The sequence below is a fragment of the Coregonus clupeaformis genome, chromosome 12 (genome assembly GCF_020615455.1).
Source record: "Coregonus clupeaformis isolate EN_2021a chromosome 12, ASM2061545v1, whole genome shotgun sequence".
NCBI lineage: Eukaryota > Metazoa > Chordata > Actinopteri > Salmoniformes > Salmonidae > Coregonus > Coregonus clupeaformis.
Window position 1 is genome coordinate 45663802 of NC_059203.1, and position 271865 is coordinate 45935666.

Below are 271865 nucleotides of genomic sequence, written 5' to 3' on the forward strand. Positions count from 1 at the left end.
CACATGTTTACACCACCTTCTGAAATGTTAGGAGAATAATCAAATTTGCACTTTCACATGTGAAAAACCTTCACATGTGAAAATCTAACTCACATTTTCATGTGAAAAATATCCATATGTGAAGATCCATATGTGAAAATCAAATTTGCAGTTTTATACATTGGGGAAAAAAAGTATTTAGTCAGCCACCAATTGTGCAAGTTCTCCCACTTAAAAAGATGAGAGAGGCCTGTAATTTTCATCATAGGTACACGTCAACTATGACAGACAAAATGAGAAAAAGAAATCCAGAAAATCACATTGTAGGATTTTTAATGAATGTATTTGCAAATGATGGTGGAAAATAAGTATTTGGTCAATAACAAAAGTTTCTCAATACTTTGTTATATACCCTTTGTTGACAATGACACAGGTCAAACATTTTCTGTAAGTCTTCACAAGGTTTTCACACACTGTTGCTGATATTTTGGCCCATTCCTCCATGCAGATCTCCTCTAGAGCAGTGATGTTTTGGGGCTGTCGCTGGACTTTCAACTCCCTCCAAAGATTTTCTATGGGGTTGAGATCTGGAGACTGGCTAGGCCACTCCAGGACCTTGAAATGCTTCTTACGAAGCCACTCCTTCGTTGCCCGGGCGGTGTGTTTGGGATCATTGTCATGCTGAAAGACCCAGCCACGTTTCATCTTCAATGCCCTTGCTGATGGAAGGAGGTTTTCACTCAAAATCTCACGATACATGGCCCCATTCATTCTTTCCTTTACACGGATCAGTCGTCCTGGTCCCTTTGCAGAAAAACAGCCCCAAAGCATGATGTTTCCACCCCCATGCTTCACAGTAGGTATGGTGTTCTTTGGATGCAACTCAGCATTCTTTGTCCTCCAAACACGACGAGTTGAGTTTTTACCAAAAAGTTATATTTTGGTTTCATCTGACCATATGACATTCTCCCAATCCTCTTCTGGATCATCCAAATGCACTCTAGCAAACTTCAGACGGGCCTGGACATGTACTGGCTTAAGCAGGGGGACACGTCTGGCACTGCAGGATTTGAATCCCTGGCGGCGTAGTGTGTTACTGATGGTAGGCTTTGTTACTTTGGTCCCAGCTCTCTGCAGGTCATTCACTAGGTCCCCCCGTGTGGTTCTGGGATTTTGCTCACCGTTCTTGTGATCATTTTGACCCCACGGGGTGAGATCTTGCGTGGAGCCCCAGATCGAGGGAGATTATCAGTGGTCTTGTATGTCTTCCATTTCCTAATAATTGCTCCCACAGTTGATTTCTTCAAACCAAGCTGCTTACCTATTGCAGATTCAGTCTTCCCAGCCTGGTGCAGGTCTACAATTTTGTTTCTGGTGTCCTTTGACAGCTCTTTGGTCTTGGCCATAGTGGAGTTTGGAGTGTGACTGTTTGAGGTTGTGGACAGGTGTCTTTTATACTGATAACAAGTTCAAACAGGTGCCATTAATACAGGTAACGAGTGGAGGACAGAGGAGCCTCTTAAAGAAGAAGTTACAGGTCTGTGAGAGCCAGAAATCTTGCTTGTTTGTAGGTGACCAAATACTTATTTTCCACCATAATTTGCAAATAAATTAATTAAAAATCATACAATGTGATTTTCTGGAGAAAAAAATTCTCAATTTGTCTGTCATAGTTGACGTGTACCTATGATGAAAATTACAGGCCTCTCTCATCTTTTTAAGTGGGAGAACTTGCACAATTGGTGGCTGACTAAATACTTTTTTCCCCACTGTATGTATTTTTTTCCCTTCACGTTAAAATCTAACTCTCACATGTGGAATTGCATTTTCACGTGAAAAACGTTGTTGAAATTTTGCATCCCCATGTTATCACATTTATTTCACGAGATCATATTTTCACGTGTAGTTTAATTTTATCACATTTCTTTTACATCTTGTCACACGTTATCACATTAATTTGACATAAAATCACGTGAAATGTATTTGTTTTTTCTGTTAGGGATTGGCCAATCAATATGTAAATTATGGGTCATACTCTTTTAGACACATTAGAAATGTAAATCATACATGTTTCCTCAGAACAAAATATGTTGCATGGATACAGAACTGCTTGCATTTACTCAGCAAATGAGTGAAAGGGTCAGTGTTATTGTCTATTAGACTTTAGGCCTTAGTGTGTAGCATTTGGACATTAAATTGCCTCCATGGAGCAGCCCCTGGCAGCCCCATGTTTAATGGGCCGTGATGACCACTTGTCATACTCAGCAGTCACATCTGATAAGTTTAGAACGGGGAGCCAGTGATAACACTTTGTGTCACATCTCCGTGTAAGCATTTTGAGGGGCTTTGAAAAACCCTGTGTTGCCACACAGAGAGGATAAGTGCTTGCTACACGATCCATCCTCCCGTTCATCTCAGAATGGTCCGATCTTACAAATTAAACACAAAGGTAAAAAAGGTCAATAAAGACAAGAGAAAAACACTCATCCTGGTTAACTACTGTACTTTTATAATCAAATGTTGTTTACTTTAAATGTGGGACACAGTACTGTTATATAGATTCCTGTAGCAATATTGTAATACTGACTGATTCAATCGGAAGTTTTCTGTCAAACCGAGAGATGTGCAAATGTCAAAACTGAAGGCATGAGCGGTTCTACAGCTCCTAGGTGAGATTATGTCCCATACCAGCAATGTTTGCCCTGGTTTCTCGCAGACTATGTTTGGCAGCGAGTGTACATTCTGTGGAGCTGTCCACTGAGTGAGAGTGGTGACTGGTGTGCCAAATAATTTGTAAAAGGCCATTTTGCTCACCATGCTTGACAGGAGAATGAAGGTCTAGAATCTTCTTTGTGGCACCTGGCCTAAGCAGCAATGTGTGGACCATAGTGAACAGACCACTAAGCTTGGTGCCATAAAATAATAATGAAACGTGTATAATTTTGTAGGGGAATCAGCCTGTGTAGTTTCCTGGGGTGAAATACAGTGCCTTGCAAAAGTATTCATCCCCCTTGGCATTTTTCCTATTTTGTTGCATTATAACCTGTAAATGAAATTAATTTTTATATGGATTTCATGTAATGGACATGCACAAAATAGTCCAAATTGGTGAAGTGAAATGAAAGAAATAACTTACAAAATAAATAACGGAAAAGTGGTGCGTGCATATGTATTCACCCCCTTTGCTATGAAGCCCCTAAATAAGATCTGGTGCAACCAATTACCTTCAGAAGTCACATAATTAGTTAAATAAAGTCCACCTGTGTGCAATCTAAGTGTCACATGATCTCAGTATATATATAAATATATATATATATATACAGTGAGGAAAAAAAGTATTTGATCCCCTGCTGATTTTGTACGTTTGCCCACTGACAAAGACATGATCAGTCTATAATTTTAATGGTAGGTTTATTTGAACTGAGAGACAGAATAACAACAACAAAATCCAGGAAAACGCATGTCAAAAATGTTATAAATTGATTTGCATTTTAATGAGGGAAATAAGTATTTGACCCCTCTGCAAAACATGACTTAGTACTTGGTGGCAAAACCCTTGTTGGCAATCACAGAGGTCAGACGTTTCTTGTAGTTGGCCACCAGGTTTGCACACATCTCAGGAGGGATTTTGTCCCACTCCTCTTTGCAGATCTTCTCCAAGTCATTAAGGTTTTGAGGCTGACGTTTGGCAACTCGAACCTTCAGCTCCCTCCACAGATTTTCTATGGGATTAAGGTCTGGAGACTGGCTAGGTCATTCCAGGACCTTAATGTGCTTTTTCTTGAGCCACTCCTTTGTTGCCTTGGCCGTGTGTTTTGGATCATTGTCATGCTGGAATACCCATCCACGACCCATTTTCAATGCCCTGGCTGAGGGAAGGAGGTTCTCACCCAAGATTTGACGGTACATGGCCCCGTCCATTGTCCCTTTGATGAGGTGAAGTTGTCCTGTCCCCTTAGCAGAAAAACACCCCCAAAGCATAATGTTTCCACCTCCATGTTTGACAGTGGGGATGGTGTTCTTGGGGTCATAGGCAGTATTCCTCCTCCTCCAAACACGGCGAGTTGAGTTGATGGCAAAAAGCTCGATTTTGGTCTCATCTGACCACAACACTTTCACCCAGTTCTCCTCTGAATCATTCAGATGATCATTGGCAAACTTCAGACTGGCCTGTATATGTGCTTTCTTGAGCAGGGGGACCTTGCGGGCGCTGCAGGATTTCAGTCCTTCACGGCGTAGTGTGTTACCAATTGTTTTCTTGGTGACTATGGTCCCAGCTGCCTTGAGATAATTGACAAGATCCTCCCATGTAGTTCTGGGCTGATTCCTCACCGTTCTCATGATCATTGCCGAGGGAGATTGACAGTTATTTTGTGTTTCTTCCATTTGCGAATAATCGCACCAACTGTTGTCACCTTCTCACCAAGCTGCTTGGCGGTGGTCTTGTAGCCCATTCCAGCCTTGTGTAGGTCTACAATCTTGTCCCTGACATCCTTGGAGAGCTCTTTGGTCTTGGCCATGGTGGAGAGTTTGGAATCTGATTGATTGATTGCTTCTGTGGACAGGTGTCTTTTATACAGGTAACAAACTGAGATTAGGAATACTCCCTTTAAGAGTGTGCTCCTAATCTCAGCTCGTTACCTGTATAAAAGACACCTGGGAGCCAGAAATCTTTCTGATTGAGAGGGGGTCAAATACTTATTTCCCTCATTAAAATGCAAATCAATTTATAACATTTTTGACATGCGTTTTTCTGGATTTTGTTGTTGTTATTCTGTCTCTCACTGTTCAAATAAACCTACCGTTAATATTATAGACTGATCATGTCTTTGTCAGTGGACAAACGTACAAAATCAGCAGGGGATCAAATACTTTTTTCCCTCACTGTATATACATACCTGTTCTGAAAGGCCCCAGAGTCTGCAACACCACTAAGCAAGGGGCACCACCAAGCAAGCGGCACCATGAAGACCAAGGAGCTCTCCAAACAGGTCAGGGACAAAGTTGTGGAGAAGTACAGATCAGGCTTGGGATATAAAAAAATATCCGAAACTTTGAACATCCCACGGAGCACCATTAAATCCATTATTACAAAATGGAAAGAATATGGCACCACAACAAACCTGCCAAGAGAGCATTGTTTTCTATTTCTTTCATTTCACTTCACCAATTTGGACTATTTTGTGCATGTCCATTACATGAAATCAAAATTAAAATCCAGTTCAATTACAGGTTGTAATGCAACAAAATAGGAAAAAAACGCCAAGGGGGATGAATACTTTTGCAAGGCACTGTACTTACGACAACCCCTCTTAAAGATGCACTATGCAGAAATCGCGCCGCCATTTCCTGGTTGCCAAAATTTGAATCGTTCGCCGCCTAATTTCAGTCATCTAAACCGCTGTGAAATATATTTTCCATAACCCAAAGTATTATATATTCAGCTGTTTGAAGCTGGTGTACAAAACCGAAAGTAAAAGACTCAAAAACGAAACTTCAGAATGGGAAGCATAGAAATAGCACACATAGAACAGATCTACTGCTTCTTCGACTTGCTTTTAACAGGAATGAAAGATCTATAAATTACATGTGTATGTAAAAATGTATGCTTAGCTCATTGGTCACCATAGCAGCACCCACCCGTAGTCTGCGCTCCAGCAGGTACAGTGGGGAAAAAAAGTATTTAGTCAGCCACCAATTGTGCAAGTTCTCCCACTTAAAAAGATGAGAGAGGCCTGTAATTTTCATCATAGGTACACGTCAACTATGACAGACAAATTGAGGAAAAAATTCCAGAAAATCACATTGTAGGATTTTTTATGAATTTATTTGCAAATTATGGTGGAAAATAAGTATTTGGTCACCTACAAACAAGCAAGATTTCTGGCTCTCACAGACCTGTAACTTCTTCTTTAAGAGGCTCGTCTGTCCTCCTCTCGTTACCTGTATTAATGGCACCTGTTTGAACTTGTTATCAGTATAAAAGACACCTGTCCACAACCTCAAACAGTCACACTCCAAACTCCACTATGGCCAAAACCAAAGAGCTGTCAAAGGACACCAGAAACTAAATTGTAGACCTGCACCAGGCTGGGAAGACTGAATCTGCAATAGGTAAGCAGCTTGGTTTGAAGAAATCAACTGTCGGAGTAATTATTAGGAAATGGAAGACATACAAGACCACTGATAATCTCCCTCGATATGGGGCTCCACGCAAGATCTTACCCCGTGGGGTCAAAATGATCACAAGAACGGTGAGCAAAAATCCCAGAACCACACGGGGGGACCTAGTGAATGACCTGCAGAGAGCTGGGACCAAAGTAACAAAGCCTACCATCAGTAACACACTACGCCGCCAGGGACTCAAATCCTGCAGTGCGAGACGTGTCCCCCTGCTTAAGCCAGTACATGTCCAGGCCCGTCTGAAGTTTGCTAGAGTGCATTTGGATGATCCAGAAGAGGATTGGGAGAATGTCATATGGTCAGATGAAACCAAAATATAACTTTTGGTAAAAACTCAACTCGTCGTGTTTGGAGGACAAAGAATGCTGAGTTGCATCCAAAGAACACCATACCTACTGTGAAGCATGGGGGTGGAAACATCATGCTTTAGGGCTGTTTTTCTGCAAAGGGACCAGGACGACTGATCCGTGTAAAGGAAAGAATGAATGGGGCCATGTATCGTGAGATTTTGAGTGAAAACCTCCTTCCATCAGCAAGGGCATTGAAGATGAAACGTGGCTGGGTCTTTCAGCATGACAATGATCCCAAACACCCCGCCCGGGCAACGAAGGAGTGGCTTCGTAAGAAGCATTTCAAGGTCCTGGAGTGGCCTAGCCAGTCTCCAGATCTCAACCCCATAGAAAATCTTTGGAGGGAGTTGAAAGTCCGTGTTGCCCAGCGACAGCCCCAAAACATCACTGCTCTAGAAGAGATCTGCATGGAGGAATGGGCCAAAATACCAGCAACAGTGTGTGAAAACCTTGTGAAGACTTACAGAAAACGTTTGACCTGTGTCATTGCCAACAAAGGGTATATAACAAAGTATTGAGAAACTTTTGTTATTGACCAAATACTTATTTTCCACCATAATTTGCAAATAAATTCATTAAAAATCCTACAATGTGATTTTCTGGATTTTTTTTCCTCATTTTGTCTGTCATAGTTGACGTGTACCTATGATGAAAATTACAGGCCTCTCTCATCTTTTTAAGTGGGAGAACTTGCACAATTGGTGGCTGACTAAATACTTTTTTTCCCCACTGTATATCTTACTGGTCATTCCCAAAGCCAACACCTCCTTTGGCCGCCATTCCTTCCAGTTCTCTGCTGCCAATGACTGGAACGAATTGCAAAAATCTCTGAAGCTGGAGACTCTTATCTCCCTCACTAACTTTAAGCATCAGTTGTCAGAGCACCTTACCGATCACTGCACCTGTACACAGCCCATCTGAAATTAGCCCACCCAACTACCTCATCCCTATATTGTTATTTATTTTGCTCTTTTGCACCCCAGTATCTCTATTTGCACATAATCTCTTTCCAGTGTTAATACTAATTGTAATTATTTTGCACTATAGCCTATTTATTGCCTTACCTCCATAACTTGCTACATTTGCACACACTGTATATATATTTTCTGTTGTATTTTTTTGACTTTATGTTTTTTTACCCCATATGTAACTCTGTGTTGTTGTTTTTATCGCACTGCTTTGCATTATCTTGGCCAGGTCGCAGATGTAAATGAGAACTTGTTCTCAACTGGCATACCTGGTTAAATAAAGGTGAAATTTAAAAATTTAAAAAATGCACGTAAATGTACGTAAAAATGTATGCACACATGACTGTAAGTCGCTTTGGATAAAAGCGTCTGCTAAATGGCATATTATTATATTATTATTATTATTAATTTGGTCGGATAGCCCAAAAAGTAACAAATTGTAGCTTTAAATATTTTGGAAGAATTGTCATTTGAGATATGCCTTGGACATTCTTGGAGGACCTGTCATATAAATTCTGGAAATGGTAACACGAGAGAAGTTAGTAAATGTCTTTTAATGTTCTGGACTCTTTTATGACAGTGGCATTAACCATATATGGGCTATCGAAGATATGTTTAATCTTTCTCCACAAAGGCAGCAAAATAGTTATTCATATCATTCATCTTTACTTTACTCTTCATCTCAATATTGCAATATCATCCAGCTCTTTGTAAGGTTAAGTTCAGAGAAGCAGCCTCGTTGAACATGAAAATCAGGTGGGAAATTCAGTTCCCATGACCACCAGTAGCATGATGTAGGGTTCATCCATGCATGTTGACTGTCACAACGTACCTGGGGCCTGATGATGCCATAAACCAATTATAACCAGTAATGACAAATTCTCAAGTTTTGTTTAAACTTCCAAGCTGACAAACATACAGTATGCAAAAATTGTACACCATATACCTTTTTAGTGATTCAAACACCAATGCACGTCTTCTATGATTACCAGCAGCGGTCTAAGGCACTGCATCTCAGTGCTTGAGGCGTCACTACAGACCCCCTGGTTCTTTTCTAGGCTGTATCACAACCGGCCGTGATTGGGAGTCCCATAGGGCGGCGCACAATTGGCCCAGCGTTGTCCGGGTTTGGCCGGTGTAGGCCATCATTGTAAATAAGAATTTGTTCTTAACTGACTTGCCTAGTTAAATAAAGGTAAAATAAAAAAATGTATTTAAAAAAATGATTACCAGTGGCGATTTTAGCATGTAAATCTTGGTGGGGCAAACTCCCCATATTTTGTTTAGGTGCATGCCAGCAAAGCCATTACACAACACAACACAACACAACACTATACAATACATGAAATGTACTATAACGGTGACAAACTGTGCCCACAAACTGTTAGGGCCTACATAAAGCTGTCCCAAAAGCAGAGCTTTCTTTTCAGCACCATGGAGTGAATCCTTACCAGTGGCGGCTCCTGAAAAAATTCTCAGGAGGGGCAATTTTTCTGATGATTTAGGTGACCTACACACATTTAAAAAAAAGATATGTCCAGCAACAACATGAAGACAGGGGCAGCATATAAGTCAATACCAGAAGCATTTATTGACTGATCTCAAAAGTGTTGGCTTACCAGGGTTGGTGGAGCCCTCAGTTTCATCTTTGCCTCGCAAAGCTAACTCAAACACTCCGCAAAACTTCACACACTGGATTAGCCGGCTGAGGATGTGGCGGTTCTTGCTAATGTCGTAGTAAATATATTTGTTATAGTGAATATGGAATATGATATGTTGAGTAAAATGTTGTGCTAAGATCTATTTAGGTCAGGAGCTGGTTATAAGTTCTGTTCCTATCCAATAACAATGGACAAAAGGGTCCTATCTTGTCAGCCTTGTCAGCAGGTGGCCAAGGACAACACCCACGCCATAGGCCTCTCAGTTCTTCCAACTCACGAGTTCTTGCTCTGAGGACACACACACACACAACACACACACACACACATCATCACTGTTAAACACACACACACACACACACATCATCACTGTTAAACACACACACACACACACACACAAATCCCCTCTCTTAGGCTGAACATTTGAAGACAGAGAACCCGACTCAGAGCCAATGCAACAGTGACAGTAGCCTGGAGGTGACCTCGCCCAACTCATCAGGACCAATCAGAAGATCAGAACTACTAGATTGAACCTACTTCATTTATTGCATAAAATGTCTGCACACAATGTTTCGGGGCTCTCTTCAGATAATAATAATAATAATAATAATATGCCATTTAGCAGACGCTTTTATCCAAAGCGACTTACAGTCATGCGTGCATACATTTTTGTGTATGGGTGGTCCCGGGGATCGAACCCACTACCTTGGCGTTACAAGCACCATGCTCTACCAGCTGAGCTACAGAAAGTGGATACTCATGGATGCGCATTGCAATTGTAAAATGTCAACACAATTGGAGACACCACGTCATTTTTGGAGACATGTTATTGACAGTAAACTATTGTAGATGCGACTGCTAACTAAATAAAACATTTTAGCTGGCTAGCTAATCATCTTAGCTAAATGTGGGGCAAACAATTCAGTTATTTACCGTTAATTTGAGGGATTGGGGTGAAAGAAATCGAGTTACATAGTGATACTTTACGATATACTGTATTGACAATATCGCAATATTTTAGCGCTAGTTGGCTGTACCTGCACCAAAACACCATTATTGTTCCTTCATAGCTTGTTCTCAATCTTTTCACATTGGGAGCCAATTAGTTTTCAGCACTTTTATTTCCATGACTGATCAAAACTCGTTCTCATGGCTTTCTGATCCCTCTGCAACAGACATATGGTGCGCAATAAAATCACAGTATCGAATCGCAATACGTATAGAATCATGAGACTCGCAATGCTGATGCATATATCTTATCGTGAGGTTCCTGGCAATTCCCAGGCCAAGTTCATTTGCCACAACAAATCTCTTCGCTAGCAAACGCGATGTCTTCTCCAAAACGACAATGTGTCTCCAGCAATGTTTACTTTTTTGACGTTCTATGGCATCTCCACTTTCCAAGCATATATGACCACATGTAATATTTTGGTAAGTGATGCAAATAGTGAACTATGTAGGGCCAGGATGTAAAATATATGTAGCTGCAGCAATTTCTCTTATCTGATATGGTAAGTAATGGGGCTTAATTTATAGCTCCCTAAGAGTTTGACGAACGGGTCCGTGAACGCGATTCCAGATATATTTACCTCTGAATAAACTGCCTTTATTACACCATATCCACATCCAGTAAACTTGTGATTATCAACACTAACCTCATCGTTGTGGCGGCGGACAGCTAGCCTGTATCCCTCGTCATCCAGTTGAGTGAGTGGCAATGTCTTTTTTCGTTCAGTACCAATTTTTGGAAAATCCTCGGGTGTAGGACTTTCCGCCTTTAGTAGAAACCTGTTGAATTATTAAATTTGGTCTGGGAGGTCCTAATTGTTTCGTTGCCAATTTATCTTAATTTGTTCGCCGACAAAAAGGAACTTCTTTCAAAGACACAATCGAGTTGGACTGAAGCCTAGCCATTTTGATAGTAGTAGTGAATTGATTGAGGCTGCTACCTGGTCTTTTCTTAGTTACGTTCATTCGTGGTTACGTTATGTATGACGAAAGCGCGTAAGTGCAAGCCCACAGACACCCATAGAGAATGTATTGAAAGCTTTGAAATGTGAAAAAAATAGATTTTACATGACAGGCTATGAGAGACTTCTGGGCGATTTTCAACCTGACTGAAATCGCCAAAAAAACGGGCGGGGCCATTTGAAGCACGACTTTAGCCTGATTTGACATTTAGTGGCTGTCAGATCAGACGTGAACACTGATAACTGCTGTTGCCGTGATATAATTTTTTATAAATTTATAAAAAAAATATATATATATTTTATTTTTTTAATTTTTTTATAATTGATTAGAAAAAAAATCCCTTCCTTTTCCCGTTTGGCAGTGCGTCGCCCATATCGCCCTATTGAACAAGCCGTCCCTGATTGGGAGCCAATTAGTTTTCAGCACTTTTATTTCCATGACTGATCAAAACTCGTTCTCATGGCTTTCTGATCCCTCTGCAACAGACATATGGTGCGCAATAAAATCACAGTATCGAATCGCAATACGTATAGAATCATGAGACTCGCAATGCTGATGCATATATCTTATCGTGAGGTTCCTGGCAATTCCCAGGCCAAGTTCATTTGCCACAACAAATCTCTTCGCTAGCAAACGCGATGTCTTCTCCAAAACGACAATGTGTCTCCAGCAATGTTTACTTTTTTGACGTTCTATGGCATCTCCACTTTCCAAGCATATATGACCACATGTAATATTTTGGTAAGTGATGCAAATAGTGAACTATGTAGGGCCAGGATGTAAAATATATGTAGCTGCAGCAATTTCTCTTATCTGATATGGTAAGTAATGGGGCTTAATTTATAGCTCCCTAAGAGTTTGACGAACGGGTCCGTGAACGCGATTCCAGATATATTTACCTCTGAATAAACTGCCTTTATTACACCATATCCACATCCAGTAAACTTGTGATTATCAACACTAACCTCATCGTTGTGGCGGCGGACAGCTAGCCTGTATCCCTCGTCATCCAGTTGAGTGAGTGGCAATGTCTTTTTTCGTTCGTACCAATTTTTGGAAAATCCTCGGGTGTAGGACTTTCCGCCTTTAGTAGAAACCTGTTGAATTATTAAATTTGGTCTGGGAGGTCCTAATTGTTTCGTTGCCAATTTATCTTAATTTGTTCGCCGACAAAAAGGAACTTCTTTCAAAGACACAATCGAGTTGGACTGAAGCCTAGCCATTTTGATAGTAGTAGTGAATTGATTGAGGCTGCTACCTGGTCTTTTCTTAGTTACGTTCATTCGTGGTTACGTTATGTATGACGAAAGCGCGTAAGTGCAAGCCCACAGACACCCATAGAGAATGTATTGAAAGCTTTGAAATGTGAAAAAAATAGATTTTACATGACAGGCTATGAGAGACTTCTGGGCGATTTTCAACCTGACTGAAATCGCCCAAAAAACGGGCGGGCCATTTGAAGCACGACTTTAGCCTGATTTGACATTTAGTGGCTGTCAGATCAGACGTGAACACTGATAACTGCTGTTGCCGTGATATAATTTTTTATAAATTTATTAAAAAAATATATATATATTTTTTTTATTTAATTTTTTATAATTGATTAGAAAAAAAATCCCTTCCTTTTCCCGTTTGGCAGTGCGTCGCCCATATCGCCCTATTGAACAAGCCGTCCCTGATCCTTACCACTGCTACACATGGCTATCAGCGGGGCCTTGTCTGGCAGCGAAATAGTTCATTCAGCCTCATTTACTGCCTTTAAAAAAAACATAGCTGATATGGCTGACTTGCTTAAACAAATGTGGTTTCTACTGACAGTTGAGATGTACAAACTATGGCATAAGGGGACGATGAGTGGATAAGAGGCAAACTGTAATTTCGAATAAGACATTAATGAGCGAGCTAGGACAGACGTAGTCAATATAACTATTTGTTCAGCACTTTTGCAATATACAGCGATAAAATTTAGAACATGAGCCGTTCTTACAGTATCCTCCCTGTACACGAAGGCAGAACCGTAGGATAAATAAAGGTGGCATATAAGTAGACAATGAAAGCTCTTAAAATATTTGATGATGACATTTCTCTAAAACAGGCTATAGGCTACATGTGCACCTATTTTCCCAGTCAGAGCTCATTATTTTCAGAGTTCCCAGTTGTCTTGAACTCACTGAAGTCTGAGATTTCCCAGTTCCGAGTTTCCAGTTGTTTTGAACGCTGTAGAAGTCATGCTGGATTGACAGCATGGCGAATGTTGAAAAGAGACCTTTAAACCCAGACTTGGACCACACACCCACTCCACTTAATAGAAGGCTAGTGATTGCTTTGCAGCACTTGCAGTTAGCCACTGATTCCTTCCAAACCACTCATTGTTGAATTTGCACCAAAACATTTTATCTATAATTTATCTTCATAATTTCTCTTCATATGACAAGGATTGAAAAGGATTTGCCAGTAGATTGTCGACTTGAGTCATGATGATGACTGCTAGCTTGCTAGCTAAGATTTTGAAAGTATGATGTTGACATGATCAGTCCAATCAAAGCTATGGTAGATATAACGTAATTTGACATCATTTTATCTGTGGCCAATGACCTTGAGCCTTCTTGGATGGGCACTTCTAATGTAACTCTATGGCAGCACACAGGGGCTTGAATTTCCGAGCTCTCCCCGTAGATTTTGCAGTGACGTAGTGTCCCAATGAGTGACAGAACACTGAGCCAATCACGGCGCAACTAGAGAACATTACCAACCCCTACGCTCCGTAATTTCCGCTGGCTGCCCCACCACCACAGGAAGCACTGAGCTAGGCTGAAACACCTGCATTTTGGAGCTGCCTTACTCAAGAAAGCAAAAAAGAGACCATGTTTGTATGCAGCTTTATTAACTCAAATTATTATGTGAGAAATAGCGGTGGAAACGCGTTTATGCGCAAATATTAATAACCATCATATCTAAGTAAACTAGGAGTCACGTATGTTGTGTGGTCCTCCCACTGTGACTCGGGGAATCATGCAGTTTATTAGGCTACAGATTAAATAAATGATGAACATCACAGGTTGGTGAAAGGGCACGGTGATGAGCTTGATGCTGCTTTCCAATAAATATCGAGGTACTTATTCTGGTGACACGATGATCGATGCTTGGCTGCTGTTTGACAAATAAAAATAATCTCTATCTTTTGTCCATAATAAGAATCTCATCATGTAGGTAGCCTACCCACACTGTGTCTGCAAGCTGTTGGCTAGAGCTCATGTGCAAAGACCATGGTGGGCACATTCACTATATAACGCAAACATTTATTTGTGACAAAACAATCAGTAGAGTTGAGAATGTGATGCACTACATCATCATGCACAGCTTTCTATCTGCAACAAGTCAATTTGATGGAAAAAGATCTCTGGTGGGAAAATGCACATATTGTTTTTATGCGGATTTTAGAATATTTGCATGAAAATCTGTCACCAACTGGATGGAAACCTAGCTTGTGAGAACACATCAGAGAAGGGAAGGTTCTCTTTGAGCTGGGGTGCTGCTTATCTAACACACTAACAGCTCATTGTCAGAGGACCTGTGCTCTGAGGCATCTGCATTGCCATTATACCTCCTCTGAGGGATTAGGAAAACATGTCCCATTAAAAAGATAATGACAGATTCATGCATTTTAATGACATCAGGGACAATATGTGCAGCGTTTCTTTAATATTTCCTTAATATTCTTCAGTATCATTTCTCATTTCACTGTTCATCCATAATCATAGACATGTTCCTTTGAAAGCTGGTACATTATGTAATGACTGTGTAAATGGCCCACGCTGTAAGAACCATGAGGAGGCCCAAGGATATGTTAATTTCATGACTTATTAAACAGCACTAAATGGACATACTACACATCCTGTTTTCAGCCCATTTCACATACTTAGAGAAGCTCTACACTAGGCCTACAGTAGGTCAATGTCCGTAACAACATACGAGGACACTGAGATCCGGACCTCTGTAATAATAATACAAATATATATTTTGTACACAATAAAGAAAATCAATTACGGGTCAACATCTAAATATTGCTCCCAGCGTTGACCAAAGCTCAGAACGCTTATATTCTTGATCTGACTGAGTTCTAATCGCGCCTGCCTCTTTGCGAATGAGTGGAATCATGAACAGTGGTGTGTTTGTTATGTTCACCTGCCTCCCCTGGATTTGCCTCTCGTATTTGCATTTAGCAGCACATTCGCCACTCTTTCAAAAGGCTAGCTACACCCTCTCGCGGCACAGGCCGAAGGCCTGAGATGTGAAACGAACTACCCCAGCTCGCAGTCGCAGGCAATAGAGACGCTTGCTGACAGTGTGTTTGCGAGATGCGGGACAAAAGGCAACTGTCCCACGACTCCTGCCGTGTCTACAGACATCCCCCAAATAAACAAAAAACGACTCTCTGAGAATGAGTGCCAACTGGTAAATAGTCACTTATAGATATGTTAGTCAGTCAGGTGGCTAGCTGCCGGTAGAGACTTCTATTGCAGTAGCGTTGCAGGGCTCTGGCTAGTATTACTTAGCCAGCTAGAAGGGTGAAGTAAACGGAGCCTACCTCAGCAGGAGCAAAAAATAGCTACGAAGTTCTCATAATAACGTTGCTTTACAGAAAGTAGGCTACTGAGACAGACAGTGATGTGGCGCTCAGTGGTGAGGCTGAGGCAGGCTACAATGCATGCATCAGGAAGCAAAAGAGAAGGAGAGAGAGAGGCAGCAAGCAGAGAGAGAGGTTAGTACAGCGTTCCCAAACTTGGGGTTGGGACCCCATGTGGGGTTCACTGAGAAAATCTGTACTAATTTTATCAAACAAGTTAGGAACCAAATGAATATATATGTTTCAAAATGAACATCTCCACATGGCCTACAGTATCTTCCCTATAGGCCTACATTAAAATGCAATCAAAATACAAACAATACAGTTCTGAAAATGTCATGCGTTTTCGTTTCGTCGCTGATGCTACGTGTCAGTGTGAATCATTTATCATATTTCCCCCCTTTCAGAGGTATAACATTACAATTGTATAACTAACAGGCTATATGTTTGATAGACTGAGGTGAATTAACCTACAGCAGCCAAGGTGATAATGGCTGGGGTCATTTCTGCTTGTTTTTGCTGTTCTCTAGGTTGGTAAATGGGGGAGTTATTGCCATAAGCATTTTGTCAACTGAAGACCGGTAGGCCTATCAGCCAAACTAATTCAAGGTTGACTGTAGCAGATGTTCATGTTGGGAAAAGAGATTTAAGCTCTCCCAACTACCATCTGGGCCCTGCATAAGCGACGGTTGCTATACCCGTCATTTCCTAGTATAGCAAATCACTTGGCTAACTTAAAAGTAAACATTTCCTCACTTAATTAAACTGTTCCTTTTTCCCCCTTTATTTGTGTCATCCATTTATTAGGAATAAAAACTTTTAAAATGTGTTGAATGTAGTAAGATATTAAATATTCAGGATTAGTGTGTTCCTCAGTGAATACCAAATGTTTCTTTATCAAACTTGCCTTTTAAGCATATGGTAAGTAATAGCCTTTATAATGATGCTTTCATGACAATGCTGGAAATGAAAAGATGGTTCTCTGAGATGTTTTGATATGCGTACAAAGCATTTGAAATGGTCCCTTTGGACTCCCATTTATTCTAGAAATAAGTCCTAGTTAGAAACGTAGCTGCCTATCACACACTGACAACTCCATAACACTCATAAAGACTACATTTTAGTCATTTAGCAGACGCTCTTATCCAGAGCGACTTACAGTTAGTGAGTGCATACATTTTTTTTTCATACTGGCCCCCCGTGGGAAACGAACCCACAACCCTGGCGTTGCAAGCGCCATGCTCTACCAACTGAGCTACACGGGGCTACTCACAGCAAGTGTTTTGGTAGCTTTTATGCAAATATACAGTACCAGTCAAAAGTTTGGAAACACCTACTCATTCCAGGGTTTTTCTTTATTTTTACTATTTTCTACATTGTAGAATAATAGTGAAGACATCAAAACTATGAAATAACACATATGGAATCATGTAGTAACCAAAAAAAGTGTTAAACAAATCAAAATATATTTTATATTTGAGATTCTTCAAATAGCCACCCTTTGCCTTGATGACAGCTTTGCACACTCTTGGCATTCCCTCAACCAGCTTCATGAGGTAGTCACCTGGAATGCATTTCAATTAACAGGTGTGCCTTCTTAAAAGTTAATTTGTGGAATTCCTTTCCTTCTTAATGCATTTGAGCCAATCAATTGTGTTGTAAATCTCAAACATAAAATATATTTTGATTTGTTTAACACTTTTTTGTTTACTACATGATTCCAATTGTGCTATTTCATAGTTTTGATGTCTTCACTATTATTCTACAATGTAGAAAATAGTAAAAATAAAGAAAAACCCTTGAATGAGTAGGTGTGTCCAAACTTTTGACTGGTAGTGTATATTTGTCATTCATTTCGGTTAAACATGCAGGGGTGGGTTAACTAAACTTTCCATTCTGTCACATGTCTGTCCTTGACATTTGGGAAAGTGTTTGAGAAGTGTTTCTCAAATGTGTTTGTGACTCATTTCACAGTTTCAGTTTCCATTGGCCATTGCATCGGGCATGATTCAGTCCAACATAGCCCCTACGTAGTGTACAGAAATCAATACACTTCAGGAGTGGTTGGAGGGCCTTTATCTTTGGGGTCTGATGATTTTTCCCTGTGAATAATTCATGGATAGAAAGCCATGGCTAATGGTGAGCCATGAAGATAGGAATAACAGCTTTACCTTATCACTCTTAATCTTAGAAGCTGCAGTAATACAATGCCTAAAATGTAGCACTTAATGGTGTGTCAGTGAGGAAACATGATCTAAGACCATTAGGAGCATTTTGTGCTGAGGCACAAAACAGACATTTCCGCTCTTATGAGTCCCACTGAGCGGACTGGGAATGCAGAAAATCAGGGAAGGTGTTGGGACAGACTGAAGTTACCATTTGGACAGGTAAACTGTCAGCCTCTTTGGTGAGTCCAGCAAAGTAATTTACTCTCTTTAGTGAGTTAGTTATTTCTAGCTTGTATCCCCACAAATATGCACTGTATGGTGCTGTGTGGTTAGCATGTTATGCAAACAAAGGGTTGAGTCTTTTCCCAGACAATCCAATGACAAAGTTGTGACAGACGAGGGTCAGGGTTCATCAGATTCAACAGTCAATGAAACATTAGCATTTATTATGACACTTGTTTGATTAATTAGTCTATTTTTGACATGGCCATGAAACAAATGACTTCACACTTCTGCTATAATTGATTGAAATTATGAGGAAACTGTTAATTAATTAATATTAGCGTCTGTTGTTTTAATATTGACTGGTGGTCATGAATAAATGGCCCGATCCAGGGATCCTGAGAATAGTTTTCACTGCTCGTCTCTGTTGAATAGGTAAAAAAGGCTTATAAAACAAACTTAATTTTGCCAGTGGTTTTCCATTTATGATCCAACACTTCTCTAAATGCAGATGAAGTCACTTTAAGGTTCTGAGCTCAGCAATCACAAGCCCTCTTTATTTCTATTTCCCCATGGACAGACAAAGTATTAGGATGTGTCTGCCATTGGAAAGTGTAGGCCTACAATTATGTCAATATCTACAAGTGCAGGAAACTCTAAACAGTGATTGAATTTCATATACGTTCAAACTCATATCAATCAGCCATGGCTGAATTGACTGCCTCGCATTGGATCTAAAATAATGAATAGTTGTAGGTTTCATTATAAGAACTGTAACTTCCAAAGGGACCTCCATATTTACGATTTAATTTTCTTTTCAAATGAGTTTCTGTCCAAAGCTGCCTATGTATAGACCTACTGTAGATTACAGCAGAGGTACTAATTAACTTTCAAAGATATGATCTCAACAGGCACGAATCACATGTATTGTAGTTGGCATTATATGATCAAATAAATAAGAATATAAATTATGTGACTAGGTGGAGAATGCTAGTTGTCATTTTTACTTTTATAACAGATGAAAATTATTACAAAGACGTTTTTATATAAAAAGTATTTTTTCGTCTTTCATTCTCAATGCTCATTCCAGTCACCACATCTGAAAACAATTGAGCATCTGTGGGATGAGATGGAATAAGCTATTCGGAGTAGAGATCCACTACCAGCTAACTTGACACAACTGTGGGAAGCATTGGAGTCAACATGGGCCAGCATCCCTGTAGAATGCTTTCGACACCTTATGGAGTCCATGCCCTGACGAATTAAGGCTGTTCTGAGGGCAAAAGGGGGTGCAACTCAATATTAGGAAGGTGTTCCTAATGTTTCTTACACTCAGTGTATATCAATATATTATTCTTATTATACAAGAAGATATACAGTTGAAGTCGGAAGTTTACATACACCTTAGCCAAATACATTTAAACTCAGTTTTTCACAATTCCTTAGGTCAGTTAGGATCACCACTTTATTTTAAGAATGTAGAAGGATTATTTTATCCTATCCCAGGTGTTCCTTAAAGAGGTGGGGTTTCAAATGTCTCCGGAAGGTGGTGAGTGACTCCGCTGTCCTGGCGTCGTGAGGGAGCTTGTTCCACCATTGGGGTGCCAGAGCAGCGAACAGTTTTGACTGGGCTGAGCGGGAACTATGCTTCCGCAGAGGAAGGGGAGCCAGCAGGCCAGAGGTGGATGAACGCAATGCCCTCGTTTGGGTGTAGGGACTGATCAGAGTCTGAAGGTACGGAGGTGCCGTTCCCCTCACTGCTCCATAGGCAAGCACCATGGTCTTGTAACGGATGCGAGCTTCAACTGGAAGCCAGTGGAGTGTGCGGAGGAGGGGGGTGACGTGAGAGAACTTGGGGAAGGTTGAACACCAGACGGGCTGCGGCATTCTGGATGAGTTGTAGGGGTTTAATGGCACAGGCAGGGAGCCCAGCCAACAGCGAGTTGCAGTAATCCAGACGGGAGATGACAAGTGCCTGGATTAGGACCTGCCGCTTCCTGTGTAAGGCAGGGTCGTACTCTCCGAATGTTGTAGAGCATGAACCTGCAGGATCGGGTCACCGCCTTGATGTTAGCGGAGAACGACAGGGTGTTGTCCAGGGTCACGCCAAGGCTCTTCGGCACTCTGGGAGGAGGACACAACGGAGTTGTCAACCGTGATGGCGAGATCATGGAACGGGCAGTCCTTCCCGGGAGGAAGAGCAGCTCCGTCTTGCCAGGGTTCAGCTTGAGGTGGTGATCCGTCATCCATACTGATATGTCGGCCAGACATGCAGAGATGCGATTCGCCACCTGGTTATCAGAAGGGGGGAAAGGAGAAGATTAGTTGTGTATCGTCAGCGCAGCAATGATAGGAGAGGCCATGTGAGGATATGACAGAGCCAAGTGACTTGGTGTATAGGGAGAAAAGGAGAGGGCCTAGAACTGAGTCCTGGGGGACACCAGGATTCAGCAGTGAGGAGAATGTGGCAAAGAGCTTCCTAGGGTTAGAGGCAGATGCTTGGAATTTAGAGTGGTAGAAAGTGGCCTTAGCAGCAGAAACAGATGAAGAAAATGTAGAGAGGAGGGAGTGAAAAGATGCCAGGTCGGCAGGGAGTTTAGTTTTCTTCCATTTACGCTCAGCTGCCCGGAGCTCTGTTCTGTGAGCTCGCAATGAGTCATCAAGCCACGGAGCTGGAGGGGAGGACCGAGCCGGCCGGGAGGATAGGGGACACAGGGAGTCAAAGGATGCAGAAAGGGGAGGAGAGGAGGGTTGAGGAGGCAGAATCAGGAGATTGGAGGGAGAAGGATTGAGCAGAGGGAAGAGATGATAGGATGGAAGAGAGAGAGTAGTGGGAGAGAGAGAGCGAAGGTTGCGGCGGCGCGTTACCATCTGTGTAGGGGCAGAGTGAGTAGTGTTGGAGGAGAGCGAGAGAGAAAAGGATACAAAGTAGTGGTCGGAGACATGTAGGGGAGTTGCAGTGAGATTAGTAGAAGAGCAACATCTAGTAAAGATGAAGTCAAGCGTATTGCCTGCCTTGTGAGTGGGGGGATGGTGAGAGGGGTGAGGTCGAAAAGAGGAGAGGAGTGGAAAGAAGGAGGCAGAGAGAAATGAGTCAAATGTAGACGTAGGGAGGTTGAAATCCCCCAAAACTGTGAAGGGTGAGCCATCCTCAGGAAAGGAACTTATCAAGGCGTCAAGCTCATTGATGAACTCTCCAAGGGAACCTGGAGGGCGATAGATGACAAGGATATTAAGCTTAAATGGGCTAGTGACTGTGACAGCGTGGAATTCAAATGAGGAGATAGACAGATGGGTTAGGGGAAAAATTGAGAATGACCACTTGGGAGAGATGAGGATTCCTGTGCCACCACCCCTCTGACCAGATGCTCTCGGGGTATGCGAGAACACATGGTCAGACGAGGAGAGAGCAGTAGGAGTAGCAGTGTTTTCAGTGGTAATCCATGTTTCCGTCAGCGCCAGGAAGTCGAGGGACTGGAGGGTAGCATACTCTGGGATGAAGTCAGCCTTGTTGGCGGCAGAACGGCAGTTCCAGAGGCTGCCTGAGACCTGGAACTCCAGGTGTGTGGTGCGTGCAGGGACCACCAGGTTAGAGAGGCAGCAGCCACGCGGTGTGAGGCGTTTGTGTAGCCTGTGCGGAGAGGAGAGAACAGGGATAGGCAGAGGCATAGTTGACAGGCTGCAGCAGATGGCTACAATAATGCAGAGGAGATCGGAATGAAATGAACTAAACATCTGGGAAAGGAGAGAGCAGGCCTCCCTCACCAAAAAAATTATAATATAACTCTCCCAACTTCCACCTCAGAAACTATAATTGTTTCACTGAACCACCGGAATAAAACTCTCCCAACTTCCACTTTAGAAATTAGAATTGTTGTAAACTACAGCAGACTGTTATCAGTAGCTGTAATTAAGTACAGCAGCTACCAACCACCTAACGTTAATGCCTCGGATGAGGTTAGAAAAACAGCTGAATGGTAGCAGCTAGCTGGCTCAATCACAGGTACTCTTAAGCATGAAATAACATTGGAAACAACTAACCACAGTTGCTAAAAGTTACCAGTAGCTACCCGCTAGCTAGCTAGCTAGCTTTGTTGGTCCAAGTAGTGGGTAAGCTAGCCTCGTGCTTCGCCGGGGTCTGCCGAATACAATACTTACCTACAATAATTACCTACAATAACCTTCAATAACTACCTGAGTAAGCTACCTATAATACCAAACTACAATACCTACCTACAATCTAAATACATGGTTTAAGCTTAACTCAACACCATATAAGAAGCCAAGCTTACCTTTCATAACGCAGCAATGATTAAACGTTGGGTAGCTAGCACAAAGATATTGTATTTAGCTACTACAGTACAGCCAGCTGGTAGTGTTGGCTAGCTAGCAATGGCTGCTGTGTTGACTTTGTTTGAAAAACGGCGTCGCTGCGAACGAATGTAGCTGGCTAAAAGGATATTGTTTTTAGTTGCTACCGTTGCTAATAGCTACTCGCCAGCTAATCCAGGAGGTGAGTTAGCTAGCTAGCTTCGTGCTACACCCGGCACCGCCAAATACAAAAGTAACCTACAATAACTACACAACAGCTACCCACAACAGCCCACGATGCCTACCTATACTACTTAATAATATACAGCCCACGATGCCTACCTATAATACCTAACTACAATCTAAATACATAGTTTAAGCCTTACTCGACAAAGCCCAAGCTATGTATAAATCCAAACTGGCAGACTGCAATCAGTAGCCGTAATTAAGTACAGCAGCTACCAACCACCTAACGTTAATGATAATGAGGTTAGAAAAACAGCTGAATGGTGGCGGCTAGCTGGCTCAATCACAGGTACTCTTAAGCGTGAAATAACATTGGAAACAACTAACCACTGTTGCTAAAAGTTACCAGTAGCTACCCGCTAGCTAGCTAGCTAGCTTTGTTGGTCCAAGTAGTGGGTAAGCTAGCCTCGTGCTTCGCCGGGGTCCGCCGAATACAGTCCTTACCTACAATAATTACCTACAATAACTACCTGAGTAAACTACCTATAATACCTAACTACAATACCTACCTACAATCTAAATACATGGTTTAAGCTTTACTCAACACCATATAAGAAGCCAAGCTTACCTCCTGCTAGAGAAAACACAACCTCTCCCGACCACCGTCCACCGTCGGTAGAGAGAATGATTTATTTCAGCACTTTCATCACATTCCCAGTGGGTCAGAAGTTTAAATACACTCAATTAGTATTTGGTAGCATTGCCTTTCAATTGTTTAACTTGGGTCAAACGTTTCGAGTAGCCTTCCACAAGCTTCCCACAATAAGTTGGGTGAATTTTGGCCCATTCCTCCTGACAGAGTTGGTGTAACTGAGTCAGGTTTGTAGGCCTCCCCGCTTTTTCAGTTCTGCCCACAACTTTTCTATAGGATTGAGGTCAGGGCTTTGTGATGGCCACTCCAATACCTTAACTTTGTTGTCCTTAAGCCATTTTGCCACAACTTTGGATGTATGCTTGGGGTCATTGTCCATTTGGAAGACCCATTTGCGACCAAGCTTTAACTTCCTGACTGATCTCTTGAGATGTTGCTTCAATATATCCACATAATTTTCCTTCCTCATGATGCCATCTATTTTGTGAAGTGCACCAGTCCCTCCTGCAGCAAAGCACCCCCACAGCATAATGCTGCCACCCCCGTGCTTCACGGTTGGGATGGTGTTCTTCGGCTTGCAAGCTCCCTCTATTTCCTCCAAACATAACGATGATCATTATGACCAAACAGTTCTATTTTTGTTTCATCAGACCAGAGGACATTTCTCCAAAAAGTACTATCTTTGTCCCCATGTGCAGTTGCAAACCATAGTCTGGCTTTTTTAATGGAGGTTTTGGAGCAGTGGCTTCTTCCTTGCTGAGCGGCCTTTCAGGTTATGTCGATATAGGGCTTGTTTTACTGTGGATATAGATACTTTTTCCTCCAGCATCTTCACAAGGCTGTTGTTCTGGGATTGATTTGCACTTTTCGCATCAAAGTACGCTCATCTCTAGGAGACAGAACGCGTCTCCTTCCTGATCAGTATGATCGCTGCGTGGTCCCATGGTGTTTATACTTGCGTACTATTGTTTGTACAGATGAACGCGGTACCTCCAGGCGTTTGGACATTTCTCCCAAGGATGAACCAGACTTGTGGAGGTCTACAATTATTTTTATTTTCATTTTCCCATGATGTCAAGCAAAGAGGCACTGAGTTTGAAGGTAGGCCTTGAAATACATCCACAGGTGCACCTCCAATTGACTCAAATGATGTCAATTAGCCTATCAGAAGCTTCTAAAGCCATGACATCATTTTCTGGAATTTTCCAAGCTGTATAGGCACAGTCAACTTAGTGTATGTAAACTTCTGACCCACTGGAATTGTGATACAGTGAATTATAAGTGAAATAATCTGTCTGTAAACAATTGTTGGAAAAATTACTTGTGTCATGCACAAAGCAGATGTCCTAACCGACTTGCCAAAACTATAGTTTATTAACAAGAAATTTGTGGAGTGGTTGAAAAACCAGTTTTAATGACTCCAACCTAAGTGTATGTAAACTTCCGACTTCAACTGTAACTACTGAAACTACATAATACTTTTTTTGCAAAACGAAAATATATGTGAAGTAGGCAAGAATTTCCTTTCTTTTTCGGCATCAGACCTGACTAATTCTCTCTTGAAAAATCGTTTTGGTGTTTAATAGGCTAAATTACACATTCTGTTAACATCTAATTCCAGAGTGATCTGTTCTTGCATTTTGTAGTCTACGACATTTCCGATTTAGAGTAGTAGTTTTGATGCATTGAATTACTTTTTTTGGGGGGGGGATGTAGTGAACAAACGTTTGTTAAGTAAACTATATTTTTCTTAAGGGTAGCTTTAGTGTAGCTTAAAGGCCCAGTGCTGTCAAAAACGTGATTTTCCTGTGTTTAAAAATACAGTGGGGAAAAAAAGTATTTAGTCAGCCACCAATTGTGCAAGTTCTCCCACTTAAAAAGATGAGAGAGGCCTGTAATTTTCATCATAGGTACACGTCAACTATGACAGACAAAATGAGAAAGAAAAATCCTGAAAATCACATTGTAGGACTTTTAATTAATTTATTTGCAAATTATGGTGGAAAATAAGTATTTGGTCAATAACAAAAGTTTCTCAATACTTTGTTATATACCCTTTGTTGGCAATGACACAGGTCAAACGTTTTCTGTAAGTCTTCACACACTGTTGCTGGTATTTTGGCCCATTCCTCCATGCAGATCTCCTCTAGAGCAGTGATGTTTTGGGGGCTGTCGCTGGGCAACACAGACTTTCAACTCCCTCCAAAGATTTTCTATGGGGTTGAGATCTGGAGACTGGCTAGGCCACTCCAGGACCTTGAAATGCTTCTTACGAAGCCACTCCTTCGTTGCCCGGGCGGTGTGTTTGGGATCATTGTCATGCTGAAAGACCCAGCCACGTTTCATCTTCAATGCCCTTGCTGATGGAAGGAGGTTTTCACTCAAAATCTCACGATACATGGCCCCATTCATTCTTTCCTTTACACGGATCAGTCGTCCTGGTCCCTTTGCAGAAAAACAGCCCCAAAGCATGATGTTTCCACCCCCATGCTTCACAGTAGGTATGGTGTTCTTTGGATGCAACTCAGCATTCTTTGTCCTCCAAACACGATGAGTTGAGTTTTTACCAAAAAGTTATATTTTGGTTTCATCTGACCATATGACATTCTCCCAATCCTCTTCTGGATCATCCAAATGCACTCTAGCAAACTTCAGACGGGCCTGGACATGTACTGGCTTAAGCAGGGGGACACGTCTGGCACTGCAGGATTTGAGTCCCTGGCGGCGTAGTGTGTTACTGATGGTAGGCTTTGTTACTTTGGTCCCAGCTCTCTGCAGGTCATTCACTAGGTCCCCCCCGTGTGGTTCTGGGATTTTTGCTCACCGTTCTTGTGATCATTTTGACCCCCACGGGGTGAGATCTTGCGTGGAGCCCCAGATCGAGGGAGATTATCAGTGGTCTTGTATGTCTTCCATTTCCTAATAATTGCTCCCACAGTTGATTTCTTCAAACCAAGCTGCTTACCTATTGCAGATTCAGTCTTCCCAGCCTGGTGCAGGTCTACAATTTTGTTTCTGGTGTCCTTTGACAGCTCTTTGGTCTTGGCCATAGTGGAGTTTGGAGTGTGACTGTTTGAGGTTGTGGACAGGTGTCTTTTATACTGATAACAAGTTCAAACAGGTGCCATTAATACAGGTAATGAGTGGAGGACAGAGGAGCCTCTTAAATAAGAAGTTACAGGTCTGTGAGAGCCAGAAATCTTGCTTGTTTGTAGGTGACCAAATACTTATTTTCCACCATAATTTGCAAATAAATTCATAAAAAATGTACGTGTACCTAGATGAAAATTACAGGCCTCTCTCATCTTTTTAAGTGGGAGAACTTGCACAATTGGTGGCTGACTAAATACTTTTTTTCCCCCACTGTATATATATTTCCACACAATGAGGTTGGAATAATACTGTGAAATTGTGAAAATTATGATAATGCCCTTTTAGTGAAAGAGCTGTTTGAAAAGACCGCCTGAAATGTCAGCCTGTTTTAGTGGGATGGAGTTTTAGCATGCCTGGTGACATTGGTTAGTGGTTGCTGTACAGCTCCAGGACCATCTCAATCAGAACAACCTATTTGAGAAGTTCCCTTCAGGTATCCGGCCTGCCCAAAGCACTAAAACAACCCTACTCAGGGTCACCAACAACCTGCTGATGGCGGCTGATGAAGGCTCTCCCTGTCTGCTGATCCTCCTGGACTTGAGCGCAGTGTTTGACACTGTCGACCACCCCATCCTCCTGGAACGTCTCCTGGACACCATCGGACTGACTGGAGCGGGTTCCACTCCTACACTCTTAGAAAAAAGGGTTCCAAAATGGTTATGCGGCTGTCCCCATAGGAGAACCCTTTTTGGTTCCAGGTACAACCCTTAGCGCAGCGGTCTAAGGCACTGCATCGCAGTGCTTGAGGTGTCACTACAGACCCGGGTTCGATCCCAGGCTGTGTCACAGCTGGCCGAGATGGGGAGACCCATGAGGTTAGGGGGTTAGGGGAGGGTTCGCCTTTCCCGAGTCCGTAGGGGAGTTGCAGCGATGGGACAAGACTGTAACTACCAATTGGATATCATGAAAAAAATAATGTGGTTCCAGGTAGAACTCTCTGTGGAAAGGGTTCTACATGGAACCCAAAAGGGTTTTACCTGGAACCAAAAGGGTTCTACCTGGAATTATTTACTCCTCTTGACTTTTTCTACATTTTGTTGTGCTTCAGCCTGAATTTAAAATGGAATAAATTGAGATTTTTTTGTCACTGGCCTACACACAATACCCCATAATGTCAAAGTGGGATTACATTTTTCGAAATGGTTACACATTTATTAAAAATGAAAAGCTGAAATGTCTTGAGTCAATAAGTATTCAACCCCTTCATTAAGGCAAGCATAAATAAATTCAGGAGTAAACATTTGCTTAACAAGTCACATAATAAGTTGCATGGACTCACTCTGTGTGCAATAATAGTTAATGGTTAATATGAATTTTTTATGACTACCTCATCTCTGTACCCCACATACTGTATACATTGATCTGTAAGGTCCCTCAATCGAGCAGTGAATTTCAAACACAGATTCAACCACAAATGCCAGGGAGGCTTTCCAATGCCTCGCAAAGAAGGACACCTATTGGTAGATAAAAAAAAAGAAAAAGCAATATCCCTTTGAGCATGTTGAAGTTATTAATTACACTTTGGATGGTGTATCAATACACCCAGTCACTACAAAGATACCGGCGTCCTTCCTAACTCAGTTGCCAGACAGGAAGGAAACTGCTCAGGGATTTCACCATGAGGCCAATGGTGACTTTAAAACAGTTACAGAGTTTAATGGCTTTGATAGGAGAAAACTGAGGATGGATGAACAACATTGTAGTTACTCCACTATACTAACCTAACTGACAGAGTGAAAAGATGAAAGCCTGGACCTAATACAAATATTCCAAAACATGCATCCTGTTTGCAACAAGGCGCTAAAGTAATACTGCAAAGAATGTGGCAAAGCAATTAACTTTTTGTCCTGAATACAAAGCGTTATGTTTGGGGCAAATCCGATACAACACATCACTGAGTACCACTCTCCATATTTTCAAGCATAGTGGTGGCTGCATCAGGTACGCTTGTAATCATTAAAACTGGGGAGTTTTTCAGGATAAAAATAAATGGAATGGAGCTAAGCACAGGCAAAATCCTAGAGGAAGACCTGCTTCAGTCTGCTTTCCACCAGACACTGGGAGATGAATTCACATTTCAGCAGGACAATAACCTAAAACACAAGGCCAATTCTACTCTGGAGTTGTTTACCAAGAACACAGCGAATGTTCCTGAGTGGCTGAGTTACAGTTTTGACTTAAATCTACTTGGAAATCTATGGCAAGACCTGAAAATAATTGTCTTGCAATGATCAACAACCAATTTGACAGAGCTTGAAGAATTTTGAAAATAATAATGGGCAAATGTTGCACAATGCAGGTGTGGAAAGCTCTTAGAGACTTGCCCAGAAAGGCTCACAGCTGTAATCGCTGCCAAAGGTGCTTCTACAAACTATTTCCTCAGGGCTGTGAACACTTATGTAAATTAGATATTTCTGTATTTCATTTTCAATACATATGCAAGCATTTCCAATTTTTTTTCTTTCAGTTTGTCATTATGGGGGGAAAAAATCTATTTAATCAATTTTGAATTCAGGCTGTAACACAAATAATGTGGAATAAGTCAAGGGGTATGAATACGTTCTGAAGGTACTGTACATTTAAATTCAGATCTCTTGTGCTTCTGATATTGCTCCTGTTATTTCTTAATTTCTTGTTTCTTCATCTGCTTTTCTAAATCATTTTTTGTGTATTAGTATTGTACTGTTAGATATTTACTGCACTGCTGGAACTAGAAACATCTGCCAATCTGTGTACGCTACAAATAAACATTGATTTGATTTGAGAAGTAATTGGTAGCTTGGTCAACTATATTTCCAGAGTAACTTCCCCAACACTGATGGTATGGTATGTTTATTTCCGTGGTAGTGAAAATCTAACTCTGGTGACCTCAATGAGGAATTTCCCAGAAGACCGATTACAAAGGTTCACAAGGTTGTTCTGCATATGCCCAATTACTTTTTAATGAAGCCTAGTGGTGCACAGCCAAATAATGCACTACTGTTTTTCTGCCGGCTGCCTGTTCAATGGTGTATGTATTGCTTGTTCATCAGGGGGTTGACTTACAAATGACTGTTTTTCAGCTGTCTTATGCATACTGTATCCAAGAGTTTTAATTAACATTACACCGAAATCTGACACTTTGCAATGGCTCTAGGGCAATTACAGGTACAGTGTAGCCGTGTCCAAGCCAATACAGAGTGTGTTTGAACAAAGACCGGTGTGATCCTACGCGCTTCAGTGGATACACTCCTGAGATTTAGCCAGGCCCCACATCACAGAAGGTCCTCTGTGTACTTTGTGAGCATTAGCACACATACCCTTGTTAGCGTGTCCTCAACCAGCCAGCTCCGGAAGGCAGCTCCCTGGGCAAGGCTGATGCCGGGGAGGGACTGCTCAAGAGGCTGCACCTGGAAAGGCCTGATGAGATGAGATGTGCTACAGTGAGCAGGGAAATGAAGATCAGCGCGTCACTCGAGGGCGATGGGGTGGCACGCCTTAACACAGTGCACTTTTTCCTACCCCCTTCTTTCTGCCGCTGTTTATGATCTCTCCCCGATCTTGAAAAACCATCATTGTACTCACTGGAGCGACGAGTTTATCCAGTATATATCTTTTAAAAAGCTTGGAGTGTTCCATGTTTTCTTTACTCAAAACATCCTTGCGGGAAAGATATAGCACAACTTGTACAATTCTAGTAATTAAATAATATTCTCATTTGCATATATACTGCATATACAGTATAGTATGAGGCACAGAGCTGTAATTTTGAGGTGCACTGTGACCTAAGCAGCCTCCGCATGAGTTTCTCTCGAATTATTTGTCTAATATTTCAGCTTATCCTTGAGTTGTTAATTACGAGTTAATGAGAAATGATCGAAGATAACAAAGAGCTTTACAAGCCATTACATCCTTTTCAAATGAGTTTATTGGGGAAAGGAAGAGGATATTATCATAGCATATCACAGATAACAAAGCTCTCATGGTGTTATTAGAGAGAACTCGGTTTATTGCATCTCTTAGAAACAATAGTGATGAGAGACAGGAAAGACTTTCTGCTAAGGGGCTTATAGAAATTCAACCCAACCTGTACACTCTTAGAAAAAAAGGTACTGTCTAGAACCTAAAAGGGTTCATCGGCTGTCCCCATAGGAGAACCCTTTGAAGAATCATTTTTGGTTCCAGGTAGAACCCCCACAGAGAGTTCTACATGGGACCCAAAAGGGTTCTACCTGGAACCAAAAAGGGTTCACCTATGGGGACAGCCGAAGAACCCTTTTGGAACCCTTTTTTCTAAGAGTGTACAGTGGTGGCTCTGATATTTTCTTTTCAAATGGTCCCTTCCAGCACAGTTCCAGCAACTATTGTGGAGGCGTAACCAGGCCAGTGCAGTACAGCTCTACTTGGGTCAGTTCGGCTCAGTAAGGTGAAAAGGGTATTCAACTATTGTTACCCATACTCTGTTTGGGATCAGTATAAACCTGTGATTCTCATTCACAGATCTCTTAGGTTGTCATTTCTCCTCTTTTCTCCTATTTATAAACATGACTTTAAAGATGGCAAGCAAAAAGCATAATTTGAGGGCCATTATCCAGGGTGAGATCACAAAACATCATTTGAGGGCCATTATCCAGGGTGAGATCACAAAGCATCATTTGAGGGCCATTATCCAGGGTAAGATCACTATTCATTTATAGTCAAATAAAATGAAATTTCACTTACTGGTCATTTTAAAAATGGTTCTACGCTTTGAAAAATGTAGGTATTTTTGCACATTACAATACGGCAGCAGTATCTCAAGAAGATTGTTTCAAGAACTTCAAGAGCTGATATACGTTCAACACCTCTTAACCACTTTTCATTTCAACGTCTAGCTCCCTTCTTTTGTGTCTAAATTGAGAGCAAAACTTTTTCACGTAAATGACTGACAAGTTCACTTAAGAAAGAAAGTGTCATTACTGTATCTGCCTTGAATATATTTTTCCTCTCATACAGTGGGGAAAAAAAGTATTTAGTCAGCCACCAATTGTGCAAGTTCTCCCACTTAAAAAGATGAGAGAGGCCTGTAATTTTCATCATAGGGACACGTCAACTATGACAGACAAAATTAGATTTTTTTTTCAAGGAAATCACATTGTAGGATATTTAATGAATTTATTTGCAAATTATGGTGGAAAATAAGTATTTGGTCAATAACAAAAGTTTCTCAATACTTTGTTATATACCCTTTGTTGGCAATGACACAGGTCAAACGTTTTCTGTAAGTCTTCACAAGGTTTTCACACACTGTTGCTGGTATTTTGGCCCATTCCTCCATGCAGATATCCTCTAGAGCAGTGATGTTTTGGGGCTGTCGCTGGGCAACACGGACTTTCAACTCCCTCCAAAGATTTTCTATTGGGTTGAGATCTGGAGACTGGCTAGGCCACTCCAGGACCTTGAAATGCTTCTTAAGAAGCCACTCCTTCGTTGCCCGGGCGGTGTGTTTGGGATCATTGTCATGCTGAAAGACCCAGCCACGTTTCATCTTCAATGCCCTTGCTGATGGAAGGAGGTTTTCACTCAAAAGCTCACGATACATGGCCCCATTCATTCTTTCCTTTACACGGATCAGTCATCCTGGTCCCTTTGCAGAAAAACATCCCCAAAGCATTATGTTTCCACCCCCATGCTTCACAGTAGGTATGGTGTTCTTTGGATGCAACTCAGCATTCTTTGTCCTCCAAACACGACGAGTTGAGTTTTTACCAAAAAGTTATATTTTGGTTTCATCTGACCATATGACATTCTCCCAATCCTCTTCTGGATCATCCAAATGCACTCTAACAAACTTCAGACGGGCCTGGACATGTACTGGCTTAAGCAGGGGGACACGTCTGGCACTGCAGGATTTGAGTCCCTGGCGGCGTAGTGTGTTACTGATGGTAGGCTTTGTTACTTTGGTCCCAGCTCTCTGCAGGTCATTCACTAGGTCCCCCCATGTGGTTCTGGGATTTTTGCTCACCGTTCTTGTGATCATTTTGACCCCACGGGGTGAGATCTTGCGTGGAGCCCCAGATCAAGGGAGATTATCAGTGGTCTTGTATGTCTTCCATTTCCTAATAATTGCTCCCACAGTTGATTTCTTCAAACCAAGCTGCTTACCTATTGCAGATTCAGTCTTCCCCAGCCTGGTGCAGGTCTACAATTTTGTTTCTGGTGTCCTTTGACAGCTCTTTGATCTTGGCCATAGTGGAGTTTGGAGTGTGACTGTTTGAGGTTGTGGACAGGTGTCTTTTATACTGATAACAAGTTCAAACAGGTGCCATTAATACAGGTAACGAGTGGAGGACAGAGGAGCCTCTTAAAGAAGAAGTTACAGGTCTGAGAGCCAGAAATCTTGCTTGTTTGTAGGTGACCAAATACTTATTTTCCACCATAATTTGCAAATAAATTCATTAAAAGTCCTACAATGCGATTTTCTGGAAAAAAAAATCTCAATTTGTCTGTCATAGTTGATGTGTACCTATGATGAAGATTACAGGCCTCTCTCATCTTTTTAAGTGGGAGAACTTGCACAATTAGTGGCTGACTAAATACTTTTTTACCCCACCGTATGTTCTAACATCTCAACAAAACTAAAACTCTCTCAAGCCTGGCATTCAATGTGTCACATGTTACAGCCATGTGAGTAATGTTCCCCATTATCTCTAGGAGTGAAGTCTAGACGTATGAGACAGTGCCAGCTATCATGCAATCAATGCCACAATTTCCAAAATGCTCTCTGTTTGCTCAGCCCTCAGGTCAAAAGCCTCTTATTGTGTTCAAGGGAGAATGCATGTTGTATAGAGCCTCTGGCATGACCCAGAGGGTTTTGTTCCGCCTTTTCAAGTGTGCTGGGGTTTAACAGATTAAAGCCTGTAAGACTGGACTGAGGTCTACAGACATGATTGATTGGCTCTATAGTTGAGCCTATTTGTGTGCTCGAGCTTCTGTACAGTACCCATTAAGAACATGGAACAGTAAAAAAAATTATAATAATACATGGAACAGTGTTGTGCAGTTGACCTAAAAATGATGTGTATTTTCTCTGTACGTTCACTGAGTGAACACTGTGACTACAAGACAGGAACAAAGCATCAACTCAAACAGGCACACATGGAATTTTTGTATTTTTGTCTTTCCACCCTGACTTGTCTTGTGCTGGGTGTGTGCCAATAACAATATTCTACAGAGGAAAGTGGGTAATATTGGTCACAAGGGGCCATGCCACCCTATAAAGTAAGCAAGTTGCTAATTACTTTTTCAGGAACTAATTTTCTGCATTGAGGCACAGCCCATTAAAACAAGGTTATTTCTCGCATCCAGGGATAAATAGAGATTTAACTGTCTCTTCTGTTTATTGTCTTCAACAGCAGCATTTATGTATTGCACACAGCACAGATTTATGAGACAGTCTCTGTAGGCTTATTTTGTCCGGTGACTTTTGGCCTAGAACTGTTTTGTTAATTATAGGGAGAGCCGGTAGGAATCCACTGAGGCATTCCGCATATATCCCAGAACAAATGAAAGTAGTTGTACTAAAGATGTAAACATAAGGACCCTTAAAGTTGCCTGTGTCAAGATTTTCCCTCTTCAAAGGAAAGCACACTGAGAGCATTTCTCGTTAAATCTACCAAGCAGCTTATGGTGGCCCTACCTTTTAACGACTAAAACAAGGTGACCGCAATACCAGGCAGACAAAATGTGCTTAAATGCTGAGCTGCTGGTGACATGGTCCACCTTATTATACTGTACATGCTCCCCCCATGCACCCTTATCCCACTTCACCCCCATTTTACTCCAGCCGCCACCACTCTCCCCCAAACTCCAAGATGATTTTGTAGCCTAAAAGCAATAGCCATGAATATATTCAGTAGGTTGGAGGGTTTAGGGAGTCTATCCACCAGGGCTGCAATACAAAATACCATACCATAGCAAACAGTGCAGTCTGCTTTTTTTAAAAGCATGCCATTTCACTGTCTAGACAACAATTACATTTATTTGTGGTATTATCAAAAGGAGAGGAAGGGATGTACCAATAGAGATAAGCCCAACCCCACCCTGAGGGAGAGGACAGAGATTTTCCAGAAGGCTTTTTCCAGCTGTGTCAGTCAAACCATAACCTTACTGATGAATGAATGCAGCACCATGACTTAATTGTGACTGGACAGGAAATATTGTCCATTCCTAGTAATGACCCCATATCCATCAATAAAAAGGCCTGATAAACTAATGTTAGTACTTCCTGAGCATGGATGGATAAATACAGCTTGACTAATGAGACCCTAGCTGTGGACAATGTTCAGAGACTGGAATGGGATGCTTTTATCCTTTCTTTGAAACCGCAATGTGCGCTCACTTGTTGACAGTTCGGTTTCACACAACCCTGTGTGTGATCTTCCACAGAAAAAAAGCTTGAGATATCAGAGCAGATGCCATGTAACGTGAGATGCCATTATCAGAAGCGCTGCTTGTATTTTGCTTGCACTGCTTTCATGGCTCCCAAAGTCTAAACCTTCATATGAAGAGTAATAATAGAGAAAAGTCACTGGCAAGCTTAACATTACAGCCACCAGAAACAAACACAGAGCAGACAAAGCCCTAACTGTTTTCAGATAAACTGGCGTGGTACCAGGGACAACAGAAATAAGGAATTTATTTTGATGTTTTGTGATTCAATAATTATTTGGTTAGTAATCAACCAAAATAGTTAGCTACATGAAGCTATGTTTGCCTGTTCAGCACATTGCCTATATAGCATTGCATTGATTCCTACTGTGAACTGCCCAACTTGAAAGAATGAATACCAAACTTGGTCAGTCAAGTAAACACAACAAGTTCTCACAGTCTCATGTCAGAATTAGACGTTCATCCATGTTTCTCAAATGTCAAAGTTGTTGCAAACGTCAAATTTAGAAGTGTTTAAGGTTAAGTTTAAGCATTAACTCTGAAATCTTAAGGTTAGGCATTAACTCCAAATGGTTAAGGCAAGGGTTAAGGTTTGGCATAGGCTTAAAACTAAAATCTCAAAAACAACTTTCTATCGTTGGATTCAAACTTTCAACCTTTGTAATCAGAGGCTGATGTTTACGCCCATCCGCCATCCGTCCACAATGCCTTAGCAAAACCGAAATCGACTTGTAGTTAACAGCGCTCACTGTTGCCCCTAGTGGCCGGTTTCCACATAATCTCCCAACATCCTCAGACATGGATGGACGTCGAATACTGACTTGTATCATGGGTGACCTGGCTGAGTAAACAATGGCTCCTCTGCATTACATATTGGTAGACTATGGGCCATCAAGTAATAGGATGGTCACATTAGCATGACACATGTTACACTGGTTACAGCACAACATCACATCCTATGGGGAAAAAAAGTATTTAGTCAGCCACCAATTGTTCAAGTTCTCCCACTTAAAAAGATGAGAGAGGCCTGTAATTTTCATCATAGGTACACGTCAACTATGACAGACAAAATGAGAAAGAAAAATCCTGAAAATCACATTGTAGGACTTTTAATGAATTTATTTGCAAATTATGGTGGAAAATAAGTATTTGGTCAATAACAAAAGTTTCTCAATACTTTGTTATATACCCTTTGTTGGCAATGACACAGGTCAAACGTTTTCTGGCCCATTCCTCCATGCAGATCTCCTCTAGAGCAGTGATGTTTTGGGGCTGTCGCTGGGCAACACAGACTTTCAACTCCCTCCAAAGATTTTCTATGGGGTTGAGATCTGGAGACTGGCTAGGCCACTCCAGGACCTTGAAATTCTTCTTACGAAGCCACTCCTTCGTTGCCCGGGCGGTGTGTTTGGGATCATTGTCATGCTGAAAGACCCAGCCACGTTTCATCTTCAATGCCCTTGCTGATGGAAGGAGGTTTTCACTCAAAATCTCACGATACATGGCCCCATTCATTCTTTCCTTTACACGGATCAGTCGTCCTGGTCCCTTTGCAGAAAAACAGCCCCAAAGCATGATGTTTCCACCCCCATGCTTCACAGTAGGTATGGTGTTCTTTGGATGCAACTCAGCATTCTATGTCCTCCAAACACGACGAGTTGAGTTTTTACCAAAAAGTTATATTTTGGTTTCATCTGACCATATGACATTCTCCCAATCCTCTTCTGGATCATCCAAATGCACTCTAACAAACTTCAGACGGGCCTGGACATGTACTGGCTTAAGCAGGGGGACACGTCTGGCACTGCAGGATTTGAGTCCCTGGCGGCGTAGTGTGTTACTGATGGTAGGCTTTGTTTATTTGGTCCCAGCTCTCTGCAGGTCATTCACTAGGTCCCCCCGTGTGGTTCTGGGATTTTTGCTCACCGTTCTTGTGATCATTTTGACCCCACGGGGTGAGATCTTGCGTGGAGCCCCAGATCGAGGGAGATTATCAGTGGTCTTGTATGTCTTCCATTTCCTAATAATTGCTCCCACAGTTGATTTCTTCAAACCAAGCTGCTTACCTATTGCAGATTCAGTCTTCCCAGCCTGGTGCAGGTCTACAATTTTGTTTCTGGTGTCCTTTGACAGCTCTTTGGTCTTGGCCATAGTGGAGTTTGGAGTGTGACTGTTTGAGGTTGTGGACAGGTGTCTTTTATACTGATAACAAGTTCAAACAGGTGCCATTAATACAGGTAACGAGTGGAGGACAGAGGAGCCTATTAAAGAAGAAGTTACAGGTCTGTGAGAGCCAGAAATCTTGCTTGTTTGTAGGTGACCAAATACTTATTTTCCACCATACTTTGCAAATAAATTCATAAAAAATCCTACAATGTGATGTTCTGGAGAAAAAAATATCTCAATTTGTCTGTCATAGTTGACGTGTACCTATGATGAAAATTACAGGCCTCTCTCATCTTTTTAAGTGGGAGAACTTGCACAATCGGTGGCTGACTAAATACTTTTTTCCCCCACTGTAAAGGACACTGTTGTGACACTGACTTCTTTGGTAGTAATGCCCCCCCATTTAGCTGTAGTCAACAGAGCATTGATGGTGATTCCCAACCCTGGAAAGCATTGAAGATGTGGTTGAATTCATAAACGGTGCATACGTTCTCACTTTTATGTACTCATATTCCATCAATATTATGTCATCATATCAAAATCAACATTTATTTGGCATATGCACAGGATACAGTGGGGTGTATATGGGAATATGACACTGCATTGTACTGTGTACTATTGAAGTAACAATTTCATGTTTTCCCAATGTCAACCTATAATGCACAGGATAGCTTGGACCTGTTGGATGGAGGAAACAAAGTCAGTCATAGATAATGACGAACATCCTAACCCTTCAGCTACACTACATGCGTCGTCATCAGCATTGTGTCAATGTGATGTTCTACCTGATACACCAGAAACCAACCAAATCAACTTTTTTCTCATTATTTCAATTCACAAGATAGAATGAACGTACCATTGAGAATTTAACCTCTATAGCAGGGCCATAGGATGCATTGCTGTCATCCCAGCTCTGATGACTTCCTAGTAGCGGGTGAAAGGTGGAAACCAGGAGCAGCACATAACAGTTTGTGGCCTGGAGGTGTGGGACCTGGCAACAGGGTCGTCATTCCAAGCTGCTGTGTGTGGCGAGTACTGGCCTCCTTCCGTGATCCCCTGCGGCACCATGTAGGCCAGGGGTGTCAAACTCATTTTAGCTCAGGGGCCACATGGAGGAAAATCTATTCCCAAGTGGGCCGGACCGGAAAAATCATGGTATATATAACTTAAAAACAACAACTTCAGATTGTTTTCTTTGTTTTAATACGATTAACATACAACATAAAGCTGGAGCCTGAGGACAGTGTGTCCAAAATAGTACAAGCACAACATCACTATTAATCATAAAACACGTCAAGTTTATTTGAAAATTCTAAAGAAAAAGAACACACAATGCCTCAGTGATTAACAGAACTGTTTCACAGATCACAGAACTATATCAGGGTGTCATTTCTCAGGCAGAAATGTAGATAAAAATAATGAAATCCTGTTCCCCAAACAAGTGCAAGAACCACAGAGTCAAGAATAGGTTAAATATACAAATAAAATAAAAACAATTAAAAACAATAGCACATCAACATAAAAACATATAAACATAAATCTGAAAGCGTTGCTCAAACTCCCGTAACAGTCCTGTTATTTTATCTTTGAACCGCTTCATGTCTGCCACATGTTGGGTCACGCACACATTTTTCAGACAGGGGAAGTGAGCTGCATCACCACCGGCAAGTTGCGTCTCCCACAATGACAGCTTCAACTTGAAAGAACGTATGCTGTCATAATACTGCGTGACAACTTTGTTGCGCCCTTGCAGCTGTTTGTTCAAGTTATTCAGGTGCTCTGTAACATCCACCATAAATGCAAGGTCCGGCATCCATTCTGCGGAATGAAATTCTAACACTGGTTTGCCCTTTTCTTCCATGAACTGTTCAATTTCTTCTCGTAAATCAAAGAAACGCCTCAGCACAGCACCTCGGCTTAACCATCTTACCTCAGTGTGGTATGGCAGGCCATAGATGTGGTCTTTCTCTCTGAGAAGGCTGTCAAACTGACGGTGATTCAGGCTTCTGGATCGGATGAAATTAACAGTTTGGATGACCACCTTCATGACGTTATCCATCTTTAATGACTTGCAACACAAAGCCTCCTGGTGCAAAATACAGTGAAAAGTCAAAAAATCACGTCCTCCATTTGCAGATTGCACTTTCTCTCGGAACTTTGTCACAACGCCTGCTTTTTTCCCGATCATTGAGGGCGCACCATCTGTAGCCAGGCTGACAGCGCGGGACCAGTCCACTCCGACCCTGTCCAGCGCGCCGACGAGTGCGGTAAAAATATCAGCTGCTGTCATTGTATCTGTCATCGGCACCAACTCCACGAACTCCTCGGTGACGGTCAATGTGTCATCAACTCCGCGGATGAAAAAATGGCCAGTTGTGCAACATCTGTAATGTCCGTGCTTTCATCAATTGCAACCGAAAACGCAATAAATGACTTTACTTTTTGCTTCAACTGGCTGTCCAAATCCACTGAAAGATCGGAAATCCTGTCTGCAACTGTGTTTCTTGTCAGGCTGATATTTGCAAAAGCCTGCCACTTTTCAGGGCACACAATCTCCGCTGCCTTCATCATGCATGTTTTTACAAATTCACCCTCACTAAATGGTTTTGAAGCCACTGCGATTTCATTAGCAATGAGGTAGCTAGCTTTCACTGCAGCGTCACTGATGTCTCGGCTGTCTGTTTCTTCAGACCCGCCAACAGTTCATTCACCTTCTCTCATCTCCGCTGTCCTTGAAAGTTGTCATATTTGTCGGCATGAAGACTCACATAGTGGCGACGAAGGTTATATTCTTTCAGCACTGCAACATGCTCTGAACACACCAAACATACAGCTTTCCCATTAAATTCCGTGATTAAATAGGATGACCATTTTTCTTGGAACACTCTGCACTCTGCGTCCACTTTTCTCGTTTTTGACAGAGACATATTGGGGCAATGAGGGTGCCAAAGCACATAATGTTAAAAGTAGAAGCCGTAATAAATATCGCGGGCAAAACAAAGTAGCTCATTGGCTGCACGTGCTTGACCTACTTGCTCTGCCCCGGTATAAACAGTTTGCTTGCTTAACACAATTGCTATTGCGCCATCCAGTGGACGCAATTGGAACAGCAGTTTATTTTATTGAAAAATTGCAGCGCATTTTTATACTTAAAAAAAAATTATTATTTTTTTCTTTTCAAAATCATCTCAGTGTTCAGTTGTCATTGTAATTGTCCCATTCTTTATTAAACAGTCACTTATACAATGTAAAGTTTTAAATTGTGAATTAAAATGAAAAAGTTGATTTTTACATAACAGATTTATGTGGTTAGTTTTTTAACATGCAGGAAGTAGGCCAAGTCATCCATGGTTCTGTTACTCCGGCAGTGTTGATGCTGATGGGAGAAAAAAATATTACTGAATTGAAATCACTTAGCACAAGTTTCAATGGCCTTTCCAAACCAAGTTTTCATAGTATTGATTCTAACAATGTAATTGTATATTAATTTAATCAGGAAAGGGGAAAATACTTGTAATGAGCGTAATGTTTGCCATTCTGTTAAACAAAAGTTTCCTACCAAGCCCTTTGCACTGATATTCCTGGAGAAACTCTTGCTTGGTTGGTTGTGGGACAGGAGGGACAAGTCCGAATCTGTGGGGGGTTGTTAAAACATAAAACAAATTGTTACTTAAATAGTACACGGTACAATGCATTGTCATATTCCTGTATACACCCCACTTGGGATGGGAAACTCCAGGGGCCTGATTGGTGTCACACTTTCGCCCCAGCCCAAGCTAAAACAACTAATCATGATCTTTATGTGGGATCCAAGATGGCATAGCAGTGCGGTCGTGTATTCTGTTGTGTCCTCGTGTAAATAGCATGTTTTTTTGTTTTTTATCTTTTTTCGTATATATTTCTCTATCTCACTTTCCATCCTTTAACTACATTTACATTTTAGTCATTTAGCAGACGCTCTTATCCAGAGCGACTTACATGAGCAATTAGGGTTAAGTGCCTTGCTCAAGGGCACATCGGCAGATTTTTCACCTAGTCAGCTCGGGGATTAGAACCAGCAACCTTTCGGTTACTGGCACTACGCTCTTAACCACTAAGCTACCTACTTTCCTGCAACCCGCCTCACCCAATGTGGAACGGATTCTATTATTTCTTTATACCTTTTATCAAGAACCTACGGTTGAAACTAGCCAGCTACAGTTGAAGTCGGAAGTTTACATACACCTTAGCCAAATACTTTTAAACTCAGTTTTTCACAATTCCTGATATTTAATCCTAGTAAAGATTCCCTGTCTTAGGTCAATTCGGATCACCACTTTATTTTAAGAATGTGAAATGTCAGAATAATAGTAGAGAGAATTATTTATTTCAGCTTTTATTTCTTTCATCACATTCCCAGTGGGTCAAATAGTATATGTTAGCATTGGCTTTAAATTGTTTAAACTGGGTCAAACGTTTCGGGTAGCCTTCCACAAGCTTCCCACAATAAATTGGGTGAATTTTGGCCCATTCCTCCTGACAGAGCTGGTGTAACTGAGTGAGGTTTGTAGGCCTCCTTGCTCGCACACGCTTTTTCAGTTCTGCCCACACATTTTCTATAGGATTGCGGTCAGGGCTTTGTGATGGCCACTCAGATACCTTGACTTTGTTGTCCTTAAGCCATTTTGCCACAACTTTGGAAGTATGCTTGGGGTCATTGTCCATTTGGAAGACCTATTTGCGACCAAGCTTTAACTTCCTGACTGATGTCTTGAGATGTTGCTTCAATATATCCACATAATTTTCCTTCCTCATGATGCCATCTATTTTGTGAAGTGCACCAGTCCCTCCTGCAGCAAAGCACCCCCACAGCATGATGCTGCCACCCCGTGCTTCACGGTTGGGATGGTGTTCTTCGGCTTGCAAGCCTTCCCCTTTTTGGTTTTGGAGCAGTGGCTTCTTCCTTGCTGAGCGGCCTTTCAGGTTATGTCGATATAGGACTTGTTTTACTGTGGATATAGATACTTTTGTACCTGTTTCCTCCAGCATCTTTACAAGGTCCTTTGCTGTTGTTCTAGGGTTGATATGCACTTTTCGCACCAAAGTACGTTCATCTCTAGGAGACAGAACGCGTCTCCTTCCTGAGCGGTATGACGGCTGCGTGGTCCCGTGGTGTTTATACTTGCGTACTATTGTTTGTACAGATGAACGTGGTACCTTCAGGCGTTTGGAAATTGCTCCCAAGGATGAACCAGACTTGTGGAGGTCTACACATTTTTTTCTGAGGTCTTGGCTGATTTCTTTTGATTTTCCCATAATGTCAAGCAAAGAGGCACTGAGTTTGAAGGTAGGCCTTGAAATACATCCACAGGTACACCTCCAATTGACTCAAATGATGTCAATTGGCCTTTCAGAAGCTTCTAAAGCCATGACATCATTTTCTGGAATTTTCCAATCTGTTAAAGGCACAGTCAACTTAGTGTATGGCAGAAACATTTTAAAGGCAATGCTACCAAATACTATTTGACCCACTGGGAATGTGATGAAAGAAATAAATGCTGAAAGAAATAATGGCGCCGGAGAAGATGGCTGCCGTTTTACAGCCCTCTAACCAATTGTACTATTATGCGTGTTTTTCTGCGTTATTTGTAATTTATTTTGTACATAATGTTTCTGCCATCGTCTCTTATAACCAAAAAGAGCTTCTGGATATCAGGACAGCGATTACTCACCTCGTATTGGACGAAGATTTTTTCTTCAACGAGGCGGCCGCGAAGGATATCCTACAGACACCCGACAAGGCCCAAATCCCCATCATTCGCATGAGAAAGAGACGGAGATATCGTGGACGTAGGTCGGGGGCCTTGTAAGGATCCGACGGCGAGCGAGTAAACTGCCTCTCCCATCAATCCTATTAGCCAATCTTCAATCATTTGAGAATAAATTGGATGACCTAAGATTACGGTTATCCTACCAACGTGACATTAAAAACTGTAATATCTTATGTTTCACCGAGTCGTGGCTGAACGACGACATGGACAACATACAGCTAGCGGGCTATACGCTACATCGGCAGGATAGAACGGCTGACTCCGGTAAGACAAGGGGTGGCGGTCTGTGTATATTTGTAAAGAACAGCTAGTGCACAAAATCAAATACTAAGGAAGTCTCGAGGTTTTGCTCGCCTGAGGTAGAGTATCTTATGATAAGGTGTAGACCACACTATTTACCAAGAGAGTTTTCATCTATATTTTTCATAGCTGTCTATTTACCACCACAAACCAATGCTGGCATTAAGATTGCACTGAATGAGCTGTATAAGGCCATAAGTGAACAGGAAAACGCTCATCCAGAGGCAGCGCTCCTAGTGGCAGGGGACTTTAATGCAGGGAAACTTAAATCCGTTCTACCTAATTTCTACCAGCATGTTAAATGTGCAACCAGAGGAAGAAAAACTCTAGACCACCTTTACTCCACACACAGAGACGCATACAAAGCTCTCCCTCGCCCTCCATTTGGCAAATCTGACCATAACTCTATCCTCCTGATTCCTGCTTATAAGCAAAAACTAAAGCAGGAAGCACCAGTGACTCGGTTAATAAAAAAGTGGTCAGATGACGCAGATGCTAAGCTACAGGACTGTTTTGCTAGCACAGACTGGAACATGTTCCGGGATTCTTCAGATAGCATTGAGGAGTAAACCACATCAGTCACTGGCTTCATCAATAAGTGCATCGATGATGTCGTCCCCAGAGTGACCGTACGAACATACCCCAACCAGAAGCCATGGATTACAGAAAACATCCGCACTGAGCTAAAGGGTAGAGCTGCCGTTTTCAAGGAGCGGGACTCTAACCCGGACGCTTATAAGAAATCCCGCTATGCCCTCCGACGAACCATCAAACAGGCAAAGAGTCAATACAGGACTAAGATTTAATCGTACTACACCGGCTCTGACGCTCGTCGGATGTGGCAGGGCTTGAAAACTATTACAGACTACAAAGGGAAGCACAGCCGCGAGCTGCCCAGTGACACAAGACGTCCAGACGAGCTAAACCACTACTATGCTCGCTTTGAGGCAAGCAACACTGAAGCATGCATGAGAGCACCAGCTGTTCCGGATGACTATGTGATCACGCTCTCCGTAGCCGATGTGAGTAAGACTTTTAAGCAGGTCAACATTCACAAGGCCGCAGGGCCAGACGGATTACCAGGACGTGTACTCCGAGCATGTGCTGACCAACTGGCAAGTGTCTTCACTGACATTTTCAACATGTCCCTGACTGCGTCTGTAATACCAACATTTTTCATGCAGACCACCATAGTCCCCGTGCCCAAGGACACTAAGATAACCTGAAGTGCTTTGAAAGGCTGGTCATGGCTCACATCAACACCATTATCCCAGAAACCCTAGACCCACTCCAATTTGCATACCGCCCCAACAGATCCACAGATGATGCAATCTCTATTGCACTCCACACTGCCCTTTCCCACCTGGACAAGAGGAACACCTACGTGAGAATGCTATTAATTGACTACACCTCAGCATTCAACACCATAGTGCCCTCAAAGCTCATCACTAAGCTAAGGATCCTGGGACTAAACATCTCCCTCTGCAACTGGATCCTGGACTTCCTGACGGGCCGCCCCCAGGTGGTAAGGGTAGGTAACAACACATCTGCCACACTGATCCTCAACACAGAGGCCCCTCAGGGGTGGGTGCTCAGTCCCCTCCTGTACTCCCTGTTCACCCATGACTGCATGGCCAGGCACGACTCCAACACCATCATTAAGTTTGCCGACGACACAACAGTGGTAGGCCTGATCACCGACAATGATGAGACAGCCTATAGGGAGGAGGTCAGAGACCTGGCCGTGTGGTGCCAGGATAACAACCTCTCCCTCAACATGACCAAGACAAAGGAGATGATTGTGGACTACAGGAAAAAAAGAGGACTGAGCACGCCCCCATTCTCATCGACGGGGCTGTAGTGGAACAGGTTGAGAGCTTCAAGTTCCTTGGTGTCCACATCACCAACTAACTATCATGGTCCAAACACACCAAGACAGTCGTGAAGAGGGCACGACAAAGCCTATTCCCCCTCAGGAGACTGAAAAGATTTGGCATGGGTCCTCAGATCCTCAAAAAATTATACAGCTGCACCATCGAGAGCATCCTGACTGGTTGCATCACCGCCTGGTATGGCAACTGCTTGGCCTCAGACCGCAAGGCACTACAGAGGGTAGTGCGTACGGCCCAGTACATCACTGGGGCCAAGCTTCCTGCCATCCAGGACCTCTATACCAGGCGATGTCAGAGGAAGGCCCTCAAAATTGTTAAAGACTCCAGCCACCCTAGTCATAGACTGTTCTCTCTGCTACCGCACAGCAAGCGGTACCGGAGTGCCAAGTCTAGGTCCAAAAGACTTCTCAACAGCTTCTACCCCCAAGCCATAAGACTCCTGAACAGCTAATCATGGCTACCCGGACTATTTGCACTGCCGCCCCACCCCATCTTTTTACGCTGCTGCTACTCTGTTAATTATTTATGCATAGTCACTTTAACTCTACCCACATGTACATATTACTTCAACTACCGGTGCCCCCGCACATTGACTCTGCACCGGTACCCCCCTGTATATATAGCCTCCCTACTGTTATTTTATTTGACTTCTGCTCTTTTTTTCTCAACACTTTTTTGTTGTTGTTTTATTTGACTTTTTTATAAAAAATAAATGCACTGTTGGTTAAGGGCTGTACGTAAGCATTTCACTGTAATGTCTGCACCTGTTGTATTCGGCGCATGTGGCCAATAACATTTGATTTGATTTGATGTAAACATCTTACCCACTGGAATTGTGATACAGTGAATTATAAGTGAAATAATCTGTCTGTAAACAATTGTTGGAAAAATTACTTGTGTCATGCACAAAGTAGATGTCCTAACCGACTTGCCAAAACTATAGTTTGTTAACAAGAAATGTGTGGATTGGTTGAAAAACAAGTTTTAATGACTTCAACCTAAGTGTATGTAAACTTCCGACTTCAACTGTAACTAGCTACTTGCTATTAGCCACCGTTAGCGGTCTTCACCACTGTCCGTGGCCTGCACGACCTACCAGCCAGCTCTAGCCTGGACAATTATCGGCCAGTCTGCACAGCGTGCTATCGACCCAGAGCATATAGGATTTTCTGTCGGAATCACTGAATCACTGGACCTTAACACCAGATCATCGCAACTAGCTAGCTGCAACCGAATGGCTGTTGTTGGCTAATCACCACTGTCCCGACGCACCAGTTAGCCTTGAGCTAGCCTCGAGCCAGGCCCATCTTCCGGCTATCTACCTCTCTGTCAACCGGACGGGACGTCCTAGTGTCGACACGGAGCCCCGCCAATCCATCACGACTGGTCTGCCGACGTAATCGTCTGATGTGGTTTCAACAGGCTTCCCGTTGCGACGACCATGAAGATCCATCTGCTAGCCCCGGCCCGCTAGCACGCGCAATCAACAGCCGTGCTTCCTGCTCGCCTGTGCTGTAGCAGCCTACGAACTGCTCCCGGACTCACCTATTGCTGTTCACTGGACCTTATGATCACTCAGCTACACAGCTGATGCCTGCTGGACTGTTCCTTTACACGGTACCCCATCCTGTTTATCTGTTTAGCCTCAGCCCAAACTTTCGTCGCCATTACCAGTTGTTGTCTTAGCCCTCTCGAATAACACCTGTGATTGCATTATGCCTCTCTCCCATGTCAATATGCCTAGCCTATTGCTGTTTGGGTTAGTTCTTATTGTACTATTTCACTGTAGAGCCCCCAGTCCCGCTCAACCTGCCTCAGATAGTTCCTTTGTCCCACCCCGCATACACACGGAGACCGGCTCAATCGGTACCTCCAGTGATGCTATCTCTTTCATCGTTACCCAATGCTTAGGTGTACCTCCACTGTACTCATATCCTTCCATATCCTTGTCTGTACATAATGCCCTGAATCTATTCTACAACGACTGGAAATCTGCCCCTTTTATTCTTTGTACCCAACGCACTAGAAGACCAGTTCTTAAAGCCTTTAGCCGTATCCTTATTCTATTCCTCCTCTGTTCCTCTGGTGATGAAGAGGTTAACCCAGGCCCTGTAGCCCCCAGTATCACTCTTACTCCCCAGGCGCTATCATTTGTTGACTTCTGTAACCGTAAAAGCCTTGGTTTCTTGCATGTTAACATCAGAAGCCTCCTACCCAAGTTTGAGTTATTCACTGCGTTAGCACACTCTGCCAACCCTGATGTTCTAGCAGTGTCTGAATCCTGGCTTAGGAAGGCCACCAAAAATTCAGAAATGTCCATCCCGAACTACAACATTTTCCGTCTAGATAGAACTGCCAAAGGGGGCGGAGTTGCAATCTATTGTAGAGATAGCCTGCAGAGCTCTATCATACTATCCATGTCTGTGCCCAAACAGTTTGAGCTTGTACTTCTAAAAATCCACCTTTCCAGAAATAAGTCTCTCACTGTTGCCGCTTGCTACAGACCCCCCTCAGCCCCCAGCTGTGCCCTGGACACCATATGTGAATTGATTGCCCCCCATCTATCCTCAGAGTTCGTACTGCTTGATGACCTAAACTGGGATATGCTTAACACCCCAGCCGTCCTACAATCTAAACTAGATGCCCTCAATCTCACACAAATTATCAAGGAACCTACCAGGTACAACCCTAAATCCGTAAACATGGGCACCCTCATAGATATCATCCTGACTAATTGATCCTCTAAATACACCTCCGCTGTCTTCAACCAGGATCTCAGCGATCACTGCCTCATTACCTGCGTCCGTAATGGGTCCGCGGTCAAACGACCACCCCTCATCACTGTCAAACGCTCCCTAAAACACTTCAGCGAGCAGGCCTTTCTAATTGACCTGGCCTGGGTATCCTGGATGGATATTGACCTCATTCTATCAGTAGAGGATGCCTGGATGTTCTTCAAAAGTGCTTTCCTCCACGGGGGGTATGAAATGTAAAATAATAATAATAATAATAATGTATGCATTCACTAACTGTAAGTCGCTCTGGATAAGAGCGTCTGCTAAATGACTAAAATGTTATGTAAAAATATGTAACTATGTGTTGTTGTTGTTTTTATCGCACTGCTTTGCTTTATCTTGGCCAGGTTGCAGTTGTAAATTAGAACTTGTTCTCAACTGGCTTACCTGGTTAAATAAAGGTGAAATAAATAAAATAATTCAGTTTAGAATGAAATTAGTTTATTCAGCTGTGTTTGCTAGGGATGGGGGAAAAGTGTGATACCACTCCGGCCCCGAGGACTGGAGCTGCCCATCCCTGCGTCCACTATATCCTGTGCATATGCCAAATCAACTTTGATTTAATAACATAATATTAATGGAATATTAGTAAATTATAGTGAGAACTTGATGGCCCATAGTCCACCAATATGTAATGTAGATGAGCCATTGTTTACTTGACTGACCACGCTGGATATACATTCAGTTGTTCTGGTGGGTAGTTCACACTAGGTAGGAATCAATGCTGTATATAGGCAGGCAATGTGCTGAACAGGCAAACCTAGCAAACTATTAGTCGATTACCAACAATTAATTATTGAATCACAAAGCATAACAAAAAATACATAAAGCATTTCTTACCTCTCTTTCAGTGTTGGGGTTTGCACAACCACAACTTGTACAGCCTCAGGTTCCCTAGAAATCAGACTGTCTCCACCAATATCTCCCTGAGAAATACATGTTTGTTTGATGTTACTGTACCAAATGTTATAACTAGATGCATTTTTTGGGGGTAGTCCTGGGACGAAAATGCTGTCGACCACCTAGCATTATCATCTACAAACCAAACACACTGTCATGTCAACAAATTGCATATCTAGCTTTAGTTAGCTAACGTTAGGTAGTTGAAATAAAGGAAATTTGCATATTGTGGGGTTTATGCAGTGTAACAGTCCGAATACAGAATATGTTAGCTAGCTAAGTAACCGTGTTAACTAGCTTGAACATTGAACATACTAAGGTTAGCTGCTAAACGAAACCCAACATTTATCTACCAGTCCATGAGTGCAGTGGCCATTTCGGCGTCACACTTCGACCTTTCAAAATTAATTGCTGTGTTTCTGGATTGGTCCTTTTCTCTTTTGGGGTCGCCCACGACCTGCGGATTCCTGGTTTAATAACCCAATCTAAAGTATTTATTCTGGCGCATGGTGAAAAAGCTATAGCCATTGTGGAGTACAACTGGTTCTATTTCATGGTTCAGAGACTTTTCTATCCTTAGCGAGAAGACAGATAGTCTGGGGTTAAATGTCTTGGCAAGGCAGTCATTAGTCAAGCTCAGAGTGAAAGACCACAAAGACGTTGCTTACAGCTCAACAGGGAAATACTGTAAAAACGTCATTTTCATAGCGGCATGAGCATATGGGAAAGATCTAAAATCAACTGAAAATGTCTAAATCATATAATATTATGGTTAAATATATTTTGCAATCAGACGTAAAATCTTCACATAAACTATGTTGGTTATGGTCACTGTTCTCTGTTCTCTAAGCTATTTTCCGTGCCCGCGTCTGTGCAATGCCCACTGGGAATTTCATCTCTCCTCCTTAATTATCACCTTTTTTTTCCATTGACGATTTTAAAAGGAGTAGATTCTCTTAAATCCCACTTGCTATAATTAAAGCTTCTATGAAGATAATTTTAAAAAAGGGATCAAAGGTTGAATTAATTAGATGAGGCATACTTATGCGTTTAATTCAATTTATACATCTACGTTGGATATAGATATCAAGCTAGACAGACAATGTTTTAAGTACATTATTACTATGTATGAATGAATACGTTAATGCTATTGCATGTATAGTCTAGATAATGATACATAAACAATAACTGAATTTAAATTTCATTATGGTAGGCTACTGACAATTACCTCTTGCACAAAGGGTCTTATTTTGACAACTCACTTGAAATCGTGTTGCCACCTAGTGGATTGTTGTATGTTCCCAAGAGGGAGGGAGGGAGGGAGAGTGAGTGAGTGAGTGAGTGAGTAAGTGAGTGTGAGAGAGAGAGAGAGAGAGAGAGAGAGAGAGAGAGAGAGAGAGAGAGAGAGAGAGAGAGAGAGAGAGACTAATATAATATGATCAAACCACTGACTTCACGCTCCTGGCAATCCAGACTTGTGCCTATGGACTGGTAACTGGGAGTCACAGGTGTCGATAGAATCAGTTCATTGATTAAGATCTAGATTTAAAGGCTTAAGGTTCTCCAACTGACCTCATTGACCTCCTGCTCCCTGGGTACATCCCTGTACCCCTTAAACCGTCTCATTGTTGTCAATGGTAAATATCGATTCCATCAGCCAGTTCTGCTTAATTGAGGGGAATTTCATGGTATTGAATGGGAAATGCAATATCCGGATGGTGAGATGTTATCTCATTAAGAAGAGATAAATATTTGATCAGCTAATGCATTCTGGGTGTAGCCTTCCCAGGGTTACAGGCTGATACATTTAGCATGAGGACACTAAAACTTGCTCTGGAAGGATAAAACTCAGGTTATTACCTGCCTGATTGCTGGTTTCAGACACTCTTTAGGGAACAAAATACTTAAAAACACTATTACTGAAGCTATTGTATAGAAAATATGTTTTAACCCACCCCAAGAAGGTTTAAATGAACAATTCTCATAATTCTGTTGGTAGTCTCTGGAAACAAGAATACCTTTATAACATTTAAATGGTTCTTTCTTTCATCTATTAGGGTAGCCTAAAATCACAGTCTTGTCAATATAGTTACACTATTGTTATAATGATTTCAGTGAACTTTAAAGTTATTGTACCAGATTTCCTCAGACAAGTCCTAAGTATGTGGGAGGTGCCCCCAGCCCCTCTCGTGCCAGCTCACGCCATTGTAGGATAAGGTAGCATTATTTATGCGCTAATGTCATGGCACTGCCTTCCTAATCAATGGGAATCGTATTAGTTTACATTACTTCCCGGGAATTGCTGAATTGAGTGTTTTACAGCTCGTGTAGTTATTTTGTATTAAAGCCCAGCTGAAAGAATTGCTCTATTATATCCTGACCGTTTAGACTACCCAGAAGGGTCTGTTCCGCTTGGATGCTCGGTGCAGTGAGTGCCTCGCCGAGGACAGCTCGTGTGCCTGCTCTGCTCCGATTAGGGGAGGGAAACTGATGCATCACAGTAAGTATCTTTAGATAACAGTCGCGGGGAGCTCCTGTTAAACTGTTCTCTTTACCTACATTGCAAACAATGAAAGCGACATTCATAGAGTAGGCTACTATTTTAATGTATTCGGTCGAGGATAGCCTACAATGCCTTGCACTCTCGAGTGAGGGACGGATATTCATAGTGCATACTCAGCCGCCGACAGCATCGCCACGATTCAACAGTGAATGTATGTGTACAGAATTTTGTTAGGAGTATCGAAACACGGATTATTTAAATGAAATGCCAATTGCAGGGATAATTACGCATACGGTAAGAATGGTGTTATTAATGTTATTATTATTAGGCTATTATTATTATTATCATTATTATGCTAGACTATTATAGCTTGTTATCTGTGTCTTGTTAACTTAATCGAATAGACTCTTTATTGTCAAAATAGTTTATTTATTTGCTTTAGCCTTGTTTGCAATTGTATTTCATTCATGTGGAATTGTTCAACCAGTGTTCGAAACTATAGTAGCCCAAGCCCGTATAGGCTTATAGCCCACACTGCAGGTGAAAAGGCACCTCTGTAACTTTCCCGTGAAAACTCATAACCCATAGCGTACTAGTGTTATCCCATATTTACATCAGTAAACAGGGTCCGCCATGCATTTTAAGCGCGCGTAACCCACTTGGAGTTGTAGTGATCTGTGGCCCCATCTATCAAAGGTACGTGTGCACAAAAAATGCTATAAACCTTGCGTGCACCAGTTTTCCCGGAAAGGTTGGTATTTATCCATTTTGAACTTGACGGGAAAGTGTGCGTATGTTCACGCAAATGTCAGACCATGCTTACCACAACTTCTATTGGTTGAGCAACTGTATTGCAAGCAATATGTTGGGTGAAATGAAGGTGTTTGACGCAAGGCAATTATAATAATGGTAGGCTAATAAAAATATGAAATCATTGACACATCATTAAACAGATACATTTGCCATTGGTAAGGAGATCACATAGCAGCATGACGCCTAATATATTTATTTTACTTTTATTTGGCTAAATCATAATCATATTGCAGGATGTCCCTCCTTTTCTGACATGACTGGTTTATTCCCGCTACACAACAAATATTAGGCTACCATTTATCCATCGCTCATTCAATAGCCAACCATGCTCGAAAGTAAATAGACCAGTAGCCTGTTTAAAATATTTTACATTATGGGTAGACTACAGTATTGCTGTGCGATAGGAGCATGAGCCTATCCCAAGGCAGGAGATAGAAACATAATCATGTATTGATAAACAAAATGATTGAACATCAATTCGTCTTTTGCATAAAAGTGTGGTCTGTAGTTAGTATTTACTTTTAAATAGTTCAATAGACAATCAATCTTGCACAATGCACGGCCAGTGTTTGGCACTCGCTGTAGGCCGCATCTTAGTTTAAAAACGTCACTGCAAAAGTTTAAAACATTTCGCCCACACCTCTACAGAAATGTGATCAAATTTGCCATTGCCCTTTCTTTTAGAAACTGTCATGATCCAGTTCCAACTTCTCCAAATCATACAGCAAATGAGGCCATTTTTGTTACCATAAAAGGTGAATGGAGGGCAATATCCAGGCAGGGATGAAACACTCGTTCACGAGCGCAGAAATATAGTATGGCTCTTATGTATCAATGAAAACATGCGTATATGTTGCATGTGACAGTTTGATAAATCACACTAATTTATTGCGCACGCAAATCCTAGAATCTCCAGTACTCCAGAATTTAGTGAGACATTTATGCACGTTTGATAAATGAGGCCACTGATTTGCCAGGAGTGTTGATTTTGTTCGGGAGCTGTTATGCTGGAAGGATGTATTCTATGAGTCACTAGTTGTGTGCCACCATGCGGATCAGTGCATGCAGATGTTTGGTAGCCTAATCTCTTGCGCTGACTCCCTATCATAATCCCCCCTGGATTTGCTGATTATGTAGTTGAACAGCAACTGCAGTCATAGTATCCTATGTCTAGCCAACTAGATTAAGCAAACAGAAATATTCCACAATGGCTTCTCTTCTACATGATCTCCATTTTGTACAGGCTATACAAGTGCACTTTTAGCAAAAAGGCATAGGTTCAGTCAGGAAACTTCAATACATATCAATAAAGTCAATATCAATATCCTAAATAGCATCCTTCCTAGTTTTCTTCTGCCACCATTCAAACTCATTTCCTAGCGATCAACACAGGACTAATCCGAACATCTGTCCATCAGCCTCATGGTACTCTGCTGCTGTTGCCCAGTGCCCTTATCTGATCTAGATGGGGGGCTAGCAGATGCGTCCACTCACACTCACTGTAGCCAGATGCACAACTAAACCTGCTCCTTTAATATGCATAATCGATATTTGAGCATCTGTTTGGTTTGAGCATCTGTTCCATTACTGGATGACCAAATGTGTTATTTATAGTGTATATTTGTACCTGCTTTCTCCACGGCTGCAAGAGTCCTCTGTGAGTTCACTTGAGTTACTGGTCAGGTGTGCTCTGAATGTGGAATGTATGATAAGGTGTGATATCTGTTTTGCTGTGGGAGATTAAAAGCATCCTTTAGATTAGTGATATAGATGAGGCTGTGCTTTGCTGTAAATTGGGTTTGTCTGTTAGCTATGAATGGATCCTCTGTCCCTTTGCACTTCATATGGACATTATCGAGAGCATTCCCACTGGGCACAGACTTAATTTCAACGTCTAGTTTTGCTTTACATTTGGTTGAGTTGACAACTAACCTGAATTCAATGTGAAATCAATAAAACATGTCACCATGTCATTGGATTTGGGTGAAAAGTTGGGTGAATAAAATACACAATTCCCCTACATTGATGACTTTTTGCAAATCCAATCAGTTTTCCACATTGATTCAACATCATCACATCAAATGTTTTTGTTGAAATGACGTGGAAACAATCTTGATTCAACCAGTTAGTGGGTTTCCTCAATCATGAATAACATGATAACAAGCACAAATTGTCCAGGCAGTCCTGTGTTGGAAATCCTTACCACTTCCTCCCCGCTCCTAGTTCCTGCGTTCTTGATGAAAGTAATCACGGGGCTGACATGCACCATGCAGCTCAATGGACACGGCAAGCACCCTGCAGAGACAAACCAAGCTTGGAATTACTTGGCTATCTGGCATAACTATATGATCTGCCAAAGACACATGGTTGGTTGGTTTATACATTGTGTGTTAATTGTTGCCACACATTTCAGTGACATTCTCTCAGACATGCATGTCTAGTGGTTTCTTGGTGGACTGGAGAGTGCCCTGGCAGATGCAACTTTGCAGGAAGTAGAAAAACAGGCCTTTAATGGTTAGCGTGCAGCAGGCCAACAGCCTGTCAGAAGTGATGTAGTGCAGAAGTGACATTAAATGGATTATGGGATAGTAACATTTAGAGACATGTCATAAAAATTTCATTGGATGGTTCCTGCTGGTATTGAGAAATTGTGTCATCAGGGATATTTTTATTTCATGTTTACCATTTTTTCCTCTCTCTAGGACTGGAAAACTTTTTAAAGAAAAGGGAATTCTTTGTTTTCCATTGTAGCCTATGGGGAACCATGTACATTTTGTAACGCTTCTGGAAAAAGATAGTGTCCCCAGCAAGCGACTAACGCGAGTGTCCATTAAGGTACTGTAACTGTTATTTTAACATTGGAGAGGAGTGCCTGGCAAACTCTCTCAGTACAAAAGAGAGGCATTGTGCCTGTTTCACACGTAAGGAACTCTTCAGCATTTTCTTCACATTTGAACTCATTTTTATCTCTTATTGGAGCAGGATTCAGTCAGGCAGCAGTGAAGTTCAGCCAAACGTGTCTGTCCCTCTTATCCAGTAACCGTGCAGCCTTGGCAGAAATCCCCTCCCCACTCACTTAGCTGTATCAATACGGTTGAGAGACACTGTATCAGTCAACATGTTGAAATAAAATAGATCTTTAGACCTTTTCCTAAATTCACGCTTGATAACGTGCTGAAATTATAATCTGGTTCTTTATGCACGTTATCATCACACCATGAAAGAAAAGTTTCTCAATATCAAGTAATTCCCCTCTATTGCCCTTCCCAGTAGTTACAGGAAATGTTATCATTTTGCATACATTCAATTGTATAGATAGGCCTTAAGCGTCTATCAGAGTCCAAAACATGTACACGTATGCTGTCACGCTCTGGCTCCGGGACTGTGTAGTTTGAGCCAGGGTGTATTCATTTGGTTGTGTTGGGTATAGGGTGTGTTCATTTGGTTGTGTTTGGTTTTGGTTGTAGTGTCTTGTCTCGTCATGTGACTCCCAATCGGAGGTAACGAGTGTCAGCTGTCGGCTCGTTATCTCTGATTGGGAGCCATATTTAACCTGTCAGTGTTCACCTTAGGGTTGTGGGTTTTTGTTCCATGTTTCAGTCTGTGTACTGAGGACTTCACTATCCATCATTGTTTATTGTTTTCTCGTTCGTGCACTTTAACTTTAATAAAGTCATGTTCGCTACAAACGCTGCGCTTTGGTCCACTCCTTCCGTAGACGGCCGTGACAGAAAAACCCACCACAAAAGGACCAAGCAGCGTATACAGGAACACCCGCAGGAGAGAACGCTGGTGGATGTCCTCCTCGGCTGGGGACATATTACGCAGGAGGAGGCCGTCCGGTACCGGAGGGCGATGAAGGGGGAGAACCTGGCAGGAGAGGAGCAATGGCGTCAGCAGGGCCATCGTCGGAAGGACGAGAGGCACCCCCAATAATTTTTTAGGGGGGGGCACACGGCATGGGCGACTGGGCAGCAGGAGGCTGCCACAGGGAGATGTGGAGAGAAGGCTATCGGATTACGGGAGCCATTGGCGAGTAGAGGGAGGGAAGTTGTTGTGGCACGGCGTGAGAGACTGATGTGTGTTACCAGTCCGGTCCGGCCCGTTCCTGATCCCCAGTTAAGGCCAGTGGTGTGTGTTCCCGGTACGGACCGGCCTGTTCCTACTCCACGCACCAAGTCTACGGTGTGCGTCGACAGCCCTGCCCGGCCTGTTCCTGCTCCACGCACTAAACCTACGGTGTGCGTCGCCAGCCCAGCCCGGCCGGTTCCTGCTCCACGCACTAAACCTACGGTGTGCGTCGCCAGCCCAGCCCGGCCTGTTCCTGCTCCACGCACCAAGCCTACGGTGTGCGTCGACAGCCCTGCCCGGCCTGTTCCTGCTCCACGCACTAAACCTACGGTGTGCGTCGCCAGCCCAGCCCGGCCTGTTCCTGCTCCACGCACTAAGTCTACGGTGTGCGTCGCCAGTCCGGTCCGGCCTGTTCCTGCTCCACGCACCAAGTCTACGGTGTGCGTCGACAGCCCTGCCCGGCCTGTCCCTGCTCCACGCACCAAGTCTACGGTGTGCGTCGACAGCCCTGCCCGGCCTGTTCCTGCTCCACGCACTAAACCTACGGTGTGCATCGCCAGCCCTGCCCGGCCTGTTCCTGCTCTACGCACCAAGCCTACGGTGTGCGTCGACAGCCCAGCCCGGCCTGTTCCTGCTCCACGCACCAAGCCTACGGTGTGCGTCGACAGCCCTGCCCGGCCTGTTCCTGCTCCACGCACTAAACCTACGGTGTGCGTCGCCAGCCCAGCCCGGCCTGTTCCTGCTCCACGCACTAAACCTACGGTGTGCATCGCCAGCCCTGCCCGGCCTGTTCCTGCTCTACGCACCAAGTCTACGGTGTGCGTCGCCAGCCTGGTCCGGCCTGTTCCTGCTCTACGCACCAAGCCTACGGTGTGCGTCGACAGCCCTGCCCGGCCTGTTCCTGCTCTACGCACCAAGTCTACGGTGTGCGTCGCCAGCCCGGTCCGGCCTGTTCCTGCTCTACGCACCAAGCCTACGGTGTGCGTCGACAGCCCTGCCCGGCCTGTTCCTGCTCTACGCACCAAGTCTACGGTGTGCGTCGCCAGCCCGGTCCGGCCTGTTCCTGCTCCACGCACCAAGTCTACGGTGTGCGTCGACAGCCCTGCCCGGCCTGTCCCTGCTCCACGCACCAAGCCTACGGGGTGCGTCGTCAGCCCTGTCCGGCTCGTTCCTGATCTCCGCACCAAGTCTGTGGGGCGCGTCGCCAGCCCATTCCGGTCCATTCCTGTTCCACGCACCAAGCCAGGGGCGCGTGTCGTCAGTCCGGCTCCGGCCAGCGGGGGCTAGACAGGACCAGGGGTACTTTGGGGGGTTGGAGAGGAAGTGGGGATCTAGGCCGGAGCCAGAACCACCGCCGAGGAGGTATGCCCACCCAGCCCTCCCTTGTTTAGCCCTTATTGAGGCGCGGTCGCAGTCCGCGCCTTTAGGGGGGGGTACTGTCACGCTCTGGCTCCGGGACTGTGTAGTTTGAGCCAGGGTGTATTCATTTGGTTGTGTTGGGTATAGGGTGTGTTCATTTGGTTGTGTTTGGTTTTGGTTGTAGTGTCTTGTCTCGTCATGTGACTCCCAATCGGAGGTAACGAGTGTCAGCTGTCGGCTCGTTATCTCTGATTGGGAGCCATATTTAACCTGTCAGTGTTCACCTTAGGGTTGTGGGTTTTTGTTCCATGTTTCAGTCTGTGTACTGAGGACTTCACTATCCGTCATTGTTTATTGTTTTCTCGTTCGTGCACTTTAACTTTAATAAAGTCATGTTCGCTACAAACGCTGCGCTTTGGTCCACTCCTTCCGTAGACGGCCGTGACATATGCACAGCAGTGTTCTAGAATGTTGTACCGTTGGCTTTCATACTTTTGGAATTCTCAGCATGGCTCAAGCAATTTCTTTGTGGACAGTGGTCTCAAAGCCACGTAGCTATGTCACAATGGGACCCTGGACTATCTCGTCTCTGCATCTGTGGATTCTGAATTACGCTTTAGTCAGTGCTTTGAGTTTTTGATCTATGGTTGCCTGTGTAGACATTTTCTAGCTCTTTTTTACCCCTTAGGTACTACTGTACACCTCTGCTTTGATTATGATATTGACTGCATCTACAGTGCTCTGCCAATGCCATAGTCCAGAAGGCCACTCATCTATGCACAGTCCCTACTGTGTGAGTGCAATCTCAGCTGAAAAAATCCTGTAATTCCATGGCACTATTAGGCAGGCCCCTAGTTGTCTAATTATTTTCTATGGAGCATCACGACTGTGAGGGAATTACTTTTATGACAAATAACTGTGCAGTCCAAGGGTCTTGACTCTGAGGTTGTCGCCACACTGGCACTTTAAAGAACAACAGGGCAAAGAGCAGCAAATAAAGACAAATGCTCTGTGTCAGTTCTTTAGCACCACTTTTCTGCTGCTCTCTGCTGTTTAAAAAAAAAGTAAACAGTGCTGTGTGATTTTTCATAACACCATTATGGATGAGGAGGAGGCTGCAGGCCGCTGATACTACTTTGCCGGTGCACAGACAGCGGTTTACACACCTCCTGTGTCATATCAGGGTGTTCTCTAGTACTCTGCCCGCCGAGGAGCCACATTGTTTCTTCATTGGGATCATTATGTGTAGTGTCAGTCATTGTTTTGGAGCAGGTATTGTTTTTGCCAAGCTGAATTGTCAGTGGTGTAGGCAGCAATCTTGCCATATGTATGCAAATGAGAATAGCAGAGAGACATGTACTATATATGAATACTTTAGAACATTTATACATTTGAATACCCATATCAATCACCCTGGCACAACGATAGATACTCTATGCTTTGTTTCAGAAGGGTTTTAACTGAGAGATATTTGACACAGACAATCCCTCAGGTCCATTCTCCAGTATAGTGTCAGGTCCAATGGTTTATTTATAGTGTTTTTAGACAGAACTGTGTGGGACTGAGGGACCAAAGGGTTTCAACAGAGGGTTTCTTTTCAATGAAAGAGGACATCCCTGACTGTCCATTCCTGTCAGCTCTAACCCTTTGACCTTCTTTTACACAAATTGGTTGTTTGTACAGCATCATGTTTTATTCCACGTGTTCTAAAAACATGAACTAGCTGACAGCAGCACAAAACTTGCTAAAAAAAAACCATTGAGCATTGAGCATCTTGTTCAAGCAGTCAATTCAAGCAGACAGATAACATGCACCTAAAGAAGTTATGAAGTAGCCCTTTCCTGCAGTCAAATGACCTAGTTGCCTCATGGGTGGAATGTTATTCATATTTTTCATAATTTTATAAATCATCAACATTATTTAAAAAAACGCCGAAAATCCAGTGTTTCTATGTCAAACGGTTTTGTTATATTTCAGTCTTCTGTGATGTATATAAAGTGTAATATTACGATGCAAACTCAAAATGTAACACATTTCAACTCTATATCTGACATGGTACAGGTGTCTTCTTTTTATTAAGCCCATAACCATGTGTGTGAGGTGTACTTTAATTTAGTTTAGTTTATTAATTCGACCATTTAAAAAAACGAGCACACATGAAACTTGAAAAAGTCATACATGCACATGAGTAAAATCATCAAGGATAACACAATAAAGTCTGGGACTTATTTCCATTGTGGTCCTCTTGAAACAAGATGGCTAGACAAGATGGAACACGGTTGAACAAAGTATGACAGCGAGATGATAAAACATAAAAACAAAAAGGAAGAACATCTATCTCATCATTGCAGTTACATCGTAGGGTATACTTTTGTATACACTCTGTGTGACCCTGATTTAGCCCACTGCAGTGAAAGGTTAATCTGTTGAAAAGTTTAGACCAGGACAGAGGGTCCTTGTACTTCAGCTCAAGCATTGAACTTGTTGAACTGTCAGTATTCTTGAATACGTAAAATATTTACCCCAATGAACCAGTGGGGTAATATTGATCATATTTGTATTATATATACCTCACATACGACCCATAATAAGACTAAGCAATTAGCCCATTAAATGTTTTTCTGACACCATAAAGACAATTTAGCAATATGTTAAGTTACAGTAAAAGAAAGGAATAAGAATTGCAATATCAAAAGCAAATATTTAATTAACATTGTAAAATGAATGACTCACATTCAAGGCATAAGTGTAAGTTACCAAGCATTAACAAGCATTACAAGGCATTATTCTAGGCATGATCAGAGAGAGAGAGAGAAACCATAGCCTGAAAGGCCATGCCCCAATAAGTCCATGGGGAGGAAAGAGAGAGTGTAGGTATCTCACCAGCACAGGTCTCACCAGAAAGAGAAGCTAAGACCCTTTTATAAACATTTTACCATGTTTAGATTTAAAGTCTGAGTTGTTTGCCAGTAGTATTACTGTAAAGTTAACCTCCAATCAGATATCAGACCTACAGGATGTAAAGAAAACAGAATGGGGATTGGCAAGAGCTACACAGAGAAGGCTGAATTCCTGAGAAGGCAATAAAACCTCTTGCATACAGTTGATAAGAGTCACTTCGGGGGCTGGCCCGCCCTACAGTAGCTCATCGTTTTACTGAAGTACTATATCCCAGCTAGCAACACTACAATGGCCCAATAACCCAACAATTAAAATCAGCCTACCTCCTAATGCATCTGTCTGCACTCTCCTGTTTTTTTTTTTATTCATAAAAGGTGAAAAAGCCAAAAAAGGCAATTTGTGTTAAAAGGCTTTTTATTTGCTGAGAGGCATTTGGTCAGCTCTAAGAGATCAGTCTACAGCTGGAGGTGTTGTGGTCTCACAGACCGTAGATTGGATTTCAATAAAACAAATCTCCTATTCTTACAGGATGGTAAATCATGTCTGCCACCTTTTACCTCCTGCCATTAAGGGATGGTAAAGGAGAATTCTGTCCAGATCTTTTCATTAAGTATTGTCTGAATTGAGGTATTTGCAGACTTTGAAGTTGGAAATACAGTGTGTTTGTAATGTAATAACATAGTTATTAAGGTTAGCTAAACATCCAATATGTATACATTTGTAAGTAGATAAAGTGAGATAGTTAATTTGTTTTGCCCTTGTACAGTAGTTACATTATGACATCTTCTACATCAAGGCAGCTCCATCTCAGTATTTCTTGCTTCATCATTCAGTTAGTTAACACCCTAGCTGTATTCCACTCATATTGCCTCAATCCTGTGTTGGGAAATATGTCAGAGCTAGATGTGGGCTTTTGGCTTAGAGGCACAACAATCCTTGGGGTGCGGTACAAACTGTGTTGTTCCTGCATCATTTCCTTACTCAAACATGGTGTGACACGGTCCCTCCTTGGGAACAGATTCAATTGAAGGCCGATTAAGAGCAACACCACACAACAACCAGCTTGTGTACATATCTGAGCATTGGAACTATTGCATTATTAACTATGCTTTATGTGAGGGCTTCTAACAACTGCTTTCCAAGCAATCACAGCAAGAGGTCAGGTTTGTGTTTTTTCTTCAGAATGCACTTAAATTGAAGACGAGGGAATTATTTTGATCTTTTAACACTTTGTTATCGTTGTACCACTGGGGGAAATGCTCTGATTTTGCAAGTATTTATGAGAGCAACTTACCCACTTGGCGGGGGAAAGAAGGCTTACAAATTACAGCCCCCCCCCATAGGGTGGGCCTGTAATTTGTAAGCCTTCTTTCCCCCACCATTTATTGGAATACAAATATGCTAAATAAAAACCACATGCCCCAGAAGGCATTGTTATTTTCTTTCCACATAGTTGAGATTAAAGAAAAGTTGGATGAATTGGGATCACTAGATGACTCAACAGAATGTCACAATGTTCTGGCGCTGTAGACACAGCAAGTTATGGTACTATCCGTTTGATGGTTTCTGGTGGAATGAATTTCAAAGAATACACTATTGTAAAACAAGTTTGACCAGAAACAAATACAAGGCAAATGGAATATCCTGATTCACAACAGTCTGCATTCTTTGGACTTTAGACAATTCATTATGAAAAACACAATGGTATCAATTCAAATGAACATGGACTGCTAGAATTCAACCTATTAATAGTGTGTTGTATCCGAAGCATGTGTTATTTATGTAGCAATTGTGAAGCATACAGTCTACTGATGGCTTTCTTTGTTTAATTATTAATATTCTGAGCAATACTTTACATTTCTTGGAAGGTTTCACACACTGCACAGCATAAGTACTCTTCGTGTACTGCTCTCATTTATACAGATAGGAAAATGTCCCCTGTTGCTCTTATACTGTAAGTGGAAATGTTTTTGCTAATGTTTTCAAGGAATTGCAGAAGTTTATGAAAGCTACATGCAAATAGCAAAATAATGACCTCCCAAGTGCTGCAAATAAGGGAGTCCTCCCTCATTCTGGTGCATTTTAAACATGGGGACTTGCCTGGGTGATTGACAGAACGTCAGCTGAAAGGGCAGAAAAGGCAAAGAATGATATGAACATGTTTATTTAGTGTTGAAGTGCTATCCAGGAGCACACTGGTGGACACGCTATCCATGCTAGAAAAGCAGGAAAATATGACTCCTGACGTGAATAATTGACAACTATATTCAAGGGAAGTAGGCCAACAGAATGGCTTAGTGTATATATATATATATATATATATATATATATATATATATATATATATATATATATGTATATAATCCACTATAGAGTACTGTGTATGAGGCGAGCAGCATTATCTAGTCTGCCTTACAAATTTACAAATCATCACGCCATCAAATATCTGCTGTCAAATACACATCAGTCACAGCAGATTATGAAAAGTCTCTTCTGTGCTTGCCATGTTAAAAAGGTCAGCAATTTAAAGGGATAGTTCGGGATTTTGGCAATGAAGCCAGAGTCAGATGAACTTGTGGAAATCATTTTAAGCTAATTAGTATTGGCTCGCAAAACTACCTCTAACTTCCTTCATACTGGACACAGATACATAAAAATGGTATCCACGAGTTCATCTGACTCTGGGGAAGTAGATGGCTTCATTGCCAAAATCCCTAACGATCCCTTTAAACTATCTTGAAGAATCCAAATAGTCTGTTTCATACAGTCATTTTAACAATGGAAATGTCCATATACTGTATGGCAGGCGAGTTATGATGTACTGTACCAGTGAACCTTGGATGTGATTCAATTTCCTATGAATGCAATAATTTTTTTATTTCGTTATTTATCCATGTGAATCATGTTGAGATAAATATCTATTTTACATTTACATTTTAGTCATTTAGCAGACACTCTTATCCAGAGCGACTTACAGTTAGCGCATGCATACATTTCTTTTATTTTTTCCTACCCCCTGTGGGAATCGAACCCACAACCCTGGCGTTACAAACGCCATGCTCTATCAACTGAGCTACATCCCTGCCGGCCATTCCCTCCCCTACCATGGAAGACGCTGTGCCAATTGCGCGCCGCCCCATGGGTCTCCCGGTCGCGCCGGCTACGACAGAGCCTGGATCGAACCAGGATCTCTAGTGGCACAGCTAGCACTGCGATGCAGTGCCTTAGACCACTGCGCCACTCGGGAGTTTTACAAGGGAGCACTGGCACAATTGTCATTGTGTGAAATACTCTTTATTTTTACTGTATTTTCTACAAGGGAATTCAAACATCCATGTCAAGTATGGTTGGGGGGGGGGGGGGGGGGGTTGATGTTGATGCTGTATTCTCGACCTCACAGAAAGGGTATTGCTGCATTCTTTGACCTCATTATATGGAGTTGAATTACTGCGCACGACTCCAATTGTTCAGTTTTTATTGGGTTTTATGATGAGGAAACACATTCTATAGTAATCCAGCTGGTGCGCGACACCACAGTGAGTAGGGGTTTGAGAGACATGATGATGTAAGTAATGAAGCCTGTAATATCACTCCCCTGGATGGTCTACGAGCTTTAACTGTCCACTGCCAACATCTAGTCACCACTGATAACACCCACTGTGTTTCAGCTGGTGCTTTTATCAGGGAACAGATGATGATGGTACCATTCTGTTAGTGATATGAGGCACTGATGTTCTAGCCTAGTTTCAGATATGTTAGTGCTTTAGCCAATCACTCTGACTATGGCTGCCATGCCATATGTCTGGCATAGCATGGCATGACAACGAAGGTCAGAGGAGTTGGCTACTAAATGACATGCATACAAATGGTAACAGTCTACTCGTATTCTGGTTGATTGGAGAAGTGGCCCGTGTAGCTCAGTTGGTAGAGCTTGGCGCTTGCAATGCCAGGGTTGTGGGTTTGATTCCCACGAGGGGCAAGTATGAAAATGTATTCATTAACTGTAAGTCGCTCTGGATAAGAGCGTCTGCTAAATGACTAAAATGTAAATTATTAATACTCCAACTTGTTACTTGTAGTTCTAGTCAATACTTTTGGATATTCAATCTATATTATTGCAATTATTACTGGAATATTTATTGATCAACCTACTTCTAAATGAGGATCAGAACAGGCTTCTTGAATAATTTCCTATATATTTAAACAGTACAGCAATTGTGTCATCAACAGCACTCTTGGACATCTTGATAGTTGAGCAGTTTTATAGTAGTGTCTCTGTTTATTGTGCTCCGAGCTGGCAGAGGCTGCACCGCTTTAGGATTATTCTATTTGACACTCATGAAACGGTAGCTGCATGAAACAGTAGCTTATTATAAGGTGAAGAAAGGGATTTTTGTGCTGTGTTTTAGCTTTAAACTGTCTACTCCTTTGTTCTGATGTTCATTATGGTGGTTATACCACAAGACAAACCAAAGCAACACACTGGGTGCAGACAGAGTATAATGAGATTCTCACAGACAGGAAGTGTTTCAGCGTTGCTTTAGCTTGCCTTAGCTTGGTTACATCCCAATACAAAGAACCATGAGAAGGAGAATGTAGGCATGTATATTCTGATGTTGATAGCCTTACATTGTGAGCCATGTAGTAGTTCATTACATTTTTACAAGTACTTGGCAGCTAAATGCTGAATTGCAGTACATAGTACATACAAGTAAACAAATCTCAAGATGCTTAAAAAGCAAAACAAATAACAATAAAACATATGAATAACATGAGTATAGGTCTGGACTGCAAAATTCGGAGTACTTCAAGCCTCAAACAGATGGTGCAACAGTCAATAGCACAAGGCTTAAGCAGAGGGAGGTGCAGGTGCAGGTGGTGAACAGGGGGAGCTGAGAAGCCAGATCAGGTCGTCCGGGGGCAGGTACCACAAGCCGGGTGTCTCACCATCTGCGTCTTCTCCGTGCGGTAGGACACTTGTAGGATAAGATCGATGCAGTTATTTTTTTTATCACCCCACTTACTCAAGATACAGTCCACTCATAACTTTGGAGGAATGCTTTTGAGCTATGAATTTCTCACTGCCAACTTGCCACTGCATCAGACCTGGAATAACTATAACTATGGGCTTAACTATAGTTTTAACTATGCTTTGTGGAAAGTAAGAACAAATAGTTACTTTAGAAGTGACTACAACTATTTGAATACAAATCCCAAAAACTATTTTAATACAGATCTCAGAAAGTAATTAAAATGAGGCCTCCCGAGTAGCGCAGTGGTGTAAGGCACTGCATCGCAGTGCTACAGGCGTCACTACAGACCCGGATTCGATCCCAGGCTGTGTCGCAACCGGCCATGACCGGGATACCCAAGAGGCGGTGCACAATCGGCCCAGCATCATCCGGGTTAGGGGAGGGTTTGGCTGGCCGGGATGTCCTTGTCCCATTGCTCTCTAGCGACTCTTTGTGGCGGGCTGGGTACATGCACGCTGACTCGTGTCGCCAGTTGTACAGTGTTTCCTCTGAATATTGGTGCGGCTGGCTTCCGGGTTAAGCGAGCAGTGTGTCAAGAAGCAGTGTGGCTTGGCAGGGTCGTGTTTCGGAGGACGCATGGCTCTCGACCTTCGCATCTCCCGATTCCGTACAGGAGTTGCAGTGATGGGACAAGACTGTAACTACAAAAAGGGTGTCACGCCCTGGCTCTGGGGACTCTTATATGTTGAGCCAGGGTGTGTAGGGTCTATGTTTTGTGTTCTATGTTCAGTTTCTAGTTCATGTGTTTTCTAGGTTGGCCGGGGTGGTTCTCAATCAGAGGCAACGAGAATCAGCTGTTGCTTGTTGTCTCTGATTGGGAACCATACTTAGGCAGCCTGTTGTGCACTTGTGTTTTGTGGGATCTTGTTCCGTGTTGGTTTGTGTTCATGACCGATGACTTCACGTTTCGTTTGTTGTTTTGTATTTTGTATCGTGTTGCCAGTACACTATTAAAAAGATGTACGCATATCACGCTGCGCCTTGGTCCACACATTTCGACGATCGTGACAAAGGGGTAAAAAATGAACTACTTTTGTAAACAATTTGAATATATATCTGAGAAAGCAACTGCTTTTTACAAATATTTGAATATTTGAAACACAACCATTCTTAAAAAAAAAATCCGATCCACTCTTTCGACCAGCAAAATAAAGTTCTGAACCGGTTCGAATCTCCCCAAAAAGTAATGGTCTATATTGCTCCTTTCTGTTCCTTTTTAAACCTCTGAAATTGACATGTTTTTACATTTAGCTCGACATTAAATTACTTCACCAATCAGTGCAGATAGAGCAGCTTGCTATGAACTTGTCTGTCCAATGTTTAAATTCAATGGACAGACAAGTGTAGGGCACAAGATGCGACTAACATTTTGCGGGTGGGGAGAGAGCGAGAGAGGGTGGAGGAGGAGGTTTGGCTTTAAGCACTGGGCATCTTGTGATGACATGCATTATCTGAATTAGGCCCACAGAATTATACCTAAAGAGGAGCGGCTTCTGTTTGTATTTATTTATTTATTTTTATTTAACCCTTGTTTGACCAGGTAACTTGACTGAGAACACATTCTCATTTACAGCAACGACCTGGGGAAAAGTTACAGGGGAGATGAGGGGGGGATGAATGAGCCAATTGGAATTCTATGAAGGAACTTTGAATGTCTTTGAACTTCAGAGAGTTGGCTTAACGTTGGAGCAGAGCTAGCTAGCTAGCTAGCTATCAAGCTTGTGTGTTAAATAAAAACACGTCTTACCTGTTTGTAGTTAATAAATCCAATGTGAAACATGATAACTATGGTATCCTTAACTAGCATAAAAAAAACGGATAATCCATATTCTTCTCAAATAAAAGATTTCTCTCCCTAATTTCTGAATCACGCTTGTAATGTCAGTAGGCTAAAGTAGCCTATGCTTCGGAGGGGGAGGGGCAGATAGCCTACATGCACACACACTGGCAAAGATTGTCAGCTGTCAGGCACACACTGGAATATGTTTGTGACAGAGTGAGGGATTTGCATTTTTTTGTGGGACAGAAATGCTTGGAAAGTGAAATAACGTTAATAACTGGTTCCCATGCTTTTAAGATAACGGTTCTGTTCCGGAACCGTATAGATCACTTTCGTTCCTGGTTCTGATTCTGTTCCTCGAAAAATGCCATTATTTTACGGTTTTTGGTTCTGTTTCCCAAACTGGTTCCAACCCCTGATTTGAACACCAAACCATGTGCTTATCATCACATATTTTTTATAATTCAACTAACTGTTTTAGTTATTGGTTCTTCGTCAAATATTTGGCAGCCATCAAATACATATTCTTTGTTTGAAAATTACTTGCAAATATTGAAATATTATTTGGTTTTCAAAGAGGTATTCAAAATACTTTCAAATATTTTTTGATTTTCTGAGATCTGTATTTGAATATCAAAGAAAATAGTTGCCTTTTAGTTTAAACTATATAAACTATATTCGACTACCTTGAGTATTTAAAAAGGTCTGCACTGCCCAGGTCTGTACTGCATTGTAATCCCCTTTTTGGATCAAGGAGACCGTAGAAACATCCAATCAAAACAGCTAGCTAGCTAGTAGCTAGCATTGTTAGCTAGCCATCTTGAAAAGCTGATTTGCCATTCATTCTTGGGTAGGAAATAATTTTTTTTTATCCAGACTAAATCTATACATGTTTGGCTATTCAAAAACATTACAAAAAACACATACAATTATTACATATTTCTAAAATATACAGGAGCTCTGTGCCTGCCAATGGGCGCAATGGCAACTAAGGTCCAGGGCAGTTCCGTTGGTAGGTCAACCTGAGCATCCACAAATAAAGTTAGTTATTTCTGAATTAAACCACATTCATAATTATCATTAAGATCTATTTGTTGGATTTCAGGCTTTATTTTAAATGTTTAAGTAGGACATTGTATGGATTTTCACCATTACAGAGTATGATGCCAAGTCTCAAAAAAGGCTTTTCAGTCAATCATATTTCATGGCTTTTTGAAAAGGCTCACATAGCTTGTTTTTCCACTCACAGCTGTCACCCAGTGTTAGTTATGAAGATGAGAGGTTACTCTTAAAAACGTTCTCTGTAAAGCTAACATTCATCAAGGTTTTACATGGTCTATAATAGTTTTGTCTCTTTTCATTGTCAGTATCCTTTTTTAGCGTTATGATATCCGTAACATCCATGACGTTTTTTTCTCACCCACCTACACACAATACCCCATAATAACAAAGTGAAAACATGTTTTTAGCGTTTTATTTGCAAATGTATTGAAAATTAAATACAGAAATATCTAATTTAAGTAAGTATTCACACCCCTGATTCAATACTTTGTAGAAGCAGATTTGACAGCGATAACAGCTGTGAGTCTTTCTGGGTAAGTCTCTAAGAGCTTTCCACACCTGGATTGTGCAACATTTGCGCATTATTCTTTTCAAAATACTTCAAGCTCTGTAAAATGGGTTGTTGATCATTGCCAGACAACCATTTTCAGGTCTTGCCATAGATGTTCAAGTAGATTTCAATCAAAACTATAACAAGGCCACTCAGGAACATTCATTATCTTCTTGGTAAGAAACTGCAGTGTAGATTTGGCCTTGTGTTCTATGTTATTGTCCTGCTGAAAGGTGAATTCATCTCCCAGTGTCTGGTGGAAAGCAGACTGAACCAGGTTTCTTCTAGGATTTTGTCTGTGCCTAGCTCCATTCCCTTTCTTTTTTATCCTAAAAAACTCCCCAGTCCTTATCCATTACAAGCATACCCATAACATGATGCTGCCACCACTATGCTTGAAAATATGAAGAGTGGTACTTAGTAATGTGTTGAATTGGATTTGCCCCAAACATACCACTTTGTATTCCGGACAGAAAGTTAATTGCTTTGCCACATTTAAAAAAAGTAGTACTTTAGTGCAAATAGGATGCATGTTTTGGAATATTTTTATTCTGTACAGGCTTTCTTCTTTTCACTCTGTCAAATAGGTTACTATTGTGGAGTAACTGCAATGTTGTTGAGCCATCCTCAGTTTTCTCCTATCACAGTCATTAAACTCTGTAACTTATTTAAAGTCACCATTGGCCTCATGGTGAAATCCTTGAGCAGTTTCCATCCTCTCCGACAACTGATTTAGGAAGGACGTCTATATCTTTGTAGTGACTGGGTGTATTCATACACCATCCAAAGTGTAATTAATAAGTTCACCATGCTCAAAGGGATGTTGAAAGTCTTCTTTTTTTTATTTCATCTACCATTAGGTGCCCTTCTTTGCAAGGCATTGGAAAACCTCCCTGTTGTTTGTAGTTGAATCTGTGTTTGAAATTCACTACTTGACTGAGGGACATTATAGATAATTGTGTGGGATACAGAGATGAGATAGTCATAAAAAAAATATGTTAACACTATTATTGCACACAGAGTGAGTCCATGCAACTTATAATGTGAATTGTTAAGCACATTTTTTATCCTGAATTTATTTAGGCTTGCCATAAAAGGGGTTGAATACTTATTGACTCAAGACATTTCAGCTTTAAATGTTTTTTTTATTTGTAATAATTTCAAAATACATAATTCCACTTATGTGGTATTGTGTGTAGGCCATTCACAAAAAAAATACGCAATTCAATCCATTTTAAATTCAGGCTGTAATACAACAAAATGTGGAAAAAGTCAAGGGGTGTGAATACTTTTTGAAGGCACTGTATATAAAGAAATGCAAAAAATCCTATTAGGGTGTCTGGTCATGTATACAGACTACCTATCATTATGTAATCCTAAGATACTATGCCTTCTGCTGGCATTTTTTAAACATTCCAAATTACAACAAATGTGTTATGATAGATTTTGGTCAAGACATCTTTAAGATTAGAATGTCTATTTCAGACTCTGAAACATCCATAACGGAGGGTGTAACATCCATAGTGGTCATTTTTTGCTCTCTAAAGTAAGAATTGAAAATACTTTCTTTTATTGTATATTTTTTGTTCAGCCAAGCCTTTTCTTCATGTTTTGACCTAAGACTAGCAAACTCACAGACCATTGGTAATATGCTCAGTCTCCCCAAAAAGCGTGTCCATTTCATGAAACATCCATAACACTTTTTATTAGCTTTTTTTCTCCAACATGCCAATATTTAGAAGTCCGCTTTTTTTGTGTATACATAAGGTTGCAAGGGGAGTGTATATTACTGTTAACGTTGTAAGTTTAAGATTAAACTACCAGAATTTTGGTAACTTTCAAGGATTCTTTATAATTTATCACAAGACATCTAGTGGCCCTTTTCGGTGTCTGTAATTATCTCTGGCCCTCTGTGTGGACTTATCACATGTAAAATATACCAAATAATAAAATAAGATTGTTTTAAAATAACAAAATAGATGACAAAGCTGTAAAACATGATCCTAAATATAAACTGTCAACCATTTGTGTTTAATATGAGGGTTTCAGCATGAAATATCCTTTATATGTTTTTTACACACTTTTATTTATTTTACAATGTCAATGTTTTTGTTGTAAATGTTTTGACGCCAAACTGGTGGCAATTGTGAAAAAAGTCAATAGTTGGAAGAGTTGCATTGATTGCCATTGATTACCATTGATTACCTGTTAATAACCAAAATTACTGAAGATTCTGGTAACTTTCGTAAATTACCTGTAGCTTTGCAACCCTAGATATACACTCCCTCCAAGAGGTACTATAGACACACACATCAAAAGTTTCATTTCTATTTTCTTTGTCCATTCTGTGAGACATTAAAGTTGTGATTTTGCGTGCCATTATGCTGAAATCACCCTCCATTCTTATATGTAGCTATTTTATGTACTTCCTTACAACAGTTTTGAATGTTTCTGTTCCCATTCATGGATGTGCTTTACCCTGAGAGGGACTGTTGTAATGCTGTCATGGTGTGAACTGGCTGTGGGTGTTCCGTGAACCTTTCTATTACATCAGACTGTGTTTGGCAGGACAATGAGAGGGAGAGAAATCCCAGTTAAGAATCCAAAGTAAATAAATGTCCGGTAGACCATGTCTGTAAAAACCTTTATCACAGTTGAAGTTCATATGGTTTGTGATTAATTAGGACACCTGTAGTCATTACTGAAGCATTACGAATGCTCAGTAAAATACAATAGCTGATAATTATACAGTAGCTTATGTAATAACTCATTCTGTCATTCTCTCAACTCTATTGAGGCATAGTGTTTTGTACATTTTGAGCCTACCTTTGTCTCATAAGTATGTGTTATTATTACCATAATAAGATATCACCATAGGCATATGCTATGATGTATGTATCCTGGTAAGTATACTGTAGGTATACATCATTCAGGAAAGCTAATCAATGGTCAGTTATCTGACCTCCATTGCTCACCATGCACCATTTGGTACAATATCATGCCATGTCTCCATTTGACCAAGTCACACTACAAATTAAAGGAATTGTACATCGCAAAGCTTCTCACAGAACAGCCCTCAGGGTACAAAGCTATACTGAAAAAAAAACTAAACGCAGCATGCAACAATTTCAAATATTTTACTGAGTTACAGTTCATATAAGGAAATCAGTCAATTGAAATAAATAAATTAGGCCCAAATCTATGTATTTCACATGACTGGGAATACAGATATGAATCTGTTGGTCACAGATCCCTTAAAAAAAGGTAGGGGCGTGGATCAGAAAACCAGTCAGTATCTGGTATGACCACCATTTGCTTCATGCAGCGCGACACATCTCTTTTTCATAGAGTTGATCAGGCTGTTGATTGTGGCCTGTGGAATGTTGTCCCACTCCTCGTCAATGGCTGTGCGAAGTTGCTGGATATTGGCGGGAACTGGAACACGCTGTCTAATTCTCTAAAACGATGTTGGAGGGGGCTTATGGTAGAGAAATGAACATTACATTCTCTGTCAACAGCTCTGGTGGACATTCCTGTAGTCAGCATGCCAACTGCACGCACCCTCAAAACCTGAGACATCTGTGGCATTGTGTTGTGTGACAAAGCTGCACATTTTAGAATGGCCTTTTGTTGTGCCCAGCACAAGGTGCACCTGTGTAATGATAATGCTGTTTAATCAGCTTCTTAATTTGCCACACCTGTTAGGTGGATGGATTATCTTGGCAAAGGAGAAATGCTCACTAACAGGGATGTAAACAAATTTGTGCACAACATTTGAGAGAAATAAGCTTTTTGTGCATATGGAACATTTCTAGGATATTTTATTTCAGCTCATGAAACATGGGACCAACACTTTACATGTTGTATTCATATCTTTGTTCAGAGTATTTAAATGTTGCAGTTATCTTTTGACCCTTTGCGTAAATTAAACACTCCTGCCATAATGCCGAAAATGTAACTACTTTGAAACATGATTTGTGTGTCATTCATTTGTAATTCACGGTGGTATAATATACAGTCAGTCTTCATTACATTTTAATGAGGACAAATAGAAACTGAAACTGTCTTGCATGAACCGAACAAATGTAATTAAAGCAATTCAATTCTTTACAGATGTATTATTATATCAACAAATTATATTTACAGATATAGCTATATATAGACAAGGCATACAAGGTTATGCATGTGATTGAGGTGGTCCAAATGAATAGTTGATCTTGCAACCAGCTCTTCCAGCTGTTGCTAAAGGAAATAAATATTGTCAATAAGCAGAGTGAGGAAATATAGCTTCAATCTTGAGGGAGAGGGATTAATTAGAGGACACTGATTGAAATAAATAAATATATTAAATGTGACCCACTCAGACAAATCCAGGCTTAAGTCTCAGACCTTATTTTCAGAAAGTGAAAAAAATACAATATTCCCATATTGATTTCCTGCTCCTAGTGTTTTGAAACATATGATTATTGCATTACTCAAGTGTGTCTTTGAAATGTAGTATTACAATTCAGTTAGCAAGAACTGAAGGAGACATTCAGTGCTGCTTCTGCCTCTGTTTCGATAGTGAAATGCTAACAAGAGCCTGGTTGTGGCGTAATGGGATGGTGTGGGTTATTATATTATTATATACTTCTACTCTATGAATAAACATGTATATACCCGAGGGACATAGGATTATTGCAGCTTGTTTTTTATAGAAGCTTTGCAAATGGTACATTGCATTACTTAACATGTCATATTGCTGTAATACCTTTCTATCCAGTGTACACAGCGTTTCCAGAGGCAGCTTCTGACATTTGCCTCAGACTTATTCTTTATTCTTCTCTCAGACTCTGTGGCAAGCTGCATACATCTTACTGCCTGCCCCCACTGTGTCCATTTACATATCTACTTCCTCTCCCTGCTACTCAAAACCAAATACAGTGAGGGAAAACAGTATTTGATCCCCTGCTGATTTTGTACGTTTGCCCACTGACAAAGACATGATCAGTCTATAATTTTAATGGTAGATTTATTTGAACAGTGAGAGACAGAATAACAACAAAAAAATCCTGAAAAACGCATGCCAAAATTTTTTGAAATTGATTTGCATTTTAATGAGGGAAATAAGTATTTGACCCCTCTGCAAAACATGACTTAATACTTGGCTGCAAAACCCTTGTTGGCAATCACAGAGGTCAGAAGTTTCTTGTAGTTAGCCACCAGGTTTGCACACATCTCAGGAGGGATTTTGTCCCACTCCTCTTTGCAGATCTTCTCCAAGTCATTAAGGTTTCGAGGCTGACGTTTGGCAACTCGAACCTTCAGCTCCCTCCACAGATTTTCTATGGGATTAAGGTCTGGAGACTGGCTAGGCCACTCCAGGACCTTAATGTGCTTCTTCTTGAGCCACTCCTTTGTTGCCTTGGCCGTGTGTTTTGGGTCATTGTCATGCTGGAATACCCATCCACGACCCATTTTCAATGCCCTGGCTGAGGGAAGGAGGTTCTCACCCAAGATTTGACGGTACATGGCCCCGTCCATTGTCCCTTTGATGCGGTGAAGTTGTCCTGTCCCCTTAGCAGAAAAACACCCCCAAAGCATAATGATTCCACCTCCATGTTCTTGGGGTCATAGGCAGCATTCCTCCTCCTCCAAACACGGCGAGTTGAGTTGATGCCAAAGAGCTCGATTTTGGTCTCATCTGACCACAAGACTTTCACCCAGTTCTCCTCTGAATCATTCAGATGTTCATTGGCAAACGTCAGACGGGCCTGTATATGTGCTTTCTTGAGCAGGGGGACCTTGCGGGCGCTGCAGGATTTCAGTCCTTCACGGCGTAGTGTGTTACCAATTGTTTTCTTGGTGACTATGGTCCCAGCTGCCTTGAGATCATTGACAAGATCCTCCCGTGTAGTTCTGGGCTGATTCCTCACCGTTCTCATGATCATTGCAACTCCACAAGGTGAGATCTTGCATGGAGCCCCAGGCTGAGGGAGATTGACAGTTATTTTGTGTTTCTTCCATTTGCAAATAATCGCACCAACTGTTGTCACCTTCTCACCAAGCTGCTTGGCGATGGTCTTGTAGCCCATTCCAGCCTTGTGTAGGTCTACAATCTTGTCCCTGACATCCTTGGAGAGCTCTTTGGTCTTGGCCATGGTGGAGAGTTTGGAATCTGATTGATTGATTGCTTCTGTGGACAAGTGTCTTTTATACAGGTAACAAACTGAGATTAGGAGCACTCCCTTTAAGTGTGCTCCTAATCTCAGCTCATTACCTGTATAAAAGACACCTGGGAGCCAGAAATCTTTCTGATTGAGAGGGGGTCAAGTACTTATTTCCCTCATTAAAATGCAAATCAATTTATAACATTTTTTAAATGCGTTTTTCTGGATTTTTTTGTTGTTATTCTGTCTCTCACTGTTGAAATAAACCTACCATTAAAATTATAGATTGATAATTTCTTTGTCAGTGGGCAAACGTACAAAATCAGCAGGGGATCAAATACTTTTTTATCCCTCATTGTACATCTCCCATTTGGCACTGTTCATCAAAACAATTAGGAAATTAAACAAATTCCCCAATTTAATCAATTAAAGAAAAAGACAAAACGCAATGCGGGTTCATTCAGATTGTTTATGTTGTATTCCAAGGAAAGGTGTGGTTCTGTGTATATCACAGGAGGCTGCTGAGGGGAGAACGGCTCATAATAATATCCGGAACGGAGCAAATGGAATGACATGGAAACCATGTGTTTGATGTATTTGTTATCATTCCACTTATTCCACTCCAGTCATTAGAACAAGAGCCCGTTCTCCCCAATTAAGGTGCAACCAACCTCCTGTGGTGTATATATTTATTATTCAGTCCTCTCAAAAAAACTTGTTGTTTTGGGGGGTTGGTGTTGAGCAGGCAAGATGAAAGGGAAATCTGTAATTCAAATTTCAACAATGCAGCAATTGATTGTGTCAGCCACTGAATAAATCAGTAATTGGATCATATTTGTCTTTCAACAGCAGAAGAATGACTATATGTAATACATATTCAAAGACTGACTATAACAAAAGCCCTGCATCAAAATTACCATGTAATGTTTAAAAGTTCACCATTAACTACTTTTCTACTAAACATAGAGAGCAGTTTCCTGAATAAAATGAGTAAGTATTACTGTATATTGTCTTTAGGGGAGCAGGGTACAGTAAGCTAATGTTTTAAAAGTACTGCCATGGGACTTTTGAGGCTTTTGAGGTTTGGGTACTGATTCCATGCGATACCCCTGGTATTTCTGCTGGGGAATAAAACACATCTGACGTTGACACTGTAGTGGGATCACTGGAGTTTTTTACACCCTATCTCTTGCTATGGCTTGCAACATTTATGAACATAAAGGTGAATGGGTATTATTATGTATAGGTATGCCACTGTATGTTTAAGAGTGAGCTCCTAAAATAGGCTTAAAAATTGGTTTCTCTGGAACTGTATTTGTAATGGATATAGAGATGCATGTCAGTAGTAATCGCTGTATCAAACATGAAAATCAGTGCAAATGTTTGTTGTTTTCCCTCTGTGAGTTTTTAGTTAATAGAATAGGCTCCAGCTTGACTTTGGGAGGGAGAAAAAAGGAGTAATGTATGTTTAAAAAAGAATTATAGTATGTCTGAACTAGCCCATCAGCACTTCTCTATAAAACAAATGCTGTGCATTCAGAGTTACATGTAATGGGTATTTGGTGAAAGAGAATATTGAGTCAGTTTATAACTAATTTAATTAATTAACTGATGTATACTTTAAGGCAATCTCTTTGTACATTTCTCTTTTAAGGCTTAATTTCTTATACATCCATAATTTACTAGATCTAAATATACAGTGCCTTCAGAAAGTATTCATATCCCTTTACTTTATTCACATTTTCTTGTGTTACAGAATGAAATTTAGATTTTGTTGTCGCTGGCCTTCACACAATACCCCATAATATAAAATTGGAATTATGTTTTTCCAATTTTTTACAAATTAACAAAAAATGAAAAGCTGAAATGTCTTGAGTCAATATGTATTCAACCCCTTTGTTATGGCAATCCTAAATAAGTTCAGGAGCCACATAAGAAGTTGCATGTACTCACTCTGTGTGCAATAATAGTGTTTAACAGAAGGTCCCTCAGTCGAGCAGTGAATTTCAAACACAGAGTCAACCACAAAGAACAAAGAGGTGTTCCAATGACTCGCAAAGAAGGGCAGCTATTGGTACAGTGGCTTGCGAAAGTATTCACCCCCCTTGGCATTTTTCCTATTTTGTTGCCTTACATCCTGGAATTAAAATAGATTTTTGGGGGGTTTGTATCATTTGATTTACACAACATGCCTACCACTTTGAAGATGCAAAATAAAAAAATGTGTGAAACAAACAAGAAATAAGACAAAAGAACTGAAAACTTGAGCGTGCATAACTATTTACCCCCCCAAAGTCAATACTTTGTAGAGCCACCTTTTGCAGTGATTACAGCTGCAAGTCTCTTGGGGGTATGTCTCTATAAGGTTGGCACATCTAGCCACTGGGATTTTTGCCCATTCTTCAAGGCAAACTGCTCCAGCTCCTTCAAGTTGGATGGGTTCCGCTGGTGTACAGCAATCTTTAAGTCATACCACAGATTCTCAATTGGATTGAGGTCTGGGCTTTGACTAGGCAATTCCAAGACATTTAAATGTTTCCCCTTAAACCACTCAAGTGTTGCTTTAGCAGTATGCTTAGGGTCATTGTCCTACTGGAAGGTGAACCTCCGTCCCAGTCTCAAATCTCTGGAAGACTGAAACAGGTTTCCCTCTAAAATGTCCCTGTATTTAGCGCTATCCATCATTCCTTCAATTCTGACCAGTTTCCTAGTCCCTGCTGATGAAAAACATCCCCACAGCATGATGCTGCCACCACCATGCTTCATGATGGTGTTCTCGGTGTGATGAGAGGTGTTGGGTTTGCGCTAGACATAGCGTTTTCCTTGATGGCCAGAAAGCTCAATTTTAGTCTCATCTGACCAGAGTACCTTCTTCCATATGTTTGGGGAGTCTCCCACATGGCTTTTGGCGAACACCAAACGTGTTTACTTATTTATTTCTTTAAGCAAATGTTTTTTCTGACCACTCTTCCGTAAAGCCCAGCTCTGTGGAGTGTATGGCTTAAAGTGGTCCTATGGACAGATTCTCCAATCTCCGCTGTGGAGCTTTGCAGTACCTTCAGGGTTATCTTGGTCTCTTTGTTGCCTCTCTGATTAATACCCTCCTTGCCTGGTCCGTGAGTCTTGGTGGGCGGCCCACTCTTGGCAGGTTTTTTGTGGTGCCATATTCTTATTTTTTTTTTAGAATGGATTTAATGGTGCTCCGTGGGATGATATTTATTTATAACCCAACCCTGATCTGTACTTCTCCACAACTTTGTCTCTGACCTGTTTGGAGAGCTCCTTGGTCTTCATGGTGCCACTTGTTTGGTGGTGCCCCTTGCTTAGTGGTGTTGCAGACTCTGGGGCCTTTCAGAACAGGTGTATATATACTGAGATCATGTGACAGATCATGTGACATTTAGATTGCACACAGGTGGACTATATTTAAGTAATTATGTGACTTCTGAAGGTAATTGGTTGCACCAGATCTTATTTAGGGGCTTCATAGCAAAGGGGGTGAATACATATGCACGCACCACTTTTACGTTATTTATTTTTCAGAATTTTTTTAAACAAGTTATTTTTTTTCATTTCACTTCACCAATTTTGATTATTTTGTGTATGTCCATTACATGAAATCTAAATGAAAATCAGTTTATATTACAGGTTGTAATGCAACAAAATAGGAAAAATGCCAAGGGGGATGAATACTTTTGCAAGGCACTGTAATAATAAATAATATGCACTGTACATACAGTGGGGAGAACAAGTATTTGATACACTGCCGATTTTGCAGGGTTTCCTACTTACAAAGCATGTAGAGGTCTGTAATTTTTATCATAGGTACACTTCAACTGTGAGAGACAAAAATCCAGAAAATCACATTGTATGATTTTAAAGTAATTCATTTGCATTTTATTGCATGACATAAGTATTTGATTACCTACCAACCAGTACGAATTCCGGCTCTCACAGACCTGTTCGTTTTTCATTAAGAAGCCCTCCTGTTCTCCACTCATTACCTGTATTAACTGCACCTGTTTGAACTCGTTACCTGTATAAAAGACACCTGTCCACACACTCAATCAAACAGACTCCAACCTCTCCACAATGGCCAAGACCAGAGAGCTGTGTAAGGACATCACTGATAAAATTGTAAACCTGCACAAGGCTGGGATGGGCTACAGTACAATAGGCAAGCAGCTTGGTGAGAAGGCAACAACTGTTGGCGCAATTATTAGAAAATGGAAGAAGTTCAAGATGACGGTCAATCACTCTTGGTCTGGGGCTCCATGCAAGATCTCACCTCGTGGGGCATCAATGATCATGAGGAAGGTGAGGGATCAGCCCAGGACTACACGGCAGGACCTGGTCAATGACCTGAAGAGAGCTGAGACCACAGTCTCAAAGAAAACCATTAGTAACACACTACGCCGTCGTGGATTAAAATCCTGCAGCGCACGCAAGGTCCCCCTGCTCAAGCCAGCGCATGTCCAGGCCCATTTGAAGTTTGCCAATGACCATCTGGATGATCCAGAGGAGGAATGGGAGAAGGTCATGTGGTCTGATGAGACAAAAATAGAGCTTTTTGGTCTAAACTCCACTCGCCGTGTTTGAAGGAAGAAGAAGGATGAGTACAACCCCAAGAACACCATCCCAACCGTGAAGCATGGAGGTGGAAACATCATTCTTTGGGGATGCTTTTCTGCAAAGGGGACAGGACGACTGCACCGTATTGAGGGGAGGATGGATGGGGCCATGTATCGCTAGATCTTGGCCAACAACCTCCTTCCCTCAGTAAGAGCATTGAAGATGGGTCGTGGCTGGGTCTTCCAGCATGACAACGACCCGAAACACACAGCCAAGGCAACTAAGGAGTGGCTCTGTAAGAAGCATCTCAAGGTCCTGGAGTGGCCTAGCCAGTCTCCAGACCTGAACCCAATAGAAAATCTTTGGAGGGAGCTGAAAGTCCGTATTGCCCAGCGACAGCCCCGAAACCTGAAGGATCTGGAGAAGGTCTGTATGGAGGAGTGGGCCAAAATCCCTGCTGCAGTGTGTGCAAACCTGGTCAACACCTACAGGAAACGTATGATCTCTGTAATTGCAAACAAAGGTTTCTGTACCAAATATTAAGTTCTGCTTTTCTGATGTATCAAATACTTATGTCATGCAATAAAATGCAAATTAATTACTTAAAAATCATACAATGTGATTTTCTGGATTTTTTTCTGGATTCTGTCTCTCACAGTTGAAGTGTACCTATGATAAAAATTACAGACCTCTACATGCTTTGTAAGTAGGAAATCCTGCAAAATTGGCAGTGTATCAAATACTTGTTCTCCCCACTGTAGGTAAAAATAGAAAAAAGCAGACAATGAATATACCTTTGAGCATGGTGAAGTTATTAATTACACTTTGGATGGTGTATCAATACACCCAGTTACTACAAAGATACAGGCATCCTTCCTAACTCAGTTGTCGGAGAGGAAGGAAACCGCTCAGGGATTTCACCATGAGGCCAATGGTGACTTTAAAACATTTACAGAGTTTAATGGCTGTGATAGGAGAAAACTGAGGATGGATCAACAACATTGTAGTACTCCACCATACTAACCTAATTGACAGATTGAAAGAATGAAGGCTGTACAGAATACAAATATTTCAAAACACGCATCCCGTTTGCAACAAGCCACTAAAGTAATACTGCAAAGAATGTGGCAAAGCAATTAACTTTTTGTCCCAAAGTGTTATGTTTGGGGTAAATCCAATACTACACATCACTGAGTACCACTCTCCATATTTTTAAGCATAGTGGTGGCTGCATCATGTTATGGGTATGTTTGTAATGGTTAAGGACTGGGGAGTTTTTCAGGATAAAAAAGAAATAGAATGGAACTAAGCACATGCAAAATCCTAGAGGTAAACCTGGTTCAGTCTGCTTTCCACCAGACACTGGGAGATTAATACAGCAGGACAATAACTGAAAAGTTGCTGAGTGGCCGAGTTACAGTTTTGACTTAAATCTACTTGAACTTCTATGTCAATACCTGAAAATGGTATTCTAGCAATGATCAACAACCAATTTGGTAGAGCTTGAAGAATTTTGAAAATAATAATGAGCAAATGTTGCTCAATCCAGGTGTGGAAAGCTCTTAGAGACTTACCCAGAAAGACTCACAGCTGTAATCGCTGCCAAAGGTGCTTCTACAAAGTATTGGCACAGGGGTGTGAATACTTATGTAAATGAGATATTTCAGTTTTTCATTTTCAATAAATTTGCAAACATTTCCAAAAGCATGTTTTCATTTAGTCATTATGTTGTATGGGTAGATAGGTGTAGATGGGTGAGAAAAACATATATTTAATCAATTTTGAATTCAGGCTGTAACACAACAAAATATGGAGTAGGTCAAGGGGTATGAATACTTTCTGAAGGCACTGCACATGAATGAATGTGTACAGTAGGCTACACGCTGCCGTAAAGGTCAACATTTTGAAAAGCATTTCCCTAGTCCTTGACATGTTATCAGAAGTAAGGAATGCCATCATATTCCTTCAATTATCTTAATGTTCAATCAATGTTACAGTCCTTTACAGTCTTTCATTAGCACTTTCTCAATTGCTGATAAAGGACTGTCTTTGTATCTTCTCATGGTATTCATTTCACCTGTTTCTTTTTGTACAGAGTGAAGACCCAGAAAGGTACCAAAAGGATTCCTCCATACATTTGTGATTGGATGTGAGTCTACCTTGACCCCACAAAACTGAAGATGATGTTGCTATGGAAACTGCTGGTGCTGCAGTCACTCATGGGGTTCCTAGCAGGTAAAGAACTTTTGATGCAAGCAAGAGCTCTCTTTGTGAAGTTTTGTGTCTTATTCATATGTATTTTGGGCCGGTTGCAGTGTGAAAGCCATAGTTTAGAATGAAGCTACCTCAAATAACACCTGCCACAGGGAAACATAAGTCTTTTTTTTGTTCCATTAAGATACAAATAATGAGGTAGTAAAATGTATTTAATAAGAAAGGAGGTTGTTAAAGTAAATAATTGAATGGTAGGGGTGGCAGTCAGTAAAGGTTGACTGTAGTTAGCTTAATCGCTATGAATATAAAGAAGGAGATTGGGTTGCAGATATGAAATTAAAGATGGAAATATTACATTGATTGCAAAAGAGTGTGATATTTAATCAGCTGAGGACAAAATGGCAATTACCTTGGTTCTGGGGTAAACTAAGACTGCATCATGCTCATACAGTAGAATGTACTGCAATGTCAAGGCCAAAGTTTAAATATTAGATAATGACAGGTGACAATAGAAGCTTTGGACTTCTACTGTCATAATCGAATGCTTGCCGCTTGCAGACCCCAAATGGGGTCATTTGGTTTGCTGAACAGAGAAGCTCTCCTCTAATTTTGGTATATACATAATTAGGTTTAATACAAGGATCAATGATAACATTAACATTGATATCAAAGCTTCATTGTTTCATATAACTCCTGTCAATATCTGTTTTGATGTCAGATGATAGTTCTTTAGGTTATAGAAACATTTGGGGGCTAAGGGGGATGGGAAAGGAACAAAGGTCAAAGGTTGCTAATGACGTCTGCGTTGTGGATGGTGTCATTATTTATAGTACACACGACTACTGACTAGGGATGTGCATCTTTCCCTTTCAAGATGTTTCGATACGTATCTAGATTCATGGGCTCCGATATGATACAGGAACGATACGTTCTAGTTTGAAACGATTCGGTGTGATTCAGTGTGATTAGAGAACAAATCGATGCGATTTGGTTCGCTGCGATATGATTCGATGCACTAACATGTTGCATAAACACATTCATTTTCCATTCTAAATTAAAATATTCTGCTGATGCAGCTCATGAGCTGGGCCGCTCTGAGACTTCTGTGTGTATGTGTGTGTGTGTGTGTGTGTGTCTGTGTGTTTGTCTATGGTGTACAGTGGGGTCCAAAATTATTGACACTTGATAAAGATGAGCAATAATGACTGTATAAAATAAATAATTCAAATACTGAGCTATATTGTATGCAAAAACATTTTGGGAAATTATATTATGTTATACTAATACAATTGCTCAGAGAAATACATTTTGTTTAACAAGTAATACAGTGGGGGAAAAAAGTATTTAGTCAGCCACCAATTGTGCAAGTTCTCCCACCTAAAAAGATGAGAGAGGCCTGTAATTTTCATCATAGGTACACATTTACATTTACATTTACGTCATTTAGCAGACGCTCTTATCCAGAGCGACTTACAAATTGGTGCATTCACCTTATAGCCAGTGGGATAACCACGTTACAATATGTTTTTATTTTTATTTTATTTTTGTATAATAATAATAATAAAACATTTGGGGGGGGGGGTGGGGTAAGGGGGGGGTAGAAGGATTACTTTATGCTATCCCAGGTATTCCTTAAAGAGGTGGGGTTTCAAGTGTCTCCGGAAGGTGGTGAGTGACTCCGCTGTCCTGGCGTCGTGAGGGAGCTTGTTCCACCATTGGGGTGCCAGAGCAGCGAACAGTTTTGACTGGGCTGAGAGGGAACTATGCTTCCGCAGAGGAAGGGGAGCCAGCAGGCCAGAGGTGGATGAACGCAATGCCCTCGTTTGGGTGTAGGGACTGATCAGAGCCTGAAGGTACGGAGGTGCCGTTCCCCTCACTGCTCCATAGGCAAGCACCATGGTCTTGTAACGGATGCGAGCTTCAACTGGAAGCCAGTGGAGTGTGCGGAGGAGGGGGTGACGTGAGAGAACTTGGGAAGGTTGAACACCAGACGGGCTGCGGCATTCTGGATGAGTTGTAGGGGTTTAATGGCACAGGCAGGGAGCCCAGCCAACAGCGAGTTGCAGTAATCCAGACGGGAGATGACAAGTGCCTGGATTAGGACCTGTGCCGCTTCCTGTGTAAGGCAGGGTCGTACTCTCCGAATGTTGTAGAGCATGAACCTGCAGGATCGGGTCACCGCCTTGATGTTAGCGGAGAACGACAGGGTGTTGTCCAGGGTCACGCCAAGGCTCTTCGCACTCTGGGAGGAGGACACAACGGAGTTGTCAACCGTGATGGCGAGATCATGGAACGGGCAGTCCTTCCCCGGGAGGAAGAGCAGCTCCGTCTTGCCAGGGTTCAGCTTGAGGTGGTGATCCGTCATCCATACGGATATGTCGGCCAGACATGCAGAGATGCGATTCGCCACCTGGTTATCAGAAGGGGGAAAGGAGAAGATTAGTTGTGTATCGTCAGCGTAGCAATGATAGGAGAGGCCATGTGAGGATATGACAGAGCCAAGTGACTTGGTGTATAGGGAGAAAAGGAGAGGGCCTAGAACTGAGCCCTGGGGGACACCAGTGGTGAGAGCACGTGGAGCGACCGGTCAGGTAGGACGCAATCCAGGAGTGAGCCGCGCCGGAGAGGGTGGAGAGGAGGATCTGATGGTTCACAGTATCAAAGGCAGCAGACAGGTCTAGTTGGACAAGAGCAGAGGAGAGAGAGTTAGCTTTAGCAGTGCGGAGAGCCTCCGTGACACAGAGAAGAGCAGTCTCAGTTGAATGACCAGTCCTGAAACCTGACTAGTTTGGATCAAGAAGGTCATTCTGAGAGAGATAGCAAGAGAGTTGGCTAAAGACGGCACGCTCAATAGTTTTGGAAAGAAAAGAAAGAAGGGATACTGGTCTGTAGTTGTTGACATCAGTGGGATCGAGTGTTGGTTTTTTGAGAAGGGGTGCAACTCTCACTCTCTTGAAGACGGAAGGGACATGGCCAGCGGTCAAGGATGAGTTGATCAGCGAGGTGAGGTAGGGGAGAAGGTCACCGGAGATGGTCTGGAGAAGAGAGGAGGGGATGGGGTCAAGCGGGCAGGTTGTTGGGCGGCCTGCAGTCACTAGTCGCAAGATTTTATCTGGAGAGAGAGGGGAGAAAGAAGTCAAAGCATAGGGTAGGGCAGTGTGAGCAGGACCAGCAGTGTCATTAGACTTAACAAACGAGGATCGGATGTCGTCAACCTTCTTTTCAAAGTGGTTGACGAAGTCATCCACAGAGAGGGAGGAGGGGGGCGGGGGGATGATTCAGCAGTGAGGAGAATGTGGCAAAGAGCTTCCTAGGGTTAGAGGCAGATGCTTGGAATTTAGAGTGGTAGAAAGTGGCCTTAGCAGCAGAAACAGATGAAGAAAAGGTAGAGAGGAGGGAGTGAAAAGATGCCAGGTCGGCAGGGAGTTTAGTTTTCTTCCATTTCCGCTCAGCTGCCCGGAGCTCTGTTCTGTGAGCTCGCAATGAGTCATCAAGCCACGGAGCTGGAGGGGAGGACCGAGCCGGCCGGGAGGATAGGGGACACAGGGAGTCAAAGGATGCAGAAAGGGAGGAGAGGAGGGATGAGGAGGCAGAATCAGGAGATTGGAGGGAGAAGGATTGAGCAGAGGGAAGAGATGATAGGATGGAAGAGGAGAGAGTAGTGGGAGAGAGAGAGCGAAGGTTGCGGCGGCATGTTACCATCTGTGTAGGGGCAGAGTGAGTAGTGTTGGAGGAGAGCGAGAGAGAAAGGGATACAAAGTAGTGGTCGAAGACATGGAGGGGAGTTGCAGTGAGATTAGTAGAAGAGCAACATCTAGTAAAGATGAAGTCAAGCGTATTGCCTGCCTTGTGAGTAGGGGGGGACGGTGAGAGGGTGAGGTCAAAAGAGGAGAGGAGTGGAAAGAAGGAGGCAGAGAGAAATGAGTCAAATGTAGACGTAGGGAGGTTGAAATCCCCCAAAACTGTGAAGGGTGAGCCATCCTCAGGAAAGGAACTTATCAAGGCGTCAAGCTCATTGATGAACTCTCCAAGGGAACCTGGAGGGCGATAGATGACAAGGATATTAAGCTTAAATGGGCTAGTGACTGTGACAGCGTGGAATTCAAATGAGGAGATAGACAGATGGGTTAGGGGAAAAATTGAGAATGACCACTTGGGAGAGATGAGGATTCCTGTGCCACCACCCCTCTGACCAGATGCTCTCGGGGTATGCGAGAACACATGGTCAGACGAGGAGAGAGCAGTAGGAGTAGCAGTGTTTTCAGTGGTAATCCATGTTTCCGTCAGCGCCAGGAAGTCGAGGGACTGCAGGGTAGCATAGGCTGGGATGAAGTCAGCCTTGTTGGCGGCAGAACGGCAGTTCCGGAGGCTGCCTGAGACCTGGAACTCCAGGTGTGTGGTGCTTGCAGGGACCACCAGGTTAGAGAGGCAGCAGCCACGCGGTTTGAGGCGTTTGTGTAGCCTGTGCGGAGAGGAGAGAACAGGGATAGGCAGAGGCATAGTTGACAGGCTGCAGCAGATGGCTACAATAATGCAGAGGAGATCGGAATGAAATGAACTAAACATCTGGGAAAGGAGAGAGCAGGCCTCCCTCACCAAAAAAAATAAATATATAACTCTCCCAACTTCCACCTCAGAAACTATAATTGTTTCACTGAACCACCCGAATAAAACTCTCCCAACTTCCACTTTAGAAATTAGAATTGTTGTAAACTACAGCAGACTGTTATCAGTAGCTGTAATTAAGTACAGCAGCTACCAACCACCTAACGTTAATGCCTCGGATAATGAGGTTAGAAAAACAGCTGAATGGTGGCAGCTAGCTGGCTCAATCACAGGTACTCTTAAGCATGAAATAACATTGGAAACAACTAACCACAGTTGCTAAAAGTTACCAGTAGCTACCCGCTAGCTAGCTAGCTAGCTTTGTTGGTCCAAGTAGTGGGTAAGCTAGCCTCGTGCTTCGCCGGGGTCCGCCGAATACAATACTTACCTACAATAATTACCTACAATAACCTACAATAACTACCTGAGTAAGCTACCTATAATACCTAACTACAATACCTACCTACAATCTAAATACATGGTTTAAGCTTTACTCAACACCATATAAGAAGCCAAGCTTACCTTTCATAACGCAGCAATGATTAAACGTTGGGTAGCTAGCACAAAGATATTGTATTTAGCTACTACAGTACAGCCAGCTGGTAGTGTTGGCTAGCTAGCAATGGCTGCTGTGTTGACTTTGTTTGAAAAACGGCGTCGCTGCGAACGAATGTAGCTGGCTAAAAGGATATTGTTTTTAGTTGCTACCGTTGCTAATAGCTACTCGCCAGCTAATCCAGGAGGTGAGTTAGCTAGCTAGCTTCGTGCTACACCCGGCACCGCCGAATACAAAAGTAACCTACAATAACTACACAACAACTACCCACAACAGCCCACGATGCCTACCTATACTACTTAATAATATACAGCCCACGATGCCTACCTATAATACCTAACTACAATCTAAATACATAGTTTAAGCCTTACTCGACAAAGCCCAAGCTATGTATAAAGCCAAACTGGCAGACTGCAATCAGTAGCCGTAATTAAGTACAGCAGCTACCAACCACCTAACGTTAATGATAATGAGGTTAGAAAAACAGCTGAATGGTGGCAGCTAGCTGGCTCAATCACAGGTACTCTTAAGCGTGAAATAACATTGGAAACAACTAACCACAGTTGCTAAAAGTTACCAGTAGCTACCCGCTAGCTAGCTAGCTTTGTTGGTCCAAGTAGTGGGTAAGCTAGCCTCGTGCTTCGCCGGGGTCCGCCGAATACAGTCCTTACCTACAATAATTACCTACAATAACCTACAATAACTACCTGAGTAAACTACCTATAATACCTAACTACAATACCTACCTACAATCTAAATACATGGTTTAAGCTTTACTCAACACCATATAAGAAGCCAAGCTTACCTCCTGCTAGAGAAAACACAACGTCAACTATGACAGACAAAATGAGAAAACAAAATCCAGAAAATCACATTGTAGGATTTTTTATGAATTTATTTGCAAATTATGGTGGAAAATAAGTATTTGGTCAATAACAAAAGTTTCTCAATACTTTGTTATATACCCTTTGTTGGCAATGACACAGGTCAAACGTTTTCTTTAAGTCTTCACAAGGTTTTCACACGCTGTTGCTGGTATTTTGGCCCATTCCTCCATGCAGATCTCCTCTAGAGCAGTGATGTTTTGGGGCTGTCGCTGGGCAACACGGACTTTCAACTCCCTCCAAAGATTTTCTATGGGGTTGAGATCTGGAGACTGGCTAGGCCACTCCAGGACCTTGAAATGCTTCTTACGAAGCCACTCCTTCGTTGCCCGGGCGGTGTGTTTGGGATCATTGTCATGCTGAAAGACCCAGCCACGTTTCATCTTCAATGCCCTTGCTGATAGAAGGAGGTTTTCACTCAAAATCTCACGATACATGGCCCCATTCATTCTTTCCTTTACACGGATCAGTCATCCTGGTCCCTTTGCAGAAAAACAGCCCCAAAGCATGATGTTTCCACCCCCATGCTTCACAGTAGGTATGGTGTTCTTTGCATGCAACTCAGCATTCTTTGTCCTCCAAACACGACGAGTTGAGTTTTTACCAAAATGTTCTATTTTGGTTTCATCTGACCATATGACATTCTCCCAATCCTCTTCTGGATCATGCAAATGCACTCTAGCAAACTTCAGACGGGCCTGGACATGTACTGGCTTAAGCAGGGGGACACGTCTGGCACTGCAGGATTTGAGTCCCTGGCGGCGTAATGTGTTACTGATGGTAGGCTTTGTTACTTTGGTCCCAGCTCTCTGCAGGTCATTCACTAGGTCCCCCCGTGTGGTTCTGGGATTTTTGCTCACCGTTCTTGTGATCATTTTGACCCCACGGTGTGAGATCTTGCGTGGAGCCCCAGATCGAGGGAGATTATCAGTGGTCTTGTATGTCTTCCATTTCCTAATAATTGCTCCCACAGTTGATTTCTTCAAACCAAGCTGCTTACCTATTGCAGGTTCAGTCTTCCCAGCCTGGTACAGGTCTACAATTTTGTTTCTGGTGTCCTTTGACAGCTCTTTGGTCTTGGCCATAGTGGAGTTTGGAGTGTGACTGTTTGAGGTTGTGGACAGGTGTATTTTATACTGATAACAAGTTCAAACAGGTGCCATTAATAAAGGTAACGAGTGGAGGACAGAGGAGCCTCTTAAAGAAGAAGTTACAGGTCTGTGAGAGCCAGATATCTTGCTTGTTTGTAGGTGACCAAATACTTATTTTCCACCATAATTTGCAAATAAATTAATAAAAAATCCTACAATGTGATTTTCTGGATTTTTTTCCCTCAATTTGTCTGTCATAGTTGACGTGTACCTATGATGAAAATGACAGGCCTCTCTCATCTTTTAAAGTGGGAGAACTTGCACAATTGGTGGCTGACTAAATACTTTTTTTCTCCACTGTATATTTTTTTCTCAAAAAGGTAGGGGTCAAAATGATTGACACCCCTAAAGAATCTTATAAATAAAGTTGTCAAAAGTATATATTTCTAGCACACAATGACTACATCAAGCTTGTGACTCTACAAACTTGTTGGATGAATTTGCAGTTACTTTTGGTTGTGTTTTAGATTATTTTGTGCCCAATAGAAATGAATGGTAAATAATGTTGTCATTTTGGAGTCACTTTTATTGTAAATAAGAATAGAATATGTTTCTAAACATTTATACATTAATGTGGATGCTACCATGATTGCGGATAATCCTGAATGAGTTGTGAATAATGATGAGTGAGAAAGTTACAGAGGGTGAAAGATCATACCCCCAAGACATGCTAACCTCTCACCATTACCAGTAATAGGGGAGGTTAGCATATCTTGGGTGTGTGTCTCCGGTAGCTTAATTTTATTCAGATAAAACAACATTTTCAACAGCTTATAGATAACATTAACTTAGCAAATTACATAGGTTGTTACTCAACTAATAAAGCCTAATAGCACGCAAGCCATTTTAGCATTTAAATGCTGAAGGTGCTGCGCAGATGTGCAAGATCAGGAACAGGCCACCTACCTCGCGTTGGTCAGTGCGCGAAGCTGGGCACAGTGGGCAGTTTGACTAGGCTACTGATATTGCCTGGGGTTGTTTTGCATGCAAAATGAGTTGTAGATCAATGACTGTCAATACAGTTACAGTTGAAGTCGGAAGTTTACACACACTTAGGTTGGAGTCATTAAAACTCGTTTTTCAACCACTCCACAAATTTCTTGTTAACAAACTATAGTTTTGGCAAGTCGGTTAGGACATCTACTTTGTGCATGACACAATTAATTTTTCCAACAATTGTTTACAGACATCACTTATAATTCACTGTATCACAATTCCAGTGGGTCAGAAGTTTACATACACTAAGTTGACTGTGCCTTTAAACAGCTTGAAAAATTCCATGGCTTTAGAAGCTTCTGATAGGCTAACTGACATAATTTGAGTCAATTGGAGGTGTACCTGTGGATGTATTTCAAGGACTACCTTCAAACTCAGTGCCTCTTTGCTTGACATCATGGGAAAATCAAAGGAAATCAGCCAAGACCTCAGAAGAAATGTTGTAGACCTCCACAAGTCTGGTTCATCCTTGGGAGCAATTTCCAAACGCCTGAAGGTACCACGTTCATCTGTACAAACAATAGTACGCAAGTATAAACACCATGGAACCACGCAGCCGTCATACCGCTCAGGAAGGAGACGCGTTCTGTCTCCTAGAGATTAACGTACTTTGGTGCGAAAAGTGCAAATAAATCCGAGAACAACAGCAAAGGACCTTGTGAAGATGCTGGAGGAAACAGGTACAAAAGTATCTATATCCACAATAAAACGAGTCCTATATCAACATAATCTGAAAGGCCGCTCAGCAAGGAAGAAGCCACTGCTCCAAAACCACCATTAAAAAGCCATACTACGGTTTGCAACCGCACATGGGGACAAAGATCATACTTTTTGGAGAAATGTCCTCTGGTTTGATTAAACAAAAATAGAACTGTTTGGCCATAATGACCATCGTTATGTTTGGATGAAAAAGGGGAACGCTTGCAAGCCGAAGAACACCATCCCAACCGTGAAGCATGGGAGTGGCAGCATCATGCTGTGGGGGTGCTTTGCTGCAGGAGGGACTGGTGCACTTCACAAAATAGAAGGCATCATGAGGAAGGAAAATTATGTGGATATATTGAAGCAACATCTCAAGTCATCAGTCAGGAAGTTAAAGCTTGGTCGCAAATGGGTCTTTCAAATGGACAATGATCGCAAGCATACTTCCAAAGTTGTGGCGAAATTGCTTAAGCACAACAAAGTCAAGGTATTGGAGTGGCCATCACAAAGCCCTGACCTCAATCCTATAGAAAGTATGTGGGCAGAACTGAAAAAGCGTGTGCGAGCAAGGAGGCCTACAAACCTGTCAGGAGGAATGGGCCAAAATTCACCCAACTTATTGTGGGAAGCTTGTGGAAAGCTACCCGAAACATTTGACCCAAGTTAAACAATTTAAAGGCAATGCTACCAAATACTAATTGAGTGTATGCAAACGTCTGACCCACTGGGAATGTGATGAAAGAAATAAAAGCTGAAATAAATAATTCTCTCTACTATTATTCTGACATTTCACATTCTTAAAATAAAGCGGTGATCCTAACTGACCTAAAATAGGGAATTTTTACTAGGATTAAATGTCAGGAATTGTGAAAACTGAGTTTAAATGTATTTGGCTAAGGTGTATGTAAACTTCCGACTTCAACTGTACATGCAGTTCGACACTGAAGGACAGGACACATCAGTTGTGAGAGGTATGAGAGGTATTTAGTATTTCTGTAAAGTAGAAAGAATTGAATATGAGCCAAAAAAATGGTGAACCGCCAATTCGTAATGTTTGAACCGATTTTCTGACCGATGCATGCTACATTTGGATCAATTTGCGGTCCACGGACCGATGTACTTATATCTTAAACATTTGAATCGGAACTGATGCGTATCTACATCCCTACTACTGACCTAAGTGAAGTAGTGTGTAGAATACGTTTTTCCAGTCATAGCACACTCTGATTGAATGACATTGGTTAGTGAATGTTTGTTCTTGTGAAGATTACAGATACTATGAACATGAAAGAACCCCTCCTTTCATCCATGCTGATCTGTAATGGAAGTGTGTTTTTGTTAATTTAATTAATCCCTACATCAAACCTAATACAATAATCAGAAGAGGTATTATAATATCCCCCTTGAACCCAGTCATCAATGTCCACACAGCCATTCAAAATCTTTCAGGGGGAAATAGAGACTCATGGGGAGTGCTTCTGTTCTCCCTCTCTGCCTTTAATGCCGCAGTGACAGAAAGAGTAAGGCTTACTCTCTAATTGATATAGAGTATAGCAGGAGAACAGGGGGATATGAATCACACTGAAATCCTTATTGTACGTTTTTGAGTATCCGTCATTCATGTACAGTAAAGCTGAATTATAGCTTCCTTATACAATGGGTGTCAGTTGTTCCCCACAGGGCTCTCCTGCATTGATCACATTTTGATGGAGGACTTTAATTGGTCTTTCTTAAAAATTGGTGGGTGTCAACTGTGAATATTAGTTGGAATCAAGAGGCATTATCCTAATCAAGATTTTAAAAAGGCTCTATTGATGAACCACTAGATTCTGGCTCTAGTTCACCCTCCCAATCCAACACTAGACAGTTTTGAGTCTGCAAGCCTTTCTTATTCTCATGATTGGGAGTTGGAATTTGATTGTAAAGGAGTCTGTAGACTTCATACTTGTTTTTTGTTCTCATGTGTCATTCAAATCAGACTCTGGCATTCACTCAGCATGCAGTTGGCACTGGCTGATTGACCAGCATCTGATAAGCACAGTTTGTTGCCACAGTACTCATATAGTAAAGCTAGCAGAGCCGCTGCCTCTATGGCAAGAAATTATTTTGCCCTTGATGTGTTTCTCTTTAAGGACCAATACATAAACTATACTAAGTATGCCAACAAAAAGAGTAATTTACCTGTTGTTGAAAATTACAAGACAGATGTGGGCAAATAATAGAAATGTAGGCTAATAACTATAATTATGTCTTCAGTGATACACACAACCTTTTGTCCATGTTACTTCTGGGAGCAGGTTCTAGTTATTTATTATCTTTGAAAGGCGTGATCCCAGTTTGCCATGTACTGTAAGACACTCGTCTTTCATGACGTGCACTAGCTGTCTGAATGCAGCTTGTGAAACTGACCAAAAAGGTCAAGCAACCTGGCGAAAGCCAGCGAAAGGGAAGGTTACCTCTGAAAAGGCAAGGATTCACAGTCAGACTGCACCAAATGTGTTGAGGGGGCCGTAATGATCTCTGTCCCCTGCTAGGCGTGTTCCTTTGTTCTGCTAGTGTGCCTCGACAGGGCTGCCTCCTGTTTCCCCTGCCTGTGCTGTGCTGCCTGCGCGTCACTCTTACCCTCCCTGTTAGCATCTGATTACCCCAGCGCAGCGCTACACTCTTCCCCAGGACACGCTCAGAATCCTGATACCCCGCCTTTTATTCCTGCTTACTCCACCATGATGACGACCCATGCCTTTACTTCATTTAGCCTTTACTTAAGCTACATACTTAGCACAGTTACGCTAAGCAGCGCTAATGGTACTTACAGCATGAAGTCGTCCCTGATGGCTTAACGTTTTGCCGCCTGTCGCAGAACCATTTGATTTCCACACCTAAGATGCTTGCTGTGCTCGTGGAGAATAAAATGGTCTTACTCCATGTGGGCACAAAGGTCTTTATAAAGGCTACATTGCCTTGTAAGTGAAAAAGGACATGAAAGAGACATTGCGCACACAAAGGAGTTCTCAATGGTTAAATGGTAAATCGTTTGGCATCGTTTTCTTAGTGAGATGACCTTCACAGCTCCAGAGACATTACTGTAGTTGTACTCCCGTCCACCTGTTGTTAGAACCCAGAAAAGAACATGGAACAAAAGAGTGAATGTACTCTCAGGATGCCTTACATTCCAGATCACTTCTCCGAATGAGGATGTCACATCAGCTTTGCTTTCGCTCTTATGCATTCTAAGCTGTGCCTATTGATATACAGTCTATCTAAAGAAGCCACTAAAATATACAGTGCATTCGGAAAGTATTCAGACCCCTTGACTTTTTTCATGTTTTGTTACGTTACAGCCTTATTCTAATATATATATATTTTTAAATCCTCATCAATCTACACACAATACCCCATAATGACAAAGCAAAAAACTGTAAATATCACAATTACATAAGTATTCAGACCCTTTACTCAGTACTTTGTTGAAGCACCTTTGGGAGCAATTACAGCCTCGAGTCTTCCTGGGTATGACGCTACAAGCTTGGCATACATGTATTTGGGGAGTTTCTCCCATTCTTCTCTGCAGATCCTCTCAAGCTCTGTCAGGTTGGATGGGGAGCGTTGCTGCACAGCTATTTTCAGGTTTCTCCAGAGATGTTCGATCGGGTTCAAGTCCGGGCTCTGGCTTGGCCACTCAAGGACATTCAGAGACTTGTCCCAAAGCCACTCCTGCATTGTCTCGGCTGTATGCTTAGGGTCGTTGTCCTGTTGGAAGGTGAACCTTCGCCCCAGTCTGAGGTCCTGAATGTCTGGAGCAGGTTTTCATCAAGGATCTCTCTGTACTTTGCTCCGTTCATCTTTCCCTCAATCCTGACTAGTCTCCCAGTCCCTGCTGCTGAAAAATATCCCCACAGCATGATGCTGCTACCACCATGCTTCACCGTAGGGATGGTGCCAGGTTTCCTCCAGACGTGACACTTGGCATTCAGGCCAAAGAGTTCAATCTTTGGTTCTCATGGTCTGAGAGTCCTTTAGGGGCCTTTTGGCAAACTCCAAGCGGGCTGTCGTGCCTTTTACTGAGGAATGGCTTCCGTCTGGCCACTACCATAAAGGCCTGATTAGTGGAGTGCTGCAGAGATGGTTGTCCTTCTGGAAGTTTCTCCCATCTCCACAGAGGAACTCTTGAGCTCTGATCAAGGTCCTTCTCCCCCGATTTCTCAGTTTGGCCGGGCGGCCAGCTCTAGGAAGAGTTTTGGTGGTTCCAAACTTCTTCCATTTAAGAATGATGGAGGCCACTGTGTTCTTGGGGACCTTCAATGCTGCAGAAATGTTTTGCTACCCTTCCCCAGATCTGTGCCTCGACACAATACTGTCTCGGGGAGCTCTATAGACAATTCCTTCCACCCTTAATGGCTTGGTTTTTGCTCTGACATGCACGGTCAACTGTGGGACCTTATATAGACAGGTGTATGCCTTTCCAAATCATGTCCAATCAATTGAATTTACCACATGTGGACTCCAATCAAGTTGTAGAAACATCTCAAGGATGATCAATGGAAACAGGATGCACCTGAGCTCAATTTCAAGTCTCATAGCAAAGGGTCTAAATACTTATGTAAGTAAGGTATTTCTGTTTTTATTTTTGTATACATTTGCACACACACATTTTTTTTTTCTTGCTTTGTCATTATGGGGTATTGTGTGTAGATTGATGAGGATTTTATTTTATTTTATCAATTTTAGAATAAGGCTGTAATGTAACAAAATGTGTAAAAAGCCAAGGGGTCTGAATACTTTCTGAAGGCACTGTATATGCACATCCTAAACGGCATGTTAATGAATCAAGGTTGCACCCTTCAAGGATTCCTCTTTGGTTCACCTTTTCTCTGGGATTTCAATAGGCCTGAGGAGGTTATTTTTAAGATCTTGAAGGACAGAACGTGAGAGATCCATAGATTCAGAAGGACAAAGAGGAAAGTCCGTTTTTCACACCAGCTGTTCTGTACATCCTGGTGTTTACTGTATTGTACTGTACAACAGCGTAGGACAAATGTAGTTCAGGAGAGGCCATGCAGAGTACAATATGTGTTATATCTAAACCTCCACAGTAAATGTCCAATACAAGCCTTGGCATACTGCAAACACATGGATATGATTTTACAAAGTCACTTTACAATTCAGGTTTTGTATTATCTTGTAGTATTGATATTAATTATAATAATATAAATAATATATAATAATTAGTCATTTAGCAGACGCTCTTATCCAGAGCGACTTACAGGAGCAATTAGGGTTAAGTGCCTTGCTCAAGGGCACATCGACAGATTTTTCACCTAGTCGGCTCGGGGATTAGAACCAGCGACCTTTCGGTTACTGGCACAACGCTCTTAACCACTAAGCTACCTGCCGCCCATATTGATCAATTTCAACACATTTTTCTTTCATGGGTAATACTCAATGTTTTCAGGCGAAAGGTGAAACAGCAGGATTCCACAGCAGTCAGTTGATGGCCAAGTTATTCAAGGCTTGTAAAGCAAACCCAGTAGGGGGCATGTAGACAAAGCCAATTTTCATAAAACAATGTTGGTCCTCTGTTTCATTTCATGTTCATCTAAGAGTGCTGTGTCGCCAACCTACTGCTGCTGTTGTGAATAAGTATGCTAATATAGCCTTAAATAGCTTGCTCTGTTTGCTCTCCTTATTCAACGTTGTACACTTTTATGAATATACAGGATTTCTTGGGGTGGGCATAATGGTGATATGTATACCTTATGTTACTGTCTTTATCTTCCCCTTGCATTAGGGCCCACACAGCAGGCACTTCATAATCCTTATCACTATACATTGCACGGAAATTGTTCTCAACATATATCGCTAATAGAAATCTTAATAGATTATATGTCACAATCACCTCTATATCAAAAGCAATTCACATGTATATCTAAGGATTCATTGAATTGCTCTTGACACAGATAGTCTATTTGATCAAAATTGCGTTGTCTGCAATGTGTCTATATGTCACGCCCTGACTCAGGGGACTCGTATATGTTGAGTCAGGGTGTGTATATTCTTTGTTATGTAGTATTTTCTATGTGGGATCTAGTTGGTGTAGATCTATGTTGGCCGGTGTGGTTCCCAATCAGAGGCAGCTGTAGCTCGTTGTCTCTGATTGGGGATCATACTTAGGCAGCCTATTGGCACTAGTGGGTTGTGGGATCTTGTTCTGTGTAAGGTTTGTTGTGTGTTACCTTTGGACTTCACGTTTCGTTTGTTTGTTGTTTTGTCGTGTGTTTATTCAGTGTAAATAAACATGTACGTATATCATGCTGCGCCTTGGTCTGACCCGTCAATGAACGAATTTGACACTATAGGCCACTGAAAACATAGTTAAAGTAATTAATACTCAGAATCTCATTAAATTAATTATTGTTTTTTTTTCCCTAGCAGGTAAAAGCTATAGTATTATCTCAAGGTAAAAAGCATTTAGCTTCATAATGATCGGCTAGTCAAAAGCGTGTTATAGCATTATTATTCTATTAAACCTATTGATCTCTATAAAGACAGACGAGAAAACAATCCTTATGTCTATTAGAGCTGAAAGTAATTTGAGGGGGGATGCCTTTGTCAACTGGCCCTGAAATTGGACTTCAGTATGGTGTGGTGATCGGCAGTGTTCTGCTCTCACGCTGGGAGTGACAGAAGATCCCACCAAACGAGGACCAAGCAGCGTGCCCAGGCGGAGCGAGTAGCCATGTCACAGGTGGGCAATTTGTGGTCATGGGAAGAGATATTTGCGGGGAGAGGACCATGGGCTAAGGTAAATGCCCAGGCAGGAGAGGAGCAACGGCAACACGGAGGAGGCCGGTCAAGGAGGAATCCCGAGAAGCAGCCCCAATAAAACATTTGGGGGGGGCACACAGGGTGGTTGGCGTAGCCTTGTGTCAGAGCAGAGCCAACTCCCCGTACTCACGCGAGGAAGCGTATGACTGGGCAAGCTCCGTGTTATGCGGAGCTACGTACTGTGTCGCCAGTGCGCCGGCACAGTCCTGTACGTCCTGTGCTTGCACCACGCATGTGCCGTACGAAGATGGGCATCCAGCCAGGACAGGGTGTGCCGGCTCAACGCTCCTGGTCTCCAGTATGCCTCCTCGGTCCCGCATATCCTGCGCCAGTTCTACGAACGGTATCGGCAGTGCGCGTGCACAGCCCAGTGCGTCCTGTGCCAGCGCCCCGCACGTGTAGTGCGAAAGTGGGCAGCCAGCCAGGACGGGTTGTGCCAGCTCTCCGCTCCAGACCTCCAGTCCGCCTTCACAGTCCAGTCCGGCCCGTTCCTGCCCCTCGCACCAGACCAGTGGTGCGTTTGTCCAGTCCGGCACGGCCCGTGCCCGTTCCACCACCAGGTCCGGCACCGGTCAGCTGCTCCACTCCGGAGCCAGAGCAGTCCGCTCCACCGGTGCCTGATCCAGTGCCGGTCAGCTGTTCCACTCCGGAGCCAGAGCAGTCCGCTCCACCGGTGCCTGATCCAGCTCCGGTCAGCTGCTCCACTCCGGAGCCAGAGCAGTCCGCTCCACTGGTGCCTGGTCCAGCTCCGGTCAGCTGCGCCACTCCGGAGCCAGAGCAGTCCGCTCCACCGGGGTCCAGTCCAGCTCCGGTCAGCGGCTCCAGTCCAGACCATGACGTCAGCCCCTCTCCAGGTTCGGGGTCTCCCACACCAGGGTCCAGACAGGGCCTGGCGTATCATGGGAGGAAGGAGAGGGGAAGCAGCGCGCCGAGGTCCAGACCAGACCAGGGGCGCAACAGGGAGGCGGAGAGTGAGAGGTCGTCACGCCCCGAGCCGGATCCGCCTCCGAGGTGGAATGCCCACCCGGCCCCTACCCTGTTATGTTTATGTTGTGCGGTCGGAGTCCGCACCTTTGGGGGGGGATACTGTCACGCCCTGACTCTGGGGACTCTTATATGTTGAGTCAGGGTGTGTATATTCTTTGTTAAGTAGTATTTTCTATGTGGGATCTAGTTGGTGTAGATCTATGTTGGCCGGTGTGGTTCCCAATCAGAGGCAGCTGTAGCTCGTTGTCTCTGATTGGGGATCATACTTAGGCAGCCTATTGGCACTAGTGGGTTGTGGGATCTTGTTCCGTGTAAGGTTTGTTGTGTGTTACCTTTGGACTTCACGTTTCGTTTGTTTGTTGTTTTGTCGTGTGTTTATTCAGTGTAAATAAACATGTACGTATATCACGCTGCGCCTTGGTCTGACCCGTCAATGAACGAATTTGACACTATAGGCCACTGAAAACATAGTTAAAGTAATTAATACTCAGAATCTCATTAAATTAATTATTGTTTTTTTTTCCCCTAGTAGGTAAAAGCTATAGTATTATCTCAAGGTAAAAAGCATTTAGCTTCATAATTATCGGCTAGTCAAAAGCGTGTTATAGCATTATTATTCTATTAAACCTATTGATCTCTATAAAGACAGACGAGAAAACAATCCTTATGTCTATTAGAGCTGAAAGTAATTTGAGGGGGGATGCCTTTGTCAACTGGCCCTGAAATTGGACTTTAGTATGGTGTGGTGATCGGCAGTGTTCTGCTCTCACGCTGGGAGTGATTGATTGAGTTATTAAAGGGACAGTGCTATAAGGTGTGATTTGTAGTTACACCATAAGCAGGCGAGAAGGGCTATGGTCGAGATGGAAGGACCACTGGATTAATCAAAGTAGGCAAATATGAATATCCATGGACCATGCAAATACATCACCACCACATATGTAACATGGAAATCGCTGTCTCTCATGGAAACAAATGGAAATATATTGTCACCTCAGCATTATGATGAGTGACTGCTTGTTGTTTTACTGTTTCTGTGCTAGCATCTCTGGCTGTTGATCGTCAGAGTGTGACAATGGCTTGGCTCCTGGCATTTTCTGATGCAGTTTGTGGCAGTGCTCTCCTAAATTCTTATTCTATTCATCTCCAACTGGGCATTGTGGTAGCTACATTCGGTATAGGGCTGCTGCCTGCCAATACCAGGTATCCAATTTGATCAATATCCTATTAATGTCTTCTCAAGTCAATGTTACATCAAGCTTATTGATTTGAGAATTTTTCTTAATTCCATTGATAATGGTGATTAACTGATTTCAGAATGATAAGACATTGTCATCTGAGAGGCTCTAATTCTAGGATATTTGTTTTCAAATGCAATGACCTTCAAATGGGTTCACTTTTTTGTCTGAAAAGGATTCTGTCTGTAAATGCATGTCATATCTGCGCCCTATCTATGGGAGATTAATACTACCCTGTCCCACTGAACTACTCCAGTGCAGGAGAGAAACGTTCTTTCTAATAGCTCAGCTGAAGCATGAAAGATATGGGCAGAGTTTCTCAATTCCTTGACCTTGAACCCATTTATGAAGTCTTTTTACATTGCCTTTCTCCGGAGAGGGTCGCCTAGACATCCACTCTGGCTCCCAGAGCATGGAGAAATGCGTTCCCTCTAAAGTTATTGTAGAGCCGGTGTATCTGCTCCACTTGTTCCACCAGTGTATCTGGACCACATGTATCTGGCATTATCTCCACGGAGGAGAAAGGAGGAGGAGGAGGAAGAGAGAACAGGCTCTCTAAATTACATTTACATTTAACATTTAAGTCATTTAGTAGATGCTCTTATCCAGAGCGACTTACAAATTGGTGCATTCAACTTAGGATAGCCAGTGGGACAACCACATCTTGATCACAGTAAGTACACTTCTTCAAACAAGCAGCTGTGAGCAAAGTAAGAGCAATCAACTACAACTACATCTCGATCACAATAAGTACATTTCTTTAAACAAGTCAGTGCTAGCAGGTGAAATAAGTCAGGTGTTTAGACAAAAGACAGTGGTAGTAAAGGGGGGTTGAAGGATTACTATTATACTATTCCAGGTATTCCTTAAAGAGGTAGGGTTTCAAGTGTCTCCGGAAGGTGGTCAGTGACTCTGCTGTCCTGGCGTCGTGGGGGAGCTTGTTCCACCATTGGGGTGCCAGAGCAGCGAATAGCTTTGACTGGGCTGAGCGGGAACTGTGCTTCCGTAGAGGTAGGGGGGCTAGCAGGCCAGAGGTGGATGAATGTAGTGCCCTCGTTTGGGTGTAGGTTCTGATCAGAGCCTGAAGGTAAGGAGGTGCCGTTCCCCTCACAGCTCCGTAGGCAAGCACCATGGTTTTGTAGTAGATGCAAGCTTCAACTGGAAGCCAGTGGAGTGTGCGGAGAAGCGGGGTAACGTGAGAGAACTTGGGAAGGTTGAACACCAGACGGGCTGCAGCGTTCTGGATAAGTCGCAGGGGTTTAATGGCACAGGCAGGGAGCCCAGCCAACAGCGAGTTGCAGTAATCCAGACGGGAGATGACAAGTGCCTGGATTAGGACCTGTGCCGCTTTCTGTGTAGGGTCGTACTCTGCGAATGTTGTAGAGCATGAACCTGCAGGATTGGGTCACCGCTTTGATGTTAGCAGAAAATGACAGGGTGTTGTCCAGGGTCACGCCAAGGTTCTTTGCACTCTGGGAGGAGGACACAATGGAGTTGTCAACCGTGATGGCGAGATCATGGAGCGGGCAGTCCTTCCCCGGGAGGAAGAGCAGCTCCGTCTTGCCGAGCTTCAGCTTGAGGTGGTGATCCGACATCCACACTGATATGTCTGCCAGACATGACATGCAGAGATGCGATTCGCCACCTAGTTATCCGAAGGGGGAAAGGAGAAAATTAATTGTGTGGCGTAGCAGTGATAGGAGAGACCATGTGAGGATATGACAGAGCCAAGTGACTTGGTGTATAGAGAGAATAGGAGAGGGCCTAGAACGGAGCCCTGGGGGACACCAGTGGTGAGAGTACGTGGTGTGGAGACAGATTCACGCCACGCCACCTGGTAGGAGCGACCTGTCAGGTAGGACGCAATCCAAGAGTGAGCAGCGCCGGAGATGCCCAACTCGGAGAGGGTGGAGAGGAGGATCTGATGGTTCACAGTATCAAAGGCAGCAGATTGGTCTAGAAGGATAAGAGCAGAGGAGAGAGAGTTAGCTTTGGCAGTGTGGAGAGCCTCCGTGACACAGAGAAGAGCAGTCTCAGTTGAATGACCAGTCTTGAAACCTGACTGGTTAGGATCAAGAAGGTCATTCTGAGAGAGATAGCAGGAGAGTTGGCTAGAGACGGCACGCTCAAGGGATTTGGAGAGAAAAGAAAGAAAGGATACTGGTCTGTAGTTGTTGACATCGGAGGGATCGAGTGTAGGTTTTTTGAGGAGGGGTGCAACTCTCGCCCTCTTGAAGACGGAAGGGACATAGCCAGAGGTCAAGGATGAGTTGATGAGCGAGGTGAGGTAAGGTAAGGGAGAAGTTCTCCGGAAATGGTCTGGAGAATAGAGGAGGGGATAGGGTCAAGCGGGCAGGTTGTTGGGCGGCCGGCCGTCACAAGTCGCAAGATTTCATCTGGAGAGAGAGGGGAGAAAGAAGTCAAACCATAGGGTAGCTCAGTGTGAGCAGGACCAGCGGTGTCATTTGACTTAATAAATGAGGATCGGATGTCGTCAACCTTCTTTTCAAAATGGTTGACGAAGTCATCCACAGAGAGGGAGGAGGGAGGGGAGGAGGAGGAGGATTCAGCAGGGAGGAGAAGGTGGCAAAGAGCTTCCTAGGGTTAGAGGCAGAGGCTTGAAATTTTGAGTGGTAGAAAGTGGCTTTAGCAGCAGAAACAGAGGAAGAAAAAGTAGAGAGGAGGGAGTGAAAAGATGACAGGTCCGCAGGGAGTCTAGTTTTCCTCCATTTCCGCTCGGCTGCCCGGAGCCCTGTTCTGTGAGCTCGCAATGAGTCGTCAAGCCACGGAGCAGGAGGGGAGGACCGAGCCGGCCGGGAGGATAGGGGACATAGAGAGTAAAAAGATGCAGAAAGGGAGGAGAGGAGGGTCGAGGAGGCAGAATCAGGAGACCGTAGTGTTGGAGGAGAGCGAGAGAGAAAAGGATACAAAGTAGTGGTCGGAGACTTGGAGGGGAGTTGCAGTGAGATTAGTAGAAGAACAGCATCTAGTAAAGATTAGGTCAAGCGTATTCCCTGCCTTGTGAGTAGAGGGGTGAGAGGGTGAGGTCAAAAGAGGAAAGGAGTAGAAAGAAGGAGGCAGAGAGAAATGAGTCAAAGGCAGACAGGAAAGGAACTTATCAAGGCGTCAAGCTCATTGATGAACTCTCCAAGGGAACCTGGAGGGCGATAAATGACAAGGATGTTAAGCTTGAATGGGCTAGTGACTGTGACAGTATGGAATTCAAATGAGGAGATAGACAGATGGGTCAGGGGGAAAAGAGAGAATGTCCACTTGGGAGAGATGAGGATTCCTGTGCCACCGCCGCACTGACCAGATGCTCTCGGGGTATGCGAAAACACATGATCAGACGACGAAAGAGCAGTAGGAGTAGCAGTGTTTTCTGTGGTAATCCATGTTTCCGTCAGCGCCAAGAAGTCGAGAGACTGGAGGGTAGCATAGGCTGAGATGAACTCTGCCTTGTTGGCCGCAGAACGGCAGTTCCAGAGGCTGCCGGAGACCTGGAACTCCACGTGGGTCGTGCGTGCAGGGACCACCAGATTAGAGTGGTAGCAGCCACGAGGTGTGAAGCGTTTGTATGGCCTGTGCAGAGAGGAGAGAACAGGGATAGACAGACACATAGTTGACAGGCTACAGAAAAGGCTACAATAATGCAAAAGAGATCGGAATGAAATTAACTAAACATCTGGGGAAGCGAGAGAGCAGGGCCTCCCTCGACTAACTCCCGCAGAACAACTTGGCAGAACTGTCTTTGTTTCAGGGACAGTCTTCGTTTTGGAGACAGCTGCCGCAGACAGCTGCCGCTGAACAAAGAGGTTGTGCTAATAACACTAAGCTAATTGCCTAGCACAAGTATGGCCACTCCCCCTCCTATTGAGTTGTAATCTGCAGAGAACAAAAGAAGTGGCTGGACCTGCATCCAGTGTGAATGGGTAGCAATCGGTTCTTAAGCAGACTGGGTAGCTTACTAACTATGACAGACAGACCGAACCAACACAGTTTACAAGTTAAAACAATTCTACTTACAGAATCAAGCAGGATCCTTCCAAGACTATTAGTTGACACTCCTATGCAGAAGCGCAGGAGTCCAGCAGCTGCTAGAAGACACTTGATTCAGCTGGGCCTGGAGTAGTGATGGGGGGGGAAATCGATACTGGTACATATCGGGATATTGTTTTTGACAATATATATTGCATATTTTTTGGTGTGATTTTTTATCCCCTTTTTCTCCCCAATTTCGATCTTGTCTAATTGCTGCAACTCCCCAACGTGCTCGGGAGGCGAAGGTCGAGTCATGCATCCTCCAAAACATGACCTGCCAAACCGCGTTTCTTAACACCCGCCCGCTTAATTAGCCGCACCAATGTGTTGGAGGAAACACTGTTCACCTGACGACCAAGGTCAGCCTGCAGGCACCTGGCCCGCCACCAGGAGTCGCTAGAGCGCAATGAGCCAAGTAAAGCCTTCCCGACCAAACCCTCCCCTAACCCAGACAACGCTGGGCCAATTGTGCGCCGACCTATGGGACTCCCGATCACGGCCGGTTGTGATACAGCCCGAGCTAAAACCCGGGTCTGTAGTGACGCCTCTAGCACTGCAATGCAGTGCCTTAGACCTCTGCACCACTCGGGAGGCCCACAATTATATTTTTTGACAGTATCGCAATATGTTTTGGGAACTAGTCGGCTATACCTACACCAAAACTCCAGTATTTTTGTTTTCAGCACTTTTGTTTCCATGACTGATCAAAACGTGAGTTATGATGAGTTTCTGGTATTGAGAAGTTCAAGATGCCAGAATTTACTTAGACATTCTGTGGAGATTTTATACCAAGTATTTATTGGATCACGAGCTCGTGGGTTCATCTAACAAATGGACAATGCTTTGCCCTTCGTCAGTTGAACTCACTTGAACAAAGGAAACACTCTACCTTATATACCTTCTATTACCCTCTTCCTGGCAGACATCAGGTAAGTCTCCATGGGCACTCCCTGTTTTTGATGTTCATCACTTTTTACCCCAAGTCACTATCCTGCCCATCACTCATGCTATTCTAAACATCACTAATCTACCTTGACATAAGGAATGTAGACTTCATGACCCCAAACCACTTATCTCGTAACTATACCTCTGTCCTCACAATACTATGACATGACATCATTAAAATTCATTATTTATTTTTATTTTTTTGTGGTAAGTGACATGACTTAACCCCAACAATTCACATATAACTTTATATAAAATACAATATTCTCCAATCAGTAGTACATATATCTCTGACTAGATCCTAAACTATGCTAGAAACTGAGAATTGATCCCTTCAACCTTTCATACCTGAATCCAACTTGATTCTCCATTTATTTAATCAACAAAGGTATAAATTCTCTGTCATCTATCTTATGTGATATCAAACCTCTCAAACCTCTATAAACTCAGTCTGAGTAAAAGATAAACACATAATTAACTACTATATATTCATGCTAATAATCTATGTAGTCAAAACCTTATTTGTATATATAAGGAAAAATCCCACATAGACATCCCCCCTTTTAAAATGACCCCTTTTTCTGAGCCATGCAACCAAGAAAACATACATAGAAATAAATTGTGACCATCATGACATCATCCATACAAAACAATTCTACATAACCATTACGAAATTACATGAAACTATAATCTGAACCCATTAATATAAAAATAACAAAAACACCCGTCTTCATAATTTCTACTCCGTCAGAGGAACCCCACGTTTTCACTGGTCACAAGGGGTTCTATCTGATCCACTGAGATATTCATCTGTCCACATCTACGATCCTGTAAACCTTAAATTCCATGTTATACATTTCCACCTTAACATTCCTTGTCCTCAATCAACATTATCAATGGAATCTAAACTGGAACAAGATGACAAAGAAGAAGAATTAGTCCTCTCCCTCCTTGCATTAACATTAACTGATACATCTCTAACTGTAATCACAGGCATGTTATTAATCGTTTGTACAGATCTTAAAATCAATCCCCGAAAAATTTGAAAACAACACCCCATAAATATTGCTACAATAATTACTATGGCCACTAGAGGACCTATAATGCTTGCCATCTATGTTCCTATTGAATTACCACTAAAGAAACTTTGAAAAGACTTCAACAGCATTCAAATTACCATATCCTCCTAATCTTACTATAATAGCATCCAATGCTATGTGATTATCAATTACACATTCTAATGATTAACATCTCAGACCCAATTCTTAAAAACTCATTATTGTTAAAATATACAACTTTCAACTCCGACTTTGTTCTCCTATTATTCCTAATATGACATACACATTATAACACTCTATTATCACTCCCTGTTAAATCATTACATCCCTAAACTATTCCTACTTTAATAATTCAACCAAATTCAGATCATATGAAAATATCATAACCCCATGATAATAACCAATTAAGTACTTTCCTATCAACATAGATATTTACCACTCTAAACATCCATATCAATATCACCCAATACTTCAAATTTATATCATTACTAATATGTTAATACTTTAACCCAATTAATCAACATATTCATGATTTCATTCACAATCCTCACCTTAACTTCCATTACAATTTTCAGAATGTATACTTATATTATCATACATTATAAACATTCATAATTCAATTATGACCTTCCTCATCCTGATAATATATACAGATCATTATCTCAATGCATTCGTAATACTATTAATTTAGCAGTGTATATACCTACTACCCAAATTATCAAATTTAGATAAATCCAATTTTATTATCAACAAGCAACCCCTTTATTCCTCCCGGCACTTAAATCTTCTAGCGTCTCTTCATTATGTTCTTCAGACATCTTCATATTTCAAAATGACTTTCCCATTACAATGTCACAACTACAATGTCTCATTCGATTTACCACCAACTCCACAACCTCAATGTCATGTCCATTTGTCAACCATTATACCAACAACATGAGAAATGTTGCATTTGAACAGATCTTTCTCCATTCTCACTCAATGGTGAACTCCTTTCCCACTCCTTCGATATAAAAACATGAGAAAATACTTTGATATCTTTGATTGGTTGTTGTAGACCAGTTGCATGTAGAAGTGGTATTTTACAAAAACGTCTTCAACGCATCTGATATTCATCTTCAGCCGGTTCATAATTTGTTACTTTTACTTATTTAGGTTCACACTATGCTAGGCCAAATTATCCCTACTATGCATTAAAACAGCATCTGTGTTTATCTCACTAGAAGACAAAACATAACAGTTTAATTGATTTCATATCTAAACCAATAAATCCATATAAACATTCACCATATGACAAATTATTATGCTTTAACAATTATTCTTACTACCAATTTCTAATATACTTCCTAATTTCTATTATATAAACCCTTTAAATACATATAACCGAATGGAATGACAGTCATTAGATTCCTGAAAAATCTGAAAAATCGTGAAATTATTGGAGGTCTATAGCTCTGTTCCTCCACTGAGGTAATCAGCCATAACCCACATCTCATCAGTATCATTCCTCAAACATCGTCCTCCATCACCTGATAATTGTCATCAACAGTATCCTCATCTCTAATTGTCAGTTTCCTCGTAGCCATCTGTTGCAGTGGTTGACCTGATACCTGTTCAATCTCCCCTCTATCCATACCTCCGTTGGTGTAGACTGTGTGATGATGCATGAACCTTCTTCCTTCACTAGTTCTATGATCATGCAGAGTCCTTCTCCATTTATCACCATCCCTCTGTGGATTGTGTCCTTCTATCAGCGTACCAATATTCCCTGCTTCCAAAAACACACAAACAAAACAAAACAATGCTCCGCCGAAGCGGTGCCATCTTCCTCCTCTGCGTTAGAAAAGTCCTACAATGGTACATACAGATCTAGGAATCTCTCTCTCTTACTTGCCCCTCCATCAATGTAGTCATCAATACCTATTACTAACCTTCCCACTTGGGTGTTGTCCATCAATGACTTCCTTAATCCTTTACCACCACATAGTCTCCAAGTCACAGAAAATGTCCAGATTCTCCTGGTAGGTCTGGCAGAGAAGCCTTCACCTTTTCGAAAGAAATCTTCATAACATTGTTAGTTGAGACACAGCATGCTACTTCATCCTTTCTTCTTATCAGTCCTGATAAGCCTTTTAGATTAGGAAGTGCACAATCTTTCAGCATGTTGCAGTCCACTCATGTCTTAGAAAGGCCTCCTCTAAATTCTGCCTTATACCACAAATACATTTTCCCCTAAAACATTTAATCTAACCCATAACACATTACTTACTACTGCTCATATTCTTAATACAATATGAAAATATACCAATAAATCCTCATACCATTAATACTACCCCCTTTTTTGAACACATGAGTCACAACGTGATTCATGCTTTCAAAAACAAAACACCAACATTGTCTATTAAATCATAATAAAAATGAAATAAAAATGACAACATTTGATAATACCTTTACTTACTTCTATTCTGTAAAGTAATCCAAGATTAGTACAATTAACTAGCAACAGGTATCCCTCATTTAGGATAGCTCCCTCTCTCTTTAGTTATTTTATGGTTTGATTCATATATATTATTACCAAATTATAAACTTTTTCACAATTATCCTTATCATAACTAACCCCCAATTCAGCATGCCTCTAGGATTTACAGTGCGGGTGATCAAGTCACACTATAAAGCTAGGACAGATTGCAGAGGTCATTGAAATCATTCAATGAATTGTTCCATCCAATAGTATACTAAACATTACCAACATTCAAAACCTTTCATAAATGTTATGTACCCAAAGTGTACATTAAATCCTCATGACATTTATTCTCATAATAAATCATGGATACCCAAAACTCAGTCAAAAAATAAAAAACTTCATAAAATTCACTGTGTGTGCTCCTTTAAGACATATCACCTTTGACCTGTTGAAACTCATAACACTCAAAATAACAACCCTTTATAAACATCATACTAGGTGTGTTGTGTTTTAATTTGAAAAACCCATTTGAAAAAAAAAAAAAAAAAAACATGCCCTTATTTAATTTGGTAGCTCCCTATGACAACCTAAAAATAAGACCACTTAATTTTACTAACTAGTCCACCCTAGCCCTGGGCAATATTCCAATGAGATAAAGAAATCCCCTTTCTCCTGGAATAGAAAGTATACATGTCGTTAACATATAATCAACAATCCAAAGATAGTAATTACACACAAAACCTGCTACATATATCCAAAGTCCTATCTCATCAATAATCATTTGTATCAAACTAATTCCTCATAACTACTCCATAAAAAGATTATATAAAACCTTTCACAATATTAAAACCACTCCAATTTCTTCGAGTATACAATGATTATGTTTAATTGATTACCCTTCAGATCATATCCTCTTTAATTCTCACAATAATTATTAAACCCCAAATCTGCTCCTTATTATCCAATATTAAATGATCCATTATCTTTTACATAATCAACAACAAAAGAAAATCAGTTTCCTTTACCATTGTTCCTGTCACCCCTGTAAATGTCATATTTAATTCATTAGCCAATACCATCACTTACTTTGTTTAAGACTTGATATTTTATCCCCGGCATCTATTTAAAAATTGTTCGCTACGTTGTCTCCTACTCTCCCCTTATCATAATGCTATAGGAGACTTCCATCAATCCTGGAAAAAAAAACGCCCCCTCACAAGACACTGGATAATACCATGTTTATTAAGTTAACGACACCTTCTACTATAAACCTATAACCCCTTTCTAGTAATTTAATCATCGCAAACTGTTGCATTGATGTTTTAAAATATAAACATATTGTTTCATAATCCAAAACCAACAAAAAGATGTCTACTTAATCCATCAGGCCAACAGCAACAACTATCTCCCATCGTTCAACGTACTATAAACAGATTATCGTTATCAGAAGTAATGAACCGTCGTCATAACTCACCGCTGTTTAAACAAACTATATAATGTCATAATAAGAATGATCAATTATCAAATATCGTTCCTTATTCAACTATCTAGACATGTTCTTCATTAGTAAATCGTCTCCACAAAGCAATACTACCTAATAACATATTCTCATTCACCTAAATATAAATAATTACTTATATTAAACAATCCCATTCAACATCAAGTCAACCTGTCTCATCACCCAATTAACTTACTTACTTTTTAAACCCTCTACAATATCTATCATACTCTACTGCTAATTTTCCTTATAACGGTACCTCAACAGATGACAAATTACTGTGAAGTTATAGTCAAAACAAATAAAACATCCAATTCAAAGCTATACTATTTACTATGTGTCGGTAAGACAATCCCTTTTACAAAATGTTTATCAAGTCACCTATTAATCTATGTCAATATCTTCAATGTAAAAGTTTTGCTTTCTATCCCTCTCTGGGTTTGAACCAGGGACCCTCTACACATATCGATAACATTCACCATCGAAACACCATACAAAATCCGCAATCTTTGCAAAGCAACTACTTCCAGTTCATAGAGCAAGTGACGTCACCTAATGAAAACCGCACTAGCTCTCACCGCTAACTAGCTAGCCATTTCACACCGATAGCATTCAACCCCCTATGACTTCCTACTCCACAGCAACCACTGATCCTTGTACACGTAACTTAACCCATTATGTCCCTTACAGCGCTCTAACGTTTCAGCGATACCCAGTTGCTAACACCCGCAGACAAAAACATGGACATTCTTCCATGTTTTACTAGCAGACCAAATAACACACTCTCAAACAGCGTTCTACATTAACCTCTACCATAGGGTTTAAAAACTAACGTAACAACATTAACCATCCTAAATTGCTCTAGTAAAGTCATGTATGTTCAGTTTATTTATTACGATAGTATGTCCATAATACTTCTAACAAAGCTACATTATCCCTAGTTAAAAAAAAATATATTTATATAATTGTCTTAGTTCCCTTGCTTCACTCTCCATGAATATAAGACATTCGCTTTTCTGTGCGTCCTAAACTACATTAAATTTCCCTGTAATCAACTAAGATCATAGCCACACAATGAAACCATCACTCCGCCATTATCAGAATGAATGAGATCTATTCAACTATCCTTTCTAAGTAAGCTACAAGTACCACCAAACACTTGCTGTAGTTTACCATCATATATTGAAATCATCCATTTATCACGATACAATTTATTTATAGACATATTCCACCATTCTCACTCGTTTAATCTAGCAAAACCTTATTCAATGCCCAAAAAATTACTACCACGCACTCTTCTTTCCAAACCCGTTAACATTTTAACATTTTAGTCGTTTAGCAGACGCTCCTATCCCGAGCGACCCACAATTAGTGAGCTCATACATTTTTTATACTTATACTAGCCCCCCTTGGGAATCGAACACACAACCCTGGCGTTGCAAGCACCATTCTCCACCAACCGAGCTGCAAGAGTCCTGCTATTTAAACCACACACACTTCAAATCATACATTCAACATCACCAAACCAAATACTCCGTCGTACCCATTCAATCAACACATCAGCAGTGGAATTTACACTCATAAATGCAGATTGTTACTCCATGCCATTGAAATGATACATAAATTCCACAAATAGCGCCATTACAATGATTTCTCATCTTATTCCACTATCACATGATCCAACAACGGTATAAACTTAGAAAACCCATATTAATTACTTTCCCACCCATTACATTGGGTGAGCAAGTTTAATACATATATAACGTTATAAACTTCTAGGTACTCACATCAAATAATCCCTTCGTAGTGTTTTTAACCATTCTTAATCGGCACAAATCTCTACAAACATTTTCCCAGCGGAACCAAAAATAAATAAATAAATAGACTGTAATTTCCTGGACACTGCTCTGTCTGTCCAGAAAATATAGCCTAAATTGCTCTCTAAAATAACGTCAATCTCCATACCACTCCTTGATTATTCTATGAATTAATTAAGTTATATATCGTAACTTCTTATCCAAACTTATATCAAATTATTATACTCATTTTTAGAACAAATTTTTTACCCTTCAGATTCAAATTACCTACTGCTCTTTGTTCATAATATCGCCCATTTTGTCCCGTTCAATTACTTAACTTTACATTCCTTTTACAAAATACTTATTCTTAACTGCTGATTTGCCTGTAATAATTTTGTCACTTCCTGTCTCTTGCTTCAAGTTTAAATGAAGCTCTGCTTTACGTTTACTGGTGACTGTTTTTCCAGATATCACTCTACTAAGCTGGTCATTAATTACTTATTAGTTCATGCAATCATTAGTAATTAAATACTTAAATAAAATCCCCATCTGTATTAAAATGTCGTTTGCCTATTTCTGCCATTTTGGTGCTATTATTGAATATGTTACATTGCATTGGCTCCAACTACTGGCCATTTTGAGTAATTCATCAAAATATTAATTCAAAAAGGGCCTCAAACCCACTCATTTATAATGTTTTTTTTTTTTTACCATTATGAGTTAAACATCACAATAAAGGACTCAAACCTTTATTTCTGCTCTGTTGGAGAATCGAACCTCACAACTCTGCACTAAGGACTGTAACCTTCAACCGTAGGCTTACATACAGTACATGGCCTCAAACCATATCCTTAATGTCCTTAAACATTCATGATGTCGTACACTGTATAATCTCGTCATGTCTACCAAGGACATTTATCGCTGAGGACTCGAACCTCGCATCTTTCTACGTTCGTCTACCAAAGACGTTTATCGCTGAGGACTCGAACCTCGCATCTTTCTACGTTCGTCTACCAAAGACGTTTATCGCTGAGGACTCGAACCTCGCATCTTTCTACGTTCGTCTACCAAAGACGTTTATCGCTGAAGACTCGAACCTCGCATCTTTCTACGTTCGTCTACCAAAGACGTTTATCGCTGAGGACTCGAACCTCGCATCTTAAAAATGTCTATCCTGTCGTCACGGGACTGACATAACCCATCTACCTTACTTTAGGACACGAATCTAACTTATCATAATAAAAGAGCCTACACCCAATGTTGTCAAAACCCACTCTACTACTTCTGTTTTATGTTTGATCCTTTACTCAGACCAAACCCTGTTTAGAATAATAGCACCCTATTATCATCAAACTCCTTACATCTCATTACATAACTCAATACAACCCCCTTTAAAAATATTGAATTTCAAACGTTTGTTACAGTTCAGCTTTACCACAGATAAGCAGATTTTGACATAATCAAAAAAATGAAAGTCTGCTTACCTGTTAGTTGAGCTGTAGACTGCATCCTGTTCGTGAAGACGCCAATCTGTTATGATGAGTTTCTGGTATTGAGAAGTTCAAGAATTTACTTAGACATTCTGTGGAGATTTTATACCAAGTATTTATTGGATCACGAGCTTGTGGGTTCATCTAACAAACGGACAATGCTTTGCCCTTCGTCAGTTGAACTAACTTGAACAAAGGAAACACTCTACCTTATATACCTTCTATTACCCTCTTCCTGGCATACATCTGGTAAGTCTCCATGGGCACTCCCTGTCTTTGATGTTCATCACTCTTTACCCCAAGTCACTATCCTGCCCATCACTCATGCTATCCTAAACATCACTAATCTACCTTGACATAAGGAATGTAGACTTCATGAACCCAAAACACTTATCTCTTAACTCTACCTCTGTCCTCACAATACTATGACATGACATCATTACAATGTGTTTTCTCATGGTTCTTTCTGGTCCCTCTGCAGCAGACATATGCTGAGCAATATGTTTGGAACATCGAATCGCAATACATATAGAATCGTGAGAATCGTGAGAATCGCAATACATATCGGATCGGCACCTAAGTATCGTGATAATATCGTATTGTGAAGTCCCAGGTAATTCCCTGCCCTAGTCTGGAGGAGTGTTATCTGAGTGATAGGCTGGGAGTGGCTGTAATACGTGAGGCTTAGAATATGAATAGTTGAATGGATACTGGAAGAATTCACAAAGTAGATGCTCCTCAGTGCTGGACTCCTTCTGGTCCTTTTTTTATTCATGCTGAGGTAAGATCTGCAAATTCATTTTCTGTCACCTGCTATTGGACTTCAGATTGGTTTGGGGAGGGGGGTTCAAACAGCTATTGCTTTTCAGCATTGCCACCAGATGGTCTTGGGCGGTCAAAGGCAGCCCTAAATATTGCATAGCAGGTGGGAACATCAATTCGTACCCCAGTCCGCCTTGGAACATGTAAAGATTCCTCTCCCAACTAAAAAAAACAAAACAGAAGTTATTTTGAATTCATGTCTTGACTCTCATCGTCCCCCCAAAAAAGTACTTGCCTGCAGTTGTGTAGATATTACAAGAACACCTGGGACCAAGTGCCTATGGGTGTATATTAAACAGAGTTCTAGGAGGCAGTTGTAGCTCTAACTGAACAGTGGAATTGGGCAGTTCCATGTTGGATAAATGGAAAACATATTAATGAAGAGCAATCATTAAAGAAAGAGGATTCCAGTTGTGTTTACCGCTTAATCCACATAAGCTTGGGTACTATTGTGGTAGCAATTATAGGCATAATAGACTTTTTATGCAATATCATGCAATTATTTTACACTATCATCACAATTATTATGTTGTTATTCCTATGTTAGGACATTACTAGGGTTGCAAAGGGAGGGTATGTTACTGGAAATGTTCTAAGTTTACCAGTAAACTACCAGAATTTTGACATCTAGTGGCCCCTTTGGGTACTTCAGATTATCACAGATGTTTGTAATTATCTCGGGCCCTCTGTGTGGCCTTATCACATGTAAAATATATACAATAATCAAATAAGATGATTTTCAAATAAACTTTTGAATGACAAAGCTGTAAAACATTATCCTAAAAATATAACATCAACTTAGTGAATACCATTGCTGAGTAATATGAGGGTTTCAGCATGAACTATCCTTTATAATTTTTTTACCCACTTTTATTAATTTGACTATGTCAATATGTCTTTGTTATAAATGTTTTGGCGCCAAACTGGTGGCAGTTGTGAAAAAAGTATATAATTGGAAGAGTTGCAGAGTTAATTGAAAATATGCCATTGCTTTTTTCATAAATTAGGCTATTTTCTCTTGAACCATATGGTTTATCCACTATGGACAATACAGACACACACATTTAAAAAAATCTACTATATATGAATACATTAAAAAAAAGTTATCAAGTATAAATTACCAAAGTTACCATAGAAGATTCCGGTAACTTTAGTAAATTTCAGGTAGCTTTGCAACCCTAGACATTACACCCTTGAAGTATGTAGACTACAAAGCCTGAAACTATGCTCAACTTTCCATTTCTGTATAGGCCTAAACCTGCGGTGTCATAAACTCTGAGAAGGCAATCAGTGGATGTCATTTGCATTGTATTAGACTGACCCCAAGGCACAGCTTTGAGGATGCAATCTTCACTAAATTTCCAGCTCTTTGGGCCAAGGTTTTCTAGATCAGGGAAATGCACATCTAGGGGAAACTGAGTTTGAATAATTTTATTTTATTTTATTTAACCTTTATTTAACCAGGAAGGGCTCATTGAGATTTAAAATCTCTTTTTCAAGAGCGTCCTGGCCAAGATAGGCAGCACCAAGTCATTACAAAAAATTACAGACAGACAACATGAAAAACTACAAGTAATCTAGTAAAAACCATTCATGAATTCACAAGAGTATAACAATATAAAAAACAGCAAATTAAAGACATTGACAGGTCAGGGAATCAGCCTCAAAATCCTTCATCAGAGATTTAAAAACACCAATCGGGACAAGTTCTTCCAGTTTAAAATTATTTTGTAAGGTGTTCCAAGACGATGGCGCAGAGTACATAAAATACCTTTTACCAAATTCAGTTCGGACATTTGGAACAGTTAGCAGGATAAAGTCCAGTGAACGAAGAGAGTACCCACCACATTTCTGAACAATAAAAATGCCCAAATAAAAAGGTAGTAAACCCAAAATGGCTTTGTAAATAAAAGTATACCAGTGACTGAGCCTACGAGTGACTAGAGAAGGCCAGCCAACCCTGGTATACAAAGTACAGTGGTGCGTAAGGGTTTTGCAGTTTAAAATAAATCTCAAAGTACCATCTGTTATCTTTGGTTATTGTAGGGTTGTTCTGTATGTTTAGCATCGGTGATGGCTCAGACTGATGTGTATTGCATAGCTTATACAGTGCTATGAAAAAGTATTTGCCCCCTTTCTAATTTTCTCTACTTTTGCATATTTGTGATACTGAATGTTATCAGATCTTCAACCAAAACCTAATATTAGATAAAGGGAACATAAGTGAACAAATAACACAACAATTACATATTTATTTCATAAACAAAGTTATGCAACACCTAATTTCCCTGTGTGAAAAAGTAATTGCCCCCTTACACTCAATAACTGGTTGTGCCACCTTTAGCTGCAATGACTCCAACCAAATGCTTCCTGTAGTTGTTGATTAGTCTCTCAAGTCGCTGTGGAGGAATTTTGGCCCACTCTTCCATGCAGAACTGCTTTAACTCAGTGACGTGTGGGTTTTCAAGCATGAACTGCTCGTTTCAAGTCCTGCCACAACATCTCAATTGGGCTTAGGTCTGGACTTTGACTAGGCCATTCCAAAACTTCAAATTTGTTGCTTTTTAGCAATTTTCATGTAGACTTGATTGTGTGTTTTGGATCATTGTCTTGCTGCGTGACCCAGCTGCGCTTCAGCTTCAGCTCACAGACGGATGGTCTGACATTCTCCTGTAGAATTCTCTGATACAGAGCAGAATTCATGGTTCCTTCTATTAAGGCAAGTCGTCCAGGTCCTGAGGCAGCAAAGCATCCCCAAACCATCACACCACCACCACCATGCTTGACCTTTGGTATGATGTTCTTACTGTGGAATGCAGAGTTTGATTTTCGCCAGGCATTACTGGAACCATGTCGTCCAAAAAGTTATACTAAAAGTTATATCTGTCCATAGAACGTTCTTCCAAGAGTCTTGATGATCATCCAGGTGCTTTTTGGCAAACTTGAGTCAACTTTTTGGACGAGATGGGTCCCATTATGTCTGGCAAAAACCAAACACTGCATTCCAATTAAACTGTGGACTTGGCACTGTCATTTTGTTTTGGCCAGTGTGATATTCATACAGTGCCTCTCTCTGCTCTTGTCCACTGCCCGTGAAGGATGTAGCTAGTTGTGCTTGTGCCTGGACTGCCATGCATGTCAGATGGTCTAGTTGGATATTAAAGTTCCACTGGAAAGGCATTCTCTCTAGGCAATTTGACAATGGAAGGCTTAACATCGGCCTCTGTCATTCCACAGGGTGGAGCGTCCTATCCCCCTCTGTAGCCTGAGACCCCGTGGTGCCAGGCCAGGCCAGCTGAGAGGTACTGCTGCTGGGTAGACTCTGTGGCCCATGGCCCCTGGATCTCAGTCCGTATGGACCTCCTAACCAGCACAGCTGTCCCTGCTGTTCCTGATTCATTACAATGTGTTTATTAGGACTAGATTAGCATGTGAGGTGCTCATCGACTGGGCTGTAGTGGAACAGCTTGTGAGCTTCAAGTTCCTTGGTGTCCACATCACCAACAAACTATCATGGTCCAAACACACCAAGACAGTCGTGAAGAGGGCACGCAAAGCCTATTCCCCCTCAGGAGACTGAAAACATTTGGCTTGGGTCCTCAGATCCTCAAAAAGTTCTACAGCTGCACCATTGAGAGCATCCTGACTGGTTGCATCACCGCCTGGTATGGCAACTGCTCGGCCTCCGACCGCCTGGCACTACAGAGGGTAGTGCGTACGGCCCAGTACATCACTGGGGCCAAGCTTCCTGCCATCCAGGACCTCTATACCAGGCGGTGTCAGAGGAAGGCCCTCAAAATTGTCAAAGACTCCAGCCACCCTAGTCATAGACTGTTCTCTCTGCTACCGCATGCCAAGCGGTACCGGAGCGCCAAGTCTAGGTCCAAAAGGCTTCTCAACAGCTTCTACCCCCAAGCCATAAGACTCCTGAACAGCTAATCATGGCTACCCGGAGAATTTGCACTGCCCCCCCACCCCGTCCCCCTTTTTTTACTCTGCTGCTACTCTGTTTATTATTCATGCATAGTCACTTTAACTCTACCCACATGTACATATTACCTCAATTACCTCGACCCCCCGCTGTATATAGCCTCCCTACTGTTATTTTATTTTACTGCTGCTTTAATTTTTTTTGCTTAACACTTTTTTTATTTGTTTTACTTTACATTGTTGGTTATGAGCTTGTAAGTAAGCATTTCACTGTAATGTCTACACCTGTTGTATTCAGCGCATGTGGCAAATACAATTTGATTTGATTTGATTTGAGGTGGACTAGAGTCAATCCCTGACCAGTAATGCAATAATATATCAGGGTGGATATAGGCAGCTCTCTTCTTTGACTAAATATAGCCAACTCTCCTTTCATATTGTAACAGATCTATACTGAACCAAGCAATCATTTGAACAAAAACACATTTGCTTATTTTTGTATTTCTAGACTTCCTCCTCATTACAGAGGGAAAGGTAATATGCCCTCCAAGCTGACTGACTCATCAATGTTCCTCCTCAAACATGACTACGGTTCTATTCCATTAAGGGATTCATTAGCCAGGGTATCTCGTTGATGACAGTATTAGAGAGAGCTCAAGTCCTGCCGATGAAATCTAACACGGTGTCTTAGTAACAGGGAGCCTGCCCGCCTGCCCGCCTGCCTCTCCAGGTGCACTCACCTGCTCCTCCTCTGGAGAAGCAATTATTCTTTGTGTGGCAGGATGAAGGAGGGGGTGCTCCCCAGATGGTCACAGAGCCAAGCCCCTGCTAATTGGTGATGTTAGGGATTCAGACCAGATGCAAGGAGCTCCTCGCTCTCCTTCTCCTCCTTTTTGCTTTGCTTCCTTCTTTCTCCACTTTTGTTTTGTTTTGTCAACACTTTCTTTTGATATGTATATATCAATAAATGTTTTATTCATGCAATCTAGGAAATCAGTCGGTTTAGCCCCGTGCCCCTCTTTATTTCTTCCCCACCATGATTCACCATGTGTGTGGGTTCACATTTTCAAAGGCGTTTTTCTGAAAGGCTGTTACAATTAAACAACCGGGTGAAAATGAATGATTAATGCAAGTGTCAATCTCACACCCAGAGAAAACAGCGCAGGTGGAACTGCAGATACATGGCATTCTTCTCTTTTTCTGACAGCCTCCAGTCTTTTTAATGAGTCTGTGATGCTAATTGAGTGGCTGGGAGGGAGCATTGATCAGCGCTGCTCCCGGCAGAACAACTCAAAGGCAGGGGCAGAGGCAGGGGCACGGGCAGGATGTGCTGTTTGGCGTAGGTTTACAGTTCCTGTCTCCCAAAGGGCGTGTGCACCTGTTCCAGAATAACGGCTCTGGCTCTTCCTGTTAATCATCACTCTAAAGATATGACGTTTAATTTAAACTTTGCTGTACTACGATCATGTCAGCGTTTATTAAGTCTCATAATGCCTGTGACAGCAGAGGCCATCTTTGTAAAGAGCAAGTTACTATGACTCATGGATGGTAGTTTGTTTTTCCCCCCTGCGTGACTGCCTATCAGTTGCCATGGAACTTTGCCTGATGCAAGCCAATTCAAAGTTTACCAATGTAGTAAGCCAATGCAAGTGCGTTCTGGTGATGTAGCAACGATACAGTACTATCACACACTGATACTTTACATAATACAGTTGGTGTGTTGGTAAAAAAACGGAATTAAATCATGTTTATCCACTGTTACAGTAACTCCACCACCTCGTCTATGTGCTCTCCTCATCAGTAAGTCCTATGGTCATGTAGAGTACAACTGCAAAATATTCACTGATAGAATGCTATGCACATAGTCAATACCTGCTTGAAACTTTACTCAATTGCCTGTTTGGTTGAACATTCTGTTCTGTTTTTATTTTCCCCCAACCTGTACAGTAGCTTTATGGTTTAATATGTATTCTCCAGTCTCTGCTGTTGTTACATCATCTATCCAGGGAAAGAGGCATTGTGGACCTGAGACTGGGATACACACACAAGTCTGTCACATCACTGGGGACTTCAGTCTAACCAGTAAGGCTGCCTGTCTGAGTGGAAACAAAACAAGTCAAATTATACCAGCTCAAGTACAATGCAGTGGGGGCAAGCAAACAATATTGTTTTTTCTGTATTCTCTATCACAGACACCCTCTACTGAAATTATATTATTTTATAATGGAAAAGAAGAATTCAGGTGCACACACACAAACATACACGCATCAACTAAATATTTAAACCCATTCATTTTAAATAAATACCAGATAGGCCTACACACTTGTGAAAACATCTGCCAGTCTTCACATACAGTGGTGAAAAAAGTATTTAGTCAGCCACCAATTGTGCAAGTTCTCCCACTTAAAAAGATGAGAGAGGCCTGTAATTTTCATCATAGGTACACGTCAACTATGACAGACAAATTGAGAATTTCTTTTCCAGAAAATCACATTGTAGGATTTTTAATGAATTTATTTGCAAATTATGGTGGAAAATAAGTATTTGGTCACCTACAAACAAGCAAGATTTCTGGCACTCACAGACCTGTAACTTCTTCTTTAAGAGGCTCCTCTGTCCTCCACTCGTTACCTTTATTAATGGCACCTGTTTGAACTTGTTATCAGTATAAAAGACACCTGTCCACAACCTCAAACAGTCACACTCCAAACTCCACTATGGCCAAGACCAAAGAGCTGTCAAAGGACACCAGAAACAAAATTGTAGACCTGCACCAGGCTGGGAAGACTGAATCTGCAATAGGTAAGCAGCTTGGTTTGAAGAAATCAACTGTGGGAGCAATTATTAGGAAATGGAAGACATACAAGACCACTGATAATCTCCCTCGATCTGGGGCTCCACGCAAGATCTCACCCCGTGGGGTCAAAATGATCACAAAAATCCCAGAACCACACGGGGGGACCTAGTGAATGACCTGCAGAGAGCTGGGACCAAAGTAACAAAGCCTACCATCAGTAACACACTACGCCGCCAGGGACTCAAATCCTGCAGTGCCAGACGTGTCCCCCTGCTTAAGCCAGTACATGTCCAGGCCTGTCTGAAGTTTGCTAGAGTGCAATTGGATGATCCAGAAGAGGATTGGGAGAATGCCATATGGTCAGATGAAACCGAAATAGAACTTTTTGGTAAAAACTCAACTCGTCGTGTTTGGAGGACAAAGAATGCTGAGTTGCATCCAAAGAACACCATGCCTACTGTGAAGCATGGGGGTGGAAACATCAGGCTTTGGGGCTGTTTTTCTGCAAAGGGACCAGGATGACTGATCCGTGTAAAGGAAAGAATGAATGGGGCCATGTATCTTGAGATTTTGAGTGAAAACCTCCTTCCATCAGCAAGGGCATTGAAGATGAAACGTGGCTGGGTCTTTCAGCATGACAATGATCCCAAACACACCGCCCGGGCAACGAAGGAGTGGCTTCGTAAGAAGCATTTCAAGGTCCTGGAGTGGCCTAGCCAGTCTCCAGATCTCAACCCCATAGAAAATCTTTGGAGGGAGTTGAAAGTCCGTGTTGCCCAGCGACAGCCCCAAAACATCACTGCTCTAGAGGAGATCTGCATGGAGGAATGTGCCAAAATACCAGCAACAGTGTGTGAAAACCTTGTGAAGACTTACAGAAAACGTTTGACCTGTGTCATTGCAACAAAGGGTATATAACAAAGTATTGAGAAACTTTTGTTATTGACCAAATACTTATTTTCCACCATAATTTGCAAATAAATTCATTAAAAATCCTACAATGTGATTTTCTGGATTTCTTTTTCTCATTTTGTCTGTCATAGTTGACGTGTACCTATGATGAAAATTACAGGCCTCTCTCACCTTTTTAAGTGGGAGAACTTGCACATTGGTGGCTGACTAAATACTTTTTTTCCTCACTGTACCTGTTGAAGGGTAGTGAAATTAGTCATTAATTTATTTGCATCCTGCTTCGCACAAATACAATAGTTTACCACTCAACAATATCCAATATCCATCAGTTTATGTGACTATCATTTGAAATAGGGCCTCTTGACATGCTAGTCACACACATGTACACACGTACACGCATGTACACACACACACCACAAACACAGTATGAACATAATTTTCATAATTTATTTACAGAGTGAGAATAGACAGCAGTCTGGAAGCAGCCAACCCCTTCACAATGCATTTTCAGTCCACTAAACAGCTCTCACTGGGTGCAAAAATGTAAAGATCTTACCAAATATTACCATTTCAAGTGTTCAGTCAAAAATTATCTACCTCCAGTTTCTCTTGTCATTGTGGCTACAGTAAATCAATGTAAATCTCATGTGAGACAGTAGATATCTATTACATATCTTTCTTAGATTAATTCATTCATTTTTTTCAGTGAGATCTGTTGAATTCATTGAATCCGGAACAAATTAGTTTGATCATTTTCTCTCTAGATGAAAAAAAGACACATTCTGAGAATAAAAGCTGGTGTCCATGAAAAGTTCATAAAGGTCATCCCATAATCAGTGGGTGAATAAAATTGGCTTGGTCTTAATATAGATGGCAACAATAATCACACAAAATTCAAATCTGTTTACTTCATCTTTTTGGAATAGGGTTTATGGCCTCTGTCTATGTATCGTAAACTTTCCAATGGATTCTCCATTAAACAATAATCTATTCCATTTGTAATCTCTGTGTTAAATCTAGCAAGGATGTGGGCATTACTTAAATCCTAACTTTTTCTCAATGTATTGAGGAACCTGATTATGACCCCATGAAAGTTTGATGGAAAAGTATGAAAACACCATCTCTGTCGCATAGCCTGAATTTTGCATGAGAAATGGTGAAAGTGTGTGTATATGTTACAATTATGAATGCACCAATTTGAGCCAGGCGAGAATTCAGAGCGCTGGGGCTCCTTCTCAGCGGAAGTATACTCTGGTGCTTTCACCTGACAAGTTTCCTCTACCAAATATCATGCACGTGACTCGTGCTATAAAGCTATAATCGTTTTTATTTGTATTTTATGTGTCTGGGGTACGGTATGTGAGGCCACCAGGGAGGACAGTAAAGATAGCTGCATGTGTTCCATGAGGCTTTAATGGTGACCTACTTTTACTGTAGAATAAGATGTACAGTACACTATTATGTCTGCACTTAATGAGAGTGAAGATGATGTGCTGCTTTCGTTAACTGTATCACATACTGGCAATACAATATCCCAAATTGGGAACGGTAACGTGTCGTCAGTGGAGACTCTCACATCTGTTGCAGAAGTGATATGAGTTTAGACTTGAGGCAATTTACTGTAAATTGTCTTCAGTCATTAAGTTTACACATGCATTCTTTTGCTAAATCATGTTAGAGCCACTCCCGAGTTGTTTTTCCAACAGGCCTAGTTTGAAAACAGGAAGAAAATATTTTAGGTCTGCAGGGAGTTCTGTATCGTAGTTAGGGTTTTTGTTTTGAAATGCATTTTGTCACATTAGCTTATCAGTCACGTGACGTCTCCAGCATGTTTTTCTGTTGTTTTTCATTTTTCCTCAGGGGAGGTACCTTAGAGAAGATCCCAAACAGAAACAACAGATGTGTTCATTTTCATTGCAAAGTTCTGGGAAAAACAGAGCTTATCTTTCCCAAAATTAGCATGAAGTTCTCAGTGACTGCTCACAGGGCATCAAAGGCATGTAATTATATAAATTGTGCAATTTGTGAGGGTAGGACAAAAGCTACAGTCACAAAAACAGAAAATCATTCCCCCTGTAAGGTATTTTGGCTGTTATTGTTTATTTAAACATTGCATTGAATAAGGCAAATTGTCGTGTTTTGAGTGGCTTTGTTATTTACTGAACAATGTAGCATTGATACATCCTGCTGCTAAAAAGCTTTTCTATTCCGGAGACAAAATAAGTGGCCTGGATCTCAATTGTAGAGGCAATATCACCACCGCTGCACGCCAATAAGAACACTGACCTTTGATGTTATACACATTTCAGGAACCAGTCATGAATATCTTTTAGCCAGGCTAGCCACAGGCAGGTGTTAAATACACTCTTTACTTGTGTTTTTATTTTTTTATTATTGTTTATGACTCCTCAGACAGTCCACAGTCATGTATTGATGGATCTGGTTAGAGTATGAGTTTGCTACTACTGCAGCGTACAGTGGAAATGGCTGGAGATTGGCAGGGTAATGTGGTCTACTGTATAACCCTTGAATCACATCTAATCACATTCTAGGCCAAAGGTAAGATGGTTACAAAGGCTGTCACTTGTCCTTTATCCCATGGCTTACTGATACTAAAGGCTTTTGTTAAGTCATGCACAGATAGCCCATTGGAATCCCAGCTGCCCATGGAGTAATGGAGACTTCCGTTCTGTGTGTCATTTCACTGAGAGAATACAAACCACAGCCGAGGAACGCTAACCGCACAACTAATTGCTTAAACGTCTGCAGGGACACAACTACTCCAATAGCACTTTGGGAAAAAAGGATACAAGTTAAAACGTGTCCTGACTGGTATACATCTGGAGCTATCCTATTACCGCCTAAATAGCTTTTGAAGACACGTCTCACCTCCGATAATTCTTGTCTGTGCCACGGTTCTGTGACAGACAGAATTAATTGATATGTTTTGTCTGCTTGTGGTTCGTCCCCCCTTATGGTTTTACCAGGTCTGGCCTGTTTGCTGCCTCTGACTAATTGCCTGTTTTGCAAGCAGGTTTGGTGTCTGAGCCTGAGTGTAAGCTGAGTGTTTTCCCCTGTCCGTGTGTCCCCTATAGAGAGCAGTGTCCTGCAGAGCCCAGTATTCACCAAGCAGCCTGGCAGCATCGTGTTCCCTGTGGACTCCCAGGAGAACAACAGAGAGGTGGTGTTCAGCTGTGAGGCCCAGGGAAGCCCATCTCCACTTTATCGGTGAGTATGTAATACACAGTGCACGTCTCCCACCACAATCATTTCCCTCTGTTCTGCTATTGTGGATTGCTAATTTTATTGTGATGTAGCCCACTGACTGCTGGACACAAATCGTAATAAAATAGATACTTTTTATAAAAAATATATTTATTTTTATCTCATTGAGATCACGCATACATGAAGGGTAAAAACATTCATCCCACTTAAGATACAGTATGGAACATTATCTTTACTATTTTGGGAAATGCAGTGTGGCTCTGGTTATGAACAGTACCTGGTTCAAACGTATTGAGGCAGAGGCTCAAAGAGAGTGTCCCTTTCGCTCTCTCTTCTTCTCTTGGACGGTTCATTAGTCTATCGAAAGGTTAGTGTGTTGTATCTCTGGCAACTACAAGGTTCAAATCAATCATGTTTGCACACTGAAATTGCTGGGTTGAGATTTAGAAGGATTGGTACGTTTAATACTTGGAATTGAGCCAGCTTAAAGGGTGACCTAATCAGCTGTTTCCTGTCAATGTCGCTGTACAGTCCTGTCAGAAAGAGCACAGAGCCTGGGCAGGGATGGGCTACCAGCCTGCCTTCTAATACTGTCTTCCTGTGTGCAGCTGCAGATTAAATCATCTTCAAAGTTCATTAACTGCACATCACACAATCGTATACTGTGACTGGCTGATGTAAGAGGTTGGGCATTACATTTGGCTCATCCTCTGATATGCTTTAAAACTGTCTGTCCCTACAAGCATAACGTTTCTAAGAGAATATTAACTCTGGAAAGAAGAAGCATTGTTCTCTGGTTCTGGGTCTATTTGGTTTCCCCCAAAATAAAAGTGCCATGCAGAAGGCTAAAGGAAAATAACAGACCGTGTAACATTCTACAAACTCAGAAGCCAGATGGCATGGTATTATACTACTGTATGGACATCCTGTTGAAACATGATCGCATAAAGCATGTGCTTAACAAACGGAGCTGCTGTTCCAGTGTCCCCCCTCTAGAGTGATTGATAGCAAATTAGATTATTAGATTATCAGCAGCATGTACATGTACTTGATTTAATTTATTGCTCGATGTATCATAGCTGTGATGTTAAATTCTATACAAGAGTCATTGTCAGGACAATATCTAGTGACAAGACCATGGATTTCATCTTAGTGTGTTAACCTAACTCCCTTACTTATTCCTTTGTGCAGAACACACCTTGTGGAGCGTAATGCTCCGATGTTGACCTAAAGACAAATGGAGTTATGTGTTTTCTCACTATTACCATATCAGTCAAAGCTATGGCAGTCTTAACGCTCATCCAATACACCCTATTTGCTACAAAAATACCTAAACGAGCAAATGTTTCCCTGTCAACCGGCCTTTTTGAAAGACACATTTAATGCTGTGTATTAACAACTTCTCTCTGCAAACGCATGTGAAAATGAGACGGTGCAGCATATTGATAGATTGACAGTGATCTTCTTCTGAAGGGTAGTAAACTCTACAGTCTTTGTGATTTGTAACAAGATAACTCACTCTTATACATCACGCATCAAATATTTTTCTCGGTCCCCAATTTGCTCTCTTTTAATGTCTTAGAAAGTCACGGATAAAGCATTAAATGAATAACCGTCAGTAAAATAATTAGCAGGCATGTGTTATTAAAATTGTTGGCTCTATTGAGTGCTTTCATTGTGGATATGTTGCTCACTCTCTCTGTTGAAGAATAATAGAAAACTGTTGAATAGGGTGCTTTCATTTTTAATGCAATGCAATTTTTTCTCTGAAACAAAAATAGCACTTAGTAACAACACATAACAGCCTGCTATGAGAGCTGATGACGACTTCTTCTCTGGGATATCTAGGATCATGTTAGAGGCTCTTCTCTTCCTATCAATTGCAGGTTCTCTCTCTGAAAGCCTGAGTAGTTAGAGTAGACTCACTACTGGGAAGTAAAATATTAATGTTTGTACTTGTTTTTCTTGCATTGGAAGTAAGTGAATGGCTGGAGTTGCCTTGTGAGACGGTCGGTGAGGATCTTTGCCATAGTGTGTGTAAAGTAATGAGGCTCTGGAGACCAGGGGTCTTGCGTATGTACTCTAAGGCTAGTTTGGAGTAGGCATGGTAATGAATGAGGGAATCATTATATATGTTGCTTGTACAAGCAGTGCTACCCCAATAAGCACTATGTATTTAATGGCATGGCCATATTGTATTCTGTACATAAGAAGAAAGCCACAGGAAATGTTTGTAATCATATATCTTTAGGTGAACTACATGTTCCCTTTTTCTCAAGCATTGATACAGAACATGTTCAGGTGCTTATTATTTTGACTGTGTCTCAGTCATAATTGCCATAGCACGACTTGAGTTCTCCCCTTTCTATAGCGAAACCCTGGGAGAGATAACTCTCAGTCCCAGTCTTTATTTAAATGCTTGATATGGTTGTTGGTTGTCTAAATGGTAGATGAAAGAGAACGAAGAAATTGCCGTCAAATGTTATGCTTTTAACCTGGCTGTAACATTTTACCGTGGTCTCTTTATTAGTATGCCTTTTCTCAGCTAAATCATACAATAAAATAGCTTTTATCTATTCAAGCAGAGCTACACCAACCTAATGGACATATTCCTAGGAATGCTTTGACAAATTCACCCTATTTGCTGAGCTGTTTGGAATCCATAAAGACAACAAATTATTCTCCTCACTCCAAAGACATAATCAGCAACTAATCACCCTGGACTCTAATAATGATTTGCATCGCCCATTTCCCAATAAAGTGATTAAGAATACCTATCATGCTTACTCACATGTGAAATGCCATTTTTTAGTTTTGTTGTAATAGGACTGGACATTGTTGATAATCACCTACAAGTATCAAAGTGTTTTTGTGTCAAGACGTTGTGATGTGTAAATTAGGTGTTCACACCTCCATAACTGGGATTTCGCTTGTCTCGATCCCTTCACCCCCCTGTTGTTTGGTATTGTAACGACCATTCTGCTCTATGTGGAGGGATTGAGGAATCTGCTGCCTTCATAAGTGAATTATATCCTTCACTGATCACCTCTAACACCAATGATAATCTTGTAGCCTGGTGTAGAATGCAAAAGTGCAGAATGCAGGGTGCTAGTCATTAATTTTAATTGCTGCATCGTAATGATTAAGCTGCATTTTTATGCTGTTTGACTGGGTGTCTAGCAAGATGGATGGCCAAGGAGGCTGTGTATTCTTGTTGAGTGGGCTATTTTCTGCTCCGTGGTGTGCCGGCCGTCAGTGTGGTTCACTACTTAGATTAACGTTAAGCCTTTTATTCTCTTATTGAAAAGGAATTAATCAAATGAAGGTAAAATAATACTTTTCTTTGTCAGAATCTCATCTTGTCCTAAAGGTGAATGATCTACATTAGAATGGAGTTAATGGTGGGATTCTCAGATTGTCTATCAAATGTTCTGGATCTAACTGCTTTTCATTTTGTTTCTAGATGGAAATTGAATGGCACCGCAATCACTCCAAAATCAGGCTCACACTACAGCCTGTCTGGAGGCAACCTCCGAATCAGCCATTTGAACAAAGACCAGGATGCTGGAACATATCAGTGCCTCGCCTTCAACTCTTTTGGGACCATCGTGAGCCGAGAGGCCAGACTAACCTTTGCATGTAAGTCACTAACTATCTTTTGTTCCCTCTCTGATCAAACTGTACTAGCCAGCAGTGTGAAAGCATGTGACATAAAAGATATGTCAGTGGGACTTGTGATAGTGTCTAGTGTCCCGCCTGATAAAACGATCAACATGGAAATATCTCCTTGGGGAGCAGCAGTTCCCAGTGCTGTGATTCCACACTCCCCTTTCTGTCAGGGTGCATCTTAATCCTGATAGAGCTGAAACATGAATCTACACAACTCCAACGCACAAAACTAACTCTCCATCACTTTCCCCAGGCTTGGCTGTTACTCAAAATAAGTAGCAATAAATGCCTACACTACCACATACTATCTTTATAACACATGACAGACTCTCAAAGATGTTCAGTTAAAGCGTATTGAGCAAAAGTAATGTCATCGTAAGTGTAAAACCGAATAGAAATCAACTTCTCTCAGCATGTGAAAATAATCGTTATTGTAGAATAAGTAGTATTTTTGCAGAACTTTAGACATTATGACTGATACTTGAGTAGAATAAGATAAAGATTGTGAATAAGATAAATAAACTGTGGTTTCCATTTAGCTCTTTCCCTATAGACTAGGAAGAACTCAATACTCCCTGCTGCTCCTCCAGTTATTGGATATCCTTAAATGACGACATTGACAGTGAAGTGAGTGATGGCTTCTTCAGATTGAATTTTGATGCCCCACGTTGGGAACAAGGCCGCTCCATCCCTCACACGCTATTTGTTTTGTCCCTTGGTCGGGCCCAGTCTAACCCCTGAGCAGGAACAATTCGATTCCGTATGGGAACTCCACTGTCACTATAGAGCAATACAGTGACAGTTCCATCAATTGCCAGGGCCTGACCTTACCAGTCTTGGGTCACATATTAAGGCATGCATCTTCTTAATTACTCATGGTAAAGCTTAATTAACTCCACATGATGATTGAATGGTGCGGGTTGAAGAGAATAATTTAAAGGGCAGCTGATATTATTAGAGAGTGTATCCTACAATTTGTTAGAGTAGAGATGAGCGATAATGTCTATGTGGCTCTCAGCTTCATGTCAACATTGCGACGACAGTCCCTGATGTATATAGTCATATGTTGTCATCCCGAATGATCAGCAATGTTTTAGAGAAGATTTGACTGTAAAATCAGTGCAGAAAGTATTGAAACATTAAAGTAACTGTCCAGTGTTTCCCGATTACTATGAAATATTACCTATAATTAATTACAGTAACCACTTTTCCATCCACAGTTTTTATGCGCGTAAAAACATTCTGATGGAAACAGAACGTTTCAGTACAATTGTATAAATGCCGACAGATCATTTGTTTGTTCGTTCGACATGGTGGGATCTTTTTGTGTCGGTACAATTAATTATGGGAGAAATGGCGGTGGAACGCCTTTATGCGCAAATATTGATATAATAACCATCATATCGAAGTAAACTTGGAGTCGTGATGATATAGTGTGTGGTCCTCACACTTTGACTCGGGAAACCATGCAGTTTGTTAGGCTACAGATGATGACATGATGATCGTTGCTTGACTGCCGTTTGACAGATAAAATATTCTCGCTCTTATCCATAATAATCTCATCATGTAGACTAGCCTACCCACCCACCCAGCCTACCCGCAATGTATCTCTGTGAGCTGTTGTTGGCTAGAGTGCACGTGCCAAGACCAGAGTAGGCACGTTTGCTATTTAACGCAACAGTTTTTGTGACAAAATGATGGGTAGAGTTGAAAATGTGATGGAACATGAAAACTTAAGCGAAAAAGTAAATTTTGTGTTGACTACGTCATCAGTCACTGATTTTTATCAACAACAATTCAGTTAAGTGGAAACACACCACTGTTGGAAAAATATGTTGCCAATTGGGTGGAAACCTAGCTAATATTAGTGAAATATGAGTCAAAATGTTTTAATGAAGTATGTTAAAAAGCAGTTTTTCTGTGTTGGAATGGTGTGGGCGTACCCCAACAACAGAATGGTGTGGGTGTATACCGGTCATTACAAATATTCATGTGAGTAGACCGCTGATTGGCCAGCTCATCTTCCTCAGAGGATGACATCATGTTATATGAGGAAATTGGTGGATTTGACACTGTTATATCTTTGGGCACAATATACTATATTAATCTTCCGCCGATAGTTTTCAATGCCTTAATATCTTACCTTTTTCTATGTTATCTGTATTGTGTTCTTGACCTTGAAAATGGTTTTCTGTTGATTCACATGTAATCTATGAATGTCATTTTTTACTGTAACTTGCATACCAGTATATAATACTCTTAATTGGTGCAGTCCAGTCAGTGGCATAGCACAGTTTCGCGGGGACCCCCTGCAAGGTCCAAGCAAGGACCTTTATTGTCCAAAAAGTGTTTAAAGGCCTTAATTGTTTAATTCTAACATTATAATTATTCAAATATGTAATACACATCTCCAAACTTCTCTTTGTTTTGTTTTATAGCATTATTAAATGCTCCAGGGCTAATTTCATTAGCATTTTGGCATATTTTTCTAGATTTAGAACATAAAAAACATTTATAAAGCAAATATTATCCCTTAGGTCTACCATTTCAAATACTTCAATGTTGCAGAGCAACAATTACAATATTTTTTCAGAATATTGACAAAAATTATCTTAAGGGGGTTAGCCATCAGTGACGGAGCTGACAAGCCACTGACGGAGTTGACAACAGATACTCAAAACAGACATATTCTTTCCTCTAAAACTAAAGTTCAATACCAACATTTGTAAATTATGGAAATGCCTCATTTGAAAATCCCCAATAAAAACAAAGCCATTCTATCAGATCTTTCAGCACTCAGACAGAGTTGACGTTAGACAAAAATCTGACGGAGTTGATGTACCATATTTGAACCAAAATGTATATTCTATTTGAATCTATCAGGCACATGGAGTTGACAGTTTATGGTTGAGACCATGGTGATTCCAATATTGTTTGTTTAAATCTATCAAAAGTAGAGAACTTTACAGACAATATGTGGTTTTGTTGCATAACATGTAATGATGACATGAATAAGGCGTATAGCTGACCCTGCTCATTGCTGATTAATTTAGAATTTTAGACATCTAACGAAGTAAACCAAATCTCTGGACACATATTTTAGGAATCAAAGTTCTGAGAGAAATATTATTTCAAGTCACAGAGGTATAATAACTTTTCTGGTAACTTTTCAGGTAATATAATTGTTTGCCATTTTTTAGAATTTTAAACACTTTTTTGGAGAATTTGAAATTGGGATCCTTTGCTCCAGACAAGTGCATTTCCAGGCAAAGAGCCAACATGGAAATAAATAATATTGAAGGTATTTCAATTCCAAACATATATATTTTTTTTAAATAAAATTCCACTAAATGTACATTTTAAGCTCAAATAATGCAATAAAATCCAAAGCTCGTGCTGCGGTGGTGTGTGTTATGTCAGTGTGCCCACTTCATCTCAATCAATAATACATTCTGTCCATGAGCAGATTGAATTAATGAAATATGTTATTGCTCTTAAAATGAATTCTATGAAGTTATGCATCAATCAATACCATCTTCTTCCAGAGAAGCGTAATGAAAGTTGGCTATTTAGTGTTCTAAAATATGCTCTGTGATTATTCCACTGGAGCTTGACCTTGCAGAGTTGAGATAATAAAAAGAGACCAAGAACAATGAACATCAAATACTTTAAGAATATATGTTTTTCTCTGCCTTTCCTCCTGAATTGGCTTGCTTTAATTGCACAGATATTGAAAGCCTTGTCAGTAAGAGCCATAGGAAATGGATCATTGTCATTATGGACGCATTGATATTGTCTGAAGGACAAGCTCTGCTTCCTAATTCAGTAATTGAATTCTGGGTAAATAAAGTGTTTTTTTATTCAAATCATCATTGAACGTGAACCTCATGCATAGTGTTTTAATCATGTTTCTTGTGTACTGTAATCTTTTTTTATAATACATAATTGTGATGAATTTCCTTAGGTTTATCAAGGAATGACTGGCTAAACATACACATTTTTAAGAATGCAAAGGATGATTAAATAAGAAGATTGATTTCCTTAGGTTTTTGACAATCTCTCAACCACTGTATCTTCTCTTTATCTCATCCAGACCCTTTCAACACTGTATCAATCCTTTTCCATTTTGTACAACAACTGTCATGTTTATTTCATTCTGGTGTTAATATTCAGAATTAATATTATCTCTTAATATTCATGGTAAGTATCATTTATTCCTCACAACTTCTTCACGCCCTTAGGATACACTCGCCCTGATGGATGTAATGTTCAATTTGTTTGCTCTGTGGGTGCAAATCCTCTGATGTTGGAACTGTTGCTTCCTGCCTCCTTTAAACCAATGGCTAGTTTTTCAGCTTCTCATTTCCATGTCTATGAACTTGAAGTGACATTGAGCACGAATATCTTAAACCAACTGTATCTGCTTATAATTAAGAGATTGCAGTCATGCTTGGATATATTTTTTGGTCTACTAGTAATACCCGATGGGTATGGTCTGAATTTCACTATGGACAATAATCAGCACTCTGCTTCCTACACTCTTAGAAAAAAAGGTGTTATCTAGAATCTTAAATGGTTATTTGGCTGTCCCCATAGGAGAACCCTTTGAAGAACCCTTTTGGGTTCCATGTAGAACTCTTTCTACAGATGGTTCTACTTGAAACCCAAAAGGGTTCTACCTGGAACCAAAAAGGGTTCTGCCTGGAACCAAAAAGGGTTATCCTATGGGGACAGCTGAAGAACCCTTTTTTAACCCTTTTTTCTAAGAGTGTACAGTGTAAAGTTTCAATAGGTACAGATTCTTCAGTTGGAAAAAGTTATGTTCCTCTAGATATTCTACTGGACCGTCAAGGTTACCCCCATGAGAATGGCAGTGCTCCAAATAATTTGGCGTTACCCTTCCCTCTCTGACCTTTTGGTGGATGGTGGTGCTGCCGGTGAAGAGTTGGTCCTGTCTTCTGGCTAACTGATGGATAGAGGGCCACTCTCTCACTCAATACCGTCTGACCTTGATTACTATTTCTATTGATTCATTATCAGTGATTATGTAAAAGATGTACACCCATAATTCATACTGATGTCTAGCTTGTATATCCAATGTGTCTGAGTCCCAGAGTTGACTTGTTATGTGGGAACTTCTTCAAAGGCCATGCTTTGAATGTGATACATTGTTAAAAAGTGTATTCAAGTTTGACTGCAGCGTTAGACTGAAAACATACCAATAATTAGTTATAGAATAGGTATATGTTGGCAATGGAAATGGAAATGTGGGTCCAGATTAAAAGTATGTTAGGACAGACATTTTTATATATATTTTGCTACAAAACAGTCCTCAGTTGTTTTTAGTTTATATTCATAGAGCACATATGTATTTCTCTCACAGAACATGTGCAATTACAGATTTGCTGTTTTTTATTTCCCTTTTTTAAAACTGGGCTCTAGATTTACACTACCGTTCAAAAGTTTGGGTTCACTTAGAAATGTCCGTGCTTTCGAAAGAAAAGCATTTTTTTTGTCCATTAAAATAACATCAAATTGATCAGAAATACAGTGTAGACATTGTTAATGTTGTAAATGGCTATTGTAGCTGGAAACGGCAGATTTTTAATGGAATATCTACATAGGCGGACAGAGGCCCATTATCAGCAACCATCAGTCCTGTGTTCCAATGGCACGTTGTGTTTGATAATCCAAGTTTATCATTTTAAAAGGCTAATTGATCATTAGAAAACCCTTTTGCAATTATGTTAGCACAGCTGAAAACTGTTGTGCTGATTAAAGAAGCAATAAAACTGGCCTTCTTGAGACTAGTTGAGTATCTGGAGCATCAGCAATTGTGTGTTCGATTACAGGCTCAAAATGGCCAGAAACAAATAACTTTCTTCTGAAACTCGTCAGTCTATTCTTGTTCTGAGAAATAAAGGCTATTCCATGCGAGAAATTGCCATGAAACTGAAGATCTCGTACAACGCTGTATACTACTCCCTTCACAGAACAGCGCAAACTAGCTCTAACCAGAATAGAAAGAGGAGTGGGAGGCCCACTAAATCACAAGAGCAGACCACAAGCCCTGGAGGATATACATTAATCCCTCATTTAAATGTGAATAATTCCTAAACACTACTCTCCAGCTGTTGTGATAATGTGTATAGAGAGAGTACAGTAAGCTGAGTTAATGAAGGGTAAATATCTACCAGCTATTTAAACTTTTTCTTGCATGGAATGCAGGTACTGGATCTGTACAGTACTGTATGCAGTTGATATCATGTGCATTTCTCCCATTTGTGGCTTTGAATGGTTCTTCTTTGATAAGAACAAAATGAAAAGAAAGATCACTCATTACTGCACATTTGAACCTACTCTATGATGCAATGTCAGCTCCAGTTAACCCAGGTGGAGTAAGTTAAGTGTGCAAAGAGGAGTCTAACTTTCAATCCCCTGCGAATCCTCCGGGGTTGGTTTCTGAGTTCAGCGGAAAGGGAAGGATGTGGAAACCATCAAAAGCCTCTCCAGGATCTCGACCATCAAGGAGACCTTGCTATAGCCCCTACACAGCCTGCTGTGAGGAGAAAGTCTACCTCACTCTATACCTCAAATAGAGATACTGTGGCCAAAGTGCTTAAAATATCATAATTGCTTTCCGAACTGCAGGGGTAGAGAAGACAGAAATAGTACTATGGTCCATGTCAAACAAAAACAGATCATCGTCAACAAAGTGTGATATCTGATAGCAACACATCTACAGTACTTCCAAAGATCAAGTCATGATGACAAACTTATTTAATTATGCTGTGTATGGTGTGTGATAGGTTCTAGAGTAGAACATCATTGAAATAGACCCTCAGTCCCTTCAGCTCTGACCCCATCATGGTAGTAAATCGTACCTCCAGAAGTTGGTTGCGTAATGAATCCCATTGTTCTGCTTGGACAGCCTTGTTGAAGTATGATAAGTTCTCCTGGCATTTAGAACGCTCATATAGCTGGGATGTGATCATCAGGTTCATCTGGATCATTGTGTGTAATGTCATCCCACCCTTAAAATAATGGACGCTAATTGGATAGAGCATCACATTCAAACTGTGATTTATTATAGTTAGCTGGTTCCATTATTGACATTGACCTACGTTATTGTATTGCTAGTGTCTTCTGTTTTTCTTCTCTTGTGTGTATGTTTAGATGGAATGGAAAGACGTGACCAGTCTTGAAACTATGAAGCAATTCTTTCTTGCTTGTTTTGTATTTATTTATATATTTCCTTTTTAATTTCTCAAAAAAATCATGGGGAAGAGTAGTTCAATACCAACATATACAAGGCCTGTCTTTTTTGTTGCGACTGATGTGAATGATTTGAAATGTCCCTTGAAGGCTGACTGCATGCTTTGTTTTTTTAACAAAAAGAGCACATGTGCACAGCTATGTGCCTAGAGGAGCATGCATTTGGTTAAGTCCCTCCCCAGCACTGGCCACTCTGACTCTGCAGAGGCTCCTCTTAAGACATGGGCTGTATCATACTGTATTAAGGATTTCTGCTGGGCTCTTCAGGCCCTTTTTGCAACAATGGTTTGTTTGCTCTGTTTTGGCTTTTAGGACAGGAGGGGGCACAGTGAATTTTACCACTGCCATTCTCTTTGTGTGTGTGTGTGTGTGTGTTTTATCAGGATTATCAAAAAATGGCCTCCTGCACTTGCAGTGAAGTGGTCCCAGTACTGCTTCTTTTTACTACGATGGCTTTTATCTCAATCCCAAATAATGCCCAAAAAGATACTTTATTTAATTAATTCAGCACCTTAGATGTCCAATGCTTTTGTCCACTTTGTTCCTTTAGGCTCTCTATTTCCTAGGCTTTCTGTGGCTTTTATCTAGCACCCCATCCTGTGTTGAGATGAAAGAGGGCGGCGGTGCCACTCCAAACCTTTTGTTACCAATCCCCCGATTCCAAGATTGGACCAATATAGACACAGAATTACCTCCATGGGCACATATGCTCGGGACATCTGCAAGTCATTCATTACATTTGTGTTTTGATAGAGAAAAGTCAAGCAGTCTAGACTTCCCAAATGGAGAGTTCACATGCAGACAATGAAGCCCAGTCAATTCAGAGATCATGTTCACTTTGACCAGTAATACTGTCTATAGTTGAACTGCCATAGCATAGAAACAGCTTTGGAAGTAGTAGAATATGTTCAGAATAGAATGTATTCAACAAACATTTTTCCCAAAATGAAATAAACTTTCTACTGATCTCTACCAGTGTGCGGGTCAATTATATGGTATCAACAAAATGCATCTCTCTTTTTGCAGTGAGAAAGAAAATATGAGATTCATTCATTCCTTTTTTTTATCAGTTAAATTGCTGAGGTAGATGCATATAATTGACTCCAAATTGCCAAATCTCATATTAATCTGTGAGAAGTTGCAACGAATATATTTTCTTAATAGAGCTTAAGAGTCTCAAATAGCTATTAGCAAAAGTGTGTTCCTACATGGGTTCAGAGGAGATTTATGTTTTAAGAAATAATTAAAGCCTGCCTCCTAATAGACTTGTCCCATAGCCAGTATGACATATATTAGCTGACCTTATAGTCCTCTTCATAAATCAGTGAGCCCATTAATTTTACATTTAAATCTGCTCCTGGAGCAGAACTAATCAGCAATCTAGTTTCAAAGCAGGTTGGGTTGGTTGAAGAGAGAGATGCTCAAGACTTTTCCACTGAGTCGCCCTGGAAAGAGAGAGAGCTTTCATTCCTGCATCGCTGCTCGAGGTGACATGACAATATGGAGCATATTACAGAGCAAGGTTAATTAAGGTTAATTAAGGTTAATTAAAGTTAATTAATCAAATTTGAACAATAGGTGCTCTTAAATCTGCCATATCACCCGTTATCAAATAAATGTATCTTTGTTCCCTGTGGTAGAAAGATACAGTATGAATGTCCTGCTTATCACTATCTGTGTCCCCAACAGTCAAATTCTTTCTAACTTGGCCCATTTCTGTGTAGACAGGTTTCATTTTAGTCACTTGCTGTAAATTACCACTGGTTCAATTCATACTGTCCCCACTTTAAACAGTGTCAATACAAATAAACAAAATGGAACATTCAGTAGTGTTTGGGAAATATCAAGGGGGAGAGGAGGGAGTCAGGGGGATTTGTCCACTGTTTTCACAAGCTCACTGCATCTGTTTTGTCTTTGTGTGTTATCTACAGTACCTGTCTGTGCAGCTTTTTTCCCCCAAACAAATGCATCTGTTTTGCGGAACTGCTCCTTTCATGTTTGTGGTAGGTATGGCATTATTCCAAATCTAATCACTGCTTACAGCCTCTTGAAAGGCATTGAGAAGTTCCCGATTGCAGTTCCCCATATTTATCCAGCTCCCACCCGAGACTCTCTGCACACTCATCCATGAAGACTGTTCTGTGCTCTCCGAATTACCTTTACCCAGATCCGCCGGGCAACAATAGAGGGGTAAATTGCACGAAATTGTCAAACATAAATTAGTTTCAATAAAAAGGTACATTTAGTTTCTAAGCCATTTTTGAATTGCTTTGTAATGTTTGCGGGAGTGAGAGTGATGAATAAAACACAATGGAAACCTGATAACCACTGGAGCCATTAAAATCCTTCATGTGTGACTTAGGCAAAGCAAAATACTTTCTGCATACTGGAGTCCTCATTTGTTTTGGAGCCCCTATTGATTTGGGCCTTATTGGTTTTATGCACAACACTTTGGGTCCAATAATGCCTTTTTGATGTTCCGAGACTATGAGTTCATCATTTCAGACGTGAAATTACATGATGAAAGTTATGTTGCTGTCTGCCTCAGCTGTGATATTTTTTCGGCTGGCTCAGCCGTGCAACAATGATTCTAATCTAGTGTGGATAACAGTAATAATCATGTGGTAGTGATTCCTATATGGTTGCACCATGTTGTATATGCTGTTTGATACCCTATTAAATATCGAAGATGTAATAGAAGGGGTGCTAATCAAATGATTGTTTGTGTAGTGTGATCCAATTGATTAAACAATCTTTACTGCAGGGTTCCCCAACTGGCAGCCCACAAGAAATTGACTGCAAGAAGCCCAAACAAATATAATATTTGATTATAACATAATCATTTCAAACCTTGCTTACATTTGTATATGATCACGTGTCTCTCTTCCAAGACACCATTGTAGCTTTGTGTATAGTGGATTTCTCATGGTCACGGAATGACCCCCTTCCCTTCTAAGTTCAAGTTCAAGTTTGTTTATTTGTCATATACACATGATATAAATGGAGTACACAGTGCAATGAAATGCTGACTTGCAGGTTCACCTCTCGACAATGCAACAACAATAGAAAGATTATGTAGCTAAGTGAATAAAAAAGAGTAATACAAATAAAAGCTCAATGAAATACATCCTGTAGATCACTTCATTACTCCCTTCTTGTGTACAAAGCTCTGCTCCACAAGCGTCCAATATACCTCACCTCCCTGTTGAAATATAAAAACATGAGATACCAAACCCGTTTGCAGGGTTGGTTAACTCTTGAGGTCCCGCTTGTCTACACAGCGTTTGGTAAATCCGCCTTTAGTTTTAACACACCACAGTTATGGAATACCTTACAAAACAAATTACACCTGGATTCCCTGGTGCCAATAGGGCAGTTTAAAACTATGTTGTTCAATTAGTTCACTGAAGTGTGCAATTGTTTCAATTGACTATTATAACTTGTTGTAATAACCTGATGTAATGTATTTATAGCCGTTTTGTATTTTTTATCTTTTTGTTGTTGTGTTGATGGTATTTTTGTCATCAGGTCACCATTGCAAATGAGACACTGGTCTCAATTGGGCTCTCCTGAATAAATAAAAGTAAATACAAATAATTACCAAATTTAATAATTGGCAGTTTTTTACAAATAGTTGCATAGCCTAAATGGAAATAACAGACATGAGACAAGCATGTTTACCTGTAGAATGGAATAAGACCTCTATGATTATTTTCATTTTGTCAATTCTACCACCTCAACATTACCCATTTTAAACAGGGTTAAATATCTAGTTGTAGTAAAGTTCAGCTTCAGTCCACAGGGGGAAACTGCTTCAGTCTCAGCTAGCTAGCCAGCCAGCCAGTAGCTACCAAAGTGGCTAGCCAGCCAAGCTAGCTACAAAACGAAACCAATCAAATACACTCGCTGCAAATAAACACTTTTCCTAATATCATGACTTATATCAACATCATTAGCTTGCATATTCACAAAATATAATGTTAAATAACTCTGTCTGACACCCAATAGCATAAGAAGGCTGAGCGCGAACGCTAGCTTATTAGCATTAGCATACCCTTATGCGTAGGGAGACTAGCTAGTTAGCTACCATCATCCCTGTACAAACCTGTGGCTAACTCTGCTGCTGCGGCTGCACTTTGACTTTCTGTCTGTGCTGCCCTCTCCACCTCATTCACTGCTGCCTGCTCATGCTCAACCTGCTCGCTTTTTCTACCTCTCTTTAGGAAGAGGTTTTGAATATCTATATTTGCTCTGCAGACTGACTGAGTGACAGGCGTTTTGCTGAGCGATGACATTCACATTTAAACGGCGCTGTAGGTCTGGGAGGGGTCAAGGGACGTGAGCAGTCCACTGCGTTTTGAAATCTCGACCAAATACAAAATATATATATACTTTTATTAGTATTATTATTATTGGACCATCAAAAGGTTCGGGGCTGGACAAAAAACATCCGGGGTGAAGCTAATGATGCCACTGTGTGTGACATTATTATCACATTGAGGCTTGGGATCCCTCAGTAAACACTCAGTCACAGGGGGATTTAGCCTGAGGCAAAGCTTAAGGCTGTTTACCACCCCCAAATGTGTGTACTTACTGCACAAGGCATGGCTCACAGGGATTTCCATCATGACTATTCATCTCCAGCTAAATATACACTACATGGCCAAAAGTTTGTGGACACCCCTTTAAATTAGTGGATTTGGCTATTTCAGCCACACCCGTTGCTGACAGGTGTATGAAATCGAGCACACAGCCATGGAATCTCAATAGACAAACTTTGGCAGTAGAATGGCCCATATTGGAGAGCTCAGTGACTTTCAACATGGCACCGTCATAGGATGTCACCTTTCCAACAAGTCAGTTCGTCAAATTTCTCTCCTGCTAGAGTTGCCCCAGTCAACTGTAAGTGCTGTTATTGTGAAGTGGAAACGTCTAGTAGCAACAACGGCTCAGCTGCGAAGTGGTAGGCCACACAAGCTCACAGAACGGGACCGGCGAGTGCTGAAGCGCATAGTGAGTAAGAATCGTCTGTCCTCGGTTGCAACACTCACTACCGAGTTCCAAACTGCCTCTAGAAGCAATGTCAGCACAGTAACTGTTCGTTGGGAGCTTCATGAAATGGGTTTCCATGACCGAGCAGCCGCACACAAGCCTAAGATCACCATGCACAAAGCTAAGCGTCAGCTTGAGCGGTGTAAAGCTTGCCACCATTGGACTCTGGAGCTGTGGAAACGTGTTCTCTGGAGTAATGAATCACGCTTCACCATCTGGCAGTCCGTCGGCCGAATCTGGGTTTGGCGGATGCTAAGAGAACGCTACCTACCCCAATGCATAGTGCCCACTGTAAAGTTTGGTGGAGGAGGAATAATGGTCTGGGGCTGTTTTTTATGGTTCGGGCTAGGCCCCTTAGTTCCAGTGAATGGAAATCTTAATGCTACAGCATACAATGACATTGTAGATGATTATGTGCTTCCAACTTTGTGGCAACAGTTTGGGGAAGCCACTTTCATGTTTCACCTGTTTGTAGCGTTAAGATTTCCCTTCACTGGAACTAAGGGGCCTAGCCCGAACCATGAAAAACAGCCCCAGACCATTATTCCTCCTCCACCAAACTTTACAGTTGGTCGAGCAGGTGTCCATATACTTTTGGCCATGCAGTGTACTTCTCACTATCTTCCTTTCTGACCAATGTTTACTTTTGATAAGTTAGATGTTAGATTGTTCAATTTGACCGAAAGTGAGTCTTTCTTTTCTTTTGATTTCTCAAATTTGTATGCTCTGTTTTCTTGCTCTGCACAAACATGTTGTTTTTGTCTGTTTTGTCTTGCACACTATCAAAGATTTGTCGGGCCACAACCCAGCATGGAGTATTACATTATGCCTATTATTTTTCAGACATGGAAAACTTCAAGACCCACAGAAGAAGCTCAGTGTCAGTTCGCGAGGGACAGGGGGTGGTGCTGCTGTGTGGTCCCCCATCTCACTCTGGAGGTAAGAAAACAACCACAGTGATAACTGAGCCATACTCTGTCACCTGCTTATTAGGCTATAACACGTCTCTGTCTCTCCTGAACACATTTAAACTTTTCAAACAGCTGTCTTAAGAAATGTCAGAGGCTGAGGCATCAGAAATCGAGTGTGGAGTTTCCAGACAGACATCTTCTCTCTGCTACTCTCGGCTCCTGGAGCTGCTTATCTTCGTCTTGCTCATGTTCCTTAGACCGTCAGCAAGTGTTAGCTTGCCGAACTGCCCTCTGGAGACGAAGGTGTTTGTGTGCCTCTAGCCTATAACTCACTAGGGGCAACCAACACCCTCTTTACCAGCCTCTGTGGGGAGCTAAGGCCAAGTGATCTCCAACAGATCATTCCCGGTATCCAATAGATAGATCAAACATTATCATCCTCTGCTAACCATGGGGTGTCAAGCCATTCTCCTCTGTATAGAGTTTAGCTTCCTCTCCCTACCAGCCTTGGAGTCCTACCTCTCCTTCATAGGATGGACTCTGTGTTGAGATTCATTTATTGGATTTATATGACCACCTCTCAGGCCTCCTCGCCCTTTCTGTGCCTTCCATGGTCCTCTGTAGCTCAGTTGGTAGAGTATGGCACTTGCAATGTCAGGAGAGTGGGTTTGATTCCCGGGACCATCTGTATGTAAAATGTATGTATGCATGACTGGGTAAAAGCGGCTGCTAAATGGCATATATTATTTATATTATATTATTTTCCCATATCAGTCTGATTACTTTTATTCATTAAAAGAGCAGTGTGTGTTTTAGCCTCTTATTACTTGTGTTGACAGTGTTGCTCAATTAAAGCTACAATTTGCAGTTGAAACAATAACAAAGCCCTTCCCCGCCTCTGTTTTGGTAAAAAGCTGAGGGATGGATATGGAGAAATGTAACCGCTCTCAAAATCATAGACTGAGCTATGGATGCAAGGACTGACTATCCATTATATCAACATTATAGTTTTAACCATGTTAACCATACAGTGTGTGTTTACATTTATGTTGTTTACAAACGTTGGAGTAAAACAAGCTTATACAATATTTTGGGTTCTGATGGGTTACGACAGTTGAACTAAGCTCACAAGGCATTTGCAAGTTATATTCCTCAAGAATCAATGGGTATATCTTTAATTTATATCATTAAGTCCAAAAATGGATTTAGCAACTGCAGATTCTAGCTTTAAAAGTGTTTCATATCCAAGGAATGTTCAAATTACTATGGGTTGGTCCGTAGTTTCTTTCACACAGAACTATAAACCCATCAGAACTGAGAACTATCAATTACAGTTCTGCTGAATATCCTTACATGATGAAATAGAACAATTAATTACTTTTCAAAAGCAAGTAGAATTTCTGTATATTTTCCATGGTGAACCATACAGTATGTTGCTTATATTGTGTGTTCTATTTTAGCTCACACTTACGTTAATACATTCTTAACAAGTTAAAAGAGAAAAAATTAATTGCTTTAGTTATCACCACTTCTTAGAAAGTGAAGAATTCTCAGAAGTGAAGAGGATAGGTTTGCATTCCCTATACTTGAAAAGGGTGTCTGGTGTCTGACAGATGAATTGTGAAGGCTGAACTTTATACATAGTTTCAACCCACAGTAATATGCTGTGGCTGATGAAGAATTAAAATTGTATTGCTATTGAATATATATATATATATATATATATATATATATATATATATATATATATATATATATATATATATATACACAGTGGGGGAAAAAAGTATTTAGTCAGCCACCAATTGTGCAAGTTCTCCCACTTAAAAAGATGAGAGAGGCCTGTAATTTTCATCATAGGTACACGACAACTATGACAGACAAATTGAGAGAAAAAAAAAAGAGAAAATCACATTGTAAGATTTTTAATGAATTTATTTGCAAATTTTGGTGGAAAATAAGTATTTGGTCAATAACAAAAGTTTCTCAATACTTTGTTATATACCCTTTGTTGGCAATGACACAGGTCAAACGTTTTCTGTAAGTCTTCACAAGGTTTTCACACACTGTTGCTGGTATTTTGGCCCATTCCTCCATGCAGATCTCCTCTAGAGCAGTGATGTTTTGGGGCTGTCGCTGGGCAACACGGACTTTCAACTCCCTTCAAAGATTTTCTATGGGGTTGAGATCTGGAGACTGGCTAGGCCACTCCAGGACCTTGAAATGCTTCTTACGAAGCCACTCCTTCGTTGCCCGGGCGGTGTGTTTGGGATCATTGTCATGCTGAAAGACCCAGCCACGTTTCATCTTCAATGCCCTTGCTGATGGAAGGAGGTTTTCACTCAATCTCACGATACATGGCCCCATTCATTCTTTCCTTTACACAGATCAGTCGTCCTGGTCCCTTTGCAGAAAAACAGCCCCAAAGCATGATGTTTCCACCCCCATGCTTCACAGTAGGTATGGTGTTCTTTGGATGCAACTCAGCATTCTTTGTCCTCCAAACACGACGAGTTGAGTTTTTACCAAAAAGTTATATTTTGGTTTCATCTGACCATATGACATTCTCCCAATCCTCTTCTGGATCATCCAAAGGCACTCTAGCAAACTTCAGACGGGCCTGGACATGTACTGGCTTAAGCAGGGGGACACGTCTGGCACTGCAGGATTTGAGTCCCTGGCGGCGTAGTGTTTTACTGATGGTAGGCTTTGTTACTTTGGTCCCAGCTCTCTGCAGGTCATTCACTAGGTCCCCCCGTGTGGTTCTGGGAATTTTGCTCACCGTTCTTGTGATCATTTTGACCCCACGGGGTGAGATCTTGCGTGGAGCCCCAGATCGAGGGAGATTATCAGTGGTCTTGTATGTCTTCCATTTCCTAATAATTGCTCCCACAGTTGATTTCTTCAAACCAAGCTGCTTACCTATTGCAGATTCAGTCTTCCCAGCCTAGTGCAGGTCCACAATTTTGTTTCTGGTGTCCTTTGACACCTCTTTGGTCTTGGCCATAGTGGAGTTTGGAGTGTGACTGTTTGAGGTTGTGGACAGGTGTCTTTTATACTGATAACAAGTTCAAACAGGTGCCATTAATACAGGTAACGAGTGGAGGACAGAGGAGCCTCTTAAAGAAGAAGTTACAGGTCTGTGAGAGCCAGAAATATTGCTTGTTTGTTGGTGACCAAATACTTATTTTCCACCATAATTTGCAAATAAATTCATAAAAAATCATACAATGTGATTTTCTGGATTTTTTTTTCTCAATTTGTCTGTCATAGTTGACGTGTACCTATGATGAAAATTACAGGCCTCTCTCATCTTTTTAAGTGGGAGAACTTGCACAATTGGTGGCTGACAAAATACTTTTTTCCCCCACTGTATATATATATATATATATATATATATATATATATATATATATATATATTGCATGAGGTCATTTTGTACCCACTCAATATTTCTGAAATATCTGAACTGAATGTGCAGCCGAGATGACAAAGCTTGAGTACCAAAATGTGTTCTTGTTATTTGTGTATTTTAATATTTCTGAGAGAGAAACTGGTAGAAATCAAAACAATTCCCTTTCAGCCAGGATGTTATTTTTTTCTGTTCTGGTTTATGTCACTTTAGCTTACCGTGCGGCAGCATTGTGTGAGGAAGAGCTTATCTCATATAACAAACAGTTTCCTCAAGTCTCTAAGTCTCTTCTTCCTACAGGTCTTATAGCTTCAGTAGGACGCTGATATAGCAATGAGTTACAGTAACACATTCGAATGACAGTGCTTTTTCTCATGCTATAATTATATGCATGAACTGCTACTGTAGGCACACATCTGGAAAATAGGGTATCCACATATTTCTAATCATATTTGTGCTATCATTTAGGCTGTCACCTCCTTTGCTTGTTTTGGCAGATGGATCAGATGTGATGGCTCCCATCTCTTTCAGGAGCGATTAAATGCAACACCTGTTTTGCCTCACTCACTCAAACCTCTCTCACAGATGTCATAAATTCACCTACTACCCCTGCAGGGTAGTACAGCAAGTGGAGGGATCGGTGATAAAAAAAAAGGGCTGTAGCAATTTGTAGTTTGTAGCCTGTTGGGATTGTTCCTAACAGAAGCTTGGCAGGCGCCATGCCCAATTACAATTTCAGATGTGCATATTTCATATTTTGGTGCCAGTGACTAAGCTGAAACAAAGGTACAGAAAACTGCCTGGAACAAGGTAGGATTCAACCCTTTCCACTTACCTTTATCATAGTCCTCCATCTAGAAAAAGGCATTGTTAATAGTATCCTGATCTACTCTCATATTTTCATTGTTGATAATTCCATATCTAATGTATTCAGTGGAGGGCTGGCCACTGGCTCGAAGACCCTGTTTGGGGATGACATCTCCACTTTAGTTTGTATTTCAATAAACCCATTACTTCTTGTCTAAGAAAGGAGAGAAAACATTTCAAACACATCAGACATGTTAATACATATAACAGAGGCCACCTCGAGGCTGGTGACTCACTACCGATGCATGGTACCGTCTCAGCCTGTCAATTAAAAGTGTTTCTCTGTGAGTCTTCTTAGTAATGTCAAGTGGAACATCATTTTAATTCTCACAATGTTGTTTCAGAAAGAATGAAGAAAGGTGATATTTCTTCTCAAAGACCAAGGTTAATTTGAAATATTTTCCCCATAGAATGTTACTCTACTTCCTGTTGGAGGAATTCTATTGATGGAACATTTCTTCATAGAAAGTAGGTTTCCATTTTTTGTTCCTGCACGGTTTTCAAAGTTAGCCTCTGATAAGTCATATGCTAGGAACAAAACAAAATAGTATACCTCAGCGTGTATATCCCTGTGCTGGTGCAGTCGGTCATTGTGAGTGTCTTCGCGTAGTCCTTCCCACTCAGCTGATGTGCTGTGTTTGAACAGAAGGAAGACTTCGTACTTCAAAGTTGTATGATGTTGCTGTCTTTGTAGTGTAATAATAAAATGAGATGCACCGATAATATTTAACTGCTGACTGTATGAATTTACATCAGACTGAGTGTAATAGCTCAGGAATACAATAAATGGAGATCGTGGAAGGCTCCATAGTATACAGTCAGGTCCAAAATTATTGGCACCCTTGATAAAGATTAGCAAAAAATACTGTATAAAATAAATATTACAAATACTGTATATTCTATGATTTTTTTAAATAGTTATGATATTCTTTCTTTCACCGCAAGTGTGCATGGCCAAAGTGTCATCCAACAAATGTAAGAACGAAAGAAAGATGCATATGCAGAAAATAACCCCATACCTACTGTACAATATGGTGGTGGATCTTTGATGTTATGGTGGTATTTTGCTTCCACTGGTCCTGGGGCCCTTGCTAAGGTCGATGGCATCATGAACTTTACCCAGTACCAGGACATTTTAGCCAAAACCTGGTTGCCTCTGCCAAGAGGCTGAAACTTGGCCGCAAGTGGATCTTCCAGCAAGACAATAACCCCAAGCACACATCAAAATCCACAAAGAAATTGTTAATTGACCCCAAAATCTACATTTTGCAATTGCCATCTCAGTTTCTGGACTTGAACTCCATTGAAAACATGTGCTTTCAATTGAGGAGGGCAGTCCATCAGCACAGATGAAGGAGATCAAGGATCTGGAATTATTCTGTATGGAGGAATGGTCTAAGATCCCTCCCAATGTGTTCTCCAGCTCATAAAACATTTTAGAAAAAGGCTCAGTGCCATTGTCCTCGCAAGATGAGGTATTGAAAGGTATTTAAAAATGTTTTACTTGTTAAATAATATCTCTTTCACTGAGCAATTGTATTAGTATAAAATAATATAATTTTGAGAATGCAATATAGCTCAGTATTTGGATTATTTATTTTATACAGTCTTTTTTTGCTCTTTATCAAGGGTGCCAATAATTTTGGACCTGACTGCATATAGTATGTACCCAAGCCATGAGTGCAGACTGTAGTGATGCCTCACAAGTATGATGCGTTGGGGAAGCAATTACATCGTATGTCACTCGTTTGACACGATGAGGGGTGTCTCTCTTAGCATGTCTTCAAGATAGTGACAACCTATGACAAGCGATGGTGACAACAATCTGCCATCATGCCAAGTTGTATCTCATGAAACCAGTAGCTCAATCAAATCCTGCATGTGGGTGGTGCAGTATTCTTATTCATTACCGTATGTTGGTGGGCAAGGCCATGGGTTCCAGCCTTGAGTGCCAGTGTATCCCCAGGGCTCCACTGGGCCTCTGCCTGAGTGGATGTTAGGGGACCCATAATGTATAACAGACAGCTGTCCACAAGCTCCCTGTGCAGCAGAGTGCATGCATAGTGGGCTCAAAACATGCAGATTGAGCTGTGTGATCTACTGGCAAGGGCGCGCGCGCGGTGTGTGTGTGTGTGTGTGTGTGTGTGTGTGTGTGTGTGTGTGTGTGTGTGCCTGGGCGTGTGCGACTGCGTTAGAGAGAGAGCAAGAGAGAGAAAGAAAGAAAGAGAAAGATGTCTTTATATTCTATTCCTAGCTAGGGACACAGGGGTGTGAGTTCACATTGCCTTACACCTGATGGTTTAGCAGCACACACCAGCAGAATGTTTACTCAAAATGCATTTACAGGTCATCTGTGACTCCGTATTTCAGAAGGGTTTGCTGTCAGGGTTTATATATAATCTGATTAGTGGATGACACATTTTATAATCTCCATAAATAAACTCCTGAGTTGATAACTCTAAAATACTGTATTGAGACACATTTTTACACTCTGGCTACTGCCAGAGGAAGAATCCCCACAGAATGTAATTTGCCGAACCCGTTTGGAATAGCACACATGGCACATCTTCCTAGCATACTAAAGACACACACACACACACACACACAAGTGAGATGCATGTGTTTCCTACGGGGATATACTGTAATAGTGTTATTGACCCGTTTCCCATATTGGTATCAAGTACAAGGTAGAGGCTTTCATACAGACATACATACACTACTGTAAATAAAAAATAAATATATATATATAACTGTGAAAATAATTGTACTCCATTACCGTACAGAGACATTGTTCACTCCCTTGATAAAACAACTTTGCGTACAGTACATACAGGTAACTGCCAAAATAAAGGAAACACTTGAGTAAATGAGGGATACAAAGTATATTGAAAGCAGGTGCTTCCAGACAGGTGTGGTTCCTGAGTTATTTAAGCAATTAACATCCCATCATGCTTAGGGTCATGTATAAAAATGCTGGGCAGGCCATTATTTTGACCATTATTTTGACTAACATGGCTATGGCCCCATAGGATGACAATGCCCCCATCCACAGGGCACAAGGGGCCACTGAATGGTTTAATAAGCAGTCACCAGATCTGAATACTTTGGGAGATTCTGGAGCGACGCATGAGACAGCGTTTTCCAACACCATCAACAGAACTTCTCGTAGATGAGACAACATAATTTATCGTAGAAGAATGGTGTCACATCCTTCCAATAGAGTTCCAGACACTTGTAGAATCTATGTCCCAAAACCCTATTAAGGCACTTTATGTTGTTGTCTCGTTTATTTTGGCAGTTACCTGTAGTTTAACCTGTAGTGTAATCTTTCATTTTCTTACAAGATGGTTCATTTGGAGGGGGGGAAATATGTACCCATAGAATGATCCGTGTACATACAGTAGGCAACTGTAGGAAGGTCACATTCACAGTGTGAATGGGAATACACACACACAAACTGACATCATACTCCAGGGAAACCTGAAAGACGTTTAAGCTTCTCAGAGTATGGAGTAAATAGCATTGAGTTGTTGTTGTTGTCGTTGTATTTGATGTGTGTGTGGTGTGAGGGGAGTGTAATTGCAGGTGCCTTTCCTGCTATGCTATCTAGTTGGCTGTGTGTAAGCACCTCGTTCCTTTCTGCTGGACTCCAGCCACACGTCATCTCCCCAGACTCCCGTGCCCCAGTACATAAACACAAATCCCTCAATGCCAGTGGGGATTTCATCCCTCGAGGAATACACTGCATGTTAGCTGCTCTGCAAGGAGAAAATAACAATCCTGGAAAACAACACTCAGTTCGGTTCTGTTCTGTGCTCAACAACAAGCTTGGGTAGCAGAGTACCAGCTTGTGCTTGTGCACGGAATACAGTGTTGTTGCTAACCATTACGATGACAACGCTCCAGCTTTCAGGGTTGCAAGGAATTAAAGCTGCAATATGTAACTTTTAGGGCGAGCCGACCAAATTCACATAGAAATCAGAGTTATAGATCTGTCATTCCCATTGAAAGCAAGTTTAAGAAGCGGTAGATCTGTTCTATGTGTGTAATTTCTATGCTTCCCATTCCTACGTTTTGCTTTTTGTTTTACTTTCGGTTTTGTAGAGCAGCTTCAAACAGCTGAAAATACAATATTTTTGGTTATGGAAAATATATTTCACATCGGTTTAGCTGGTACAATGATTCTCTACACTATACTTGCTTGTTTTGTCACATAAACTGAAATTAGGCGAACTATTAGAATTTTTGCAACCAGGAAATGGCAGAGCGATTTCTGCATAGTGCATCTTTAAAGTCAACTGCATTGTGTTGTGTTCCTTCTCATATTAAATACTTTTGGCTTGTGTATGTTAAATTCTCAAAAGTATAGCAATATTGCTGAAGTGAAATTGCAGCTGCTTGTTTGCTTTTAATATTGCTTGCTGTAATGGTCGCTCTATTTGATAAGCTAAGAGATTGATGGAGAGTTGGCTGTCTGGCTGTGTGGTTATGGTACAATTCAATCAATAGATGGATGTTTCCTTTCCTCCCTGGAAAGATTGCATTGATATACTGTCTTCTTTCTCAAATGTACTTTGAACACAAATCCCTTTCATTTACAGTATATTGATTGACCTCAGGTGTATATGATAAAAGGAAATGGTGCCGCCATTAAACATTTTCTTCGTGCCTTGACCTGCAGTAATACAGGTCTGTCATGGCATAAAAACATTGTCGAGGCACCATCTGAATGCAGGTTGACGTTTATTGTCATGAATCTTGCCCTGGAAGCCAACAGCCTGTCACAACTAATTGTGAAATAGATAACAATTACTTATTCGAAATTCATGACAGGCAAACAAAATACTGGACTATCGCACTATTTTCATCAGAGTGCATTTCGTGTGTATTACCCAATTTTCTTTCTTCATAACGCATTTGTGTACATTACACATATTCCAATTTGTTTGGGTTGCTAGACGTTCGTGTTATACGCCCACCCATCCATCCATCCTCCCCAACCAACCTCCCTCCTATCATTTCTGCCTTAAGTAACCTACTGTCTTTATCTGTGATTGAAATTCACTGTATGCAAAATTGTGTACTGCATACAAATGAAAGTAATTTTTCGTGTGCCTGTCTCGGATTTCCAATAAGCAATTTGTTTCTATTTCAAACTAATCTGTGATACTGGGTTGTGGAGGCAGAACTGAGTGATTTCTGCTAGATGGGCCAGCTGTGAAGTAAAAAATGTCTGTATCATAAAGATCTATGAAAACAACCATTTAAGGTTAGGTTTAGGCATTAGGGTTAGTTGTGTGGTTAAGGTTAGGGTTAGGTTTGTATGACTTTGTGGCTTTGTGGGGCAAGATTCCTGACAATAAATGCCAACTTGCCATCTGAATCAGTGTTCTCAAACAGGTAAAGTAGGGCACAATATTATTCATGTGTTCTATAACTCAACGTTTTATAGGGCTCTTCACAATTATTGTGCTGTTAATGTTATTGGAGTGCATTGCTTTCACTTATTGCTTTTCAGTGTGGCACATGAAGTGTTCTATTCAATTTTGTGGTGTACAGTAGCAGCCTAGAAGTGGGTGAGGAAGGAACACATTGGACTCCTTATGTCTCCAATCTATCTACTGTATGTTAATACATGTGCCCTCTGATTTGGCCAGTTTATTTGCAGTTCAGTATTGGAAAAGCTTTGATTAATTGTAAGCTCTCTAGATGATTAATAACTACATTAAAATAAATCATAGAGTTTGTGTATGATTTTGCAAGAATATTTCTCAGATCTAAATCTGTCTCCACTATGCGCCTTATCTACTGTGGTCACCATGTCTAGATCTAAATGAGCTTTGCTCATACACTCAGGTTTATCTAGCCCAGGACATAATGAGATGGGCAGCCAATGACCAGACTGATCTTATCGACCCACACCTTCCAATTATTAACATATTTGCTAATCAGTGATCCTATCATTTCAAATATATATGTGATATTTTGCAGAATTGGTATGCTTTTATGTTAAAGACATCAAGGTTCAAAGACACTGACTACTACTTTTTTAATATGATTTTACCTCAGAATCGTTGTCAAATTTCATTTTTTGATCATGTGGTATGGATTAAAGTGGTCATTAAAATGAACATGATTATTACCAGTTTTGTGAAGTTATGGAATGGCAATGATATTTTGACATGGGCTGTTATTTTTTGCCGAAGGCCAATGTCCGCATGCAGAGCCTACCTGCTCCTCGTAGTCAGCAGAAGAGAGACAGGCAGGGAGACGGGGCTGGGTGCAGATCAGGGATGACACAGACTGCCAGGCCAGATACAAGCGCAGACAGAGCAAGGAGCTGCCTCCCCTCCACTGATGCACATCCTATTTTGACAGGCCAATGTTCTAGCATTGGGAACATGCTGGGAATGTGTGGTCGTTATAACAGAATACACATAGATTTGAAGTAGACACAGTCGTGCTTACATGCTATTATTAGCATTGTTGAAATGATATTTTAATGATAAGGTTATAATCATCTCTGTTTGCTGTATTTGTTGCAAGCGTTTCCAGAAATCTGCAGTGGAGAGTCAAATATCTACCTTGGGCTCCCATATTCACCTCATATCAGAGAAGTCAGAGAGGCTGAAAGGCTGTCACTTTCGCTCTCTCAAAGCACACTACATTAGTGTGCTGCCTGTGTGACTTAGCCTTGGTCTTTGTATTACTCAATTACTGTTTTTAGTCCTGGACCTAATGCATCTGACCTCCATTTTATAATGGAGAGAGAACTTTTAGGGGCACTCAAGACTGAAATCACTTGTGCACATCCACTTAGAATAGGGATGCTGTATTGTGTATCCCTCCATTCTTTCTGCCCTAAGACCCCGGGATTTGAGAACACGGAGCATGTGCACTCTGTCAAGTCATGTAAAGGAACAGAATGTGGGGAGGAAGAGGATTCTTGGAGCCTGGAGCAAATTTGGGCGCACTGCACTTTGAAACACAATTGGAGTGGCATTACTTTCAGGGGGTGTTTTTCACAGAGGCTGTGGGATGGAATTCTACGTTTCCAGCAGAGAGGAGAGGCAGTCTTTTGGAGGAAGACTGCCTCTAGTTATATAAAGCAGTGGGCACTGATTGTACCAAATTTAGAGTGAAGCTGTTATTTTGTGTAGTTTTATTTTGTGTGTGATTTTGCCTTATTTTGATGCTCACCAGACTATTGGACCTGAAAGGACATCGTCTCAGTGAAACTAAAGCAATATTTCAGAGAAACTGAGAAATTAGTTTTGTGACACCTCTATGGGTTTGTCCAACAGCTCCACACATGTCACGGTACAATACTTCTTCTAGGGACTATATTAAACTTTGAACACGACTATTAGTAACCTTTTTGTTTGAAGTTTGTTTATCGCCAGGATGCTGCTGCCTGTGTTTGTAGCACAGTAATTAAAAATGCATATTGTAGTCAGAGTAAACTTTACATGTATATTAATACCAGATGATCAGACAGCTGTGCCATTATTAATATTAATTGAAACCATGACACTGATAATGCATGATGAAGAATCAACACACCAGTATTAACACTGATGCAACTCATAACTCAGAAGGATCTAACCAACTGATATGCCCTTACTATAAACCTTAACAACCATATTGTATTGATAGATGGGTTGTTTTGTCTGTTGATGCAGGCCTACGCTGCACATGTTGTTCACCCTTGTCATAATTATTCCCCATGTTCAGATGAATATGTATTGTTTTTATAGCATGCTGACTCTGCAGGGGGCTCCCAGGGGGCTCTGCCTCTGGGATCAGCAAAGAAGGAACTGAGGCTTGGAGCCTGCCGTCCTGCTACATGTAGATACAGTGCCAGTATTCATCCCGTTGGCGTTTTTCCTATTTTGTTGCTTTACAACCTGTAATTAAAATTAATTTTTATTTGGATTTCATGTAATGGACATACACAAAATAGTCCAAATTGGTAAAGTGAAATGAAAAAACTAACTTGTTTCATAAAATTCTACAAAATAAATAACGGAAAAGTGGTGCATTCACCCCCTTTGCTATGAAGCCCCTAAATAAGATCTGGTGCAACCAATTACCTTCAGAAGTCACATAATTAGTTAAATAAAGTCCACCTGTGTGCAATCTAAGTGTCACATGATCTGTCACATGATCTCAGTATATATTTACATTTACATTTACATTTAAGTCATTTAGCAGACGCTCTTATCCAGAGCGACTTACAGTTAGTGAGTGCATACATTTTCCATATATGCACCTGTTCTGAAAGGCCCCAGAGTCTGCAACACAACTAAGCAAGGGGCACCACCAAGCAAGCAGCACCATGAAGACCAAGGAGCTCTCCAAACAGATCAGGGACAAAGTTGTGGAGAAGTACAGATCAGGGTTGGGTTATAAAAAAATATCTGAAACTTTGAACATCCCACGGAGCACCATTAAATCCATTATTAAAAAATGGAAAGAATATGGCACCACAACAAACATGCCAAGAGAGGGCCGCCCACCAAACTCACGGACCAGGCTAGGAGGGCATTAATCAGAGCGGCAACAAAGAGACCAAAGATAACCCTGAAGGAGCTGCAAAGCGCCACAGCGGAGATTGGAGTATCTGTCCATAGGACCACTTTATGCCGTACACTCCACAGAGCTGGGCTTTACGGAAGAGTGGCCTGAAAAAAGCCATTGCTTAAACAAAACAATAAGCAAACACGTTTGGCGTTCGCCAAAAGGCATGTGGGAGACTCCCCAAACATATGGAAGAAGGTACTCTGGTCAGATTAGACTAAAATTGATATTTTTGGCCATCAAGGAAAACGCTATGTCTGGCGCAAACCCAAAACCTCTCATCACCCCAAGAACATCACCCCAAGGACTGGGAAACTGTTCAGAATTGAAGGAATGATGGATTGCGCCAAATACAGGGTAATTCTTGAGGGAAACCTGTTTCATTCTTCCAGAGATTTGACACTGGGACGGAGGTTCACCTTCCAGCAGGACAATGACCCTAAGCATGCTGCTAAAGCAAAATCAAGTGGTTTAAGGGGAAACATGTAAATGTATTGGAATGGCCTAGTCAAAGCCCAGACCTCAATCCAATTGAGAATCTGTGGTATGACTTAAAGATTGCTGCACACCAGCGGTACCCATCCAACTTGAAGGAGCTGGAGCAGTTTTGCCTTGAAGAAGGGGCAAAAATCTCAGTGGCTAGATGTGCCAAGCTTAGAGAGACATACCCCAAGATACTTGCAGCTGTAATTGCTGCAAAAGGTGGCTCTACAAAGTATTGACTTTGGGGGGGGTGAATAGTTATGCATGCTCAAGTTTTCAGTTTTTTTGATTATTTCTTGTTTGTTTCACACACAAAAAATATTTTGCATCTTCAAAGTGGTAGGCATGTTGTGTAAATCAAATGATACAAACCCCCAAAAAATACATTTCAATTCCAGGTTGTAAGGCAACAAAATAGGAAAAATGTCAAAATATTTTCGCAAGCCACTCTATTAATCACGTTGGTTACTTTGAACAAAGCCAAGAGGCTGGTTGGGTTTTAATTGTTGGCTCAGAACACTGACACCACTAGACACATAAAGGAATGCTTGTATAAGCATTTCCAATCATTTGTCATTAAGGCCTGTTTATATTCTGTTATCTGGAAGCCCATTGAAGGGAATAATTACACTGTTGCACTAGCGCTTTGATGATAAATAAACAATATTATTTGTATTTCTGTCATGGTGATTTTTGTGTTTGGCGAAAAATGTAATGATGCACAGTTATGTTATGAAAGATGTTTCATTGTGATTGGATGTGCTATTGTGTTTGTCAAGTTTGCTTGGGCTAATGGAGTGAGTCTATACATTGACTAACTAATTTTACCAAATATGTTATATGTAAAACAAACCCTTTTTAAAATCTTACTTTCAGTCATACAGTATGTTATTTTCTCTGTGTGACAGAAATACAGTGAGGGAAAAAATTATTTGATCCCCTGCTGATTTTGTACGTTTGCCCACTGACAAATAAATTATCAGTCTATAATTTTAATGGTAGGTTTACTTGAACAGTGAGAGACAGAATAACAACAAAAAAATCCAGAAAAACGCATGTCCAAAATGTTATAAATTGATTTGCATTTTAATGAGGGAAATAAGTATTTGACCCCCTCTCAATCAGAAAGATTTCTGTCTCCCAGTTGTCTTTTATACAGGTAACGAGCTGAGATTAGGAGCACACTCTTAAAGGGAGTGCTCCTAATCTCAGCTTGTTACCTGTATAAAAGGCACCTGTCCACAGAAGCAATCAATCATTCAGATTCCAAACTCTCCACCATGGCCAAGACCAAAGAGCTCTCCAAGGATGTCAGGGACAAGATTGTAGACCTACACAAGGCTGGAATGGGCTACAAGACCATCGCCATGCAGCTTGGTGAGAAGGTGACAACAGTTGGTGTGATTATTCGCAAATGGAAGAAACACAAAAGAACTGTCAATCTCCCTCGGCCTGGGGCTCCATGCAAGATCTCACCTCGTGGAGTTGCAATGATCATGAGAACGGTGAGGAATCAGCCCAGAACTACATGGGAGGATCTTGTCAATGATCTCAAGGCAGCTGGGACCATAGTCACCAAGAAAACAATTGGTAACACACTACGCCATGAAGGACTGAAATCCTGCAGCGCCCGCAAGGTCCCCCTGCTCAAGAAAGCACATATACATGCCCGTCTGAAGTTTGCCAATGAACATCTGAATGATTCAGAGAAGAACTGGGTGAAAGTGTTGTGGTCAGATGAGTCCAAAATCGAGCACTTTGGCATCAACTCAACTTGACGTGTTTGGAGGAGGAGGAATGCTGCCTATGACCCCAAGAACACCATCCCCACCGTCAAACATGGAGGTGGAATCATTATGCTTTGGGGGTGTTTTTCTGCTAAGGGGACAGGACAACTTCACTGCATCAAAGGGACGATGGACGGGGCCATGTACCGTCAAATCTTGGGTGAGAACCTCCTTCCCTCAGCCAGGGCATTGAAAATGGGTCGTGGATGGGTATTCCAGCATGACAACGACCCAAAACACACGGCCAAGGCAACAAAGGAGTGGCTCAAGACGAAGCACATTAAGGTCCTGGAGTGGCCTAGCCAGTCTCCAGACCTTAATCCCATAGAAAATCTGTGGAGGGAGCTGAAGGTTAAGTTGCCAAACGTCAGCCTCGAAACCTTAATGACTTGGAGAAGATCTGCAAAGAGGAGTGGGACAAAATCCCTCCTGAGATGTGTGCAAACCTGGTGGCCAACTACAAGAAACGTCTGACCTCTGTGATTGCCAACAAGGGTTTTGCCACCAAGTACTAAGTCATGTTTTGCAGAGGTGTCAAATACTTATTTCCCTCATTAAAATGCAAATCAATTTATAACATTTTTGACATGCGTTTTTCTGGATTTTTTTGTTGTTATTCTGTCTCTCACTGTTCAAATAAATCTACCATTAAAATTATAGACTGATCATGTCTTTGTCAGTGGGCAAACGTACAAAATCAGCAGGGGATCAAATACTTTTTTCCCTGACTGTACATTGTATGCTCAATCTGTAGTGGAAACCTACGAGACAGCGGTGTCATCTTAAAGTATGGCAGATTTTACTTTGGAGAATTTCTTAGTGCCTCCGTCTTCCTACATAATTCTAAAATTTTCACAAATCATTTATGACATACTTGCTGGTTTCTCCGTTTTTGTGGATCTCCTTATTTCATTGTGACTTTTCCAAAACATTGTGCCACCCCAGCAGTCTAGACACACACCGCACTATATTTTGTCAGCATCTGACAAGCCTCTCGGGGGACTCCTCAAAGTGGAAACTCCTCTCTACTCAAATGTAGCATCTTTTAGCAACAGCCTTGAAGAATTTGCCCACACTTTACAGATTGCTTTATCTATCTAGCATTCATAACCTTACACATGGTCAAAATCATTAGAAATTGTTCAGCGTATAAACAATACAATACTTGGAGCTTATTGTTAATCTTTTTTCTTTCTGTAGGTAAAACACACTTTTGGGATCTGTGTTTGTCGTTTTGTTTGTTGAACCTAAACATGATAATGCAATTAGTCAGTTGCATGGGTGTGGTGGCTGTCAGGCCTGTCTTATTCATATTATTAAAGCTTAATGGTGAAACTGCCACGTCTGTTTGCGATATTACAACAACAAAGAAGTTACTGTAAACAACAAACACTGTTTGTTTTCTCTCTGACATCATTGCACACGTGATAGAACATCAAAATATGTGCTGCTATTCTTTTCACCACGTTGGGCGCCGCTCCTCACCTCCGCTTCACTAACAGTTGGGACTCAGTCGGGATCTCAACTTACTGTTCAGAGTTAGAATAGTAGACTAACCAAGGTGCAATTTTGAAATATGGTTGTGCATCAACAGTTTTTCTCTTGTTATGGCAGTCACTGACAGTCACTCAATTAGCCCATGTCAGCTAAATTTTTTTAGAGTGGCAAGTTAGTCTATCTAGTCGAATTACCGACCGGGCGCCCCTCCCATTGATTTTGTTAGTCACTCTCACTCAGATATCATATTAAAAACTGCAAACATTTCTCTCCGCCCTATGGCAAAATGTGTACATTTGCGGCATTCTTGCTTTAAAACCGCAACATTTTCTCTACGCCCCTGGCAAAATCTGTAGAATTGCAGGAAATGAACTCTCTCCGCTAAAATGTTTTGCTCGCAAGGTGGGGTGTCGGTAGGCAGAGCCGTGCGCCACTGCGGCCCCCCATTATGAGTTCAGATTTGTTGTGGCCCGCACCCCATCAAAGTTGCCCATCCCTGGTTTATATTATGGCAGAATTATTGATGCTTTAAGAAAGTAAATATTGATTTAGGCCCCCATCTGAATGTATTTTCTAAATGCTAAGTCTGACATCTAAATTGTAAGTTTAATTTTAAGTCAAAAGCCCTCTGTTACATTATGCAAATGCATTATCCTCTACCTACAATAACCAATTACCTTTTCTGATAATATTTTTCAGTCATGTTTCCTAATCTTGTTTAACACTGAATGATCATTACATGTTCTTGCTCTGACATTATTTACCCATACTGTAGTCACCATGTAACATATGAGTAGTAAACTTAAGGCACTGCGGAGCATAAATTGAAATAATTAGCATTTTTTATTTGACTGGACTGATGGTACCTGCATCTGATGGACATGGTGCTTTTAAGACAACTGTGAACCCCCCCCCAAAAACATTTTTTTTGGGGTAAAATCATGATGTCAGTGATCTTCAGGTCGGAAAGTCAGAGCTCTAGAAAGATGCCTGAGTTTCCGACTTGGAATTCCGACTTGGATGACCGATTTTTCCCGGTCGGATCAATTTTTTTTGGAAGTCGGAGATTTCCGAATTCCCAGTTGTTTTGAACACGGCATTAGTCTCAGTGCAGGGAGGAGAGAGCAGCAGAGGGTCCGCCTCACAGTCCCTGCTCTCTTCTTCCTTTCCTCCAGAGAGACTGACCAGAGAGAGGGGACACCGTCTTCCACCTGATGGCCAAACTCCAGTCGCACCGCATCTGCCTCATGCACAAATTCATGTTGTTCCTATGATCTGAGAAAGTGAAATATTCCTTGATATTAAAATAGACACGATGAGCTGCTAATAATAATAAAAATGCAGGGCTATCGATACACTTGGCTACTCATTCATTGCAGCTGCAGCGCAAGTTGAAGTACGGAGAAGCGCATTGTATTTTTTGCAATAGTGTTGGATAAAAACAGTGTTGACGGTGCTGAATAAAAACTTTAACATGAACATGAAAACAGCAGCTCTTTGCTGTATTCTTGGAAGCTCTGTAGGCACAGTGATTTGAGCTATCCAATTGGCCAGCGCAGTAGGGGCCCTCGATTCAGACAAATTAAATGGTTCAAAATGGGAGTACATTGCTTACCCGGTGCGTAGGACTTCTGAATCAAGTGCACCTACTGCCAACAGTGCAGCACGAATATAAAACTAAAAGGAGTGCAAGTCTTTATCGTTGGCTTTTCTACAGAAATGTTGGACCGCTGTTAGACCACTGGTCTATACACTCAGGACCCTTTTGAATAGGCTGATTGGCCTGCTCTGATTCAGGCTGTAGCCTATACCTGCTCCTAACTGTGATCAAGCTGATAAATTACCAGACAGTTAGAAAGGGTAAGGGAGGTATCCTCCATGACTGTTTTGTTTAATTTCCAGCCACCTAACAAGTGAATGGGTTTGATTAGGCTCAGCAGGGAAAAGGTATGTACATGCCTGTCAATTAGAAGGCCTGGAAAACTCATTGATTAGAATGTCAGAACATTCAGAAATAATAATTTCTTCAAAGGAGAACTCAGCAACAGAAAGCTAGCGTTGAAAGCAATGCATTGATAAGCACTCCAGCTGAGATCAAACTGTCACAAATCATGATGTGTCTTACACTGGCTCTGGTTCTCTGGTTTCGTTGTAGGGTACTGCAATATGTTTAACAGGATCACATCTGATTTGACATACCTTTTAAATCAGATGATGATGATGATGATGATGATGTGGATGATGATGATGATGATGAAACAACGTTCAAAATCCTGGTGGGAACAGTGAGCTTGGATTGTGAGCAGTGAGCTTGGATTAACACAAAGCAGTGAGCTTGGATTAACACAAAGCATTACAAAAGATACAGAACAAAGAATGTGCAGTATTTCAGTTGTCTCAGTCACGTGTACAAATTAATAACAAATTCAGGTTTTGTAGTCCTCTGTGAATCCTTTTGGCCTGAGGAGCCCAAGTCTCTGAGCACAGAAAGTAATTGACTCTGCAGACAAATAGCAAAATAAAGTGTCTTTCTCAAAGGTCACTCTTCAGAACGTGTGTTTTGTTATTTTTGAAAGAATCATACCACAAAGATGACTAGAGAGATTACCCACTTGACAGTTACCAGCCAACAGGACGCTCGTTATCCTGAGAATCATAGAAGATCTGAGATCCTGGCTTGCTCTGTGATCCTACAAATGTACTGTATACTGTATGTCGTGCTGTTATTTTTACCATTGTGGTAATTAGTTATTTTAAAGCTTACTTAACGTACAATTTATCAAGTATTTTTGGTCACGTTACAGTCCAACTGTGTGCTACAAAAACAAAACCCTACTAACTAGGCTGTCAGGTCCGTCATTCTTAACATATTTATTTACAAATTGTATGGTTACTGTTGGAGTTGGTTTTCACTGTGAAATTAAACATTCATCTAATCTTGAAGCCTTGTATTAACTACAAAGTCTCCTCAGATTTTGTCAAAATGAAATGTTTGTTTACAGAAGAAACCCTGCCACACAAACAATATTCATTTTGAAATGTGTCCAGATAATTACAGCACCTCGTAACTCCTCACACTTGGACCATCATTAATTTTCACCCAAGTGTGTAGCTCTGTGGTGATTGAACCACAACACCACACACCTGCTACACCATCAAATCAACTTCAGTCAGACAAACCTGGACAAATCTGGTATTTTCTGTATTCTCCCATGATATTATTTTAATAAGAAGGAGAGTCAACGTGACCCTGTAACCCCTGTGTAGTTTTAGTTTGATTTGATCTCACACATTTTTTATCCTTTTTCCACAGATCTGACGTTCTCTTGGATTTTTAATGAGTACCCCTCATTTGTGAAGCAGGACACACGTCGCTTTATCTCCCAGGAGACTGGGAATCTATACATCGCTAAAGTGGAGCCTTCTGATGTGGGCAACTACACCTGTGTGGTGACCAACACTGTCACCAAGACCAGGGTCCAAGGCCCGCCCACTCCTCTGGTGCTGCGCAGTGATGGTGAGATCCAGTTCTACAACAACTACTGCCACCCTATCAAACAGTATTTATCCTATTTTATGTGTTCCTTTTCTGGCCATTGTGCTGTTTAATGTGATCAATATCATCACATTTGAATATGAGATAAACAAATTGTAATTGAATTGATTAACTGGTATTTGTTCATTGGTTTCAAACTGAGGCCTGAACAGTTGGAATGAAAGCTCTGAACAAACTTGTGAACAAACTTGTTGTAGGAAACAGAAAAATAGGACAGTGATTTTAAAGGTCCAATGCAGCCGTTTTTATCTCAATATCAAATCATTTCTGGATAATGAAGTATATTTTCTGTGATTGTTTTCAATTAAAATGGTCAAAAACAAACAAAAATAGCTTTGTAGCAAAGAACAATTTCTCAAGCAACTATTTTGCTAGGACTGTCAAGGAGTGATCTGAGTGGGGAGAGGAAAACTGTCAATTAGCTGTTATTGGCAGAGTTTGGGACTCTCTTTTTTATTGGTCTATTAACTAATTTACCACACAGTGATGTCACCATGGAAGCCCAAAACTCCATCCCACCAAAACAAGCTGAAGTTTCAGGTGCTCTTTTCAAACAGCACTTACACTAAAAGGGCGTTATCACCATTTTCACAATTTCACATTTCACAATGTCATAGTGTGGAAATATATACACTCATCTAGTACCGGGTCAGACCCCCCTTTGCCTCCAGAACAGCCTGAATTCTTGCTCAATTTGTATCAAGGGACCTAACGTGTGCCAGAAAAACATTCCCCACACCATTACACCACCGCCACCAGCCTGTACCGTTGACACCAGGCAGGATGGGGCCATGGACTCATGCTGTTTACGCCAAATCCTGCCATCAATTGTCCAGTGTTGGCGATCGCGTGCCCACTGGAGCCGCTTCTTCTTGTTTTTAGCTGATAGGAGTGGAACCCGGTGTGGTCGATTGCTGAAATAGCCCATCCGTGACAAGGACCGATGAGTTGTGTGTTCCGAGAAACCTTTCTGAAAACCACTGTTATACTGCGCTGTTATTTGCCTGTTTGTGGCCTACCTGTTAGCTTGCACGTTCTAGCCATTCTCTTTCAACCTTTCATCAATGAGCTGTTTTCGCCCACATAACTGCCGCTGACTGGATGTTTTTGTTTGTCGCACCATACCCGGTAAACCCTAGACACTGTCATGCGTGAAAAGCCCAGGAGGCCGGCCGTTTCTGAGATACTGGAACCGCCGCGCCTGGCACCGACGACCATACCACTCTCAAAGTCGCTTAGGTCACTCGTTTTGGCCATTCTAATGTTCAATCGAATAGTAGCTGAATGCCTCGATGCCTGTCAACCTGCTTTATATAGCAAGCCATGGCCACATGACTCACTGTCTGTATGAGCGAACCATTTTTGTGAACGGTGTGGTGTACCGAATAAACTGTCCACTGAGTGTATAAAACACAGGTAAATCACGTTTTTGACTGCACTGGGCCTTTAAGGAATACAAATTAATTCCAAAGGTTAATTAGCTGTTTCTTTGCAACTTTAAGATAGCCCACTAGCCAATGATGGTGGTGCTTCAGGCTGGCCTTATCAAAGGCTCTCCAATGGAAAGGTCATTTGTCTGAGAGTGATCTAATTGTTGGCTTTCCAGGAATAATTAGTTCTCTAACTAATGTTTAACACTATGCAGGGATACAATTCTGATATGTAGGATCTATTCATGGTAAAGTATTGAAGTTTTTCATACTCTTGACATTTCATCTACTGATTGTGAACCATATCTACAGTAAACTACAGTACAGTATGATAGCATGAAAACTACTATTACTACGTAATTCATCCCTCTTAGATATGAACATGAGTAAACGAAGCCTCCCTATTGAATATGGTCTTTAAGACAACTGTAATTGATTGAATCAGGGGAAATGTTTACTGTGTGTGTAGTCAGCCTACGTATCATCAAATATTGCCATGGGTAGTATAGCAGAATTACTGTACATTACACTAACTGTATCTAAGCAATCAGGTGGGAATTGTTTAGATAAAACACTCTGCAGAAGCAGTAGGAGCATTTGAGGGTTATGTTTCCGCGACAGTGGATCTCTGCTAGTCTGGAATCACTACTTCTAGTGCATGCTATTTTGTTGGATGCTGCATGAGAAGGTATGATTATTTGTATTTAATTTCTAACTTATTGTTTTTACCAATGCACCAAACCTACTGGTGTGACAATGAGATGCCAATAATGAACCCTCCAGTCACACAGGTCACATTAGCATGTGTCCCCTCCTAAATGTTATGGTATGAGAAGTGGTTAAACACGATGGTGTTCTCCGTTTTGCTCTACGACCTCCACAAGTGTCACGAGACATAATTCCTTTTCATTAATTTTTTGACTGTCTGCTTTTCCATGCATGAATCTGTTACTCAAGGTGTTTCTATGGGCTAATAGCAGTATGGCCAAATTCAATGATTTTATTTTATTTATATTTTCTATACGTGATGATGCTCATAGGCACCTGAGTAATGGAGCAAACGGAGCATCTGCATCCCCACTTTCAAAATAGGGTGCAATTTTCAATGATTAGTCATGTTTGAGCTAGTCTATATTAAAATAAATATGTACATTTTCTATATTATATAATAATTAACTGATTTAATGAATAATATTCCTCGAGATGAATATAATTTTCTCGCATAGAGTACGACAGGCTGACAATTGAATAGCTAAACTATTCTACTATGGGGTTGTCTGATTCTGCTGTTGCTTACTCGTGTTGTTGGCTGTGGAAAATATTTGCATAACCAAAGGTACCGGATCTCAGCTCCGCCTGGCTCTCATTTGGATCAAAGGTGGCGGGTCTCGGACCCAGCCCAATTGAATCCCTGGGTATAAGACCATTAGAGCCTCGACCAGCGGTCTCATTTACCATGGCTGATAGGCCCTTGGCTACCTGGCTGTATTAGAAAATAGAGATACGGATCAGAATGAGCTTTCACAGTCAGTCAGGGAACCATCCAGATAACACTTGCCTCACAAAATCAAGAGCTCATTTGGGCTGAAAAACCTTTGGAAATGTCATAGAGGATTGCAGATAAAGAATACCAGCAGCAATGAGAAAACCTGTTAGTGGTGTTCCAAAAGAACCACTTCTCAGATGTATGATTGTAATCGCTTATAGAACATATATAGGAAACAACATATCAGCAGTTTCCATGTTGTTGTAGTTTTTTTTGCTTTCTTGTAATTGGTTGTGAATTTCTTTCCTCAGGTATAATGGGTGAATACGAGCCAAAGATTGAAGTTCAGTTTCCAGAGATTGTCCATGTAGCCAAAGGATCGACAGTGAAACTGGAGTGTTTTGCATTAGGAAAGTAAGTATGCTCTGGGCTTGATTAAACAGGCACACAAATACATGAAAAGCAGAAGGTTATTAACAAACAGCGTGATATTTTTCATGTTTCACTGCATGCCTCCAACCATCCTCTGATTGAGGCCGGGCTGCGCATCTGAGAATTCTGGTAGAGTTGGGGCCGTGTGAGACTCCTCCTGGTTCACTAGCTGAATTATGTATTCCCTACATGTCTCTTTTCTGTCTAATCCACTGAATCCATATAGGTTAAGTACAGTGGCGATGTTACAATTATTTGTGTTTGTAAAATGAACATGCTACAAGGATTCTCTACCTTTCTGCATTACTCTTTTTCCAGCCCTGTCCCCTCCATAAACTGGAGGAGAATGGACGGAATCCCCTTTTCTAGGAAGGTGGACGTGAGGAAAGCCAGTGGCGTTCTGGAAATCCCCTATTTCCAGCAGGAAGACGCGGGCACATACGAGTGTGTGGCAGAGAACTCCAGAGGGAGGAACACTGTAAAAGGAAAACTCTCTTTCTACGGTAGGTGATCCTGAACCACATTAATATTTGAACCAGCGAAGGCTACATGTGTCAGTTTCGCTTCGACTGAGAGGCATCAAAGGGACAACTAACTGGGTTTAAAACACAGCCATTGGTAATCAACTGTGGCTCCGCCACTTTGCATGGGAGGAGCATCGTTTTAACAGCGCATCCCAAATGTTTAAAGCCCCAGCGGCCAATATGCCTTTAATATTTTGATCCAGATTAAAGCAGTGATGATGTGAATGAGGAGGAGACCTTGGACGTGACCTTGTATTGGGTTCCACCAGATGGCATCATGATTGACATCCAACTTGACTGGAGATCAAAGCTCTTAAATATACTACTGTATATTTAGACCAGGGCCACATATTCCACAGGAATAACCTGCAGTGCAGCGTCTGGATGAAGAGGAAGAGGAGTGGTAGTCTAGTGGTTAGAGTGTTGGGCCAGTAACTTAAAGGTTGCTGGTTTGAATTCCTGAGCTGACAAGGTGAACAACATCTGATGTGCGCTTGAGCAAAGCACTTAACCGTTTGCTAAATGGCAAATGTAATGTAGTAGTTGGGACATTGGTTATTAGTTCTATTCATGTCTGTTTAATTCAGATCTACTTTAAGCCCTTCGGCTGAATATGTGTGTTTTGGATTTGCTGTCATTGTCATCTATGCATGTATTATTTGTGGACTTTCCTCATAATTATTGATGTAAAGTCATCAAAACATCACTGTCTATTCAGGACGTTTCAAGTAAAGAGGAAATATTAAGTAGTTCCCCTCAACACTGCTACAAGCATGCTTTTCCTTTCCCTATTAATGCCAATAGTAGTCATTATTAACTCCAGCATATGTTTAATCCGTATTCTAACATTATTTTTACAGAGCAGCGGTGTTTGTATCTAGAGAAAGACCACAGGCTCTATCAGTGGTACTATGGACAGTCAAATGAAGGGTCGTGACCTTCCGTTGTTCTCTAGTAGTCATATGATAGTATTGTTCATACAAGACATCCTCCTATTAAGTAAGTACCTGTAGGCTAGCCGTACCACTGAGATGTATCTCTCCCTTCTGGAGTCTTTCTCTGCTGCATGCCTAAGGACCCATTTACAAGAATAGCTTGTCGGGCTCCCTGAGTGTTTTATTACACTTGTTGTTTAATTTTTTATATTCAACACAATGTGGATCACTAACAGATGCTGGAAAAGACTTGAAAGAAACATGGCTGGCTGGACTAATGACATGGAAGTATGTTTGCTATGGTAGTTGCAACGATATACAGTATAGCGGTATGTATAATAAAATGAGGTTAAAAAAAAACTGCACAGCAGATGATAACCAACAGTCATACTTCCATACAGACCATCTATTTTAGTGTGGGTAAATATTTATGTTATCTTTTCCAAATTCAACTGAAGCTCTCTCCTTCAATTGGTTTCACATCCCCCTGCCCTGCCTCCTGTGGTGCATAAGTCAGGCTCGGTCAGTTATCAGGAATAACTCATTCTCTGCATTAAACAATTTGTCATTATTTACAAGGTGCCTGCCTCATAGCTCCCTGCACCTCTCAGTAATGGAACCCAGCAGCAGCGTTGCTGTGGCTGTGAGCTATGGGGGATGATTTGTCCGTATTCGCAGCAGGTCTGCCCTCTTTTGATGTGCTTTCTCACTTACTCTCTCTCTCGTCTCTCTCTCGTCTCTCTCTCGTCTCTCTCTCTCTCCTCTCTCTCTCTCTCTCTCTCTCTCTCTCTCTCTCTCTCTCTCTCTCTCTCTCTCCAGGTGATAAAAATCTATCTGTAATCTTATTTTGAAGTCCCTTGGAATTAAGCCTTTGAGACATTTGTCAGCAGTGTGTGAGAATCAGGGAATCTCGTGTACATTGTTACAACCTGCAGTCACAAAGTGGTGAAAGCCTCAGCTTTCTGCCTAGGAAAGAGCTGAAGGCATTATTTGACTCTGAGTTTCTACTGATCACTGTGTCATTAGTAGTTAGATGTTAATGCTTTAATTGGGTTCTGCACGTCTTGTGTTTTCACAAGGTGAATGGTAATTATCTTTTCATGTCAGTCAAAGCTACATTCAAATGAATATCTGTTGTTTTAGTCTTGATTGGAGAGAGCATTTTGGGATAAAATGGGGAAATGTTGCACATTATTCTATTTTAACTTCATCCAAAAGGTAGCCTACATACTAATTAAATACAACTAATTATGCATATGGACTGCCATTGGTTTCTCTATTTTAATCAACAATTTAACTCTGCAGTATATTTAATACTTTCCTAAGTAAGCAGTATCCCAAGATAATGCCATGAATATCAAAACCCCATGCCAGTTTTACTTTGATTCCCCTATCGCCTATCTCCCTCTTTGCTTTAGCTGGTTGATTTGAAATGTTTGGGCTGATTGTGTGCACACTGGGCCTGATGCAGCTAGGAATGGGCTGCCCTCTTTCATTTGGTGGTCTGTGACTGAGCGTCGATACGTTCACAGTGGCTGAGGGATGGAGTGACAGTGGGCTAAAAAACAACAACAACAATGGGGTCCTGGGAGGTGGAGAGGGTGGAGCATGGCCACTAGGCTTCTCTCTAAGATTGCACTGGCATGGATGTGATGCTAAATGACTGGTGATAATGGAGTCTCAGAGTACCTCTCTCTCTCTCTCTCTCTCTCTCTCTCTCTCTCTCTCTCTCTCTCTCTCTCTCTCTCTCTCTCTCTCTCTCTCTCTCTCTCTCTCTGCTATCTTGTCTAGGGGCACTTCTGTCCAAAACACACACTGGCTAACCTCTTAATACCCAGACACACACACAGACCCACAGACCCACAGACCACACAAACACACAAGCTCTCTCTTTTTCTGTTTTCCCTATGTCTCTCTCTCTCTCTCTCTCTCTATTCTCTCTCTCTCTCTCTCTCTCTCTCTTTCAGTCACTCTCTTCTCTCTCTCTCGCTCTCTCTCTCTTCTCTCTCAGACACATGCATCACATCAAATACACACAGGAGGGATAAGGATACATTTGCAATTACTATTGGATTTCTCACTGTTTCATCTCGAATTTCTTGGAAGCAAGCTAAGCTGAAGCAGGAACCCAATTAGAGTTGGATTTGTATGTACTATTACAGAGAAGTCACCTCAAAGGTCAGTCGGGGAGTATGGCATTAGTCAGGTGCTGCATAATGGAAATGTATAGTGTGCCATTACTCTTGTCGTAACAATGACCTGGTGTGATAGAGGATGATGGCGGACTGACCTACACATCATCCACAACATGGATAGTTACGAGGATAGTAAATCTGGAGGTTTATGTTCCTCATTTCCCCCCTTGCTAATTCGTTAACCAGTCATGAGTTACTTGGAAGCTACTGTAGGAATCAATAAAGCTCCTGTATAATTCCAACATAATTTACTTGAATGGTTTTGGGAGAGGTATTTCATGGCAATGTACTATACCACCCATGTATACACTAATACATCTGGATTGTTTTGTTCACTGTCTCAGCAGCACACATAATGAACCTAACAATAGGATAGTCATGTATCATTTATGCCATCTACTGTATTTTTTGTTTCTACTTATGTCCAAGCACAAGGTCAATTTGCAACAATAGGTAACTCATTTTAATTTCAGTGCCGGATCAACTGTCTGTGATTTCATGAGGAGGAATAATAATAAATAATATGCCATTTAGCAGACGCTTTTATCCAAAGCGACTTACAGTCAGGCGTGCATAAATGTTTTGTGTATGGGTGGTCCCGGGGATCAAACCCACTACCCTGGCATTACAAGCGCCGTGCTCTACCAGTTGAGCTACAGAGAACCAGTATAGGAGTATAGGCTAGCTGCGAGAAATGTGATCTGTATGACAATGTTCTAATTCATGGCCATGTTGTTTTGACCATGCAGCCCCTCCACATCTGATAGAGAAACCCCAGGATGTACAGAAGCCCATTGACGACTCTCTGGTGTGGGAATGCAAGGCCACTGGAAAGCCCAAGCCCTCATATAGGTGGATGAAGAACGGAGAGAACCTGGAGTCACTGGAGGTTAGTTCTACATAGGGTTGCAAAGCTACTGGTAATTTACCAAAGTTACTGTAATCTTTGGTAATTAAAAGTTAATCTATGGCAATCTATGGTAACATTTTGTTCATTTATACTCGAATAACATTTGATATATATTCAGTACCAGTCCAAAGTTTGGACACACCTACTCATTCAAGGGTTTTTCTTAATTTTTACTATTTTCTACATTGTAGAATAATAGTGAAGACAAATAACAGATATGGAATCATGTAGTAACCAAAAAAGTGTTAAACAAATTAAAATATATTTTATGTTTGAGATTCTTCAAAGTAGCCGCCTGTTACAGGAAAGGGACGCAGTTCCGGAGCGACCCATTAGGTGTCATCCTCCGACAACCTTAAGCACCTCCTCACTCACAGTCGGGACTAATCATCATCCTATTGGTTTCACCTGTGTCTATCGGTTCACCTGTGTATTTATGCCCTCACTTCCCTATGTTCCCTTATTCAATTCTCTCTGCTAGTTTCTCTATGTCCAGCAGTACTACTCAGTGTCTGATCGGAGATCTATGTACAGGTACTTGAGAAGTGTTCTCCCTGTTTCGTTATTTGTTTCAGTCTTAGGTAGTATTTCTTTATTTTATCGTGATAAGTCCGTTATTTTGTATTTTGGCTTTGGGACCACCAGTAAAGATCCTTGTTTCACAATCTCTGCCTACTGCCTACTGTATATCCTGCACCGCACCTGGGTCACACCTCACCCCTACCCTTACAGCCACCCTTTGCCTTGATGACAGCTTTGCACACTCTCAACCAGCTTCATGAGGTAGTCACCTGGAATGCATTTCAATTAACAGGTGTGCCTTGTTAAAATTAATTTGTGGAATTTCTTTCCTTCTTAATGCGTTTCAGCCAATCAGTTGTGTTGTTACAAGGTAGGGGTGGTATACAGAAGATAGCCCTATTTGGTAAAAGACCAAGTCCATATTATGGCATGAACAGCTCAAATAAGCATCATTACTTTAGACATGAAGGTCAGTCAATCCGGAAAATGTCAAGATCTTTGAAAGTTTCTTCAAGTGCAGTGGTAAAAACCATCAAGCGTTATGATGAACCTGTCTCTCATGAGGACCGCCACAGGAAGACCCAGAGTTACCTCTGCTGCACCTCAGATTGCAGCCCAAATAAATGCTTCACAGAGTTCAAGTAACAGACACATCTCAACATAAACTGTTCAGAGGAGACTGTGTGAATCAGGCCTTCATGGTCGAATTGCTGCAAAGAAACCACTACTAAAGGACACCAATAAGAAGAAGAGACTTGCTTAGGCCAAGAAACACGAACAATGGACATTAGACCGGTGGAAATCTGTCCTTTGGTCTGATGAGTCCAAATGTGAGATTTTTGGTTCCAACCACCGTATCTTTGTGAGACGCAAATTAGGTGAACTGATGATTCCTGCATGTGTGGTTCCCATGGAGGAGGTGTGATGGTGTGGGGATGCTTTGCTGTTGACATTGTCTGTGATTTATTTAGAATTCAAGGCACACTTAACCAGCATGGCTACCACAGCATTCTGCAGCGATACACCATCTCATCTGGTTTGGGCTTAGTGGGATTATCATTTGTTTTTCAACAGGACAATGACCCAAAACACACCTCCAGACTGTGTAAGGGTTATTTGACCAAGAAGGCGAGTGATGGAGTGCTGCATCAGATGACCTGGTCTCCACAATCACCCGACCTCAACCCAATTGAGATGGTTTGGGATGAGTTGGACCGCAGAGTGAAGGAAAAGCAGCCAACAACTGCTCAGCATATGCGGGAACTCCTTCAAGACACTGTTGGAAAAGCATTCCTCATGAAGCTGGTTGAGAGAATGCCAAGAGTGTGCAAAGCTGTCATCAATGCAAAAGTTGGCTACTTAGAAGAATCTAAAATCTAAAATATATTTTGATTTGTTTAACACTTTTTTGGTTACTACATGATTCTATATGTGTTATTTCATAGTGTTGATGTCTTCACTATTATTCTACAATGTAGAAAATAGTGAAAAATTATGAAAAACCCTTGGTGTGTCCAAACTTTTGACTGGTACTGAATATACAGCTCTGGAAAAAATAAAGAGACCACTGCAAAATTATCAGTTTCTCTGGTTTTACTATTTATAGGTATGTGTTTGGGTAAAAATAACATTTTTGTTTTATTCTATAAACTACTGACAACATTTCTCCAAAATTACAAATAAAAATATTTTCATTTAGAGCATTTATTTGCAGAAAATGACAACTGGTCAAAATAACAAAAAAGATGCAGTATTGTCAGACCTCGAATAATGCAAAGAAAATAAGTTAATGTTAATTTTTAAACAACACAGTACTAATGTTTTAATTTAGGAAGAGTTCAGAAATCAAAATTTGGTGGAATAACCCTGATTTTCAATCACAGCTTTCATGCGTCTTGGCATGCTCTCCACCAGTCTTTCACATTGATGTTGGGTGACTTCATGCCACTCCTGGCGCAAGAATTCAAGCAGCTCGGCTTTGTTTGATGGCTTGTGACCATCCATCTTCCTCTTGATCACATTCCAGATGTTTTCAATGGGGTTCAGGTCTGGAGATTGGACTGGCCATGACAGGGTCTTGATCTGGTGGTCCTCCATCCACACCTTGATTGACCTGGCTGTGTGGAATGGCGCATTGTCCTGCTGGAAAAACCTATCCTCAGAGTTGGGGAACAATGTCAGAGCAAAAGGAAGCAAGTTTTCTTCCAGGACAACCTTGTACGTGGCTTGATTCATGCGTCCTTCACAAAGACAAATCTGCCCGATTTCAGCCTTGCTGAAGCACCCCCAGATCATCACCGATCCTCCGCCAAATTTCACAGTGGGTGCGAGACACTGTGGCTTGTAGGACTCTCCAGGTCTCCGTCTAACCAATAGACGACGAGGTGTTGGGCAAAGCTGAAAATTGGACTCATCAGAGAAGATGACCTTACTCCAGTCCTCTACGGTCCAATCCTTATGGTCTTTTGCAAACCTCAGCCTGGCTCTTCTTTGCTTCTCATTGATGAAGGGCTTTTTTCTAGCTTTGCACAACTTCAGCCCCGCCCCTAGGAGCCTGTATCGAACCGTCCTCACTGTGCACTTCACCCCAGCTGCCGTTTGCCATTATTTTTGTAGGTCACTTGATGTCATCCTACGGTTGTTGAGTGACATTAGAATTAGTTGGCGGTCATCCCGTTCAGTAGAGAGTCGTTTTCGCCCTCTGCCGGTCTGTAGCTTTGTTGTCCCCAATGTCTGCTGCTTGACCTTGTTCTTATGAACCGCCTTCTTTGAAATTTTAAGGATGGAAGCAACCTGACGCTCACTGTATCCCTTTGCCAGTAAAGCCAGAATTGAACCCTTCTTTTCCTCACTCAAAACTTTCCTTTTCAACTCTTTTGGCATGGTCAATAGTTATTTTTTTATTAATATAACTTTTGAGGTACTATTAGCACTGTTTTTGCCGTCCAGCTGGTCCTATTGCAAGAGGATAGTGATGACCACAGCAGTGGTTTTTATACTTTTCCTTGTTAAATAAGATTTGGTTCACGTGATCACCTAATCTGTACCTAATTCAGTAGAATGATGTGTGCCTGTGTTGGAATTCAATAGACACTGGAATGGAATGGCTGTCATACATTCTACTGATGTTAATTTTTTCCAGAGCTGTATATAGTATTAATTTGTTATATCTGTGTTCATGTTGTCTATGCGTTTCTAGTGGATAGACCATATGGTTCAAGAGAAAATAGCTGAATAAAAAAAGCATCTAATTAACAATGGCATTATTTTCAAACGAATATGCAACTCTTCCAACTATTGTATTTTTTCACAACTGCCTCCAGTTTGGCAGCAAAACATTTACAACAAAGACATATTGACAAAGTAAAAAAAGTGTGTAAAGAAATATAAAGGATATTTCATGTTGAAACCATCATATTAAACACCAATGGTATTCACTAAATTGATGGTTTGTATTTAGGATAATGTTTTACAGTTTTGTCATTCAACATTTCTATTTTAAAATGTCATCTGATAAAATGCCATATATTCCTTGAAAGTTACAAAAATTCTGGTAGTTTACTGGTAAACTTCAAAAGGTTCCAGTACCCTAGTTCTGCATATAGCTCACAGTGGAGTGAATGGTGTATATGCTCAGAATTGGGGCTGATTCAGGAGGATGCAACAGAGAAATGCATTGTGCTGAATAGACATGATTCTAATTTCACTAGCATACCGAATGCAGATAGTTTTATGAACTTCAATTACTGTAGTAAACATTGTATTGACAAAGCAGTGTGTCTCCCGCTTGGCTTGTTTAACCTCTCTTTCCCAGTATATGAGTCCCTGGTGAAATCTGAACACAATTTGGCTAGATATCACCTTTATTGCTCAGAGCATGGCTTTAAACTGTTTAGTTCCCCAGAACACCACTTATCTTACAGGATTTACAATAACCTGAAAGTGTCTTCTAAGCTCTGGTTTGTTAAAGGTACAGTGCATTCAGAAAGTATTCAGACCCCTTGACTTTTTCCATATTTTGTTACGTTACAGCCTTATTCAAAAATTGATTAAATCGTTTTTTTTCCCCCTCATCAATTTACACACAATACCCCATAATGACAAAGCCAAAACAGGTTTTTTGAAATTTTAGCAAATTTATAAAATAAAATAAACCGAAATATCACATTTACATAAGTATTCAGACCCTTTACTCAGTACTTTGTTGAAGCACCTTTGGCAGCGATTACAGCCTAGAGTCTTCTTGGGTATGATCCTACAAGCTTGGCACACCTGTATTTGGGGAGTTTCTCCGATTCTTCTCTGCAGATCCTCTCAAGCTCTGTCAGGTTGGATGGGGAGTGTCGCTGTACAGCTATTTCCAGGTCTCTCCAGATATGTTCTATCAGGTTCAAGTCCGGGCTCTGGCTGGGCCACTCAAGGACATTCAGAGACTTGTCCCGGATCTACTGTTTGCTTAGGGTCTTTGTCCTGTTGGAAGGTGAACCATCGCCCCAGTCTGAGGTCCTGAGTGCTCTGGAGCAGGTTTTCATGAAGGATCTCTCTGTACTTTGCTCCATTCAGAATTCCATAAATCCTGACTACTCTCCCAGTCCCTGCTGCTGAAAAACATTCCCACAGCATGATGCTGCCACCAGCATGCTTCACTGTAGGGATGGTGCCAGGTTTCCTCCAGACGTGACGCTTGGCATTCATTCCAAAGAGTTCAATCTTAGTTTCATCAGACCGGAGAATCTTGTTTCTCATGGTCTGAGAGTCCTTTAGGTGCCTTTTGGCAAACTCCAAGCGGGCTGCCATGTGCCTTTTAATAAGGAGTGGCTTCCGTAGAAAGACCTGATTGGTGTAGTGCTGCAGAGATGGTTGTCCTTCTGGAAGGTTCTCCCATCTCCACAGAGGAACTCTGAAGCTCAGTCAGAGTGACCATCGGGTTTTTGGTCACCTCCCAGACCAAGGCCCTTCTCCCCCGATTGCTCAGTTTGGCCGGGCGGCAAGTTCTAGGAGGTCTTGGTGCTTCCAAACTTCTTCAATTTAAGAATGATGGAGGCCACTCTGTTCTTGGGGACCTTCAATGCTGCAGACATTTTTTGGTACCCTTACCCAGATCTGTGCCTCGACACAATCCTGTCTCGGAGCTCTACAGACAATTCCTTCGACCTCATGGCTTGGTTTTTGCTCTGACATGCATTGTCAACTGTGGGACCTTATATAGACAGGTGTGTGCCTTTCTAAATCATGTCCAATCAAATGAATTTCCCACAGGTGGACTCCAATCAAGTTGTAGAAACATCTCAAGGATGATCAATGGAAACAGGATGCACTTGAGCTCAATTTCGAGTCTCATAGCAAAGGGTCTGAATACTTATGTAATTATGGGGTATTGTATGTAGATTGATGAGGGAAAACGTTTATTTAATTAATTTTAGAATAAAGCTGTAACGTAACAAAATGTGGAAAAAGTTAAGGGGTCTGAATACTAGCCGAATGCACTGTGTTCACCGAAATGACGTTGACACAAGCAGCTCCGAAGATATTGAGATGAGCGAGATGCAACACTTCGCTCTCACACAGTCACACAAAGTATCTGCTCATGTGCACGGGTTCGCTTCACGCTGTTACAGCGTGGTAGCCAGGACACCAAAACAGCTGAGAAGTTGAGCCTCGCGCTTCATCGCTCTTAGTTGTTGCGGAAATTGACCCACTATGCTGTTTACTTTCTGAATCTACGTAATATCGCTGAGTCTACCTTTAAGAGACCAAACTGCTAACAATTTTATGCACGTCTTAGAGCGCCATAATGTAAGACCCACTGTAATCTTCTGGTAAATCTCTCTTCCCAGAGTGGAGTCATTAATCCTGTACCACCAACGGAGAAAAAGGAGGTTAGCCCCTTATAAACACACTGACATCATCCTAAACACATCCTAGATCTGGTTTAGCCAGCCCCTTATAAACACACTGACATCATCCTAAACACATCCTAGATCTGCTTTAGCCAGCCCCTTATAAACACACTGACATCATCCTAAACACATCCTAGATCTGCTTTAGCCAGCCCCTTATAAACACACTGACATCATCCTAAACACATCCTAGATCTGCTTTAGCCAGCCCCTTATAAACACACTGACATCATCCTAAACACATCCTAGATCTGCTTTAGCCAGCCCTTATAAACACACTGACATCATCCTAAACACATCCTAGATCTGCTTTAGCCAGCCCCTTATAAACACACTGACATCATCCTAAACACATCCTAGATCTGCTTTAGCCAGCCCCTTATAAAAACACTGACATCATCCTAAACACATCCTAGATCTGCTTTAGCCAGCCCCTTATAAACACACTGACATCATCCTAAACACATCCTAGATCTGCTTTAGCCAGCCCCTTATAAAAACACTGACTACTGTGTATCCTATACCTCCTAGACCCCCTGTACTATAGCCATGTGCCTCCCTCTAATTACCTATCATGAGCACAATAATGAGAGCTTAACACTACCTAGACACTGTACAGTGTAGACTGCAATGCAAAGTTATTTGTTTCGGCTCATATTAATGGCAATAAGGGTATGGCTTTGTGGAAATATTATTCAATACCCTTGAATGGGAGCGCGCAAGGTCCCCTGTGCTACAGTATGTAGCCAGGTTATTTGCTGGAGATTGATGGTGGGCACTCAGGCACAGCTTGGACATAATGCATAAGCAGACTTGATGTTAATTTTCTTAATTATACAAAATGTTCACAAACAAAACAGACGGCATCGATCAATCCTTCAATGTTATCTATGTAGTAGAAATGAGAGACACAGATTCATTTTATTGTTTCAAGAGGCAGTGCTCCAAACAGCAGCAGCAGGCTCTCTCTCTTTCCTTTCCCCATAAAGGCAGATTAGGGTTGCCTTCAGCTGTGCATAATTAACAATATGTCTAGTCATTGGCATCACATTTGATTAAAAACCTTTGCAAGGTCTGCTGGAATGGTATGATTTGTTCTTTCAGTTGGTTAAAGAAAGAACTAGAGTAGGTAACAAAGTTACCCCACCATCTGTTTGTCTCTAGGAAAGAGGGATACTTTTATTCAGTTATTTTTATCACTTTTTGCAAGCATTATTTTCATACCATCCCACTCGGTACAGATGTCAATTCAACGTCTATTCCACGTTGGTTCAATGTCTATTCCTCGTTTGTTCAACGTAATTTCATTGAAATGACGTGGAAACAACGTTGATTCAACCAGTTTGTGCCCAGTGGGATATCATTTTACATGGATAGTTTGACTCCACAAATGTGGGAACCATCTGTATCTGATGCCTCTGAGTGTACAGTATCTGTGATAAAAGGTTAGACATTGACAGTATTCATTCCCATGGAGTAGGATTTCCTTAATATGAACATAATAAATGGGATGATTAGTAATGGATGACTCAAGCAGAGGGATTCCATTGTTTGAAATTTCACCATCAAATAGTGCAGCTTCATCAATCTAATAACTAAAGGTCACTGATGGAAGGAGAGCAGGAACGGGGAAGATATACAATTTGTAGTGATTCATTACAGTAAATCAATGGGGACCTTTTCTGCTTAATGGCTTAATTTTTTTAATAACTTCCGTTAACACTTTATTTTGATAATCCCAAGTAGATGGTTTGTAGATCAGTAGTTCAGTAGATGTTCAATAACTGTCAACAACATTCCAACTAACTACAGTATCTACTAACCCTAACCCTAGCCCTAACCCTAACCTTAACCCTTATCCTTATCCTTATCCTAAACCTAAACTTAACCCTTACCCTAACCCTAGCCCTAGCCCTAGCCCTAACCTTAACCCTTACCCTAACCCTTATTCTAAACCTAAACCAAACCTTAACCTTAGCAAGCAGTTGCTTATCAACAGATAATTTGCTGATAGTATGACCATATGTAGATCATCTATATGGGACTATCCAAATAAAATGTGACCTAACTTCCCAAGTTTGGTCAGTAGCTAAAGTTCAAATGCATTTCTCATACCTGCCGAAATGGACAATAATCAAACACCAAATGCAATGCATCTCAAAAACCGCCATGACAGTCGTTTGTTTGTGACATCAATCGAGTCACCCGTAGGGCTGTTGTGGTGACCATATTACCGCCACACCGGCAGTCATGAGTCATGACCGCAGTCAAATTCTACGTGACCGTTTAGTCACGGTAATCTCCTCTTATGCGTTGGTAGTACCCAACTCGCTAACGACCATCAGGTCGCTAATGGCCTGGTAATCAGGGCTCTATAGTCCCTCTAACCATTCCATCAATGCAAATGCAATCGGAAATCACATCAAATAAATCATCAAAACAGTATCATCCTTTTAAAACTCACCTCACAAATTCACTACAGTTATAATGAATTTGTATTTTATTTTGAATAGCCTAGTAATAGGGCCGTTTTTATATTTTTATAATTAATAGGCTAGCACACTACCTTTCGCGACAGAATATCTCACCACTGTGCATTTCCATCTCCTCCCCTCTCTCCTTCATTCATTTCTTGAGCGCACAGAAAGAGGGGCTGTCAACAGTTTAATGAAGTATGTTTCGTTTTGAAAACATGTTACTATCGATGTTCCCGAATAGATTGCACTTGGTTTGGCTGCAGGAACAGGGTTGGAGAGCCCATGGCATAAAGAGTTTGGGTGGAATATCACCTGTCACGCAGCAAGAGGCTGCATGCTCCACAAAAAGTGGTTGATGCATGGAGTGAAATAACCGGAGTAGCCTACCCGGCATGATTGAAAAACGAACAGGCGGGAAAGCGGCCTCCATTCCTTATTGGAGTGCATACGGATGACATTTATTTTTTCCCCTGCCCCTGTTCCTGCCCATTTGATAATGGGCCATTGTAAGTCAAAACAGATTTTACATATTAGTAAAGACAAGATTAAATTGAGAATAGTCTGATGGGTGAACATATACAGTAAATGTGATCACTTGATGAGAGAACAGAATGTGCAGCCTGAGACAAGTAACAGAGTGCAAGCTTTTTTGTGTGACTTTCTCACATCATCAATAGCCTATAGTCGCATCATGCAGCCCATATATGTTTTGATTTCTAAGACATTCTAAGGTTTGTATCATTCACAACTAAATTAGCCAAATAACTCTAAATCTAGCATATAGGACCTGTTTCAAATGATCACTTTTACACTCAACCTACTTCATATGCGCACTAGCTCCGGAATGGGAAAAGATATCCTTTCTATTTTATTTAGATGTTCAATTACAGTGCCTTCAGAAAGTATTCATACCGCTTGACTTATTCCACATTTTGTTGTGTTACAGCCTGAATTCAAAATGGATTAAATGTTGGGTTTTTTCTCATCCATCTACACACAATACACCATAATGACAAAGTGAAAACATTTATTTAAAATGAAATACAGGAATATCACACACCTTTGTAGAAATAAAATAAATAATAAATAAATTGGTCATTTAGCAGACGCTCTTATCCAGAGCGACTTACAGAAGCACATTTGGCAGTGATTACAGCTGTGAGTCTTTCTGGGTAAGTCTCTAAGAGCTTTCCACACCTATATTGTGCAACATTTGCCCGTTATTCTTTTCAAAATTCTTCAAGGTCTGTCAAATTGGTTGTTGATCATTGCTAGACAACCATTTTCAGTTCTTGCCATATATTTTCAAGCAGATTTAATTCAAAACTGTAACTGGCCACTCAGGAACATTCACTGTCTTCTTGGTAAGCAACTCCAGTGTATATTTGGTCTTGTGTTTTAGGTTATTGCCCTGCTGAAAGGTGAATTCATCTCCCAGTGTCTGGTGGAAAGCAGACTGAACCAGGTTTTCCTCTAGGATTTTGCCTGTGCATAGCTCCATTCCCTTTATTTTTTATCCTGAAAAACTCCCCAGTCCTTAACGATTACAAGCATACCCATAACATGATGCAGCCACCACTATGCTTGAAAATATGGAGAGGGGTACTCAGTAATGTGTTGTATTGGATTTGCCCCAACATAACACTTTGTATTCAAGACAAAAAGTTAATTGCTTTGTCACATTTTTTGCAGTATTAATTTAGTGCCTTGTTGCAAACAGGATGCATGTTTTGAAATATTTGTATTCTGTACAGGCGTCCTTCTTTTCACTCTGTCAATTAGGTTTGTATTGTGGAGTAACTGTTATGTTGTTGATCCATCCTCAGTTTTCTCCTATCACAGCCATTAAACTATGTAACTGTTTTAAAATCACCATTGGCCTCATGGTGAAATCCCTGAGCAGTTTCCTTCCTGTCCGGCAACTGAGTTAGGAAGGACACCTGTATCTTTATAGTGACTGGGTATATTGATACACCATCTAAAGTGTAATTAATATCTTCACCATGCTCAAAGGGAAATTCAATGTCTGCTTTTTTTTTTTTAAATTTCCAATCTACCAATGGGTGCCCTTGTTTGCGAGGCATTGGAAACCTCCCTGGTCTTTGTGGTTGAATCTGTGTTTAAAATTCACTGCTCGACTGAGGGACCTTACAGATAATTTTGTGTGTGCGGTACAGAGATGAGTCAGTCATTCAAAGATCATGTTAAACACTATTATTGCACACAGAGTGAGTCCAACTTATTATGTGACTTGTTAAGCACTTATTTAGACTTGCCATAACAAAGGTGTCACAAGCTGATGTGGATGCGGTGTTGGAGTCAGGCGCAGGACACAGAAGCTCAGTCAAAACGACTTTACTAGTCAACAAGACAATACAAAATAACGGGCCTCAAACACTGGAGGCGAGCGATTACGCATACAGTGCGTAAATACACTATCAACATGAGAACAAATACCATACATCAACGGACAGGCGGACAATCACACACAACTGCAAACAAAACTAAAGGAAACTTATAGGTGACCTAATCAATACATAACACGAAACAGGTGCACTAACAAGACAAGACCAAACAAACATCGAGACATCAAGCGGTAGTAGCTAGTACTCCGGGGACGACGAACGCCGAAGCCTGCCCGAGCAAGGAGGAGGAGCAGTCTCGGCGGAATTCGTGACAAAAGGGGTTGAATACTTATTGACTTAAGACATTTAAACTTTTATTATTATTATTTTGTATTTATTTGAAAACATTTCGAAAAACATAATTCCACTCTGACATTATGGAGTATTGTGTCTAGGCCAGTAACAAAACAATCTCAAGTCAATCCATTACACAACAAAATGCGGAAAAAGTCAAGGGATATGAATACTTTCTGTAGGCACCGTATATTCTTCTTACTATAAAATCCTATAATACAAACATGAACAAGCATACAGCCTATGGCATGGTGCATAGCCAGATAACATACAGTAGGCCAACTCATGTTCTGTTCTTCTGAAATCCATATCATGTTTCTTTAGACCTGCCTAAAATAAATAATGGATTTATCGTGATGGTGTATATTACATTGATTTATTCAACTTTTTTAAATGTACATGTTCCAAAGGCGCGCATCAGCAGCTTGAATGCGTGGAGGCCTCGAGATGCTAAACGTGTTTATGTTAATTAATTGTCAATTACCGTGAGACCGGCAGTCTTTTGCATGACAATAACCAGTTGACAAAATGTCATGTCCGCCACGGCCCTATCTGTGATAAAAGGTTAGACATTGACAGTATTCATTCCCATGGAGTAGGATTTCCTTAATATGAACATAATAAATGGGATGATTAGTAATGCACTTCGATTATAGATTAATAGATGAATAGATTAATCAAGCAGAGTTGTTCCGTTGTTTGAAATTTCACCATCAAATAGTCTAGCCTCATCAATCTAATAACTAATGGAGGGAGAGCAGGAACGGGGAAGATATACTATTTGTAGTGATTCATCACAGTAAATCAATGGGGACCTTTTCTGCTTCTCCTGCTCATTTGGACATTTGAGCTGACTGCAATGGCTTATGATATTACCTTCATTTAGCAAATAACTTCCGGTGACACTTTATTTGGCTAATCCCAAGTAGATGGCTTGTAGATGTTCAGTAGATGTTCAATAACTGTCAACAACATTCCAACTAACTACAGTATCTACTAACCCTAGCCCTAACCCTAACCTTAACCCTTATCCTAACCCTAAACTTAACCCTTACCCTAACCCTAGCCCTAACCTTAACCCTAACCCTTACCCTTACCCTAATCTGAATCCTGTCCCTAACCTTAACTGTTATCTTAGCAAGCAGTTGCTTATCAACAGATAATTTGCTGATAGTATGACCATCTGTAGATCATCTGTATGGGACTATCAAAATAAAGTGTAACCTAACTTCCCAAGTTTGGTCAGTAGCTAAAGTGCATGGGTACACAGTAGGGTATGAATAGTTCTGATACTGTCAATAATGCAAATGCATTTCTCATACCTGCCGAAATGGACAATAATTAAACACCAAATTCAATGCATCTCAAAAACCGCGATGACAGGCGATTGTTTGTGACATCAATCGAGTCATACGGCATGTTGTTTATACTGTCCTATATCAAATGAAGTGACCCGGTAGTGTTGGCAATGACATTGCCAATCATTTACATTCAGCAGAAGTTGTGCAGATGGTCCCCCCAGGTCCCCGCATGAAAAACTGCTGATTTAAGAGGAATGTCATCCTTAATTAATAGCAGCCCGTAAATGGAGTGCATTCCACGCAAAGACTGATATAAGCCACCACCATTCTGCTGCTCCTGCCAGCAGGCACATTCGCCCCTGTGCATCCAGCTAGCGGCGAGTCACTGAGCATCATCGAAATTCACAACGCAACCTGCTCAAACACGGGATTAGCTACTGATGTTTCAATGAGGACAGCTCCTCTTTTCATGTGACAGTACCTTAATCCCGTCAGACTGGAGCCACACCAAGCTGACACCCCTATGGAAATGTGCTTTAATGACATTAAGGGTAAGCCTTTGGAAAACAGAGGAGATGAAGGGCAGCAGGGAGCAGGCAGCACAAAGTACACTGCCAAAAAGCCCTACCCTTAAAAACTGGTGTCGGTTTTAATGCCGTTCTGGAAATAAAGACACACTACATGACCAAAAGTATGTTGACACCTGCTCGTCGAACATCTCATTCCAAAACCATGGGCATTAACATGGAGTTGGTCCCCCCCTTTGCTGCTATAACAGCCTCCACTCTTCTGGGAAGGCTTTCCACTACATTTTGGAACATTGCTGCAGTGATTTGCTTCCATTCAGCTACAAGAGTATCAGTGAGGTCGGGCACTGATGTTGGGCAATTAGGATTTCCTCGCAGTCTGCGTTCCAATTTATCCCAAAGGTGTTTGATGGGGTTGAGGTCAGGGCTCTGTGCAGGCCAGTCAAGTTCTTCCACACCGATCTCGTCAAACCATTTCTGTATGGACCTTGCTTTGTGCACGGGGGCATTGTCATGCTGAAACAGGAAAGGGCCTTCCCCAAACTTTTGCCACAAAGTTGGAAGCAGAGAATCATCTAAAATGTCACTGTATGCTGTAGCGTTAAGATTTCCCTTCACTGGAACTAAGGGGCCTAGCCCGAACCATGAAAAACAGCCCGCCCCAGACCATTATTCCTCCTCCACCAAACTTTACAGTTGGGGCAGGTAGCGGTCTCCTGGCATCCAGATTCGGCCATCCGACTGCCAGATGGTGAAGCGTGATTCATCACTTTAGAGAACGCGTTTCCACTGCTCCAGATTCCAATGGCGGTGAGCTTTACACCATTCCAGCCGACGTTTGGCATTGCACATGGTGATCTTAGGCTTGTCGGCCATGGAAACCCATTCCATGAAGCTCCCGACAAACAGTTATTGTGCTGACATTGCTTCCAGAGGCAGTTCGGAACTGGGTAGTGAGTGTTGCAACCGAGGACAGACGATTGTTACGCGCTACGCACTCAGCAGTCCCGCTCTGTGAGCTTGTGTGGCCTACCACTTTGCGGCTGAGCCGTTGTTGCTCCTAGACGTTTCCACTTCACAATAACAACACTTACAGTTGACCGGGGCAGCTCTAGCAGGGCAGACATTTCATGAAATGACTTGTTGGAAAGGTGGCATCCTATGACGGTGCCACGTTGAAAGTCACTGAGCTCTTCAGTAAGGCCATTCTACTGCCAATGTTTGTCTATGGAGATTGCATGGCGGTGTGCTTGATTTTATACACCTGTCAGAGACAGGTGTGGCTGAAATAGCCGAATCCACTAATTTGAAGGGGAGTCCACATACTTTTGGTGATGTAGTGTATATATTCATGCTTAAGTTCAAATACAGTGGGGAAAAAAAGTATTTAGTCAGCCACCAATTGTGCAAGTTCTCCCACTTAAAAAGATGAGAGAGGCCTGTAATTTTCATCATAGGTACACGTCAACTATGACAGACAAATTGAGCATTTCTTTTCCAGAAAATCACATTGTAGGATTTTTAATGAATTTATTTGCAAATTATGGTGGAAAATAAGTATTTGGTCACCTACAAACAAGCAAGATTTCTGGCTCTCACAGACCTGTAACTTCTTCTTTAAGAGGCTCCTCTGTCCTCCACTCATTACCTGTATTAATGGCACCTGTTTGAACTTGTTATCAGTATAAAATACACCTGTCCACAACCTCAAACAGTCACACTCCAAACTCCACTATGGCCAAGACCAAAGAGCTGTCAAAGGACACCAGAAACAAAATTGTAGACCTGCACCAGGCTGGGAAGACTGAATCTGCAATAGGTAAGCAGCTTGGTTTGAAGAAATCAACTGTGGGAGCAATTATTAGGAAATGGAAGACATACAAGACCACTGATAATCTCCCTCGATCTGGGGCTCCACGCAAAAATCTCACCCCGTGGGGTCAAAATGATCACAAGAACGGTGAGCAAAAATCCCAGAACCACACGGGGGGGACCTAGTGAATGACCTGCAGAGAGCTGGGACCAAAGTAACAAAGCCTACCATCAGTAACACACTACGCCGCCAGGGACTCAAATCCTGCAGTGCCAGACGTGTCCCCCTGCTTAAGCCAGTACATGTCCAGGCCCGTCTGAAGTTTGCTAGAGTGCATTTGGATGATCCAGAAGAGGATTGGGGAGAATGTCATATGGTCAGATGAAACCAAAATAGAACTTTTTGGTAAAAACTCAACTCGTCGTGTTTGGAGGACAAAGAATGCTGAGTTGCATCCAAAGAACACCATACCTACTGTGAAGCATGGGGGTGGAAACATCATGCTTTGGGGCTGTTTTTCTGCAAAGGGACCAGGACGACTGATCCGTGTAAAGGAAAGAATGAATGGGGCCATGTATCGTGAGATTTTGAGTGAAAACCTCCTTCCATCAGCAAGGGCATTGAAGATGAAACGTGGCTGGGTCTTTCAGCATGACAATGATCCCAAACACACCGCCCGGGCAACGAAGGAGTGGCTTGGTAAGAAGCATTTCAAGGTCCTGGAGTGGCCTAGCCAGTCTGCAGATCTCAACCCCATAGAAAATCTTTGGAGAGAGTTGAAAGTCCGTGTTGCCCAGCGACAGCCCCAAAACATCACTGCTCTAGAGGAGATCTGCATGGAGGAATGGGCCAAAATACCAGCAACAGTGTGTGAAAACCTTGTGAAGACATACAGAAAACGTTTGACCTGTGTCATTGCCAACAAAGGGTATATAACAAAGTATTGAGAAACTTTTGTTATTGACCAAATACTTATTTTCCACCATAATTTGCAAATAAATTCATTAAAAATCCTACAATGTGATTTTCTGGAGAAAAATAATCTCATTTTGTCTGTCATAGTTGACGTGTACCTATGATGAAAATTACAGGCCTCTCTCATCTTTTGAAGTGGGAGAACTTGCACAATTGGTGGCTGACTAAATACTTTTTCCCCCCAATGTATGTAAACATACCTTGAAGATAAAGATGCTAAGTGTCTGGGTTTTAGTGCATTAAGCCCATTTAGGCTAGTAAGCCTGTTTATTTTGATGGGCCAGTCACAAGACGTGTATCTCCTTCACTAAGATGGCAGGAATCTGCTATTCAACAGTGGCTCAGTACAGTGTGTGATCTGTGGTGTACATAACAGCATACATACAGTACTTAGTATGTATAGGGCATACCATACCTATCAGGAAAGCAATTTTCACATGCAGCATGGCTCTGATAAGATATTCCTAACCCTCACATCCAGTCCTTGTGCTGAAGGGGAAACAGGTCCTTTGGTGCAGCCAGAGATATAAATAGGGCATGGTTTTATTTCACTCTCATAAACATGCAGATTGATTAGGGTCATTTTCTGCTAGCCTGCCTCCCTCCACCCAACCCCCTCCCTCCATTAGTGATGAAAACCTAGATTTATTGCCACGTCCGTCACTGCCACACTATAATTCACTGGCACATTGGCTGCATGCTTTTATGTAAATGACCAATCGTAATAAGGCATATCAAAAAGCATGTATCTGTCTCTCTGTTCATAGGAGCGCATACAGGTTGCCAATGGGGCGTTGTCAATCAGCCGACTGACGCTGTCCGATATTGGAATGTATCAATGTGTGGCTGGAAACAAACATGGGGAGGTCTACTCCAATGTAGAGCTCAAAGTCATAGGTAAGGCAATACAAGGTCTGTGGATGTGCCTGTCTGACAGCCTACATACCGGTGCATGTATTGAATGTTGTACAGTATGCACGTTTGTTTGTTGTGTGCATGTTTTAGTGTCATTGCTAGTTTGTTTTTCCGTTCTCTACCATCGCAGTGTGACCTCTAGCTTCTCTGTGATTTCCTCCTAATTAAAAAGCATTCATTAAAAGATGAATGCACTGGGGTGCTGTTGATGTATGGCCATGCCACTGTGCTCTCCAGTCCCACCCATCTGCCCTGTCAGTCCTGTTACTCAGGACCCTGTTCCCTGGCACAGGGCTGGCCTCCAGTTATCACTCCCGAAACCCATCTCCCACCACTCTTGATCATTGTTTTGTCATTGATTGGAATTAGATCCAACACAGCCAAAGTTTCCAGGTTGAATTAAACGTGAAGGAGGTAAAAACGTCATTGACAGTCCCTGGCAGAGAAACACTAATTGAGGTGCTTTATAAAAGCAAAGGGAGGGAGGATCCTGGAGAGAAAAGTAAATGATCATGATATAACTAATTTGTCTTTCTTAGCCGAAAAAAGGATTCCCTGTTTTTTAAGGAGTGCAGTGTGTTGCACTCTCCTTCCTTCCCTGCCATTTCTACTCAACACATTACACGCCTCACTCTTTAGGGGTTATACAGATAACGTTCCATTTCATCATTCTTTTTTTGTTTTGTGCTTTTTCAATATGTCTGCCTTTGACTCACTCTCTGTCTAGTCCATACAAGCTGGAGTGTGGAGTTTAGTAATCTCCTTGAGCCTTGTCTACCCTGGCTAAGACCTGCTCTAGCTCTGGCCAATGACAATGACTCTCTCTCGGTCTTGCCAAATGGGAGTCTCTTGTTCCCTTGATGTATATGTTGTTCTTTCCTGAGACCTTACCAGGAAAGACTCTGGATCCAGTATACTGAGGTTTTCCTAGTTCTGGTTATGTGTTCAGGATAAACTCATGTCTTTACGCTCATGTAATACATGTCGAAAGTTAGACATAAGAAAGTAAAGGGGCAGGGAAGTGTTTGGTTTTTAACATGCATGTGTTGTCTCAGCTGTTGCCCCAGATTTCTCCCAGAACCAGCTGAGGAGCCACACCATGGTGAAGGAGCGAGGAGATGTGCTGATCGAGTGCAGGCCCAAAATGTCCCCCTGGGGTGTGATCTCCTGGAGGAAGGGCAGTGAGACTCTACGAGAGAGCAACAGGTAACCTAACAATCTCTCTCTTTATTAGGTAATCCCTCTCTCTGTAAGGGGGTTGATTTCCTAAGCCCTGGGGTTACTGTAGGATTTGTTCAGGTATGGTACCCTGGAGGCAATGTTCTTGTAGTATTGATAAAGAGCAAATGCCAGACACCCCTGGCTATGATTACTGTATGTTTACCTTGCCCGGCTCTGTAGCTTTATATTATATCTCTGGTCATATTAGTGATTCTATTCCTCACTGTTACAGAGTCCCTCCTTGACTGTTAACATTTTATCTCCAGCTTTGCGTTGAAATAAATATTTGAAGTAACATCTCTGTCTGTATACCTACCTGCTTCAGATGTAGACTCCTGTAGGCCAGTGTTAATTTCATCAACAATAACTATGACGAAAAATATTGGTCAACAACCTATTTTTCCTGACGAAAACTAATGACGATAACGAGACGAGATGCCATGGAAAAAAAGATAACTATTATAAATGACTTTTCATTTTAGTTGACGAGAGGAGAATTCCATATGAGACTAATGGGCATTCAATTTGACATGAAGCTCCTTTTAATCTGTTTTATCCAATCATAAGCATGCATACCTTTGCAGAATATCATTGGTCTTTTAGTTGGACGGGCTGATTGAGCTGATCTACCCGGCTCTCCCACACACACAGCTACCAGGCGGTCACCTCAGTCGCTCATCTTTCTTTTGAACTGATGCATAGCCAGGACATTTCAATTGTAACAATAATGTTTACTGTCTCTTACTTTATTTTAGCTTTTTCATGATTTGCTTTTTCACGATTGGAAATACTAATGCTATTTGCTGAATATTGGGAGTACAGTAATAATTCTAGCATTGTTGGAAAGCTCAGGTTCTCCCCTTTTAAGGGAATCACTGTTATTTACCCCATCACAAGGTTATGATGGGGAGAAAATCAGAGCTGTAGGTCTACATTGTTTAACCTGTAGCCAATAACAATGTTGCCAGCAATATGAGGGGATAGTAGGCCTTGTTGGACAAGGCTATCTTAATGTGCACATAGAAGTTGGAGGTAAAAAAAAATGCACAGAGTAAAATGTGACTAACATGACAGTGACTAAAACAAGACTAAAATTGTCCAGAGTTTTAGTTGACTGATAATAGCTAAAACTACGATGGCTGAAATGATTAAAATGAAATAAATATCTGACCAAATTAAACACTGCTTTAGGCCTATATTCAGTAAATGTTTCAACTCACTGAGTGTACAAAACATTAGGAACACCTTCCTAATATTGAGTTGCACCCCCTTTGTCCTCAGAACAGCCTCAATGACATCAATAAGGGATCATAGCTTTCACCTGGATTCACCTGGTCAGTCTATATCATGGTGTTCCTAATGTTTTGTACACTTAATGTATAATCCCTGTTGTAATGCACAGTGTAGATATACACCAAAAACAAACCAGTGTGAGTACTGAAGGTATAATTAGTTTGGCCAGTACTTATGGGTGTCCCGATATGCCCCTCGCTGTGCAGAGTCTGGGTGCTAATCAGCACTCTTCGCCCTCTGTGGGGGTGTGTGGGCGACTATACCAGTCACTGTCTGCTGACATGACATGCTTTTCTGGGCTAACGTGTTAAGCCAGCCTCCTGCTATCAGTGACGGGAGAGCAGTGTGTGTATTTGGGTGAGTGAGTGGTGTGTCTGGGTAGCGTCAGGGGTCTGGTCAGTCAGAACGTCCTGATCCAGACAGCGGTTGCGCCCCTTTGGTGGCACGACTCTGACAGCAGGACTGTGTGCAGAGTGTCTGGTACGTCTCGTCATAGTTTACATATACACAAAGAAGTGTTGTTGCTAAACAAAGTGGCCCAGCATTTGCATAGTGGTTACGCTGCTGGTGCCCTTCAGTTGCCCTGTATACCTACGTATATGATGCTGTCTCCCAAGCAGACTGATCAAGGCTGGAATTCTGAAGCGCATCAGGTTTTATTAATAAAATATGTATTTTTCTATTCTAGTGTTTTGTCATCCCCTCTTGAACTGACAGTTTGAATCTTGGGTGAACTATGAGGTAGCAACGGATTACAAACAAAAAAATGAGGGTTCCTCAAAGGTTATTTGGGAAGGGTGATGGTTCTACTGTACTGACCCAAAGAACTGGCCCAAAGAACCATTTGAGCCATTCAATTACTCTTTGCAGTTCAAAAAAGGGTTCTTTCCTCTTTTAGTGATAATTAAAATGTAGGGGTGGTGGTTCATTAGAATATTTTGGGGCATGATTTGCTCACAGCTCTATTTGTGCAACTGTGAGTGAGAGTGTCATTCCAGTGTATCTAATCTGTTGTGTTATGCTATAATTGTTGTATATGACAATGCCAGTGACGGTGTCTTGTGAAAGACTTACCTATGGCCTTGTGTCAATTGAGAACGGTTGACTAAGTCAGTAGTTTGCAATTCTCTCCCAGCTGTTGCAGAGCTAGCACACCTGATTCAACCTATGGCATTTTAACAATACAATATAAAGCCAGAATAAAAAAAACATGTGTGGTTCTACAAAGAACCTTTGAGATTGAGAAAGGTTCTATATAGAACTGTTCTCCATAAAGGTTATATAAAGCATAAAAAGGGGTTTTATATAGCCCCAAAGAGCTTTGTATCCATAGCGGAACCCTTTTTTGGTGCTATATAAATATAACCTTTTTTAATGGTTCTTTATAGAACCTTGATAGCACTGTACAGGTTCCATTTAGAACCTTATGAACATGGTTCTTTATAGAACCTTAAAAAATGGTTCCATATAGCACCAAAAAGGGTTCCATTATGGTTAAAAGCCAAAGAACCCCTATTTGGCACTACTGTATATAGAACCATTTGTTTTTAGTGTGTATGCTTTTCCCTTTCCATGATTTCCAACACAGATATCCACTGAGCTACAGTAACTGATCATTTTGATTTAACATCCTGCTTGTAGCCTATGGATATGTTTGGAACGGAGAGTTTTGTTGATTGATTTGGTATTTTGCACTGCTGTGACATTGGTATATGTTCCCATGGGATGATTAATTCAATTGCAGTGGCTATATTACAGTTGAATGGATGGATGTAACCCTGTTCTTCCCTGCTGTTTTGTGGGTTCTTGTTGTTTCGCTATGAGCTTGTTAGAAGTAGATAGATAGTTGAGATATATTGTATTTGTTTGCTGTAGCGGAGAGGCCTACCAGAACTCATATACTGTATGGTATTTTAATGTACTGATTTGGACTTGTTGGAAACAAAGGCAAAATAGTATTATTAAACCTGGACCAGTGCCCTTACTGTTATAAACACAATCTATCATAGTAATGTGGTATTCACAAAGATAATTCTATTACAATATCTCTAGGTCTGTATTCAAGTGGAGTCCTGCATTGAACTTGAAAAGTAAATTGTCATGCTTTTACTTTGTAAATGCTATTCAGCGCAGACCACCTCTTTGACACAGAGGTAATTAAAAATAAAAATGTGCAGATAACAAGTTTGCTCGCATCTGTCCCAGGTTGTATTGTGCTGGATGATATCTTGTCAGGATGCTGGATTGCATTGTCAATAGGTGGAACCCTGCCAAATTACTTTTCGCAGAACTGAAAACGTGTGTGAGGCATTGAATGTGTTCTCTCTACTCTTTCTTGCTTTTATTCTTTCTTTCTTTCGCCCTCACTCTCTCTCTCTCTCTATTTCTCTCTATCTTGCTCTATCTCTCTCTCTATCGGTTTCTCTCTCTCGCTATCTCTTCCTCTCTCATCCCAGTCTCTTTCTTTCTCTCTCTCTCTCACACACACAAACACACATTGCTCAGACATACAAACCTACTTTGCACCCAAGTTGTCCTGCCCTTTCTGGACCGCATACATCTCATGCTATGAAAGTAATCATCATCTGTTGTTGTCATCATAATAGTAATTTAACATATTGTCTCACTTCAAAATGACTGTTACTGGAGGATGAATGCTTTGATAACCATTGTGATTTAGCGGTAGTTTTAACATAATGTAAAGTGAAACTAGTTCACCATGCAAATGAGAGGACCACCACTGCCTTGCTTTGTCCATCCTACATCGACTATGGCAGTAACACAATTACTGCACTTGACAGTAATCCATAATCACATTTATTGTTTTGAAAATAAGGTGTGAGCAGGATATGGCGGTACACCTGCTCAGGAGCGTGCATACTCAAAGGCGGGAGGGGTGTGTGTGTGTTGTGAACCCCTTTTGTTCAAGATTAATTGGCCTAATTGCGTTAGCGCTCCACTGTGGCTTTAGAGGGAGGGGAGCCAGTGTCACCAGCTGGGTAATCCATCTTCATAGCAGCAGCTCTTTTTTTCTGCAAGAGCCCAGCAGAGGGGGGGAAGGGGGGGAAGGGAGGGTGGGTGTTGTCTTATCTCTCCCAGACAACCCTGCAGGGAACCGGTTTAGATGACATCAGCTGGAACAAAGCAGCTGAGAACGTAGCGCAGGGTCTTGCTGATGAGTGTATAAGTGGGCCGTGTCAGGCAATGGACCGCTGCCTAAAAATATGCCATTTCAATATGTCACCACTGAATTGGAAGAGAGATTAAAAAAAAACCTGTGTTGGTCCCCCACACCAGACCCACACACTCAACTGTCTCTGTATGAGTGGCCACCGCCCGCCTGCCCGCCGGACGTGCTGACATTCTGTTTTCCCCCCATCTCTTCTCCCTAAATTAAAGGCTTTTTTCTTTCAAAGGAATGTTTGGAGTTATCTTACACCACAGGAGCACTCGTAGGGGAGAGTGGGGTATGTTGAGCCATTTTTTACATTCAGCATAAATACGTCAAGGGAAATATAGATACGTCAAGGGAAATATAAATATCTTTCTATCAAAGATATCTACATATACAGTGAGGGAAAAAAGTATTTGATCCCCTGCTGATTTTGTACGTTTGCCCACTGACAAAGACATGAACAGTCTATAATTTTAATGATAGGTTTATTTGAACAGTGAGAGACAGAATAACAACAAAAAAATCCAGAAAAACGCATGTCAAAAATGTTATAAATTGATTTGGATTTTAATGAGGGAAATACGTATTTGACCCCTCTGCAAAACATGACTTAGTACTTGGTGGCAAAACCCTTGTTGGCAATCACAGAGGTCAGACGTTTTTTTTAGTTGGCCACCAGGTTTGCACACATCTCAGGAGGGATTTTGTCCCACTCCTCTTTGCAGATCTTCTCCAAGTCATTAAGGTTTCGAGGCTGACGTTTGGCAACTCGAACCTTCAGCTCTCTCCACAGATTTTCTATGGGATTAAGGTCTGGAGACTGGCTAGGCCACTCCAGGACCTTAATGTGCTTCTTCTTGAGCCACTCCTTTGTTGCCTTGGCCGTGTGTTTTGGGTCATTGTCATGCTGGAATACCCATCCACGACCCATTTTCAATGCCCTGGCTGAGGGAAGGAGGTTCTCACCCAAGATTTGACGGTACATGGCCCCGTCCATCGTCCCTTTGATGCGGTGAAGTTGCCCTGTCACCTTAGCAGAAAAACACCCCCAAAGCATAATGTTTCCACCTCCATGTTTGATGGTGGGGATGGTGTTCTTGGGGTCATAGGCAGCATTCCTCCTCCTCCAAACACGGCGAGTTGAGTTGATGCCAAAGAGCTCGATTTTGGTCTAATCTGACGACAACACTGTCACCCAGTTCTCCTCTGAATCATTCAGATGTTCATTGGCAAACTTCAGACGGGCCTGTATATGTGCTTTCTTGAGCAGGGGGACCTTGCGGGCGCTGCAGGATTTCAGTCCTTCACGGCGTAGTGTGTTACCAATTGTTTTCTTGGTGACTATGGTCCCAGCTGCCTTGGGATCATTGACAAGATCCTCCCGTGTAGTTCTGGGCTGATTCCTCACTGTTCTCATGATCATTGCAACTCCACGAGGTGAGATCTTGCATGGAGCCCCAGGCCGAGGGAGATTGACAGTTATTTTGTGTTTCTTCCATTTGCGAATAATCGCATCAACTGTTGTCACCTTCTCACCAAGCTGCTTGGCGATGGTCTTGTAGCCCATTCCAGCCTTGTGTAGGTCTACAATCTTGTCCCTGACATCCTTGGAGAGCTCTTTGGTCTTGGCCATGGTGGAGAGTTTGGAATTTGATTGATTGATTGCTTCTGTGGACAGGTGTCTTTTATACAGGTAACAAACTGAGATTAGGAGGACTCCCTTTAATAGTGTGCTACTAATCTCAGCTCGTTACCTGTATAAAAGACACCTGGGAGCCAGAAATCTTTCTGATTGAGAGGGGGTCAAATACTTATTTCCCTCATTAAAATGCAAATCAATTTAAAACATTTTTGACATGCGTTTTTCTGGATTTTTTTGTTGTTATTCTGTCTCTCACTGTTCAAATAAACCTACCATTAAAATTATAGACTGATCATTTCTTTGTCAGTGGGCAAACGTAATCAGCAGGGGATCAAATACTTTTTTCCCTCACTGTATTTCAAAATGTTGTATATCCCTGGAAATAACCAGAATTATGTAAACATAACAGTTTTGAAAACATTTAACATAGGCTTAAGCCCTCGTGTAACCTCATATCCCAGTGATAATGCCTGGGGAAAAAACACTTCAACTGTGGCCTAGAGGGGGAGCGAACCCCACTGAAGAAGGCATTTTTCATCATTTGAACTAAACTAATCACACAAATGTGAGGTGTCTTCAAAATACTATGCATATTATGCAGAAAATGGACAAACATAATCGTGATTTTTATGGGGTATATTGATTAGCTATTGACTCAACTTGCCCCTGGCCAAATGGCACAATTTACCCCAAAGCAAAGACTATATTAGCTACAAGGATGCACTTTCATACTAGGTTTAGGACCTCATATTGTAGCTTATAGAGACCCCAACTGATGTATAAAACAGTCTTTAAACGGTCTACTTTGGTGTAGATACAAGCATCATGAAACCTATAACACAATAAATTCATTTGACTTTGTAAAAGTCCGTTTTTTTTACCTGGCTTGCTTACCACTTTTTCCATGTGATTTCTTCCTTCACAGACTGCATGACATGATGACCTCTTCCTAAATATTTGGTCACATGATTCAATTTGTGTATGGTTTCTTAGAAACAATGGGGTGGCTCAACTAACCCTTTTGCATGATTTATCCCATTCTTCCCTACAAATATTTCAAAAAAGTTTTTTAGTCCTTTGATATAGTTGCTTGGCTTCAGATGGAAGTCTTAAACTGATGTGTAAGTGGTACAGATACATTGCAGTGTGTTTTGGTGTGCTCTGATGCTGCACAGGGGTTTTATTGCCATTGAGAGATCTGTTTAGTGGCTCTATATTAGTTTTGCTGTTGTATATGGAAGGAGGAAAGAAAAATAGATTGGTTAGTGTCAGTTAAGAATAACATATGGCAGGTTTATTTAATCAAAGCCATGGTATGGTACAGTATGTTCTCATTAAGACTAAATGTAATGAAGCACTAACATTTACCTATTTGCTGTGTAGACTTTTTACTCAAGTTGTAACAAATGAAGAATGATATACTACAAGAAGTCCCAAGTGATTGTATTGTATTGTAATGCATAGGCTTCTGCAGAAATGACTGTATCATGAGCAATACAGTAGATTAAGTTAACTTCCAGAAGATGTCATACAGAGACCATCTTCTTTTAAACATTAACCTCACTTTAAATCTATTCTTGTAAATTTGACCTTTATTATATGTGGCCAGATAGAATAATTCCATCTGCTTACTGTATAACATAAGTTACCTTGATTGCTTTGTGCACTTTAAAGAAGTGCATTATGATTAGACTTGGTCTGAGTTTCGCTGTTTCTACCACTCTCTCTTGAACTCATAATTGGTGGCTTGTCAGGCCTTGATGCCTGGCCGGGGGTGTTTAACATACAATGCTTGTAGAATATTCTCCCTACATCCCTGTAGCGTGGATAATGGATTGAGTGGGGGAAATAAGGCACAGCAGGGGTTTCTGCGTCAGGGTGTTGACTGTTGACTGCTCCACCATATTGAGGGTGACAGGGACGGGAGTGAGATTGCTCCAGATCTAGCCATGCTTATGGCCCATCGCTAGCCCTTCCTGCAAAGCAAGAGGAAATGAAGATGGCTCTCACATAAATGAAGTGATGTCTGCCAGAGTGAACTCCATTTACAGACCCCATCTGCTATGCCACACACACTCCAGAATGAATCAATGTCAGGAAGGAAACCAAATGTAGAATGAGTATCAGCACATTTTTGTAAGTGTCCACTGAGGAAGCTTGTGATGCATTTACTTACATTGACTTAGTATAAATGATTTTGCACTCAGTCATTACTCAGACATGATTGTGTCACTTTTTAAAAGATAATAATTCGATTTTCATCAAACGTTGCCCAAAGTTACGTTATGAAATCTTAACATGAAACAGTGCCATGTGAAAACAGATGCGTTGTTTATTTATTATTATTATTATTATTTATTTTTTATTATTTTTTTTCGGGGGGATGGATCAGCTTAATATTGCAGATAGATTGTATCTTCTATCAATGTAATTGTCTGCATCACTTCCAATCCCCCATGTTTTTTGTATTTTTTATATATATATTCCCCTTTATTACTTTTCAACCCCACCATCCTTTCCCTACTTGGAGTAAATTAGTGAACAACAACGCCCAGGCCTCTACTTCCGGTCTATACTTACTATCTACACCTTATGGACAGAGTTAATTTTACAATAATTCTATATCTATATCTATATATATATATATATATATATATATATATATATATTTATTTATTTTTTTGCTCCTGAACTTCTTCTACTCTCAACCTCTCCGATCATTTTCATGATGTCCATCCGGTTTGCTTCTAAATGCCATATCTTTCTAACTGTGCTCTTTCCCAAAAGCTCCCAACATACAACCTATATACTTATTATGGACACAGTATGCTTACATTATTAGCTATCTTTGTTATTATTTGTTGTTATTTGTTATTAGTCCCATCCTTCAACTCTATTCAATACCTCCCATCTATCTCTTAACACCATCCATATAGGATTTCTATTTGCCATATATATTTCAACCATACTGTGATGTTTTACAAAAGTTCTGAACCTTTCTATTCTCATTGCTTCTACAGATTGTGAATTAAAAATAAACATTTTTGCTAAAAGTATTATTATATTATTGATTGATTGACTATGACTTTTCAGATCACCCAGTAATGCTATCTGCAAGGTTAGTTCCAGGTAAATATTGCAATCCTTTAGCCATTCCTGGACCTGTGTCCAAAAACAAGCTACAAATGGACAGAACCAAAACAAATGATCTAATGATTCTATCTCTTCACAGCAAAATCTGCAGAGCTGGGAAGATTGTATCCCCCATATAAATAACATTCTATTGGTAGCAAGAATTTTATATAATAATTTAAATTGAAAGATTCTAATTTTTGAATCCGGTGTCGTTTTGCGTGTCAGTTCATAAACACTATGCCATGGGATCGGTACGTCAAAGATCTCTTCCCAACTATTTTGAAATCTATATGGGACTGCTGTCAATCCTTTGGTCCTTAAGTGAAACTGATATACTTTTTTATTTATCACATTTTTCCTTAACCAATTATGTTCTTTAATGCAAGGCCGACAGACAAGTTCCTTACTTTCTCCCCCTTCAACTTTCCTCTTCCACTTTTGCGGTAAGGCTGCAATTATTTGGTTGTAATTTTGGGTAGAGCAGACATTTCCATATGTTTTTGTTAGCTGCATGTGCGACATAACTCCACCAGTCCTACCGATGATATCATTTACGAAGATTATACCTTTTTTAAACATTCTGTCAAAAAATAAAGGTTTTTTGTCAATTAGTATATTTGAATTTAACCACAATATTTGTTGCATTATTTGTTCTGTCGTTTCTGGAGGATTAAATTGAAATTGCAACCAACTTTCTATGGCTTGTTTTAGAAATAGTGACATTTGGGAGATTATTTCCTTTTCAAATAACTGAAAGTGAGAGGTTGTAATCTGAATAAAGGGAAAAAGGCCTTTCTTGAACAGTGGGTGAGACAATCTTACTAATTTGCTTGAGAACCAGTTCGGATTTAAGTATAACTTTTGGATGACTGAAGATTTTAGTGATAGGTCTAATGCTTTAATATTTAATAATTTCTGTCCTCCGAATTCATATTCATTATATAAATATGCTCTTTTAATTTTGTCTGGCTTGCCGTTCCAAATAAAATTGAATATTTTTTTCTCATATAATTTAAAAAACTGTTTGCTAGGCGTAGGCAAGACCATAAGCAAATAGGTAAACTGGGATAATACTAAAGAGTTAATCAGGGTGATTTTTCCACAAATTGACAGGTATTTTCCTTTCCATGGTAGTAAGATCTTATCTATTTTTGCTAACTTTCTATAAAAATTTATTGAAGTGAGATCATTTATTTCCTTTGGGATATGTATTCCGAGTATATCCACATCACCATCAGACCATTTTATTGGTAAACTACATGGTAATGTAAAAATTGTATTTTTAGTGATCCAATACGTAATATAGTACATTTGTCATAATTTGGTTTTAATCCAGAGAGGTTAGAAAATGTATCTAGATCCTCTATGAGGCTGTGGAGGGATTCTAGTTGTGGATCTAAAAGAAAACATGAATCATCTGCGTACAATGACACCTTTGTTTTTAAGCCCTGTATTTCTAATCCTCTGATATTATTATTGGATCTGATTTTAATAGCTAACATCTCGATGGCCACAATAAATAGATATGCCGATAGTGGACAACCTTGTTTCACTCCTCTTGACAGTTTGAAACTTTCTGAGAAATAGCCATTATTTACTATTTTACACCTAGGGTTACTATACATGATTTTGACCCATTTTATAAGAGATTCTCCAAAATTGAAATGCTCCAGGCATTTATATATAAATTCGTCGAACTTTATCAAATGCCTTTTCGAAGTCTGCTATGAATAGCAGGCCTGGTTTCCCATATTTTCCATAGTGTTCTATTGTTTCCAATACTTGCCTTATATTATCTCCAATGTATCTTCCATGTAAAAAACCTGTCTGATTAGAATGAATAATATCCGACAATACCTTTTTAATTCTATGCGCTATACATTTTGCTAGGATTTTTGCATCACAACACTGAAGTGTAAGGGGCCTCCAATTTTGTAAATGGACTGGATCTTTATATTTTCCACTTGTATCCTGTTTCAGTAATAATGAGATCAGACCTTCTTCTTGAGTGTCAGATAATCTACCATTTACATAGGAGTGGTTAAAACATGCTAATAACGGTCCTCTTAGTATATCAAAAAAGGTTTGGTATACCTCGATTGGTATGCCATCCAACCCTGGAGTTTTCCCCGGACTTAAAGTCTTTAATTGCATCCAGAAGTTCCTCCTCTGTAATTTCACCTTCACATGAGTCTTTCTGTGTGGCTGTTAATTTGACATTATCAATAGGAAAAAAATCTCTACAATTAGCTTCAGTTAGAGGAGATGGAGGCGACTGAAAAGAAAACATATGCTTAAAATACTTTGTTTCTTCCTTCAAAATATCATTAGGTGAATTATGGGTGACTCCGTCAATTGTAACCAGTTTCATTAAGTTCTTTTTGGTAGCATTCCTATGTTGAAGATTAAAAAAGAATTTTGTGCATTTTTCCCCATATTCCATCCAGTTTGCTTTATTTTTATAATATATTACACTTGATCTTTCTTGAATAAGTTTTTCCATTTCTTTTTGTTTTTCCTCTAATTTATTCTGAGCCTCTATGTTACAGTTTTTATTGCCATCTATCTGTTCTGTTAGACTTTCTATTTCCTTTCTTAGTATAAACTCTTTTGACCTAAATTGCTTTTGTTTTCGAGATGAGTACTGAATTGCATGGCCTCTAAAGGCACATTTAAAGGTGTCCCATACAATAAGGGGATTCGCTGTACCTATGTTATGTTGGAAAAAGTCAGTTATAAATTCCTTTGTTCTAATTATAAATAAATTATCATCTAATAGGCTTTGATTAAATTTCCAATATCCTCGCCCACGTGGAAATTCAGTCAGAGTAATGTATATGCCTATTATATGATGGTCCGACCGCATTCTGTCCCCTATCAACACTTTTTTTACTTTTGGTGCCAACGAGAATGAGATAAGAAAGAAGTCAAGACGACTAGCTTGATTCAGTCTCCGCCATGTATATCTCACTAGATCAGCATATTTAAGCCTCCATATATCTACTAGTTCTAATGTATCCATGACATTCACAATTTCCTTAAGAGCATGTGGGTGATTGTTTGTGGTGTGATTTCCTTTTCGGTCCATTGAGCTATTTAAAACAGTATTATAATCCCCCACCATAATAATATTGTCTTGAGTTGCTTGCAGGCTTGATAATTTATTATATATATTGTCAAAGAATTGTGGATCATCATTATTTGGTCCGTAAAGGTTAATGAGCCATATCTGTTTATGGTCCAATACCATATTTAAAATAATCCATCTACCTTGCGTATCTATTTGGACAATTTGCACATTCGGATCGAAATTACTATTCATTAATATCATCACCCCTTTTGAATTTCTTTGCCCATGGGAGAAGTATATTTCCCCCCATTCTTTTTTCCACGCTACTTCATCTCGAATTGTTGAATGAGTTTCCTGTATACAATAGATATTATATTCCTTCTCTTTGAGCCATGTAAATATTGTTCTTCTTTTGTTATTATCAGCTAAGCCATTACAATTATAACTGGCTATACTTATTTCACCATACACCATAATGAGATACAAGTTTCAAGTCTATTTATCATTATATATGTTTGTAAATTTACCAATAAAAAATAGCGTAATGATTGAGTGTCCATATAGCTGTACCGTGATATTTGCATTGCTACGGAGTAACCCTTCAATTGTTCTCCACTAATTCCCCCGCTAAAGCCCCTCCCCATCCCAAGTTGAGCCGTCATCCCAGTGATCAGCATCCCCCCACGTCCCTCCGTATCCCTAAGGCCCCGAGAGGCCAGGACCCATCCATCGAAAACAGCACACAGTGCCACCCACAAAACAGAAGCAGGTTAACCGCCAAAAGCATTTCCAATGCTTTCACCTCTATATATATATATATCTATATAACTATTTTTTTATTTTTTATTATGCATATCCTATTTTCCATCATTATCAATTAATATGCGTAATAATGTCGGCAGTTCACGCATAGGATTCTAACATATAACCAGGATTGCCATTGTATTACATTTAATTCATTGACAAGCAATTATTATCCTAGCAAATAATTCCCGCGGTCCATCCCATACCCCCCCCCAACATCCCCACCCCCCACAACAGATGCCAGACCAGCACATACTCACATACTCCAACACACTCAACCCCCCTCCTCCACAATCCACCATAAAATCCGATACTCAACGGCTGTTATATCCCAGAGCCCAACTCGAGAAATAACTTGATCTACGAGTGCACATACAGTTAAAGCTGATTGAGAAAGCATGCAAATTGAGCAGAAATTGACAACAATGTGAGATTTGATTAATCTACTTAATCTATGTCAAGTCCTAGGTGATGGAGATCAGATCCACCCTCTTCACCTGAGACACAAACACTCTGATCCCCTGTTGTAACCATTTTCCCAAGCATCTCCATGCGGTCAGACCTTTGATTATTTTGTGCCACCTGGGCCACAATGATAAACCCCCCTCTCTGATTGTCCGAGTGTGACCCCCTCCCCATGGGTTACTGCAGCCAGTGTTGCCAGCACTGCCACTACCTGGGTGGGCGTACCCCACCGGAATCCCCACCGGCTAGGTAAAAGGTCGTCAAGGTTCTCATTAGCAGCTTTGAGAATTTCCTTGTATATTATGCTCTCCCATCAGGGGGCTCTGGCTTTGTAGGACCAACCCTGCCAGGCAGGCTCAGAATCTTGAGGGGGCGGTGCTGCTCAAGTAGGTCTCTGACCGCATTTATTTCTCTATTTAGGCTGCATATTCACAGCAGGTCCATAAAATAGATGGGAACTTCTCTTTGGTGTATGGGTCGCTCAGGTGGGTGTCCAGGTTATAGGGTTAGGGATCTTTCCATCATGATAGGACAATGAATAATTAGATTAGATGTATACTATATTTAAAAATGTATATCCCTCATCTACACAAAATTGAAAGCTCTCTCTCTCACTACCCCTGTTCATAGACCCCGGTCGGCTCTGGGATATGCAACCATTTCCCCTCTCACTCACTTAACGCCGTACCTTTTCAAACACAAAAATGCACACCACATGGTTGACTGCGGAAGAAATGGGCCGAGCGTGCAAACGCACCCGCATCCACATCTGCTGCAAGGGGGAAAGGACGCCAGAGAGAACACAGGACCAACCACAACAACCATCCGCCAAAACAACAACCTCCCGCCAAAAAATCCATGTTCTAATTATTTGTATATAAAGATGTATTATTCTGCTTGTTATATCGTTTTATCCATTTATAAAATACTATACTTACTATAAATATTATTTAATATTACAATCCCTATCATTGCTAGTATCAGGTGCTCCAATATTTGACTCCTCCATTACAACTTTTAGAATAGCCATGGAGTAGTCTTTGTGTCTCTGAACATTTGGTTGTCAATATATAATTTATCCACCACTAGTGCAACACGTTTCCCTTTTAATCTGTTTTCCTTGAAGATTGGATACAGAACTTTGCGCCTTTCTACAATCTCCTTCGGGGAACTGATCATTCATGCCTATTTTCGTGCCAGCAAGTCTTTTTCCCAGGCTTTTCACCATAGCTTTGTCCTTAAAAAAGCAAATTTGGCAACGATTGGGCGCTCATATTTCTGTCCTCTTTTTCCGAAACGATGTACACGTTCGAGTTGGATTTTATCGACAGCCTCGAGTGGGATTTGTAGCGCTGTATGCAGGAAGTCCTTCATAATATTCTCTGTTATTTCTCCCTCCTTTTCCTGAATACCCGTAAGTACTAGATTTTCCCTCATCGATCTAGTTTGGATGTCTAGTAAGGCTTCTCTCAGAAGATTGTTCTCCTTTTTTTATTCCCTAACGTCCGTTTCCATTTTAGAGACTGTCACTTTTATTTCTTTGGTTTCTTTCTCCATTACCAAAGCTTTTTCGTCACTCATTTGAAGACTCGCTTTCAACTCTTTTACGTCTTTACTGACCAGTTCTAATATGCCCAATTTGTCATTTATCGACTTCAACAGGTCGCTTTCCACACTTACCATACCCAGTGGTGAAAAGCATATATCATCTGTATCTGTCGATGAGTCGCATTTCCTTTTGGAGATCTGCTCTCCACGCTTGTCTTCAGTCATGTTTGGGTGTTGCTTGTTGTAGTAATATTTGTCGATATATTTCTCTAGCCTTATGATCTTATTTCTGTTATTATCCAGATTGAATTATATTAACTGCGAATATATGAAATGCTAATATTTAGTCTAACTTACTGATTTTGAATATTATGTTTTTATCTTGAGGTGTTTTGTACCGATTTCTATTCAATACACCATCTTGTTTACGCGCCTACTCTGGTCTTGGCACCTGCGCTCTAGCTAGCTCTTTGGAGGGAGCTGAAACTCTTTACACTGTTCTACAGTGAGGGCAGATGCGTTGTTATTAAAGAGATGGATTAGCCCAGAGCACTGTTTTAGTTTTAATTCATTTCAGAGGTGCCACGCTGTTGTGCTTATTAAAAAACATTGGTTATCATGTTTAAATGTCACTTTGCATTTTTTCTCATCACGTCTCTAATTTCCTCATTTGATTCTAATTGAACATCTGCTTGGAAAAGTGGATATCTGGATCTCTGCGGAGGTGCCTGTGCCACAGCGTTCCAAGTAGAATATTGAGAGGTTCTGCAGCCTAATAAACGTATCTCATTTCCTCACCTTGAAGGGAGGCACACCACTTGATAGGTTGTTTGGGCAGCTTATGGTGCTCATGCTCATTTAGCGTTAGCCTCTGTCTTCAGAGTCTGGTGTTGGCTGGGCCGGGAATGTCACATGAAGGGGAATGGCCCTCCCACCTGAGGACGAGAGCAGGCTGGAGCTCTGCTGGGGTACCCTGACAGCCCCACGCACTCACACACATATGTGCACACATGTTCAAAGGAACACACACATACGCATGCATGGACTGACAGGAGCACATAGATAGACACACTCACACTCCCCCGTGCAGTCTTGATTTAATTTAAATTATGTTGTGGCTTTTATCACTGTCTCTTAAATTGTTTTAACAGCTGACCTTAACTTGATCTAGCAGTGCTAGTGCATAGAGGATTCATGTTAGTTGATGATTTCCCACTCCAAAAAAGTAAATTAATAAGACACATCAATTTATTTATATTTATTTATATTTATTTTTACCTTTATTTAACTAGACAAGTCAGTTAAAAAATATCTACTAACCCTAGCCCTAACCCTAACCCGAGCCCTAACCTTAACCCTTACCCTAACCCTTATTCTAAACCTAAACCTAACCTTAACCTTAACCTTAGCAAGCAGTTGCTTATCAACAGATAGTTTGTTGAAAGTATGACCATCCGGACTATCCAAATACGGTGTAACCGATTTATGCATAAACTTGCCCTCACATACCTCAAGTAAGGATTTGACCCTTAATAATCAAGCTATTTCTGATCATATCAGGTTAGGTGAACCCTTGTTCCCTTTCCTGTAAGGGTTGTAAAACAAGCTCAAGCAATTTGAGTTGATCGACTTAACCCAAATAAATCTAAACCTGGAGCAAAAGGGAATTTGAAGATGTTTGCTGAGATTAGGTCAGAACCCTCTTTACCCGTCCACGTCCCATGTTCTTCTCTACGGGATTATTTTTATCTGGGAGAGCCTGCTGCTGATATCGTTTTTCAAAGAGAGAATCTGCCAGCACAGCACAAGTAATCCATCTTGGTTCCTCCGACAATTTCTTTGGAACCGGTGTGTGTGTGTGTGTGCTCCTTATTCCTGAAGGATATCTCAGCCAGCGCATGAGGAGGAGATTAATATCAGTGGAAGGGAATACATTTTGAGAGCAATTTGTGATTAGAGGAAGGATCCTATAGCAGTACATCCACACGTCCCTCTGTGGACCAGACACTCCACTCCTTCCAATGCAATTACCAACACAATCCCATCCTGTTCTCCTGTTTCACCGCCGGAAATGAAGACAATGTAAATCATGAGCTTTGATTAAGACAGGTACCTGTAATAAGTAGTAGCTCTGCACAGTGTTTAATTCATACACATACATTAATTCATACACCGTCCTAATGTTGAGTTGCACCCCCTTTTGCCCTCAGAACAGCCTCAATTCGTCGGGGCATGTACTCTACAAGGTGTCGAAAGCATTCCACAGAGATGCTGGCCCATGTTGACTCCAATGCTTCCCACAGTTGTGTTAAGTTGGCTGGATGTCCTTTGGGTGGTGGACCATTCTTGATGAACACAGGAAACTGTTGGGCGTGAAAAACCCAGCAGCGTTGCAGTTTTGGACACACACAAACCGGTGCACCTGGCACCTACTACCATACCCCGTTCAAAGGCACTTAAATATTTTGTCTTGCCCATTCACCCTCTGAATGACACACGTACACAATCCATGTCTCAATTGTCTCAAGGCTTAGAAATCCTTCTTTAACCTGTCTCCTCCCCTTCAGCTACACCAGGGATGGGCAACTGGTGGCCCACGGGCCGCATGGCCCCCCTTTTGTAGGCCTGTGGTCAATTTGTTAAATATATTTTTAAACAATTTTTTATTGTTATCTGTGTGTTTGTTGTGGGAACTTAGTCAGGGTCACAAGTTACTGTTGCGAGTTAGAATAATAGAATGCATCAGCAGCCACTCAATTAGCCCATGTCAGCTACATTTCTTTAGATTGGTAAGTAAGTCTAGCGGCCAGCTACCTAAACTTCTAGTAAGCATGGTCGAATTACCGTAGAATTGTAGAATTGAATGAAATTAGTTATAAAATTGTAAAATCTTCTCTCTGCCCCATGACAAAATGTGTAGAATTGCAGGAAATGAACTTTAAAAATAAAAATGTTTCTCTTCACTGTCACGAGGGGGGCCACTAAAATGTTTTGCTTGCAAGGGTATGGATGTGGGTACGCACACTGCGGCCCTTCATGATGAGTTCAGTTTTTTGGGGGCCCCCACCTATTTAAAAGTTGCCCATCCCTGATCTAAACTGATTGAAGTGGATTTAACAAGTGACATCAATAAGGGATCATAGCTTTCACCTGGATGTTATGGAAATAGCATATTTTGTACACTCAGTGTATAAAAGCATATTAGGTTAGAAAAGCCTACAGTGGGGAAAAAAAGTATTTAGTCAGCCACCAATTGTGCAAGTTCTCCCACTTAAAAAGATGAGAGAGGCCTGTAATTTTCATCATAGGTACACGTCAACTATGACAGACAAAATGAGAAAAAAAATCCAGAAAATCACATTGTAGGATTTTTAATGAATTTATTTGCAAATTATGGTGGAAAATAAGTATTTGGTCAATAACAGAAGTTTCTCAATACTTTGTTATATAACCTTTGTTGGCAATGACACAGGTCAAACGTTTTCTGTAAGTCTTCACAAGGTTTTCACACACTGTTGCTGGTATTTTGGCCCATTCCTCCATGCAGATCTCCTCTAGAGCAGTGATGTTTTGGGGCTGTCGCTGGGCAACATGGACTTTCAACTCCCTCCAAAGATTTTCTATGGTGTTGAGATCTGGAGACTGGCTAGGCCACTCCAGGACCTTGAAATGCTTCTTACGAAGCCACTCCTTCGTTGCCCGGGCGGTGTGTTTGGCATCATTCTCATGCTCAAAGACCCAGCCACGTTTCGTCTTCAATGCCCTTGCTGATGGAAGAAGGTTTTCACTCAAAATCTCACGATACATGGCCCCATTCATTCTTTCCTTTACACGGATCAGTTGTCCTGGTCCCTTTGCAGAAAAACAGCCCCAAAGCATGATGTTTCCACCCCCCATGCTTCACAGTAGGTATGGTGTTCTTTGGATGCAACTCAGCATTCTTTGTCCTCCAAACACGACGAGTTGAGTTTTTACCAAAGAGTTCTATTTTGGTTTCATCTGACCATATGACATTCTCCCAATCCTCTTCTGGATCATCCAAATGCACTCTAGCAAACTTCAGACGGGCCTGGACATGTACTGGCTTAAGCAGGGGGACACGTCTGGCACTGCAGGATTTGAGTCCCTGGCGGCGTAGTGTGTTACTGATGGTAGGCTTTGTTACTTTGGTCCCAGCTCTCTGCAGGTCATTCACTAGGTCCCCCCGTGTGGTTCTGTGATTTTTGCTCACCGTTCTTGTGATCATTTTGACCCCACGGGGTGAGATCTTGCGTGGAGCCCCAGATCGAGGGAGATTATCAGTGGTCTTGTATGTCTTCCATTTCCTAATAATTGCTCCCACAGTTGATTTCTTCAAACCAAGCTGCTTACCTATTGCAGATTTAGTCTTCCCAGCCTGGTGCAGGTCTACAATTTTGTTTCTGGTGTCCTTTGACAGCTCTTTGGTCTTGGCCATAGTGGAGTTTGGAGTGTGACTGTTTGAGGTTGTGGACAGGTGTCTTTTATACTGATAACAAGTTCAAACAGGTGCCATTAATACAGGTAACGAGTGGAGGACAGAGGAGCCTCTTAAATAAGAAGTTACAGGTCTGTGAGAGCCAGAAATCTTGCTTGTTTGTAGGTGACCAAATACTTATTTTCCACCATAATTTGCAAATAAATTCATTAAAAATCCTACAATGTGATTTTCTGGAAAAAAAAATATCCATTTGTCTGTCATAGTTGACGTGTACCTATGATGAAAATTACAGGCCTCTCTCATCTTTTTAAGTGGGAGAACTTGCACAATTGGTGGCTGACTAAATACTTTTTTTCCCCACTGTATGTATTAAGGAATGTTACTGTAGCAGGCCTAGGTTGCATTAGCCATGAACAATGTGTCTGTTAGGTCCATGGGGAATCACTTGTCATTTCTCTCTTTGTGTGAAGGTGGTGTAAGAGGGAATGTTTGGCACCTCGGTGTATTTGTTTCACAAAGTAGAGATGAATACTTCCTTTGCAGGCTAACACCCCTGTCCCCTGGCTGTGTTTTGATTAAGCTGCGTATTGCCATGGAAACCTTATTAATGTGCTGGAGACAAGGGTCAACCCAGAGAGAACTGAAAGGAAATGTCATCTCATGTATAGCCTGCAAATCAGTCTTTTTTCTTCCTACAGCTTAATGTAACTGAAAAAATTAAAAGAACCCACTCAGTGCATTCTGCTAGTTGCAGGGTAGAGCAGGGTAAATAATATGTACTGTGACAAGGGGAATGAGTCCTTACTTACTGTCAATCATTCTTCTTCTTGTACACTCAACTAGAGCTCTGTGCAACACTGGCTCCTGATGCACTCCTCATACTCCTATTGTGCTTTGATTGACGTAAGCAAATTATCTCTATAGGGTAGGCCTTCCAAGCATTGTGGTGATTGCTGTTATTCTCAGCAATACTCTCCATGATGTACTGTTCTGTTCAGCACATCATTTTATTTTACCTTTATTTATCTAGGCAAGTCAGTTAAGAACAAATTCTTATTTACAATGACGGCCTACAGCGGCCAAACCCGGACGACACTGGGCCAATTGTGTGCCGCCCTGTGGTACTCCCAATCACGGCCGGTTGTGATACAGCCTGGAATTGAACCAGGGGGTCTGTAGTGACGCCTCAAGCACTGAGATGCAGTGTCTTAGACCGCTGCGCCGTCATTGTTGTTGATAATTAGTGCATTCAGTGGTCAACAGTTCCAACTTTCTGCTATTTAAGCAATATTTAAACTTTGTGTCATTAAGTACATTTAGTCATCAGGGCTTCCAACTTTTGAAGATAGCTTGGAGTGAGATCTCCTATCGTGAATGTCATTGGCTCCACCACTAGTTAGGGTATGGTGGTCCCCTCCCCAGGACAAAAACATCTGTTTTAAATCTCATTTCTTGCTATTATACATATTTTCACATGGCTTAGTCCCATGACCAGGGTGGAATAAAAATCATAGGTCAGGTGTATTCAGGATTATTTTTAAAGTTGAATAAACACTCAAAAGTCGACAACTTGTTTTGAAGTTAATTTGAGATTATTTGGGAATGGAATTTAGAGTATGTTAGCTAGGGAACCATTGATGTTTGGTTCGAAAATGCTATTATTAATGGTTGGTGGCAGTAGCTAACCATAGGATGGATTGCAGTCTCTCCTTGTCCATAAGAAACAAACATGTTAATATGTAATTCATTTGGGTGAACTATGTGTTTAAAATAGGACCGTAGAAAGTCCTGCATTGAGGTAGCTCTTCAAAGGGGGTTGCCCACCCCTGATCTATGTTTCCCAAATACTGGGGGTTTGAATAAGGTCATGTGACATTTGATTTCTACACATTACCCTACATTCAAGAAAAATATAATGAATAATGACAAGTTGGCATATCAGATTTCAAATAGCCTAATTACACCAGCAAAATTGGTAAGTGAAATAATAAAAGTATGGGGAATAACAGTAGTGTTTTTGCTGAGATAAACACACTAATTAGTATATATTTTAGCCCATTGTAGGGGATGGCAATTGTTCTAATGACTTACATCAGCTATTGTGAAAGACCAAATAAATTAAACAGATAATAAAATCTCATGAAGACAAGATGGCATAGCCTAAATCTGCCCCTACACCCAACCCAAATTATCTTTCAATGTATTGTTTTCCCCCCACTAGAATCAGTTACACATTAGGGTTCACAATTTGTTTGGGCAAAATAATGTTAATAATACATCTAGACAAATCAGGTCTGAATGCTGCCTTTTTGTTGTTACAACTTAATGAACGTAGTGCTAAAATGGCAATGTCCAAACGAGGTGAATAATGTAGCCTATGGATCTGGGCTAATGCGAGCAGTGGATTATTAAATTAGCAGGCTAGGTTATATTATCACATGCTGTCAAAAAAAAACGTTCTGCGACAGGGACAGTAGTGAGAGCAAATTCATTTGCTGCTCTTTTGACAATTCAGCTCATAAACTTTGATCAGCGGAGAACAAACCTGCTCCACTCTAATCGTGAAGGCCGTTTCTTTACAAACACACATCCAATCGCCCCAATTACTAAACGAATCACAAGCTTCAATCTGCCGTGGCTTACAGTGCAGTGGTAGGAAAATGATGGATCTCCCGGGTGAAGCTGCCTCAGTTACAATGCTCGTGATGTAGAATTGCAGGCGCATATGCTCTGATTTGAAAATGATTTGAAGGCACAATTGAAAAGTTAAAGCACTGTATTAATCAGAAAATAAAAGCAGTACTTTTTTCATTGCGTGAGAAATAAGAGGCGTGGCGTATGAAGAGGGTCAAATACGTGTCTCTCGCCCAATGCGTAAGATTTGGCAGCACTGAGTTATACAGCACCTTTAGGTACATTTGGCACACACTACAGTCTAAACACTCCAGTCACACTAAACTTTTATATATTCAATGCTTATGGCAATGTCATCATAAATATGCAGTTTGAGTGACATTCAAGTTCTCTCCTGTTGTGGGGGTGTCAGCCCGACCATCAGATGAGGTGCCATTTGAATGTGTTTGCACCTCATTTTACAGCTGATAGCACCTTAAACTAAATCATTTTCTATCATAACGACATTTATTCCTGAATAATTTGGTAGAACTAATAGTGCATGTGACAAGCTAAGAGGTATTGGGAAAAGCCTACGTAGGGCAAAAATCAATATCAATTACAGTGCTATTGGAGAATTGTCAGAGGTAAATGCTCAGGTGTCCCTATTTTACAAATGTCAGGCAATCGGTTTGTTGTCTAAGTGATTAAAAAAACTCATTACCACACGTATTATTGTAGTCTGTAATTGCCTGTTAACCTTGGGGCTGACAACTTTAAAAACAGTGGTATGCACTCCGGATTTATCTTGATGGAACTGTGAAAATAGACTTCTCAGTACTTTTCCCATTCAGTTGATCTACACAGTGCATTCTGCATCATATACTCCGGCTTTGGTTTTGCTGGGTCAAATCTGAGCAGTTTTACTTGATTTCCGTGTCTGACAAGGCAGTTCCTCTCAAACACGGAGCTCTGTGGGGAACCTGGGGAGAGACAGACTTTCCATTTATCTTGTGATGCCAGAATTTCTCCCTGTACACTTCAGGATTTTAAAGCAGTCAAGAGCATAGATCAAAACTTGAAGTTGGGTCCAACCTCTTGTCCTGTTCAGAGGATAGGGTGACCTAGCCTTTCCCCCTGTAGACACCTCATCTGAGCTTTTCCTATTCTCCCCTGGAGCAGTGTTACTACCACCGACGCGTTGATACAATCATGATTACAAACACCACCTGCAGGTAGGTCAGTGTGGACCAGGACAAGCAACATACTTTAATGCATACCTTTCCTTATCTGTAAAGTTAATACAAAGGGCACACACAGCTACAGCACAGAAGCACACAGAGTGAAACCCTGAAATACTTGTGCTGGATGAGGTTTGCGTTTGGAGATTGCCTGGCTCCAGTGGTGATTGGCCTTAACCAGATGGGGCGAAATGAGTGTCAGAGGAGTGCAGAGATGCAATACGGACTGAGTGTAACGCACCTTAGCCAAGGTTAATTATTTTGTGATATCACCGAAAGCGTAAGATGGCCTTTTTTTACACAGCCTCATGGCTGAGTAATTCTACTGATAGAATCTTAACCCCTATTTTCACAGTCCTGTTTTATTTACCGTGATAATGAAGAGCACACAGAGACCCTGCAGTCACCCGTTCAACCGGGCTCTGAGATGGAGAGGGTGTATTTGCGTTTATCAATGCTACCTTCACATATGCACGTATTAGGACATTGGTCTAAATAGTTTGATTTATGTTATGCCAATATACGCATATAAAAGATTTTACTGAGTTTACAGTTCATATAAGGAAATCAACTCATTAGGCCCTAATCAGATATGCATATGTTGGTCACAGATACCTTTTAAAAAAAAGTAGGGGCGTGGATCAGAAAACCAGTCAGTATCTGGCGTGACCACCATTTGCCTCATGCAGTGCGACACATCTCCTCTGCATAGAGTTGATCAGGCCATTGATTATGGCCTGTGGAATGTTGTCCCACTCCTCTTCAATGGCTGTGCAAAGTTGATGGATATTGGGGGGAACTGGAACATGCTGTCATACACGTCGATCCAGAGCATCCCAAACATGCTCAATGGGTCATATGTCTGGTGAATATGCAGGCCATGGAAAAACTGTGACATTTTCAGCTTCCAGGAATTGTGTACAGATCCTTACGACATGGGGCCGTGCATTATCATGCTGAAACATGAGGTGATGGTGGTGGATGAATGGCACAACAATGGGCCTCAGGATCTCGTCACGGTATCCCTCTGCATTGAAATTGCCATCGATAAAATGCAATTGTGGTCGTTGTCTGTAGCTTATGCCAGCCCATACCATAACCCCACTGCCACCATGGTGCACTCTGTTCAGAACGTTGACATCAGCAAACCGCACGCCCACACGACACCATACATGCTCTCTGCTATCTGCCTGGTACAGTTGAAACCGGGATTCATCCGTGAAGAGCAAACTTCTCCAGCGTGCCAGTGCCCATCGAAGGTGAGCATTTGCCCAGTGAAGTAAGTTATGACACCGAACTGCAGTCAGGTCTAGACCCTGGTGAGGACGACGAGCACGCAGATGAGCTTCCCTGAGACGGTTTCTGACAGTTTGTGCAGAAATTATTTGGTTGTGCAAACCCAGTTTCATCAGCTGTCCGGGTGGCTGGTCTCAGACGATCCCGCAGGTGCAGAAGCCGGATGTGGAGGTCCTGGGCTGGCATGGTTACACGTGGACTGCGGTTGTGAGGCCGGTTGGACATACTGCCAAATTCTCTAAAACAATGTTGGAGGCGGCTTATGGTAGAGAAATGAACATTAAATTCTCTGGCAACAGCTCTGGTGGACATTCCTGGAGTCAGCATGCCAATTGCACGCTCCTTCAAAGATTGAGACATCTGTAGCATTGTGTTGTGTGACAGAACTACACATTTTAGAGTGGCCTTTTATTGTCCCCAGCACATGATGCACCTGTGTTATGATCATGCTGTTTAATCAGCTTCTTCATGTGCTACACCTGTCAGGTGGATCGATTATCTTGGCGAAGGAGAAATGCTCACTAACAGGGATGTAAACAAATTTGTGCACAACATTTGAGAGAAATAAGCTTTTTGTGTGTATGGAACATTTCTGGAATCTTTTATTTTACATGAAACATGGGACCAACACTTTACATGTTACGTTTATATTTTTGTTCAGTATAGATAGCATCGGCAACTATAGCTGTTTGCGTGCATCAAATCCAACATGAAATACAGTACTCTCGACATTTCAGTGTAGTGCTGCCACCATAATTTTAAATAATTTCTGGTCCCTAGTTTTGTCATGAACTCATCCAACACTCACATTCTAGCACTTCCTTTCACAATACATCTGTGCCTTTTCATTAACTCTACATACAGTAAAATTGTCCACATCACAGTGTTGTTTGTGTAAATCAAAGGCCAATGTAGTGTCCTTCAATTATGAGGTAGTAAAGACAACCAAAACTGATAGCTTGTTTCACATGTACTGTAAGCTGAACGCTTGTGTCTCATGTACCATAATATAGTCTTAAGTCATAGTGGTGATGTCTCAAAAATAATTTCTGAAAAATGACGAGAGGAAGGGTATTTACTTTAGACCATAATTACAGTTTCCAATTTGCACTTCACAGTACGAGCAATGGATTCTCTACGACTAATGTTATTTTTTTTATCTCTTTCATCTTGCAGGACATAAAATATTAACACTGTCCAGTCTCTTTGCCTGTTACTTGATCTTCTCCAATACATTTTTTTATTTTTTTATTTTTTATGATTACATGAGTAGTGTGTTTGGGCTTTTCGCCTCTTGTTAGAAATAAACGTCTCCTCTTCGGAGGGGTTTATAGCGGCAGCCATTAACTTTGTGTGAGGCAGAGATGAAAAGAGTGGCACTTGTGTTCATCCCACCTGTGAATTATTGATACGTCCTCAGCAGCAGCAGGAAAGGAAGCTCTCCTGAGACAGTGGGCAGATCAGACAGACATGTTGTCTAAAGGTTGCTTAAGTAGGGAGAGGAGGAGTAGAACTGGAAGACACTTACTTCACTTAGTTGACTTGTAGTTTACCTCAGCTCCTCCAACTTCTATGTCTACTAATAATGCCTTTCCCATTTCTGTACTTACAGTAAGAAAGGCATAGTATGATGCATTATGTTTGTGTACACTTCCCACTTGTATTCTCTCTGTGGAGCTTTTCTCAGAGGATGCACTAGTCATATGATTGTCCTTTTGTCCCAGGGGATATGTCACGCCCTGGCTCTGGGGACTCTTAAATGTTGAGCCAGGGTGTGGATTTTCTATGTTTAGTTTTCTATGTTTTTTGTTCTAGATCGTTTAGATCTATGTTGGCCAGGGTGGTTCCCAATCAGAGGCAGCTGTAGCTCGTTGTCTCTGATTGGGGCCAATACTTAGGCAGCCGGTTGGCACCGGTTAGTTTGTGGGATCTTGATCCGTAAAGGTTTGGTGTGTGTAACCTCAGGACTTCACGTATCGTTTCGTTTTGTTGTTTTGTTCGTGTGTTGTGTATCAATAAAGATGTACGCTTATCACGCTGCGCCTTTGTTCCACGAGTCATCAGTCAACGTTCGTGACAGGATAAGGGAATTGTGGAAATATACATAGCCAAGCATACAAATGCAGGTATTGAGTTATATGAGGCATGTGCTGGAGAGGTAGTCTTAAATCAGGTCAGAGCTTGATCTAGTTAAAACAATGTGTTGTTGCCCTATTTGTTCACAGTCTGGGGGTTATATTTTAACAAACCTAACGCAATGGTAAATCTTAGCACTGGCAGTAATGTTATAGTTTCAGGGGTGTGTCAGAAATATTTTAGCTATTTTCACAACCGGAATCAAGGGCGTAGTAGCTGGTGGTGTTGCGAAAGGGCTAGGTTTTGATGAATTAACAAGTTGTGGGTGTGTCAAGGCTTGGCCTCTCACTGGCCAATCAGAACGTGCTCCATGGCTAAATATGTGGTTACTTAAAGTTGTGGATTTAGGGTATTTCATTAGATAGCCTGCCCATATTTGCTAAATATTTTGAACATGTTTGCAGTCCACATTGATCTAATTGCATTGCTTCAATATGGAAATACGTTGTTAAACATAACTACAGCTTTCGCACTGATATAGGGGCATAGACATGCCAAACGTAATCAATAAGCAAGATTAAATTCACTAGACTATTGATAAGGCCTAAAAAGACATTGTATAATTCTAATCAAATTCTAATAGAAATATAGTACAGACAAGGCAACTTAGACTATGTAGGGTTTTACGCACATGCAAACTTTTCACAGGAACTGGACAAATATCCAAAATAAAGAGAAAGGGGAATGTCTACACACCCTTATACTGCTCGCAAATGTTATGTTTTATAAACATAATGGAAACATCTTACAGATCAAATTTGGACTTCTCCAGAACTATCAAACGAAATTGAATTGCATTCGAGCCATGTACGTTCTCACCATAAACCCATGGACGGTGAATCTTTCTAATAAGTTAATTTTTTTCTCAAATTAAACTAAACTCAATCAATCTGTTTTTTAAACCAACAATACTATTTCTAAACAGGATACGGTCAGAATGATATCATAAATCGCATCTCTCGTTCCATGAGCATAATGCAATGTGTGCACACATAGGCCTAAAGGCTCTTCAGCAGGAGGCATGACTGTTTGTCGTATCCATTGGATATAGTTTATTAAATAGTATACACTGACCCTCCCTACAATAGGTATAGTTATAACAAACATGTAGCCAATCAAATTTATTTTTTATTGGCTTCAACATGGAAATATTTGTCTACACACATTGCATTCGCATTTCGAAAATGCACTGCATGTTGGAGTCATGGACAATTGGGCATTGCCAAAACGTTATCATAGGATTAGTTTACGATCGCCAATAATATGGCGTTTTAGTTACTTTGCCACATGAAAGGTAAACAAACAAACAGGAAAATATCCTAGACTACAAGCGGATTCAGCACCAAGGACAGTGATCGGAATTCCCATGATTTGACAGTTAGGTCCAATAATTGTTTTACAAAATGATTAAGGAAAAACAATAAGCCGTCTATTGTAATAACTTGATGTTCCTAAACAGACTTCCTACAGTCACTGACACCTTTCATTCAATGTGCATCGCACATAGGCCTAATGAGTCCAAACTTTTCACAGAAGCTGCATGGACAAAGATAATGTTTAAAAAACTGTCTGTTGACTGTTTTGCTGCTCGGGATATTTTAATAAAGCATTGGTTATAGGCTATTGATTAGGCTAGTGTGTGCCTCCGCTGGCAAAATCGATGCCATAACCTATTGCGTTACTGCTAAGAACAGCTTTTGGTGAGTCTTAAATACTACCAGTAGCAAGGCTTAACACCAGCCGAAAATAGAGCCCTGGTTGGATTTACAAAAATGCTCCTTGTTTACCAGAACTATACCAATGTCAATGTGCATTTCTATAATATTTATTGTTCTTGAAACAACTATCCAAGTGTTTTGCAACTTCATTGTTCAGTTCTTTCAACTGAACAATGAGGTGACTCTATGACTGAAATACAATGTATGGTAGTTCTGTGACTGCTGCAGTACTTGTTTAACTCTCGTCATGTCTGTTTTCTTCTCCTCCTATCCAATATATTCCGATATAGACCAGAACGTGATTGTCTCACTTGATTATAGTAAATTGACAGGATAATGGGTCATTTAAAGTGTTTTGTCAGGTAAGGTTGCCAGATTAAATCACAAACACATTCAGTCATTAAGATAAGTATATGTAATTTAAAAACAGTTTTTTTTCATGCTTCTTGCCCTAATATTTTTACGTTAAATTGGTGCAACCTAAATTTGAGTGTAGTGTTTACAAACTCATTATTATTATTAAAAGCATATTTCTCCTCGTGTAATCAGAACATCTTAGATAAGTGGCTTCGCTAACTGAACAATTTCCAGAGTTGCAATAAATTACCTGCTATTACACAGAACTGTAGGTGACAGTTTGCTTTAAACTGTCCCTTACACTACACAGCAGATCACAGGGGAAAATGCAATGCAAAGATAGAGCACAATTTTTCTTGTCTGCTTTACAATTGGGCTGGGGGCTTTTTTCATATTTACAGTTTGCACACAGTTTCAGATAATTAGAATCACTCCACGGTTTAATAAATTGGTCTTCCCAATTTCCCACACTGCCTTGCTTTTAAGGTCACTATTTCAATTTGTTGCTTGTTATTTAGGAAAATGTCGAGTTTGGTTAAGGATCATTGACCTTTAGTAGTACCAGTGGCCATTGTGTAAAGGCCATGCAGAGATGAAGTGACTGTTGTCCTGGTCCTGGATGTCTTGCGGTCATATGATGACATGAATTAGCCATTTGACCGCTTTGTCACATTTTATCTCTTATAAAAGACCAGAGCACAATTAGAAATGTTTCTAAACATTCCCAGTCACAATAGTTAGATTTTAAGTGTCATATTCTAATTCTTTGAGTTGGCACGTAGACATACAAGGTGAAAAGTAGAGTGGAAGTTTATATGATCAAATACAGTATATAATCAAATATTTAATTTAATTTCAATCAATGCATGATATAGACATTGATGTTTTCCATTTTCTGAAGACATTGTAACTGCTAGACTGATTGCATTTCTCTCTGGGGAACACCCATGCTTAACGATGATGAACAATGCAAAAAGTTTTACCTTTAAATTGACAATTGAAATTCACAGACTGCAATAAAAGTGGGAAAGAAATGTGGTCATGCAATGTTAGTGATCTGTAACACAATCTTTCTGCCTGCAGAGTTTCCATTCTGGACAACGGAAACCTCCGGATACAGAATGCAACCAAACCAGATGCAAGCCTTTACACTTGTGTGGCAAGCAACCAGTTTGGAGTGGCAAGCAGCTCCGGGACTCTCATGGTCAAAGGTAGGCCTATTTGTCATTATCTTATACTGTATGGGATTATTACATCTTTAAATAGGGTTGTGATTTCTCATAGGATACAGCTTGTGAACTTATCTTGTGACAGGCTGTTCACAGGAGATAAGTGACGGTATCAATGGGTTCTTGCACTTAGCGCTCATTAAGAAACAGAGTTGGAGGCTGCACTGTTGCCCTCACCATGTACTGTAGTGAATATTCAGCGCTGTCTCTAGACCTCCAGACCAACCAGATTATTGGTACAGTATAAGTGTAGAAGAGATGAGAAGAGGAGTAGTGTTTATTAAATAATCTGGAGGAGTCACCCCGTGGGATTGAGGGTCGCGTTTCTGCTCTGTTGCTGGGACTTATTATACTTCATTAAATATGAATGAGAGGCGGGTGTAAGGTGCTGTGTACTGGGTGTTTTGGCTGTGTTTGTGCTGCAGGTTTTTTCTGTCCTGCTGCCGTAAGGAGTATTGGTGATATTTTTTTCCTTTTTTTGCGTTAACTTTAACCCTAACGTGACCTATTTTTTCAGAGGTCAGGTCTGGTCCTGTTGTGTTGTGACATAATTTTTTTCTATAATGACTTTCTTTGTTGGTGGTGTGTTTTGCCTGTCTACAATTTAAGAGATATTGATCCCTCATCCCACATGTCTGTCCCCAGGGATAAAAAGTTGTCAGTTAGGTCTTTGATTCATATTCCAAAGTGTCAAATATTGATCTCAATATTACAATTGATTATTGGAATGAGCTGAATGTTAATGACAGCCAACTGTCTCATTATTATACTGTAGATCAGTTTTTCTGTGTCATTGTATTTATTAGGGGTTCAAGCAGCGAAGCTGGGTGAAACCCTTCTGCATTTGTTGGTGTTGTTATTATTATTCTTCCATAAGGGAAATTTCACATGCAAATTCCTGTTAGATGGTAAGACTTACAAGGTTAAGACTTAACAAAAAAAGGTAAAGGGCCAAGGGCCACAGCCTCGCACGCAATGGCAAAACAATTGGCCACATGGTGGCTCTATAACAAGCAATTGAAGATGAAAACTTTAAAAAGTCATGCCCTTACCCCGTCAGACCTAGAATCCTGAAATCTGGTACATATGTCCCTCTCCTTACGAGGGACAAATTTGCCTCAAGGACCCATAAGGTCTACCATGATGGATTTTCCGCGATTTTGCATTTTTCAAAAAATACTTAAAACGCTACTCCTCTGGCACCGAATGACCGATCTGCACAAAACTTTATATGTGGCATCTATGGACCAACACATTATCTTCCAGGCTAGTAGCTCAAACAACATGGCCAATACTGATCAATAAACTCTCACGTGGGCTTGGTCTGGCACATAAATGCATAAACTTGATACATATGTTCAAAACACTGTCAAGACTCAACAAATGCAAGCACATAATGGACACATATTTATATCTCTGTTTGAGTCAGAGTGATGAAATGTGGCACACATGCTCAGGGACGTGAGTCTAGCTAACCTGTAGGGTATGGTTCTGTTTGGCCACATGGTGGCGCTGTTGAATGGCTGCTTACGGCTATATTTTAGGTTGGAATTGGAAAGTAGAGTTGGCACCTTTTAAACTGGCAAAAACTGAAGAATTTGCCTAGCACCCCCTCTCTTTTCGGATGCATAATGTTTCTTCTTATTTGAGATTGAACATTGGAGGTTATTTAAACATTTGACCGTGATGAAATGGCAGAAAACGAAAGGTCTGAGTGAATATCGAACGTGACAACCCTTGAGTCAGTACTCAGTGAAAACTAACCGTAAAACACTTTCCCACCCCTTGACCTCAACCCACTATATTGCTGATGGTAAATTGCACTATATAAGACACTAGGGGATGCAATGACTCTTGATCATGTCTCAATTGATAAAGCAATACAGAGAAGCTTTAAACGCAGTGCGATGAGAAATTATATATGTTTTTTCTGCCTTTAAAGTTTAATGCTAGGTTTCACAGAGCATAGAAGACAAAGCCGCTGCTGTGGAGTACTATGTCATGTTTGTTCAAGGGTTCAATCCATTTAATTTTCCTCCCTCTACAACTTAGCGATCTCCAAAGCCCTTTGAAATGCAGAGTAAACAGTAAGGTCCTCTGTTGAAATACCTTTTGGAATTCCCTTGTGTTTTAGCATTGCAAAGTGGTTGCCATAGAAACACTGGTGGATCGCCTATTGTGGCCCCTAACGAATTTCAAATCTGCAATTACTTAATGATTGATTGTAACTGCATGAGGTGTCCTGATAGTACCTGCAGATTATGCATGTTACAGCCTGTTCACTAACATCGGGGCACATAAGGTAATGAATGCTCAGATCCAGCATAAAGTAATTTCTTCAACACCAGCTGTGTCTTCTGTAAATCACTGTCAAGCCATGTTTCCTTATCCCGATTAATAATAAAACACAGATTTCATATATTATAAATGCTAGAAAGTCAGCAGACAAGGATGTGGAGCGAGAGCTTAGAGTGCACCTTTCCACAGACAGCTTTCTGCTGATGCCTTACAACAAACCCTCATTCACTGCATGGCCCGCTCATTTCATCTCTAGAATCATCTGCTACCACAGAAAACCGCTTTAATTGAGTGAAGAAATCAAAACATATATCAGTATTTTCACCTAGATAAATGGCTATATACAGTTCATTGCTGTTAAATTTACACTCTATTTGACATAATGAGTTGAACATTATTTTTTACACTCTACAGAGCCCCTTTAACCATTTATCACCCGCTGTGAATAAACATGTTGGACCCCCCTCCCCCCTCCCCAACAGCTCACTGTTCTGAAAGCCTTTAAACGTCACTCTTGGTTCAGGTTGATGGACCATCTATGATTTTCCAATCTGGCTCTAAAGAAATATGCTTGTGTGTCTATATGCTGTGTAAATATGCCCGGCTGTTATCCTCTCATTATTCACGTGAAAGGCAATATATGAGCTTTATTTGACATTCTGCCTTAACGGTTTACTTTCCATCATTATGTGATAGCTGCATTCTTGGGCTGATGTACAAAAGTTCTCATATATGATCTTGTGCCTCTCTGTCACAATCGATACTGTAGGGAAAATGGTTCAGGGAAATGTACATGCACTATTTATTTGAGGATTGGAAACCTGTTTAGTTGGAGGAATTTCCGAAATGAGAGCAGCCCTTATGGGAGATGACAGTAGTTTATTCAAATTGACTGTGGCTATATGAATACTGAAAAATACCTGTCACAATGCATTTATTTACTGTGGATGTGAATAAACCACCTAGACAACAGCAGAGGAGCAGTCACAACAGATGAACCCTGTTAATGTCCCCATTAGTTCAACACTGAGGGGATATTAACCAGTTTAATCAGTCTTGATTAGGAAATGGACTCTCAGAATGTTGATTGCAGTGGAAATGGAATATTGCAATTAGTAATTACAGCTGGTCAATGGCCTCAAAACTCCTTAACTCAATGTTGAGTTCACTCCTTTGTGGATGTCTGAGATGGCAATTCATTTTATTTTTCAACAATGTGATTTTCTGTTGCGAGTAGTCATCGTGTCACCTTTCCAATTACATTTCAGGGTCCTTTGTTGTGACATACATACTTTAAAAAGGATTGCTTGGATCAGCAGGTTATCATAAAAGTCTAAAACTAAGTTCAGAGAGGTGGCAGTGGTCATTGCTTTTGTCACTTCCAGTGGTGTGATTTTTCATAGGTGCAGGATAAAAGATACATTGTCTGAACGATTTATGCTGTGCTCTTTCAGGCAGAGTGCAAATTACAGGGCGGCCAGTGGGGTGCTACACCCCCCTGAATGAAAGATGAGCCCCGCTAAATGCAACAAAAGTCAATCTTTGGGGGGTCTCTAAATAATGCTAATTTCACCATTTTCCTATTTGTTTAAAATGCAATTGTGTACTGCTAAAGTTGTAAATATGAAAATAAAAGCTTATTCCAAATGAAACGAACACCCCTTCTGTTAAGGTATTTGTATTTTTTATTATCCCATGTGGCTGCACCTGGGATGGTTGTCATTAGTTACCAGAGCCACAAAGTTTGGCTATATCGTAAAAATGTATGAAAACTTAATTTAAGGTTAGGGTTAGGCATAAGGTTAGCAGTGTGGTTAATGTTAGGGTTAAGGTTAGGTTTAAAGATTTGATGAAAACACATTGTAGAGATAGCCTGGGTTTAGCCATAATTATGACTTTGTGGCTGTGGTAACTAGTGATGACCTCCCGGGACAGTCTTGCATTTCAGCACCTTTTCAGGTGTCTTGACTTTTACAAAATGGTCCATGTGTCAGCAAGACAAATCAATTAATTCAGGCTACAAGAGTGTATGCCTAATGACAATCGCCAAATGTGACTTTTTGGTGTTTTGTCTCTTTCCATTCATCAAATGGTGTGTGCACAGTGCATTGTTTGGATGCTGGAATTATTTAGGAGTAGAAGAACTTACGCAGGGGTTGTGGGCAGAAGAAACGGACCAAAAAAACATATAGATTTCAGACTGACCTCTGTGAGTTGTTTTTACTGCACAATCTGCAATGAGTCAGTAGACTCAGACTGTGATGATTGGAAAATGTTACAATAAGCATACAGTGCCTTCAGAAAGTATTCATACCCCTCGACTTATTCCACATTTTGTTTTGTTACAGCCTGAATTCAAAATGGATTGAATTGAAATACAGAAATATCTAATTTACGTCAATACTTTGTACAAGCACCTTTGGCACGATTACAGCTGTGTTTCTTAAACTTTTCCAGTCTTTCTGGGTAAGTCTCTAAAAGCTTTCCACACCTGGATTCTGCAACATTTCCCCATTATTATTTTCAAAATTCTTCAAGCTCTGTCAAATTGGTTGTTGATCATTGCTAGACAAACATTTTCAGGTCTTGCCATAGATTTTCAAGTAGATTTAAGTCAAAACTCTAACCCGGCCACTCAGGAATATTCACTGTCCTCTTGATAAGCAACTCCAGTGTATATTTGGCCTTGTGTTTTATGTTATTGTCCTGCTGAAAGGTGAATTCATCTCCCAGTGTCTGGTGGAAAGCAGACTGAACCAGGTTTTCCTCTAGGATTTTGCATGTGCTTAGTTCCATTCTATTTCTTTTTTATCCTGAAAAACTCCCCAGTCCTTAACTATTACAAGCATACCCATAACATGATGCAGCCACCACTATGCTTGAAATATGGAGAGTGGTACTCAGTAATGTGTTGTATTGGATTTGCCCCAAACATAACGCTTTGTATTCAGGACAAAAAGTTAATTGCTTTGCCAAATTTTTTGCAGTATTACTTTAGTGCCTTGTTGCAAACAGGATGCATATTTTGGAATATTTTTGTTCTGTACAGGCTTCCTTCTTTTCACTCTGTCAATTAGGTTAGTATTGTGGAGTAACTACAATGTTGTTGATCCATGCTCAGTTTCTCCTATCACAGTCATTCTCTAACTGTTTTAAAATCACCATTGGCCTCATTGAGAAATCCCTGAGCGGTTTGCTTCCTCTCCGGCAACTGAGTTAGGACGGACACCTGTATCTTTGTAGTGACTGGGTGTATTGATACATCATCCAGAGTGTAATTAATAACTTCACCATGCTCAAAGGGATATTCAATATATATTTTTTTTACCCATCTACCAATGGGTGCCCTTCTTTGCGAGGCATTGGAAAACCTCCCTGGTCTTTGTGGATGAATCTGTGTTTGAAATTCACTGCTCGACTGAGGGACCTTACAGATAATTGTATGAGTCAATACAATCAGAGATGAGGTAGTCATTCAAAAATCATGTTAAACACTATTATTGCACACAGAGTGAGTCCATGCAACTTATTATGTGACTTGTTAAGCACATCTTTACTCCTGAACTTATTTAGGCTTGCCATAACAAAGGGGTTGAATCATATCCGCGGGAAGTAGGGGTGCTGAGGGTGCTACAGCCCTGTAAAATCAGAATTCCCCCCCCCAAAAAAAACCTTTTAAATAATTTTTTCACAGAAGTAGTGCACTGGGCTTTTCTAGTCTTGTATTAGCAGAATGATATAGCTGTCTGTGGCGCGGGCCAGCTATGTTAAATTATGAGCCTAGTTTAGCCAAGGAGAAAGCGCTGAGCCATTATAGGGAGAAAGACAGGATCCTTCCTGGTTAGCCATGATTGGCAGAGATAATGGAGTGGTTGGACATGTCAAATGATGAGTCCTGATTGGTCTGTCATGTCACAGGCTTCTGTCTTTAACAGAATGGGGCTTCCCTGGACAGTTTATAGATAATCTTTGCTACTGCAGCTTTTTTTTAAAGATATTGCTATGGACAACTGCAAAAGTGTTCCTAGAGCTCTCAAAAACATTGCTGCCCTGAAATTAGCTGGCAAAAAGTTTAAGTAGAGAGACCACTTTCTGGAGTACAATGCCATGCTGACTCACAATAAAAAAATATGCCAAATATTCTTATTCTTGCCATTGTAACCTACAACATTATCCCAGTTTGATATGCTGCTAGCAGCTGTTTTTACCATTTCAAAATAGCCTAGAATCACGTTGTTATCACTACTATATTTTGGGGGGATTCTAATAAGGCTACAATGTTGTTTGGTTTACTGTGTGAACAGTTTACTGAGATTATATTTGGTTATCAATGCAAAATAGGCTACTTGATGCATAGCCTATACAGTATAAATAGATCAGATCAAGGAACCAAGGGAGTTGGTGGTAAAATACAGCTTAATTGCCGACACAGCACCCTCCCCATGGCTACGCAAGGAATTATATGTTGCGTTCCAAATGTTATGGGGCGCAGGAATCCATCAAATGTTTGTGAGTACTTAAGGATTTGCCCCTTTTGTGACGAAAAAACAATGTTGCCACACACATTTTCCGTCTCCGTAGGGTATAAATTGGCCTTTAGTGGCATAACAAGTTTATTAACTTTCAAAGCAGCATAACTTTCCCATGTTTCCTCCAACTACAGTGTATGATATACAATATACAAATGCTCTGAGACTGTACTTTTATATAGTGTGAAAAAAGAGAGAAGAGAAATCCAGTCACATATCTTATCCGCGGGTAGCTACAGATGTACTATTATAGACAGGATGAATAGAGTGTTGAGAGCAGCTCACTAGAATATGTCTCATTATTTGCACAACGTTTGCTCACCAACCACCAATACTCCATTGAGGTTTGTCCTTGAGAGAATCATTTTTGTCTCTTGAGGAAAATGTTAAGTATTCATGTTGAATGGCTTTAGAATAATTTGTTTTGCTCTGCATTGGTAAAGGGCTTCCTTTGTGTTTCCTTGATCTAAAAGGATGGGAAATTAAGATTGGGTTTGAACATTTTATTTCTTGCAGACACCCTATAAGAAGTTAGTTACAGGGTGCATTGCTATTAGCGTTAGCGCAATGACATGCTAGCTGTTCCCATAGACTTCCAGTCATTGAGTCAACGACTATTAATTTAAAAACGCATCTCCGCAGAAATATATATATTTTAAAAAGTACAGCTTTTTTTGCAGCAGTGGCAACAATTTATAAATTAATATAGGGAAAAACTGCCTCTGTGAAAACTCTGTGAAATTCCTCAACCACGTGACTCTGGAATACTCCTAATGCATTATTCAACTGCACATAGCCACCCTTGAGCAGAGGGCCTTAAGAATATGTACACCAGAGAGGAGTACACATTTACACCCCCCCCCCCCAACTTGGAGGGAAGTCTCCACAGTGGTCGATGGGGCATCTCTGCCTCAGTAGCACTAGCTACATAGCCTGTGAGAGCATTATTCACGTATGACTGGCTGTTTGTGGGATGAGCAGAGTCTGAGCAGAGGAACTGGCAGAGTGAGGCGTGTCAGCCGCAAGCCACAGAGACCGGGGAGGATGGAGCCCACATTAATTCACACCTTAAACAGTTAGCCCAGCCCCTTCTATCTCTCTCTCTTTCCCGTCATTGACCTCCCACTTTAACGATATTACTATGCAATTTCATGTCTCTCCAGTTTTTCTGCTGCTCACCCTCCCAGCAGTCCCTGGAGTGTAGTGGGATCTATCTGTCGGTGTGGTTACAAGCCTACCATCTTGTCTCTGATTGACTTTGCTTAGTGAGAGGGGTGTGCTACCTCGCTCTTATAGCCACAGTAGGTAACAAGGCATTATACAAGATAGATATCAATCAAATGATGCTGGAGAGCTCTGCTGAGTTCGTGTAACCAAGCAGTGTTATCCATACAATCTGTCACAAATGATGATTGAGTGGAGTAATAAGAGACGTTTTCCCAGTGTCATCTTTACAGTGAATTATTGGCTCTGGTCAGCCTCAGAGCTTAGAGCTGACTATGCATGGCCATATATCTGGCCCCCATGGTTTTTTAAATGACTTCTGTCACATTAGCATTTAGGTTGCTATGTCAGTTAGCATTGGATATTTCACCTGTATTTTGTCAGCACTCTGTCTTGACAGTCACATGTCATTAGGCTTGTAAATTTGTGACAATTACGTCATAAGGATACCTTACTGATAGGACAAAAAAAAAAAAACTTCAGATCAGCAAACTATAACAATTGGCATTTTGTCAGGAATTAGACAGTCAAACCCAAAGCTCCTTTTTGCCCTATTCTCACAAGTGATCTGTCAGGGGAAAGAGGAGGTATAGCTTTTTTGCCCTTTCAACCCTATTGGCATTGATGGACATTTATTAAACGTGTTCTCTCTGCAAATAGAAATCCAGACCCAGACACTTGAATAGTTGCCCTCATGTGTCCCTTTGTGTCTGACTGTGTCACTATATAGCTCCCCATTTTATCTTTCCTGGAATAGGGCTGAGACACCCTCTCACTGTACGTTTAACAAAGTCAGTGGCGTGTATTCATGGATGCCAAGGGAAGCAAGGCTTCCCCCAAAAAATGGACCAAGAAAAAAACATAAAATAATTTATCTTTTGTCTCTCTGTTTCATAATTTCCCTTCAATTTGCAAGAGGCTGAATGTATCTCACCGGAAAGCATCCGAGTGAGCGAAACAGCGCCCCCTCTGTCTCTGTATGTTTAGCCCATCTATCTGACACTGTCTGGTCAAAAAGAGTATGACACTGTTGCCGCCCATGTCAATGAATGCAAGGGAAGCCAGTGAGCATTCTCCCTTGATAAAAATATTATAGAATAATAACCAATGAGCGTTGAGTTAAACTGAGTGAACTCAACTGTGAATGGTCCTGGCGCACCAAAAAATAAAGTGTCAAGGGAAGCCAGTTTGGATTTGGCTTCACACCAATCACATCAAAAGCCAAACTTCATTGACAGAAAAAAACTAGAATTGTTGCATCTCGTTGTGTTGTTGTCTTCTGGTGGCTAGCTAGCTAGCTAAAATTGTCCCTTTCCTAAATTAGCCAGGAATGGAGATAGAGATTTGGATTCGTGGTTTTACTTAATTCTCCGTACTGGCTAATGATTATAACGGTGATTCTGATCCAAACCATAAATTCATTCATTGTGCCTCTGGCCTAAGAGGATGGAAGTTCAATATGTAGCTAGATGTAGTAGGCTAATGTTAGCTGACTAATAGTTGCCCATGAAAATAAGTTAGGCTAGCGAGCATGCATTTTAGCCAGGTAGCCTAGGACAACAAAAACTAAAAGCGTGTACTGTATGACAGAGTCATAGACCGTTTCGGCAACATGAAAGAGAGGAGGATGGTATTGGTGTTTCTCTACAAGTAGGGTGAGTCAACATGTTTTTTCTACTTACACACACACACACACACACACACACACACACACACACACACACACATTTGTTTTACTATCCTTGTGGGGACCAAACAATTGATTCTCATTCAAAATCCTATTTTCCCAAACCCCTAACCCTTAACCTAACCCTAACCTTAACCCCAAACCCTAAATCCTAACCCTAACCCTAAACCTAACCCCTAACCCTAATTGTAACCCTAACCTTAAACCTAACCCCCAAGCTTAAAATAGCCTTTTTCCTTGTGAGGACCAGCAAAATGTCCCCGCTTCTCTTAATTTTCCTTGTTTTACGATCCTTGTGAGCACATCTGGTTCCCACAAGGATAGTAAAACCAAAACACACACATCAGAAATCAGTATCATGGACAGCCACATGATATTTAGCTTACATTGATTGGACTAAAATACTTTTGTCACAGTATTAGACTAAGTATAGGGGATTAGATGATGTTGAAATTGAAATGGTGCTGGACTAGTGGAGGCAGCTCCTGTTTTCTTTGCGACTTGCAGTAACTCTCCGGTGTTCTAAATCAATAGTTGTTTAGTAGTCCGAGAAATGTCGAAAACATTAACCTGATTGACCATGCTGTAGGTCATGTAACTGTTTGTTACATGCAATATGCTTTGTGGACTCCACCGGACAGATGTTGCTCTCTGGTTTTGTGATGAAACAAAGGTGTGGTTGAATTTATTCTGCCGCTGTGTCTTCTTATTGTCTCGGCCGTAGGCCTATATATCATGGTGGCAAGGCATATGAACTAAAAGGTTATAGAGCAAACAATGCAATTCTCACAACACATAGGCTGTAATATGCCTTTTTTTTCCTGGCTTGGCTTCCCCAGTGATTTTACCCACGCACCGCTACTGAACAAAACCCACCAGCTGATAGCGCTCTACTCTGATATCAGAAAGAGACTAGATAAATCACATTCTGAGTAGGGGGCATACAACGCAGCAAGGTTGTGGTCAATTCAGAATTTCAGAATTTAATTCAATTCAACCTATGAATTGACATTTTAAATTTTAATTGGCCACACCAAACAGGAAGCAGAAATTGAATTGAATTTGAATTAAAGGAAGTTGTCACGCCCTGGCTCTGGGGACTCTAGTATGTTGAGCCAGGGTGTGAGTTTTCATTTGTTTTTGTTCTAGTTTTGTATTTCTATGTTGGCCAGTGTGGTTCTCAATCAGAGGCAACGTGTATCAGCTGTTGCTTGTTGTCTCTGATTGGGACCCATACTTAAGCAGCCAGTTTTCCCACAGTGTTTGTGGGATCTTGTTCCTGTATAGGTTTGTGTGTTGCACCTTTGGCCGTCACGTTATCGTTTGTTGTTTTTGTTCGTGTTATCATTATTTAATAAATATGTTCACCTTTCACGCTGCGCCTTGGTCCTCCTTCGACGATCATGACAGAAGTAGAATTCAATTCAAAACAATTTAAAGAAATTCAACTGAGACATGAAAGATACAGTATGAATCTCATTCCTTTGAAAAATATTTTGCCAAAAACATCTGCCACTTCTTACTGAATACAGATTCCATTTTAAATATCAGTTTGATTATAACTTGAAGATGTCAAACAGTATTTTGTTTGTATTTTTGTCATGAGATGTTAGGTTGTTCCATTCTGTTCCATCCTTCCATTCTGGAGTGTTTGATCTAATGCGTTCTGGGAAATGTATTTATATATTTAATAATATGTAAGTGAATTATGAATTATGAACCTACAAAATAATCTTAGAATGTTTCCAGACCACTGTAATGATTTAAAAAATTACATGTTTCAAGAATATTAAACATAGTATTGGCAACCATATATTATGTCAAAATAAACATTCATAATGATGTATGGAATAAATTATCTATTAGAATTTCAATTCTACTTCCTTTAATTCAAATTAAATTCAAATTCTGCTTCCTATTGGATGTGGCCAATTCAAATTGAATTTAAATTCAAGAATTTAATTGGAATTAAAGACCAAGTCGCAACTTAATTCAGAATTGACACCAACCCTGCAATGCAGGTATCGAATTAGCTCTGGATGAAGACTGCACTGCCGGCACTTTCTACAGGAATCTATGGCTGCCTGTCCAGGGATAATTTGCCATGGTTAATTTAGTTGGTGCTCAGAGTGGATATTTCAACTGAGTACTCACAGCACCCTCAACAGGGAGACAAGCACCTTACAGCATCAGAACAAAGGGGTTCCTTATTCCTCTCATCCTTCCGCTCTCGTGCTCCTGTAGCTATCTTTCTTGTCTCTGCTCATACTCACACTGGAGACGAGGAACACTGTCTGTCTAATTCCTCAGTGAAACAACACCAACACACCACATGCATGCAGAGACTTGAATAGAGAATGTGTTGTGAAGGGTGAGCCCCGCATGTGTTTATTTTTCGTTGAGTGGCTCCAGAAGTCAGGGGGTCTGCAGACTGCAGATGTGGGAATTACAGTACCTACCGACTGAAGGCTGAGCTGACAGTGACACTTGGAACACATTTCTCTAGGTACAGGGAGACAAGCCTTTGCAGTTCCCACACTGTACCCTATGGCTGGCTGAATCTCATTAACTCTGGTAATCACGCTAGTTTGTGTTCTGGGTTAGTGTGTTTTTACTTCCACGTGTGTCCATTTATTCGTTGAATTCGTCATTTGAAAAACATGGAAGATTTAAGAATTTTGCAAAACAATTGGAATAATCTTTTACAGTATTTTAAGCTTGGGGATTTCACTTAACACTGCATAATGTAATGTAATGTGTTTTGTTTCATTCACACTAACAGTAGTGCATGTGTGCTGTTTTCCAGAGCCGACCATTATAACCACGCCACCGTCCACCCTGGATGTGACTGTAGGAGAGAGCATTGTGCTGCCATGTCAGGTGACTCATGACCCATCTCTGGAGCTCAAGTTCACCTGGTTCTTCAACGAGCAGCTGATCCACTTTGGCAACCACGGCGGATACTTTGAAAAAGTGGGCGGTGTAAGTGCATAAGCCTCCGAATATTCCCTCCCGATTCCCTCCCGGGGCCATCAAGCCTTCCATTTATAATCAAAGTGTCATGTCTGAGAAATGGTGCCGTATTACCACGCTTTTACACCATGCTTGTCAGGAGCACTGCAATGCATAATGAATAGGAAGAAACACACATCTTTTCTACACTGTGTTGGAAATTGCTTATATTTTATTTACGCCACTGCTCTCTCATGAAAATATGTCATTAAAGAGACATTGATTTTTCAACCCCTTCAGAAATTACATTGAGAAAGGTCAAGGGGTGAGCTGGTGATACATTGGAACATCGATACTGTGGTTCCCTTCCTTTAGTATAAGTGAGGTCATATTAAGTAGGGTATCCGCAGTGCAGAGAATGTTTGGATCATGTGTATTTATGTGTGGTGAAAATGTGCTGCACAAAATTTATTTTAAAATAACATTTACATATTCCCCATCCCTCCCTAAAATCTACCAAGCTCAAAGCTCAGATCACACGCCCTGTTTTACATAGGTTTCCTTTTTCATTGACACTTTATGGTAACTACAAAACACTTAAAAGCCCCTTTTTCAGCTCCCCTGTCTGAAGAAGAGTGATGATGATCATTGTTCCAGACGTGATTAGTAGGGGCATGTACAGTCTCTGGTCAGGTTGTCATGTTTTTCATTATTTTAATCATAATTAAGTTTTACATGATAAATGACACTACTGGAGTTACATATATTTGTATGCTGTTTTTGCCACATCCAATTGAGCTTTTGTCAAATCCAATTTATGACTGGTCCTGATCCCACTCAGTACTGGGCTGATTAAATGATAGTGTGAAAGTGGGAACTGCAATTAGAAATGGAATAAAAATAACTTGAGAACTTTACCTTTAAGCTTTGCATGATCATTTAAATAATGAGGCCACTCTTCCACAGCTCAAATCAGCACATGTGTATGAATACATTTGTGTAATAATTATAATTAAAGGTAAGTGCTCTGCCTGTCTCACATGTACAGGTATGCCGATAACCCTTTTAAAACATGGAAACAGATCATAGTTAAAACCCTAGAATTATAATACAATAATAAGCATACAAAGACCCTGAATAGTTTTTTTAAAATATGTTATTTCTGCTCACATATTGTTGTCAAATCAGCATATTTAATTTATTATAATTACATGTTGGTAAAATGTTACTACAGTATATTAATCATTGTGCGTGTGTATGTGTTTGCGTGCGCGCGTGTGTGTGTCTGTGCGTGTGTGTGTGTGTGTGTGCATGTTCATGTGTTTGTGTTGTATGTTAGCAGCATTCAGCTGGGGACATCATGATTCGGAATATCCAGCTGAGACATGCAGGGAAGTACACCTGTGCGGTACAGACCAAGGTGGACAGCATCTCCATCGCAGCAGACCTGGTGGTCCGAGGTACAGTACTTCTCTCCGTCTATACAGGACAAGCAATATTTAATGAAAGATTCCTTTATTTTAACTACCAATGATTGTTATTTAATAATAATGTAATAAATGCTTATTTAGTATTATAAAGTATCAAGCAATGTTAACACTTTCACACATTCGATATGGGTTACCTTTGTAGTAGGAATTTGTTGATCTTGAAAACCTTGTAAACCCCACAGAACTGGTCTTATGTTGGAAAGTCATTCTCATGTCCTTGAAAGGTCATTGAAAAATAATGGTAATAGAAAATGCAATTTGATAGGGAACAATCCCACCCAAATAGTTTTTGGTCACTTGATTGGTTCAGTTATCCATGGCAACAACAAAGCATTATTTAAGTTAGCTGTGCAGATTTGAAGGGGTCCCATCTGTGTCTTTAAGACTGAATGAGATGGACGCTAGGTAGTAGTCTGTGTTTAGGCATTGTACTCTGTGAGATCAGTTGAAAGATGGTCAGATAGAGACATATCTCTCTTGTCTTTTAGATGAGAAAATAACGTCTAATCTAATTAGACAGAAAAGCTCCCGGAGGTTTCACACCAAACTGATTTCACCAGCTGTACTCCTAGTGCTGAAGGCAGACAGTGATAAGGACAACACTGCTCTGCTCTGTCTTTTTTATACCCCTCTCTCGCTCTCTCTCTCTCTCTCTCTCTCTCTCTCTCTCTCTCTCTCTCTCTCTCTCTCTCTCTCTCTCTCTCTCTCTCTCTCTCTCTCTCTCTCTCTCTCTCTCTCTCTCTCTCTCCTTGCTGTCTCTCCCTCTCTCTGTCTCCCTCCGTCTCTCCTCCTGCCTGGCTGTGTCCTTTATCTGCAGGTCCCCCAGGCCCACCCACCAGCATCCATGTAGAAGAAATCAGTGACACCACAGCCTCTCTCTCCTGGAGGCCCGGGCCTGATAATCACAGTCCAGTTACCACATACACCATCCAGGCCAGGACACCATTCTCCCTGGGCTGGCAGGCTGTCACCACAGGTAGGCTCTTCAACCAGCTATTGCCTCATCAAAGTGTTATATAGGGGTCTGATCTCCATTTTCTCTTCTCCGAGTGAGAATATAGGCCTATGAGTGATTTTACTTCAATGGCACTCAATTGTTCAGTGACAGGGTTCACTGTAGATTTACTTAACAGCAGGGGTTGTTGAAATATGGATCCATTTCCAGAGGTCTGACTTACAGTGAATGGTGCTGTTTGTGAGGTCCACCCTTAAGGTGTGTGTTTTGTCTTGTGTGCGTGTGAGTGCACCGTGTGTCCTTCTGAGTAATTAGACCCATGCACCTGTGGAGTGTGCTCAGTGGGCCTGTCAGCCTAGAGGACACTCTCCTGCTACCTGCTTCATTCTGAAGGTAGGGGGCTGTTTTGTTTTGTGCCAGTTCCTGAGGTGGTTGGGGGCCACCGTCTGACAGCTACAGTAATAGACCTGAGCCCCTGGGTGGAATATGAGTTCAGAGTCCTGGCAAGCAACGCCATTGGGACCGGGGAGCCCAGCAAAACATCCAAACAAGCAAGGACAAAGGAAACATGTATGTACTGTATTCATTGAATCCCTTCAATTCTGCATGTTTTCTGTTTTTCTTATGTGCATCTTCTTGCCATTAGATGGTCTGGTATGGTGGGAAAAAGCTATTTCAATGTCAAAGAATCTAATCCGAATGTGTTGATATCGTGTTATCTTTGATGGCTGGGGTCGACTGAGTTGAGCAGGATTACGATTACCCTCTGTTCCCCCAGCTCCGAAGGTCACACCAGCTAATGTAAGCGGAGGTGGAGGCAGTCGCTCAGAATTAGTGATCACTTGGGAGGTAAGCAAGCCGCTCACTCCAATACTCCCTCACCCATGGAGGGGAAGCCAGACGTCATTATTCTCTAAGGAGTCGGGCCGTTTTTTCATTAATAACAGCAGCCAGGCTTATTGTATGGCATTTAATTTTTAAGAACAGAGAGGCAATAACTGCTGCTGTCACCCTGGGGGAGAGAAAAATGCCTTTGAGGTTTTAATAAGATAATTAAACAGAACGGTTCTTCACAAAGTCACAAGCAACTTTTTCAAAGATTGTGCTTTCCTATCTTTTTCAGTCTTACAGTTTTTTTCAATCACGTACAAGCATTTTTTAAAACAATGTTGCCAATTTTCAAAACAAAGTTCACAAGATACAGATCTCTGTGGCCTTTTGCAAAACAGTAAATGCTTTGTCAAAATGTAGTTGCCTTCTCAAAACATAAATACATTCATCAAAACTAAATGATACTGTCAAAATTGCAAATACATTCATCAAAAGAACATGCCTGCCTGCAAAAAGATTAATGCAACTATACTTACGTCTTGAAGTCAAGTAGACAAAAAAGAAAGTTAATTGGTCTTTTAAAAATCCCAGTAGATCAATACATTTTCTTTGCAGTCACTAAATGATTATCAAAATTGGAAGTACAAATATCCAAAGGTGAAGAATTATGGGCAATTACTCTCCTTTTATGTATATTTCATCAAATAATTTCATACTCATCAAATCAAATATTATTCCTGGTAACAAAAAAGTATTAAAAGGTGCAGTGTGTACAGGATGCATTCATCGGTGTCATCACAACCCAATTCCATGTATTCAATACATAGATATGATATGCAAATCAGGTACTAAAGCAAGAAAATGATCGGAAGTTCTGTAAATGTATTTGAGCATTTGATCATTGCTGTTCTGCTATAGATATGTTTCAACACAGATCCAAAAATTGCTTGTATGCAATTGAGAAAATATGTGATTAGTCCTGCTTGAAAATCATCCACTGCTGTGAAAGTTTTGCTGATTGACTATTGAATGTTAATGAGTTCAATTACATTTTTACATTTACATTTTAGTCATTTAGCAGACGCTCTTATCCAGAGCGACTTACAGTTAGTGAGTGCAAACATTATTTTTTTACTTTTCATACTGGCCCCCCGTGGGAAGCGAACCCACAACCCTGGCGTTGCAAACAACATGCTCTACCAACTGAGCTACATCCCTGCCGGCCATTCCCTCCCCTACCCTGGACGACGCTGGGCCAATTGTGTGCCACCCCATGGGTCTCCCGGTCGCGGCCGGCTACGACAGAGCCTGGATTCGAACCAGGATCTCTAGTGGCACAGCTAGCACTGCGATGCAGTGCCTTAGACCACTGTGCCAGTCTAACTTTGCCTTAACAAAGTTCTAATACAGCCTTGACTGAAGTTACTTCAGACTAGAAGTAGCTACACATTGAAGTGAAAATGTAAGCTGTCTGTCTACATACTATACAATAGCTACTCTCACTCAATGTCTTGCTTTTCCCTAGCAGTGGCGGTCATTTAAGATGAGGGGGATGATAATTTTTATTATTTCTATTACAGCATATTGGATGACTGTCATTCATATTCCATTCACCCAGCTCAATGTAACATCGATAGGTTTAGGCTACTACATAATACCCACATTTTCCGTATACCCATCATGAGGTTGCTAGCTACAACCTAGCCTATGAATTAAAGTTTACAACGTAGGTCGAGAGAAATTTGAATAATCAAATCTCTTGCCTGCATCTAACTGATCTAGAGTGTAATCATTAGTCCAACAGTTGCAAATGAGAGTTTCTATTGTACAAATTCAGGTATATTTATCCATGTTTAATTCCGTTTGCATCCGTTTAAGAAACGTTTTTCAACAGAATCGGTGGAATAAATACACCCCTGATCACACGCAAACACAGTTCACTTTCATAGCAGCCACATACAAACAGCATGAATGATCCCTTTGATCGTTGTATTCCTTCTCGTATCTACGCACTCTCCTAATCTCACCTTTTCCCTTCGCTTGTGGACTTCAGTGCACAACACATCAGCTTTCTGTGACCAGGTGAAAAAACATTTCCAAGCCAAACCTTCATATCATAACCACTAACCGCTACACACGGCCTACATCATTGTTACCATATTAACATCATAGTCACATACAGTGCATACGGAAAGTATTCAGACCCCTTCACTTTTTCCACAGTTTCAGCCTTATTCTAAAAAATGCGAAATGTGCATCCTGTTTCCATTGATCATCCTTGAGACGTTTCTACAATTTGATTGAAGTCCACCTGTGGTAAATTAAATTGATTGGACATGATTTGGAAAGGCACACACCTGTCTATATAAGGTCCCACAGTTTACAGTGCATGTCAGAACAAAAACCAAGCCATGAGGTCTAAGGAATTGTCCGTAGAGCTCTGAGACAGGATTGTGTCGAGGCACAGATCTGGGGAAGGGTACCAAAAAATTTCTGCAGCATTGAAGGTCCCCAAGAACAGAGTGGCCTCCATCATTCTTAAATGGAAGAAGTTTGGAACCACAGAGACTCTTCCTAGAGCTGGCCGCCTGGCCAAGCTGAGCAACCAGGTGAGAAGGGCTTTGGTCAGGGAGGTGACCAAGAACCCAATGGTCACTTTGACAGAGCTCCAGAGTTCCTCTGTGGAGATGGAAGAACCTTCCAGAAGGACAACCATCTCTGCAGCACTCCACCAATCAGGCCTTTATGGTAGAGTGGCCAGATGGAAGCCACTCTTCAGTAAAAGCCACATGACAGCCTGCTTGGAGTTTGCCAAAAGGCACCTAAAGGACTCTCAGATCATGAGAAACAAGATTCTCTGGTCCGATGAAACCAAGATTGAACTATTTGGCCTGAATGCCAAGCGTCATGTCTGGAGGAAACCTGGCACCATCCCTACGGTGAAGCATGGTTGTGGCAGCATCATGCTGTGGGGATGTTTTTCAGCGGCAGGGACTGGGAGACTAGTCAGGATCGAGGGAAAGATGAACGGAGCAAAGTACAGAGAGATCCTTGATGAAAACCTGCTCCAGAGCGCTCAGGACCTCAGACTGGGGTGAAGGTTCACCTTCCAAAAGGACAACGATCCTAAGCACACAGCCAAGACAACGCAGGAGTAGCTTCGGGACAAGTCTCTGAATGTCCTTGAGTGGCCCAGCCAGAGCCCGGACTTGAACCCGATCGAACATCTCTGGAGAGACCTGAAAATAGCTGTGCAGCGACGCTCCCCATCCAACCTGACAGAGCTTGAGAGGATATGCAGAGAATAATGGGAGAAACTCCCCAAATACAGGTATAAATAATAAATAATATGCCATTTAGCAGACGCTTTTATCCAAAGCGACTTACAGTCATGTGTGCATACATTTTTTACGTATGGGTGGTCCCGGGGATCGAACCCACTACCCTGGCGTTACAAGCGCCATGCTCTACCAATTGAGCTACAGAGGTGCCAAGCTTGTAGCGTCATACCCAAGACGACTCGAGGCTGTAATCGCTGCCAAAGGTGCTTCAACATAGTAAAGGGTCTGAATACTTATGTAAATGTGATATTTAAGTGTTTTTGCTTTGTCATTATGGGGTATTGTGTGTAGATTGATGAAGGAAAAAATGTCATTAATTTTAGAAAAAGGCTGTAACGTATCAAAATGTGGAAGAAGTGAAGGGGTCTGAATACTTTCCGAATGTACTGTAGCTACTAGAACTAACGTGTTTAAACCCACTACAATCGTGCAGTACAGTGTACATTCAGCAGCAAGCAGTTTAGTAGTTACACCGGTGGGCCCCGGTGGCAATAAATTAATACAACCAAAAGCTTACCTTGACTTGGAAGAGTTCCAGTGTTGGATAGCCGTAGCCAGCTAGTTAACATAGCATCCCTCTCTGTTTAAGCCAGGTGTTTGAGTAGGATAAACTAGGTAGCTGCATTCTCTAGCTAAGTAAGTCGAAGTAAGTGAAAAAATAATTCCACAGAATATAGCTACTGTATCGCTCTCTCTCTCTCTTGCTTCTCCTTCATTTTTGAAGAAATTAATTTGTTAAAAACTGTTTAACTTCTGTCTTTCTCTCTCTTTGAGTCAACGACTCACCACATTTTATGCATTGTTAGCTAGTTGTAGCTTATGCTTTCAGTACTAGATTCATTCTCTGATCCTTTGATTGGGTGGACAACATGTCAGTTCATGCTGCAAGAGCTTTGATAGGTTGGAGGACATCCTCCGGAAGTTGTCATAATTACTTTGTAAGTCTATGGAAGGGGGTGAGAACCACAAACCTCCTAGGTTTTGTATTGAAGTCAATGTACCCAGAGAAGGACGGAAACTAGCTGTCCTCCGGCTACATAATGGTGGTACCCTACAGAGTGCTGTTGAGGCTACTGTAGACCTTCATTGCAAAGTGTCTTTTAATCAATTATTTGGTGACACATTAATATATTTAGTATAGTTTTTTTTTTAAAGGATACCTTTTTAATGTTTCGCTATTTTTATTTTTATGAAATTCACTGAGGAGGATGGCCCTCCCCTTGCTCCTCTGAGGAGCCTCCACTGTTCCCAAATATTATAAAATAGAATGCCCTTTATATAACCATACATCTTTGGGGAGTGTTGATTTGCACAATAAAAGTCAGTCTCCATAAATATTTGAAATATTATGTGCTTTCAGTCTTAACAATAGCTAGATGAAGGTATCATGCTGAGGGCGCTTTATTATTGATGGATGTGGGTGTTCACTACTTGTGCACCAGTTTCAATGTGTGTGTGTGTGTGTGCGTGTGTGTGTGTGTGTGTGCATGCGTGTGTGTGTTTTCTTGCAGCCTGTTCCTGAGGAGCTGCAGAACGGGGGAGGGTTTGGCTATGTGGTGGCCTTCAGACCGTACGGAGCCACAGGCTGGATGCAGGCCGCAGTGCCCTCACCAGAAGCCTCCAAATATGTCTTCAAGAACGAGAGCATCCAGCCCTTCTCCCCCTTCCAAGTGAAGGTTGGAGTGTACAACAATGAAGGGGAAGGCCCTTTCGGACCCGTCATCACCATCTACTCTGCAGAGGAAGGTTGGTAAAGAATGATGTCATGTCAGAGGAGCGGCAGTGCTTCTCAGGCCTCAGTTCACACATAGCCTTTAAAAGCCAATGGAGAGGATCTCTGGATAATTTATTCCCGGTCATTACGGCGATCTTGCTGCCAATGCTCTCCTATCTGCAGATGGTTGGTTCACACTACTGCTGGTTCTGGTTCTCTCTCTGTACCTCTGATGAAAGAGATGGACCCACTTTGAGGGTCATCAAAGCCTGCCATTACTTTTAATCTCATTCAAAGTATTTTTACATTCACCCAGAGCCTGGCAGAGCGCCCACCAGGATCCGAGCCAAGAGTCTGTCTGCGTCTGAGATTGAGGTTTCATGGAAAGCCCTGCCTTGGAACACCAGCAAGAGAAGAGTTCTAGGCTATGAGGTCAGTCAAGTTTTTTCCTGTTTCTCTTTACCTATTTGTGTGTCAAAGTGTTTACTTGTATGAGTAAATGCGTGTGTGTGTGTGTGTCTGTGTGTGTGCAGTCGCGAGCATATACATGTGTGTGTGCATGTGTGTAACAACTAATGCTGTACAATCTTGTTCTGTTCTATTATTGATGAGTGTTGCTAGCTCATGCACATTGGGCAACTCAGATGTAATAGCTTGTTATGTGTAATGGTCCAGCCAGGTCCCCTGTCTGTTGAGTTGTGTTTCTCTTGTTGCTGTTCTAAGTGCTGTTACTAACTACACTTATTAGTCTAACAGTCTAGTGATGCAATGCACCAGGGGACAGAATGTTTAGCCTATAATCCACACAGTGTACTGTAGGCTAAAAGGTCTTCTTAGTCAGCTCACTATTGACATAAAGTATTGGAAAAAATGCCTATTTTCATACATGGGATGCATAAAGTACCGGAATTATGAATTGTTGACCATTTAAAGTTAACAGGGAAGTGGGGCCTGAGCAAACTGTTCCTGTGAGGGAAGACAAATTATATTTGTGCTGTCAACCATGCCAGCTATTTCAGCCTGGACACTCGGGTGACAAAGAAAATCTGTTATCAGTCAACTTGACAGCTTGGACATTTTGTACATTGTGATTTCTCTTTGACCACGCCATTTAAACACTCCCTCACTTCGAGAGCTAAGTAACCAGAACCAAGGCACCTTACCCATGGAAAGACGAGAATATATGAGGTGACACATCATGCAATGAAATGCTGTTTTTATACCAATTCACTGCAGTTCCAGTTTACAGTTCATGGACAGTGTCTACCAAAAACAGGTTTTTACAATGTTCTCACAAATTAGTGTCTGCGTTAATGTCCCTGGTTATCCACTTTCTATCTGGTCTCAGTTGAGGTACTGGGAGAAGAGAGAGAAGGAGGAGGCAGCCAGTGTGCAGAGGACGGTAGGCAACCAGACGTCAGCCATTATCCGAGGGGTGAGAGGAAGCAACACGTACTACGTCACAGTGAGAGCGTACAACACGGCCGGGGCTGGGCCTCCTAGTACAACTGTCAATGTCACCACCAAGAAACCACGTAAGCATCTACCCTGCTTTTGGTTTGAGAGGTTGTTTCCATTGACTTATTGGAGATCATGTGATCTTCATCCTCATGTATTTGTGTCCCTCAGCGCCCAGCCAGCCCCCGGTGAAAGTGATGTGGAACACATTGAATTCCAAGATAATCCTGAACTGGGAGCAGGTCAAAGCCCTGGAGAACGAGTCAGAGGTCACCGGCTACAAAGTAAGGAAGCACTGAGTGCATGGATTTCGTTAGAAATAGTGGCCGTTGTCATGGTTTCTCCTGGGTGACCTTCTACCTCTGTGGTCCATTTCTAGGTGCTCTACAAGGGTAACCGACACAGCCGTCCTAGTGTCATGGAAACCAACACAACGTCGGTGGAGCTCTCCCTGCCTATGGATGAGGAGTACTTCATCCAGATCAAACCATTTGGGGAGGGAGGAGAGGGGAGCAGTAGCAGACAGATTACCATCCCCAGAATACCAGGTCAGTCTCTAGTGGACTGCTCCCTCACACTTCAATGATCTCAATGGCGTTGCTATAGCTATTGCCAATACTGCTTTATTGTTTTGACTAGGGACTGGAGTTTTTCTGGCCCTAGTTATGTCTTCAAAAGGTACAGATAGAGTAAGGATTATCCGGGACGCATATAAAAATGAATAATGCCAGGATTTAATCCCAGCCTAAATTACTTTTTGTATGCAGAAATGCATGTAAATATGCCCAAGGTTTGATCATCAAAGCATGTAGTAGCACAAAAAGCCTTCAACAATGAATTGCCAACCAGGCTACTTGTCATTTTCTGTATAAACAGACAGACTATCAAAGCCCATTCATTTTCATGTTTTTCAGGTCCCAATGCAATTGGCTCGGCGACCAAGGTCTCTACTTTATCAGCCCTCAGTACAATAGCACTGTCTTTCACAGCGCGGACATCGTTATGACAAACCGCTACCAGCGAACATTGCATCTGATGTGGAGGCAACTTGACAACGGAACAGAAACACCAACCACCCAGTCTGGTGTAACTAGATCCATTCATTTAGATTTTAGAGGCAGGAGGATGAGCGACATTGGAAAACAAAGTCACTGAGATGAGAGGGAGAGAAAGGGCCCCCCTTCAGCACCCCGTCCGCCGGTGAGAACAGGAAATCGACTGATGTCTTGACTCTGTTGTTACCAAAGCAGCTTTCATAAAAAAAGAAAAATGTCTTATATGCATCTTTTGTATGACATGTCTAGCTTTTATAGATTTATTTTGAAACCAATTCATAATTGGTCTGGGCTTTTTATAAAAGGTTGAGGTGAGTTCAGTGCATGGTGCATACCTACATACAGATCTGACTGTTTTAGAATTTTAAAAGTTTTCAGTTTGTTGGAAAGAGCACTTTTGTCATCTGAAGTGAATACCAACTTTTAGTTAAAAAAAACAACCTGTAACTGTGGTTTCATGTCAAACAAAGACCATAGTTCAGTCTTCTTAGAAATGTATGAATTGTTACCACCATCTAGACTGATATGATGAGTAACTCTTTTTTTTATTACTCCAAAAAAACATTGCACTGACGCCTGATGAAAAATTTGACTTGAAAGAAATGTGACAAACTATGTTAAAGGATGAGAGTGACTTTATTGTCCCTCGCTGGTTTGGAGTCCCATCTTCCACAGGTTGCCCTGCCTTGACCATTTAATTGCGCTGGCTGTCTGTCTCATCCGCTCATCATCCTCCTCATCTTCTCAGTTAGCCGTGTGTCTTCTCTACATTTTACATTTCAGTCATTTAGCAGACGCTCTTATCCAGAGCGACTTACAGTTAGTGAGTGCATACATTTTTCATACTCTAAAGCTATTCTATTCTTTGCCTTGTGTGTGCCTCATCATTCGTTCGAAATCCTCAGGTCCTTAAAGAGCCTTAACTTATCTATCAACAACTATTATAAACATAGATGTCTGTTGTTATACAGCTGCTGTATGATGTGTAGCTACACACTGTATTAATAGACAGATTATTACCATTCCATGTATAATCCTATGGTCAGGAGTTTTTTCCTGGTCAGGTTATGTGGTCAAGACATACTCCTTGTCCTAGTCATATATAATAGTTAGGGCCAGGGGGTTTTCTGACCATGTGACCTGACCAGGAAAAACTCTGTCATTCTTTATGAAGGAGAAGTGTGTTTCAACAGCGTAGTGCTGTTCAGCATGGTTTAAGGGTAACATGGGAAACTTGGGACATTTTAGTAGGTCCACTGACTGCATCCCTACTAAAAGATAAATGCTGCTGATGATTTTTCCTTTTCCTTCTGATGCCATGTGATACTGGTACAGTACAGTACAGTACAATACAGTACCATACATATGTAGCTTGTAATCCAGTGAAAAAGTAAAAAGTGCAGGTAGTTTGTAGTACTTTCAAGGGGAAGTTTGACTCCAAATCATGCATCGAGAAATGTGTAATATACTCTTTTGTACACTTCAGATCATTTATATAAAAGAAAAACCTTTCTAAAGAGCTGATTAACCTGGTTTTTATGAAATAACACAAATGTTTCATACAGTAGCTAAATGTCGCTCAGCATGACTGTATTTGCCCTTATTTTCTGTCCATTTGCTAACTGACTGAATGGCTTGAGACCATGCAAAGAGATAGCAGGTTTGTGTATCTGTACCCATACAAGTCAAACCACTTTTACGTCTGTGCTTCTGTCTCAAACAGCTGTTCTCCTGTAGGCCTACACACTTTGGGATTTACCGCTACTACCATCCATTTACTCCATGTGAAGTTCTGTTATTTGCTGTTGTTGGATGTTTATACTGTGTTAATGAATAAAGTTGATTGATTTATATAAGTGAGTGAAATTCAATGGACTTATTTCTTAATGCTTATTACTTGTAATCTGAATTAATTATATTGTAATTCACATTAAATCCAGTAGGTAGTGCTGCAAGCTTAATTTCATGTTCAGGTAGCAAGTGTAGTTAGGACCTGATTCAGACTTGTATGCCTTTCTTACACATGCCTTTCCTTCTCAGTAGCAGAGGTGGAAAAAGTACTCAATTGTCATACTTGAGTAAAAGTAAAGATACCTTAATAGAAAATGACTCAAGTAAAAGTGAAAGTCACCCAGTAAAATACTAATTAAGTAAAAGTCTTAAAGTATTTGGTTTGAAATATACTTAAGTATTAAAAGTAAATGGAATTGCTCAAATGTACTTAAGTATCAAAAGTAAAAGTAAAAGTATAAACCATTTCAAATCCCTTATATTAAGCAAACCAGATGGCACAATTTATTTTTATTTTTTATTGACGGATCGCAAGGGGCACACCAACACTCAGACATCATTTACAAATGAAGCATTTGTGTTTAGTGAGTCCACAAGATAAGATGCAGTAGGGATGACCAGGGATGTTCTCTTGATAAGTGTGTGAATCTGACCATTTTCCTGTAAAAATGTAACGAGTACTTTTGGGTGTCAGGGAAAATGTATGGAGTAAAAAGTACATTATTTTCTTCAGGAATGTAGTGAAGAAAAAGTAAAAGTAGGCAAAAATATATATAGTAAAGTAAAGTACAGATACCCCAAAAAACTACTCAAGTAGTACTTTAAAGTATTTTTACTTAAGTACTTTACACCACTGCTCAGTAGTTGGTATTCAGACTTACAGTGGGGAAAAAAAGTATTTAGTCAGCCACCAATTGTGCAAGTTCTCCCACTTAAAAAGATGAGAGAGGCCTGTAATTTTCATCATAGGTACACGTCAACTATGACAGACAAATTGAGGAAAAAAAATCCAGAAAATCCCATTGTAGTATTTTTAATGAATATATTTGCAAATAATGATGGAAAATAAGTATTTGGTCACCTACAAACAAGCAAGATTTCTGGCTCTCACAGACCTGTAACTTCTTCTTTCAGAGGCTCCTCTGTCCTCCACTCGTTACCTGTATTAATGGCACCTGTTTGAACTTGTTATCAGTATAAAATACACCTGTCCACAACCTCAAACAGTCACACTCCAAACTTCACAATGGCCAAGACCAAAGAGCTGTCAAAGGACACCAAAAACAAAATTGTAGACCTGCACCAGGCTGGGAAGACTGAATCTGCAATAGGTAAGCAGCTTGGTTTGAAGAAATCAACTGTGGGAGCAATTATTAGGAAATGGAAGACATACAAGACCACTGATAATCTCCCTCGATCTGGGGCTCCACGCAAGATCTCACCCCGTGGGGTCAAAATGATCACAAGAACGGTGAGCAAAAATCCCAGAACCACACGGGGGGACCTAGTGAATGACCTGCAGAGAGCTGGGACCAAAGTAACAAAGCCTACCATCAGTAACACACTACGCCGCCAGGGACTCAAATCCTGCAGTGCAAGACGTGTCCCCCTGCTTAAGCCAGTACATGTCCAGGCCCGTCTGAAGTGCATTTGGATGATCCAGAAGAGGATTGGGAGAATGTCATATGGTCAGATGAAACCAAAATATAACTTTTTGGTAAAAACTCAACTCGTCATGTTTGGAGGACAAAGAATGCTGAGTTGCATCCAAAGAACACCATACCTACTGTGAAGCATGGGGTTGGAAACATCATGCTTTGGGGCTGTTTTTCTGCAAAGGGACCAGGACGACTGATCCGTGTAAAGGAAAGAATGAATGGGGCCATGTATCGTGAGATTTTGAGTGAAACCCTCCTTCCATCAGCAAGGGCATTGAAGATGAAACGTGGCTGGGTCTTTCAGCATGACAATGATCCCAAACACACCGCCCGGGCAACGAAGGAGTGGCTTCGTAAGAAGCATTTCAAGGTCCTGGAGTGGCCTAGCCAGTCTCCAGATCTCAACCCCATAGAAAATCTTTGGAGGGAGTTGAAAGTCTGTGTTGCCTAGCGACAGCCCCAAAACATCACTGCTCTAGAGGAGATCTGCATGGAGGAATGGGCCAAAATACCAGCAACAGTGTGTGAAAACCTTGTGAAGACTTACAGAAAACGTTTGACCTGTGTCATTGCCAACAAAGGGTATATAACAAAGTATTGAGAAACTTTTGTTATTGACCAAATACTTATTTTCCACCATAATTTGCAAATAAATTCATTAAAAATCCTACAATGTGATTTTCTGGATTTTTTTTTCTCATTTTGTCTGTCATAGTTGACGTGTACCTATGATGAAAATTACAGGCCTCTCTCATCTTTTTAAGTGGGAGAACTTGCACAATTGGTGGCTGACTAAATACTTTTTTTCCCCACTGTACCTTATGCAGGTGCATAACAGGCTTTACAGGCGTGGTTCTCTTGCGCACACTGTTTTCATTTAATACGATTTTCAGTACATTTATCTAAAGCCATCCCTTTACATTTTCCATGTGATACTGGTACTATGCAGTACAATAATTATACTTTTCTCAACAGACTCACTAGAATATATGGAGAGAACAGTTCAGAATATTTGGGATCAATGAAGGAAAGCCATATAAATATGAAATGAAAGAAAGCTATGCATATTCGTCTCCTTTTCAGCACCAATTGGTAGATTTATTATTGTTTATTATTTAGGGTTAGGAAAGTATTTATGAATAAACTGGTTTGGAGAGCCTTTATGAACAAAATATATTGGTGAATCAAAAATACAATGGTTTGATTCATCCTTAAAGTTGCCATATTCAATTGTTCAATCCATGAAATATTGGAAGATAAGAAAAGTATACAATAGGGGTGGAACAGTAGTCCTACTAATCTACCCTTTGTGTAATAATACCCTCAGAGTATTGTTACCCAACTCGGGCAAAGGGCTGTTACGGTGACCATATTACCGCCACACCAGCGGTCACGAGTCATGACCACAGTCAAATTCCACGTGACCATTTAGTCATGGTAACTAAGCTTCTCCAAGCTCTGATGCTGCTGATGGTCATTAGTAGCCTACCAAACTTGCTGACTGTCTGGAACTCAGCATTCTATTGTCCCTCTAATCACTCTGACATCAATGCAAATGTGATCAAAAATCTAATCAAACACTTCATGAGAGCCCATGAGCTCATGTTTCGCAACATTTCTATAGGCTATGCAACTGCATGAGAAAACAGAGTATTGATGGCCTCTATTAAAAGAGGAGGATCCCATCAGCTTTCTATAGGCTAGGTCTACTATATTTATTTCTCAACTTTCCTAATATTATGCACATTGCTTCTCTTTACAGCAGGTGTATAGCCTACCTGGCTGGCATGAAAATGAACCACGGGAAAAGCGTCCTCCATTTGCTATTTAAGTGCATAGATGACATGTCTTTGTTCCCCCTGCCCCTGTTTCAAGACAGGTGCATGATAATGGTCCATTCTAAATTTAAAACAAATTTCACACATATTGTTTAGTATATGTAAAGACAAGATTAAATCAAGAATAGTCTGATGGGTGACAATATTAGCCTATCACTTGTGAATGATATTTAATCACTTGTGAATGATGCCCAGCTTGTTGCACACAAGAAACAACACGTGCCTTTTTTTCTTTACTTTTCAAATCATAGTCACACAACAATGTCACACCCTGATCTGTTTCACCTGTCTTTGTGCTTGTCTCCACCCCCCTCCAGGTGTCGCCCATCTTCCCTATTATCCCCAGGGTATTTATACCTGTGTTCTCTGTTTGTCTGTTGCCAGTTCATCTTGTCTCGTCAAGCCTACCAGCGGTTTTCCCGTACTCCTGTTTTTCCTCTAGTTCCTGTTTTCTGCCTGCCCTGACCCTGAGCCTGCCTGCCGTTCTGTACCTTTTAGATTCTGTTCTGGATTACTGACCTCTGCCTGCCCTTGATCTTTCGTTTGCCTATCTCCCTGTTTTTGTAATAAACTTTTGTTACTTCGAAACTGTCTGCATCTGGATCTTCTCCTGAGCCGTGATAACCTTATAGGCCTATATGTTTTGATAAGGTTTGTATCACTAAAGTAGCAAAATAACTGGCATACATCAAGTGTCATGTTTGGGGAAGATAATTTTCACCATAAAAATGCACCTTTATAATAAAGCATTACATGCATAATCGCATTAGCGGTCACTTTTGAGAATGACGTTTTCCGCTAATTGATTGCATTTTGGAACATTTGCGCATTGCTGCGCTTATAATGTGAAGGAATAGCCTAATAGTTTTTCAACATTTTAAGCTAAACGTTCTGATCTGTTGCATCAGCCTCACTGATTTTAAAAGTTTTTTTTATGCGTGTGGTTGTGTTAATTTGGGATCTATCACATCCCACAACTATCCCAGACTATGTTTGGAATATTTATTTCTCGCACAGAAGGACAAGTTGACCAATATAATAGGTCAACTTTTGTACTATGGGAATAGTAGATTGACATAGGCTAGTGCTTTTGCTGTTCATTAGGCATACTCATCTTGTTGGCTGACGAAAAGTAAATGTGGACAGTTCTTCCAACATCTTCAATATGCGCCTCGGAATTCGATAAGGACACGCGCCCTGATATGTCTGTCTTTACTTGTAGCCTGTGAGAAGGACACCCAAGATTGCCTATGAGAAGGACCCGATCAAGTGACGGGCATTGGCTAATAAGAATTAAGATATCTGAGAGAGCCATGTGAATGAGAGGTGCTTCGGAGCACGCAGCCGGGAGAAGGGAATTCTAATTATTATATTCAGCCCAAGGGCACAATGGCCACTGGCCGCAAAAGGCATGGATTTATTTTAGGGCCACACAAAGGGGATGCTGCTGGGAAATTCGAGGCATTATCAAGTGCTTATCAAATTGTGAATGAGAAACTGTGTGTGCAGCCTGCACAAAATAAATCACTGCTAGGCAAATCCCTGTCTTATCTTAGCTCACTGGTCACCATAGCAACACCCACCTGTAGTCTGCGCTCCAGCAGGTATATCTCACTGGTCATCCCCAAAGCCAACACCTATTTTGGCCGCCATTCCTTCCAGTTCCCTGCTGCCAATGACTGGACCGAACTGCAAAAACCTCTGAAGCTGGAGACTCTTATCTCCCTCACTAACTTTAAGCATCAGTTGTCAGAGCAGCTTACCAATCACTGCACCTGTACACAGCCCATCTGAAATTAACCCACCCAACTACCTCATCCCCTTATTGTTATTTATTTTGCTAATTTGCACCCCAGTATCTCTATTTGCACATCATCTTTTGCACATCTATCATTCCAGTGTTAATACGAAATTGTAACTATTTTGCACTATGGCCTATTTATTGCCTTACCTCCATAACTTACTACATTCGCACACACTGTATATATATGTTCTGTTTGTATTTTTGACTTTATGTTTTGTTTACCCCATATGTAACTCTGTTGTTGTTGTTTTTTATCGCACTGCTTTGCTTTATCTTGGCCAGGTCGCAGTTGTAAATGAGAACTTGTTCTCAACTGGCTTTCCTGGTTAAATAAAGGTGAAATAAATAAAGAAAAGAAAAAGAAAAAGCAGAGCTCATGCCATCATGCAACTTTTTTCAAACCATCATTAGAGTCGCATCATGCAGCCTTAGAATGTATTAAAAATCTAAACATATAGCCCAACATTTATCACTAATAAAGTTGCATAAATAACTCTAAATCAAGCATACAGTATAGGATCAAAATCAAATCAAATCAAATTTTATTGGTCACATGCGCCGAATACAACAGGTGCAGACATTACAGTGAAATGCTTACTTACAGGACATGTTTCTTTGTTAATGGCTCAACACAGAATAGCCGCATGTGTGCATTCCCTCAAATCGTTTGGAGAAAATATCCTTTCCATTTTATTCAACTATGTTGAATTGAATTATTCATACTATAAAATAATATAAAATAATGCCAGGGAATTCTAAGCAAATCGTGTCTGCTAAATGAACTAGTGTAGCCCACAACAATATGGCATAGCCAGATCAGGGCCTAACATTACATTTACATTTTAGTCATTTAGCAGACGCTCTTATCCAGAGCGACTTACAGTTAGTGAATACATATATATATATTTTTTTTATACTGGCCCCCCGTGGGAATCGAACCCACAACCCTGGCGTTGCAAACACCATGCTCTATCAACTGAGCTACATCCCTGCCGGCCATTCCCTCCCCTACCCTGGACGACGCTGGGCCAATTGTGCGCCGCCCATGAGTCTCCCGGTCGCGGCCGGCTGCGACAGAGCCTGGATTCGAACCGGGATCTCTAGTGGCACAGTTAGCACTGTGATGCAGTGCCTTAGACCACTGCGCCACTCAGGAGACAGAATGGCGCAGTAGTATACTCAGAGTATACTATTCTGTTCTTCTGAAATAGACTAAATTTTCTTCATATCTTGTTTATTTAGAGCTGTCTAAAATAAATGATGGATTTATTGTGATGGTGTAGGCTATATTAAATTGATTTATTAGACTTTTTAAAATGTAGATGTTCCAACGGTCTGCATCAGTGGCTTGTAGGCTATGCATGTTAGCCAGAAGATGCTAAATGTCTTTATGTTAATTAACGGTCAATTACAGTGAGACCTGCAGTTATTTGCTTGACAATCACCAGCTGACAAAATGATGCGTCAAGATGGTAGCAGGCGGGACAGGTGTGCTAGGCACTCTGTACGCATTTTCAATTGTAACAACTTTGTTTCAATCACCAATGATTATTCCTACACAACAGTTTAAAGTAGAGGGTAATGAAGAAAATGTGGCTAGTTTTTACCCACTTGACCAGATAAGTTACAAACATTTTGGCTATGGACGTCAAGTTGTTTATAACACATTCCTCTTGCATACCTGGCAGGCTCTCTCCAAATCAAGGAGAGCTAACAAGATCAAAAAGAGTGACTTTCTTATCATAGCTATCTGCCTCTTACTGTCAGGATATACACTACATGACCAAAGGTATGTGGACACCTGCTCATCGAACATCTCATTCCAAAATAATGGGCATTAATATGGAGTTGGTCCCCTCTTTGCTGCTATAACAGCCTCCACTGTTCTGGGAAGGCTTTCCACTAGATGTTGGAACATTGCTGCGGGAACTTGCTTCCATTCAGCAACAAGAGCATTAGTGAGGTCGGGCACTGATGTTGGGCGATTAGGCCTGGCTCACAGTCGGCGTTCCAATTCATCCCAAAGGTGTTCAATGGGGTTGAGGTCAGGGCTCTGTGCAGGCCAGTCAAGTTCTGCCACAACGATCTCGACAAACCATTTCTGTATGGACCTCGCTTTCTGCACGGGGGCAATGTCATGCTGAAACAGGTAAGGGCCTTCCCCAAACTGTTGCCACAAAGTTGGAATCACAGAGTCATCTAGAATGCCATTGTATGCTGTAGCGTTAAGATTTTCCTTCACTGGAACTAAGGGGCCTAGCCCGAACCATGAAAAACAGCCCCAGACCAGTATTCCTCCTCCACCAAACTTTACAGTTGGCACTATGCATTGGGGCAGGTAGCGTTCTCCTGGCATCTGCCAAACCCATATTCGTCCGTCAGACTGCCAGATGGTGAAGCGTGATTCATCACTCCAGAGAACGCATTTCCACTTCTCGAGAGTCCAACGGCTGCGAGCTTTACACCACTCCAGCCGACGCTTGGCATTGCGCATGGTGATCTTAGGCTGCTCGGTCATGGAAACCCATTTCATGAAGCTCCCGATGAACAGTTATTGTGCTGACGTTGCTTCCAGAGGCAGTTTGGATCTCAGTAGTGAGTGTTGCAACCAAGGACAGATGATTTCATGCAATACACGCTTCAGCACTCGGCGGTCCCGTTCTGTGAGCTTGTGTGACCTACCACTTCACGGTTGAGCCATTGTTGCTCCTAGACGTTTCCACTTCACAATAATAGCACTTACAGTTGACCGGGGCAGCTCTAGCAGGGCAGAAATTTGACATACTGACTTGTAGGAAAGGTGGCATCCCATGACGATGCCTGTTGAAAGTCACTGAGCTCTTCAGTAAGGTCATTCTACTGCCAATGTTTTGTCTATGCAGATTGCGTGGCTGTGTACTCGATTTTATACACCTGTCAGCAACGGGTGTTGCTGAAATAGCCGAATCCACTCATTTGAAAGGGTGTCCACATGCTTTTGTATGTATAGTGTATATACACCCATGGCCTTGTCCCTTTGACAGTGCTAATCCAACAAACTCGGGTGACCAGGGGTAGGGAGTGGCAGTCCACATTTTTTGTCAGCCGGTAATTGTCATGCAAATGTCTGCCGGACTCACGGTAATTGACCATTAATTAACATAAATATGTTTAGCATCTCCAGGCTTCAACGCATACAAGCTGCTGATGCACGCCTTTGGAACATCTACATTTTATATAAATAAATCAATTTAATATAGCCTACACCATCACAATAAAATCCATTATTTATTTAGCTGTGATAGGCCTATAAACCTGAGAATGTCTTAAAAATAACTAGCAAGAACTTAGTCTAGCGCGAGATAACAGTGGTTGCGGTCTCTCCCTCCATGCCTGCTCTGGTGCTCTGAGCCTCCTACAGTGGCTTGCGAAAGTATTCAACCCCCTTGGCATTTATCCTATTTTGTTGCCTTACAACCTGGAATTTAAATTGATTTTTGGGGGGGTTGTATCATTTGATTTACACAACATGCCTACCACTTTGAAGATGCAAAATATTTTTTATGGTGAAAGAAACAAGAAATAAGACAGAAAAACTGAAAACTTTAGCGTGCATAACTATTCACCCCCCCAAAGTTAATACTTTGTAGAGCCACCTTTTGCAGCTTGGCACATCTAGCCACTGGGATTTTTGCCCATTATTCAAGGCAAAACTGCTCCAGCTCCTTCAAGTTGGATGGGTTCCGCTGGTGTACAGCAATCTTTAAGTCACACCACAGATTCTCAATTGGATTGAGGTCTGGGCTTTGACTAGGCCATTCCAAGACATTTAAATGTTTCCCCTTAAACCACACAAGTGTTGCTTTAGCAGCATGCTTAGGGTCATTGTCCTGCTGGAAGGTGAACCTCTGTCCAAGTCTCAAATCTCTGGAAGACTGAAACAGGTTTCCCTCAAGAATTTCCCTGTATTTAGCGCCATCCATCATTCCTTCAATTCTGACCAGTTTCCCAGTCCCTGCCGATGAAAAACATCGATGGTGTTCTCGGGGTGATGAGAGGTGTTGGATTTGCGCCAGACATATCGTTTTCCTTGATGGCCAAAAAGCTCAATTTTAGTCTCATCTGACCAGAGTACCTTCTTCCATATGTTTGGGGAGTCTCCCACATGGCTTTTGGCGAACACCAAACGTGTTTGCTTTTTATTTTTCTTTAAGCAATGGCTTTTTTCTGGCCACTCTTCCGTAAAGCCCAGCTCTGTGGAGTGTACGGCTTAAAGTGGTCCTATGGACAGATACTCCAATCTCCGCTGTGGAGCTTTGCAGCTCATTCAGGGTTATCTTTGGTGTCTTTGTTGCCTCTCTGATTAATGCCCTCCTTGCCTTGTCCGTGAGTTTTGGTGGGTGGCCCTCTCTTGGCAGTTTTGTTGTGGTGCCATTTTCTTTCAATGTTTTAATAATGGATTTAATGGTAGGATGTTCAAAGTTTCGGATATTTTTTTATAACCCAACCCTGATCTGTACTTCTCCACAACTTTGTCCCTGACCTGTTTGGAGAGCTCCTTGGTGCCCCTTGCTTGGTGGTGCACCTTGCTTAGTGGTGTTGCAGACTCTGGGCCTTGCAGAACAGGTGCATATGTACTGAGATCATGTGACAGATCATGTGACACTTAGATTGCACACAGGTGGACTTTATTTAACCAATTATGTGACTACTGAAGGTAATTGGTTGCACCAGATCTTATTTAGGGGCTTCATAGCAAAGGGGGTTAATACATATGCACGCACCACTTTTCCGTTATTTATTGTTTTGAATTATTTGAAAGAAGTAATTTTTTTCATTTCACTTCACCAATTTGGACTATTTTGTGTATGTCCATTACATGAAATCCAAATAAAAATCCATTTAAATTACAGTTTTTGTAATTTAACAAAATAGGAAAAATGCCACTTGGCACGGCCTCCGCTCCCTTATAGCCAACAGGTGCTAGCTCTGTGCTCCTCTCTTTCTCTCCCCCTTTATCAATGGCTCCAGTTGAATAAAGTAGCAAAACAATTGGCTTTTCTGCTGATTCCCTCACTCGGACAGGTAGTCCTTTAGGTCCTTTTGTAACGGGTTTTACTAATTAATTTATGCATATTGGGTACGGGGCTTTCCCGTGTCCATTTTGTAATAGGAGCTCTAACTCCCATCACCATTTGTCCTCATCATTCCGATTTTTCAAATTCAATCATGAAGTGTTTAGAGAGTGATTAGAGGGACAATAGAGCGCTGAGTATTAGCAAGTTTGGTAGGCTACCCATCAGCGCCATTCATTTGCACAGTTTTGGAAGGGATTACCGTGACCAACGGTCACAGGGAATTTGACTGCGGTCATGACTTGTGACTGCCGGTATGGTGGTAATATGGTCACAGCGACAGCCCTAACCAGGGGGCTCGACTCACCTGCTGCATGGCACCTGTGAACCATACCTCTATGACACCAGTGGAAGACCCAGGCCTATGGCAGATTGGCCGTCTGGCAACTCTGGCAAATGCCAGAAGGGCCGGACCATCTTTTATTAAGATGGACTGGTCGAAATTGACAAAAAAATCTACAGTGCATTAGGAAAGTATTCAGACCCCTTGACTTTTTCCACTTTTTGTTACGTTACAGTCTTATTATAAAATTGATTAAATCGTTTTTTTCCCCTCATCAACCTACACACAATACCCCACAATGACAAAGCAAAAACAGGTTTTTAGACATTTTAGCAAATTAAAAAACGGAAATATCACATTTACATAAGTATTCAGACCCTTTACTCAGTACTTTGTTGAAGCACCTTTGGCAGCGATTACAGCCTCGAGTCTTCTTGAGTATGATGCTACAAAATTGGCACACCTGTATTTAGGGGGTTTATCCCATTCTTCTCTGCAGATCCTCTCAAGCTCTGTCAGGTTGGATGGGGAGCGTCGCTGCACAGGTATTTTCAGGTCTCTCCAGAGATGTTCGATCGGGTTCAAGTCTGGGCTCTGGCTGGGCCCCTCAAGGACATTCAGAGACTTGTCCCGAAGCCACTCCTACATTGTCTTGGCTGTGTGCTTAGGGTCGTTGTCCTGTTGGAATGTGAACCTTTGTCCCAGTCTGAGGTCCTGAGTGCTCTGGAGCAGGTTTTCATCAAGGATATCTTAGCTCCATTCATCTTTCCCTCAATCCTGACTAGTCTCCCAGTCCCTGCCGCTGCAAAACATCCACACTGCATGATACTGCCACCACCATGCTTCACCGTAGGGATGGTATTAGCCAGGTGATGAGAGTTGCCTGGTTTCCTCCAGACGTGACGCTTGGCATTCAGGTCAAAGAGTTCAATCTTGGTTTCATCAGACCAGAGAATCTTGTTTCTCATGGTCTGAGAGTCCTTTAAGTGCCTTTTGGAAAACTACAAGCGGGCTGTCATGTGCCTTTTACTGAGAAGTGGCTTCCGTCTGGCCACTCTACCATAAAGGCCTGATTGGTGGAGTGCTGCAGAGATGGTTGTCCTTCTGGAAGGTTCTCCCATCTCCACAGAGGAACTCTGGAGCTCTGTCAGAGTGACCATCGGGTTCTTGGTCACCTCCCTGACCAAGGCCCTTCTCCCCTGATTGTGCAGTTTGGCCGGGTGGCCAGCTCTAGGAAGAGTCTCTATGGTTCCAAACTTCTTCCATTTAAGAATGATGGAGGCCACTGTGTTCTTGGGGACCTTCAATGTTGCAGACATGTTTTGGTGCCTTTCCCCAGATCTGTGCCCTGACACAATTCTGTCTCAGAGCTCTATGGACTATTCCTTCAACCTCATGGCTTGGTTTTTGCTCTGACATGCACTGTCAACTGTGGGACCTTATATAGACATGTGTGTAGGGTGACCATACGTCCTCTTTTTGGACCTAAAAAAATGTGTCTGGCCTGGATTTCTAAATTGTCCAAAATGTCCGGGATTCGGCTTTTGCTTTCTACAGTCGCCATTCATTGTGTGCGTTTTTGTGGTTTTCCATTGCTTTGACCTTTCTCTTTAGGTCCCGCCTTCTCACACGCCACCATTGGTCGGTCATGTAGGCCTACGTAGACATTGGTCAAACTGCATCGCAATCATTACCCTCACCATGGCAACAGCCAAGAGACAGAGCAGCAGCTTGCTTGTCAACAGTGGCACATGGCTCCAGAACAGCGTAAAAATGCCCAAACGCAAATGTAAATTCACAGACGATTTACAGAGAAAATTCCAGTGTTTTCGTCTTCATCGGGATCCGTGTGAAGCAGAATGCATGACCTGCAAAGCTGGCACGTACGTGTCAGTGTCAAATAAAGGTGCTAGCGACCTAGAAGCCCACGTAAGCTCCGCAAAACACAAATTTGCAGCTAAAGGAGAGAGTTCGTCAGGTAAATTAACTGACTATTTTGTGAGAGCAGGTAAAACAGAAGATGCTGTTACTGCTGCGGAGGGAGTTTAGCTACAGATCAATGGACTGCACATCTGCCTTGTTAAAAAAGGCTTTCCCTGATTCCGAGACTGCGCGAAAATTTTCAAGCGCTCGTACTAAGACCGAAGCAATTGTTAACGCTGTGATAGCACCAATTCTGTCGACATAGCTCTGAAAGCACTGGAAGACATACCTTACCGGGGAAGGACTGCCCGTTCCATGATCTCGCCATTACGGTTGACAACTCTGTTGTGTCCTCCTCCCAGAGTGCAAAGAGCCTTGGCGTGACTCTGGTCAACACCCTGTCGTTCTCAGCTAACATCAAGGCGATGACCCGATCCTGTAGGTTCGTGCTCTACAACATTCGCAGAATACGACCCTGCCTTACACAGGAAGCGGCACAGGTCCTAATCCAGGCACTTGTCATCTCCCGTCTGGATTACTGCAACTCGCTGTTGGCTGGGCTCCCTGCCTGTGCCATTAAACCCCTACAACTCATCCAGAACGCTGCAGCCCGTCTGGTGTTCAACCTTCCCAAGTTCTCTCACGTCACCCCGCTCCTCCGCACACTCCACTGGCTTCCAGTTGAAGCTCCCATCTGCTACAAGACCATGGTGCTTGCCTACGGAGCTGTGAGGGGAACGGCACCTCCGTACCTTCAGGCTCTGATCAGTCCCTACACCCAAACGAGGGCATTGCATTCATCCACCTCTAGCCTGCTGGCCCCCCTACCTCTGCGGAAGCACAGTTCCCGCTCAGCCCAGTCAAAACTGTTCGCTGCTCTGGCACCCCAATGGTGGGACAAGCTCCCTCACGACGCCAGGACAGCGGAGTCACTCACCACCTTCCGGAGACACTTGAAACCCCACCTCTTTAAGGAATACCTGGGATAGGATAAATCAAATCAAATCAAATCAAAAAAAATTGGTCACATGCGCCGAATACAACAGGTGCAGACATTACAGTGAAATGCTTACTTACAGCCCTTAACCAATAGTGCATTTATTTTTAACAAAAAAAGTAAAAATAAAACAACAAAAAAAGTGTTGAGAAAAAAATGAGCAGAAGTAAAATAAAATAACAGTAGGGAGGCTATATATACAGGGGGGTACCGTTGCAGAGTCAATGTGCGGGGGCACCGGCTAGTTGAGGTAGTTGAGGTAATATGTACATGTGGGTAGAGTTAAAGTGACTATGCATAAATAATTAACAGAGTAGCAGCAGCGTCAAAAAAGGATGGGGTGGGGGGGCAGTGCAAATAGTCCGGGTAGCCATGATTAGCTGTTCAGGAGTCTTATGGCTTGGGGGTAGAAGCTGTTGAGAAGTCTTTTGGACCTAGACTTGGCACTCCGGTACCGCTTGCCGTGCGGTAGCAGAGAGAACAGTCTATGACTAGGGTGGCTGGAGTCTTTGACAATTTGGAGGGCCTTCCTCTGACACCGCCTGGTATAGAGGTCCTGGATGGCAGGAAGCTTGGCCCCAGTGATGTACTGGGCCGTACGCACTACCCTCTGTAGTGCCTTGCGGTCGGAGGCCAAGCAGTTGCCATACCAGGCAGTGATGCAACCAGTCAGGATGCTCTCGATGGTGCAGCTGTAGAATTTTTAGAGGATCTGAGGACCCATGCCAAATCTTTTCAGTCTCCTGAGGGGGAATAGGCTTTGTCGTGCCCTCTTCACGACTGTCTTGGTGTGTTTGGACCATGATAGTTCGTTGGTGATGTGGACACCAAGGAACTTGAAGCTCTCAACCTGTTCCACTACAGCCCCGTCGATGAGAATGGGAGCGTGCTCAGTCCTCTTTTTTTTTCTGTAGTCCACAATCATCTCCTTTGTCTTGGTCACGTTGAGGGAGAGGTTGTTGTCCTGGCACCACACGGCCAGGTCTCTGACCTCCTCCCTATAGGCTGTCTCATCGTTGTCGGTGATCAGGCCTACCACTGTTGTGTCGTCGGCAAACTTAATGAGGGTGTTGGAGTCGTGCCTGGCCATGCAGTTATGGGTGAACAGAGAGTACAGGAGGGGACTGAGCACGCACCCCTGAGGGGCCCCCGTGTTGAGGATCTTTGTGGCAGATGTGTTGTTACCTACCCTTACCACCTGGGGGCGGCCCGTCAGGAAGTCCAGGATCCAGTTGCAGAGGGAGGTGTTTAGTCCCAGGATCCTTAGCTTAGTGATGAGCTTAGAGGGCACTATGGTGTTGAATGCTGAGCTGTAGTCAATGAATAGCATTCTCACATAGGTGTTCCTCTTGTCCAGGTGGGAAAGGGCAGTGTGGAGTGCAATAGAGATTGCATCATCTGTGGATCTGTTGGGGCGGTATGCAAATCGGAGTGGGTCTAGGGTTTCTGGGATAATGCTGTTGATGTGAGCCATGACCAGCCTTTCAAAGCACTTCATGGCTACAGACGTCAGTGCTACGGGTCGGTAGTCATTTAGGCAGGTTATCTTAGAGTCCTTGGGCACGGGGACTATGGTGGTTTGCTTAAAACATGTTGGTATTACAGACTCAGTCAGGGACATGTTGAAAATGTCAGTGAAGACACTTGCCAGTTGGTCAGCACATGCTCGGAGTACACGTCCTGGTAATCCGTCTGGCCCTGCGGCCTTGTGAATGTTGACCTGCTTAAAAGTCTTACTCACATCGGCTACGGAGAGCGTGATCACATAGTCATCCGGAACAGCTGGTGCTCTCATGCATGCTTCAGTGTTGCTTGCCTCAAGCGAGCATAGAAGTGGTTTAGCTCGTCTGGTAGGCTTGTGTCACTGGGCAGCTCGCGGCTGTGCTTCCCTTTGTAGTCTGTAATAGTTTTCAAGCCCTGCCACATCCGACGAGCGTCAGAGCCAGTGTAGTACGATTCAATCTTAGTCCTGTATTGACTCTTTGCCTGTTTGATGGTTCGTCGGAGGGCATAGCGGGATTTCTTATAAGCGTCCGGGTTAGAGTCCCGTTCCTTGAATGCGGCAGCTCTACCCTTTAGCTCAGTGCGGATGTTTCCTGTAATCCATGGCTTCTGGTTGGGGTATGTACGTACGGTCACTGTGGGGACGACATCATCGATGCACTTATTGATGAAGCCAGTGACTGATGTGGTGTACTCCTCAATGCTGTCTGAAGAATCCCGGAACATGTTCCAGTCTGTGCTAGCAAAACAGTCCTGTAGCTTAGCATCTGCGTCATCTGACCACTTTTTTATTAACCGAGTCACTGGTGCTTCCTGCTTTAGTTTTTGCTTATAAGCAGGAATCAGGAGGATAGAGTTATGGTCAGATTTGCCAAATGGAGGGCGAGGGAGAGCTGTGTATGCGTCTCTGTGTGTGGAGTAAAGGTGGTCTAGAGTTTTTTTTCCTCTGGTTGCACATTTAACATGCTGGTAGAAATTAGGTAGAACAGATTTAAGTTTCCCTGCATTAAAGTCCCCGGCCACTAGGAGTGCTGCATCTGGATGAGCGTTTTCCTGTTGATTTATGGCCTTGTACAACTCATTCAGTGCAATCTTAATGCCAGCATTGGTTTGTGGTGGTAAATAGATAGCTATGAAAAATATAGATGAAAACTCTCTTGGTAAATAGTGTGGTCTACAGCTTATCATAAGATACTCTACCTCAGGCGAGCAAAACCTCGAGACTTCCTTAGTATTTGATTTTGTGCACCAGCTGTTGTTTACAAATATACACAGACCGCCACCCTTGTCTTACCGGGAGTCAGCCGTTCTATCCTGCCGATGTAGCGTATAGCCCGCTAGCTGTATGTTATCCATGTCGTCGTTCAGCCACGACCCGGTGAAACATAAGATATTACAGTTTTTAATGTCCCGTTGGTAGGATAACCGTAATCTTAGGTCATCCAATTTATTTTCAAATGATTCATCGGTGGCTAATAGGATTGATGGAAGAGGCAGTTTACTCGCTCGCCGTCGGATCCTTACAAGGCACCCCGATCTACGTCCACGATATCTCTGTCTCTTCCTCACGCGAATGACGGGGATTTGGGCCTTGTTGGGTGTCTGTATGATATCCTTCGCGGCCGCCTCGTTGAAGAAAAAATATTAGTCCAATACGAGGTGAGTAATCGCTGTCCTGATATCCAGAAGCTCTTTTTGGTTATAAGAGACGATGGCAGAAACATTATGTACAAAATAAATTACAAATAACGCGGAAAAACACACATAATAATACAATTAGAGGGCTGTTAGAGGGCTGTAAAACGGCAGCCATCTTCTCCGGCGCTGTCCCATCACTAAAGTAATCCTTCTTACCCCCCCCCCCCAAAAAAAAAAGAATATATATATATATATATATTGGAAAGTGGTTGTCCCACTGGCTATCAAAAGGTGAATGCACCAATTTGTAAGTCGCTCTGGATACGAGCGTCTGCTAAATGACGAAAATGTAAAATGTAATGTGTTTCTACTGATGGGAGCAATCACGATGCTGTGAAAACATTCCCTCTGCCTATTCAGTATTTTGTGTTGGAAGAATGGTGGCGCGCAAAGTAAATTAGTCGAAGTTTAAAACACTCCAAATGAGACAGCTAAAACGATCGCGCAATACATCAAAGAAACACTGGAAAATAATGGGATTTTTTCAAAATGTATTGCATTTACAGGTGACAACTGTAATACAATATTCAGGGGAATCCGGCGTGATGAAGAAGGAAATAATTTTTCCGCAAACTTAAAGAAGTCAATGCTGAACAAGTCTTTAATCGGTGTGGGCTGCCCAGCACACGTCTTGAACAATTGTGTTCATTACGGGGCAGACACACTAGATGTCGATATTGAGAACATCATCTTCAAAATATGTCAATACTTACACATCTACACTGTGCGCACAGAGAATCTGAAGGAGTACTGTGAATTTGTTGATGTTGAATACAGAAGTCTCCTTTCTCACAGCAAGACGCAATGGCTGTCATTATTCCCAGGTATTGAGAGGCTGCTACAGATGTTTCCAGCCTTGAAAGCATTATTTTTGTCACAGGAAAAAACACCCTCCTTGATCGATAAGTTTTTTGAAGATGAGTTCAGTGAAATTTACCTCTGGCACATGCACTCACTCATGTGTGTGTTTCATTCACACATTCAGGAGATGGAAAGGAAGAGCAATTCAATTGTGGAAGTGAAGAACCTTTTGAACAAAGTCCACACCATGCTTCTTGAACACAATACCAATAACTTAATGTCCCTTAAAGTTAAGGATGGACTTGGTAAGAATTGTGACCATTTCAGTGCTCAAGTACAGGGTCTGTACAGTTCATGCCTGGAGTATCTTGAGAAATGGATGGCACCCATGGAGGAGTTCTCCTCTTTCATGTGGATGGATCTGAGTGAGACACCTGACTGGAATGACATAGAAGCCTGTATCAAACACCTGAGAGAAAAGGGGGTGCCAATTGATGATGCAAAGTGCTTTGATCAGGTCACCAACCTGAAGAAATTCACAGAAAGGTGTAACAGTGATGGAGAGTTCAGTAATCTGCAAGCACACAAGAAGTGGACCAAATATTTTGAAAGGTCCAAAAGCATAGATTTTCATTCAGAGCTACTGAAGATTGCACAGTTTTTCTTTGCTATTCCTTCTCACAATGCAAATGTAGAGAGAGTTTTTTCACTGATGCAAAGCCAGTGGACAAAGGAAAGGAACACGTGTCTGTTGAGTCACTGAAGGGGCTTCTGTGTACACAATACAACAAATACTTTCATGCCTACTTGATTGGTAATCAAGGACTGTTGGGAAATATTCGATCTTCGGGAAAGTATACCAGAGAGCATCAGCAGGACTGACATTATTTTTGACTGAAATAGTGTATTTTTTTATGACAACTGTTTTTTAATTTGTTATTTTAACCTATGGCCATGAAAAGAAACAGTGTCATGTAAAAGGTGTTAAAAGCTAAACAATTTGTATTTATTTGTTTGTTATTATTCTATTGTTGAGGGCCAACAGTTGAATGGAAATGATGTATTACTTTATGTATTAAAGTTCAATAACATAGTTGCATTGTCACGGTCGTCTAGGAGCGAAGGAGACCAATGCGCAGCGTGTCCAAGAAACATGACTTTATTAATTAAAGTTTCGAACTACAAACAAAAAAGACGACTCATGAAGTCCACGGTTACACTGACCGAAACGGAAACAAAAACCCACCAAACCCAAAGGAAAACATACAGATTAAATATGGCTCCCAATCAGAGATAACGAGCCGACAGCTGACACTCGTTACCTCCGATTGGGAGTCACATGACTACACAAGAACTAACCAAAACCACACACACCCAAATGAACACACCCTATTCCCAACCTAACCAAAACAAACCCCAACAAAACGAATACACCCTGGCTCAAAATACAAGTCCCGGAGCCAGAGTGTGACAGTACCCCCCCCTAAAGGCGCGGACTGCGACCGCGCCTCAACTAGGGCTAACCAAGGGAGGGCTGGGTGGGCATACCTCTTCGGCGGTGGTTCTGGCTCTGGTCGTGGTCCCCACCCCACCATAGTCACTACCCGCTTCCGTAGCCTCCTCCAATTGACCACCCTCCAACTTAACCCACCCGGATTAAGGGGCAGCACCGGACTAAGAGGCAGCACCGGACTAAGGGGCAGCACCGGACTAAGGGGCAGCACCGGACTGAATGGCGGATCCTGGCTGGCTGGCGGATCCTGGCTGGCTGGCGGATCCTGGCTGGACGGCTCTGGCGGATCCCGGCTGGACGGCTCTGGCGGATCCCGGCTGGACGGCTCTGGCGGATCCCAGCTGGACGGCTCTGGCGGATCCCGGCTGGACGGCTCTGGCGGATCCCGGCTGGATGGCTCTGGCGGATCCTGGCTGGACGGCTCATGGCTGGCTGAAGGATCTGGCTGCTCATGGCTGGCTGACGGATCTGGCTGCTCATGGCTGGCTGACGGATCTGGCTGCTCATGGCTGGCCGACGGATCTGGCTGCTCATGGCTGGCTGACGGATCTGGCTGCTCATGGCTGGCTGAAGGATCTGGCTGCTCATGGCTGGCTGACGGATCTGGCTGCTCATGGCTGGCGGACGGATCTGGCTGCTCATGGCTGGCGGAAGGCTCTGGCTGATCCTGTCTGGCGGAAGGCTCTGGCTGATCCTGTCTGGCGGAAGGCTCTAGCGGCTCCGGTCTGGCGGACGGCTCTGAAGGCTCATGGCAGACGGGCGGCTTTGCAGGCTCAGTCCAGACGGCCAGTTCAAGCGCCTTTGGGCAGACGGGCAGTTCAGGCCCCGTTGGGCAGACGGCAGACTCTGGCCGTCTGAGGCGCACCGTAGGCCTGGTGCGTGGTGCCGGAACTGGAGGTACCGGGCTGAGGACACGCATCTCAGGGCTAGTGCGGGGAGAAGCAACAGGGCATGCTGGACCCTGGGAACGCACATAAAGCCTAGTGCGGGGAGAAGGAACAGGGCATGCTGGACCCTGGGGACGCACATAAGGCCTAGTGCGGAGAGAAGGAACAGGGCATGCTGGACCCTGGGGACGCACATAAGGCCTAGTGCGGAGAGCAGGAACAGGGCATGCTGGACCCTGGGGACGCACATAAGGCCTAGTGCGGAGAGCAGCAACAGGACGCACAGGACTCGGGGAACACACAGGAGGCTTGGTGCGTGGTGTAGGCACTGGTGGTACTGGGCTGGAGCGGGGAGGTGGCGCCGGAAATACCGGACCGTGCAGGCTTACTGGCCCCTTGAGCACTGAGCCTGCCCAACCTTACCCGGGTTGATGCTCCCCTTCGCCCGACCAGTACGGGGAGGTGGAATAACCCGCACCGGCCTATGTGGGCGAACCGGGAACACCATGCGTAAGGCTGGTGCCATGTACGCCCGGCCCGAGGAGACGCACTGGTAGCCGGATGCGTTGGGCCGGCTTCATGACATCTGGCTCAACGCTCACTCTAACCCGGCCGATACGTGGAGCTGGAATGTACCGAACCGGGCTATGCCTGCGTACAGGAGACACCATGCGCTCTACTGCGTAACACGGTGTCTGCCCGTACTCTCGCTCTCCACGGTAAGTCCAGGGAGTAGGCGCAGGTCTCCTACCTGACTTCGCCACACTCCCTTTAAGCCCCCCCCCAAGAAATTTTTGGGTAGTACTCTCGGGCTTCCAGTCTTGCCTCCGTGCTGCCTCCTCATATCGCCTCCTCTCGGCTTTAGCTGCCTCCAGCTCTTCACGAGGACGGCGATATTCTCCCGGTTGTGCCCAAGGACCCTTTCCATCCAGTATCTCCTCCCATGTCCATGAATCCTTTATAGGCGTCCATGAATCCTGTGTATGTGGGTCCTGTTGCCGCTTGACACGCCGCTTGGTCCTAGATTGGTGGGTTTTTCTGTCACGGTCGTCTAGGAGCGAAGGAGACCAATGCGCAGCGTGTCCAAGAAACATGACTTTATTAATTAAAGTTTCGAACTACAAACAAAAAAGACGACTCATGAAGTCCACGGTTACACTGACCGAAACGGAAACAAAAACCCACCAAACCCAAAGGAAAACATACAGATTAAATATGGCTCCCAATCAGAGATAACGAGCCGACAGCTGACACTCGTTACCTCCGATTGGGAGTCACATGACTACACAAGAACTAACCAAAACCACACACACCCAAATGAACACACCCTATTCCCAACCTAACCAAAACAAACCCCAACAAAACGAATACACCCTGGCTCAAAATACAAGTCCCGGAGCCAGAGTGTGACATGCATGGTTGTGAACGCATTTGTATTTACCACCCACTGCGGGTGTCCGTCTGCCTCCCGCTCCCACTGTCCTCTTTTTTGAAAACTAAAATATGGTCACCCGCAGTGGGTGGTAAATACAAATGCGTTCACAACCATGCAACTATGTTATTGAACTTTAATACATAAAGTAATACATCATTTCCATTCAACTGTTGGCCCTCAACAATAGAATAATAACAAATAAATAAATACTCCACAACAATAATCGCTAACTTGAGTATTTTACCTTGTTATTTTCAGATTATCTGATTTTGCTCTTTTGTAGTTTTGGCAACTATGTGTGTGTTTTCTATCCCAGTTTGCTTCTCTTCCTGTAAGCTTTACAGACGCTCCCCACCCCTGGTCTGCATCCCTTCTAATTTAGTGTACCCTGCATGAACAACCTATGTGGAATTCCTGGTCTCTGGCAGTATTTGGAACTGCCGATCTGCAGTCAAGAAAGTCAAGTTCATTTCAGCCTATGCTGCCCTTCAGTCCCTTGACTTTTTGGCCCTCATGGAGACATGGATCACCCCAGAGAACACTGCCACTCCAGCTGCTCTCTCTTCATCCAACTACATGTTCTCTCATAGTCCGAGAACATCTGGTCGTCGCTGTGGTGGCACAGGGCTACTTATTTCTCCTAAGTGGAGATGTTCTATTTTCTTCCTCTCTCACCTGTCCATCTCCTCATTTGAATTCCAGGTTGTCACTGTCCCTTGTCCACTAAAGCTTAACATTGTTGTCATCTAGCACCCACTAGGTGCCCTTAGAGAGTTCCTCAATGAGTGTGACACCTCGATAAGCTCATTTCCTGATGATGGCTCACCACTCCTCGTACTTGGCGACTTCAACCTCCCGGTGTCTGCCTTCAATTAATTTATTTCTAACTATCTTTCCCCTCCTTTCCCAGTCCCCTCCCACTCACAAGGCAGGCAATACGCTTGAGCTCGTCTATACTAGAGGCTGTTCGCCTACTAATCTCACTGCAACCCCCCTCCAGGTCTCTGATCACAACTTTGTTTCCTTTTCTGTCCCCCTTTCCGCCAACCCTACCTACTCAGCCCCTACCCAGAGGGTCATGCGCCGTCGCAGTCTTCACTCTTTCTCTCCCACTACTCTCTCCTCTTCTATCCTATAATCTCTCCCTTCTGTAAAATCATTCTCCCTCCTGTCTCCTGACTCTAGCTCTTCAACCCTATTCTCCTCCCTTTCTGCATCCTATGACTTGTACTGTCCCATTTCTATATTGATTGGCTATTGTGTGTGTTGATTGGCTATTGTGACACGTGACTTCCGTCTCGCTTCCGCATTGTCTCCGTGCTGCTCTGCTGTTTGTTGCTACTTGGCTACCTAACAAACTATTCACGTTTTACTTTTAATAAACGTTTAATCAATCTCTGTGTTCAACAAATTTACCAACTTTTTAGTTTTGTCCTCACTCATCTTTTTCGTTAAACTTTTTCACCCGGACGTTTATCCCGAGACAGAAGAGTCAGAAGAGTCTTTTTCCTGTGCGTTTTAGCTGCCAACTTTACGTTATTTTCCTTTTTTCCATCGCAACTTTTTTCCCTTATTCAACTTTTTCACTCCGGACGCTTTATCTGGACATGGTTCATCAACATCTTCAACAGCCGAAGCTAAGTAGTAACATTAACATGATGTCTTCTAATTGCAGTCGCTGTACTCATAATATACAGGAGAATTCTCGCCTTACGGCGAGAATAGCTGTGCTACAAGCCCAGCTTCAGACGCAATCGTTAGGCAAGGGTAATATCAGTGTAGGAAAGGAAGAAACAGCGTCTGTGCCACCAGTAAGTACAGACAGTAATGTTAGTATAAATCCCCCCGCACAGTCCCCGCAGCCGGACAACTTTCTCATGGCTTCTGGAGGGAAATACTGTTGGAATGCTCAACCGGTGTCGCTCATTCAGCCGACAGAAACCTTCAACCGGTTTTCCCCATTATGTAGCGAGTCGGAGTCTGAGTCTGAGTCTTCTCTAGTCTCTACTCCTCCCGTTACGGGGTCTGGAGACTCGAAGGCTCCCACCATTAGCTCTGACAAATTGAAAACCCTAGTCATCGGCGACTCCATTACCCGCAGTATTAGACTTAAAACGAATCACCCAGCGATCATACACTGTTTACCAGGGGGCAGGGCTACCGACGTTAAGGCTAATCTAAAGATGGTGCTGGCTAAAGCTAAAACTGGCGAGTGTAGAGAGTATAGAGATATTGTTATCCACGTCGGCACCAACGATGTTAGGATGAAACAGTCAGAGGTCACCAAGTGCAACATAGCTTCAGCGTGTAAATCAGCTAGAAAGATGTGTCGGCATCGAGTAATTGTCTCTGGCCCCCTCCCAGTTAGGGGAAGTGATGAGCTCTACAGCAGAGTCTCAGCACTCAATCGCTGGTTGAAAACTGTTTTCTGCCCCTCCCAAAAGATAACATTTGTGGATAATTGGCCCTCTTTCTGGGACTCACCCACAAACAGGATCAAGCCTGACCTGCTGAGGAGTGACGGACTCCATCCTAACTGGAGGGGTGCTCTCCTCTTATCTACCAACATAGATAGGGCTCTAACTCCTCTAGCCCCACAGTGAAATAGGGTGCAGGCCAGGCAGCAGGCTGTTAGCCAACCTGCCAGCTTAGTGGAGTCTGCCAATAGCATAGTCAGTGTAGTCAGCTCAGCCATACCCATTGAGACTGTGTCTGTGCCTCGACCTAGGTTGGGCAAAACTAAACATGGTGGTGTTCACCCTAGCAATCTTATTAGGATAAAGACCTCCTCCATTCCTGCCATTATTGAAAGAGATCGTGATACCTCACATCTCAAAATAGGGTTACTTAATGTTAGATCCCTCACTTCAAAGGCAGTCATAGTCAATGAACTCATCACTGATCATAATCTTGATGTGATTGGCCTGACTGAAACATGGCTTAAGCCTGATGAATTTGCTGTGTTAAATGAGGCCTCACCTCCTGGTTACACTAGTGACCATATTCCCCGTGCATCCCGCAAAGGCGGAGGTGTTGCTAACATTTACGATAGCAAATTTCAATTTACAAAAAAAAAATGACGTTTTCATCTTTCGAGCTTCTAGTCATGAAATCTATGCAGCCTACTCAATCACTTTTTATAGCTACTGTTTACAGGCCTCCTGGGCCATATACAGCGTTCCTCTCTGAGTTTCCTGAATTCCTATCAGACCTTGTAGTCATAGCAGATCATATTCTTTTTGGTGATTTTAATATTCACATGGAGAAGTCCACAGACCCACTCCAAAAGTCTTTCGGAGCCATTATCGACTCAGTGGGTTTTGTCCAACATGTCTCTGGACCTACTCACTGCCACAGTCATACTCTGGACCTAGTTTTGTCCCATGGAATAAATGTTGTAGATCTTAATGTTTTTCCACAAAATCCTGGACTATCGGACCACCATTTTATTACGTTTGCAATCGCAACAAATAATCTGCTCAGACCCCAACCAAGGAGCATCAAAAGTCGTGCTATAAATTCTCAGACAACACAAAAATTCATTGATGCCCTTCCAGACTCCTTCTGCCTACCCAAGGACGTCAGAGGACAAAAATCAGTTAACCACTTAACTGAGGAACTCAATTTAACCTTGCGCAATACCCTAGATGCAGTTGCACCCCTAAAAACGAAAAACATTTGTCATAAGAAACTAGCTCCCTGGTATACAGAAAATACCCGAGCTTTGAAGCAAGCTTCCAGGAAATTGGAACGGAAATGGCGCCACACCAAACTGGAAGTCTTCCGACTAGCTTGGAAAGACAGTACCGTGCAGTACCGAAGAGCCCTCACTGCTGCTCGATCATCCTACTTTTCCAAATTAATCGAGGAAAATAAGAACAATCCAAAATTTCTTTTTGATACTGTTGCAAAGCTAACTAAAAAGCAGCATTCCCCAAGAGAGGATGGTTTTCACTTCAGCAGTGATAAATTCATGAACTTCTTTGAGGAAAAGATCATGACCATTAGAAAGCAAATTACGGACTCCTCTTTGAATCTGCGTATTCCTCCAGGGCTTAGCTGTCCTGGATCTGCACTGATCTGCGAGGGCCTGGGATCGGGAGAGACACTTAAGTGTTTTAGTACTATATCTCTTGACACAATGATGAAAATAATCATGGCCTCTAAACCTTCAAGCTGCATACTGGATCCTATTCCTACTAAACTGCTGAAGGAGCTGCTTCCTGTGCTTGGCCCTCCTATGTTGAACATAATAAACAGCTCTCTATCCACCGGATGTGTACCAAACTCACTAAAAGTGGCAGTGATAAAGCCTCTCTTGAAAAAGCCAAACCTTGACCCGGAAAATATAAAAAACTATCGGCCTATATCGAATCTTCCATTCCTCTCAAAAATTTTAGAAAAAGCTGTTGCGCAGCAACTCACTGCCTTTCTGAAGACAAACAATGTATACGAAATGCTTCAGTCTGGTTTTAGACCCCATCATAGCACTGAGACTGCACTTGTGAAGGTGGTAAATGACCTTTTAATGGCGTCAGACCGAGGCTCTGCATCTGTCCTCGTGCTACTAGACCTTAGTGCTGCCTTTGACACCATCGATCACCACATTCTTTTGGAGAGACTGGAAACCCAAATTGGTCTACACGGACAAGTTCTGGCCTGGTTTAGATCCTACCTGTCGGAAAGATATCAGTTTGTCTCTGTGAATGGTCTGTCCTCCGACAAATCAACTGTACATTTCGGTGTTCCTCAAGGTTCCGTTTTAGGACCACTATTGTTTTCACTATATATTTTACCTCTTGGGGATGTTATTCGAAAACATAATGTTAACTTTCACTGCTATGCGGATGACACACAGCTGTACATTTCAATGAAGCATGGTGAAGCCCCAAAATTGCCCTCGCTAGAAGCCTGTGTTTCAGACATAAGGAAGTGGATGGCTGAAAACTTTTTACTTTTAAACTCGGACAAAACAGAGATGCTTGTACTAGGTCCCAAGAAACAAAGAGATCTTCTGTTAAATCTGACAATTCATCTTGATGGTTGTAAAGTCGTCTCAAATAAAACTGTGAAGGACCTAGGCGTTACTCTTGACCCTGATCTCTCTTTTGACGAACATATCAAGACTGTTTCAAGGACAGCTTTTTTCCATCTACGTAACATTGCAAAAATCAGAAATTTTCTGTCCAAAAATGATGCAGAAAAATTAATCCATGCATTTGTTACTTCTAGATTAGACTACTGCAATGCTCTATTTTCCGGCTACCCGGATAAAGCACTAAATAAACTTCAGTTAGTGCTAAATACGGCTGCTAGAATCCTGACTAGAACCAAGAAATTTGATCATATTACTCCAGTGCTAGCTTCCCTACACTGGCTTCCTGTTAAGGCAAGGGCTGATTTCAAGGTTTTACTGTTAACCTATAAAGCGTTACATGGGCTTGCTCCTACCTATCTTTCCGAGTTGGTCCTGCCGTACATACCAATACGTACGCTACGGTCACAAGACGCAGGCCTCCTAATTGTCCCTAGAATTTCTAAGCAAACAGCGGGAGGCAGGGCTTTCTCCTATAGATCTCCATTTTTATGGAACAGTCTGCCTACCCATGTGAGAGACGCAGACTCGGTCTCAACCTTTAAGTCTTTACTGAAGACTTATCTCTTCAGTAGGTCATATGATTGAGTGTAGTCTGGCCCAGGAGTGTGAAGGTGAACGGAAAGGCTGGAGCAACGAACAGCCCTTGCTGTCTCTGCCGGGCCGGTTCCCCTCTCCACTGGGGTTCTCTGCCTCTAACCCTGTTGCAGGGGCTGAGTCACTGGCTTGCTGGTGCTCTTTCATGCCGTCCCTGGGAGGGGTGCGTCACTTGAGTGGGGTTGAGTTACTGACGTGATCTTCCTGTTCTGGGTTGGCGCCCCCCTGGTTTGTGCTGTGGTGGAGACCTCTGTGGGCTATACTCGGCCTTGTCTCAGGATTGTAAGTTGGTGGTTGGGGATATCCCTCTAGTGGTGCGGGGGCTGTGCTTTGGCGGAGTGGGTGGGGTTATATCCTTCCTGTTTGGCCCTGTCCGGGGTTTCTTCGGATGGGGCCACAGTGTCTCCGGACCGCTCCTGTCTCAGCCTCCAGTATTTATGCTGCAGTAGTTTATGTGTCGGGGGGCTGGGGTTAGTTGGTTATACCTGGAGTACTTCTCCTGTCTTATCCAGTGTCCTGTGTGAATTTAAGTATGCTCTCTCTAATTCTCTCGTTCTCTCTTTCTCTCTGAGAACCTGAGCCCTAGGACCATACGTCAGGACTACCGGGCATGATGACACCTTGCTGTCCCCAGTCCGCCTGGCCTTGCTGCTATTCCAGTTTCAACTGTTCTGCCTGCGGCTACGAAACCCCCTACCTGTCCCAGACCTGCTGTTTTCAACTCTAAATGATCGGCTATGAAAAGCCAACTGAGAGACCTGAGCCCTAGGACCATACGTCGGGACTACCGGCCGTGGTGACTCCTTGCTGTCCCCAGTCCGCCTGGCCTTGCTGCTATTCCAGTTTAAACTGTTCTGCCTGCGGTTATGGAACCCCCTACCTGTCCCAGACCTGCTGTTTTAAACTCTAATGATCGGCTATGAAAAGCCAACTGAGATTTATTCCTGATTATTATTTGACCATGCTTGTCACTTATGAACATTTTTGAACATCTTGGCATGGTTCTGTTATAACCTCCACCCGGCACAGCCAGAAGAGGACTGGCCACCCCTCATAGCCTGGTTCCTCTCTAGGTTTCTTCCTAGGTTTTGCCTTTCTAGGGAGTTTTTCCTAGCCACCGTGCTTCTACACCTGCATTACTAGCTGTTTGGGGTTTTAGGCTGGGTTTCTGTACAGCACTTCGAGATATTAGCTGATGTAAGAAGGGCTATATAAAATAAAATTGATTGA

General features: G+C 41.6%; 1 protein-coding gene and 1 long non-coding RNA gene across 5 annotated transcripts; one reads left to right on the top strand and one right to left on the bottom strand.

Moving 5' to 3' along the window:
• Positions 1–40225: 40225 nt before the first annotated feature.
• Positions 40226–49539, bottom strand: LOC121578679. Of its 3 annotated transcripts, none has more exons than XR_006002808.1 (4): positions 49369–49539; positions 48641–48726; positions 40563–40636; positions 40226–40379 (listed from the first exon to the last, which is right to left on the bottom strand). It is a non-coding gene; the product is annotated as an uncharacterized LOC121578679 (long non-coding RNA). The 3 variants fall into 3 exon arrangements; XR_006002807.1 differs by lacking the exon at positions 49369–49539 and adding an exon at positions 49054–49285; XR_006002809.1 differs by lacking the exon at positions 49369–49539 and adding an exon at positions 49016–49056.
• Positions 49540–50906: 1367 nt separating this feature from the next.
• On the top strand, positions 50907–243554 carry LOC121578286 (contactin-4). 2 transcript variants are annotated; one of them, XM_041892555.1, is made up of 23 exons: positions 50907–51200; positions 81589–81728; positions 124503–124635; positions 128096–128271; positions 141472–141567; positions 161479–161682; positions 164949–165051; positions 165388–165572; positions 169473–169612; positions 186615–186744; positions 187818–187968; positions 218019–218146; positions 230709–230884; positions 232194–232314; positions 233162–233320; positions 233720–233869; positions 234078–234148; positions 238983–239217; positions 239502–239617; positions 240534–240720; positions 240815–240927; positions 241023–241191; positions 241558–243554. In XM_041892555.1, exons 2-23 carry the CDS (start codon positions 81674–81676, stop codon positions 241647–241649), a joined length of 3090 nt encoding a protein of 1029 aa, XP_041748489.1. In that variant the 5' UTR covers positions 50907–51200; positions 81589–81673; the 3' UTR covers positions 241650–243554. The 2 variants fall into 2 exon arrangements, with proteins under 2 accessions (XP_041748489.1, XP_041748490.1); XM_041892556.1 differs by having other exon boundaries at positions 232197–232314.
• The last annotated feature ends 28311 nt before the right edge of the window (positions 243555–271865 follow it).

Excerpts from the sequence above, each read along its gene's own strand:
- LOC121578286 (XM_041892555.1), top strand. The coding sequence starts at position 81,674 with ATGATGTTGCTATGGAAACTGCTGGTGCTGCAGTCACTCATGGGGTTC. Across the intron at positions 124,636-128,095 it reads AGCCCATCTCCACTTTATCG|ATGGAAATTGAATGGCACCG; the intron begins GTGAGTATGTAA and ends TTTTGTTTCTAG. Across the intron at positions 230,885-232,193 it reads ACTTTGAAAAAGTGGGCGGT|CAGCATTCAGCTGGGGACAT; the intron begins GTAAGTGCATAA and ends GTTGTATGTTAG.